Source organism: Talpa occidentalis, unplaced genomic scaffold (genome assembly GCF_014898055.3).
Source record: "Talpa occidentalis isolate TD23 unplaced genomic scaffold, MPIMG_talOcc4v2.1 talOcc4.6, whole genome shotgun sequence".
Taxonomy (NCBI): Eukaryota; Metazoa; Chordata; class Mammalia; order Eulipotyphla; family Talpidae; genus Talpa; species Talpa occidentalis.
In genome coordinates, this window is record NW_023604972.1 from 23,570,367 (window position 1) to 23,858,724 (window position 288,358).

Here is a 288,358-nt window from a genome sequence, read left to right on the forward strand (position 1 = left end):
GGGGAAGTAAGTTTGTGGATGAAATTAAGATTGCTTATCAATTGACCTTTTTATAGAGAGATTAGTCTAGATTGCCCAGGTGAACCCAATGTAGTCCCAAACGTTCTTATTTTATTTTATTTTTATTTATTTATTTTTTAATTTTTTAATAGAGGCATGTTTTATTTATTTATTTGTTTGTTTGTTTTGTTTATACATGCACTGGGTACAGTCAGAAGTGCGGGAGGGTGAGAGAATTCACCAGAGCCAGAGCGGGGAGCAGAGCAGGCAGAAGGACCAAAATACACTGCTGAGGGGAGCAGCGGGTGGCAGGAGAGGTCTGCGCGCCATGTGGGACCCTCCTCCGGTGGCTGGGGAGCAGCCGGGGATCGAACCGGCACCGCAGAGGCCGCGGGCAGCTTTACAACCCAACGCTCAACCGCTGCGCCACCGGGGAGGCCCTCAAACGTCCTTAAAAGTGGAATACGGTACACTGAAGAGAGTCAGATGATGTTGTGAATATGGAATTACTATCAAAAACATGCAACTTTGCTGGCTTTGCGCAGAGAAAAAGGACCCAAGAATGTAGTGTTCTCTGCAAACTGGAAAAGGCAGGAAATGCATTTTCCCCTCCAGCCTCCAGAAAGAAGTGGAGTCCTACAGATACCTTAATATTTTGTCTTTTTGAGGTAACATTTGTTTACAACACTATATAGGTTGCAGGTGAAGTTTCTCACTTCAGGAAGTGTACGTATGTCCACCACCAACCAATGGGTCCTAGCTACTTACCTCAGTTACCACTGCTATCCCCTTTAGTGCTCATCATTCTGTTGTCAGAGTCTAAGTTTTGTTTATTTAAGATTTATTTTATTTATTTATGCATACAAGAGCTGGGGTACAGGCCAGAGGTGTAGGGGGTGAGAGGATTCACCAGAGACAGAGTGGGGAGCTGAACAGGTGGATTGACTAAAATACACTGCTAAGCAGTGGGCAAGACAGGAGAGGTCTGATGCACCATGTGTGGGTTAGCTCCCTGTCTGGGAATTGAACTCAGTCTGAGGTGGTGGTAGCACTGAGATTTAACCCCTAGGTCACCAGTTAGGCCTTTAATCCATTTTGAATTAATTTTATATACTGTGTAAAGTAATGGTCTAGTTTTGTTCTTTTGCATATGCTTGTCCAGTTTCCCTGGGGCCGTCTTTTGAAGAGTGTTTCCTTTCTCCATTGTATGCTCTTGGTTCCTTTGTCATCAATTATTTTTCCACACATGTGTGGTCAGGTACCTTAATCTTAGCACAGCAAGATTTGTGTGGGACTTCAAACCTACTGGATTGGTAGAGAAGTTTGCGTTTTTCTTAAATCACCAATTTAGGGCCTTCCCCATGGCGCAGTGGGTTGAACACAGAGCTCTGAGGCTGTCTGTGGCCTCTGCAGCACCGGTTCGATTCCCAGCCAGTCAGGGAGATACCCATATGGCAGGGCAGACCTCTCCTGTCTCGCCTCCTGCTCCCCTCAGCAGTGCATTTTGGTCAGTTTGCCTGTTCTACTGCCCACTATGTCTCTGGTGAATCCTTTCACCCTCCTGCGCATCTGGCCTGTACCCCAGTTCTTGTATAAAAATAAATAAATATTTAAAAAAAAGTCACCAATTTATAGTAAAGTTTTAAAGCAGCAATAGAAAACTAACATAACAGATAAGAATTAGTGTCATTTCTATCAGTTATCTATAATTTACACAGTTTTAAAATAGCCTAGTGTAAGGCATATGCGCAACAGAAACCTTATACTCGTTCTATAGCTGCACAGCTCATGGAACTTACTTTTTGGGCAGCAAATAAAAGTAAGAATGCATTCCTTATTAGATGAATGACTCAGCACTTAGCAATTGCAAATATGCACTATCTAACCACAGGATCATTAATCACTGAGGGAAGCAGAAATGAGCAAATTGATGATTTGATGGCTCAGTAGAATCCCCCTTGGAAACTGGGAAGAGCCAATTCATCAATAACTCTGGAATCAATTCTTGTTCCATCAGCCAATTTCTAACCAAAAGGAATAATGGCCTTTTGTGGCCAACTGCTGCAACTTCAGAGTTTGTGTTACAGCATAATTTCTTCCCTTAAATTAAAGTAAACTGGATAACACTTAGCAATTCACCCTTACCCTGTGCAAACTCTCATCAAGCAGAAATTGACAGACATTAAGAAAGGCAACAACTGTAAAAAAGGATCAGATAAATAATGATGATTGAAGTAGAATTATATTGTATTTGATCTCCTGGCAGCCATAGCAAATTTTTTTCGTAACAACACACTAAAGCGTTTCAGATGAAGCTGATTCTGTACATATTCCTTTTACTACCCTCCATTGACATAAGAATGTGTAAATTTGACCCAGGCTTGGCCCATCTGTCTCAATGACTTCTTTAAGAATTTATGGTGGGCCTCCCCTGGTGGTGCAGGTGGTTGAGAGCAGCACTGTGAAGCTGTCTGCAGCCTCTGCAGCACCGGTTCTATCCCTGCCAGCCAGAGAAGGTCCCACATTGCACAGCAGACCTCTCCTGTCGCGCCTGCTGCTCCCCTCAGCAGTGTATTTCGTCAATCTGCCTGTTCTGTTCCCCGCCCTGTCTCTGGTGAATCCTCTCACCCTTCCGCGAATCCGCATGTATCCTGGTTCTTGTATAAATAAATAAATAAATCTTTAAAAAAAAAAAAAAAGAATTTATGGGACCAGATTTGACCGACTGAGAACCAAGTGAATCACTATTTGAAAGTATCAGGCAACAAGCATTTTTTATCCAACAGTCTTGCTAACTTGGTGAATACCCACTCAGTTGAGGGGAAATCAGTTTGACAATGAAGTCAGCTCAGAAGGAAACTGAAATGAGAACATAGAACCACTGTGCCAACAGGGAGGTCCCTTCATTTATTATTTTAATTCAACTTTAAAAGGGAAAAGAAACTTTTCAACTCGTAACAAAGGACTAGTGTCAAAACATAACTTTACCATTTAAAAATTAATTTTTAATAAACCAATAGTAATGGATAATAATAAAAGACAATCAACTCAATAGAAAAAGAGACAACAGAAGAGAAAACCTGAATGTCCAGTGATATGAAAAGCTGCTTAACCTCTCTGCTACTCAGGAAAATGTCATTTAAAACAATATCCATTTCAATGAGAAAGCATACATTGTACAAAAATGAAGAATGACATAAAAAATATATAAATAAAACAATATCCATGTACTACAATGAGATTGGTGAGAAGTAAAAATAAAAAATGCTGGCAGAGATTAGAGATATTCTCAGACACCAAGCAGAATTATTTAGGGAATCAAATGACTTTAATATGCAAAGTGAAGATACCTTATGACCCACCCATTTTACTTCCAAATGTTTACCCTAGATAAACTCCCATGTAAAGTTGTTCATTGCAGATTGATTTTAAAGGTGAAAAACTAAAAGTCCATCATTATGATAAATTATTTTTGGCAATTCATAACTAGATAATAGTTCTATAGGACACAGTACTTATTATTAGGACAAATGAAGTACATCTAGGTGTATGAATATGGATAGAAATTAAACATAATATTACAGAGCAACCCCAATATAAAACGGGTTGCCTGACTGTGGGTCCTCACCCCCGCGCTTAAGCCACACGACCCTGCAGACTCACTGAGGGGCCGTATTAATACTCAACTGCAGGTACACACAAACGGTTAATAAAAGGTTTATTTACAAAAGAAAAGGAAAATGAAGAAATGAATAACTCAGGGAGAAAAAGAGGGAGAGCACCTCATGAATGTGTCTTACCTGCTCTGCCCACCTGGAATTCCAGTGGGACGCTGACAGCTGGCGAAGAGCCATGAGGCCAAGAGCCAGACCCAAGGCCCACAGGTCTGGTTTTATACCATACCTGGCAGCTTAACCCCACCCTCAGGTTCCAGCAACCCTCCCTTTGGTGATGATGGGCTTTGTCATTCCCAGTGTCTTGATGGCTTTGGTCTAGAGTTGGGGTGGAGTCCACAAAACCTATATGGAGTTTGCTCAGGACATCCTGTCCCCCTAACAACAATATTGACTGAAACCACTAGGGCTTAACGATCTCTAAAGGAAAACAGCAAAGAAGACTTTTCTGAGGTTTCTCTATTCCTAAGTAGAGATTTCGTAGCTTGGACATGGAAAGGAACAGCCTTCTGTGAGCTACAAAGGAGAGAAAATTTGCCCTGTCAGACTTCCTCCGAACAGTGCAATGTAGACAGGAAAAACTACATTTCCCATCAAGCACCGCGCCCTCTGCCCCCCCCACGTCACCGCCTCTTCCCCAAGGAAGTGAAAGGAGCATTTCCGGTTCGGGGAACCCAGGAGCAGGCGGCATTGGGTCGGCTGTGTTGGGCCTTGCTCCGAGGCTCCGCCTTCACTTGGGTCTTTCTAGAAACCCAGCTTTGAGCTCGGTGCGGGGCAGGTATTTCCAGGCCAGTACGGGTGTCCCGAGCGCAGCCCAGTGCACCGAGGTGGGAAAGGCTTATTTCTGCGGAGGCTCGGGGTTCCGGCGGGGCGCGCGGGTGGAGGCCCGGGTGGGAGACCGGTTGCTCGGGTCGTGGTCTCGGCGCTGACAGCCCTTCTTTCTTCTCCTTGCCCGGTTCCAGCTTCCCAGAAGCGCGTGTGAGTCCTCCATGGCTGATACGACCCCAAACGGCCCCCAAGGGGCGGGCGCGGTGGTGAGTGAGTCTGCAGGGTCGTGTGGCTTGCTTTGCTCTGAGAATTAGAAAGGAGCTGGGGTTTGCTAGTCGGATTTGGGGTGTTGCAGAAGCTGGGGGCTTTTAAGAGTGGGATTAGTGATTGGTGGGAGGCAGGTGGCGGGGAGATCGTGAGCGAAGAGGTAGATGGAGTTTCAAGTTTGTCTTTCAGAAGCTACCACGAGCCAACCTGAAGCAGGTGGCTCTCACCTGTATGCCTTAGAATTTGGGCCTTCTTGCCGCTCCCTACTCTTCAGTCTCTGATTGTCCTAGGTCCCAAGGTTGAACAGTCACTTGAGGTTGTGTCATGACACGCGCCTCATTCCGCTCAGGCGGGCCGGCAGAGAACACGTTTTTGCCCCATGCTATGCCACTGTGCAGAAATATGAAAAGGAAGGAGAGCACTCATTCTTTTTTCTTTCGTCATACGAAAAGAAAAGTCATGCTTCTGTATATTTTATATTCTTCTCTAAGGCTTTTTTAAAAAGATTTATTCATGCATACAAGAACTGGGGTACAGGCCAAAGGTGTGGGGGGTGAGAGGATTCACCAGAGACAGAGTGGGAACAGAACAGGCAGACTGCAATATTCTTCTGAGGGGAGCAGCAGGCAAGACAGGAGAGGTCTGCGGCGCCACGTGGATAGCTCCCTGGTAGGGGATTGAACTCCTGCTGCAGTGGCTGCTGATAGTTTCATAGGATGTGTCTTAACCCCTTGCACCACCAGGGAGACCCCTAGTTACATTCTTAATGGTAGTTAAACCACAGATACTGAAGTATTCTACGTGATAACATGATCGCAGTGCAGTCATCGCTGTCATTTTGGAGTTAAATTTGGGAGATTTGACATTGATACATGTTATTACTTAATGTACAATCCATATTCACATTTCCTCAATTGTCCTTTAAAGCTGCTTTATCCTTTTCCAGGACTCATTCAAAAAGCATGCATTGTCGTTATTGACTTTTAGTTTCTTTAAATCTGCCAGTTCCTTTGCCCTCTTCTCATTTTGTCTTTCTGGAGTCTAGGCTTTTTTTGTGGAAGTTGTCAGATCTTTATCCCCTGATGACTAAATTCAGGTTAAATACTGCATAGGAGGTGATAGTCTATATTACATCGGTAGGAAGATTTCCTAGGAATAATGGCTAGTTTGTCCTTCTTAGTACATTATCTGTCAGAAAGTATTTGTGTTATTTTAGCCCATCTTTGGCGATACCAAGTTTGATTATTTCCTTAAGGTAGTGTTCACTAATTACTCTGTTATTTTTATCTCTTTTGCCTTTGTAATTACTATGTATTCTACGGCTGGATATTTGAAACTGAATAGTTTTCCACACAAAAAACCATTGATTTTTTTTTTTCCCCCCAGAACCATTTATAACATGTTGGGGCAATTGAGTTCAAATGTAAACCAATACATTTTGTAAACCTTTTTTATTGTGTAATACATGTAAAAGTGTATGAAATGAGACACATGGCTCCATGATTTATCACAAAATGAACATCTTAAACAAGTCTTAAAAGGAAATGGTCTAAAATTAGAGTTTCAGACTGACGGAAAGTCTGACTATAGAGAAACTGAGCATATTAAATTAGATTCATCCTTTCACTTGACTATTAGTTATCATTTAATATAGAGAATTCACATCATAGTAGGTTTGGATACAGAAAAAACAGAAGCATATTTCTCTAATGACCTGTATTATAGTGAGCACTGTTTTATTTTTTTTTTTTTTTTTTTATTTTCAAAATAATGTTTATTGAGGTGATGGTGATTTACAGCACTATATGTCCTAGGGACACAGAGTCACATTTCTACAAATACATCTTGTTACACCACATCCACCACCAAAGCATCAGTAATCTTTCACCACGGTCCATTCAGCAACATCCCCCATTGTTCCCAAACTCCTCCCACATTCTACCCTAATGATAGCCTCAGTTCTACAATTAACTTTTTTAATATTGTACATGTTATATTTAATATTGTACATATAATATTATACATATAATACTATAAATATTGTTAATACTTAACATACTTGTATTTTCACAATATAGAATTTCTCTGCTCAATTGTGATCACCATAGTTTACCCACCATCAAAGCACCCTTAGTCTTCCACCATAGCCCATTGGGTTGGGCATTCTCCTTTGGAGGCACAGAGTCAGGGGTTTGGGCTCTCTCCTGGAAGCAAAAGGAAGGACACAAAGATAACCCATTCAAGCTGTACCAGTATGACTGTGGCTCTATTCATGAACTGTAAAGACCATATTTTCTTCAAATCAGTTCTATTTATGGATTAACTGGGAAAATTAGCTGTGCCTATGGCAGCAGATAGACTAGTCTTTCTTTTATATTCCTCTGATACCTGATTATGTTGACATTTGTGAGCACAGAGTACAAGCTAGCAGTTTTGGCAAATGACACATAGTAGAACTTTGTTCATTCATTTTTGCTTGTAGTTTGACAAGTCACATTTCAACAAAGGAAAATAATAATACCAATTTTTTTTTATTTTATGTCTATAGTATTGGGTGCAAGTAACAGTTTAGACATTTTAGGGGTGTGGTCATGGGTTAATCACAAAGGTCTAATCACAAAGGGCTTCTTCACTACTAGCTGTAACTCTTAGGCTTCCTCCAAACATTTTCTTAAAATGTTTCTGGCTGCAGGGTCTCCCTGTTGGTGCAGGGGGTTAAGTGTCAGCACCATGTAGCTATAGGCAGACATTGCTGCATGAGTTCAATCCCTGGCCAGGGAGGTGACCCAAATGACGCAGCAGACCTCTCCTGTCTCACCCACTGCTCCCCTCAGCAGTGTACTTCTGTAGATCTGCCTGTTTTGCTCCCTACTCTGCCTGTGGTGAATTGGTGAATGCTCTCACCCCCAATCCCCCACACCTCTGACCTACACCCCAGCACTTGTGTGCATAAATAAGAAATAAATAAATCTTTTTAAAAAGATGGTTCTTGTTCCACTACTTGCCCAAAGATATGAAATAGTCCATCAGACAATTTAATACATAATCCTTCATTAATATTCAAAATTACTTGAATAGAATATGGAGTCCTGTCAGCCTCACACAATACTGACATTCAGTTTATTTCTATCTTTCAATGTATAAAAAATTAAGTAACACTTTAAAAATGAAACAGTGTGCTACAATGCTTTATTTTCCTTTTTTTATAAGAAGGATTCAAGAAAATTTCCAATAAATCAAAGGTTTGGACAATGTTTGTAGCATTATTAACATTTCATTTTAATGATTTCGGATATTCAAGATTTTTGTTTTCAACCAGGAAGTTCTTTAAGTAAAGAGAGTTGCTTTGGTACCTATCTGTAGCTTGAATACCAACACTTTCCTTTCGTAAAGTTTGATAAAAAGGAATTGATACTTTTAGTAGAATAACTTTTTCACCAAATAAAATTATGTGAATCTAGAATTTCAAATTTATCTTCAGAGAGTCTGAAGTATCCTTTGGTGATTTTTAAAAAAATAACATTTCCTGGTGGCATCTTTCTTATTTAGATATTTGGGCTTCTGCCCTATTTTTTTTAAATTAGCTGGCTAATAATTTGTCTATTTTAGTTGTTTTTCAAAATGCAAGTTTTTTTTTTTTTATTTTATTTATTTTTTTTTTCTTTTTAATAAATTTTATTGTTATATTCCCCATACAATTGCAGCCTCCCCATTCTGACCCCAATCCCTCCCTCCCACCCCCGCCCCCCTAAAAGTGTCTCTGGTTCATAGTTTTTTGTTGATTTTGATTTTCACTTTCTTGTAGTTATTCATTTTCCTGGTCCCTTATTTAAGTTTTCTCTAGATTCCTGCTATGAGTGAGACCATCCGGTATTTTTCTTTTTCTTTTTGGCTTATTTCGCTGAGCATGATCCCTTCCAGCGCCATCCATGTTGCTGCAAATTGCATGTGTTTATCTTTTTTGAATGCTGAGTAATATTCCATGGTATATATGTACCACATCTTCTTGATCCAGTCATCTATTTTTGGGCATTTGGGTTGTTTCCAAAGCTTAGCTATTGTAAACAGTGCTGCTATAAACATAGGGGTGCAGGTGTTCTTTGGAATTGATGTTTCTGTGTCCTTTGGGTAAATACCTAGGAGTGGAATTGCTGGATCATATGGAAGCTCTATGTTTAGTAGATCCAGAAATCTCCATACAGCTTTCCACAGTGGTTGGACCAGTTTGCACTCCCACCAACAGTGCAGAAGAGTTCCTTTTTCTCCACACCCTCGCCAACATTTGTTGTTGCTAGTTTTTTTAATATGTGCCATTCTCACTGGTGTAAGATGGTATCTCATGGTAGTTTTGATTTGCATTTCCCTGATGACAAGTGATGTTGAACATTTTTTCATATGCCTGTTGGCCATTTGCATTTCCTCTTCAGAGAAGTTTCTTTTAAGCTCTTCTGCCCATTTTTTGACTGGATTATTTTCTTTGTTGTTGTTGAGTCTCACCAGCTCTTTGCAGATTTTTGTGATCAGTCCTTTATCATTAGTGTTGGGTGCAAAAATGTTCTCCCAGTTGGTGGGGTTTCTCTTTGTTTTTGTTATTGTCTCTTTTGCTGAGTGAGCACTGTTTTAAAAGACATGCATTAAACATCCTTGAATTTTAAAATGTACTTGGATTTTTTTCCTAGAAGTTTTTAGTTCCTTTTTTCAGAAGATACACTAGATGGCTTAGTGCAGTGTTTTTAGACTCCAGGTTAAGTAAGACTTGTTGGTGAGTTCTCAAATTACTCTGGTGGAAATACTTAAGTATTTCTAAAACATTAAATAGAATAAAATACCAAAATCCACACACGGTAATGATTGGTTTTGTGAAATTTTTGTTTTATATACGTATTTTTTTTTAAAGATTTATTTATTTATGCATACAAGAACTGAGGTTGAGGCGAGAGGTATGGGGATGAGAGGACTCACCAGAGACAGTGGGAAACAGAACAGGCGGATTGACTGAAATAAACTGCTGAGGGGAGCAGCTGGTGAGACAGGAGAGGTCTACTGTGCCATGTGGGTTAGCTCCCTGGGCAGGGATCGAACTAGTTCTGCAGTGGCTGCTGATAGCTTCTTAGTGCTGTGACTTAACCCCTTGTGCCACCAGGAAGGTCCCCACTATGGAAGTTTAATCTAGAGTCACTGAAACTAGGGGTAAGACTTATGGGGTAGCTTCTGGATAAAGAAGAAAGTCATGAAATCTGAGAGGCAGGTGCTATTTTAACAACGAAAAGCTTCGTTTTGAGCACTATGATATGCTGGACTCTTGTCCAGCATATCATAGGCAAATCAACCATTGGCCAGAGTGATTAATATTAAATGACTACTTGTCTTCTTTGTGACGTTTATTTAAACCAAACTGACTTTGTATGATGCCTTTTATTCGATGCCTTTTTATTCGGATCTGAGAACTACCTATTTGAATTTAAGACTTTCTAAGAATAGGCATTGTGGTTCTCTAGGGAGCAATTAGTTCTTATTTAATGTTCTTTTAAAATAGAGAAGTGGGGCCTCCCTGGTGGCACAAGGGGTTAAATCTCAGCACTATGAAGCTATCAGCAGCCACCACAGCACTAGTTCGATCCCCTGCCAGGGAGTTAACCCACATGGCGCAGCAGAGCCCTCCTGTCTCTCCCATTGCTCCCCTCAGCAGTGTATTTCAGTGGATCTGCCTGTTCTGCTCCCCACTCTGTCTCTGGTGAATCCTCTCAACCCCCCCCCCACAACCCCGTACCTCTGGTCTATACCCCAGCTCTTGTATACATAAATAAATTTAATAAAAAACTTTAAAATAGATGAAACGCCAGTATTACAAGTGTTTAAGGACTATGATAGTTGTACTTAAATTTGTGTTCAGATTTTTCTTTCCTAATTAGATTTTTCTTTCCTAATTAGATTGAACTCGTGCTGCAGAGGCTGTGGACTGCTTCATAGGTTGCGTGTTAAGCCCTTGCACCACCAGGGAGGTCCCATTAAAACATTTTGAATAGAAATAACATAAATAGGGCCTCCCCGGTGGCGCAGCGGGTTGAGAGCTGCACTGTGAAGCTGTCTGCAGCCTCTACAGCGCAGGTTCTATTCCCAGCCAGCCAGGGAGAAACCCACATGGTGTGGCAGACCTCTCCTGCCTCTCCCGCTGCTCCCCTCAGCAGTGTCTTCGGTCTGTCTGCCTGTTCTGCTCCCCGCTCTCTCTGGTGAATTCTCTCACCCTCCCACGCCTCTGACCTATACCCCAGTTCTTGTATAAATAAATAAATCTTTTTTTTTTTTTAAAATAACATAACATACATAATCATCATCTTTAAAAATAATTTCCATGTTTAGTTTATGGCAACCTTTTTTTTTCTTTTTTAAATTTAGCAATTCATGATGACCAATAAACTGGACACAGCTATGTGGCTGTCTCGCTTGTTCACAGTTTACTGCTCTGCTTTGTTTGTTCTGCCACTTCTTGGGTATGTATTATATTTTTCTGTGCTTGATATTAATTGTTCAGTTTTTTAATGGAATACCTTTTAAATGCAACTGTTAAGGGGCCGGGACAAATAAAACATGTCTCATCCTTAAGGCGTTAATAGCCTAATAATATTACCAACTGAGGGGTAGTATATATCATCTGCTTGTGAAAACTAACATGAAATTGAAAATCTGAAGAAAAATAGATGTGTGAGAATGAGATGGATTCATATTTTTTGCATTTTTGACTTTTTAACTTAATAAGCAGAATGCTTTATAAAATTCAGTAGGGTAGGTAGATGAAGTGATGCTTCTAAGGAGGTCCAAGTACTTTTTTCTATTGACAAGTAGTAGATTTAGGTGTTGTGCAATTATGATGCAATTCACAAAGGAGGAAGAAACATGGTAGTTGTTTATGTCTCATCATAACCTCTCCTCTGATAATTTTAGGTTACATGAAGCAGCAAACTTTTACCAACGTGCTTTGCTGGCAAACGCTCTTACCAGTGCTCTGAGGCTGCACCAAAGATTACCGCACTTCCAGTTAAGCAGAGCATTCCTGGCTCAAGCTTTGTTAGAAGACAGCTGCCACTACCTTTTGTATTCACTCATCTTCGTCAATTCCTACCCCGTAACAAGTATCCTTTTATACTTATTTGACAGTGAAATTGCCTACAGAGCACTTGGAATTTTTTTCTGATTATTTTTTGCAATAGGAAGAGTTTGATAATGAGGGCATTCATGAATCCTGAGTTGGTTTGTTGATACTTCATTTGAATGAAGATGCAGTAGTATAAGAATTTCTGAACCTAAAGTGTGAAATCCACATTTTAAAGAACTGATATGGGAATTTTAAACTTATCTTTGTTCTTACTGCAGGTAAGCTTCTCTATTAGCAGTGGATATTTTAAAATTCAGATTAAAAAAACAAGCCCCTGCAGTACTTAATTTTAAAATTTTCTAAAATTTGAGTAAAAAATGATAAATGTTAAAATAAAAAAATAAAATTTTCTTTCATTTGATTGACATCTTTGGGAAAGTGTCAGATGTATAGCTTCAAAGAGAAATCCTTAGCTCTTTTAAAGTGAGCTAGAAATGAAATTCATCACAAAGTAAATTATTTAAGCAGAGAATGGAGTAATTAACAAATAAGCAATCAGTGTTTGCAGTGGATTGGGTAGAAAATAAGGACACGTGGAAAATCACTGGAACTAATGATAATTAAATAACATATTTGGAGTTTTAGGTTTACACATTTAAAAAATGATGTTGTGGGAAATGATAATAGGTGTCCTAAAGAGGAAGAGGGAGGGTGGAGGGGGCAGGCTGCATGCAGGGAGGTCTATAGTTCGGTAAGTTTGGAAAGCAATGGGTTAAATAATGTTAATAGGTTTCTTTATTATAAGACCTTTGATATGCTAATATATTTTGTGAGAATAGAAGAATTACTAGTGTTTCCTAAATTAATCTGTTTTTTCTCCCCTGTGGGTCATCCCTCAGGAAAGTATTTGGGCTTTGGAAAGTACTGCTCAAGAATTTTTTAGTATCTGTGATACAACTACACGTAATGAAAAGTACAATAAAATTGGTCTTTAAGACAAAATAATGCCTACTACATTATTTTTACTTTATGAAATTTTTTTAAAGATTTGTTTTTTAAAGATTTGTTTTTGCATACAAGAACTGGGGTATAGGCCAGAGGTACGAGGGAGTGAGAGGATTCATCAGAGACAGAGTGGGGAGCAGAACAGGCAGATCTACTGAAATACACTGCTGAGGGGAGCATCAGGCAAGACAGGAGATGTCTGCTGCGCCATATATTGGTTAGTCCCCTGGCTGGAGATGGAACTCAGCCCCACATGGTGATAGTGCTGAGACTTAACCCCTACTGCATCAGGGAGGCCCCAAAATATTAAATTTTAAATAATACCTTTAAAATAATAGGCTTTTCTTTTAAATAAAGGAATAGGAGGAAACAAATTTTTGGACACTAGTTTTGCAAGTATTTGTGAATTTGACGTATTTAATTCTTGCCACACTGAAAAAAATAATCAGTGAGCATCATATTTTTGAGACTGAAGGATTTTATTTATTTATTTTTTTAAAGACTTATTTATGGATCTCCCTGGTAGTGCAGGCAGTTGAGTGCTGCTGTGAAGATGTCCGCAGCCTCTGCAGTGTTGGTTTGATCCCAGCTGGCAGGCGAGGGTCCCACATGACTAAGCAGACCTCTCCTGTCTCGCCCGCTGCTCCCTTCAGCAGTATTTCAGTCAGTCTGCCTGTTTTGTTCCCCACTGTCTCTGGTGAATCTTCTCACCCTCCTGTGCATCTGGCCTGTACCCTGGTTCTTGTGTAAAAATAAATCTTTAAAAAAAAACCCATTTATTTATGCATACAAGAACTAGGGTATAGGCCATAGGTATGGGAGGTGAGAGTTTCACCAGAGACAGAGTGGGAAGCACAACAGGCAGATCTATTGAAATAACTGCTGAGAGGAGCGGTGGGCCAGATAGGAGAGGTCTGCTGCACTATGTGGGTTAGCTCCCTGGGCCAGGATCGAACTCTTGCTACAAGTGGCTGGCTGTAGCTTGATAGTACTGAGACTAACCCTTCTGCCACCAGGGAGACCCGAGACTCAAAGATTTTAAAATAATTTGCCTGATAAAACATTGGTTAGTAAGTAGTAATGCTGACAAGGTATATCTAATCTGCAGTTAATGGGTGAGTAGTACTTAAATGTAGTTTAAAAACATTTAAACCTAGACATAGCTATGTCTGTACCTAGACATACCTGGTAGTTCTGCTTATCTATAACAGTATTTGGAGATGCTGTTTAAATTCCTTGCTTTATGAAGAAAATATAAATGGTTTGTAATGCAAAGCTAAATTTTTTTTTTTCATTTCAGTGCATGATTAGGTCTGTAATGTCTCATCCTAATTTGTATTTGTTAGTTTTTAGGTAAAATTCACTAGATAATCTCTATCATTGGATTGCCATTTTGTCAATCCTGTTCATTTAGGCCCTTTATAGTACCAGTATTAAAATTCTTGCTTTTCTGTGATAATAATGGATATTTTGTACAGGTTGCTGGTTCTACTGTTGAGTAGCCTAAAGTTTCATCAGAGAGAAGCAGAAATGATAGAAACTGTTTTACAGATAATTAAAGTAGAGCAAATTGAATATATCAAGACTGACTACCAGGTCAGTGCATAGCACAGAATAGGTGGTCAGTGAGATTTGTTGGGTTTATGTTTTAGATGGTACGAAATGAGACTCTTGTTCAGTGAAGACAGTGTCTCTTCTCTGCCCTTTTGTGCAATTGATTATTTGCTAGCTCCTCTATGGGAAATGTTGAAGATTAAGTGTCTCATATCCCTTAAATTCTTATGGGGGGGAGGGGAAAGGGAGCCAAGTAGAAGTGGTGAGAATAACGTAAAGTAGTAATTGGCCAGAAATACTAATTTGATTCCTGAAGTAGTTGAGTATTATGGTAATAAATAAAAGTGAGCCCAGAGTCCTATTACTAAGTTGTGTTCTGATCTTTGCTCTTACAAAGGTGACAAATTGTACTTGCTGTAACAGTGATAGGTGCTTAGGGTTTAAATTGTAGACTTTACATCCCTTATGTTTTTGGGTAGTTTAAAAGTGACATTGAAAACTAAAATTATGACTCTCTTATCAAAATTTTTTTTTTTTTATACAAGATCAGGGGTACAGGCCAGATGTGCGGCGGGGAACAGAACAGGCAGACTGACAGAAATACACTGCTGATGGGAGCAGTGGGGGAGACAGGAGAGGTCTGCTCGCCATGTGGGTTGCTCTGAGGCCAGTGGGGATCGAACCGGCACTGCAGAGGCTGCGGACAGCCTCACAGCGCTGTGCTCAACTGCCTGTGCCACCAGGGAGGCCCATCAAATATTTTGAACTATAGAATGTTAGAAGTAAAAAACTCATTAGAAATCTTTAACTTTGACTACTATGTATTCTTTCCACAGAAGATGAAACTTGGCCTAGAGAAATGTAGTGTCAGAACCTGGACTAGAATCCAGATTTTGACCTGACATTGCCTCTTCATTGAATCAGGTGTCAATTGAGGATGTGTGTCAAAGCTTAAGTTGAATTATTTAAGAAGGAACAGAGTTTTACAGTGTCCTTAGAGAGGAAAGGGTTGTAGCTTTCATCAGTTTCAAAGGAATTCATGATTAATTAATAAGTATGAAATTGCTTGATTTATATGTTATATGTAATATGTGATGTTAGTATATATTATATGTGCTGTGTTTTGTGTAATATATTGATACAATGAATAAAAATTATATTCACGGCCTCCCTGGTGGCGCAGTGGTTGAGCGCTGGGTTGCGAGGCTGCCCGCAGCCTCTGCGGCGCTGGTTCGATCCCTGGCTGCTCCCCGGCCACCGGAGGAGGGTCCCACATGGCGCGCAGACCTTTCCTGCCTCCCTCTGCTCCCCTCAGCAGTGTACTTCGGTCCTTCTGCCTGCTCTGCTCCCCACTCTGGCTCTGGTGAATTTTCTCACCCTCCCGCGTTTCTGACTGTACCCAGTGCTTGTATAAACAAACAAACAAACAAACAAACAAATAAATAAAACATGCCTCTATTAAAAAAAAATTATATTCAGGAATTTAACATTTTTTTTCATTCTTATGAATGGCAGGGAAGAATTGGACAAGTTATTAATTTGGAGAACTTTAGTACAGAGTTAGGATTCTTCTAATATTTGGATGTAGGTCAATATCTTTCTTGCTCACCAATTGGAAGTTAGAAAATTTTGAATCCTAAATGAGTTAGGTTATAATGAATTTAGTACTCACATTGTGTCACACCAGATTTTCAGTTAGTATCCAGAAATGTAATTGTTTGTTTCTTAGAAACTGCTAATATTTTCAGGACAAGTATATTTTGTGCCATTCATGATTGATTAACAATCTGTGCTATTTCATGTAAGTACTTGACAAATTTTTTGTTTTTCCTAACCTGGCAGGTATTGGGGTAAATAGGGTCTTCTCACTGTTTTTTTAGAAAGTTGAATAAAAATGTTGTGTCCGTGACATAAAACCAAGCAGTTCAATTCAAAATGTAAGGATCCTTTGCATATGTTTGTAATTAAACTGATGATACTTTTAATTGACTATACACAAACCCAAGTATAAAACTTCTCTTTTGTTTGTATAATTGAGGACTATGACAACCTGATAGGTACAGTACCCAAAATAATGAGGCCCTTGTAGGAAGGAAATGAAGGATCTTTAGCTGAGGAAAATGTGGGAACGACTCTTTAAACTATTAGTCCACACTTTCCTAAGCAGCTGACATGATGAAAGCAGTGCAAAAGACTGTCTTTGTACTTGAAAGCTAAGTTAGTTCTCACTAGGACAGCCATTGTGGGGTTAAAAGCTGTATTAACTAACTCTTTGAGGTGGTTTAGGTTTCTGTTTAAGAAAGGCTTACAGTATTTTATTATCTAATAAAAATAAATGAAAAAAATCTTTAGTATTTCCATCATAAAAAGAACTCTTGAGCTTTAGAAAATGAATAGTTTATTTTTGCCTTTACAGATTATAAACATTTCATTTGGTTGTAAAGTATGTCAAAAGCCATCTCTGAGTTCAGTTTAACTGATGCCATTTCATACCTGTTTATTTGGACTTAACGTGTAAAGTGTTTTGCAAAGTACTTGATGAATTTTATGTGTTTTCCTTAATTGTTTTCTTCAGTGAGTATTTTTCCAGTCTTGTTATTTTCTTTGCTTCATGCTGCCACATACACAAAAAAGGTCCTTGATGTAAGTAAAACTATGTTGTTTTTTCTTTTTTTTTGACTCCTGATTTATACAATTGACATGAATTTGAGTTCTAAGACATTTTGGCATTCGTCACAAAAGGTTCCATTACTTCTTAGAAACTTGTTCTAAATTATTTAGAGATTTGAAAGTTTAGAATTTTTTGTTGTTGGAGTTTCACAAAGCAGTACATTTTGTAGTTATAAAATTACCTGCCAGTTCCCAGAGGAATTTATGAGATGTGAAATAATATCTTTATTTAAAAAAAAAAAAATCTTTGACTTTAAATAAGTTTCATACATTGCCAGAGATCTCTTTTTCTGTCAATATTTAACTACCAGTAAGTAGTGTACTCGCTTCTTTTGGACTTACATTCAGAACTGCTGCTTTACTAACATTTCTCCTCACGTGACTGTGCCAGGCAAATTGACTGCATAGGAACTGAAATTTGAATTAAAATATCCAAATTTTGCCTTGAATTCACCTTTTTCTTTATTCTTAGTGGTTTTTTTTTGTTGTTGTTTGATTGTACTCCTGTTTTACCTTTGGTTAGCTAAGGAGTCAAAAGACGTTTGATTGTATTACTGGGTAGTCATATTTTTGATAGAAATAACCGCCATTTTTGGTAAGATAATGTGATCTTTCTTAAAAATTAAGCTTGAAAATGACTTATTAAAGTTGTTTTTCTTTTTAATTTTTTAAATATACAAATACAATAAAGAGGAAAATATACCAGATACTGTCTTTAGTTCGTAGGTTTTTGTCATCATTTCCAATGGTCTTTTGGTTATAGTGCCTCGAGATATGCTATTCATCTAAAGAATGAATGTGAGTGATCAAAAATGCTGCTTAATTTCTAACTTTTTTTCCTTATGTTTTAGGCAAAAGGTTCAAATAGTTTACCTTTGCTGAGATCTGTTTTGGATAAATTAAGTGCTAATCAGCAGAATATTCTGAAATTCATTGCTTGTAATGAAATCTTCTTGATGCCTGCTACAGTTTTTATGCTTTTTAGGTAAGAATTAAAATATGTTTGTTTGGGAAAGCTGATGATGAAGTTAGTGAACATAATAAATATATTAACTTGAATTTTATCCTCCTTAAATCTGTTGAAGTAACGTGCTGATACACAGCACTAAAAGGACCTTAGTGGTCATCTTTTCACTTTATAGCAGGGACCTGAGACATAATAGTAAATCTAGGAATTTGTATTACTTACTGTTCTTTGAGTTTCATTATGTGACATTTTGAAAATTAATTTCAGAATTACTGTATTTCAAAGAACCTTGGGAAGATTAGTTTAAAACATTCTGCTATTACAGAGAAAAATCTTATATTAGAGAAAAATCTTTTAAGATTATAGTCTGGAATTCATGTTGCTTGCTACCTCCCCATATATTTCTGCATTTTATTTTATTTTGTTTTTTTCCAGTTTTTTTTTTTTTTAAGATGTATTTATTTATACAAGCACTGGGGTACAGGCCAGAGGCGAGGGAGGGTGAGAGAATTCACCAGAGACAGAGCAGGGAGCAGAACAAGCAGAAGGACTGAAGTACACTGCCGAGGGGAGCAGTGGGCAAAACAGGAGAGGTCTGCCTTGCCATGTGGGAATCTCCTTGGTGGGCCAGGAATGAACCAGTGCTGCAGACAGCACAGGCTGCAGACAGCTTCACATTGCTGCGTTCAACCCGCTGTACCACCGGGGAGACCCTATTTTTGTATTTTAATTGTAGAAATAATGCTTGACAAAAAGAAAACTTTTATTTTTAAAATTAGAACATTAAGGGCCTCTTGGTGGCACTAGGGGTTAAGCACCGCACTATGAAGCAATCCACAGCCTCTGCAGCAAGAGTTCGATCCCTGGCCAGCCAGAGAGAAACCCACATGGCGAGGCAGACCTCTCCTGTCTCCCCCGCTGCTCCCCCTCGGCAGTGTATTTCAGTCAGTCTGCCTGTTCTGTTCCCCTTCTGTCTCTGGTGGATCCTCTCACCGCCCCCCCCCCCCCCCCGCATCTCTGATCTTTGGCTTGTACCCCAGCTGTTGCATGCATAAATAAATAAATCTTTAAAAAAATATATAAATAAAATTAGAACATTAAAATAGTAGTCACCTCTGCATCAATACTCTTGTATTTAAGTTTTACAACTACAGTTCTGCTCATATTACTGCTTTTTCAACTTTTAGTTTCACAAATAATAAGGTATTACAGATAAAAGCTAAAATATCATTTGATTATGAAGCCTAGTGGCAATTTTGTCTTCTTTCCAGAAGAGTTTGATAAGTATACATGTATGTAGTCCTTTAAAAATACTGAAACAGATATATAGAAAATAAATACTGTGGATGTGGGCTTTGTTCTTTTTGGCTTTTACATCAAAATACTGTAATGCATCAATTGTCTGCATCTTGCTTTTTTTTTTTTTCACTCATACAGTGTTTTTATGATCTATTTATGTTGGCATATAGCAGTCTGCTTTGTTCCACTTAATGGCTTTTTTTGTGTTTCATTGTATTAGTATGTAGCATTTTATTACCCATTCCCTGTTCTGGACATAGTTATCACATTTTTACTTTTCCAGATACTGAGGCAGTGAACAGCTGTTTACCTGTCTGCTTATATTTTTGTGCAGTGTTTTCTCTAAGACAGATACCATAGTTGATTTTGCTGTGTCTAAGCTAGAAGTATTTTATATTTAATAGACCTTGCAGTATTGTGCTCTAAAATGCCTTTATCTCATTTCCGTATCTTTAATTTATAATAAACTTATTTTGTAAATGAAATCTTTCATTTTAATGTTCATTGCCTTGAGTAATTAGTGAGGCTTTTTGTATACCTGATAGTTACTCCTTTCTTTGGCAGTCTTCATATTAGTATAAATGCATTTTCCCCATTCTTTTTAAGAATGTTTTCCTCTGAAACTACAGTATCCCCACATGTTGCTTCAAGTTGTAGAGCCCCAAACTAGATATTATAATCTAGATGAAATCTGGAATGATATTACTGAATGTGAGGGACCTGGATTCTAGTTAATATTTGTCCTTAATTTAGTCTTCTAAGCCTTGATTTTGCACATTTAAAACCTAGTGGTAGTTGGAGTAATAGCTTAAAATCCTTCCAGCTATAATCCATGAATGTTGAATGTGGGATTTGATTCAGCTGTATTTGTCAGTTATTCCACTCTAAAATGTTTGCTTTAAAAGGTAGTTTATCTCTCTCTTTTGTGATCCTGATCAGATACTCAAAATTTTACTTAGTAAAAGGAACTTACTGTTCTCTTACCTTTACTCATTTTTCTCTTTCTTGGTGGTGATTCATGCCAAGCTCTGTGGTTTGTTTGATGTAACTTGGTGAATGTTAAAATGGTACATACCAAAACTACTACTCTACATGGAGATTCTAGTATTCTATTAAATTACATGGGGATTTTGTCATTTATTCCCTTAAATAGATTAATTTATTCTCATTAAATATAAACTTTAAATAATTGTATAATTTTACTTATGTATGTATTTGCATAGAGGAACTGGGGTGTAGGCCAGAGGTGCAGGGGAGGAGAAGATTCACCAGAGACACAGTGGGGAGCAGAACAGGAGAATTGACTGAAACACACTGCTAAGAGGAGCAATGGGTAAGACAGGAGAGGTCTGCGGCAGTATATGTGGGTTAGCTTCCTAGCTGGGGATTGAACTCAGACTGTGGTGGTGATAGCGCTGAGACTTAACTCCTAGGCCACCAGGGAGGCCCTCCACTTTTTTACATCTTAATGTATTTCTGCAGAAATAGTGTTAAAATATAATTTTATATTCTGCTTTCTTCACAGTTCCTGTATAATAATCAAGATTTTAGAATAGTTGCATACTACTGCACAGTTAATGAATTTACATTAAATAATCACAGTGTGATTTGCTTAACTCTGCTACTTAACTATCCATGTTAAGTTGTTACATTTTATTTGTAGTTATAAGTGAATATCTTAATCCAGATAATTTTTCCTGGAGAGAATTTCAGACTTAGAATTTTATAAACATATATGACTCTTGGGGTATTATAAATGTGCTTCTCACTGGAAAAAAAAAAAAATTTCGTAGGGCCTCCCTGGTGGCGCAAGGGGTTAAGCACCACACTATAAAGCAATCCGCAGCCTCTGCAGCATGAGTTTGATCCCCATGCAGCCAGGGAGCAACCCACATGGCGCAGCAGACCTCTCCTGCCTCACTCGCTGCTCCCCTCAGCAGTGTATTTCAGTCAGTCTGTCTGTTCTGTTCCCTACTGTCTCTGGTGAATCCTCTCACCCTCCACACCTCTTGCCTATATCCCAGTTCTTGTATTCATAAATAAATAAATCTTAAAATAGTATAGGCTATCTAAATTTATTAGTGAGCCTTTGTGATTTTGTTACTTTTTTGTTTATATAATTTGAGCCATTTTTCATTTTAGTATTTTATAAAGCTTTAAAACTTAATTATCAATTAGTGATTATTATGTAATCATTTATATAACATTCACTGATTTATTTAGTTATTTTTAAAAGTTTAAAAAGTAATACTTAAATATATGTTTGTAGAAATTTAGACAGCCACATTTTACTGTTCAACAATTATAGATTTATTTTCTAAGAGTAACTTCTGTTAGACAAGAAATTTGATGAATGAAAACATACTCATTCTCCAGTTAAATTGCCTTGTAAGTTTTGAGACTGTACACATAAATTGATAATGTATATTTGTTACCCTGTATTTGTTTATTTCAGTGGTCAAGGAAGTTTGCTCCAACCTTTCATATATTATAGATTTCTTACTCTTCGCTATTCCTCTCGAAGAAATCCGTATTGTCGGTAAGCTGTTAATTACTTTAAATCTATTTTGTTGAGGGTATTGTGAAATACAGTATTTATAACTTTTTAGAGTTACAAATTAGGTTTTATTTTAGAATTTGGAAGCAAGTAGTATTTTGTACCTTTCAGTTTTAGGCCTTAGGACTATGGAGGGTTGATAAGAAAGTGGTTGTTATTTCTTTTCAGAAACTGACACTGGAATTATCTTGACCATTTCTAAAATAGTGCCACAGCTTAAGTACTTTAAAGATGTGTACGACATAAGTCCTATTCTCAAGGAACTTTCCTAGTTGAAAGAAAAAAATATGTCAGATGATGAAAGAAGGAAACAGAAGTTCATGATACAGTATATACAAGTCAGTATATGATGAATTGTCCTATATTTGCTGTATCATATTAGTGTAGTCCACAAGAGGAAGGGATCATGGAGCTAGAAGATATACTAGTCCAGGAAAATTTCATGAAATGGAGGTTTTTATTTGTTCTGGAATGATTAAAATCCTTCGAGTAGACCATGAAAACATGGAAAAACATTTTAGATAGTGAGACAGCCCAAGTTCAGAGGCAAGAAGGTATAACTCATGTTGAAGGGGTCCTGAGATTCTAAATAGTATGAGTGATGGGCCTCCCTGGTGGCGCAGCGGTTGAGCCCTGGGTTGCGAAGGTGCCCGCAGCCTCTGCAGCGCCGGGTCGATCCCCGGCTGCTCCCCCGGTCACTGGAGGAGGGTTCCGCATGGTGCGCAGACCTCTCCTGCCTCCCGCTGCTCCCGTCAGCAGTGTTCTTCGGTCCTTCTGCCTGCTCTGCTCCCCGCTCTGGCTCTGGTGAATTCTCTCACCCTCCTGTGCTTCTGACTGTACCCAGTACTTGTATAAATAAATAAATAAATCTTTTCTTTTAAAAAATAAATAAATAAATAGTATGAGGGATTAGAGCTAAAATTTAAAAAATGTATTGAAGCCATATCATGAAATTCTTGAGGTTCAGGATAAGCAGTTTAGAATTTACTGTTTCAGGTGTAAAGGAGTTATGGTTTTGACAAGATAATCTTTTGATAGTCTTATGCAGAATAGTTTGGAGTGGAAAATCAGGAAGCAGGGAAATACTTTAGTGAATTATTATAATGTTTTGGAATGGAGGCTTAAATTATGTATTCTGATCTCAAAGATTGGAATATAATTAAACTGAATAGCTAGCTTTTTAAAAGATTTGTTTTTATGTATTTGTGCATACAAGAACTAGAGTGTAGGCCAGAGAGAGAGTTGGGGAATATAACAGGCAGATCTATTGAAATACATTGCTGAGGGGAGCAGCGGGTGAGAGAGGTATGCTGTGCCATGTAGGTGGGCTCCCTGACCAGGAATTGAAATCGTGCAGCAGAGGCTGGCGATAGCTTGATATTGCTGAGACATTAACTCTGGTGCCACCAGGGAGACCCTGAATAGCTGTTTTTAATAGTTCCATGCTATTCAAATAGTAATGTTATTAATATACCAAATTTTTGTTTTCAAGTTTAAAATAAATTTATCATGGTGTGGTAACATCCATTTGAACAGGTGTGAATCTTATCTCTGAATCATATAAGGTATTGTAAACCAAGTTCAGTTAAAACAAAATACAATCTTAAAAAATGCTTGCTACAAGAGAAAATAAATTCTTCATGTACTAGAATTCAGCCAAATAGCCAGTGAGTATATTAGTGCTGTCTCTATTGTGCTTTCATAACAAAGTAAAAGTAACTGAATCTGAATGCTGCTCATCATTTCCCACATATATGACTTTGGACGATTTTTTCCCCATTTTAATTTCTTTGTTGGTAGAGGAGAAAACCTGGCAGTGATGAAAAAATTATTTTAAAGTTCTTAAAATTCTATTAGGTTCTTAATAAATAATGTTTTTCTTGCTCTTGTTGATTCTTATTTTTCTCCTTTGGAGGGATGTTTTATTCTCTTAGACAACATCTTTTTTGCAATACTATCTAAATTAAAGTTTTCTTAGGTAGATGTGGGTTTTTTTTTTTAAAGATATATTTATTTATGCATATAAGAGCTGGGGTACAGGCCAGAGATGGGGGGGGGGGGTGAGAAGATTCACCAGAGACAGAGCGTGAAACAGAACAGGCAGACTGACTGAAACACTGCTGAGGGGAGCAGCGGGCGAGGCAGGAGAGGTTGCTCCCTGGCCAGCTGGGGATCGAACTCATGCTGCAGAGGCTGCGGATTGCTTCATAGTGCGGTTCTTAACCCCTTACACCACCAGGGAGGCCCAGATGTAGGTTCTTAATGAGTCCCTAGCTACAAATAAACCTTCAGTTTTGCGTTTCTATTTTATGTATTCATGTCAGACCTTACCTTCAACCTGCCCTAACATCTGTTTTTCATCAGCAGATTTTTTCTGCTTTCTTGTATACTCCATTCACATTTTCTCCACATATATACTGATTGATATACATAGAAATTTAGATGTGTTCAGAAAAGAAAGGGTAGCAGTGGGTCAGGAAAACAAATACGTGCTAATAAATATCTTCAAAGATCTCCCTTAAGCACACATTTCAAGAAAATAGTAGCAAAGTAATGGAAAATATTCGAGCTTGTAAATATCAAACAGGCTATAAAACTGTTTTCAACACGACACTTTTTTTTTAATAAAGATTTATTTTTATTTTTATAAAAGAATTGGGGTACAGGCCAGAGATGCAGGGGGTGAGAGAATTCACCAGAGACAGAGCGGGGAACAGAACAGACAGACGGACTGAAGTACACTGCTGAGGGGAGCAGCGGGTGAGACAGGAGAGGTCTGTCCCGCCAAGTGGGTTTCTCCCTGGCCGGCTGGGAATCGAACTCATGCTGCAGTGGCTGCAGATTGCTTCATAGGTTGTGTCTTAACCCCTGCGCCACGAGGGAGTCCCTCAACACGACACTTTTTAAAAGGGTTTTGAGACAGTCTGTATCACCACCCTGTACCATTTTCACCTATCATATTATTTATTCTCAAATGATAGGTTTCCGTCTTTTGTAGATGTCCAGTGCAGACTGATCAGAGCTGAGCTGCCACAATACTGCAGCCACTAATCACATTTCATTGTTTAAACTTTAGATAATGACAGTTCATAAAATTTAAAACTCAGTTCTTGAGTCACATTCACCACATTTCCAGAGTCACATGACACACATTTCAAGTGTCAAAAGACATGTATGGTTGATCGCCACTGTATTAGACTGCACAGTAAGACATTTTCATCATCCCTGAAAGTTCTATCCCCACTGCTCCGAAGGAATTCTGTGATTTGTGCTAAATTATGCCAGTGATAGAGTCAGAAGGCTTTATCTGTAACCTGAAGGCTTTGACTAGATTATTGTTATTATTTTATTACTATTGTTATTATTTTATTATTATTTATTATTATTTGTTATTTTATTATTATTGTTATTATTTTCTAGCTTTATTCATTAGATTCACTTTTTCAGAAGATAGTGAATTTGTGTTGTTGATAACAAGTTTATGAAGAATTGAAAGTGTGCTTTGTAGGGACTTAGAGCTGTGTGAATTAAAGAACTGTATAAGGATAAGTTGGAAGATATTAGAAGGGTAGGAACTTTGGGTTTGGGAAAGAAGAATGAGTTAAAGAGGGGCTCTAGATTTCTAGCATGAGAACCCGAGAGTTGTGAGTGATGGGGCTGTCACATAGAAAGGAGATACATCTTTCCAAATTTGCTTCCTGTCTTTGTGTGAAAGTACTTTAAATAGTAGATTAAAATACTGACCATAAAAATAACACAGGAAGATACAGAAAGGTAGAACAGGACTGGTGTCTTTATGCAAGATATATTAGAACATAAGGTGAAAATTCTGAATGGGTACAATTACCCTTGGTGCTTCTTCAGATCATTTATAAATTACAGTACAAAAATGCATGGTTTTGTTTCTGCTAGCCTGTACATTATATGTGTGATGTGTAAAATATGAAATATAGTGCTATTTTTACAGATAAGGAAAGGTCTAAGAAGCACTGTGTTCATTTAAGGAATTGTAGCTGGGGTTGTCCATATTACTTTCTTACTGTTTTAGAACTCGTTGAACTTGCTTAAGTTAAATGTGAAAATGATTGTAAAGAAGACAAATCATTTCTAATCTCAGCACTCTGAGATAATCATTTATTAATGCTTTTGTTAATTCTCCTCTCCTCAAAAAAAATGTATTTACTTTGAGAATTTTATTTGCGCATTCCATACAACATATTCTAGTTATTTCTTTAGTTTCAGATTCTTTAATAATTGTGGAAAATTCCTTCATTAGCATTTGCTTTTACACTATGTTGCTTTTTCCTTGTTTCTGAAAGAAACTATTTTATCTTGCAGAACCTTGTTTAATGAACTGAGGATTGTTGTTGAACATATAATAATGAAACCTGCTTGCCCTGTGTTTGTGAGAAGACTTTGTCTCCAGAGCATTGCCTTTATAAGCAGACTGGCTCCAACAGTTGCGTAGTTTAACATCCAGCTAAGTTATATATAATCTAAGCATTATTTGCAGCTGGTACTTCTGCTAGGAGTTTTTAATTTCAGGTGTAAAACTGACCTCAATCCATTTTACATAACTTACATAAGTACATCTCAATGGGAAGACATAATTTTTCTGGCATGTTAAATCAAGCCTTTAAAAAGTTTCTGAGAAAATTTTACTGTGTTATGTTGTTAATGATTATAGAAGTTTGTATCTTGTAATAAGTGTACTGAGGATTTTTTTAGATGCTGCTGTGCCTTTATCATGAACATTTATTTCTCTTGTAGAAATGGCTCTAAAATTTCTTTCAACCTAATTGGTACCCTGAATTTATATCTGGCCTGAGTTCATTATGATAATATTACATATATGAATTCAGTATATTTTGAGACAGTATTGTTTTGCTGTTCATTAATTTTGGTTGATGATTTTTCAGAAGCAATTCTCACTATTTACTTTCAAATTATTATTTAGGGTGACTTTGTGCTGCTTTGTTAGAACAGATTTATTTTGAATGTATTATCATGAGAAATTCTATCTTATGCTGTGACCTTCCAAAATTTTGTTTTTCCATACTTACATCTGTGAGCTTGAGTATGGTTTTTAAAAGGCTCAACTGTAAGCTTGTTAACCAGTTGTGTAACTATTTGGGGTTCACCTAAACATTTTGCACTGGAAAGCAGAAGTCATACATTCTTTCAGAGATCTATTGAGTAAGTAGCATTTCTTAAGTAGGAAATCCTTATATAGATAAGGACACATAGTACTATCATAGTTGGTAGAAGTACCTAGATGAGATTCTTGACTGCCAGTTTTCTCGGTTTCTTAGGCTTGAATTTTAACTGACAATTGCAGAAGTTCAGATGACTTTTGAAAGTGATGTCACTGAAGATTGAGCATATGATATCCTTGATTTCTGTTCTGATAAAATAATGAAGATTATCGTGTTGATTACATACTTACTCATCAAATCCGATTTAAAATGTTAAAATGAAAGGATTATAGGTAAGATAATTGACTGGGAATGGGGCAAGAGGAAGAGTTATGGAGAATAGTGTGCATCTAGTTTTGTAATTCATAGAATTGGATGTATTATTCAACTGTGATTTGAGTTGTGCGATATGTTCTGTTCATTGAACTTCCATCAGTTCCTTTATAAATTCATTCCAATCTTTATTACTATTGCATGATTGGAAATGTTTAAAACATCAAATTTTAGTAGAGTAATGTAATGATTTTCGTAACCAGTTTTTTCTGTCTGCATGTAAATTTCTCAAAAACATTCATTAGTAACTTAGTTACATCAGCTTTCTTTTCAAATTCTCACTATATAGAAATGTGATATCCTCTTGATAACTGTAACCAGCTATTTTTGTATTTTTGTAATATTTATGTACTAAGTTCAAGAAGCAGCCTCATAATATTCAGTTGATTGTGTATGTGTGTGTGGCTAGCCGCCCTATTTACTGTATGTTTAATCTGATGGTTTAAAGCTAAATTTTCTAGAGCAATAAAGTGATGATAATGTTAAGTAAATAGTATATTGATTTCTAATAGTGTTTTTAAAAATTAAGTCTTGAATTAGATTGTTTTGGCAGCTGAAGGCATATTTATTTTTAAGTTACTGGGTTGGTTTTTTGGTAATATTTTTATCTTGATAGTTTTAGGTTTATAGAAGAGTTGCAAAATCAGTACAGAATTCCTTATACCCTTTACTCAACTTGACATTAAAAGTTATATAACTAGACAACATTTATCAAAAACTAAGGAATTAATGTGAACAATACTATTAACTGAAGTACAGAACTGAATTCAGATACCCCCACTTTTTCCATTTCTTAATTTTTTTTCTGTATGCTCTATTTTTACCATGATGATTTATTTTTCATGACCTATAAGTCTGCCATTTTGAGTTTTTCCTTTTTATTTTGGAAATTTCATTGGCCAAAAAGATTTTCCTAAAGAAAAGAATTCATACTAACATTAACAGGCATAATTTTAATCTTAAAATTGTAATTTGAAACACTGCTTTGAAAGTTTAGACTTTTAATCACATTAATAGGATTCTATTTCTGATTTGCCCATGTTTGGCTATTTAAGGAAGGCTTGATTTACAAATAAAACACACTCATGAAAAAGTAAATTGTACAATTTGAGCATTACTAGATACTTAGTTTGTGTGAAATTTTAGATAGAAATTCTGCAATATGATTATGTACAGCTGGCTAATTTGGCATCTGAAATTATAGTGTAACCTGTACACCTATTGAGTTAAAATTATGAAATGTAATAGCACTATATAGAATGAACGTAGGAGGAGGAATTATAGCTCAGTAGCTTTTTACTTGCAGGTCTGAAAAAGGTTGGTTTAATGTCCAGAATATCTAATTCTTCTGAAAATGGTATAGTAATGTTCTTAATACCACTTTTAGATTACTCTTTTGGATAGGTAGAAGCCACATACAGATATTTTAACAAGGATTTATATTCCTTTATATACTTGATTCCTGCTGAATAACTATCATCAGTCCAAAGAGAAATTTCTTCTTTTTTTTTTTTTAAAGATTGATTTATTTATCCATATAAGAGCTGGGGCAGAGGCCAGAGATGTGGGGAGTGAGAGGACTCAACAGAGACAGAGCGGACTGACTGAAATGCACTGCTGAGGGGAGCAGTGGGTGAGACAGGAGAGGTCTGCTGCACCATGTGGGTTGCTCTCTGGCTGGCTGGGGATCGAATTTGTGCTACAGAGGCTGTAGATCGCTTCATAGTGCGGTGCTTAACCCCTTGCACCACCAGGGAGGCCCAAAGAGAAATTTCTTAAGTAACAGTTTATATTTAAATTCATGTGGAATAAAATTCACCAAGACGGATGGTTCATGGGTATCTTGGTGGTGGTAATTTTATGGGGATTACTCTAAGAGGAGAATGAACAGTGACATAAAAAATTAATTAAATTCACCAAGGCGGATGCATCTGGAAGTAAGCAAGAAAGGGCCTCCTTGCTGGTGTAGGGGTTAAAGACTCAGAACTATAAATTTGTCACCAGCATGAGTTAGGTCCCCAGCCAGGGAGCTAACCCACATGGCACAGCAGATCTCTCCTGTTTCGCCCACTGCTCTCCTCAGCAGTGTATTACGGTAGATCTGCATATTCTGCTCCCCACTCTGTCTCTGGTGAATCCTCTCAACCCCCTGTACCTCTGGCCTACACTCCAGTTCTTGATTGCATAAATAAATAAAAATAAATCTTTAAAAAAAAGTAAACAAGGGCCTCCCCAGTGGCGCAGCGGTTGAGCGCTGGGTTGCGAAGCTGCCGGCAGCCTCTGCAGCGCTGGTTCAATTCCCCGGCTGCTCCCCGGCCACCGGAGGAGGGTCCCGCATGGCGCGCAGACCTCTCCTGCCGCGCCCGCTGCTCCCCTCAGCAGTGTACTTCGGTCCTTCTGCCTGCTCTGCTCCCCACTCTGGCTCTGGTGAATTCTCTCACCCTCCTGTGCTTCTAACTGTATCCAGTGCTTGTATAAATAAATAAATAAATCTTTAAAAAAAAAAAAAAGTAAACAAGATAATTAATTTTTCAAAAAATAAATTTAGATACATAGGAACTTCCCTAACAGAGAAAGTTAAGTCAATGCTAATTTAAAGCTGAAGTTACACATAAAAATTATAAAATTATCAGAATACTTCCTGAAAATCCAGATCAAAAATTCAGATTAGGTTTGTAAGGTTAAGATATTAATAGTATTCATTGTGGAAAGAAAGATGAGTATGTGAAATAAAACCATTTTATGTGAAATAAAACCATTAGAACTGAGAAATTTAGGATTTTTAATGTTTGAGATCAGAATGAATGAAGTTAATTTTGAGGGATTGTGGTAAAGACCCTTACCTAACACCAAGAAATTTGATTATAATTTTCTAAAATTCCCATCCTTCCCCCCGCCATCCCGTTGGAATCTACTAGCCTTAAAATCATTGCTCCTATTTACGCATTTAGTTTTGATACTTCACTGTGTAATGAATACCTTAAGGGAGAATGTAACCGCATTTATGATCACCAGGTGGCACTCTTTCCTCAACACCCCCTTCCATTGTTTCACATGCCAGTTTCAAAGTTAAATGCCACCAAAAGTGCAGAGTCAGCAAAACTGAGGATCTGGGTTCCGTGACCCTTTAAATGTGTAATAACTCAATATTTGACAAATATTTAGTAAGCATTCTCTGTGAATACATTCTTGAAATATTGAAAAGGTGAGAGAATTATCATACCTGTTTTCTAGGTAAGCAGTAAAATAGGTGACAATTGAAAGTGGGCATCATTCAGATCATGGTCTCCCTGGTTTCTCTTTTTTTTTCCTTTTCAGTATAAGTGCCTAAATCACCCAAACATATCAAATATAAAATTGTTTTTCATTTTCAGGTGTGTAGAAAAATAGTACTTAATTTTTTTCATGATCACTTTGTAGGTACACAAGGCATAGTCAGTTTAACCTCTTTAAATTTTTAATGGTAACATAAAAGCATATTGAAGTTTTTTGGATATTATATCAAGAAAGGTACTGGAATTTTAAATTCAGTTTGAAGTTACTAAAACAACTAGTTTGTCTTATCACTTCATTGGAACTTCACTAAGTTTAGGAGAATTGTCCAGAGGCTGTATGATTAATAGTATAATTTCACAGATAGCATACCAAAGGCATACATTTATAAATCCAAGAGTTATTTCCAGAGATAGTTTTAATGAATAGTCTTCTTAGAATATTCTGGATGGAAAGTTGGTGTATCTGGTACTAAGGAAGAGAAAGGAGCTGCTAAAAGTTTTGGGAGATTTTCTGGTAGTAATTATTCTAGGACATGTTTATCTTTTAGGGTGAGTTCTTAGAACACACCGTTTCTAAGTGAAGGATTAATGGTAGTCTTTCTCTCATGCAGTGCAAATAGGAAAACTGATATGCACTGGATTTGAGTTGATATAACAAGAGATAAAATACAGTATTCTTTTAATCTAAAGCAAATTCTTTTTCTTAGAAAATGATAGGAAAAAAGTGATTGATGAATGTCTTTCCTAGAATCTAAAACTTAGTTCATATTCCAGGAGGAAAAAAGGGTCCAAGGATCATATCACTTTTTCCTTATGAAATGGATTTTTCTGATTGCTCAGTACTTTTTAAGTAATCTTTTTTGCTTAGTTCATGCAGTTTAATTCTAAAACTTGACTTTTTGTGTGTGTGACTTTAAAATAGAACAAAAGCTTTGACATGAATTTTTGCTTATATATATATTTGTAAGTTGCGACCAAATGGGCAAAGTCTTGAGCAGGTAGCATTTGTAATGTGTGTATATAGATATTGGAACAAATGTAAAAGGGTCACAAAGATTAGAGAGAGAGTCATAACAAAACTGTTGATTTATAAATGCATTACTTCTGGTGCTCTATATAATGGGGTATATTGAACTAAAAAATCTTTACATACAGAATGTCAGCATTTCTTAGTCACTCCTCTTGAATCCATTTTTAATATCTAATAGTATACAGGTTGGGGAGTTACACTCTTCAGGCCAATGCCACCCAGACTATATAAATTTATAAAATAAATTGAAAAATTCATCATTCCTCCTGTATTCAAGACCAAAGCACATAAATGCTAATGTAGGGCTCAGAGGGGAAATATATTTCTCCTGAATATTTGAGAAAATGTGAAGTCCTTTCAAGAAAATCTAATAAACATAATAATCATAGCCTGCTGACACTAAGGAAAAAGGACCTCATTCGCTCTTTCTTTTATGCAGCGATTTACTGGTCCCTACTGATTTCCAAATTGGATCACTCTAGTAAATTATCTATGCTGGTACCTGTGAAAGTAAGCCCTGGGATCCATATTTGTTTTGTGTTCTGCTTAAATCAGCAAGAATGATAAATTTGATGGTGTGAAATTGGAAGTGTCAAGGGCTTTCTTTGGTGATTGAGCAAAATAATGTCTCCACTTGTAATTTATTGTGACCCTTTTTCATTGTATGTGCTTTGTATATCTGATATTTATTTCAATACAAATTAAATTGTTGTTTCTTCGTCTGTATTGTTATATCTAAGGTTTTATTGATGTAAAAATTAAATTGTGTAATAAAAATCTCTCTGAATTTAAGCAGATTTTAAAAATGTCATGTTGCAGAAAAAATTACCATTGGAACTCAGCTTCCCATTGTACTTCATTACCTTATTGTTAGAATAAGGTGAATTTGGAAACTTCTGTTTTCCTCAGCTCATCACAAATAATAGAAATGGTATAATTTTGTGGTCTAATGTGAAACTGGAAAAAATGGCCTAAGTGAAACTGAGAAAAGAAAAATTAGAGTGGATTTCACAGCTGTTTGCTAACTTGCTTCTGCACATTTTTAATAATGAAATATAGAGCCTAGTGATGGATGAGTTATTTGTAAGCCTAAAATGATTCACAATATACAATACATCCAGTGTCAACACACTTACGGTTTTTCAAGCAAAATGTAAAAATGTCAGAGGGCGCTTTTTTTATTCTTTTAATATTATGGCACAGTCAAGGGATCAACCTATTACCATTTTATTTGGGTTTTTATGCTCATATTTGCCCTAAGATGTTTTTGTGGTCTCTATAATTAATGGTACGTATTTATATAATACTAATATGCTTTCAATACTATCAATAAATTTTAATCCTTTTACATTAAAATGTACAGATAATGTTGAGGCAGGTTTATAAAACCATACTTAGTCTAATTTCTATTTATAGTACTGATAGTTATCAAATGCTCAACTTTTATATACAATATGAGACTCTTGTTTTAATTACAAGCCGGCTGCCCCCTGCTGGTAAGTTCTGTATAATCTTATAGTTCAGCCCATCCACTGTATTTTAGTCTCGCCATTAAATGTATAAAAAGCTCTTCTAAAGAATACAAAACAAGTTTGGGTTATTACCAAGTAAATCTGGTTGTAAATCACAGTGTAATGTCACATAGAATCCTTTGGGGGTTTTGTTAAATGTTGATGAAGGCTTTTAAGAATTAACAGATGGATCCTGGGCCTCCCCGGTGGCACAGCAGGTTGAGCACAGCGCTGTGAAGCTGTCTGCAGCCTCTGCAGTGTGGGTTTGATTCCCGGCCGGCCAGGCATACCTCTCCTGTCTCGCCCACTGCTCCCTTCAGCAGTGCTTTTGGTTCTGCTCCCCACTCTGTCTCTGGTGACTCCTCTCACCCTCCCACGACTCTGGCCTGTACACCAGATATTGTATAAATAAAAAAATCTTTTTTTTTTTTTTAAAGATTTATTTATTTATACAAGCACTTGGGTACAGTCAGAAGCGCAGGAGGGTGAGAGAATTCACCAGAGCCAGAACAGGGAGCAGAACAGGCAGAGGACGAAATATACTGCTGAGGGGAGCAGCGGGCGCGGCAGGAAAGGTCTGCATGCCATGTGGGACCCTCAGTGGCGGCCGGGGATCAAACCAGCACTGCAGAGGCTGCGGGCAGTTTCGCAGCCCAGCGCTCAACCGCTGCGCCACCAGGGGAGTCCCTAAAAAATAAATCTTTAAAAATAAATTTTAAAAAATAAACCAGGGCTTCCCCGGTGGCGCAGTGGTTGAGCGCTGGGTTGCGAAGCTGCCCGCAGCCTCTGCGGAGCCGGTTCGATCCCCAGCTGCTCCCCGGCCACTGGAGGAGGGTCTTGCATGGCGCGCGGACCTCTCCTGCCGCCCGCTGCTCCCCTCAGCAGTGTACTTCGGCCCTTCTGCCTGCTCTGCTCCCCGCTCTGGCTCTGGTGAATTCTCTCACCCTCCCGCGCTTCTGACTGTACCCAGTGCTTGTATGTATGTATAAATAAATAAACAAACAAACAAATAAATAAATAAATAAATAAACCAGATGGATCCCAACTTTTCAACTAGGTATTTACTACTGAAGGAAAATTAAAAGGCTAAAACTATACACAGTGTATTTAGGGGATCTAAAATGATGAGTTGGGTAAGTTTGAGCCAGTCTTACTCATTCTTTTGCCTGCAGTAATCAATTTGACCAGAGAGAATGGGAAAGGAAGGGAAATGGGCACCTTTCAAGTGGAGGGAGATCCTCAGTTGAATTGTCCTTGGCACCTTTGCTCACTTATATGATATAGAAAGACAAATACAGGAAGGAGAATTTCCTAAGGCCTAGAGGTCAGTTTAGATGAAAGCCCAGCACCTTGAAAGGCCTGGGTGACCATCATTTCTAACACTTTTTCTCTTTCTTAACTTAGTCTTGCCTTTATTTCCTTTTTACTCTCTACCTCAGAACGTCTCTTGAATGTTTCTTTTGTCAGTGACCTCAACACTCCTGCCCTGTTCTGTTGCATTTACCTGACAACTCCCAATCACCAGTCTAAAGTACACACATGCACACATTGTTTTTCAGCACTCTATTTTTCCTCTAAACTTGTTCCTCGTGTGTTGTTCGAACTTCCGTCTTTTCTTATTTAAATTATTTGCTTTTACTATTAAATACTCGTGTGTAGAAGTTACACTGTAGTAGCAGATTTATCAATTCCTCCTTTGTTAAAAGATAAGTAGGAATATTTAAATAAATGTTTAGTAGCTTTTTTTTTTAAAGATTATTTATACAAGAACCGGGGTACAGGCCAGATGTGTGGGAGGGTGAGAGGACTCACCAGAGACAGAGCGGGGAGCAGAACAGGCAGACTGACAAAATACATTGCTGAGGGGAGCAGCAGGCAAGACTGGAGAGGTCTGCCACGCCATGTGGGACCCTTGCTGGCCAGCTGGGATCGAACCTACGCTGCAGAGGTTGTGTACAGCTTCACAGCGCTGCGCTCAACTGCCTGTGCCACCAGGGGAGGTCCTCAGTAGCCTTTCTTGAGCATAAGTTGATTTGAATGTGACAGTGCCAAACAAGGTGATTAGTAATGGTCTGTGGCAGGAGCTAGGGGAGGCCTTATTAAGAGGAAACACAAAAACAAAGGAAGGAAATTATTGGATGGAGTACAGCTTAGGAAGTGCCTTGTTTGGGAAAGTTAGTTGGATTGGTTGTTCTTAAGAGTCCAGGATTAAGACCCCATAGCTGGAATAGAATTTAGGGGTACATTGAATAAAACAGTTATACTTAGTTTCTGGACATGAGGAGTTCATGTGGTTTGTATTAATATGTCCGAAAAGTGAAGTCATGACTGAACATTCTTTGGGATTTTGTATAATTGGTCAACAATATGATTGTGTTTTGTAGATTGAACTGTCGTTCTCGACCATAATAAGGTGTTTTAGTCTGGGGTGCCATAAAATAATCCATTTGTTTTTTTACTTAAGCAATAAATTTATTTTCTCATACTTTGAGAGGCAGAGAACAAGGTCAAAGCACCAATGTCAAGATCCTCATTTTAAGGCATCTTTTCTTGGCTTGCAGGTGGCCACTATCTCACTGTATGTTTATGTGGCCTTTCCTTGGTGCACGTATGGTGAGAGATGGTGAAAAATACCTCTCTCTTCTATCCTATTGATTCAAGGCTCCATTTTTTTTATTATTTAAATTTTATTTTTATATTCCCCATACAAGTACAACCCCCTTATTTTGACCCCAAGCCCTCCTTTCCTTGCCCCCTACCCCCCATAGAGTGTCTCTGGTTCATAGTTGTTTGTTGATTTTGATATTTTCTTTCTTATTGTTATCCTTTTTCCTGGTCCCTTATTTAAGTTTTCTAGATTCCTGCTATGCGTGAGGCCATCCAGTATTTTTCTTTTTCTTTCTGGCTTATTTCGCTAGGCATGATCCCTTCCAGCTCCATCCATGTTGCTGCAAATTGCATGTGTTTATCTTTTTTGAATGCTGAGTAATATTCCATGGTGTATATGTACCACATCTTCTTGATCCAGTCATCTATTTTTGGGCATTTGGGTGGTTTCCAAAGCTTAGCTATTGTAAATAGTGCTGCTATAAACATAGGGGTGCAGGTGCTCTTTGGAATTGATGTTTCTGTGTCCTTTGGATAAATACCTAGGAGTGGAATTGCTGGATCATATGGAAGCTCTATGTTTAGTAGGTCCAGAAATCTCCACACAGCTCTCCATAGTGGTTGGACCAATTTGCACTCCCACCAACAGTGTAGGAGAGTTCCTTTTTCTCCACAACCTCGCCAACATTTGTTGTTGCTAGTTTTTTTAATAGGTGCCATTCTCACTAGTGTAAGATGGTATCTCATTGTAGTTTTGATTTGCATTTCCCTGATTACAAGTGATGTTGAACATTTTTTCATATGCCTGTTGGCCATTTGCATTTCCTTTTCAGAGAAGTTTCTTTTTAGCTCTTCTGCCCATTTTTTGACTGGGTTATTTTCTTTGTTTTTGTTGAGTCTCATCAGCTCTTTGTAGATTTTTGCAATCAGTGCTTTATCATTAGTGTTGTGTGCAAAAATGTCCTCCCAGTCGGTGGGGTTTCTCTTTGTTTTTGTTATTGTCTCTTTTGCTGTGCAGAAGCTCTTTAATTTGATGTAGTCCCAGCTGTTTATCTTTGCCTTCACTATCACTGCTTTGGGTGATGTGTCTGTAAAGATGTCTTTGATGTGCATATGAGGTAGTGTTTCGCCTATATTTCCTTCTATGTATTTTATGGTTTCAGGTCTTATATCTAGTTCTTTAATCCATTTTGAGTTGGTTTTTGTGCATGGTGTTAGGTAGTAGTCAAGCTTCATTCTTTTGCATGTAGTGACCCAGTTTTCCCAGCACCATTTATTAAACAAACTTTCTTTGCTCCAATGCATATTCTTTGCTCCTTTGTCAAAGATTAGTTGACCATAAATCTGTGGGTTTATTTCTGGATTTTCTATTCGATTCCATTGGTCTGTATGTCTGTTCTTGTTCCAATACCATGCAGTTTTGATGATTATGGCTTTGTAGTAGAGTTTGAAGTCTGGGCGTGTGATGCCTCCATTCCCCTCTTTTTTTTTTCAGGAGAGCTTGGGCTATTCAGGGTTTTTGGTGATTCCATATGAATTTCATCAATAATTGTTCTATTTCTTTGAAGAATGACATTGAAATTTTGATTGGAATAGCATTGAATCTGTAAATTGCTTTTGGTAGGATGGCCATTTTAATAATGTTTATTCTTCCAATCCATGAGCAGGGGATGTCTTTCCATTTCTTTGTGTCTTCTCCTATTTCTTTTAACAGTGTTTTATAGTTTTCTTTGTATAGGCCCTTTACCTCTTTTGTTAGATTTATTCCCAAGTATTTGATTTTATTGTTTTGATAATAAAAGGGATGTTTTTTTCGATTTCTTCTTCAGATTTATTGTTTGTGTATAGGAAGGCTACTGACTTTTGCATGTTGATTTTGTATCCTGCCACTTTATTGAACTGATTGATTAGTTGAACTAGTTTTTCTGTGGAGTTTTTGGGGCTCTCTATGTATATTATAATATCATAGTGATAGTTTGACTTCTTTTCCTTTGGATTCCTTGTATGTCTTTCTCTTGTCTTATTGCTCTGGCTAGGACTTCCAGTATTATATTGAAAAGCAGTGGTGAGAGTGGACATCCTTGTCTTGTTCCAGATCTTAATGGAAATGCTTTCAGCTTTTAACCATTGAGAATGATACTGGCTGTTGGCTTGTCATATATGGCCTTTATAATGTTGAGGTATGTTCCGTGTATCCCAAGAATTTCAAGGATGTTGCACTTTGTCGAAAGCTTTCTCAGTATCTATTGATGTTATCATATGGTTTTTATATTTCTTTTTTTATATTTCTTTTTGTTGATGTGTTGGATAACGTTGATTGATTTTTGGATGTTGAACCATCCTTGTGTCCCTGGAATGAATCCTACTTGGCCGTGGTGAATTATCTTATGGATACATTGTTGGATTCTGATAGCTAAAATTTTATTGAGGATTTTTGCATCAGTGTTCATTAGGGAGATTGGCCTGTAGTTTTCTTTTTTTGTGTTGTCCTTGTTTGGTTTTGGTATAAGTGTAATGTTGGCGTCAAAGAACGTGTTTGGTATTATCCCTTCCTCAATTTTTTGGAAGAATTTGGGAAGGATAGGCACTAATTCATCTCTGAACGTTTGGTCGAATTCATTTGTAAATCCATCAGGTCCTGGGCTTTTTTTTTTGGGAAGGGTTTTGATTACCAATTCAATTTTGCTGCTTGTAATTGGTCTGTTTAGGTGTTCTATTTCTTCTTTATCTAGCTTTGGGTGATTGTAGAGTTGTAGGAATTTGTCCATCTCCTCTAGATTGTTGAACTTGTTTCCATATAACTGTTCATAGTAGTTTCTGATTATTCTTTTGATTTCTGCTGTGTCCATTGTGATTTCTCCTCTTTCATTTGTGATCCTGTTTATTTGTGCTTTCTCCCTTTTTTCCTTTGTGAGCCTGGCTAGGGGTTTGTCTATTTTATTTATTTTTAAGAAGAACCAGCTCTTGGTTTCATTGATCTTTTGGAATTTTTTTTAAATTCGATTTTATTTATTTCTGCTTTGGTTTTTATTATTTCTTTTACTGGTTTTGGGTTTTTTTTGTTGTTCTTTTTCTAGTTCTTTGAGCTTCGAGATTAGGTTGTTTCTTTGAGTTGAGAAAGGTTTGGCAGGGTAAATAAAAGGAGAGCCAGGCTAAATTTCTCAAAGGAAGGGAAAATTTATTGCACCCTGGGCGGACCTCATGGACCCAAGGTGGGGGGTCCGTGAAGCCGCCTCAAGGCTCCATTCTTATGACTTCACTTAATTACATCCTAAAGGGTCCTAGCTCCAAATGTAGTCATATTGGCAATTAGGACTTCAACATATGAATTTGGTGATGGGAGAAACACAACTCAACCACAGTATATGAGCATAGTGTTGAAGTTACAGATGTAGATAGTAATTTTATTAAGAAACAAAAGTGAAACTTCAAAGAAGGGAGAATGCCACTTTAGAATGGCAGCTATCATGTAGAATTATCATTTATGAATTAAAGGATCTGGCTGTGTTCAAGACTTGTTCTTCCAATTATTAATAGGTGACCTGAGGCAAATCACTTATTTTTCAGAGTCTCAGTTTCTTTGTAAGATAGGTAATACTTATCTCTTAAGGTAGCTGGTGAATTTAATAATGGATGTTTAAGTGCTTTGTAAGCTCTAGTGCTATTTAAATTTTTTATGATGTTATCAGCTGAGCATATCTTATATAAAGTAGACACTGAAAAACATTTTGTATAGTAATGATATGTCATTTTATGCATCAGATAGTGGTAACTTTAATGCTCTGTATCAATGTAAGGGTCTACAAATTGTGTTGGCTATTCCTTCAAAATTTATCCAGAATGTGATTGTTTCTCTTTACCTGCCTTGTCTTAAGGATATCAAACCCCAGAGTGAGAGGAAAGGGGCTGAAGAAGCAGTTGGCTGGAACCCCTTCCATCCAATATCTTCTTTAGGGACAATCCTCATATCTTTGACTTCCAAAGATAGTCTCCACCCCCAATACAGTGCTGCATATTATTATAAATTTACATACCAAATTACCTTCATCTCTCTGTTAAAGTAGCTTCCTCATTTTTTCTCTTCTGTTTTTGCCAGTACCCTTCCACTATTTCTGTTCTTGATGCAGCAATCACAATGATCTTGTTAAGTCACATATCAGAACACATCTCTGCTCAGAAACCTTCAGTGGCTTCCACTGAAATCCTTGCCGTGCCCTACCTGTGCCTACTTGATTTTCTTTTTTTTTTTTTAAGATTTTTTTTTTTAATTTATTTATACAAGCACTGGGTACAGTCAGAAGTGCGGGAGGGTTAGAGAATTCACCAGAGCCAGAGGGGAGAGCAGAGCAGGCAGAAGGACCGAAGCACACTGATGAGGGGAACAGCCGGGGATCGAACCGGCGCTGCAGAGGCTGACGGGCAGCTTCGCAACCCAGTGCTCAATTGCTGCGCCACCGGGGAGGTCCACCTACTTGATTTTCTTAAACCAGTGTCTACTTGATCACACTCTTCTGATCCTCAATTCCTACTACCTTTTCCTCTTTCCCTGTGCTCCAGACACACTGACTTCATTACTCTTTGCCACATTGTAGTTTATAGGAGATAATATATTTTTTATCATCTCAATAACCGAAATATATATTTCTCATACATTTTGGGGGTTCATCTATGGTTCCTGGCTCAAATTCCCTGGAATTTCTTAAATGTGGAAAGTGTCAAAGGTGTCTCTTGTTAAGTTAATGAAGGTAATTTTTGGAAAACTCCTTAGGGAGGGAGGCTGTTGCCAAGTTAACCAACTAGAATTGCCAGTGGGACTTTCAGTTCTAAACCCTGATGATTTCCTGGAAGGGAAGAGGGTCTAGAGGTGAAGTTCAGTTGCCAATTGGCAATGATTTAATTACTCCCTCCTATGTAATAAAACCTCTAGAGAAGCCCTAGAGCAAGGGGCTTCTGACAGCTTCCAGGTTGGGGAACCAAAGCGCTTTCACATGTTCCTGCTGAGAGGACAGACTCGCCTTTGTTCCTGGAGCCTGGAGTATGTTTCTCTTTATCTGGGTGTCGATTTGTATCCTTTAATATCCTTGATAATAAATCAGTGATCTAGTGAGTAAATGAGTTTTCTGAGTTCTGTGCCATTCTAGCAAATTAATGGGACCTGAGGAGAGGGTGGAGGGAAACACTGTTTGACAGCTGGTCGGTGAGAAGCATAGATTATCTGGGCTTGCTGAGGTCTGAGGACAGCGCTGTAGGAGCTTCTTGTCTGTAGCCAGTTAGTCAGAAGCACAGACAACTGCCAGGCCTTGCGACTGGTGCCTAACATGGGCAGTGGTTTCAGGAGACTGAGCCTTTGGAAGCTGTAGACAGTGTCAGAATTGAATTGAATTCTCAGACGCCTTACAAGATTGCTTATTGGTATGGGGAGACCTCTGTGTATTTATCTGTATTGGGTTCAGGAACCACAGTAATGCACTCTTCCTTGAACTTGCCAGGCAGTTTCCTGCTCCATGTATGTAAGTAACTTCTTGTGTCCCTGTTAGAATGTTGTCCTACACATCCATTTCACTCATTCCTTCATCTGACTCCTTGAGATCTTTATTCAAATGTCATCTTGATAGAACCTTTCCTGACCAGCCTGTCTAAACACACTTCACCCTTCCTCTCTGCTGGCATTATTCTCTTTCCCTGCTGTTTTTCTATGTAGTACTTAACACTGCCTTATAATGCTTATCATGTAGTTAGCATCATCATATATTTATTTTCTTTATCTGTCTCCCCCATTAGTGTAAGCTTCATTAGGATAACAATCATTTTCTGTTTTTTCATTATTTAAAATTCAGCTCCTAGAACATAATAGGCACTTAATAAATACACACTGGATGTTTGCGACAAAAATCCTCCCTAGTTAAAAAGAAAAGGAATTTTTTTTTTAAAGGATACTGGATAGCTATGAAAATCTGGAAGGTGTGAAGGGTCAGGCTTGGAAGCTATATAACCAGAAACGATACAGCTTCTTAAGGCAGCTTCCCTTGAAAACAGTTGCCATCACTGTGGGACACTCCTAGACTTCCTGTGGTCTACTACTTTTTGAAAACTGGATGCATCTTTGCTTCATATCTCTTCCCTCATTAAAATATATTTTATGAAGGAGCTCCCTGGTGGCACAAGGGGTTAAGTCTCAGCACTATGAAGCTAATGGCAGCCACTGCAGCACGAGTTCGATCCCTGGCCAGGGAGCTAACCCACATGGCGCAGCAGACCTCTCCTGTCTTGCCTCCTGCTCCCCTCAGCAGTGTATTTCAGTCAGTCTGCCTGTTCTGTTCCCCACTCTGTCTCTGGTGAATCCTCTCACCTCCTCTGCACCTCTGGCCTATACCCCAGCTCTTATATGCATAAGTAAATAAAATAAATCTTTTAAAAAATAGGCATATTCCATGAGCTGCCTTGCTTTCCCCATTGCTTTCTTTCAAATTGAAGCCTCTCAGATTTCTGAGGGTTGGTTGGAGCCTCCACATCTGTGGACCCATAGCTACAAAGGAACTGGGAAAGTAAGTCCCAGCCTTCTACCTTGGGGAGGTGGAGTCACAAGATGGAAAATTCCCTAGATACTGGAATTAAGTTTAGAATATGCTAGGCAGCCAGGAAGTATGATAAAAGTTCTTCCTGGTGCTGGATTCTATCATTGGAAAAATTCCGGGTCAAGGACTTGGAATTAGTTAAAAACTTTGTTTAGCTCACAAAATTTATTCCTAATAGTAACTGGTAAAGTGTTTTCAAATTTATTCTTCATTCCTGACTTTGTTTCTAAGCTTTATCAATTGCATGTTTTCTCATTGGATATCCTGGTAAGTGGTAGTCAAACACATTGCCTGAAGTATGGTTTCCACCATGAATTTGTACTCCTTGATGGGGTAGGAGAGAGACTATGCAGAGTGAGTAAACAACTTGATTCTTTACTTACAGAAATGGAATAAGAGTGTAAGCCCATCATGAGTAAAGTAGCAAGAGTGGGCCATTTCAGAGCTTCTTACCTGTTACCATAAAAACTGCATTAGGCAGCGAGGTGGGAGAGCAAGCAGCATGCTCTGTGCAGTGCAAATAGTATATTGAAATCTGAGAATAGTCCTCACACTAGCCACTTTTTCTAAAACCTTTATTTTTTTCTTTCTTTTTTGGGAAAGAATGAATCAGGAATGACTTAAATTATTGGAGATTCGTGTTTAGAATTCATTGTCAGTACCGCACAATTTAGTTGTTGAAATAACATGTAGCTGATGCTACTGTGCAAGTTAATGAATAATTTTTTTTTTTGTACTCTGGCCTCTGATTGCAATTCATTTGTCACAGCCATGTGGGTTTAGTAATTATTCCTTTGACACTTTCTGAAATGTTTTTAGCTGTATAAAACACAAAATGGGGTTTTTTTTTTTGCCTATTTTTTATTTCCTTGTTTGTTTAGCTCTTGCTATTTATTAAGTTCTTCCATTTTCTCCAATTCTTTGGGAAGTCTCATGACTCTATGGTCTACTTCTGTTTAAGTATGAAGAGGAATTTGAAATTCTTCAATTGTAAATAAGTGAAAGTCATGGTCAAGCTTGTTTACCACTTCATGGGCACAATCTGGGCCTTACCTTTCAAGGAAAAAATTCCAGCATATTATAAATTATATTCTGGCTTCCTTTCTCCAAAACTGGCTCCCTCCTAACCAGGAAACAGAACAAGAACAAGATTCTTTTCTTCCCTTTTCAGTTTCAGTTAGAAGTAGATATAGCCAGATTTAATACCATAATAGTTTCAATTCAATCTTTTTTTTTAATGCAGGCTAAAAAGTAAAGGCTTAGATATTTTTAGAAAGAGCAAATAATCCATGTAAAATTTCACAGAAATGTGATGTGTGTGTGTGTGTGTGTGTGTGTGTGTGTGTGTGGCAAAAGTATTTCCAGTGAGCTACCCAAAGGCAAGAAAAGGAATGTTGAGGTATTAGAAAAAAGTGTAATCATGTTGGTTGGAACACAGAAGCTGTGGTGGAACATGTCCATGCAGCTGAAATATTTGGAAGATGGGTTTGCAAGAAGCTAAAATATAAGAATCTAGCCCTGTTTATTTTTTTTTTACCTTCCTATCCCCACTTGTATAGATATTTGAGGCAAGAAGATGAAAAATAATAACCCCATTCCTCTCCCTGACTCCCAGCAGCGATGCTGATGTAGGTAAATGATGTTAGGCAGGGACAGAGCTGGTGGATGGGTAAAACTGGCAATGTTAAGATGCATATGTGAGAATTTAGGAATTTAAAATATATACACACATGTATATGCTTGGTAGAAGCTGGTGGCATTGCTTATAACATGTAGTTTTGATCTGTGACTACTTTTTTTTGCGAAAAGTAGGGTTTTTCACTTGTGGCACTATTCACGTTTGAGGAGTATAATTTTTTTTTTAAAGATTTATTTATTTATGCATACAAGAACGGGGGTACAGGCTAGAGGCACGGGCGGTGAGAGGATCCACCAGAGACAGAGTGGGGAGCAGAACAGGCAGATCTACTGAAATACACTGCTGAGGGGAACAGTGAGTCAGGAGAGGTCTGCTGTATCATGTGGGTAGCTCCCTGGCCGGGGCTTGAACTCTGCTGCGGTGGCTGAGGTTAGCTTCATAGGTTGCATCCCAACCCCCTGTGCCATCAGGTTGGCTCTTGAGGGAAATAATTCTTTGTTGTGACAGGCCACCCTGTTCATTGGAGGATATTCAGCACCATCTATGGCTTTTACCCACCAGATGCCAGTAGTATCCAAACAAAATGTCTCCAGACATGCCAAAGTTGCCCCTGGTTGAGAACCACTGCCACAAAAGCAACACAATGTGGTTGGTGGGAGAATATAGATCCTGAGCTGGGGCGGGCAGGCTGACTGGAGGAGCAGGGCCTCCCTGGTGGTGCAGGCAGCTGAACGCCACTCTGCGAAGCTGTCCGCAGCCTCTGCAGCACGGGTTCCATCCCAGGCTCGCCAGGTGGTGAGAATCCCACATGGCGTAGCAGACCTCTCCTGTCTCTCCCACTGCTCCCCTCAGCAGTGTATTTCGTCAGTCTGCCTGTTCTGCTCCCCACTCTGTCTCTGGTGAATCCTCTCACCCTCCCACACATCTGGCCTGTACCCCCGTTCTTGTACAAATAAATAAATCTTAAAAAAAAAAAAAACAAGGGCCTCCCCGGTGGCGCAGCGGTTGAGCGCTGGGTTGCGAGGCTGCCCGCAGCCTCTACAGCGCTGGTTCAATCCCCGGCTGCTCCCCGGCCACCGGAGGAGGGTCCCACATGGCGCGCAGACCTCTCCTGCTGCCTGCTGCTCCCCTCAGCAGTGTACTTCAGTCCTTCTGCCTGCTCTGCTCCCCGCTCTGGCTCTGGTGGGTTCTCTCACCCTCCCGCGCTTCTGACTGTACCCAGTGCTTGTATAAATAAATAAATAAATAAATAAAAATAAATCTTAAAAAAAAAAACCAAACAAAAAACCCAAAACACTGGAGGGGCAGAACTCTGAGGGTACCTATGGAGAAACCAAAAGAGAGGGATGAGGAAATTGAGTGGAATGCTGCAGACAGCATGTAGATTCCTGAAAGAGAAAAGATCCTGAAAGTCAAGAGAACCTTTTAGGAATAGGGTGAAAGTCATGTAACATAAATGTCAGTTTTCCAGATCAAGCCAAAGTAGTCTCATGATCAGAACTATATTTCCCCAAAGGAATAGATAGCATGAAACCAAGGAATAGACAATTAAATGATGAAAGCAAATTTCTGATATTGTAATTTCTTCAGAGAAGAAATTAATGGAGAGCCTTGTAGGAGTTGTAGTATATTGTGATAAGTAAGTGACTCTTCACCCCTTTCCTACTTCTTTTTTTTTTTTTTATAGAGGCATGTTAATTAATTAATTTATTTGTTTGTTTTGTTTTTACACATGCACTGGGTACAGTCAGAAGCGTGGGAGGGTGAGAGAATTCACCAGAGCCAGAGCGGGGAGCAGAGCAGGCAGAAGGACCGAAGTACACTGCTGAGGGGAGCAGCGGGCGGCAGGAGAGGTCTGTGTGCCATGTGGGACCCTCCTCCGGTGGTCGGGGAGCAGCCGGGGATCGAACCGCGCCGTAGAGGCCGCGGGCAGGTTCGCAACCCAGCGCTCAACCGCTGCGCCACCGGGGAGGCCCCCTTTCCTACTTCTATTTCCATCTATCTGACTTAATAATTCCCTATATTTAGATATCTATTTATATCACAGATTCTCATGAAACTCATTTTAACATCTTGATCACACTTAAAATGACGTAAAAGGATCTCAGCCTACCTTTCAGAAGACAAAGACCACATTGTCATTTGAGTCTTTTGAAAGACTTGATAATTTCTTCCAAGAGATAAAATCCACTGACTTAGTAAGCAAAGTGGTGGTTAAGAGCATGATCTTTGTGCCTCAGTTTTTTCATTGATAAATTTACTAAGATGTTATAATGTATACAAACGGTGTGACAACTAGTAGGTGATGCATAGCAGTACTACAAGTATCAGTATTTCTGATGAGCTAGGTGTTTATTTTTAAATTTTATTTCCTTCAGCAGAAAATAAACTATGATTATGGATCTTACCTGTTTAGTACATATAGGTAGCTGCTGAATGCTAAATATGGAGCATTAAAACAGCCTCTTGGCAAAGATAGGATTTCTCAAACAATTCAGGCTGAAAGAAGTTCTCCTGTGGAGCTCTAAAGCTAACATCACCTTAATTTTCTTTTTCTTTTTTTTTTTAAAGATTTATTTGTTTATTTATTTATTTATACAAGCACTGGGTACAGTTAGAAGCGCGGGAGGGTGAGAGAATTCACCAGAGCCAGAGCAGGGAACAGAGCAGGCAGAAGGACCGAAGTACACTGCTGAGGGGAGCAGTGGGCGGCAGGAGAGGTCTGCGTGCCATGTGGGACCCTCCTCCAGTGGCCGGGGAGCAGCCGGGGATCGAACCGGCGCTGCAGAGTCTGCGGGCAGCTTCGCAACCCAGCGCTCAACCGCTGCGCCACCGGGGAGGCCCCATCACCTTAATTTTCAGTACATGGGGAAAGTTGAAGACTATTCAGAGGGACAGCATATGATGACAGTGTATTTTAGCTCAAGTTCATGGAGACCTGGGCCTCCCTGGTGGCTCAAGGGGTTAAGCACAGCACTGTGAAGCTGTCCGCAGAGTCTGCAGTGCAGGTTCGATTCACGGCGGGCCGGGGAGCTACCCACATGGTACAGCAGATATCTCCTGTCTTGCCCAGTGCTCCCTCAGCAGTGTATTTCAGTCAGTCTGCCTGTTCTGCTCCCCACTCTGTCTCTGGTGAATCCTCTCATCCTGGCACCTCTGGCCTGTACCCCAGTTCTTGTATGAATAAATAAATCTTAAAAAATGTTCACAGAGACCATTTATTGCATGATACAGCATTGTGAGGATTAAGTAAGATAAACACAGCGTGATTGACCTTATTTTTCAAAATTTTTGGCAAGTCAAGACTTGGAACTTCATCAAAATTAATATGGTATGATAGTAAATTTATACCCCCATTTTACTGTGGGAAAGGAGGGTAGAAAAAAAAAAAAACCTAACAAATTGTGAAAATGTACCGCACACTTATGTTCTACATATTACACAGCTGTGTTATTAAAATTATTTTACCAAACCTGCAAAAAATGTAAAAATGTTACTAGTAGGATGCATTCACGAATTTATCTCCCTCTTTTTCTCCCTGAGATAATAATTTCACTTACTTTTGTAAAGAAACCTTTCATTAACCTTTTAAAAATGTAAAAATGTTTATCACAAAAGGAATGACTTCTTTAAGAACAGACAACACATATACATTAAAATTCTATTTTATATAATAAATCTCTTAAGTTTTTTTTAATTTTTTTTTTTTTTTTATAGAGGCATGCTTTATTTATTTGTTTGCTGGTTTGTTTGTTTGTTTTGTTTATACATGCACTGGGTACAGTCAGAAGCGCGGGAGGGTGAGAGAATTCACCAGAGCCAGAGCGGGGAGCAGAGCAGGCAGAAGGACCGAAGTACACTGCTGAGGGGAGCAGCGGGCGGCAGGAGAGGTCTGCACGCCATGTGGGACCCTCCTCCGGTGGCCGGGGAGCAGCCAGGGATCGAACCAACGCCACAGAGGCCGCGGGCAGCTTCGCAACCCAGCGCTCAACCGCTGCGCCACCGGGGAGGCCCTAAATCTCTTAAGTTTTGAGGGCCTCCCTGGTGGCACAGGCGGTTGAGCGCTGCACTGTGAAGCTGTCTGCAGCCTCTGCAGCGTGGTCGAAACCCACATGGCGCAGCAGACCTCACCTGTCTCACCCTTTGCTCCCCTCAGTAGTGTACTTAGTCCTTCTGCCTGTTGTGCTCCCTGCTCTGTCTGTGGTGACTCCTTTCACCCTCCCGCGGCTCTGTCCTGTACCCCGGTTCTCGTATAAATAAATATTAAAAAAAGTTTTGATTAAAATTATGGTTGAAACTATTAACAGGGTAGTCTCTAGAGAAAAGGGACGTTCCAGGTTTCCTGCCTCATCCAAGGAAGGGTGGAGCTGAGGAGGGAGGAGAAGCTGAGTAGACTGGGAGAAGGAAGAATGGAGGGACTCCACTGGTGGCGCAGGTGGTTTAGCGCTGCGCTGTGAAGCAGCCTCTGCAGCACGGGTTCCATTCACGGCTGGCCAGGGAGCTACCCACATGGCGCAGCAAACCTCTCCTGTCGCGCCGCTGCTCCCCTCAGCAGTGTATTCTGATATGTCTGCCTGTTCTGTTCCCTGCTTTCTCTGGTGAATCCTCTCACCCTCCCGTGCCTCTGGCCTGTACCCCAGCTCTTGTATAAAAATAAATAAATCTTTAAAAAAAAATAAAGATTGGAAGCTAGCAGTGCGAGGACCTCATTCTGAAGTATCAGCATTCATGGTAACGGCCACACAGTGATGTTACCGTGATGAAGTTTGGAGAGTACAGAGGATACATTAGCCTCCACTCTGGTCTTTCCAGTTTCCCACTTTTTTTTTAATTAAAGATTTATTTATTTATACAAGAAACGGGGTAGAGTCACAGGCGCGGGAGGGTGAGAGAATTCACCAGAGACAGAGCAGGGAGCAGAACAAGCAGACGGACCGAAGACACTGCTGAGGGAGCAGCGGGCGAGACAGGAGAGGTCTGCCGCGCCATGTGGGCATCTCCCAGGCCGGCCGGGAATCGAACCCGCGCTGCAGAGGCTGCTGACAGCTTCACAGCGCGCCGCTCAGCCCGCTGCGCCACCGGCCCTCCCCGCTTTTTTCCACTAACACCACCAAGGCGCAGATTTCGAGACCAGAAAAAAAGGAAGTAAGCAGGCAGAGGTCCCCAAAGATGGTCGTTTCTCCCCAGGCTTTCCAGGCTGGTAAGAGACCATCAATCTATGCGACGAGGTCCACACAACGCGCAAGCGCACACGGGACGGCTAGCACCTTTCCCCGTAGCCACGCCCCCTCAGCACGTCGGGGGCCGCCCGCGAGCTCTCCCCGTGCGTGCCCCGCACTTGCGTCACTTCCGCTTTCTCCGCCGCCGGTGTAGCTAAACGGCGCGACGGCTTCCGGCTCCGAGGCCGCCTAGGGCGGCGCAGGCATCGCTCTTCGCAGGTGCTCGGTCTATGGAGTCATTTGGTGCCGGCGGCGCTGAGGCAGGAGGTGGTGTCCGAGTGGGAGCCTCTGCCCCGCCAGGATGTTACCGGGCTTGGCCGCCGCCGCTGCGGCCCACAGATGTAGCTGGTCCTCCCTGTGCCGGCTGCATCTGCGCTGCAGGGCGGCGGCCCGCAGCCCCAGCTACCGCCAGGGTGAGTGTCCCGCGCCGGCCGCTGCCTCCGCGGAAGCCGGACTGGAGGACCAGGCCGGGCTCTGCACCGGCGCCTCTCGTGGGGCTGCGCGCCCGCCGGCCCTTCCCCGACGCTGCCACCTTTTTCCGCCTCTGCCTTTGCATCCAGCTGCCCTGCCCGCGGGGCTTCTGACAGGCCGCCCTGGCTGGTCTCACCTGCGGTCCCCGCGGAAAGTGGCGGCAGGTCGCGGGCCGAGTCGCATCCGTGACAGAGACCGCTTATACTGAATAAAGTGTTAGGCCTGGGCCTCCCTGGTGCCGCAGCCTCTGCAGCACGAATTCAAGCCCTGGCCAGGGAGCTACCCACATGGCTAGGTGGACCTCTCCTGGCTCTCCCGCTGCGCCCCTCAGCAGTGTATTTCAGTCAGGCTGCCTGTTCTGTTCCCCACTCTGTCTCTGGTGAATCCTCTCACCCCCCACACCACTGGCCTGTACCCCAGCTCTTGTATGCATAGATGGAGAAATCTTTAAAAAAAAAACAAACAAAAAACAAAATTTTAGGCCCAGTTGGCGATGTCTGGTGATGACCCTGGTAGGAAGGAGGATATTACTGGCGCCACCGAGTTCTTGGGTCTTGGGAGCTCGCCTACTGGTTCATCTTTGAACACTTTTGACCAGGTAGATTTTATTGCTCTGCTCCTTTTTTCATACTCCCAATTTGTTTACTTACATTTCCTGAGGGGGATAAGGCTTGCTATAGTTACAACTCAGTCTTAGGTTTGAGGGTATGACCTTCCACCATCATTGAATGAACCCCGGTTTGCCAGAAAAGCAAAAGAACTCCTTAGCTCTGTTGAGCGATCTTTGATGAAAAAGTGTTTTCTGGGGCTGTAACCCCCAAAAATGTGGTTGCCGGGAATTTTTATCTCCTCGTCAACATTTTTTCTTCAGTTACATTTGTTCAGCAGTTTCCAACATAACATTGATCTTGTGAATTTTGATCAGGCTTACCTTATTTATTTATTTACTGCCATTGCTTGGATGCTGTAGCTTGAGAACTGGAAGGAATGAGGGAAAAGACAGTAACATCCACTCTTAATCATAGCCTCCAGATTCTGGGGCATGCCTCGAGAACCATTTCCTAAATACTCACAACACTTGTATCATGTTTATGACTTCGAAATAGAAGTTGGAAGTTACAGTCATTTATAATAATATTAGAATATATGTTTCTTTTAGTTGCAATAAATGTAAAAACTGGCTCCTGAAATTTCAGATGGGTTAATTTTAACAGCACTGGATTGACAGTATACAAGGTTCACATTTGAACAAAATGAATCATCTTGGTTAAACAGTACTCCAAGATTTCCAAGTAAACCTACTAGTCTTATTGCTTCTATAGACCAAGTAGTTTTAGTATTTTGCATTTAAATTAGGTGTGGTGGTGGCTTAATTTTGCCTGAAGTACTCTTTATTTGTTGATAAAAAGAAGTTGAAATAGGGTAAATTTATAGTCCCTCTTCTCTGTAGCTTGTCATTACTTCAAAAACTACGTGCTGTCTGTCTCATCCATCTGTGAACCACAGATAATAATTACCTATTTCACCAGTCAGAATGACTTTGCAAAGTTCTTTGGAATGTTTATTACCACAAAAAAATAAAATTATTTTTACATTTAAAAATACTAAGTAGGTTTTAAAAATGATCTTGTTTGTGAAAATTTACTTACAGTAATACTGCAACTATATTTAAAAGGGCAATCAAAATTATGGTAAAAATGTTAAATCAAGTTGGTCATTAAGTTGGATGCCTGTACGAAGAAAAGAATATTTGAAGGAATTTTGGGGAAAAAGTCAAAAAGTATTTTTTTGTTGTTAAGCGATAATTCTAAAATTATGTGGCAGGGAAAAACTTAATAAGGAGAGGAAGAAATTTTGAGGGGAAAAATTAAACCACTGAAAATACTTAAGGGTGAAAACAATATTCTATACCACCACCTTACAAAATATAATGTGAACCACATGTCATTTTGAGTTGTTTGATAACCATATTTTAAAAAGTAAAAGCAAATGAAATTAATGTTTTATGCAGTATACTGAAAATATTTTGACATGTAATCTTTGTAACAATTACTGAGATATTTTCATTATCTTGATTTGTACTAAATCTTCAGAGCCCAGTGGGTATTTTACACTTCTGGCACATCTCAGTTTGGACTATCCACATTTCAACAAACAGTGATTACTTATTTATATTACAGTGCAAATATAAAGTTAGTGTCACTAATTTATAAAGAAATTTTATAAACCTTGTACATTCCAGTAGAAAAATGGGCAAAGGAAATAAATAAGGAGTTCAAATGGCCAATAAAAATGCAAAAATGTTCTATAGTCACTAATAAGAATGTAAAAATACAAGTTTACAGGTATACTACTTTTGGGCAGGTTCATATTGGCTAAATTTTTCATAATGACGGTACCTCATATTGAGGGTGCAGGAAAACAGGAGCTCCTAATACCGATTGAGACATAGTTGAACAGTTGTTTAGAGGTTATTTTTTGTATATAAAGAATTTTTTAAATATTTATTAAATATATTTTTAACATCATTTTTCATTTTTGCGCAATGTATGCATTTTCATCTTGGTTATAGTCCCTATACAATTCCCCCAACCCCCTTTATTTTGACCCTAATCCCTCCTTTTCCCCCCCAGTGTGTCTCTGGTTTATAGTTGCTTGTTGATTTTGACTTATACTTTATTATAATTAGTCTTTTTCCTGGTCCCTTATTTAGGTTTTCTGAATTCCTGCTATGAGTGAGAACATCTAGTATTTTTCTTTTTCTTTCTGGCTTATTTTGCTGAGCATGATCCCTTCCAGCTCCATCCATGTTGCTGCAAATTGCATGAGTTTATCTTTTTTGATTTCTGAGTAATGTTCCATTGTTATACAAAGAACTTTAAAGGTTTATACTTTTTTTTTTAAAGATTTATTTATTTATGCATACAAGAACTGGGGTACGGGCCAGAGGTGTGGGGAGTGAAAGAATTCACCAGAGTGGGGAGCAGAAGAGGCAGAATGACTGAAACACAATGCTGAGGGGAGCAGCAGGCGAGACAGGAGAGGCCTGCTGTGCCATGTGGGTCACCTCCCTGGCCAGGGATCGAACTCTGGCTGCAGTGGCTGAGGGTAGCTTCATAGTGCTGTGTCTTAACCCCTTGCGCCACCAGGGAGGCCCCTAAAGGCTTATACCTTTTGTTTCAATGGTTCCACTTCAAGGGATTTACTTTAAGGAAATATTCAGACATACATTAAAATGTGTGCACAAATTTAGTAGTCATCGTAAATTGCTAACATTTATAGCTATGAAGCGTTGAAAGCCAAAATATGTTATGGTACATATTTTGTGGCAGTATATGCAGCCATTTGAAAAACTCGTAATTTAGAATAATATTTAGTACCATGAAGAAATGCTCTTGTATAAATAGGTAAAAATTAATAGATGAAACTAGGAGGAAAAGTAGGAATATATGCTATTTTATTAACAGTGGGTTTTTCTAGAAAATTTAATGTGTTTTTTACATACTCTGCAATATGCACATAGTTTTACATGATAAATGTTAGTTTTTATAGTATATATAACTTTTTTTTAAAAAAGCTCCTTTGGCTTTGCATAGATTATTTTTTTCAAGTATTTGTATTCATTTGACAAAATTTTAAATTGGGAGGATGCTTTTTTTTTTTTAAGATTTATTTATTTATACAAGCACTGGGTACAGTCAGAAGCGTGGGAGGATGAGAGAATTAACCAGAGCCAGAGCAGGGAGCAGAACAGGCAGATGGACTGAGGTACACTGGGAGGATGCTTCTTTTTAAGTACTACATACCAAACTAGCAGATAAATGCTTTTGCTCAAATCCCACATTAATAAAAGTAGTTTTTAAATAAAAAGAAGTTACACTTGTCTACTTTAGTCCTGTCTAATTTATTAGTATTTATTACCATAAGAAAAGTAATGTACAAATTTTACTTTTGGTCTTAGGTCTCTCCCATCTCCTTAAATAATAGAAACACTGGCAGTTATGAAAGACTTTTTTCAGGCTGATGTATGATTCCTGGTGGTTCAAGTTAATGATAGACTTTTTAACTGATATGAAGCTAACCATAATATGTACCTCATAGGGGTTTTTGTGAGAGGATCACTCAGCAAAAAGGCAACAGGCATAAGGTTTGTTTGTATAGTGCTACCCATTATTGGACAGACATTAGGATTGAGAAAACTAGTGCTATAAAAGAAATACGTAGTGTGATGGGCTGGGATGTAGCCAGGAGGAGCCATTTCATTAGATATGCTGGCTTGGGACTGCACCTTTTCCAAAGATGTGGTGACTAAGCAAGGTGTGAAAAATGAAAATGAGCAAGCTGGGGCTAAAAAGGAATCCTGAAGACCAGACTGATCATGTTCAGAGACAGAGAGGAAGCTGCTTCAAGCTAGGGTAAGGTGGGAGTATATGAAATGAGGTTTGAAAGATATCAGAGCCTTATAGGCTGTGGGTTTAAAAAGGCAATGTTTCAAAAATATTCTGATTACTGATGGAAAATGGATTGGAAAAGTAAGAGTGTATCTAATGGCTATTATAGTTAGGCAAATAAGGTGGTACGGTTGGGCTGTCTTGGTTAGCAGTGGAAATGGAGAGACATAAATGACCTTGACATATGCTTTGGAATAGAAAATGTGATAATATGTAGGTAAAATATTCTGGCATCTGGTAAATTCTTAATAGATGTTGTTTTTATCTATTCTTTTTTGTAAACATTCTCTTTTTTTAAAAAAAAAAAGATTTATTTATTTATTTATTTATTTATTTATTTATTTATTTATTTATTTATTTATTTATACAAGCACTGGGTACAGTCAGAAGCACAGGAGGGTGAGAGAATTCACCAGAGCCAGAGTGGGGAACAGAACAGGCAGAGTGACGAAATACACTGCTGAGGGGAGCAGTGGGCGCGGCAAGAGAGGTCTGTCGAGCCATGTGGGACCCTCGCCCGTGGCCAGGGATCGAACCGGCGCTGCAGAGGCTGCGGGCAGCTTCGCAGCCCAGTGCTCAACCGCTGCGCCACCAGGCGAGGCCCTGTTTTTATCTATTCTAAGCAAATATTGAAAAAAAATTAAGCTAGGCAGTAGAAATGTATGCCAAAAGGAAGTGCAGGAACTTTTCAGCATCTCCTGTTTACTTATACTCTTAAGGTTTCCCTATTGCTTACTGTGTTCTGGAAAAAGTCACATTTGCAGTGTTTAGCTCTATGCTGGGCTACCTGGTTTAGATCCCACTTTTGTCTGCTATATGATTAAGCATAAAAGGGATTTTCCTGTATTTAGTTAGCTGAAAGCATAAAAGTTAATAAGAAATGGTAAGTGTGTTAGTATTAGCTAATATTAGTTGTTAATCAATGGTTATATTTTTAGTTTTCTTTAATTTTAAGCATTTTTTTAAATAGAAAAGTATAATGTATAAAGTAAAAATGAAGGATATTCTGGATAACTTCACCAGTCAAATTGCTTCCTACTTTTCTTGTGCAATATTGTAACATGAATGTTTTTCCATGTCATTAAAAGTTTTAAATGAGGGCCTCCCTGGTGGTGCAAGGGGTTAAGACACAACCTATGAAGCTGTTTGCAGTCATGCAGCACGAGTTCGATCCCCAACCAGGGTGCTACCCACATGGCACAGCAGACCTCTCCTGACTCGCCTGCTGCTCCCCTCAGCAGTGTATTTCAGTAGATCCGTCTGTTCTGCTCCCCACTCTGTCTCTTGTGAATCCTCTCACCCCCCCATACCTCTTGCCTGTACCCCAGTTCTTGTATGCATAAATAAACAAATCCTTAAAAAAAAAGTTTTAAATAAGGGCCTCCCTGGTGGCACAGGGGTTAAAGACTCTGCGCTATCAAGCTCTTGCCAGCCACTGCCAGCCACTGTGGCATGAGTTTCGTCCCTGCCAGGGAGACCTGTTTCGCCTGCTGCTCTCCTCAGCAGTGTGTTTCAGTAGATCCACCTGTTTGCTCCCTGCTCTGTGGTGAATCCTCTCACCCCCCTGCATCTGTGGCCTAGACCCCAATTCTTGTATGCATAAATAAATAAATCTTGAAAAAAAAATTTAAATGAACACATAATGAAAATGTAGGACTACCCATAACCTAACCATCCTTCTTACAGGGGCATTTAATTTGTTTGGTTTTTGCTGTGATAAAATCTTGAACATTCTTTGCATTCTACAGTATTATGTATGTATTGGGCCATGTGCTATATGCTTATTGGTATCTTTTTCATTCACATTTACTAACTTCTTTAAAAATGAGGATAGCAGGTATTTAGTTTTCAGTATGACAGTACTTTAGAAATGTTTTGGGGAAAAAACTGAAATATCTTCTTAAGAGACTGACTTTTAGAAGGCTTAGGCTACAGGTTTCACTCTGATCCTGAAATTAGCCAGAAATAAAACTTTCTAAACTTCAAGAAATCTCTTGTTTGTTTTAGTTATTGTTACAGAAGCAACATACACAATAGTTTGCATGGGAGAAAAGGAGTGTCTTGTCTGAGAAAAAAGGCCAGATTTCTCCTGAAATACAGGGTAAGTGGTAGGTGCAAACCATATTGGAGAAAGGACAAGTGCTGATCAGTAACAGTGGTCTTCAGGGGCTGGAGAGGCAGTTAGCAGGAAAATAAAAGCCATGAAGACTGCCTGTTATGATGAGACTAATGATACGATTCCAGCAGGTTGGTACATAATGAAAAAGATACCCTTACATATATAGCAATAAGAAGGTCCTTGCCCAGGCCTTTGAGTGCCAAACTCAAGACTGATCTTCTGTATGTAGTTTATTTTAGAATTCACCTTGATGGGACAGTATTAATATTGTATATTATTTACTATATTTCTGCCTCCTAGAATTAATTTAGCAAATGATTGTTAGATATTATGTCTTATTAAAGCAAATGCATTTTGATGGAATCAAATGTCCTTTGTATTTTTAAAAAAGATTTATTTATTTATGCATACAAGAACTGGGATGTAGACCAGAGGTGGGGAATGAGAGAATTCACCGGAGACAGTGGGGAGCAGAATAGGTGGATCTGCTGAAATACTATCGGGAGCAGTGGGGGAGACAGCAGAGGTCTGCTGTGGCAATGGTGATACTGTGATAGCGCTCAAACTTAACCAGACCTAACCAGGAAACCCTCCTTTATATTTTTAAAATATAAAATGTTGGAAGTGATAATGTGTTCTGCAAATTCTGTGTTATTTTTTATCTTGTGCTAATGCCAGATGTGTACTTTTAAAGTTGCTGATGCCTGAAATTCTACTGAAGTTAAAAATTAAGGAGTTTTTGAAACAACTAGCAATGAAGCTATACAAATATTACTAGGATAGTGTCAGAAGGCTCTGGAATCAATTTGAAGAAACCCCTACTGGCCAAAATGGGACAGTTTGAACAGAAATCAAGATAATCTCTAAAATGGATTGAAATACATCAAATAATGTTTAAATCTGTGAAATCACAGTGATAAATACAGAGAAAGAGGGAGCGATACATTAATCTCACTACTATAATATGTAAGGTAATGAGGAATTCATTATTTTGAGAGCTGGTAAATAAAGGCAAAGAATTGAGTATTCAGCCTGACCTTCCTATATGAACTGTACTGCTAGATAAATAAGTGAGGAAAATTTTCTCTGTAGAAATAATCTTCCTAGTAAATGAAGAAGGGATAAAATTAGAATATTGGGCCTCCCTGGTGGTGCAAGGAGTTAAGCACCGCACTATGAAGCAATCCACAGCTTCTGTAGCACGATTTGGATCCCTGGCCCACCAGAGAAAAACCCATATGGTGAAGCAGACCTCTCCTGTGTTGCCTGCTGCTCCCCTTAGCAGTGTATTTCAGTCAGTCTGCCTGTTCTGTTCCCCTCACTGTCTCTGGTGAATCCTCTTACCCCCCACATTTGTGGTCTGTATCCCAGCTCTTGTATGCATAAATAAATAAATCTTTTAAAAAAATAAAAGGGCCTCCCTTGGTGGCACAGGCGGTTGAGAGCAGTGCTGTGAAGCTGTCTTCAGCCTCTGCAGTGCCAGTTTGATTCCCGGCCGGCTGGGGAGGGTCCCACATGGAGTGGCAGACCTCTCCTGTCGTGCCTGCTGCTCCCCTCAGCAGTGTATTTCGTCAGTCTGCCTGTTCTGTTACCCGCTCTGTTTCTGGTGAATCCTTTCACCCTCCTGCGCATCTGGCCTGTACCCTGGTTCTTGTGTAAATAAATAAATCTTTAAAAAAAAATTAGAATATCACCATTTTCTAATCTCCCAATGAATAAATGGTCCCAACACTGAATAGCAACACATTATCACAGGTAGACAAGCAAATATTATGTGGCTTCTGATGAAATAATTCACCACAACTTACAAGTGAGTGATATTAGCCTAGTAAAAAGAACCTGAATTTGGATAAAGCCCTTACATGTGCCGATTTATAGAAAATATATAAGAGCAGCACAAAAACATGGAATTCAATTAGCAAAATTCAAACTGGAAACTACCAGAACAAAAATTCAGGACAAACAGCTTGGTTTCATCAGTGGATAATACTTAAAAAGATAACCTGTACTTTAAAGAATTTTAAAAGACACCTTAGTCTGTAACAGCTCTGGACCTTTTTAGTTTCCACAAACATTTTAACATTTCTAACAACTAGAAAATTGAAACTGAAGATATTTGATGACATTAATAAAATAAGTTATTATTAATGCTTTGCTTGTGATGGTGTTGTTTGTTAACCAAAGTTCTCTTAAGAATACATTTATATTTAATGAAAAATTATATGTGAGATTTGCATTAAATTAATAGTTATTATTGGAGGCAACCACCAAAAGAGCAAAGAATGGTACTGGGTAAAAGTAGAGGTAAAATGGGTAGGAAAAAAATGATTATTGTACAAAAAAAATTTATATAGAGGTGAGGAGATAGTGGTGTAGGTAGAGATGAGATAAGATTGACCATGAGTTGGTAACTGTTAAAGGTGAGAAGTGGATATGTGGAAGTTCAAACATCTTTATATAACTTCTTTCTTTTTGAGGTTTATTTATTTATGCATACAAGAACTGGGGTATAAGCCAGAGGTGCAGCGGTGAGAGGATTCACCAGAGACCAGAGTGGGGAACAGACCAGGCAGATCCACTGAAACACACTGCTGAGGGAAGCAGCCGGCGAAGCAGAAGAGATCTGCTGTGCCATGTGGGTTTCTCCCTGGCTGGCTGGGGATTGAACTCGTGCTGCAGTGGCTGGTGATAGCTTGATAGCGCTGTCTTTAACCCCTGGGCCCCCAGGGAGGCTCTTCTTATAATGTCTATGAAGTACTCAATCTGTGGGTGAAGAGAAAGTGTTAGTGGCACATTGTCTTTGGTTTTTATCACAAAAGATATTTTGAATAAGACTGACAAGTCAGACCACCAGTGGCTATGGTGAAGATGCTTTTCTGGAGGATGGGTTTCTTAGGAGAATTAGATTTTAGCCCCTGCTTCGCTAATTTCACTGGTAGCCTCCATATTTTAATGTACAGGAAGATAATATTGTTAGGTTTGCTTTGCTCGCCTTTGAGAAATAGAGACAAATGACAAAAATACTCACTAGATCTTCAATAGTTTTTTGCCAAATAAGTGAAGAGTATGTTTACATAGACAGTTTTCAAGAAAACTTTTAAGCCACATGTCCTTTGTGTTCTTGAAATTATCTTCAGTATTTACAATATCTGATGTTCCTGATGAATTCTTGACTCTCTAAGGAAATGTTTATTTTTCTTTATTTCAGGAGGTATATATCTACACATGTACTTGAAGATTATTATTAAGCAGTTAGAAGTTTCAACCCACTCTTGGGGAAACTTGACTACTTTTTAATTGTATACTTTATTTCACCTAAAAGTAGAAATATGTAAGTTATATCTAGAAATGGTTTCAAGTTCTAAGTACTCATTGTAAAATAAAAAAGAGGGTTACCTGAGAGTAGGGACAGATTTACTTATCTACCAGTTCAGTGTAACTGTGGAATATATTTTTCTACTGTATTTCAGACCTCCAAAGCCCAGGCAACCCAGATGCAGCAGCTGAAGTACTTTGTAATTAGTCTTCTATTCTTTCCTCAATTAAAATTCCTATATATTAAGGAATTACACCAATTGTTGATCTAATTATCTGATTAAAAAAATCAGTGACAGTATAAATGACTGATTATGATAATTCTTTTTGACTGAAATGAAATAGAAGTAAGTCTCCAGCTAGCAGGAAAAGGACACTGGGTAATTTTGAGTAGAAAGCTTTCATGAGTGCCCCCATCCTCCAGAGTTTTTCTGTTCTGCAAAGTATATTATAGTATGCCATCATTTTTAAAACATGCAACCAGTTTACAAAATAAAGAATATCGTATGCTAGAGACCTTTCGGAATAACTCAATAATGCTTTATTTGATTTTTAATATTTTTTAACGTTTCCATATAAATTTCCAAAATAGGGAAAATAGAAATGTTATTTTATTTTCTACAAAATGTAGTCTTTGTGCACCTAAATGTAGTCTTTGTACGCCTTTGCACACTGAAACGCCTCTAGTGTCCAGAGTGACTTGGAATTGTGCATTTGGGTACCTGGCAGTATTAAAGTTTTTCTGTTACTTTATTATGTAAAATCATTCTTTCCCTAACCATAGTAGGCATGTTTTATTGGTTATAAAATCTCTGTTACAAATTTGTTTGAAATTAATTTTTTTGTTTTATTTTAGAATGGCAGAATTTGGTGACATATGGAAGCTTTTTGAACTTGGCTTCCTGTAATGACCTGTACGTCTTTATGCAGAGACGAGAAAAGTACTCCACAGATGTTCAGAAAGGAGGACAGGGATCACAGACCCTCAGAGTAGAAAAGGTACCATCAATTGATGAAGCAGGTAGGTATACATCTTTTTAATCTCTTTTCTCCTGTATATTGATAGAGTTTGTAGAAGGTTATTCCTTGAATGTTTATAGAACTTGCCTATAAAACTATCTAGACTAGTGTTTTCTTTGCCAGGAGCTATTAAACTGTTATTTTAATTTGTTAATTTTTCTATTTCTTTTTGACTCAGTGTTGGCAAATTCTGTTTTTTTTTTTTTCTAGGAATTTGACCACTTAAACTTAATTTTTAACTTACTGGAGTGAAATTCATGATACTTTATTTATACTTAATAGTATATGTACTTCCATCCTTTCGTATTCCCAGTGGTGGTTATCTTTTTATTATATTGCCAGAATTTTGTGCATTTTATTTTTTTAGGACATTTTTTTACTTTGAAATTTGTATGTTTGTTTGTTTCCCTTTTTATAATATCTATTTTTATCTTAATTATATCCCTTTTTCTTCCTTTTGCTGTTTATTCTGCCAATTTTTAACTATCAGATATTTTGTTCATTCATTTTGAGCCTGATTTTTTTCCTAAAGTGGGCTTTTAAGCCATAATAACTCTGGTGGTAAATTTGACAGTCATTCTCCCTTGTGGTTCTCCCTAATTTTTTGCTTTACATATTTTCCTTGTTATTAAATGCATATTTAGGATCGGTAAATTTCACCAATGAATTATACCTTCTGTCATTATGTAACAATTGTTTAATTACATCTTCATTTTTTGTTATTAATACTTGCCTGCTATAGCTTTTCCATTCTTTGACTTTAACCTTGTTTTGTCCTAATTTGATTATCTTTTAAAAAAAATTTTTTTTAAGATTTTATTTATTTATTTATTTATACAAGTACTGGGTACAGTCAGAAGCATGGGAAGGTGAGAGAATTTACCAGAGCCAGAGCAGGGAGCAGAACAGGCAGACTGATGAAGTACACTGCTGAGGGGAGCAGTGGGCGCCGCAGGAGAGGTCTGCGTGCCATGTGGGACCCTTGCCCAGTGCCTGGGGATTGAACCGGCACTGCGGAGGCTGCGGGAAGCTTCGCAGCCCAGCGTTCAACCGCTGCGCCACTGGGGAGGCCCTTAAAATTTTTTTTTTTATTTTATTTTTATATTCCCCATACAATTGCAATCCTATTTTGACCCCAATTCCTCCTTTCCCCGCCCCCCCCCAATTTTTTTTTAAGATTTATTTATGTATACAAGAGCTGGGGTACAGGCCAGAGATGGGGGGCTGAGAGGATTCACCAGAGACAGAGCGGGGAGCAGAATAGGCAGATTGAGTGAAATACACTGGCGAGGGGAGCAGCAGGCGAGTCAGGAGAGGTCTGCTGTATCATGTGGGTTTCTCCCCAGCTGGCCGGGGATCAAACTTGTGCTGCAGAGGCTGTGGACTGCTCCACAGTGCCGTGCTCAACCCCTTGTGCCACCAGGGAGGCCCGATAATCTTTGTTTTTTAACTCAAAGTTTAGTCTATTTACATTTGCTGTAGGGCCTCCGTAGTGGCACAGGGGTTAAAGTCAGCACTATCAAGCTGTTGGCAGCTACTGCAGCGCGAGTTCGATCCCCAGGCAGGGAGTAACCCATATGATGATGCACACCTCTCTTGTCTCGCCCATTGCTCCCCTAACAGTGTATTTCAGTAGATCTGCCTGTTCTGCTTCTCCCTTTGTTCCTCTGTCTCTGGTGAATTCTCTCACCCTACCACACAACTCTGGCCTACACCCCAGTTCTTGTATGCATAACTAAAAATAATAAATCTTTAAAAAAATATATTTACTGTAATCACTAAATGTTTGGTCATATTTCTGCCACTGTATCATGAGCTTGTGTGTGTGTGGTTTTTAATTCCTCTTTTGCTTTTTAAAATTTTTTCTTTTTTCCTCATTTAGTTATTCCCTCTCCCCCATAGGCACATACATTTGAAAGTTTTATATGTGAATGTGCTTCAGAATCTAAAGGTAGTTAAAAAAGTTTACTTTTCCTTTTGAAATACACAACTTAGAATTATCCCGTCTTGCCTCCTCTATGAGGCCCCCTTCCCAACTTACATGGTGTTTTTTGGCTAGTATTTTGCATCTGTTCTGCTTTTCTATAATACGTATTTTGTGCTCACTTATATTCTGTATAGGTCCTGCTTTCCCTTTGTTTTTAAAAAAAACCTCTTCAGATAACTTTTTGCTAGCTTAGTAATTCATTTGAAAATGTTTTATTCAGAATATTTTGAAATTCTTTGGTTTAAGCTGCAGTTTTAAATCTTTTTTTTTTTTTTTTTTTTTCTTTTAATAGAGGCATGTTTTATTTATTTATTTGTTTGTTTGTTTCGTTTATACATGCACTGGGTACAGTCAGAAGCACAGGAGGGTGAGAGAATTCACCAGAGCCAGAGCGGGGAGCAGAGCAGGCAGAAGGACCGAAGTACACTGCTGAGGGGAGCAGCGGGCGGCAGGAGAGGTCTGCGCGCCATGTGGGACCCTCCTCCGGTGGCTGGGGAGCAGCCGGGGATCGAACCGGCGCCGCAGAGGCTGCGGGCAGCTTCGCAACCCAGCGCTCAACCGCTGCGCCACCGGGGAGGCCCTAAGCTGCAGTTTTAATGTGAAGTGACCAAGTATATATTTCTTTGTATGTATCCCATTTGGGATGTATTGGGCTTCTTCAAACTGAGAATTGGAATTTTTCTATAACTGTGGAATTCTACAACTCTGTCACTTTAGTGTGCAACATTGAAGAGAATTCCTTTATTTGGTAATTTATTCAAGAAGTATTTACTGAGCGCTTTTTATATGGCAGCAATGAGAATGACTCTGAGTTCATAATCTCTATTACTGACATAAAAAAATCATACAAATAAATATAATATGTGTAGTAAGTTCTGTGATAGAAGAAATACTGTGTGCTGCAGGAGCACATGGGAGAGACACCTAACTGAATGTTGAGTGACTGGAAAAGATTCCGTAAGAAAATATCTACCTAGGGATCTAAGAGCGTATAGGTACTGGTGAGATGATGTGGACAAATTGCAGGTAATTTATTGAGACTTAACTAGCGTATAGGGAATTTGGTGGGATCAGTAGTTTTGAAAGTAGAGGGATGAAACTAAATAGGTAAGCACTAGTCAGACCAAGGTCTTTTTCATATTTGGCTCTTCCCACTGCTTTGTAGGCAATGGGAATCTATTGGAATGTTCAAGTAGAAGATCAGATTTGAGGTTTTAGAAGATAAACACCTGCAGACTTAAAAAACATTTCAAAGGAGGGAGATTTAAAGTAATAAAATGAATGTCTAAACTATGTTAATGGCATTGATGTTTTTAAGGGAGTAGATGAACTCAAGAGATTTAAGAGCTGAATAATTACGATGTGGTGATTGAATCTGAGGGGATGAAGGAAAAAGAGTCAAGTAAAGAATGATGCCTATTTACTAGATTGGACAATTGTGTAGATGACTTCATTGACTTCTAAACTTAGGAATACCAAAGGTAGAGTATATTTTAATGTGAAGATAATGATTCCATTTTGGATATTGGAATTATAGATGCCTACCTGGTTGGTGTAAGGAATATGGGTACTCAGGCTGTTTATTGTCTCTCCCTGCCAACCTCTGCAGCTGCTACTTGTGGCTTTGCTTTCCTTCCAGGTTTCATTGCCCCCATGCGATAACAGTTTATTGCAGAGGGCACTTGGGAGTATGAGCACAGGGCATGCACACCTGTAATTGCAGACACCTGGACAGAGAAGCCAGGGAGCATGGGGTGTGTGCATGTAAATACGAACACATGAGCTGAGAAGCAAGGGATAAAAGTGGAGATTCTTGGGGCTTAGGAGGCTTAGTTGCTGCCTCCCTGCCTCCTGGTCTGGTCCCCTGATTGAGCATTAAAGGCATGTTGGAGATACTGAAGTCTCCAAAATTCTCTTTTCAGCTGCCCGAATCAACAATGAACCTGCCCAGTATGGAATGGTTGCACAATAGTTGGGTATAATACTTTTCTGTGAGACATCTCTTAGCTCCATTACTATAATAGCCTTCTCCCTGTGATGTCTCTTTCCAGTCTCTTGCTTGCTCATTATGTTTCAGCCAGATTGGTCTTCTTAGAAAATACCAAGCTTGTTCTTGTTATAGGGCCTTTACTTGAGTTGTTTTGTTTTTCCAAGGTGCCTTTCTTCATGTGGCTGATCCCCTTTGGTCACTACATCTTAGTTGAAATATTCTGCAAAAAATTGCTCTTTAATCACTGTAAGGGCAGGAATGGGCACAGTGCAGGTTTTCTGATCCCATGCAGACCGGGTAAAGGAGGAGTCAGAGTCCTCAGTAGTTTTGCAGGTTTTTTATTTGGGGTTCACCAGGCATATGGCAGGCAGGGGTGCTGGCTGGGAGGTTGGCAGGCCTCCCAGCCCCCAGCAAGTCTTCACTCTATCTGGGCTCTCTGGCGTTCGTTCTGCTGCTTCTCGGCTTCTGCTTCGGCTTCTACTGCTGCTACTGCGGCTGCTGCTACTGGTGCTGCTGGCGTCCCCCCGTGACGCCGCCCTTAAAAGCACAGTCTTAGCTCAGCTGAATCCCATCTACCTATGCCCACACCCTATTCCAGGTGCCCGCCATCAGGCATGCATTCAGGACAAGGATCCAGCATCTATCCTGATGGCGGAAGGGCAGAAAAGCCTGATATTTTCTTTACCCTACAATCACTCAATCTCAAGTAGCTACCATATCAGTCTTTAATATTACCCTAATATTGTTTCTCTTTGTAGGTAGCATTTAACTACTGATATTTTCAGTGTTTTATTTCTTCATCTCCCACTTGTTTGCAAGCCCCATGACTGCAGGAACCATGCTGCTTACACCAGCAGTCTGCCCATAGTAGGGGTTTAATATTTGTTTATAGGGTTAATGCACAGAGTTCTAACCTAGGGGCAGAGATTTCAGAGTTAGTAGCTATACTCAGCTGTCACCTGTGTATTTCAGTGAGGAGATAAGATCTTCTAGTACAAAATCTCTAATGAACAAGAGGCAAGTGGACAAAAAGCCTGCAAAAAATTCTTGAGGAGCAGCTGTAAGAGACAGGGAGAAAAGCCAGGGAGAGCTTAGTTTCAGGAGAATAGTGAAGGATAATAAGCATTTCAGGACTATTTTTTATTTAGATGTCTTTCACAGGGAAGATTTTACCGCTTTTTAAAGAAACCTGTATTTATTTTTATGGCAGCTGTTCTTTTTTATTTTTAAAGATTTATTTATTTATGCATTCAAGAGCTGGGGTACAGGCCAGAGATGCGGGGGGTGAGAGGGTTCACCAGAGACAGAGTGGGGAACAGAGCAGGCAGATCAACCGAAGTACGACCGAAGTACACTCTGAGGGGAGCAGCGGGCGAGTCAGAGAGGTCTGCTGTGCCATGTGGATTGCTCCCTAGCCGGGTGGGAATCATACTCGCGCTTCAGAGGCTGCAAGTTACTTCATAGTTTAGTGCTTAACCCCTTGCGCCACCAGGGAGGCCCTATGACACCTGTTCTTAATCCTTTTCCTTAAAGTTCTATCCTCCCTTTGAGCTTACTGTACAGTTTTAGCCAATTTCTTTTCCATGTGGTGATGGAGAACTATAATTTTTGAGTGAGAGTTTGATATGAGAGGATAAAGGAATGGAGAATTTAGTGAACTTCTAAATTTGAGAAATAGGCATATTTAATAGAGCATAAAATGAGATGATACAGGTGAATGTGCTAAGGGTGAAATATGCTAGCTCTTCTGAGGTGAACATAGACTCAGAAAAATATTTAATGTTGGTACCACTATATACACAGTGCTTAAAGTTGAAATCCATGAGTAGTTTCTTTTTTCTCTGTTGACTAGAATCAAAATGTTAATTTTATTTTCTTGTATTAGACGTATATTGTTTATTGATGGACTAATTTTGGTCTCTTTTTTTTAGGATTTGCTTAGGCTAAATTAGATCTTGTTAGCCATCATATAGACAGCAAGTAATTGCTTGATTGAAAGATAATGTGTGTATTTAAGGATTTGAGATAGACTTTTGAATAATTCAAATCACATGATAAAGTCAGGAACAGCTCATTAAGAGGCAGAGACTTGCTAAAGAATCCTTAAGTTTTTAAGGAGCATTCAGATGTTTTAAATTTTAGGAAAATTAGTTTTAATTTTGCTAATGACAGCAGATGTGTGGCAAAGAGCCAGGCCTTGCGCTTAAAACAAACCGTCTAGAGGCATTCATGGATAGAGTATCAGGTTATTTATTGAAATCATAAAGATTCTGCTCAGTGATACTGTGTAAGTATATTAAGGTGGTGGTATGCAAAATAAGTATTCGTACCTGTGTTTGAGCCATCTACTAGCATTTCTTGTTTGTGATTCTTAACATAATTAGTAACATCTAGGCAGTTTGTAATGAGAAGAATATACAGAAAATATTCTTAGAGTAGCTCATTTTATGTGATTTGGTTGAATCACTTTGATCATTGGAAAGAAGGGCTGTCTCTGAAACTTTTTTTTAAAAAGATTTATTTTATTTATTTATGCATACAAGAACTGGGGATGTAGTACAGAGGCCCGGGGGGGGGGGTGAAAGGCTTCACCAGACACATACTGGGGATCAGAACAGGAATATCTACTGAAATACACTGCTGAGGGGGACAACGGGGGAGACAGGAGAGGTCTGCTGTGCCATGTGGGTCAGCTCCCTGGCCAGCGATGGCTAGTGATAGCTTGATAGCACTGAGACCTTAACCCCTGCACCATCAGGGAGTCCCTGTCTCTGAAAATTTTGACAGATTTTAGTTGTTCCAACATTAGATGAATGTTGAAAACTCACTTCACCACCTCTCTTGCTTTTCTCTGCCTTGCTGTCTATTCCCCAAAGCAAAATTTTTAGAAATTGGTACATAGGTTCTATAGATAAAGATGTTTTAGAATTTGCTTACTGTGTAACTGGACAAAAATTGATAATCATTTAGCTTTTTTTATCATCTAGCTATTCAATGTCAGGTTTTACAAGCTATAGTTATTACTTGAGTAGGAGTGTTTTTTTCTCTCTAAAATTATTCATGCGTACAAGAGCTGGGGTACAGGCCAGAGATGCAGGGGTGAGAGAATTCACCAGAGACAGAGTGGGGAACAGAACAGGCAGATTGACCGAAGTAAATTGCTGAGGGGAGCAGCGGGCGAGACAGGAGAGGTCTGCTGCACCATGTGGGTTGCTCCCTGGCCGGCGGGGATTGAACTTGTGCTGCAGAGGCTGCGGATTGCTTCATAGTGTGGTGCTTAACCCCTTGTGCCACCAGGGAGGCCTGAGTAGCAGTGTTTTTAATGTTGTAATATGCCATTGAAACCTACTTAGACATTGGTGAATAATCAGTCTTGTAAGGTTTTCTGCAGATTTTAGTTATTAAAACAATGTTAAATCATCTCCACTGTTGATTTTCACTGAAAAATAATTAAGAAATATACTAAAAATCATAATATGAACAGTTTTGCTATTTCAGATTGTTTTACCTTTATTAGTGCTTTGTTGGCCTTTTAATTTGTTCATAAATGCCTTTGAAAAAGGTAGATCTTTGTATAGGCAGAAATTCTGATCAAGGTGATACTGTGAATAGGTATGTTGAGGTACCCCTTGTACTTCTCACTTACTGGAGTGATAGAATGTAAAAACAGAAAACTGAAGACACAGCTGGACTATATGTATGAAGTAGAACAGAACGTGTTGGGCTCTAGTTCTATAAACAGGAACCAGGAGTTTGGCTTGCTTGGAGTAATGGATCTTCAAGTGCTATTTAAATAGTTAGGTGCTTGAATCAGAATCGTTGTTCAAAAAACCAGTCCCCTGACCCCAGCCACTCCATTTGTTGCCTGAGGCTGTGTCTTGTAAAAGGCTGTGGGGTAGGAAAACAAGCAGAACAGCAACTGAAATGTATTTGCTGACTTGGAGTAGGAGTTTCAAACTGGTGGTATGAGATCTGATTCAGGACAGAAGAGTCAAATTGAGTTCTGAGCTATAGAGCATGAGGAGAACAGAGTGATATATTTTATTTAGGATAAGATGGCAAATTCCAAAGTTTAAAAATACTAAAAGATAGAAGTGGTAGCTAGCTAACTAATGCTATGGTGTTGATCATATTGTAATATATAAATGTATCAAGCCATTATGTTGTTGACCTTAAACGTACACAATAGTATATGTCACTCATATCTCAGTAAATTTTTTTAAAGACAGGCAGAATCCTAATGCTAACAAAATTAAAAAAATCAAATGTGAATATCTCCAGATGATATTAAAATAAAAGGCTGAATTGCTTTAACATAGGCTTAGTATATTAAATAAGTACTCATTGCATTCTATTCCTTTCTTACCTCAGCCTGTTGCCGCCATTCAGATTCTTCTTGCTAAACCTAATGTTGTCGTAAGGTTGCTAGTGATTTCCATGTTGCTAATTCAGCTTTATTTCCAGCCTGTTTTTTTCTCCCCATGAAATTTTCCCCATATCAACTCATGAATCAAATGCTATTTTTAAGATTTATTTTATTTATTTATGCATACAAGAGCTGGGGTGTAGACAAGAGGTGTGGGGGGTGGGGGAGTGGTGTGAGAGGATTCACCAGAGACAGTGGGGAGCAAAACAGACAGATTGACTGAAATACACTGCTGAAGGGAGCAGTGGGTGAAACAGAAGAGGTTTTTTGCGCAATGTGGGTAGCTCCCTGGTCAGGGATGGAACTCATGCTGTAGTGGCTGCTGATAGCTTCATAGTGCTGTAACTTAACCCCTTGTGCCACCAGGGAGGCCCTTTAAATGCTATTTTAAACATAAAGGCAATATAGGAAAGTGGTTAAGGTTATAGATTAATCAAAATGACTTGCCTTTGAGTCCTGACTTTGGCTCTACAATTAAAATGTTAACTGTGATTTTGGGAGAAGTTACACTTTCCTGCACATAAAGTTTGCTCATCTATAAGCTCATGATAATAGTAATGGTACTCAAAGCAGTTTTGTGAGATAAAATGATGTCTATAAACCATATAGTACACACAGTACATGAAAAATGATAAATGCCTAGTTACTATTAGTTAATTAGTAAACTCTGAGTATATAAATAGAAGAAGGGTGAAATTTTTGTTAGAAAATATTTGATGCATGTAAAAGAATATATCCAATGTACATGGAAGTTACGACACATGGTAAAATCAATACTTGCAAATTTACCACTCAACCTAACAACCTTATATTATTTATCACATTTTCCTCACATTCTCCTGCACAGTGTGAACTCATGGGACTTTTCCTGAATTTTGTGTTTCCGTCCCTTGATTTTAAAACAAGGAATTAGGGTTTGAAATTTTTATATATCCCTAATTATTTAACTTGTTTTTATACTTTATTGTGGTAGCTGATTGTCTTGTGATTTACTTTTTTCATTAAATTTTTGTTGCTAAGATTTATCCTATGTGTATAGTTCATTAATTTTCATGGCGATAATTATAGCATGTACTTTTTTAGGGCTGTTGTGTGAGTTAAATGACTTAATAAATGAAAATTGCTTAGAATAGTGCTTGGCACATGGTAAGGACTTAAATAAGTCATTATTATGTTTATTATTATTCATTGCTGTATGGAATGTATGAATGTGACATGGGCTATTTATCTTGCTTATGGGTATTTGGGTTTACAGTTTGAAACATTGCAGCACAGTTGCTGTTTTGGTCATTCATACAGTTATCCTTCCTTATTCCTTTGTGCACGTTTCTATATAAACCAAGTATATTGATCTAGATGTGAAATTGCTAGGTTATAAGTATGCAACTGTATTAGAGAATGCCAACTTGTTTACCAAAATAAATATGCCTGTTTGTATTTCTACCAGTGGTGGAGGCTCTTGTTGCCCCATACTCTTTTTTTTTTTTTTAAATTAATTTATTTATTTATACAAGCATTGGGTACAGTCAGAAGCACAGGAGGGTGAGAGAATTCACCTGAGCCAGAGCTGGGAACAGAACAGGCAGACTGACAAAATACACTGCTGAGGGGAGCCGTGGGTGCAGCAAGATAGGTCTGCGCGCCATGTGGGACCCTCGCCGGCGGCCTGGGATCGAACTGGCGCTGCAGAGGCTGCAGGCAGCTTCAAAGCCCAGCGCTCAACTGCTGCGCCACCAGGGGAGGCCCGTTGCCCCATACTCTTGCCAGCATTAGGCATTGCCATATTTTGTAATTTTTCCTAATCTGATCGTTGTAAAATGACATTTTGTGGGTTTGTTTGGATTCTCTTAACATCTGTTAACATCTCTGCATATTAGCTATTTATATTTCCTTTCCTGGACAATTTTGTTCTTCTGCCCCTTTTTTATAATGGGTAATTTGTCCTTATTGATTTGGAAGAATTAAATATTTTTTTTTTTACAACAAACTTTATTTTTATTTATTTTTTTATTTATTTGTTTGTTTGTTTGTTTATACATACAAGCACTGGGTACAGTCAGAAGCACGGGAGGGTGAGAGAATTCACCAGAGCCAGAGCGGGGAGCAGAGCAGGCAGAAGGACCGAAGTACACTGCTGAGGGGAGCAGCGGGCGGCAGGAGAGGTCTGCGCCATGTGGGACCCTCCTCCTGTGGCCGAAGAGCAGCTGGGAATTGAACCGGCGCCGCATAGGCTGCGGGCAGCTTCGCAACCCAGCGCTCAACCGCTGCGCCACCGGGGAGGCCCAGAATTAAATATTCTTGATCTTTATTATTCTCCTTAATGGATATATCTTCTTCTTTGATGGATATATTTGAGGGTTTCTTTTTCTTTTTTTGAGGGATCTTTTGATGAAAACTTGTCCTGAATTTTAATTCAGCAGAATTTATCCACATTTCCTTTTGTTTGTTGTTTGTATGTATTTAAGAAATCTCTGCCATAAAAATATTCTATATTATCATCTATGAGACATGTAAATGCCCTAATATTTAAGTCATTGATCTACCCAGAATAGTTTATGTTGTAAGGTAGATTCCAGTTTCCCTTTTTTTTTCATTTCTTCTCATTTAGCGAACATATAATTGAGTGTTATGTCACAGATGCATGTAAGATATCTAAATGTTTGTTATTTAAATTAAATACTGATAAAAGTTATATAATGTTTTGTTCTGCTCCCAAAACGCTAAATTATCAGAGAGGTTGTTCATTGAAAACTGAAATTTATACATCCTGAGACTTAAAATTACTTTGTCTTTCCCAAGGAATCACAATGAATTCATGTCCAAAGATGTCTTTATTAAACATGATACCATTCAGTTTCCTTTTAATTTTGGGTGGATGGTTGTACATTTTTTCCATTAACCACTTAATAATAATTGTTTCTTCATTGCATATTATTTCTATAATAGTTTTGAGTAGAAGAATCAACAGTGTCCTTGTTTATTTCCTTATTTTAAAGAAATGCGACTCAAGTTTCATCTTTAAATACAATGTCAGTTTTACTTTTTATGGAAATTCCTTTGTATTCTAATTTTATGAAGGGGTTTGAAACTTACGTGGGTGTTAAATTTTATTCAATAATTTTCTTCTGAAACTTTAATCTGTTGGTAAGGGGAATTAATAGCTTTTCTGATAATTAACTACATTTGTATATCTAGGTTAAATCCAACTCAGTCTATGATGTATCATCTTTTTTATACATTGTTAGATTGTTAGCTGATAATAAGTTTTTAGATTTGTATGAAAACAACTTCTTATTGTAAATTTTTTTATAATTAACTTTACAGCAGAAAATATAGGTGCAGAACTCAAAGCTCCACTTACGAAACAAGAAGCTCTCCAAGTAAGAGGTAAAGGTATTTTATTCTTTTTTAAAAATTATAATGGTGTTTTATTTTTTAAATAATTATTTTTAAAGATGTGTTTATTTTTGCATAGACAAACTGTGGTGTAGGCAGAGATGTGGGGGGGTGGATGAGAGGATCCCCCAGGGAGACTCTAGGATAACTTTGAACATGATACATTGTGTGCAATCACAATTAACAGTGATTAATGTGAGGCCTCCCTGGTGGTGCAGGAAGTTAAGACTTGGCACTATGAAGCTATAGGCAGCCACTGCAGCACGAGTTTGATCCCAGCCAGCGAGCAAACCCACATGGCCAGCAGACCTCTCCTGTCTGGCCTACTGTTCCCCTCAGCAGTGTATTTCAGTCAGTCTGCCTGTTCTGCTTCCCACTTTGTCTCTGGTGAATCCTCTCACCGCCTCTGTATCTCTGGCCTACACCCCAGTTCTTGTATGCATAAATAAATAAACAAATAAATAAATAAAAATCTTAAAAAATAAGAATGATTAATGTGATAGTTATAATCATCATCATCAATAAACTGGGTTAGGACAGGCCAGTGGATTTCTAGGCACTTTAAAGAAATTTTTAAAGAATTTTTTTTTTTTAATATTTTCAAAGAGAAATGTAATTCTCTCCTGTACTCCAGAGGAGTACGAATTTTATTTTGAGTTTTAGGATTATTGGGGGAAAGAATTGAAACTCATACAAAAATAAACCTGACTTCAGATCCTTTTAAAAAAAAAAAAGGTTTTTTTTACATTAAACTTTATTTTTGAAGTGTTATTGTACATTTGACTTATTCATTAATACATTTTTAAAAAAGATTTTTTTTTTAATATTTATGCATACAAGAGCAAAGGTATAGGCCAGAGGTGTGGGGGGGTGGGGGGCGGGGGTGAGAGGATTCACCAGAGACAGAATGGGGAGCAGAACAGGCAACTGAATGAAATTCACTGCTGAGGGGAGCAGTGGGTGAGACAGGGGAGGTCTGCTGCGCCATGTGGATAGCTCCCTGGCTGGGGATTGAACTTGTGCTGCAGAGGCTGCGGGTGGCTTCTTAGTGCTGTGTTTAACCCCTTGAGCCACCAGGGAGCCCCTGCTAATATACTTTATTTATTTATTTATTTTAAAGATTTATTTATTTATACAAGAACTGGGGTACAGGCCAGATGCATGGGAGGGTGAGAGGATTCATCAGAGACAGAGCGGGGAACAGAACAGACAGACTGACGAAATACTCTGCTGAGGGGAGCAGCGGGCGAGTCGGGAGCGGTCTGCCGTGCCATGTGAGATTCTTGCCGGCCAGCAGGGATAAAACTGGGTGCCGCAGAGGCTGCGGACAGTTTCACAGTGCAGCGCTCAACTGTCTGTGCCACCAGGAAGGCCCTGCTAATATACTTTAAACAGACCAATAATATTCATACAGTGGTCCATAAGGCAAAGTGATGGACTGTGAAGATAAAAGTTCTGTGTCTGCAATATAATTCTGTCTTATTCTGTACTTGCAAATTTTTGTTTTTTAAATGCCTTTCAGTACTTCAAGAAAAATAAATATTCTTTGGAATTCATCAGCAACCCCCTAGCATATGGTCATCTTCAATTGTAATTTTCATTGTGACTATTTTTGTTTTCCTATATTTTTTGTTTTAGTTAAAGCAGTCCTTAAAAAGAGGGAGTATGGACCAAAGTACACTCAAAATAATTTCATCACTGGTGTCAGAGCAATAAATGAGTTCTGCCTTAAATCCAGGTATTTAAAAAAAAAAAACCTGACGCTTTTGTCTATCTAATCATTTTTTTTCTTAGGATGTGTAACCTGCTACCATTTATATGGAAATTTTTTGTGGCTCCATCCTAAATTGAAGAAGTATTTTTTATTCACTTAAAAAGTGTTAAATGTGTTAGCTTACTAAACTGAATTCTCCTTCAGCATTAGCAATTTTATTCTTTCCAGGCTTTATAAAAAGGAAACTTTTTCAAAACCTCTATCACAGACATATTTAGGAGTTTTATTGAAATAACATTGTTATTGTGTGGCAGAATTATCAGTCAGATTATTTGCATATTTGTATGTTTGACTTTTCAAAATTTTGTTAATGTTTTGGCTAGCACAGTTGATTACTTAATTTAGTTAGGTATATTTATGTTCATCCGCTAACTGTGGTACCTGCTGAATATGTATTATTTTTACTTTCTGGTACATTTTGTTACTAATTTTCTTATAATAGAGATTGAGATTATATTTGTCAAATTTTAAAATCTCCTCTGCCTTTATGTTTACCTAGACAAGCCTTATTAATGTGGCATCTACTTGATTAGAGAGATTCTCCGACCTTTTTCCCTCATGATCCCATCCTCTTTCATCAGCATCAAGAAATAAGGATTCCTATAATCAGTTTTATAACTTATATAACTATTATAACAATAATAGATGATAATATTAATATAAAACTATATTCTATATCACAAGAGTTTTTCATTTAGTTCTTGCAAGCAATTTATGAATTGAGTAGCTTAGGTATTGCCAGGAAACAAAGATGTTAGTGATGACTGAGCTCATTTAGTGAGCCTGTGACAGGAAAGAATCTGCAGTAGATATCTTTTTATACCTGACCCAACTTTTAAAACGAAAATTATGATGGCTGGTTGTTGGTTTTTTTTAGCTCTAGGTTTAATTTTTAGAAATTAATAAAATTCTATAGTTGCCAGAGTTTTATTTATAGGTCTTTTCATTGCATAACACAATTTACTTACGAAGACCAATGATCACACGTAAGAGGCTATTTGATGAAATCTTTTGTAATTTTAAAAGATAGTAGAATAATTAAATAACGTGAAATTGACATAACCTCTTAATTACTAGAAAGTTAGAAAAAAATTTTTCACACTCTCTCTAGACCAATTTTTGTGTTTAAAATGTAGTCTTTTAACTGATTTTAAAAGTTATAAAGATGGATTGTTTTGTAAGATGAGGATCAATGTAATGAATTTATCTGCTGTTAATAATCATTTTAAGTATATAAACTATATGAAATTTGAATGCTTCAACAAGTTTCTTTCTTCAGTGATCTAGAACAACTTCGAAAAATCAGACGGCGAAGTCCCCATGAAGATACTGAATCATTTACTGTATATTTGAGATCAGATGTGGAGGCAAAGTAAGAACATAGTTCTTTCAGAATTAATGTACAAGTTGGATTTGGGATTAATAGAAACACGTTTTAGATAGATTCATGGTTTTTTAGATGATGTGTTTTAAAAGCAGAATATTTTTATATTTGCAAATTTGTTCATCTGTTAGTTACTGGCATCTACTAATTAACTAAAAATGTAATATATAAGAAAAATTGCTGTTGAATTTACTGATTGTTTAATTTAGAAAAGTTGCTTAAGTGCTTTATATTTTCCCTAAAGGAACTTATGCTTTGATGTAAGATTTTTATGTAGGGATGATATATCTTGATTTTAATAGGATTACAATTAAATCATTAAAATTGTCCTTTTCTGGTCAATGTGTGTATGCACAGATCTTTGGAAGTTTGGGGAAGCCTTGAAGCTCTTGCCAGAGAAAAAAAACTGCGTAAAGAAGCAGAAATAGAATACAGAGAAAGTAAGTATTTTAAATTCAAGTTCAGTGACCTAAAAATTAACTTGTAGTGAGACCTGCCCCTATCATAACAATGCACTCCCTAGTGGTTGCATACCCCATGACTTTGGCTCTAAAACTTAGTTTTTGAGGGTCTCCCTGGTAGCGCAAGGGGTTAAGATGCAACCTATGAAGCTGTCCGCAGCCTCTGCAGCACGAATTCGATCCCCTGGCCAGCCCGGGAGCAATCCACATGGCTCAGCAGACCTCTCCTGACTCGCCCGCTGCTCCCCTCAGCAGTGTATTTCAGTCATTCTGCCTGTTCTGTTCCCCACTCTGTCTCTGTTGAATCCTGTCACCCCCCACACCTCTTGGCCTGTACCCCAGTTCTTGTATGAATAAATAAATAAATCTTTTAAAAAAAAACTTATTTTTTGAAGTCTATACTTGCTTACTTCAGCTTTATTATGTGACTTTCTAAAAGAAGTATACAGTAAGTTCTTTCTTACAGAAAAATCTGTTAATTCTGCTATCATAGTCCTACTTTAATTCATTCAGCAGATATTTATCAAACATCTACTTTGAACCAGAAGCTGTGCTTAATGATTGAGGTTTTAAGACTCAGACTTTAGTCGTTTTATGACAAAGCCACCTTTATAGAATTAGGATTTCGGATAATGTGAAATGTTTTATATGATTATTTGAGATGTATATCTATTAATGATGAAAGTGATATATGTACTTGTTACTGAAAAAAGAACACCGAAATATAAAGAATAAAAGGTCTCCTTTCATTTCCTCTAATACTGTTTCATTTTTCTCCTGTTTTATTAGGGATTTCAAATTATGAATTATAGAAGAAAGTATAATTTTACTGCAACTTTTTGGGATCATGGCTAAGATTGATTTTTTTTCCCCCAAATATACCTATTCTTCAACTACTCATAATCAAATACTAAATGGCTTAGGAAAATTATCTTGAAGAGTTCATGTTTCTTAATGTATTATGTTTAAAAGTACAAGACAATCAGTCTTTTTTTTTTTTTAAATAATAAATTTTATTGTTATATTCCCCATACAATTGCAGCCCCCCATTCTGACCCCAATCCCTCCCCTCCCGCCCCGCCCCCTGAAAGTGTCTCTGGTTCATAGTTTTTTGTTGATTTTGATTTTCACTTTCTTAAAGTTATTTATTTTCCTGGTCCCTTATTTAAGTTTTCTAGATTCCTGTTATGAGTGAGACCATCCGGTATTTTTCTTTTTCTTTTTGGCTTATTTCGCTGAGCATGATCCCTTCCAGCGCCATCCATGTTGCTGCAAATTGCATGTGTTTATCTTTTTTGAATGCTGAGTAATATTCCATGGTATATATGTACCACATCTTCTTGATCCAGTCATCTATTTTTGGGCATTTGGGTTGTTTCCAAAGCTTAGCTATTGTAAACAGTGCTGCTGTAAACATAGGGGTGCAGGTGCTCTTTGGAATTGATGTTTCTGTGTCTTTTGGGTAAATACCTAGGAGTGGAATTGCTGGATCATATGGAAGGTCTATGTTTAGTAGGTCCAGAAATCTCCACACAGCTTTCCATAGTGGTTGGACCAGTTTGCACTCCCACCAACAGTGCAGAAGAGTTCCTTTTTCTCCACACCCTCGCCAACATTTGTTGTTGCTAGTTTTTTAATATGTGCCATTCTCACTGGTGTAAGATGGTATCTCATAGTAGTTTTTTTTTTTTTTTTTTTTTATAAAATTTTATTGTTATATTCCCCATACAATTGCAGCCCCCCATTCTGACCCCAATCCCTCCCCTCCCGCCCCGCCCGCCTAAAAGTGTCTCTGGTTCATAGTTTTTTGTTGATTTTGATTTTCACTTTCTTATAGTTATTCATTTTCCTGGTCCCTTATTTAAGTTTTCTAGATTCCTGCTATGAGTGAGACCATCCGGTATTTTTCTTTTTCTTTTTGGCTTATTTCGCTGAGCATGATCCCTTCCAGCGCCATCCATGTTGCTGCAAATTGCATGTGTTTATCTTTTTTGAATGCTGAGTAATATTCCATGGTATATATGTACCACATCTTCTTGATCCAGTCATCTATTTTTGGGCATTTGGGCTGTTTCCAAAGCTTAGCTATTGTAAACAGTGCTGCTATAAACATAGGGGTGCAGGTGTTCTTTGGAATTGATGTTTCTGTGTCCTTTGGGTAAATACCTAGGAGTGGAATTGCTGGATCATATGGAAGCTCTATGTTTAGTAGGTCCAGAAATCTCCACACAGCTCTCCACAGTGGTTGGACCAGTTTGCACTCCCACCAACAGTGCAGAAGAGTTCCTTTTTCTCCACACCCTCGCCAGCATTTGTTGTTGCTAGTTTTTTTAATATGTGCCATTCTCACTGGTGTAAGATGGTATCTCATGGTAGTTTTGATTTGCATTTCCCTGATGGCAAGTGATGTTGAACATTTTTTCATATGCCTGTTGGCCATTTGCATTTCCTCTTCAGAGAAGTTTCTTTTAGCTCTTCTGCCCATTTTTTGACTGGATTATTTTCTTTGTTGTTGCTGAGTCTCATCAGCTCTTTGCAGATTTTTGTGATCAGTCCTTTATCATTAGTGTTGGGTGCAAAAATGTTCTCCCAGTCAGTGGGGTTTCTCTTTGTTTTTGTTATTGTCTCTTTTGCTGTGCAGAAGCTCTTTAATTTGATGTAGTCCCAGCTGTTTATCTTTGCCTTCACTATCACTGCTTTGGGTGATGTGTCTGTAAAGATGTCTTTGATGTGCAGATCACGTAGTGTTTCGCCTATATTTCCTTCTATATATTTTATGGTTTCAGGTCTTATGTCTAGTTCTTTAATCCATTTTGAGTTGATTTTTGTGTATGGTGTGAGGTAGTGGTCAAGCTTCATTCTTTTGCATGTAGCGACCCAGTTTTCCCAGCACCATTTATTGAACAAACTTTCTTTGCTCCAATGCATAGTCTTTGCTCCTTTGTCAAAGATTAGTTGACCATAAATCTGTGGATTTATTTCTGGATTTTCTATTCGATTCCATTGGTCTGTATGTCTGTTCTTGTTCCAATACCATGCAGTTTTGATGATTATGGCTTTGTAGTATAGTTTGAAGTCTGGGAGTGTAATGCCTCCATTCCCTTCTTTTTTTTTCAGGAGAGCTTTGGCTATTCGGGGTTTTTTATGATTCCATATGAATTTCATCAATAATTGTTCTATTTCTTTGAAGAATGACATTGAAATTTTGATTGGAATAGCATTGAATCTGTATATTGCTTTTGGAAGGATGGCCATTTTAATAATGTTTATTCTTCCAATCCACGAGCAGGGGATGTCTCTCCATTTCTTTGTGTCTTCTTCTATTTCTTTTAACAGTGTTTTATAGTTTTCTTTGTATAGGTCCTTTATCTCTTTTGTTAGATTTATTCCCAAATATTTGATTTTTTTTGTTTCAATAACAAAAGGGATGGTTTTTTTGATTTCTTCTTCTTCAGATTTATTGTTTGTGTATAGGAAGGCTACTGACTTTTGCATGTTGATTTTGTATCCTGCCACTTTACTGAACTGATTGATGAGTTGAATTAGCTTTTCTGTGGAGTTTTTGGGGTTCTCTATGTATAATATCATATCGTCTGCAAATAGTGATAGTTTGACTTCTTCTTTTCCTATTTGGATTCCTTGGATGTCTTTCTCTTGTCTTATTGCCCTGGCTAGGACTTCCAGTATTATATTGAAAAGCAGTGGTGAGAGTGGACATCCTTGTCTTGTTCCAGATCTTAATGGAATTGCTTTCAGCTTTTCACCATTGAGAATGATGCTGGCTGTTGGCTTGTCATAGATGGCCTTTATGATGTTGAGGTATGTTCCTTGTATCCCCAGAATTTCAAGGGCTTTTATCATGAATGGGTGTTGCACTTTGTCGAAAGCTTTCTCAGCATCTATTGATATTATCATATGGTTTTTATATTTCTTTTTGTTGATGTGTTGGATAACGTTGATTGATTTTCGGATGTTAAACCATCCTTGTGCCCCTGGAATGAATCCTACTTGGTCGTGGTGAATTATCTTATGGATACATTGTTGGATTCTGATGGCTAAAATTTTATTGAGGATTTTTGCATCAGTGTTCATTAGGGAGATTGGCCTATAGTTTTCCTTTTTAGTGTTGTCCTTGTTCGGTTTTGGTATTAGTGTAATATTGGCTTCATAGAACGTGTTTGGTATTGTCCCTTCCTTCTCAATTTTTTGGAAGAGTTTGTGAAGGATAGGCACTAATTCGTCTCTGAATGTTTGGTAGAATTCATTTGTAAATCCATCAGGTCCTGGGCTTTTGTTTTTGGGGAGGTTTTTGATTACCATTTCAATTTCGCTAATTGTAATTGGTCTGTTTAGGTGTTCTATTTCTTCTTTATCTAGCTTTGGGTGATTGTAGAGTTGTAGGAATTTGTCCATCTCCTCTAGATTATTAAACTTATTTCCATATAACTGTTCATAGTAGTTACTGATTATTGTTTTGATTTCTGCTGTGTCCGTTGTGATTTCTCCTCTTTCATTGATGATCCTGTTTATTTGTGCTTTCTCCCTTTTTTCCTTTGTGAGCCTGGCTAGGGGTTTGTCTATTTTATTGATTTTTTCAAAGAACCAGCTCTTGGTTTCATTGATCTTTTGGATTGTTTTTTTAGTTTCAATTTCATTTATTTCTGCTTTGGTTTTTATTATTTCTTTTCTTCTACTGGTTCTGGGGTTTTTTGTTGTTCTTTTTCTAGATCTTTGAGCTTCGAGATTAGGTTGTTTCTTTGAGTTCTTTCTTGTTTCTTGATGTGAGCTTCTATTGCTATATATTTTCCTCTTATTACTGCTTTTGCTGCATCCCATACATTTAGGATATTGGTGTCCTCCTTGTCGTTCAATTCAAAAAATTTTTTAATTTCTTCTTTGATCTCCTCATTAGTCCAGTGGTCTTCCAGTAGTGTGGTTTTTAATCTCCATGAGGTAGGAAAGTTCCTTGCCTTCTTTTTATGGTTTAGTTCTAGTTTGATGCCTTCATGGTCAGAAAAGATGGTTGGTATGATTTCAATCTTGGTGTATCTGTTGATGTTTGTCTTGTGCCCCAGTATGTGATCGATCCTGGAGAATGATCCGTGTGCGCTTGAGAAAAATGTGTACTCCGTTTTTTTGGGGTTTAGTGTTCTGTAGATGTCTGTTAAGCCCAATTGCTCTAGGTCCTTATTTAGAGCTTTGGTTTCTTTACTTATTTTTTGTCTTGTTGATCTATCCATTGTTGATAGTGGTGTGTTGAAGTCTCCCACTACGTATGTGTTTTCTCTGATGTCTGTTTTCAGAGAAGACAACAGTTGTCTGATATATTTTGGTGCTCCTTCGTTTGGTGAGTATATGTTAATGAGTGTTATTTCTTCTTGAAGTATTGTCCCCTTGATCATAATGTAGTGACCATTGGGGTCTCTTTTTATCTTTTTGAGTTTGAAATCTGTTTTATCTGATATAAGTATAGCTGTTCCTGCTTTCTTTTTTGGCCCATTTGCTTGTAGGATTGTTTTCCATCCTTTGACTTTGAGCCTATTTTTATCTTTTGTAGCTAAATGTGTTTCCTGGAGATAGCAAAAGGTTGGGTTTTGTTTCTTAATCCAGGCTGCAACTCTGTGTCTTTTTATTGAAGAGTTTAGTCCATTTACATTTAGAGTTAATATTGATATGTTAACATCTGTATTTGCCATTGTGTTTGTCTTTCCTTTGATTTTATTTATTTATTCTTTTAATAACTTTTTTTTTTTTTGGCCTTCTTTCATTGTTATTCGTCCCTCTGAGGTTCTGGCTTTAGGACTCCTTGTAGTATTTTTTGGAGTGGGGGTTTAGTTGCAATGAAATTCCGGAGTTTCTGTTGTCTGGGAAGGTCCATATTCTTTCTTCAAAGAGGAAGGAGAGCTTTGCGGGATAGAGTATTCTTGGTTGGCATCTGTTTTCTTGGAGTCTGTTGACTATGTCCCTCCACTCTCTCCTTGCCCGTAGTGTTTCTTCGGAGAAGTCTGATGTCAGCCTGATTGGCTTTCCTTTGAATGTTATCTGTTTCTTCCCTCTTGCCAGCTTCATTATTTTTTCCTTGTCCTGGATTCTTGGGAGCTTTATTATTATGTGTCTTGCTGTATTTTTCCTTTCGTCGTGGAAGTTTGGTGTTCTTCTTGCTTCTTGTATATCAATTTTCAGCTCTTTCTTCACATTTGGGAAGTTCTCTTCAATTATCTCTTTGAAAATTTTCTCTGTTCCTACTTCTCTCTCCTCTCCTTCTGGTATTCCTATAACTCTTATATTTCCTTTCCTCATGGAGTCAGATAGTTCCCGTAGTCTTTCTTTGTTCTTTTTCCTTCGTACTTCTCTTTCCTTTTCTGTTTTGGTTCTTTTTATTTCTGTGTCTTCAAGAGAACTTATTCGTTCTTCCATTTCATCTATTCTGCTTTCATTGCTTTTCCCAGAATTCTTTAGTTCTTCCATTAATTCTTTGATCTCCTGCATTTCTTTTACTTCCCTCCTTAGGGACTCAATTTCATTCTTCTGATAGTTGATTATTTTTCCCTTATCATTGTTTTCCTTTATGACTTCTGTCAGTTTTTTAATCACGGCAATTTTAAATTCTCTTTCTGGAAGGCTCAGAAGTTCTTCCAAGTTACTGTCGTTGCAATCTGGGGGCTGGTTTTCTTTTTGTGGTGTGCTTTTTCCCTGGGGAGTAGCTAGGTTGCGTGTGGTTATTCTCCCTACTGTCTGTTTTCTAATTTGCCGTATGCGTTGGGACACTGTGTAGTTGGGACTGGCCGGCATCTTGGGTGAGCTTCTCTGCTCCCCTCTGGTTCCTCCAGGAGTCATCTGTCAGTTTCAAGCAGTTTTTACTGGAGAAAGGTCCCTGTTCTAAAATGCCGATGTGGGGACACACTCCCCTGTGCGCCTGGTCTGCCCTGGCGGTGGGTTCCTGCTCCCCCTCTGGGCTTGGACTGCAGGCCAGAGGGGGTCTGGCGTGGGCGAACTTCCCCCGCTCACCTCTGGCTCCTGAGGAAGCCTTCTGTAGGTAGTCTTTACTGAAGAAATGTCCCTGTTCTAAAATGGTGATGTGGGACACACTCCCTGCGCGTCCAGTCTCAGGCACACTCTTCTGTGCGCCTGGTCTGCCCCGGCTGTGGGTGCTCGCTCCCTCTGTGGGCTCAGACTACTGGTCAGAAGGGGCCCGGCGTGGGCTAACTCCCCAGCTGGCCACTAGCTCCTTCAGGAGCCTCTGCTGGTTTCAAGTCGCTAGGTGGTGCCAGAGATCTCTCCTAGAGCCCTTGGGGAGCTGATTATCCACCCCGTGGGACAGGGAACAGAGCGGGGATGGTAGGGTACACCTCAACGGCTTTGGGGTGCTGTGTCTGCCTTGTGCCCCACCGTCGTGGGGAACGCACGCCCCTAATTTCGTGCCCTGAGTCTCAGTTCCAAAGCCCTCAGTTCCAGGACGCGGGCTGTAGCCCAGATCAGTGGCGCAGGAATGGCGCCTTTTGAATCCCGCTCCCGTGCCTGGGCGCCTGGTTCCTGCTCACATGGTGAGGGCCTCCGCGGGTCTCCCCGCAAGCCTAGGTCGCAGGCGCGAGGACCTGGGCAGTTGCCATCCGATCCGGATCCGCGTTTGCTTTTCAACCGCACTGCTTTTTCAACCGCTCTGCTTTTCCGCGTGATCCCGTTTCCGGTCCGCGCTGCCTTTCCGCGCAATCCCGATCCCGATCTGCGTCTGCTTTTCCAGCGCACCGCTTTCCGCGCAGGCTTTCCGGGCGGCCCGGGGCTGTGTGCTGGTGCTGGTCTCCTCCCCGGGGGCGGGGTCTCTCTTCAATGGCGCCTGGAGCTCACCTCCGCGGCGAATCCTGCAGAATTCTCCTCAGCTCCCGTTCACGGGGTGTGGTGGCTGCAATAGTTCCTTTCCACTCCCAGTCCCGCTTGCTGCGTCGTTTGTTCTTGTTGGTCGTTTTAGTGTGTTGTTTTCCTCCTCTCTGCGGGTCGGAGAGTGCCGCCTCTGTGGGCGGGGGAGGGGAGTAGGGTTCTGCGCTTCCCTCCCTTCTGGTGCTCTTTTATGGCCACTTTCTTCTTCGGGCAGTTTGCTGGCGTCACCCGTTTATCTTCCGTGTCCCGGTTCTCACTGGGACCTGCCGCTTTTCCTCCCTATTAACTTTTTTTAATGGGAGATCTTACTCGCAGCGTCTCCTCGCCGCCATGTTGCTCCGCCCCTCAAGACAATCAGTCTTAAATACAAACAGCTTAACTATAAAACTTATTCCCAGTAAAGTCATTTTGACAAGTTTAGCATTGTTTGAATCACAGGTAGTGTTAGTCAGCTTAGTATACTTTCCCATACTGTTAAGAATTAAAACAGCAGGGCCTCTCCTGTTGTTATTTTTTTTAAAGATTTATTTATTTATTTATACAAGCACTGGGTACAGTCAGAAGCACAGGAGGGCGAGAGAATTCACCAGAGCCAGAGCAGGGAACAGAACAGGCAGACTGACGAAATACACTGCTGAGGGGGGCAGCAGGAGTGGCAGGAAAGGTCTGTCGAGTCATGTGGGACCCTCACCGGTGGCAGGTACTGGAACCGGTGCTATCGAGGCTGCTGTGAGCCTCGCAGCCCAGCGCTCAACCGCTGTGCCACCAGGGGAGGCCCTCCCCTGTTGTTTTTTAAATCTTAGTGCTACCAACATAAAGGCTCACCTCCATGGCCTGAGTTTGATCCCCTGCCAGGTAGCTAAGACACATGGCCAAGCAGACCTCTCCTGTTTTTCCCAATGCTCTCCTCAGCAGTGTATTTCAGTAGATCTGCCTATTCTCCCTACTTTGTTGAGTCTACCACCCCCTCCTCTGGCCGGTAACCCAGTTCTTCTATGTAAAAATAAATATTAACAAAAGAGGAATTTGAATTTTATAGAATTCTATAAATGCTTTACAAGCACTAAGTATGCTCATTTAAAATCATGTTCTGGGCCTCCCCTGTGGCGCAGTGGGTTGAGTGCAGCCTCTGCAGCAAGGGTTCAGCTCCCGGCCAGCCAGGGAGATACCCACATGGCATGGCAGACCTTTCCTATCTCTCCTGCTGCTCCCTTCAGCAGTGTTTTCGGTCTGTCTGCCTGTTCTGCTCCCTGCTCTGTCTCTGGTGAATTCTCTTACCCTCCTGTACCTCTGGCTTGTACCCTAGCTCTTGTATAAATAAATGTTTAGAAAAAAATCTAATTAAAATCATGTGTTCCTTTAAATTCATATGTTCATGTATTGATACCAGTATTTGGCAGCACTTATTTGTAAGAACAGAAATTTTCAAATATGAGATATGACAAATCTCATTTCACATCAGCATTAATAGATCAGCATGTCTTATTGTAAGGAAGGCATACCTGTACCCTTTTAGTATCTTTGGGTGGGCTTGAGTATTGAATTGATGTAAAATATTTAACAAGAAAAAAGCATACAGATTTATTTGATACCAGTTTTATGTGACATGTTAGCCTTTTTTAAGGAAATGAAGACCCAAAAAGTAGTAAAGTCTAGCTATTTTTATGCTAAGTTGAACAAAGAGGTAATTGGGAAAAAGTAACAAATATTTAGGGATGCTAAAGGAAGATAAATTATTTTGACAAGATTTGTTTTTAGAGAATTCCTCCACCTTGACTCTCCATCTCTGGTGATAAGAAGGTTTCTTTCCTCTTGGTATAGGAAGGATATCTTTTACATGGAATTTACAGCACCTACATTTAGGAAGAAAAGGAGAGGTCAGAATGTTCTTGTATCTGCTGTTTTTTAAGTGATACAGTTCCAAATAACTCTTATGCTAATGTGACATATTTTGGTGTGGCATACTCTCCCACCCTTCTCAATCAATTCTTTTTCCAACTTTATTGAGGTATAATTGACAAGAATTGTATTTCCTTAAGGTATAAAATGTTACTCTATATACATCTAACTGTGAAGTGATTATCACAATCATCTAATTAACACATTAATCATCTCATATGGTTACCTTTTTTTGTGTGTGGTGAGAATACTTAAGGTCTACTCTTGGCAAATTTTAATTGTATGGGACCTCCCTGGTAGTGCAAGGGGTTAAGCACAGCATTGTGAAGCTACCCGCAGCCTCAGCATCAAGAGTTTGATCCCTAGCTGGGGAGCTACCCACACGGCGCAGCAGACCTCTCTTGTCTTGCCCGCTGCTTCACTTGGCAGTATATTTCAGTCAATCTGCCTGTTCTGTTCCCACTTTGTCTCTGGTGAATCTTCTCACCCCACCCCCCGCACCTCTGGCCTGTGTGTGCATAAATAAATCTTAAAATTTAAGTATGCAGCACAATATAATTAACTCTGGTACCTTGGTGTACGTTAGTGCCTCTGAATTTATTCATCATAACTGAACATTTGTATCCTTTGACTGGCACCTTCTCATTTTCTTTACTCTAAACCTTGACCAACTACCACCTTGCTCTGCTTCTGTGTGTTGACTTTTTTAGATTTTACACATAAGTGAGATGATACGGTATCTTTCTTTGGCATATTTCACTTAGCATAATGTTCTTTAATTTCATCCATGTTGTGGCAAAATGGCAGGAATTCCTTCTTTTCTATGACTGAATAATAACTGTGTGTGTATGTGTGTAGTACATTTTCTTCTATTAATTTATCTGTTGATGGACAGTTAGTTGTTTCCATATCTTGACTATTGAGCGTAATGCTGTGATGAGCATGGGAATGCAGCTATTTCTCTGAGGTACTGATTTCATTTCCTTTTTATATTTTTTGAAGAACCTTCATCCTGTTTTCTACAACACAATCATTTTTTAAAAGATTTATTTATTTATGCATACAAGAACGGGGGTGTAGGCCAGCAGTTGGGGGGTGAAAGGATTCACCAGAGAAGGGTGGGGAGCAGAACAGGTGGATCTACTGAAATAAACTGCTGAGGGGAGCCGCAGTCAAAACAGGAGCGGTCTGCTGCACCATGTGGGTTAGCTTCCTAGCCGGGGATCAAACTCATGTTGCAGTGGCTGGTGATAACTTGATAGAGCTGTTTCTTTAACCCCTGTGCCACCAGGGAGGCCCCACAATCATTTTTGATGATAGAGAACACCAACTTTGAATCCCAATGAAGTGAAATGTTATCCACTCCCCCAAGAGTAATTTCATTCCTCTCATTAGTAGACCTGTATTTCAAATAACTGTCCTGACATATTTTATGTTTTTATTTTATTATACTTGTTATGAAAGATAGGTAGAAATGTTTTCTCTTGTTATATCCATACCTTTATATATCCTTTATATTGCCCCTTGGCCTTCAAAACATAAAATATTTCCTATCTAGGCCTTTCTAATCTCATAAAGATTTTTGTGTTAATGTAAAATAATGTGAAACTGATAGCCTTGGAATACAAATCTTTACGAGAATTCTGAGTTCTTTAACTATATTTCTAAATTCTACACAGAACCAAAACTGTAAATTGATAATATTTCCTCTGATGAGGTGGTGAAATTTCCAAGTGAAAACTGTGAGACAATTATGGCCAGTAAAACAGGAGGAAAAGAGGTAGAGAGAATTTCTTGAGAGTATGGGAGTTAAGTATCAAGACGGTGGGTAGTACTGGGATAGGAAGGGGATGAAATAGGAGTAGAGGGTGGAGAAGATAGACAAAACCAGGACAAAGTGGCATAGTAATGGTATGCACATTGTCTCATTGTTGGCAGTGGAAGCGCACTGCAAGTTGTCTCCTTAGTCTTTTTGTCATAACCCTGGTATTATGGCATCTTTGCTTTTAGTTCCAATAAGATGTTTTGGTTTCATCTTGTACATTTCCTGCCCCAGAGTGGTAATCAGTCATTTCTAAAAGGAATCACTTCCCCCATTTTTTTGGAAATAACATTGAGAAGGCATACAATTGGGCATTATGGGTACTCATTTTTAATAGGTTGACATCTTTTAAAGGTATTCAGTGAACAGAACAAGAAATTCTTTTTTTTTTCCTTAAGACAAAAATATGTAAGTTATTCTGATAAACTTACTGGATTTTTCCCACTTTACTTTTTCTAATTAACATAATTACTTACTTGATTTATGTGTTTGTATACATGTAGAAAGAATGCAGTGCAATGTCAAAATACTGGTATTATTGCTATCAGAGTGATTAAGGTTTCTCTGATTTTTTGGTTTGTTTTTACTATAAATTTTACTCTGCGGGTAGTTAGAAATAATTTGATTTATTTTTATTTTATAATTTTCGGATTCCAAAGCTAAATATTCTAGGTAAAATATTTCAGAGAAATTATACTATATACACTTCTATTCTTGGTTTTTTTCACTCAACATGTCCTGGGATTGTTCCATTGTGGTAAATACAGACATTTCTTTATTCCACTTAAAAATACTCCGTTTTTAAGGATATACCGTAATTTATTCTATCATTCTCCCGTAAGTGATTTCCAATCTTTTGCTGTTAAAATAATGATACTGTGAATAGCCTTCTACAGTATATTAAGGGAAATATTTAAGGTACAAAATTTGTGAAAATACATTAATAGAAAATTATTTTCTTCTGTATTTTTAAACTGAGCTAAAAATGTAGAATTGGTTCTTATGTGAAGTTTAAACCACTCACATTTTACATGTACTATAGTGAAGAGTATCATACCTGTTTTTCTCATTGCAAATCTAGTTTTCTCTTCATCTTATACATTTTTAAGTGTACCTTCCAGGAGTGTTGACTCTCCTTGGTGGTCTGTTGCTTGGAATTTGGCACTTAGAAATATTAAGTATATTCATATTGTTATCAAACAGAGCTCCATAACTTTTCATTTTGTACAATTGAAACTATATCTGTTGAACATCAAATCTTTGTTCTCACTTGCCTCTCCCCGAGTAACTACCATTCTATTTATATGAATTTATTCTGTGAGTTTATATGACATCTCATATATAAATGGAATCGTATTTGTCTTCTTTTACTTATTCCACTAGTGTAATGTCCTCAAGTTTCACTTATATGACAGGATTGACTTCCTTTTTAAGTAAGCTGAATGGTATTCCAATATATGTGTATTTGACAATTTGTTTATTCATCTGTTCTTGAATATTTTGCATGCTTCCACTTCTTAGTGATTGTGAATGATTACTGCTATGAATACGAATGTGTAATGTCTTCGAGACCATGCTTTTCATTTTTTTGATGTATATCCAGAAGTGGAATTTCTGTGTCATGTGATAAGTTTTTAATTTTTTGAGGAACTTCCATATTGTTTTAATACATCGTTGCACCATTACAGTCCCACCAACATGTGCAAAGTTTCTTATTTTTCTATGTCCTCACCAACACTTGTTTTTTTATTTTTTGTTTTTGTTTTTTTAATGTATTTTTTGAATGCAAGAACCGGGGTATAGACCAGATGCGCGGGAGGGTGAGAGGATTCACCAGAGACAGAGTGGGGAACAGAACAGGCAGACTGACGAAATACACTGCTGAGGGGAGCAGCGGGCGAGACAGGAAAGGTCTGACGTGACATGTGGGTTTCTTCCTGGCCAGTCAGGTTCAAACCCGCGCTGCAAAGGCTGCGGACAGCTTTACAGTGCAATGCTCAACCACCTGCGCCACCAGGGAGGCCCTGTTTTTGTTTTTGAGAGTAGCTGTGGGTGGGTATGAAGTGATACCTCACTATGGTTTTAATTTGCATTTCTTTGCTGATTGATGATATGAGCATCTTTTCAAGTGCTTGCTGATCATTTATATATCATCGCTAGAGAAAGGTCTATTTAAATCCTTTGCCCATTTTTAAAAATTTTCATGAAACCTAATGTGCCACCTTACTTTTTTTTTTTTTTTTTAAGATTTCTATATTTATGCATACAAGAACTGAGTTACAGGCAGAGGTGCAGGGGGTGAGAGGATTCATCAGAGGCAGAGTGGGGAGCAGACAGGCAGATCTACTGAAATACGCTGCTGAGGGAGTAGTGGGCAAGACGGGAGAGGTCTGCTATGCCATGTGGGTTACCTCCCTGGCCGGGGATTGAACTTGTGCTGCAGTGGCTGCAGATGCTTCATAGTAATGACTCTTAACTCCTTGCGCCACTAAGGAGATCCCATGCCCGTTTTTTAATTGGGTTGCAAATCCAGATTTCTTGTAACAACTTGATATTTTTACTAGTTCTAGTAAAGCATAATCTTAAAGAGAATAATTATGTTCATCTAAAATGTGACTGATAAGAATAGAAATGAGCTAACTGTATTTTATAATTTTTTTGTAACAGGACTATTTAGAAACCAAAAAATATTGAGAGAATATGGAGACTTTCTGGGAAACACCAAGGTATAATGTTATGTTACACAGTAAAACCCTAGTTATCAGTTGATTGTGAAATGTTTGTGATATTTTAGTTTTATTTTAAGATTTATTTATGCATACAAGGACTGGGTTCTAGGCCAGAGGTGTGGGAGGTGAGAGGATTCACCAGAGACACAGTGGGGATCCAAACAGTTGGATCTACTGAAATGCACTGCTGAGGGGAGCAACGGGCAAAACAGGTCTGTTGCACCACAATGTTTGTGATTCTAATCCAAGATTTCCTTGAACACATTGTAATGCAGCAAATTGCAGTGTATTTGTTTCTGTCTGCTTTCTTGAAATTAAAAAAATTGAGAGATAAATTCTCTTTAAATTCATAACTGTTATAAACCATGAGCCCTATAGATTAGAAGGGAGAAGGCTATATTAGATTCTTAGCAAGATTCAGCTCTTTCACATATACACCTTTAATTTCCTTGAATCTTCTCCTTCTCTTTACCTTGGTTAAACATTCAAACTGTCATCCTGTGTTTGTAGTGAAGAAGCATAGCCCTTGGAAGAGAGAATTGCATATTCATTTTGATTTTTCTTTCTTTGTTATGAGTATACAAAATCAGTGGACATTTACTAAACTTACACAGTGCATTCACTCTCCAACTCTGTGAGGTGGTGGTTGTGAGCCATTTCCTCTTTCACCAGATTTCTTACAGCCTCTCCCTTTATTCTAATGACCTTACTTCATATATTCTTGAATAAAATAGATGTTATCTCTAAAAAGCACTTCATCTTTCCATCACCATATTTACTATCTTATCTACATGTGTGCCAGAATACTCTTTTTCTTCCTACTAGAGGGAAATTAATATTGAGACAGCATGAAAGGTTTATCTTTACTATCCTATCTCTTACTCTCTTGAATTCTCTCCAGTTGCACTTTGATCCCCACTCTACTGAAATGGCCCTTACCAAAGTCACTAATATATATATATATTTCTAGTTTCTATGTAACCAACTAAGATCCTTTTTGGAAATAGGCAGACTTTCCATGAATTATAAGGAAATAAAATAAAGCTCTGGAGAAAGAGCCCAATGTCTGCTTTTTAAAGAATTATTTCTTGAGAAAAATAAGTAAACTTAGTTATTTAGAGGTTTTGATGGGAGATGCTTTCTGGTTTGTGCGTTTGTGAGTCATTTATAAGCACTATAGTGCTGCTCTGAGAAGATGTTTTTGATTTTTTTTTTATAGCCACGTTCCAGAACTACATCAGTTTTTTTTAAGGGCCCGGGTAAAGTTGTGATGGTTGCCATTTGCATGTAAGTACTGAAAAATAAGCCTTTTAAAGTAGTAATGTATTATTTTTAATGTGTATATCCTTGAATGTATACATTTATTATTTGGTATTTAGGTAAAAAAATTAAAAGTTTATGTTGCTTTATGGTATTTGTAGCAACATGGATGGAGCTGGATTATGCTCAGTGAAAAAAGCCAGAAAGAAAAAGAAAAAAAAAAAAAATCAGATGGTTTCATGTAGAGAATGTAGAGAAATGTAGGAATGTAGAGAAACCAAATGAGGGATCAGGAAAAAAAAATCATAATAAATCGAAAAACAAAACTAACAGGCCACTATAAGTTAGAGACATTCTGCAGGGGAGGGGTAGGAGAGGGATCAAAACAGGGGAGGGAAGAACACAATGGACTGTGGTGATTGTACAGGGGTGAATTGGTGGTGGGAATTTTACGGGAACTTCACCTGAGAGGAGAAAGCATACATTGTACAAAAATGAAGAATGATGTAGAATGTTTATATATATATAAATTTATGTTGTTTTAGCATGAGTTCAGTAAGTTTATGTTTTGTCAGTAGAGTACTGCGGAAAGAGCCCATATAGAGGCCTATCTTGTGCCTTGTATGTTTATGATGTGGTCAAGATCTAAGAATAGTTGCTCTCTGAAAAATCCTCTATTTTAATTGCTTTAGATGGAAATCTTTTTTAAAAAGTTAAATTGGCCAGGATTATTTTTAGAATACCTAAAACTTAAATCAGGGTTATAGCTTCTAAGGTAGATCTCCCACTTACTTTGAAAGAGCATAATTGGTATTTTTGCCTCTTTTTTGTTTCTTCTTTTTGATTCCTGTTGTTTTTTCCTCTTTGTAAATTTTGCTGATTAATTTATTTTAGGATGATTAAAAGCATTACTTCTACAATTCATTAGTTCTTTTCCCCCCCCCCACCCCCCACCAGCTGTCTTTATTTCTTGAGTAAAACATGTGTATTTTATGTGTGTTAGGAATTGTGAAATCTGGAAACATAAAAAATATACATAATACAGTTTTGGAGGGGCACTAGACTGGAAGAAGTAATTTGACATAATAGAGAAAAGAGATGATGAAGTATTGAATTAGGATAATGTTCACAAAGATGGGCAGACATGTTTAGGTTCAAGAAGTATTTAGGAAATAAGGTTAAGAATGGTGCCCTGGCATCTAGTCTGGATATTAGGTAAGATATTGCATCATCAACTGAGAAAAGAAGCTCTTGAAGAAGGGGAAGTAGCAGGATGGGAGCAAAAGAAATCAGGTGCCTGGGCACCATCCAAACTCATTTTTGAGTTTGAGTGATCCATCTGTAGGACACCCAACTGAAGTTCATTAACAGGATTTGTTCTTTTCATCAGCAAAATGGGGTTAGCAATGAAAGCATTCTTTACTGGATAAATGCATGTAATATATGTAATCTGCTTAGCATAAACCTGGTGCATGATATATATTTATAGTTGTTAATGTATATTGATCTGAAGCATTGAAGGAGATTTGGATTAGAGATTTAGAGTTGAGTGTTAATTAGTATGTAGGGGATAATATAAGCCATAAAAATTAAGATTACCTGGAGAGTGTAGATGAGTGTAGGGAGTGAGTGAGGAAGAAAAAGCATTCTGGAAAAACCTTGAAGAAAGCTTATAATGTAGGAAATGGGTAGAGGAAAAAGATTCTGTAGAGGAAGAATATGGAGCAAGGTAGGAAGAAAACTAGGGATGTTATGGAAGCCAAGGAAGCATTTTAAGAAAATAGTGACAAATATTTCTGTGAAATTATGGAAATCACTAAAATGTTTCTAGGAATTTAATAGCAGTAACCATCATAACTGGTGGTTATGATAAGACCAGCTGAAAGAAGTATCTGATGCAGAAGTTGTTTCATGGATTGAAGAATTAGTGCAAAGTGAGGAAAACAGAGAGTAAGAGCAGATGATTCTTCAAGAAATTATTTGAAGTGAAGAAGAAGGGAAACAGGTAGCTGGGGGAAGATGTGTGGTTTTCTTATTTATAAGATGAGGATGTTCATTTATATTTACATTAAAGAGTTATAACAAAGCATGGTAAATGATTAGTGCCTGAGCTAAATCCAGCCAGTCATTTCACATTGGTCTCCTGGACAATATTAATTTCCATTCTAATTCACTTAGTCCAAGTGCAGAACACTCACTTTTCTTACCAGTTCTCATAATGCACTTAAGTAATTTGCTTTACACATATCATACCTGTTCATTTGAGTATTTAATGAAACCATTATCTGTACTTCTCAAATTTATACTCATTACATAAAATATAAGAGGTTCTTGAAGGTTAGGGATTCTTTTAACTTCATTTTGAACAGAATCTAGTATAGAAGTATATACAGTCAATAAAATAAGCTTTTGGTGGAAATTGTTAGCCAAACCTATGCTTGATTATTTTCTCTTTTCTCCTAGCAATGGATTAAACTGTTTCTTTAAATTCCTTGCCTGGATTTATACGGGTTCAGCAAGTATGTTCTCTGAAGCTATACACTCTTTATCTGATACTTGTAATCAGGTGAGGGATAGAAGCTTTTTCTGATTAATTTTAAAGTAAAAATTTTAAGGGTTTAGTCTAAAAATTGTATTTAAAACTGAATGATTTCTAAGGTTGGCTTTAGAAGAAAATGAAAATTGTTTCACTTTTAAGTGTTGAAATATACAGGAATGTGAGCATAGTATTTTAAAGCAGTTTGCTATGCTTTAAGAATTTTCAACAATGGAATATGAAATGTAAAATTATCAGTCACTAATTTCGGCAGAGGCTTTTGTAGATGAGATGTTATTTAGATAAGAATATGGTCTCTAAATATGAGTTCTTATGACTTTCAGTTTTTTGAATAAAGATATGAATGATGAATTAAAATGATTCCTATATTACACTGGTATTTTAAATTTCTTTCCTTAAATTTTCAAATGAAGAAAGATTTTTTTAAATAAATTAAAATGCCTTCTTAAACCCTCTTTGATGTAAACATCAAATACTAGAAACCCTAAGCCATTTTTACGAACAAAAAAAAAAATTTCTACTTGTGTATCATTTCACATTTTAAAGAATGTGGTGTACTAAAGAGATGCCTTTTCATTATTTATACTTACAGTAAACTTAGACACAGATACATTAAGAGTAGAAAGAATAATTTTTATTTAAAAAAGGTTTATTTATGCATACAAGAATTGGGGTACAGGCCAGAGGTGCAGGGGGTGAGAGGATTCACCAGAGACAGAGTGGGGAACAGAACAGGTAGACTGACTGAAATACACTGCTGAGGGGAGAAGCGGGCGAGACAGGAGAGGTCTGCTTCGCCATGTGGGTTGCTCCCTGGCCGGCTGGGGATCGAACTCGTGCTGCAGAGGCTGTAGATTGCTTTGTAGTGCAGTGCTTATCCCCTTGCGCCAACAGGAAGGTCCAAAAGAACAATCTTAATTAAAAATTCAATTTGAGAACTCATCTAATATACTATCAAATGTATTTAACCCTTTGTAAAGGTTAGGAAAGTACATAAACATTTGATATTATATTCAGTAAATAATAACTACTATATGTAATATTTTGCCAGTCAGTCATGGTGTGGAGTGAGGGGAGAGAGAACACATAATAATCTATTTTGTCACAGGCTTACTTGAAAATAAGAAAATTGTTATGCAGAAGTATTTGTACATATGGACATGGAAAAATATGTAGATTATTTGTTTCGGTATTGTTATTTAAAGTATTGAAGTTAACTTTTAAGTGTCTGTACTTTGAAATACTACTTGGGTTTAAAAGAATGTGGTAGATAGGTATCTATGTACTCAGCAGGAATAATAACTGATAATTTAAATAAAAATTCTACTTGTAAAATATCGTGTCAAGAAATTCTGCTTCCCCCATGATAGACTAATGGGGACTGGACATATCACATTAAACAGCTAAACTAGACAAAATACTGGGTTGTCAGAAAAAGTCATGGGAAGTAAACCAAGGAGAGTGTCTTCTAGACCTTAAAATAGGACTCAAAAACAGAATTATGTAAGAAATAAATTTATAGATTAAACTCTAATTTCAAAATACTCAAGAAAATTAATTGGGAGAAAATATTCACAAAGCATATGATCTGACTAAGGGCTGGTATTCGGGATAAAGAAGTTGTATGATTCAGTACTGAAAAGACAACTCAGATTTTTTAAAAACCTGAAGATTTGAACAGGTAGTTCACAAATAAGATACTTGAAAGGATGCGTGAAAAAGTACTTAATATCATTAGTCATCAGGAAGTGTATATTAAAACCTCAATAAGACATTTCTGTATATCCATTATAATGGCTATAATTAAAAACTGACAACAGAATGTTGATGAAGATATGGAAAAGCAAGTCTTAGACATTGTTGGTAGATCATAAACTGTAACCATCACTCTTGAAAACACTTGTCAGTGTCTTGTAAACCTAAACCTATTGTATGACTCAGTACTCCAAAAGAAATGGGAATTTTCACAAAACTTTTATAAGCATTTTTATAGCACCTTGTAATGGACAAGAAACTGGAATCAACCTAAATGTCCATCAGCAGTGGAGTAGGTAAGTTTCTGGAATACTGATGCAATACAATATTACTTAACAATAAAAAGAAATACATATAGGCAGTATATAGGCATCTCCAACAATATGCTAAATGAATGGTGAACACTTAAGAATACCTATTGTGTGATTCTGTTTATATGAAGTTTTAGAATAGATCTATAATCTTTGGTTAAAAAATATTCAGAAAAATTTTTGTCTAATGTGAGGGAGGATTGACTGAACATACACAGGAGAGCTTTTTGAGGTGATAGAAAGGTTCTGTGTCTTAATAAGAATATGTGTTATGGGGCCTCCCTGGTGGTGCACGTGGTTAAGACTCAGCCTATGAAGCTATCCGCAGCCACTGCAGCATGAGTTCGATCCCCGGCCAGGGAGCTACCCACATGGCACAGCAGACCTCTCCTGACTCGCCCTCTGCTGACCTCAGCAGTGTATTTTAGTCAGTCTGCCTGTTCTGTTCCCCACTCTGTCTCTGGTGAATCCTCTCACCCCCCACACCTCTGGCCTTTACCCCAGTTCTTGAATGCATAAATAAATTTTTTTTTTAAAAAAAGAATATGTGTTACAAGGCTGTGAATTTGTCAAAAATCAGAGAAGTACATTCAGGATTTGTGCATTTCATTGTGTGAATTCTACTTCAGAATTTAAATATGTGAAATGTCATTGAATAGATGTTTAATAATAATAAACAATATTAATTTTTAAAAGTATGATAATTTTCTAAAAAAGTTTAGTTTTTTAAAAGGGATTAATCCAAAATATTTAAAGATGAAATGGTATGATATTTGAAATTTACTTCAAATATTTATGAGGGAGCGGAGTGGATTGACTTAGATAAAATAGATGTGATTATATATTTGCAGTTGTTGAAACTGAGTGGAAGATGAGTTTGGCTTATTGATATGTTTTATTAGATTTTTTGAATTGTTTTTTTCTGTTTATCTGTATGTTAGAAAATTTCCATAAAATAAAGTGCAAAAAGGCATGTAGATTGTGGACAAAAGCAACATTAAAAAATGTACATAGGCGGGCCTCCCCTCATGGCGCAGCGGTTGAGCCGCAGGGCTGTGAAGCTGCCTGCAGCCTCTGCAGCACCAGTTTGATCCCTGGCCGCTGGCGAGGGTCCCACATGCTGCCTGCTGCCTGCTGCTCCCCTCAGCAGTGTATTTCGTCAGTCTGCCTGTTCTGTTCCCTGCTCTGGCTCTGGTGAATTCTCTTACCCTCCTGCGCTTCTGAGTGTACCCAGTGCTTGTATGAATAAATCTTAAAAAAAAAAAATGTACATAGGCGTTTATAAAGATAGTCTGAAACATGCCCCAAATTCTTAAATGGTCTCCTTTTCTATACTATTTGAATTTCTTTATAATGAACATATATTAGTTTTGTAACTAGAAAAATAAATTAATTTTATAAGAAATTGAGCAATAGTAGCAATAAATAAAACCTGAGATCTCGTGATACCAAGTACTTTGAGCATTCCTTGGTCTTGATTAGAATGTCAGAAAGGCTTTGATGAAAAGATTTCAACTGGGTCTTTTTGAGTAGATGGGAATTATATTTCTCATGTCCTTTTGAAAACAGTAACTTTTGAGACCTGTTTAAAAAAATGTAATTCTAAAGAACTCATACAACTGGATAGCAAAAAATCCCAAACAATCTAATTTAAAAATGGGCAGAACATCTGAGTAGATATTTGAAGGAGACACATGGCTGGCCTACAGGTACATGAAAAAATACTGGGCATCATTCATTAGGGAAATTAAAATCAAAATCACAGTGAACCTGTTAGAATGGCTAGATCTTTCCTGTGTTCTTTATTAGATATAGTTTACAATAAGTACATAACATAAGTTATTCCTAAATTTGTTTTTTTCCCCTTTCCACTTAATGGTGACTAGGAGCTTTTGCTGTGTTAGTGCAGAAAGTTTTATCTCAATTGCACTCTTTTAAACGGTTATAAAAGTTGTTAATGGTTTGGTTATCTCATTATTTGTCTTGCATTTCCTCATTGTTGGATTTTTATATTGGCTTTTTTCTTCTCTGTAAGCAATAGTGTTTTGTACCCCTTTGGGTTTATATTTGTTTCTATAAGGTAAATCCGCAAATAAGAATTATTAGGTTGTAGTATATGCATATGCTTATGGTTTCTTTGTCATTGTCAGATTATATTCTCCAGACTGGTTTCACTACATTATACTCCCCATCTTGCTAATGATTTATTTAACTTTTTGTTCTCTTTAGGGTTTATTAGCAGTGGGCATCAGCAAGTCTGTTCAAACACCAGATCCTACTCATCCGTAAGGACATTGCCTTTATTTTGTTTTAGCCACTAATCATTGATAGAAAAGCAACTGAATTATAGAAATCTGCAGTTCATATATATATATATATATATATATATATATATATATATATATATACACACACACACACACACACACACCCCTGCAGTTTTGTGTTAAAGAGTTGCTCATTTCTTCTGCTGTAATACCAAAAATGCAGAACTCACTGCTATGTCAAGATATAACTTCAAAATAGAGTTTAAATTATGTTTTGCAATGAAGAGTAGAGACCTTGTCCTCTTCATATTTGACAATTATAACAAAGCACATATGTTTATCTTAGAGTTCAATTTTGTCATAGGAAACATACTCTGCATCTAGACTAATGTACCACTCAATCTAAAATTTTGGGAATAAAGTCTGTTAAATCCATACTTAACTTATTTTAATCCTCTTGCTGTGATTTGGAATAGTATTGTTAGTGTTTCAAAATTATGCCTTTTAGAGTGTATTATTTTGGATCATATCAGTTAATACAGAGGTTTTTTTTCTGTTGCTTCTACTTAACATAACCAGCTAAAACACATGCATAATTGTTAAAATAAGTTTTAATAGTAGAATTTGATCAATCTCAAGGCAAAAAAATTTTTTCTTATTATAAAGGAGTCTACCTATATAATTTATATAAATTTTTTTGTTAAAAGCAAGAAACTACTGTTTTCTTATTAATAATATATTTTGAATAGTCGAATGATCAGTAACTAGTACATAGAACAATTAGCCTTCTAGTTTGATAATTACAAATCATTGCAATGTTTTATTTTCTCAGGAAAACTTATTTTCCTGACCAGTTTTATACAGTAGAAGTTTAAAAACAGGTTAAAAATTTTTTTAATTTTAGCTTGTGACAATTTATTCTCAAAGTACCTTCAATAATCTATTTTAGTGCTGTCCAGTAGAATTTTCTATAATTATAAAAATATTTTGTATCTGTCCATTATGTTATTAGCTACTGGTACAAAGTTATATTTATAAATTGAGAAGTCCCTATTGCAAGATTATATGTTTGCAAAAAGAATTTAAAAATCAGTCTTAATTAAGAATTCCTGTTTAAATTTTCATCTGCTGGGAGGGTGCTATAGAGTTTGTGTTTGAAAGTAAATTTTCTAGGAAATATTTTTATTTATGAGTGATTCTTTGCTTCTTATAGTGTATTATATTTTTGATTTCCATAATACTCAGTATTTTATTGGTATAGATAATAATACAAAATAATGCACATATTGAGCAAAGATACTTGGAAAATGATTGAAATGTAAAAAGCATTTGTCATAAAAACATCCAGAAAACTTAAAGTCCTAATTAAACAATAGCAGTCAGTTACTGTGACTGAACTGTTCAGGACCAGTAATAAATATCCAGCATGAAACTATAGGTAATACAAATCATTGGTTGTACAAGAAGATCAAAATATTCAATTAGAAAATACAGTATAAGAAAAATGTTAATCCTGTTCCTTGAACATTTGAATGTATTTTTAAAAAGATTAATTTACCAGCATTTTGCTACGTAATAGTAAAGTAGCTCTACTAAATCAAAATGGAAAAAGGATTTATGGAAAAGAGATTAGAAAATACCTGAATTAAATTATATGCACTCCATTTTTATATATTTTCAAAGATCTTGTAAGTTTTCCACTTATTGAAATTTTGATTACATTTCAATTGGCACTTAAATTTTACTTAAATATAAATCATGCTATCTTGATAATTTTAGAAATTTTAAAATTTTCTTTTCATTGACCAAACATATCTTGAAAAGAAATCATTTGTATTTAAGCAATCTTTTTTATTTTTCAGGTATGGATTTTCAAATATGCGTTACATTGCTTCACTAATTAGCGGAGTTGGTATTTTCATGATGGGTGCAGGATTATCTTGGTACCATGGAATCATGGGATTGCTTAATCCTCAGCCGATAGAATCTCTTCTATGGGTAATCTTTTTTTCTTCTCTCAGTTATGAAATAATATGAATCATGATTAAGTACAATAGACTGCCTTTGTCATATTGATGTGAAGGAATGGGACTAACAGAGAAGGCGGGGAGCAGAACAGGCAGACGGACCAAAGACACTGCTGAGGGGAGCAGTGAGCGAGGCAGGAGAGGTCTGTCACACCATGTGGAATTCTCCCTGGCCGGCCGGGAATCGAACTGGCACTGTGGAGGCTGCGGACAGCTCAATATCGTGGTGCTCAACCCGCTGCGCCACCAGGGAGGCTCTCTGCTGAGATTATCTTTCATTTAGCAAGGTAATCTTTTCAGAAGACCCCTAGTCAAAATCCCATGTTTGAGCCCTAAGTGTTAAACATCTTTTTTTTTTTTTTAAGATTTATTTATACAAGAACCGGGGTACAGGTCAGATGCGTGGGAGGATGAGAGGATTCACCAGAGACAGAGTGGGGAACAGAACAGGCAGACTGACGAAATACACTGCTGAGGGGAGCAGTGGGCGAGACAGAAGAGGTCTGCTTCACCATGTGGGATTCTCGCTGGCTGGCCGGGATTGAACCCACACTGCAGAGGCTGTGGACAGCTTCACAGTGTGGTGCTCAACTGCCTGCACCACCAGGGAGGCCCAAAACAAGCATCTTTGACACTTGGTGCAATTGCAGATTTTTTCCAAAACACTATCACATAATAGACTTGCCTATACATTTTTCAGGTGTGTATTAGAAATAGTTCACTGTGATCTCTAAACTCTGGGTACATGCATCCAGCTTTCTAAACCTCAATCGCTTAACAGGTTTCTTCAAAAAACTTTTACTTTTGACCTCCTTATCTTCAGCATTTAAGTGGGCTAGTGGGTGTGTAGGCAAGGCATTGTAAAACAAAGATTGGACCACCTCTGTGTAAAAATCTGAAGAGGTGGTATAGCACCTCATTTTGGAATGTGGGGGTACTTGGAACCTATTTTGTTCACAACCAGAATGTCTCATTTTAATATTTTTTAATACCTTCACATTTATATAATAACAAGGCTATTAAGCTAGTCTTTTCCTGCAGTTTTTATTGACTAGTTTTCTCACTTAATAGATTTTATAATATTAAAAGTAAACAAGCATATTTTTTCCATTTTGAAAAGATGGAATACTTCAATAACAACATTTCATTCAATATCATTTTGTTAAGCTGTTGAGAGCAAAAAAATTGATTTCCATTTGGGTCCACTGTCTGTGGAGTTTGCATGAATCCCCCATGTTTACCTGGATTTTCTCCTGGTACTCTTAATTTCTTCCCACATGTCAAAGATGTGCATGCATGTGAGGTTAATTGGTGTGTCTCAGTCTGCCTTTGATAGAAACATGTGCTATTGAGACTAGCTTCTTATCTTGTACCTTGAGCTGCTGGGGTAGGTGCCATCCACCCACAACCTTGAAATGAAATAACCAGGTTGGAAAATGAATGAGTGAGTGAGTACAAATTATTGTATTAGAAGTGCTTTGTATCTTTTTATAGAAGTTTGATGGTGTTTTTGTGACAGACATATGCTGTAGAAACATAACTCTTATTTATTAATCAGTTAGCTTAGAGTAAAATTGGCTTCTTTATATGTCATTTTGCTTAAAGTTGCAGTATCAAGGACTGAGGATTTGCTTTACTTCATTCTCCTAACAGTCATCTAATTTTGTACATTATTACTTTATAGAGGCAAAAGGGTTGAAGACACTAGAGCTAAGGATTGATGAATTTTCAATTATGTATAACTTTTAAAGCTTCTTGATGCTTTTATATTTTTTAGTAATAACTAAAGTTTCCATCAGACTGTGACTTCCTTGGTAAATAATATACTCAATATGCTATAGACCAATTTGTGTTTATTAGGTATTATTTTGGAATCTTGGCTGATATATACTGTCTCCCTTTACTAGGTGATAAATGTGTCTTAAGTTATTTCTAGAAAGAAAGGGATTAAAAAGAATTGCTGGGAATTTAACTGTTTTTCAGATTGGCCATAAGATGCAGTGAAAAAAGTTTAGAATTGAGACTGGAAAGCCTGGATTTTAGTTTTTAATCTGTGCACTCAAGCACGTCATACAGCATTGGGAAATCAGTTTCCTTAACAGAATATGAGTGTTGAACTAGGTTCAAAATTTCTAAGCCTCCATTCCAGAGAAGCCTAACAGAAGGATAATGTTGAAGATTCTATAGGCATTTGGTTTGAATTTCATTTAAAATTTATAAAGAATTTGTGTGCTTCTCTTGCTGTTTAGCTTGATTTAAAACTTCTATTGATATCTTTAATTGGAGAGTGTCTTGGACTGTAAGGAAAGTGGTGTTATCAAAACCAAAATTGTTAACTTTTCATAACAACTTATCTCTTTGAATCAGGATTCAGAAAAGATTTTCTTGGTAATGGGCAGCCAAACAAATCCAGAAATTACTTTGATATGGATGTAGATCTTACTGCTTTTGTTATCCACACCCCAGATTTGAAATTTTAGTACTATTTAACTCTTTTATCTTTTGTATTGTGAATTTAGCTTAGGTTATGACATAACACTCTGTATGTTACTTATACTTACTGTTTTTAAAAAGATGGCTTTCAAATTTTTAGGTTGTCTCCTCTTTTGAGATGTCATATCTCATTGTATCTGTTGAGCTATTTTTCATCAAGATTCTTATCTGGATTGGATGGAAATTTATGTGTTTGTTTTAAACATTACAAACTTTATGCAGGAACAATTCTGATTCTGCAGTGAAATATTAATTTATGCTTCATTTTTATATTTTCTAGGCATATTGCATTTTAGCAGGATCATTGGTGTCTGAAGGAGGTATGTACTGTCATAATATTTATTCTTAATTTATGAACATTTTGTGTTTGCTTCAGCATCACATATACTTAATTTAGTAATATTTAGCATTTCACTAATATGTTATTAAATATATATTTATTAAACTAATATGTATTGATTAAAGAAAACTGTAAGAAGAGAAATCTAAGCTTTTTCTGTCTTTAAATAGTAAATTCTTTGTTTTTGTAGTGGATGAGGGGAGGGAAAAGCCATTTTTTTATTTTTTGTTTTCATCATATATCTTTACTCAGAACATTTGAAATGTTTTTGAAATGAGTTTAAAAACTAACTATATAATGAGTTTTTAAGAATCAGATTTTGTAATGTTAATCAGAGAAGGCTTTTTCAATATGAATATTTCAAAGCTTTTGAAAGTTTTAATTATAGCAGTAGAGAAGTTTCACTATCAGGTATGAACCTTCTTGATTTTCTGCTTCACTCATAGTGTGTTTACTTCAGAAACACACTGTCGCTTTCTTTTTTATGTTTTTAAAGATTCATTTATTTATGCATACAAGAACTGGGGTATAGGCCAGTGATGCAGGGGGTGAGAGGATTCACCAGAGACAGAGTGGGGAGCAGAACAGGCTGATTGACTGAAATATACTGCTGAGGGGAGCAGTGGGCGAGACAGGAGAGGTCTGCTGTGCCATGTGGGTTATCTCCCTGACCAGGGATGGAACTCATGCTACAGTGGCTGCAGATAACTTCGTAGTGCTGAGACTTAACCCTTTGCACAACCAGGGAGGCACCCCACTGTTACTTTGTGTATTTAGTACTCCCTTCATCTTTTATAGTCTATAAAGTGGTGATAATACCACTTGTCTCAAAAGGTTGGGAGGATCAAAGTGATTGTTCTTAGTGTAGTATCTGCCATGTAGCAACTGTCTAGTAAATTAAGGATGTTGTAGTAATGATATTTAAGTTACTGTGATTTAGAAATATATTATTATATTATGATGATTAATTGGAGTGTGGGTGACTAATGTAGAATTTTCCTTATTGGTAACCTTGGCATTAAAATGTTGTGCCTATTATCTTTTGAGATACCATCTTTAAAGTTTGGAGGCATGAAGTTTCTTTCTTGCTGATATTAATGCTTTTCTTTCAGCAACACTTCTTGTTGCTTTAAATGAACTTCGTAGGAGTGCTCGAGCTAAAGGAATGTCATTTTACAAGTATGGTATGTAATTTAGAAACCAGGTGTATTATTTAATCTCCTTTATTTGCTTAAAATTACCCAGTACTTTTGCTTTGTTCCTTGTACATGTGTTCAAAATATGTCTTGTCTTCCCTCTGTGACTCTTAAATAAACATCTCTTTTATAAAGAGAAATATAATTTGAACACGACTACTTTATAATTGGATTTAACTTAGGTGAAATACCATATTTCTATATATGTTTATATAATTTGAGAGAGTAATTTGACTTTAAGTAACAAATGTTAACATTGAAGCAAAGAACTAGTTTTCATTGAACAGGGTTTTACAAATTAGGATTTTATGCATTTTTTAATCTTCATTTACACTACAGTTTTAAATGAATGCTTATTATCAAGTTACCTGATGATGTCAAAGTAAGATTTCAGAAAATTAATTTTGTCTCTTCCCCAATGATCAAGTAATAGAAAGTCGTGATCCTAGTACAAATGTTATATTATTGGAGGATACTGCAGCAGTCTTGGGAGTGACAATAGCAGCCACTTGTATGGGCCTTACCTCTATAACAGGTAAAATTTCTTAAATTATAGGCAATTTATTTCTACTACTTAAATCTCTAATATGTGAGAATTTTCTTTTATGTCTTTGAATAACATTAAACTGGTATTGTTGAATGTTAATTTCATACTAATCATTTATTTATATAAAACAATTGGTCAGTTAGAAATTTCTGTCATAAATACAGAATAAAGTTCATTTTTGTAATGCTATAAACCTTTTTTTGACTTAATAAATAATGTGACCACTTTCAGCTTTTAAAGAATTAAAAAATTATTCCTTACCTATGAAAGTATTGATAATATTTATTTTAGTGACTTCACAGTTTATTAAAATAGTTTATTAAAATAATATATGAGAACTTTAACAAATCTTAAAGTTCTAAATAAATGTATATTGTAGCTGTTGTTCCTTTTCCACAATCAGTGCCAATAATAACTGCTGTTACTTTCCTATTTTCTTGACTTTAAAGTTGGTTCTATCCTCAGTTTTGGTAACTAGTTAAGTGCTTTGAACTCCAGTACAATACAGGTGAATGAGAATAAAGGAAATCATTGTATTTTTTTTTCTAAAACAGAAGAAAGCTTTAATATGTAAAGATTCATTTCTAAAGTTGGAATTCTCTTAGAATGGAATATCTTCCATTCTTACCCATTTGTCCTTGCATATTTAAAATAATGGTGATGAGCCTCCACCATTCTGCAGTGTTTCTTAAAATAGTCCAAATCATGAATAGATCTTTCTCTTTTTGAATGTACATTTTAAGACTTTGATGTTCACTGTGACACAAAATATTTCTAAAAGTTTTGGGTTTTTTTTCTGGTTAACCTTACAGTTTGAGAGATTTTTTGGACAAAAATTAGTACTTAGCAAAATTTTAGGCTTAAGAAAAGTATGACTTAGGGATCTCCCTGGTGGTAAACACAGCACTATGAAGCAATCTGCAGTCTCTGCAGCACGAGTTCGATCCCCGGCCAGCCAGGGAGCAACCCACATGGCATAGCAGGCCTCTCCTCTCTCATCCGCTGCTCCCTTCAGCAGTGTATTTCAGTCAGTCTGCCTGTTCTGTACACCACTGTGTCTCTGGTGAATCCTCTTACCCCCTGCACCTCTGGCCTGTACCCCAGCTCTTGATGCATAAATAAAAATAAATCTTTAAAAAAAAAAGAAAGTATGACTTTGATGACTAAGTCAGCTTTTAATAGGTTATTTTCTTTTACATAATAATACAAACCAAATTAAACTTATTAAGTTTAAATTTGGGTGTTTTATATGAGTTGAATTTTTTTTAAGATTTTATTTTTGCGTAGAAGAACTGGGGTATAGGCCAGAGGTGTGGGGGATGAATGAATTCACCAGAGACAGAGTGGGGAGCAGAACAGATCTACTGAAATACACTGCTGAGGTGAGCAGCAGGTGAAACAGGAGAGTTCTGCTGCACTATGTGGGTTAGCTGGGGAGCAAACCCAGGCCACTGCAAAGGGCCTTCATTGTGACAGTGCTGAGACTTAACCCCTAGGCCACCAGGGAGATCCCCTGAATTAAATTTTTTTTTTTTAAAGGTTTATTTATTTATACACGCACTGGGTACAGTCAGAAGCACGGGAGGGTGAGAGAATTCACCAGAGCCAGAGCGGGGAACAGAACAGGCAGAGTGACGAAATACACTGCTGAGAGGAGCAGTGGGCATTGCACGAGAGGTCTGCACACCATGTGGGACCCTTGCCGGTGGCCGGGGATCAAACCGGCGCTGCAGAGGCTGCGGGCAGCTTCGCAGCCCAGCGCTCAACCGCTCCGCCACCAGGGGAGGCCCTGAATTAAATTTTTTAAAGTTAAATAACATGCCAAGATATGAAGTATTTTTCAGCCAGTATTCATGTGATTTCTGTAATAGCGCCTATACACATATTTTTTTAAAAAATTAAATTTTGGTTTCTAAAGAGCAATATTTGATTTTTTTGACCTCTATAATTAAAAACCTATTAGTGGATTATATTTTACAAGTGGGTCATTCTTAATCGTTCAGCATAGATAATTTCAGTTTACTTTTTAGTGTTATATTTTGATTATTAAAACTAGTGCAACAGGTTATTTTTTAGTAAAATATTTTATCAAGCATTGAAAGAGATTCAATATTGACATTTCATCCTTGAAATAAAGACTTCTAAACTGAAAATGTAAAATTATTATATTTAAAATATAGTTAATAATGTTTGTTATGAATATTAAATTATACATCCATGTATGGTAAATCAGTTCTTCTCATTGTTTCTAGGAGAGAATTAACCCCTAACAAATTGAGGAAACTTTTAGAATCAGAATCACCTGGATGGGGCCTCCCCAGTGGCGCAGTGGGTTGAGTGCAGTGCTGTGAAGCTGTCGAAGCCTCTGCAGCACAGGCTCGATTCCCAGCTGGTCAGGGAGATTCCCACATGGCATGGCAGACCTCTCCTGTCTCGCCCACTGCTCCCCTCAGCAGTGTTTACGTTCTCTCTGCCTGTTCTGCTCCCCACTCTGTCTCTGGTGAATCCTCTCACTCTCCTGTGCCTCTGGCCTGTACCCCAACTATTGTATAAATAAATAAAAAAATAAATAAATCTTAAAAAAAAAAAAAAAGAATCACTTGGAGGACTTAGGAGGCCACAGAATGCTGGACACTGCTTCCAGTTTCTGGTTTAGAAAGTCTCAGGTGAGATCTGAGATTTGTATTTTCACCAAGTTATCAAATGTGATAATGGTTCTACTGTTCAAAAGACTACACTTTTTTTTTTTCAATTATTTATTTTTATTTGTGCATACAAAAACTGGGATATGAGTAGAGGTTCAGGGAGTCGGGTGGGGTGAGAGGATTCACCAGAGACAGAGTGGGGATATTTATTGAAATAACACTGCTGAGGGGAGCAGTGGGCGAGACAGGAGAGGTCTGCTGCGCCATGTGGGTTAGCTCCCTAGCTGGGGATTGAACTCAAGCTGCAGTGACTGGTGATAGCTTGATAGAGCTGAGACTTTAACCCCTGCACCACCAGGGAGACCCCAGGAGACTATGCTTTGAGAATCACTGCTTTATACCCATAGCATGCAGTGAATTACTTGTATCTAGAATAGCACTAACTTTACATGGCTTCATTTTTTCTCAGAACCTTGCTAAGAATCAGACCCCTCAGAAATGGTTTTTTCAGCTTTTGATCTCAATTGTTTTGTCAATTTGGGATGGGAAAAGTGCTACTTAAATGTAAAAGAAATGTGTGCACACAAACACACACACACAATGTGACTAATCTGAAAATACTCAGAATCTTGACCCATGTAATGAACTAGATCTTAAAATATTAGACCACTAATACTTCTTGTGTAATATGAAGCGAGAACACTTTTAGTAGTATAGTAAAAATATTAGAAGTTACTAAAGGAGTTAGAAATTATTTTAAGTTCCTTGATTTGCCAATTCTGGTTCTTTGCTTACTAAAATTCACTAAAATAACAGAAAATGTTAATTTACTAACATCTTATGTGCTTTATTTAGGCAATCCACTGTATGACAGTCTAGGTTCTTTGGGTGTAGGCACCTTACTAGGTGTGGTCTCAGCATTCCTCATCTACACTAACACAGAAGCACTATTAGGGCGATCCATCCAGCCAGAACAAGTACAGCGGCTTACTGAACTTCTGGAGAACGACCCCTCAGTAAGGTCAGTTTATAATGGTGATGCTGTTAGGATTGCAAAACATATTAAGAAATACAATTAGTATATCTTATAGTTGTATTTCCTAGTATGCTTGTTTGTAAATATTTTCAAAGGAGGCTTTGGATTCCTAACCTTCGGAACTTTTTAATCTCTTTTCAAGATTGCAACTTCACAAGAAAGTAAATGAATGAATTGGGAATCTCCCTAAGTTTCCTTTTAAATTTTGCAAATCTTTAAATTTTAGAATAAAGTACAGTTAGATGGTGTAATGGGGACAGATGTTTGCAAAGTAGTTGCCTCTTTTGTCTGGAATCCCATATGTGGAAGTTTCTTATTTATATTTGCCTTATATTTGTATTATAATTGCAAATTGAATGTATTAAATTTAAGATTTTTATTCTTGGGGAAATGCTTACCATATTAAATATAATTTATATTCCTTTTGAAATGTTTTCCTTATAATTTATATTATTTAAATAAGAATAAAAATCTAAAGATTTAAGAGATAATAAGAAGAGACAGAGTTTTAATAGTTTTTTAGAGTGAAATTCTGCAACAGTCTGAATTGGAAGGGACAAAACTTTAAGATCCCAATTTTCCATTAGCCACATAATATATATTAAATTTTAAATTTTGTGGTAACATACATTTGAAGAGGTGGGATCCTGTTTTTCTGAAATATACACAATGTTATAAACCAATATTACCTATAAAAAAGGATAAAATAATGTATTTCTTCTTTATTTTAGAGTAAATATTTAAGCTAAATCTTTTAAGAATGACTTTTATGTCTGAATCAGTAGACTAGATTTATATTCTAAGCCATACATGTTTAATCTTGAAAAGTAGTTACATAGCTGGATCAAGATTAACGACTGAGCATTGTTAGAATCAGTATTAGGCTTAGTAATTTACTGTGAGATAATCCATATTAAATATCCTTTCTTTGTGATATCTTTGGTTTAGGTATCAAGATAATGACTGACCTTACAGAATGAATTGGTGCCTATGTTTATAATTTTGCATATATCTCTTAGACTTAAACTCTTTAAAAAGCGCTGCAAAGGGAAGACTCACTGGCAAATTTTCTGGAAGAGTGAAGATCTGTAGATTAAATTGCTGGGGAGAAAACATGTTAGTAACCCAGAAAATTCACACAGTTTTTTAAACAGAGCATTAGTTATTTACTGCTCTGTGACAAATTACTCCAAAACTTAATGACTGAAAACATGTATTATCTCATAGTTACATGGATCAGAAATCTAGCCATGGTTTGCCTGGGATCACTGTTTCTGGTTTTTTCACAGACTGTAATCAAGGTGTAATCAAAGCATATTGCTATTTCTTGGGGAAGACTCTGCTTCAAAGTTTATGCAGTTATTGACAGAATATGGCTTCTGGTCACATGGGCCTCTTCAGCATAGTATCCTGCTTAATTGAGGCGTGAAAGCTGAAAAGGCAGTAGATTGAGTATGACCAAGACAAAGTCTCATATCTAGTTTGGAAATGACATCTCATCATTTTGCCATATTCTGTTGGCTAGGAGTAAGTCACTAGGTCTAACACACATTCCAAGAGAGAGGATTACATAGTTGCATTGAACACAGGAGACAGGGTCATTAGAAGCCATGATAGGAGCTGCATATCATAATTTGTATCTGCAAACCAGTATGGAAATAATAAGGGAAATTTTACAAAATATTTTCATTTGCCACTATTTAAATTTGAGTCAAAAATGAAAATTTTAAATATTTTGAAAGGACTCAAGTAGATAAAATTTTTATATTTTATTGTCTTTACATGAATAAATTATATAGTCTCTTGCCAATCCCAACAGGTTTTATTTTGTTTCAAATTGGGCATCTATAACTTTATAAATATTAAATAATTAGTTCTTCATTTTACCCTAGATATTTCATAAATATACATCTTTGGGTAATGAATTTTAGACTCTATTTAAATAGAGGATCACTCTTAAGGAGTATTTGGAGTTTCTTTTAGATTTGTTTCCCCGGTAGTTCTCTATGTCCCCAGAATTCACAGTGTTTATTTTTGTATATGTTCTGTAAAGAAAAAAATGTTATAGTAATTGCCATGGAAAGAAAAGAATTTCTTTTTTTTTTCTTTCTTTCTTTTTTTTTTTTTAAAGATAATGTTTTTTGTAAAGATTTATTTAATTTATTTATTTATACAAGCACTGGGTACAATCAGAAGCGCGGGAGAGTGAGAGAATTCACCAGAGCCAGAGCGGGGAGCAGAACAGGCAAAAGGACTGAAGTACACTGCTGAGGGGAGCAGCGGGCGGCAGGAGAGGTCTGCGCGCCATGTGGGACCCTTCTCCGGTGGCCGGGGAGCAGCCGGGGATCGAACCGGCGCTGCAGAGGCTGCGGGCAGCTTCTCAACCCAGCGCTCAACTGCTGCGCCACTGGGGAGGCCCAAGAAAAGAATTTCTTAACAGTTGTCTAGGGAAGCTGGATTCCTGAGATAAGCAGGAAGGATGAAAAGTTGTTATACTTGAGCATTTGCTTCTTTGAGCCAAAGTGGTATATTGGAACAATCATTGGGTTTGGGTATCTGAAGATCTCAGGATAAGTCCAAGCTCTACTATCAACTAACTGAATTTCCTTGGGCAAGTCTCATGTCCCTATGAGGCCATTTTATCATCTATCTGTAAAGGTGCAATCTTACCTACTTGATGAAAGGCATTCATTAAATGCCCGTTATGTAGTCGGTACTGTATTAAGCATTTTATAAATGTTGGCTCATTATTCCCCATATCAGTCCCTTTAGGTAATTGTTACTTTCTTTTTGTTTCCTTTTTTCTTTTGTTTTTTAAATATATTTTTTACATCCTTGTTCATTTTTATTTTTTAAATTTTTTTTTTACCTTTTTTTAAAAAGATTTATTTTATTTATACTGTGTAGTCAGAAGTGCGGGAGGGTGAGAGGGTTCACCAGAGCCAGAGCAGGGAACAGAACAGACAGACCGACGAAATACACTGCCGAGGGGAGCAGCGGGCAGCAGGAGAGGTCTGCGACCATGTGGGACCCTCACCTGCGGCCTGGGTTCGAGCAGACGCTGCAGAGGGTGCGGGCAGCTTCACAGCCCAGCGCTCAACCGCTGCGCCACCAGGGGAGGCCCCCTTGTTCATTGTTCTCAATGTTTGCTTCCTGCCCCTGTCCCTCAGGTATAGCCCCCATAGAATTTTCTTCAGTGCACCCATGCAACATCACCACAGTCCCCTGTGCTTCTGTCTTCCTCCCTCTGTTCCCTCTCCCTCCTCCTCCCCTGCAGGATGTCCCTGGTTTATAATTGTCTGTTTCTTTTTGTTTTGTTTTATTTTGTATTGTTATTATATTTCCCCCTGATGTCTTATTTGGCTCACCTATATTCTTCCTATAAGTGAAACCATCTTATATTTTTCTTTTTCCTTCTGACTTATTTCACTGAGCATAATTCCTGCTAGCTCCAACCATGTTACTGCGAATGGCATTAGTGTATCTTATTATCTCCTAATAGAGTGTGTCACAAAATTTTATGAAGACTTTCAAAGACTTTGAAAACAGGAAAAAAAGGAGTTGATTTTTCATAAATCACAAACTTCACAATTTATGTATATACAAATCATGAAATTATATATCTAAATATACAAGCAATCATAAAATTATATTTATTACATTTGCATCTGTGTATAGCACTATACAAAAGAGCTAGATGGACATTTGTTTGGAAAATGGTAGGTGGCATTTAATGGTGGTATTTAACTCTGAAAGCATATCTTAATCCACTTTCATCACTGTCGAAGATAAACAAAAATTCTTGACTTTGCATGCACGTGTACATAAATTTATGCATTTTTTTATTGATTGCAGGGCAATTCATGATGTTAAAGCCACAGATCTGGGATTAGGTAAAGTAAGATTTAAGGCAGAAGTAGATTTTGATGGACGAGTTGTTACAAGGTCATATTTGGAAAAACAAGATTTTGACCAAATGCTTCAAGTAAGTTTATGTGTTTATTGTTTTCTTACATAATCAAGGGTTAGAAAAATTCCTTTTTAAGTAAATAAAATGAAACTTTTTCTTTTACAGGTCTTAGAGTCATTTCAGCTTTCAACTACTTAGGGTTCCAAAATTTGACAGAGATCCTTTTATTTACTATAGAATGGGTTGGAGGAGACAGCAGAAGAGCAAACTTATTATTAAAATGCTTGTTATATGCCAGGCATTTTACATATGTTACCTAATTTATTTCTCAGCAAGCCTGTGAGGTAAAGAAATAATATTTTCATTTTTATATATAGGCAAATTGAGACAAAGAGATTAAGAACTTTCCCAAAATTGCAGAGGCATAATATGGAGTCAGATATGGTTTTAGATTTCTGTAACTCCAGAATGCAAGCTTTTTCATTAAAAATAGGTTAAAAGAATTTATAAAGTGTTGAGCTTACCACTTGCCTTTATTTGCTTATCTTAAAAAAAGAAATCATTACAAAATCACTCAAAGACCTTTTTTTTTCATTCTAGATCTTGTTCCCCTTCCACTAGAATAAACAGTTTTCCTGAATTTAACAACTACCACTTCCATTCAGTTTCTATACTTTTTGGCAGTTTTCTTAGTAAGGGAATTATGTAGCTAAATATAAAATAGGGGCCATCAGGTGTGCATATCTCAGTTTCTCTAGATACGGGGAGGTTGTTCTTAAGGTGTGTCAGTTTTATTTCTACCATCTATTTCTGCACATTCTTACTAGATTTTATTGACAGTTTTGAAATTTTTATCATTGTGATAAGTATAAATAATATCTTGTTATTTTTACATTTTTTTTATACTTTTAAACTTTTTTTTTTAATAGAGGCATGTTTTATTTATTTGTTTGTTTGTTTGTTTGTTTTTGTTTTATACAAGCACTGGGTACAGTCATAAGCGCGGGAGGGTGAGAGAATTCACCAGAGCCAGAGCGGGGAGCAGAGCAGGCAGAAGGACTGAAGTACACTGCTGAGGGAGCAGCGGGCGGCAGGAGAGGTCTGCGCGCCATGTGGGACCCTCCTCCCGTGGTCGGGGAGCAGCCGGGGATCGAACCGGCGCCGCAGAGGCCGTGGGTAGCTTCGCAACCCAGCGCTCAACTGCTGTGCCACTGGGGAGGCCCTATTTTTACATTTTTAATTTCCTGATAGTAGTAAGGTTGATAAACACTGAAATTTATTGACCATTGGAATTTCCTCTACTTCAGTTTTGGTTTTTTTAGTTAATCAAGGGTTTGATAGATTTGTAGGCATCTTATTCTAAATATACTGGATACTAATTTTAGTAAATATCTTTTTCTAGTTTGTGATTTCCATTTTACCTCATTGAACAGAAGATTTAATGTGATTATGAATTAAATGTCAAATTTGTAGTTTCTCTATCCATTTTATTATCTTGCTTGAGAAATTCTTATCCATTACCAAAAAATATTCTCTTTTCTAAAAGTTTTATGGTTTTTTTTACTGGTAGATTTTTTTTTTTTTTTCAGTTGACTGGGTTTGAGTTTTATTTATTTTTTTTCAAAAGATTTATTTATTTATTTTTAGTTTAAATTTTATTTTTATATTCCCCATACAATTACAACCCCCTTATTTTGACCTCAATCCCTCCTTTCCCCGCCCCCCATAGAGTGTTTCTGGTTCATAGTTGTTTGTTGATTTTGATTTTTACTTTCTTATAGTTATTCTTTTTCCTGGTCCCTTATTTAAGTTTTCTAGATTCCTGCTATGAGTGAGACCATCCGGTATTTTTCTTTTTCTTTCTGGCTTATTTCGCTAAGCATGATCCCTTCCAGCTCCATCCATATTGCTGCAAATTGCATGTGTTTATCTTTTTTGAATGCTGAGTAATATTCCATGGTGTATATGTACCACATCTTCTTGATCCAGTCATCTGTTTTTGGGCATTTGGATTGTTTCCAAAGCTTAGCTATTGTAAATAGTGCTGCTATAAACATAGGGGTGCAGGTGCTCTTTGGAATTGATGTTTCTGTGTCCTCTGGGTAAATACCTAGGAGTGGAATTGCTGGATCATATGGAAGCTCTATGTTTAGTAGGTCCAGAAATCTCCACACAGCTCTCCATAGTGGTTGTACCAGTTTGTACTCCCACCAACAGTGCAGGAGAGTTCCTTTTTCTCTACAACCTCGCCAACATTTGTTGTTGCTAGTTTTTTTAATAGGTGCCATTCTCACTGGTGTAAGATGGTATCTCATTGTAGTTTTGATTTGCATTTCCCTGATTACAAGTGATGCTGAACATTTTTTCATATGCCTGTTGGCCATTTGCATTTCCTTTTCAGAGAAGTTTCTTTTTAGCTCTTCTGCCCATTTTTTGACTGGATTATTTTCTTTGTTTTTGTTGAATCTCATCAGCTCTTTGTAGATTTTTGTGATCAGTCCTTTATCATTAGTGTTGTGTGCAAAATGTTCTCCCAGTCGGTGGGGTTTCTCTTTGTTTTTGTTATTGTCTCTTTTGCTGTGCAGAAGCTCTTTAATTTGATGTAGTCCCAGCTGTTTATCTTTGCCTTCACTATCACTGCTTTGGGTGATGTGTCTGTAAAGATGTCTTTGATGTGCATATCACGTAATGTTTCGCCTCTGTTTCCTTCTTTGTATTTTATGGTTTCAGGTCTTATGTCTAGTTCTTTAATCCATTTTGAGTTGGTTTTTTACTGGTAGATTTTTAATATACTTAAAGTTGTTTAAAGGTCTGACACAGAGATTTAATATTTTATTCCTATAAAAAAATAATAGTCCTGGCACTGTTTATTGAATAGTCCATTTTTTCCCACTAATTTTGTCATGCTACTTCTGTGTAAGCTGTGATTTCCTACTTTTTCTTGAAAAAAATTCTTTTTTTTTGGAAATAGGTTGCCCATTGACTTTGACTTAAAAGTTTTAAATTTTCCATTAACCTTCATGATGTTTATAACAGTAAGCTATTTTTTTTTTAAGAAATCATCACCATACCACCATGATTTTTTACATACTTATTTTTTTTTTCTGTCTTCATTTTCTTTATAGGAAATACAGGAAGTGAAAACTCCTGAAGAACTAGAGACCTTTATGCTTAAACATGGAGAGAATATTATTGACACTTTAGGAGCTGAAGTAGATAGACTTGAGAAGGAGCTGAAAGTAAGATGAATTTTTTAATAATAATTTCAACTATTTTTTGAGTACTTCCTCTGTGCCAGGCACTATGCTAATTGCACGCGCGCGCACACACACACATGTGCACGCACGCACACACACACACAATGTTCTTAGTAACCCCATGATCTATTGGAAATTATTGTTGAGAAAATGACTGGGCTAGAGAAATTGGATAATTTACCAAAGGGAGTAGGGGAATTGGGAATTTTTTTTAAAAGATTTTATCTATTATTGTGTAGAAGAACTGGTGTGCTGGCCAGTGGTGCAGGGCAGATGGTGGAGGGTGAGAGGATTCACCACACACAGAGTGGGGAGCAGAATAGGCAGATCTACTGAAATATATAGATATAAATATACTGCCAAGGGGAACAGTGGATGAAACAGGAGAGGTCTGCTGCGCCATGTGGGCCAGCTCCCTGGCTGGGGATTGTATTCACACTGTAGTGATGGGCCTGCACAGTGGTAGCACTGACAGTTAACCCCTAGGCCACAGTGATGCCAGGAATTGGGATTTGAACTACATGTAACTCCAAGTTCTGTACCTTTAGCCACTAGTTTATACTGCTTGCTTAGCTTCTAAAATAGTCAAAAAAATTTTGTTATTTCAAAAGTTTTAAAAAAGCATTTCAAAATATTTTAGAGAAAATAAAAGGTCATAAGTTAGGAAAAAGAGAAGGTTACCATAAACATACATGGACATCTTGCTTTTAGTCCACCTCACATTATTTTATCTTTGTTTCTGTTTAGTTGGTGATCATTACAACCTATTGGTTATTTTATTGAAATATTGAGTAAAGCTTATAAATGATCTTTAACATATATAGTGTATGTATTTTCTTCAGTTGATGTTGACTATTCTTTAGTTTGTTTAAAAATTAAAGGAAACAATTTGAAGGGAAATATATCACTACTTTTGCTGTCTTTTCTTTTAAAATATAGATATTGGGTCAGATTAATAAAATCACTTCAAATAAGATGATTTTTTTATGTTAATATGCATAAATAAATCTTTAAGAAAAAATTATTGAGGACCCGAAGATACTTTATTTGAGTTAGATTTATCCAATTATAAATTTTTAAAGATTTATTTATTTATGCATACAAGAGCTGGGGTGCAGGCCAGAGATACGGGGTGTGAGAGGATTCACCAGAGACAGAGTGGGGAGCAGAACAGGCAGATTGACTGAAGTACACTGCTGAGGAGAGCAGCGGGTGAGTCAGGAGAGGACTGCTGCGCCATGTGGGTTGCTCCCTGGCAGGCTGAGGGATCAAACTCGTGCTACAGAGGCTGTAGATTGCTTCACAGTGCAGTGCTTAACCCCTTGTGCCACCAGGGAGGCCCTCAAATTATAAATTAAGACTGAGAAATTTAAAGATATTTGTTCATTTAACAAAGTATAATAAGCCTGTTAAATGCTCATTTAAATAACATTTTAACAAAAAATAACATTTTCCAAAATGAAAAAATAGTGAGAGGTGGTACTGTTTCATATTTTTGCAAAAATCTAAAGTAGCTGTATTCTCACATCTACTTCTGTGTTCATTCTGTTGCCATATATTGGTTTGGTTGTATTGGTTTGGTTGAAGAATATGAAGAAAAGGGAGGAAATCTTTTTAAGTACTCTTAACTGCTTTTTCAGATAATTGTTTTATTCTCTTTTAATACTACACCAAAATTTGACAACTGATAGCCTCTTAAAGCTTACTGAAATCTTAAAGATTTCAGTATGGAATCTAAAACCGCATCAGTGAACTTTCAGTATACTGTTTATGAAGTCATAGGGTACAATGTACAAGACTATCCTCATTTCTAACTCTAATTGCAATTTAAAGGGATTGGTAAGACCACAGTCAGGTTTGATAATTCACTAGAACTCACAGATTTTTCTGAATGATTTTACTAGACAAAGTTATGGTTTTTTACTGTGATACCTATTCAAACCAGCCAAGGGAAGAGGTGCATAAGGCAGAGATCCAAACTTGGGGATTCAGTTGTCCTCTCTGTGTTGTGTCAGGAACAGTGCTACTCTCCTGACAACGAGGTGTTGATAGTCTGTATGGAGTATTGCCAACAGGGAACTCAGAGTGTCCAGAGATTTTTCCTGGGATTCTGTAGTTGATTGCCTGAGCAACTAACATTTCAGTCCCAAGCTGCCCTGAAGAAAGCTGACACCTTCCTTCTGGAGGTGGAGCAGCCACTTCTGGAGTTAGAGCAGATCACTGCTCTCCTAACTAAGGACATAATTATCAGGCAGGACATTTCAGAGGCTTAGAGGTTACCTTCTAAGTAGCTGCGGGTAAATGTTAGGAGCCCCTCTTTGATTACAATTCTTACTATCCACTGTTATATTTAAACTCGGTCAGTCTTTGTACTCTAAGGGAATCATTTGCCAATGCATGATTCTATAACATAATGAATTGGCATTTGGAAAATATTGGTTGAATTTTTGCACATCTTTTAAATGTTGATACATTTCTAAGTATTGGGAAGCTGTTAAGACCCAGTATAGGGAAGATGTAAGACTTAATGGTAGTGGTATGAATTTTTTTTCAACATCCTAATTTTCACTTGAAGGGTTGCATTTTATCATTAGCAACAAATACTGTTAGTTATTTTCCTTGAAGTAACAGAATAATTTGTTCATTTTTAAAAGAAGTTGCCTGTCAAATACCCACAAATGAATACCCACTTTTATTCTTTCAAGTGAAAAGGGTGTTTGGATAAAGCATTTGGTTCAGCTCATAACTCAAGCAGTCACACAAGTGCTTTTCCTTTTGATAACATCAAACTTCAGTATGAAGCAGAAGGACTTTATCCATTCTTTCCATATTGTCATAGAATATTTTTAAGTGTACTTCAGGGTTGAGGTTTAATAAATCAATACAGGACCTCCTGGGTGGCGCAATAGCACAGCACTGTGAAGCAATCTGCAGCCTCTGCAGCATGAGTTCAATCCCCAGCCGGCCAGGGAGCAACCCACATGGTGCAGCAGACCTCTCCTGTCTTGCCTGCTGCTCCCTTCAGCAGTGTATTTTTAGTCAGTCTGCCTGTTCTGTACCCCACTGTATCTCTGGTGAATCCTCTCACCCACTCTGCATCTCTGGCCTGTACTCCAGCTCTTGTATGCATAAATAAATGTTGAAAAAAAAAATCAATATGTTTTACTATTTCAAGAAGGCTATTTTAAAATGAAATTACCAGAAAAGGAGCACAAAGACTTCCAGTATAGTTTTATGCCATTTGCTTTGACTTGTGCAAAGGTGACAGCAGTTTCATCCATAATTTCTTTTATACCATGAGGGGAAATGTTAGCATAGTAAAAAAGGCAAATAACAGTGTTATTATAAAACAATTTTGGCACTGGACTTCCCTAGAATAGATCTCAGGATCCCAATGATACTTGGTCCACTTTAAGAACCACTGTTGTAAATAAAATGTGAGGTGATTATTTTTGCACAAGGTGACATGAGAATTGCTTTTCTGTTCTGTTTTTATTACCCTAGCAAGGAAGATAATGGACTTTTAAGCTAAATCTTTAGCTTTATAAATCAGCAGTCAGGTATGAGAATAATTAACAAATTGGTCATTCTAAACTATATTTATACTTCTTACAATCAGATAAGTTTACTTTTATTTAGCTAACTTTGTGCTTTAATTAGAAGCTGTTTAAATCATTAATAGACTGAACTATCTCAAAGTGGTTTTGAATTATATAATTTATTCAATTTGGACACCATTTTTAAATAGCACTTTCAGGTAGAAACATCTCTGGCTAAGCTAATGAGACATAATTAATCTTAAGTCAAAGGGAAAGATTTTTTCATAGCTGAGCTACCAAATCTAAAGAATAAATGAATGTAATTCTTGTTTGTGAAAATAAAGCTGATTTTGTTTTGGAAAATTAAAATTTTGTATACTAGCATAGTTCCTCCTTTTTAGTATCTAAGTATGGTTGTCCTTTAAGTTTAAATTTTAATAATTATTGAATTAGTTTGCAAGGCCACACTCAGTGATAAAATTATGCACAAATACTGTTAGTTGAGTGCTTATCTCTGTTGAGTAATGCATTGATCCAAATATTAGAATAGGTGATACTTTTTTTTAAAGATTTATTTATTTAGGCCTCCCTAGTGGCGCAGGGGGTTAAGCACCGCACTATGAAGCAATCTACAGCCTCTGCAGCATGAGTTTGATCCCCATCCGGCCAGGGAGAAACCCACATGGCGCAGCAGACCTCTCCTGTCTTGCCCAAATGCATACAAGAGCTGGGGTATAGGCCAGAGTTGTGAAGGGTGGTGAGAGTATTCACCACAGACAGAGTGGGGAGTCAAACAGGTGGATACACTGAAATACACTACTGAGGGTAACAGTGGGCGAGTCAGAAGAGGTCTGCTATGCCATGTGGGTAGCTCCCTGGCCGGGGATCAAACTTGTGCTGCAGTGGCTGCTGATAGCTTCATAGGTTGCACCTTAACCCCTAGTGCCACCAGGAAGGCAGAGTTCTTTGAACTGTTAACTTAAAAGTTTTTGTTCTACTGCTATGTTTCAGTGCATGTGTAGACCCTCCTCTATTTCTCCAGGAAATTTTTTATGTTTGGGCTGAAATAACTATTGGTAACTAATTCAGTGGGAAGATGCCATAGCACTTGCAAATTTATAAGTAATGTTCTGGTTAAATATTTTGCCCTTTTACTTTGTCTTTTGCTTCTCTAATTGCATCCTCCTACAGTATTTTCTTAACTTGAGTATATAACATTGCAAAATAAATTACATAGTTTGGTTTTATCTCCCCTAATATGAGTGTTGGAATAAAATCTGTCTGTGATGTGTAAAATGTTCTAGTTTGCATTGACTAGTGCCTGGGACATAATAGATCAATACATATTTGTTGAATAAATGAATAAAAATTATAAGTTGGACAACAATTACTGATTTTCAATTATTTTAAACAAATATTTATTCAGTGTTTACTATGCACATGATATCTTGTTAGGTCCAGACACACAAAGATATTAATACTGTTCTTTTATTCATTTAGTCAGCAAACATATATTGCATGTGTCTGCTTTATATTGGGTAGACTGCATTTTAGGAATTTGATTAGTTTTCTCTCTGAAAATTTGATTTTAAGAAAGTAGAATAAATTAATTTTTGTCGCCTTTTCTTGGAAAACTTATTAGAACATACAGTCTACTAATAGTGCTTTTTAAATAAAATAACTTCAGACTTTCCTGGTAAAAATTCCTAAGTCATAATGGGATGAGAAAGGGTTGATTGGAGTAGGAAAATAAAATTCAGTTTCATTTCTGTTTGAGGAAATCTTTATTACTTATGAAATTTAAGCAATTCTAGACATAGAGAATAGTTTCAGATAAAATATTGAGAACAGAAGTATGCTTTCTGTGATTTTTGGTCACTCTCACACTAGGATCTAGGGGAAAGTAACAACACTAATTATAAGAAACATCTCAGTGTACATTCAATAGAATAGTGGGAGCTAAACTCCAGTAACTTACCAGGATTTTGTTTGATAACTGAATTTCTTTAATATGAGAAATATACCTATGTTTCTAGGATATTATTTACTTAAGGTCACAATTAACCGGGATGATTATCAAAATCAGAGGAGCTTTTTTACTCTTCTGATTTATCTTTCTATATTTATTCAAAATTTATTAAGTTAAACAGAACTGAAGAGCTTATATCAGAAGTGTCAACTGCTTCACCCTTCTAAATCTTTAAATCTGCTTCTGAGAATAACCAATGTTTAATACTTTCAGTATTTCTTTTATATTTATGGATAGATTTTACATCTAAGTTTTTTCTCTACCTGCTTTGACATCATTTGTTTTTTCTTTGATAGGTATATATTTAGTTATCTTATTTACATTCTCTTCTGCCCTCCATTCTTACAGTATCATTATATTACATTTTATTACACTTTTCATTTTCCCAAAATTGAACTAGGTAAACTTCCTTTATGTACCCAGAGGGGAAAAATGCCAAAACCCTTTAATTTGTTATGTTGTCATAGACTTGTAATCACCTGATTACTTATCTTCACCAGTAGCTGTAAATTCATTGAGGAGAGATACTGTTTGTTTCCTGTTCGTTATTTTATATTTCAGTGCCTAACATAAAGTAGAAATATAATAAAGATTTTTTTATTGTTTTGAAATTCCTTAAGCAGGCATTTAAGATTTTTCATAATTTGACCTCTGCTCACCTGTCCAACCTCATACTAACTCTCCCCTTTTTAAAAAAAAATTATTTTATTTATTCATGCATACAGGAGCTGGAGTGTAGGCCAGACATGCGGGGTGCGGGTTTATGTATGTGAGAGGATTCACCAGAGGCAGAACAGGTGGCTCTACTGAAATACACTGTGGGGAGCAGTAAGGAGAGGTCTGCTGCACCTTGTGGGTTATCTCCCTGGCTGGGGATCGAACTCATGCAGCAGTGGCTGCTGATAGCGTCATAGTGCTGAGACTTAACCCCTTGTGCCACCAGGGAGACTGTAACTCTGCCATTTTTTGCAACTTCTTTGCAAACTGTACCATTCTGTTAGTACATAGCAAAGCTTACTTTCTAGACTGTCTGACTGTGTTAATGCTGTTTCTTCTACTTAGATCTTCTTTATCATTTGTCTGGAAAACTCACTGCATTCAAATCTCACTTAGATATTATTATTATATCCTCAGGGAAGTCCTTCTGGATCTCAAAGTAATACAGTACATCTCGCACTTTTATTCCCAGAGTTATCATTTAGTACATTGTAATTGTTAGGAACTTAGAGTATGAAGTCAGGCCTGAATCTGTCCTCCCTTCATCACTTACTAGCTGTATGACTTTGGGCAGTTTAACTTTTTCAAAATTCAGTTTTCCCATTTGTAAAATGGAAATAATTGGATTATTATGAGGATTTCAAATCACATATTTGAAGCCCCTTACTTAACACAGTACTTGACAAAAAGTATTCATTAAACATTAACTTATTAGCCATCATGTTTTTACTCATAGATTGTTATTGCTATACTTGTCTTCCTAGCTAAACCGAGCCACTCAGGGTCAGGAACAGATTCTTATTTAATAGTCATACCCTGATACACTTTCTAGTCCAGCACCTGACCCAAGGCTATATGAATTGTTACTAAAATATGTTAGGTAAGTAAATACCAATTTACTTATTTTGATTATTGCTTTATTTATTTTAGATTTATTTTTATTTATTTATACAAACACTGGGTACAGTCAGAAGCATGGGAGGGTGAGAGAATTCACCAGAGCGGGGAGCAGAGCAGGCAGAAGGACCGAGGTACACTGCTGAGGGGAGCAGCGGGCGACAGGATAGGTCTACTCGCCATGTGGGACCCTCCTTCAGTGGCCGGGGAGCAGCCGGGGATCGAACTGGCGCCACAGAGGCTGTGGGCAGCTTCGCAACCCAGTGCTCAACCGCTGCACCACTGGGGAGGCCCTGATTATTGCTTTAAAGGGGCCTCTCTGGTGGCACAGGGGTTAAAGCCTCAGCATTATCAAGCTATCGCCAGCCACTGTGGCATGATTTTGATCCCCAGCCAGGGCTATAATCCACATGGTGCAGCAGATCTCTCCTGTCTCACCCGCTGCTCCCCTGAGGAGTGTATTTCCGTAGATTCGCCTGTTTTGCTCCCCACTTACCTATTCTGGTGAATCCTCCCCCCCCCCCCCCCCCCCCCCCCCCCCCCCCCCCCCGCCCCGCACATCTGGCCTATATCCCAATTCTTGTATGCATAAATAAATAAATACATAAATCTTTAAAAATAAATATAGTGATTTTCTTTTCATCACAAACCAGAGCAAGTACCAGGGCTTTGTAATGCTTGTTGCATACATGGAGGTGGGGGAACTACTTACTCTATTCATCTATTGATCTTATTTTTTCCTTATGCAAATATGCCAGTATGCTACAATGAAGTAGCTTAATCAGGTGGTTTCAGTGGCTTTAGTGACCAAAATAAACAAAGGAAGATTTTGTTTTGTTAAGAATAATGTGGTGGTGATTTTTCCTTTCAGAAACGAAATCCTGAAGTTCGACATGTAGATTTGGAGATACTTTAGATGTGATGAAATGAATCATCTTGGAGGGAATCTTGGAAACAAGTTTGTCAAGCCTGATCTCGCACCTGGAAGGAGTTAATGCCATTCAGAAGCCATGTTTTTAAAGATGAGGAAATACTTTATGTAAAGGCAATTCAACAGTCCACAGAATTAAAATGACTTCATATTTCTATGAGACATATTACAAGTTGAATTAATTTGAAAATCATGGTTTTTTCTTTTTGTTTTAGTAAGAGACATTTACTTAAATTTTTCACAATTTCTCATTTTAGCCTGTCAAGAAGTATTGTACCTTGCAATCATGTTCTTTTTTTGGTAAAAATAAGCAGCAGGCACAGGATTATGATTTTTAATTTTGTAGCTACTAAAGATTTCACTCCATCAAAACCTGCCAATCTTGAATATTCTAGCTAAATTTTGGTTAGTAGTTTTTAAACTGTTACTATTTAAAGTTTGTCTTTCCTTATAGAATATAGAAGTTATTTCTACATAACATGTCATTTTGCCCTGAGCACTAATAGGAAGAGTCTTCTAACTTAGTTATCTGTCAATGTTCATTCCAGAAATGGCTTAGTTACTGAATTGAAGGAAGACATTTCAGTATACTTTTAGGTCATACTAGTTATTTTGTAAAGTTTCTTACCTTTCCTTTGCTTTTTCCCATTATTATGCATAATTTTTCTAATGATAGGAGATATAAAATAACTCTAGATGTTTTCCATGGATCAGTGTGATGACTGGTTTTTTGTTTTTGTTTTCTAACTGGCTTTACTGCCACAGTGTATATTTACTTGGAGATAATGCATTTACGAGCATTTAAACATTCTGTAAAATGGACTAGAATATTTATAATTTTACTTACAGGACAGCATTTTATTTTTAATTTATTTAAAAAGATGCACTACTTATGTAAATCTGAACTGTGGAATATTTCTTGCTTTAAGAGAAAGAGAAGTAAATCTTTTACGTGGAAACTTGTGGCCATGATTTTGTATAATATCATAGTCAATGGTGTGTCTGTAACATGAGTTTCTTGCAGTTGTAAGTGGGCATTTATCATACTATGTGGCTATAAAATTATGTAAGTAGCATTGTAATGATCATAAGTTACCAAGTTGAAAAAATATCAATCCAGTAACCGAAAATTTAGTGAAAAAACACAGCTTTGTCTCCATTCATCAAAACAACTCATAATGCACTTTAAATTGTCAGGTAGCAGTGAGCATTGTCCACACAAGAGTAGTGGCTGAGTGATCTCTTTGCTGGATAAGTGAGAGCTTGACATAAAGACCTAACTACCTGTATGAGGTCAGTGTCTAAAATCTTACTTAGATTGAAGTTTATGAATTACAGCAAATTGTAATGCTGGAAACAAAAATAAACATTTGATTAAAGATTTTGTAATGGCAATTTTTGATCTAGAAATGTCATTTATTGGAAAATTATGAAAATTTACATTGGTGTAAATTTTTTTACCTCTACAGAGAATTTTTCAATCTGTGTATTTTAATTGAAATAACATTCCAGTTTTATCTTTTAGGATATAAAATTGTTTTATATATACAATTGATTCTGTGTTCTTAACAGTTTCAAATTCTTCGACCTGACTTAAAAAAAAAAGCTTTAAAAACCCATTGTAATTCATTCTGTTTCCTATGCTCTTCTTATGCTCTTCTTGTTTCCCCTCTCCCACCTGCCATTTGTTATTCCATGTCATTGCCTTATTGAAAGGTACTAAATTATATCCAATTTCCTCCTAGTAAAATTACTCTGAAAAATTTCTCCTAGGTAGACAAGAATAATTAACTCATTAAAAAAAAAATTATGTTGATGTGAAGTTATTCCAAACGGTAAGATTTTTTTCTTTTAGGATTCCCTTAAAAGGAGGCCCATTCTTGGTATTTAAGTTTCTAGTCTGATTTTGATTGAGATCATATCTATTCCTAAATAGTAATTGAAAGCTTATGTTTTTATCATTTCTTTCCAGTTCTGTTCTGCACTGATATTTTAATTTGTTTAAGCAAAATTTGATATAAAGAAGTATAGAATACCTAAGAATTTGAGTATTTCTGTGAAACTAGGAAATGTGTGACATCCTTTTTATTTTTTAATTTTTTGAGTCAAATTTGATTTTTAAAACTGAGGAATTTAATCTCTTTCTTAAAAATAAGATAATAGGATTCTTGGATTTTTTCCCCCAAAGTTGTCTTACCCTGATGTATAGCATTTGAATGTTTAAGTATATGTTACTCTTATTTCCAAGGAAAATAACTTTTATAGTAAGCTATGATAACTATCAAAGGTAAGGTAACTTGTTTTCAGTTTTGGCTGAGAATGAATCTTTAATCAACTATATAAGTAGCAGGCCCCAAACTATTAAAAGTGGCACATTTTTAAAACCATGGCAGTGGGAGGATGAGGAAAGAAAATCTATTTTTAAATGGATCATGCTGGCGGTCAATTGTATCCAGTTCTAAAGAGGAAGATTTCTGAACATACATTGAAGAAACTGAGAATCAGATTGGAAATTTTTCAGTTTTTCATCAACACGGTTTATTTTTGCATATAACCTCCTCCTCCGACATGTGCGCATGCACACATGAAATAGCCCAGAATAAAAATATGATAGATTTTGGATTTTAAGTTGACATATATTTAAATATTACCTTAACTCTCCCCAAAATTTGGGTACTTCTTTTTGCCAAAATTATACCATCTCAGGAAAATGACTTAAGTTTGAAATCTGATAACTTTTTGAGTTAAAATGCCTGGAATTACAGAAAATCACATAGGAATTTGGAATCTATGCTGTCTTTCTTAGTTTGCATTTGTCAGGATTTGACATTTCTTTTAAATGTGCTGACCCCCAATTTGCCGTAGTTTCAGAAGTCAATGAAGCAAAGAATTGGAGGTAAGATGTTGATTCAAAGATTATCTCCCCTAAATCCCTCTTCCCTGTTTCTGGAATGGGATTTTGAAAGGCATTTATACAGAAGTTTGGTCTGGCAGCCTTTAAATTTTAATTTAAGTTTACTAGCATCGCTAGGCTTGGTTTTATGGAAAAAGAAAATTTTTCTTCCTGATGTGTTGTATTACAGCTATCTGATTTTGCCATCATAGTATGATGGCCCTGGTACCTCAGGATATGTTTTTCCTTAATAAGTGCCACTTGTGAGTTAGGGCAGTTCACTTACTAGTTTGGAATTTTTTTCCCCCTTGATAAAAAAATGTTAAAAATAAATGCTTCTTTACTTCATATGTGTAATCTTATATGTTTTACCTTGAAAATGTTATCTGTATCTTTTAACAGGACATATTATTGAGTTTGCTTGTTAGATTGTAAGTTTTCTGGTTTTGCAAAACCAAAATATAACAATACTTAATTATTTTATAATCAGGTTTCATCAAAAAGAGAACTATAATTAGTGTATCATTAGGATAATGTGCCTGGTAAAGCACAAATCCAAATATATCCCTTAATACATATTATCATTACATTTTGTCAAAAGTAGATCACATAACTAAGAAATTTCTTTTGTGATACATCTATATTGTTTATTTAGAGGAAAAAACACAAAATATATCATCAAAAGTTATACCCTAAAAACAGTATATGTTGGGATTCAAGTTGAATTCTATACTGTCCTGTAGGAATTCCAAATATATTTTCTTTTTCAAAAACTATTTAAAGTATTTGATATTTTGAGAGTGTATAGTTCCTTCCACAAAATCAAAACATTGAAAAATAAAAATACTATAGTTTAGAATCTACAGAGCAAAATATAGAATTTTGTCTGTTTTTAAGGTTTGTAGAAGTTTTAAAACAGACTTAAAAGCAAAAAATACTTATTTGTATTATAATAGCTAGCAACAGGATAATTTGAGCTCTTTATGCCAGATCTCATTTTACTAGTAGTAATCCATTTAATCCTTACAAAGAGTGAATGGAGATGATTATTCTTTTTTGGCCAGATAACAAAACAAATACAGTAGATACTTAATGTGTCTGAGGTTACACCCCTTGTAAAGGATTTGAACTCACAGAACCTGTTTCTCTACAAGTCGCTCTACTAAAAAGCCCATGAAAAGTAATAGTGTATAGAAAGTAGAAATGAAATCTTAATTTTATTTTGAAGTAATCAATTAACATTCTGTGGTCAGAATAGCTAGCTGGATCTAACTTGAACTGCTTAGGACAGAGGAAGGGATGGGTGGGGTGGCATGACAACAGAACACTGATGTTTTGTGAAGTCAGGCTATCTGCCACCTCTGAAATTTATTTTCAAGCAATATTTACATGTTACCTTAGAGACATATCCAGAAAGATAATAATTAGTTAAATTGTTGCTGACTTGTACCATCTAGCAAAGAAATTTAGTGACCACAAAATTGGTATTAATCAAAAATTTTTTAAATATTTTAAAAGTGTATTTGAATAGATAAAACATTCACATGATCAACAATTAAGTATGTTCAAGTAGATGCATAGGAGACATTCTCTCAATTCTAACTCCTAATGGCCCATTTTCTTTTCCCAGAGGCAACTAATACTAAGATCTTGTGTTCTTCTAAATATGTGATGTATATATTTATGTACATACATACACTTATATAAATTTCCCTCATTCTGTGCAAATGATGAAAAACATACATTAATCTTGTGATTTTAAAGATACACAGCCAGTTTCAAGAGTTTCATGTTTACTGAAAGTCATTACATCAAGAAAATGTATAGTGCTGTGCATTACCATATGATAAGCTCATGTGATACGGGGCTGTTTACATTTAAATTAAATAAAAAACTGAGTTCTTCAGTTTTATTGGCCACATTTTCATGAGCTTAGTAGCACAGATGAAGGCTAGTGGCTACAATTTTGGACAGTGCAGATACAGAACAGTACCATTATTACAAAAAGTTCTTTTGGTAGGTTAAATTAATCCTAATCTCTTATACTTGAGTGCATTTTATAATGTATGACAAAATAGTGCCAGTTTTTAATTGTTGGAGGCAGAGGGGAGAAATCCTAGCTTGGTTCTTAGAAATGTACTGATACATAATTAATTCTTCGGCTGTAACTTAGGGCTCCAAGCTAGTTAGTGTAATTTTGAGCTAGTACATTTGTCTTCTTCAAAACATTTTGATCTTTTCATCTCTCAAATGCATAGTCAACATTGTGAACATTAGGGAACAAGTCAACCCTAAAAAATGTGAACCATCAAATCTTACCAGTTTGACAAACTATGTGATTCTGAGGGTTAATGTTAGTTTACATGTTATTCCAACAAAGAGCTCAATGCGACACATTCATCATCTACAGGCCTGAGAGATGAAGAGATTGGTGGATTCAAATGGTGAGAACAAGGGGAGTTACAGGTTTACCACATTTTATATAAGAAGTAAGTTCCTGGGAATTAGGTAAATTAAATATTTTAAAATCTACTTTTAAGTGCAGTAGAGGAGCTTACAATTTTAAGAAATTGCTTTGCAATGTGAATGCTATCTTTATTAAATCTTGTTTAAAGGAGATTGACTATAAATTACTCCTGGACCTATAACAGTTTCATCCAGGTTAGAAAAGCATTAAGTGGTTGGATGAGTCTTAACATCAGCAATATTTGAAGTTCCAAGGGAACACATTGATCCAATTTTCTTATAATACTTTGGACAAATTGACAGCCCACATCAAAGTTTATTGAGTACTTACTATATACTATGGAACACAATATATGGTGTGGAGCACTTACTATGTACTATGATATATGTAAGGTATTAGATGGTCAGTAGAGACCCTTCTAGAAAAAAGATATGGTAGTATTGTCAACCAAGTAAGTGAAGTCATTTTTGATGGTCATAGCTGGTGAATGTCTCATCTGGATCACCCCCTCTTCTAAGAACTAGAACAGAGGACTTACTCAGGGTTGAGGCCTGGCCTTCCCAGATTCACTAAGGCCTGAATCAGAACCAAGTAATTAGAAACCATGGATCAGTGAATGGTAAGCTGTTTCAAGCATAGATGTTGATTGGGATCCTAAGCTGAGTCCACTTAATGGGAGGTATCCTGAGCAATTCCCATAAAGAATTGCATTTGCTTTACTAGGTTTATTTAAGTTTCCTTAAGTCTGACAATGTATAAGATCCTAACAAAATTAGTATGATTTTTATAAATATTTTTTTCTCCTTAGTTTTCCTACTTAGAAAAACAGACTAAAATAAGACACACACCGAAAAAAGTCCATAAGAATAAACCCTTCAACTACATTCCCATTTCTGTGTTTCTTTTTACAGTGAAACTCAAAGGAATTCTATATACTTGGTGCTCTCTTTACCCATTGTCTCAAAGCATACTCCTGTCAGGCTTTTGTCAGCTCTCTCCACTAGCCCTGTGGTTGATCTTTATACTACTAAACTCAGTGGTCAATCTTAAATTCTCACCTTACCGGCCTTTCACAGAATTTGACCCCGAATCTTTTAGAACTCTCTAGAGTTTTTAGAATATCTGTGCTCAATGCTGACTATTTTTTAGTTGTTTTGTTTGTGGTGTGTGTGTATGTATGTGTATGTGTGTTGCAAGGTCCTCCTTTAACCTCCAAGCATTGGTGTGTCTTACAGTTTTTGTCTATACTCATTTCACTGAATGATTCAATCCCTTGACTTATTAAAACCATCACCTATTAAAACCTGGATTTTCAGCCTTGAACCCCACATGCATATTCAGCTCTACTGACATGCCCACTTCGGTAATATGTTAGATTATACGATTGTTCCCAATTATTCATTGCTCTTATGTAGGAAACTATGCATCATGTTGAGTAGTCATTCCCATATGACTTGTAGTATCTCCTGTTACTAGATTTAGTTGGACAACAGGTTTGATCAGGGGCTCCCTGGTGGCACAAGGGATTAAGCATAGCACTATGAAGCTATCCACAGCCTCTGCAGCACAAATTCAATCCCCAGGCTGGGAGCTGCCCACGTGGCACAGCAGACCTCTCCTGTCTAACCTGCTGCTCCTCTCAGCAGTGTGTTTCAGTAGCTCTGCCTGTTCTTCCCACTCTGTCTCTGGTGAATCCTCTCACCCCCACTCCCCGCATCTCTGGTCTGCACCCCAGCTCAGTATGCGTGCGTAAATCTTAAAAAAAAAACACCAGGATTTGATCAATATAATGTGAACGTAAGTATGCTGTGCCTCAGTAGATGTTTTAAGAGCTATTGCACAATTCTCCTATTTCTATTTTCCTTCTTCCATGAGAATGGCATGTTCCAGATAGGGGCTACCTAGATTCCTGAATGAAAATGACAATGGAAGAAAATGACAATTAGCCCACAATATATGTAATGAGAGAGTCACTGAGGTTTGGGAGATGACAATATCTCAAAGTAGACATTTAAAAGAAAAACTCCCAATTTCTTTACCTTACCTTCAAAAATATCTCTTTTGGCTTTTTCTTTCTCAGTAAATGATACCTTTTTCCTTTTAGTTGTCCAAAACCTTGAATCCATGGCTGGCTCATCTATTTTTCATGCAATGGGAATTCAGCATCTCATTCTACCTCCAAAATTTAAAATCCATTTCTTATCATCTCAATTAGTATAGTAATATCAGAATGGCCTCTTAACCATTTTGCCCCATAATTGTAGCCCACACATTCTATTTCAGCATGACAGCTTGTGATTTTTTTGAAGCTATGCCAGATTGTGTAGTTTCTTTTCTAAAAAACCTGATGGCTTCTCATCTCACACAGAATAAAAGTTCTGACAAGGCTTATATGTCCTCTATGACGAATCTCCCCACTATCTCCTAAACCCATGTTCGGCTATTCTCTCCCTTACTGATCCAGCCTGACTGGCCTTTTGCTTTTCAAACATCAGGACTTCGCACTGCCTAAAATATTCTCCTTGCCACATACCTGCACCACATGCTTCTTTACTTTTCAAGTGTCTGTTCAAATGTTACCTTATCTGAAATCTTTCCTCCCTGTTTATATGCAATAACAATAACAAACCCCCTCCATATCTCCCCCCTGAGTATTCTAATATTCTACCCTCTGGTATATTCTAATTTTTGCTAGTTTATTTTCTTTACTAGAATGTAACATCCATAAGAATGGCATCTGACAGGGAGTAGGCATTCGATAAATAGCTATTGAGTAAATGAATGTTTCATGTATCATGCTAATCTCTAAAGGTATAAAGACATAAAAAAAGATAAAAACAGATTCAGTCTACTGTCACAGTTTAGTTAACTGACAAGAGGCCTCTTATAAATGATTATATGATATAAAAATGTGCTTACCAAATATTCTTTATGTGAGTTCATTTTAATCTTCATCAAAACTAGGTTTGGGAGATAGGATATTGATGGGAATGTAGAACTGAGACCTTCTGTTTAGAAGGCATTTCTGTAGCAGGTGACAAGTGTTTGGAAAATGTTCATATCTTTTGACATAGTTATTCCACTTCTAGGAATAAAATATAAGGAAATAGAGTTGTTGCAGTATAAAAAATTAGGAAAATGGCTAAAATATGGCATGTTAGACTATAATGCAGCCTTTAGAAAGATTTTTTACAGAATATTTAATAACTTGGCACAATTCTTATGATAGAGAAAAATGTAAGAATATACACCTAGCACTTCAAATTGTTACTGCTAATATTTGGGGTTAGGATGAGAGAAATCATCTTTATTATGCACACTAAAAATATTTTTATGAGTACGTATTAGTTAATTTTAGAAAGTACTTAAGACTCATTTTTGTGGAAAAATAATAGCAGCAAATGTAATGATTCAGAATAATTCTGATTTTTTGTACATAGAAAAAGGACTGAAAGGAAATACATTAAATGTTAACTATGCTCACAACATGGGTTTTTTCTCCATTTCTCATGTGCAGATTTCCTATAATAAGCTTGTCTTTTAAAGATAATTAAAAAGAATAAACAAATAATTCTTGAATCTTCTTGAGAGCATTGAAAACATTAGAGTGTCATAAAACTAAGGTGTGAGAATCCTTGAGTAAGAATTTTAATATCTCTAGTCAAAAAGAGATGAGAACTAAAAATTTTAAAGGAAAAAGACTGAAGATAAGCTAATTTTTTTTTTACCTTAGGCTTAATAACATTAGATAACAAAAGTTTCCCTTAAGGATTTCTACCCCTAGCAATAGAGGCATATGTTATTGGAACTCAACATGCTGATTTATTTCTCTGGTATATATTTTTTAAAGATTTATTTATTTATGCATACAAGAACTGGAGTACAGACCAAAGGTGTGGGGTGGTGGTGAGAGGATCCACTAGAGACAGAGTGGGGAGCAGAACAGGCAGATATACTGAAATACACGGCTAAGGGAAGCAGCGGGTGAGACGGGGAGGTCTGCCACACCATGGGGTCACCTCCCTGGCTGGGGATCAAATTCTTGCTGCAGTGGCTGCGGAGAGCTTCATAGTGCTGCGTTTTAACCTCTTGCGCCACCAGGGAGGGTCCCTATTTCTCTGGTCTAAAGTCCTTTTGATCTCACTATAGGTCATCAAAAAAAAACCCAACCAATCAAAAAAAAAAGCCCAATATATTTATCAGAGACTAGGGTAATTGTGTTGAATTGGGAAACCGAAAAAGAAATTTTAAGCACTGACCTTTCTTTCACCTAATGCGTTCACTTAATGTATGTTTTTAAATACCCTGTGTCACCAAGCACTGTCTACCTCATAACTACCCTGTCAGTGGGGGGTAGAAGAGACTTTTAAGGCCAGGCACAGAGAGAACAGGGTAGAGTGTTCTAGGCAAAAGGGACAGATTGTGCCCAAAAATATGACTATTGCTCTTTAGTTGATAGCTATGTCTAATTACGCTGACACAATCTTATTCTAACAGGAATATCAAAGTGCATTTCCATTCCTAAGAACCCATTACCTGAGTGTTGATAAACAGATCATCTCTAGTCTTCCATGTTGAGAGAATACAGCTTTGCTACATTTCTGCTGGATCTGAACAATGATAATGGGTAAGAGTGTTATGCCTATTTTGAAATGGTGTATATGGTGTCTCTGTTGGATCTGTACATTTAACTTGTTTCCTCGTAATATAGATTTAAATTATTCTTTCTTGCTGGAGTTCTAAATTGTGACTTACCTGTTCTCAGTAGAAATAGTAAATAAATCTAAGAAAACTCTAAAACCCATTTTTATTGTAATTTTTCCTACTGAATCCTAGATGTAGTTTTAAGATGATTTAGTAAGAGATGAAAGGTGAGCTGGCTGTTAAACTCAGATTGAAACAATTTAGTATTTTACAGGCAATTATATTTGATATAGAACTTTTCAGTTTATTCTAAATGGAAAAAAGTTTGAATCTTCAGAAGGAAAGAAATAGATGTCATAGCTGTTTGCACCTCATTTTTTCCTGGGGACTCCTTTTTTGTAGCAGTTCAACAGTGTTCCTCCTGGAGTGTCTTAGCTATCTTCACTGTTGAGGTCTTTGACCTTGCTGCATCCTGAAGACAAGCCTCCTATTACAATAGGACCATCCCTGAAAGTAGGGCAGTGTTTTCACAGTAAAGAGGCTCATTTTCTTATAAATCACATAATTTCTTGGTATTCATCTCTGAGCCAACTAAACTCAGCTGCAGTTCTCTTGAAGATTTATAATCCTTAAACTTAGCTTTAGAATTACCTCTCTCCTTAATAAAGGCAGTCATCACTGACTATTTTATCAGAAAATAATTTCCTTATCTTCATTAGCTGTTTCATTAGCATTGTAAATTATGTAGTCTTGTCATAGGATCTGCTAGATTTGTGCTTTTCAAATTTTACCCTGCATACAAATCATTACCTGAGAATCTTGTTAAAATGCAGATTTTTTGATTCAGTAGGTCTGGAGTGGGGCTGAGATTCTGTATTCTTAACAACCTCGTAGGGAATTAATTCCAATCTGCTGGCCCTTAGTCCTTTGACTAGCAGGGGCTAAGAATATTTTCAGATTTGTGGATATGCAGCCTACGATAGAAATATCTCATATTTCACAATAGGTATTTCTAAAGACAAATGTTATTGTGGTTGTAAAATTGAAACACTTTTTAAAGATCACTATGAATTCTCTTATAAAGGAAGGTATTATCTAATTAATTTGGGGGGTATAAATTTGGAATTATATCCAAAGTATGGCCACATAATAATTTCAATAATTTAAATAAACATTAAATATCAACAGATCCATGAATTTATCATGGCAATTTTCAATTTTGTATTTGATAGGAAGATAAAATCTTTCATGTTTCTGTGGTTGGATTCTGGAGAGTAGTTTTCTTCTTATGATGACATATTCCCTTGAGTTCTCAAGGCACCATGTGTTTTATTTTTTTATCTGCCAATTTTGCTACTTTATAGTTCCCTATTTTTTTAAGTATATTTGAAGCAGTAACTTAGAGATTTGCACTTTAAAGTTTTTCAGCTAGTAACACTGTGGTTTTACGTGATTTTAGACATGGCTTTTCCAACTTCCTAGGTGCAGAGACCTGATCATGAAGCTGCTGAGTCAAGGATAGTGGAAAGGGCTGGAGGGATCCAGCCACTTCTGTGAATTTGCCGGGGGATGGAGAGACTGGCTTGTGTTTGTGGCACTGCCAATATCTCTTCTCTCTAGGGTTCCAGGTCTGTGTCTTTGCAGTCTGCATGCTGTCAGTGCACTTCATGAGGTCAGTACCAGTCCTCTGGGTATAAGGAAGAGAGCTCAGCCTAGCACACTCTCCTTGTTCTTTTTATTGGTCGTCTGGCCTGATGGAAGTATCCTAGTCCCTCTGCACATTTTCCCTCTACATCACTCAAGCGTCCTCCCTCCCCAGGGCCACAACCAAGCCACAGTGTCAGTTTATAAGGTGGCCTTCCTGCCCCAGACCACAGCCTCCAGGAGTTTCTCTCTACTCACCTCTTGATTGATGAAGCATGAATCTCTTCAGTGTCGCTTCCTACGCAGTTTGTGCCTCATTAGAGTTGTCCAAGAGGTATTCCAGTTTTATCCCAAGTCTCTGGACCCTCTGGATGTAGTGCTGGTCTGGTTAACTTTCAGGTTCACTCTGACTTTGTTTTATATTTCCCTCTTCCTCTTTAAAGGATGCTTAAAATTACATTGGGTGCACCCACGGTTATCCATGATAATCTCCTTGTTTAAAGTCCCCTTTGCTATATAACCTAACACATTCACAGATTCTGTGGGTTATGGTGTAGACATTGTGGGAGTTCTATTACTCTCCCTTCCACACATGTAATTGGAGTACCATAAGCAGAGGAGAAAGGAGGGTAGAAAACATATTTGAAGAAAGAGTGATTGAAAAAATTTCCAAATATGATTAAAAAAAGTGATAAAAACATTTAAAAGCATCCAGAGAGGGGAGGAGGAGAAGGAAGTGGGGACAGTAGAGAAAGGGAGTAGGGGATGGGAGGAGAGCCTGATGGCATGTGGTGAAGGACTGTGGGCGCTTGATGATGGAAATACTATGGTGACTACATGTGAGGAGAGAAATACTATATTATGAAAAAATAAGCAAGGATATTTTAAAAAGTAAAAAATTAAACTTGGGTCCCCTAGTGGCTCAGGGGTTAAAGTCTCAGCGCTATCAAGCTATCACCAGCCACTGCAGCATGAGTTCTATCCCTGGCCAGGGAGCTAACCCACTTGGCACAGCAGACCTCTCCTGACTTCCCCCACTGCTCCCCTCAGCAGTGTATTTCAGTCAGTCCACCTGTTCTGCTTCACATTCTGTCTTTGGTGATTCCTCTCACCTCCTCCCCATACCTCTAACCTACACTCCAGTTCTACTATGCATAAATAAATTTTAAAAATCTTAAAAAAATAAAAAATTTAAAAATGTAAATCACATAAAAAGCAGACAGAAAAATAGGTCATATGGTGCACAGGTACTTAGACATATGGAAAACTTCACATTGGGAAACTATGCAAGCTGGAAGTAAGTGGAATAGAATCTTTAAAACAGTGAGAAAGAAAAATTCTCAATCTACAATCTGATACTCAGTGAAAATATCTCACAAAAAATTTTTTTAGACACAAATCTGAAAGAATTCATTATCAGCTTGCCTCTAATAAGAAATACTAAAGCAAATCTTCAGGCAAAAGGAAAATGAAACCAGATGGAAGTCTGAATTTACATAAGTAATGTAAAACACTGAAATATATGATTAAATGTAAAAATATTTTTCATTCTTCAAATTACTTTAATATGGGGCCTCCCTGGTGGTGCAAGGGGTTAAGCACCACACTATGAAGCAATCTACAGCCTCTGCAGCATGCGTTCCTTCCCTGGCCGTCCAGAGAGTAATCCACATGGCGAAGCAGACCTCTCCTGCCTCGCCCGCTGCTCCCCTCAGCTGTGTTATTTCAGTCAGTCTGCCTGTTCTGTTCCCTCACTCTGTCTCTGGTGAATCCTCTCACCCCCTGCATCTCTGGCCTGTACCCCAGCTCTTGTATGCATAAATAAATAAATCTTAAAAAAAGTTACTTTGATATTCAAAGAGAAAATAATATGTAATATTATGGGGTCTATATCAAATGTAGGAATAAAATGGATAAAAACAAAAGCACTAGCAGGGAAGAAATAGTACACTGTAATGGGGTTCTTATGCCGGTGGTGGTATGAAATTTCTCAAAGGCAGATTAAGATAAATTAAGGACATATTCTAACCTTTAAAGCAACTACTAAAAAAAGAAAACAGGGAGGTATAGTTAATAAATCTACAAAAGACATTAAATGTAATCATAAAAGATGTGTAATCCAAAATAGGGCAGACGGAATGGGAAAAAATGAAACAAAGAGGGTACAAGCAAATGTAAAACTTATAGCAATATAGTAGATACAGACTGAATTATATCAATAATCATATTAAGGGCAAAATTATCTAGACTCTTCAAAGGCAGAGACAGATTAGATAAAAAAGCAATATCCTATAAGATACCTATAGGAAAAGAAATTCACTTTAAATATAAAGACACATATAGGTTAAGTTACAGGATAGAATAAAGTATACCATACCAATACCAAAAGAAACTTGGAATAGATATTAATAATACCAGGCAAAGCAGATTTCTAAATGAAAAGTATTACCAGGATTAAATATGATTATTTCATAATAATGAACTAATTTTTCAAGAAGTCAATATAATCCTAAGTATTTATCTAAACACAGAGTTTTAAAATACAAAAACCAAAACCTGACAGAACAGAAAGTTGAAATACAATAGATATATCCACACAGAACCCTCCCAAAATGATAAGAAGCCATCCCCAAAAATCAATAAATTTATAGAAGATGCGAACATTACTATCAACTAATTTGACCTAATTAACATTTATAGTATATTTCACCTGAAAACAGAAATACACATACTTTTGGAGAGCATTGGGAATATTTACCAATAAAGGCCATATGCTTGGCCATAAAACATGTCTCAGTAAAGCTAAAAGGATTTAAATCATACAAAGTATGTTCTTTGACCACAATGGAATTAAGTTAAAAACCCATAAAATGTAGAATTAAAATATATGACAACAGTAGGACCAAGGACAAGAAAAGGGAAACGGAAATGCATTGTAAGATTTTTATTCTATTAATAAAGTGGTATGATTTTATTTAAAGATATAAATCATAGAGCAACCAGAAAAAAACACACATATGCACACATACTAAGCCAACAGTAGAGATACAATGGAATCATGATAAATACTCAGTCCAAAACAAAGCAGTAAACAAAGAACAAAAAAGTTTTTTTTAAAGATTTATTTATTTATGCATACAAGAACTGGGGTACAGGTCAGAGGTGGGGGGGTAAGAGGATTCACCAGAGATAAGAGTGGGGAACAGAACATGCAGATTGACTGAAATACACTGCTGAGGGGAGCAGCAGGCGAGACAGGAGAGTTCCGCTGTACCATGTGGGTAGCTCCCTGGCCAGCCAGGGGATTGAACTTGTGCTGCTGAGGCTGTGGATAGCTTCACAGTGCTATGCTTAACCCCTTACACCACCAGGGAGGCCTGAGATAATTTTTTTTAAATGAGAAATTAGCTTTAATTCTTATTAACTCAAAGAGGTAAATATTTTACAGCTATAAGGCATTCTCTCATTGACTACAATTAAGACAATCCAAGTCATCTCTCACAAATCTCTTCACATCTATAAAAGCTCTTTGGTGTGCCCAGCATTTCTGTACATACACATAGATGGGTACAGTGCACTAACAAGTCAAAAAATATTTAACAAGAGCTCTATATATCAGTGCTGTGCTAGACAAAATACAGAAAAAGGAGAAAAAATTATGTCCTCTGACATCATGGAGCTAAAAGTCTGAAGCACACAACTTTTATTCAAAGAAATCACAGAAAAATATTGTCCTAAGTGCTATGAAAGTAACAATACAATGAGAAATAACAGAATGAATTATTAGGAATAGTTTGAGGAGAAATAGGAATTACTTGTTTCCCTAGGAGAGCTATTGACATAGTGATATTGCTTGTTTTCCTTTCAAATTTCCAGAATATTCCTGTGACTGTTCATTGTTACCCACAGGTACAAGGGGATTGCCATTTTCTTCCTTTTCTAAGCATTTTAGAGACTTTTGAAACTATCATGAAGACACCAAACCACAAATTGACAATAAGTAATATGGTTTCCTAGTAAAACTAGCATGTTTGGATCCAGGTAATTTCCTTTTCATAGATATTTCTACTGTCACCTACAATGATTTTCAAAGTTATTCATCCTTCCCACTCTACTGAAAGAATGAGGATTTTTAAGAATAAAGATTTAACTAGGAATTTTTCATTACAACATAGACTTTTAATCAGAGGACTTCAGAATAAAGCTGCATGTTAGGTGTTCCATTTAAAAATGGGTGTGGGCCATTAAAAAATAGTGTAACCAATGTTGCCTACAGCAGGCAACGATAGACCCAGGTCCTCCTGCACTCATCATGAGCTGTGTTCTGGGAGAAACTGAGCCTGACCTGAACCCGAAGGAGCCTAGATCTCTGTCTCTCCTAGACCAAATCTTCAGGAGCCATTTTTGATTTTCTCTAACCAGAGTCCATAGATGGGGAATCAATAATAGGTTGCAGTTGTGTGACAACTGAGACCCAAGGGCAGGTCCAGGACTTAACCACTTGCAAAGCAGCACATACTAAACACTCACATGTTTAAAAAAAAAGAAAGTTAAAAAAAAAAAAGGCAGGTATTTGGCTTCAGATTGCTCACATGGGAGATGAAACTAAAGTTAGTTTTTGTTAGTTGTTGGGTTACAAACTGGAGTAGAAAAAAGACAAGAAACAATGATTTTAAAGATACTTTACAAAAGCATTGGATCATTGGTTCACAATACTATTTGTTTTAGGGGTATTGGTTCATAACTCTAGAAATGCCATCACCAAATCCCCAATAATTTTCCACCATAGTCCACTGGGCCTTCAACCTCCAACTTCCCCTTCTGCTAGCCTTAGTTCTGCAGTCAGATTTCAAAGGTTTGTTTTGCTTTGTTTTTATCTGTTCCTTTGCTTTGTTTATTTATATTCCACATTACCTCAATAAACGTAATTATATTAAAAAAAACCTTAAAAATGGTTCAAAAATAAATAAAGCAAACCAAAAGAAAGCATTGGATCACTATGGTTACGTGATTGTAAAACTAACTTTAGTTTAGTCACATGTTTAAGTGGCTAGATTTTAAATATTCCCTTCATGTATTTTCATGGTACTTAGTACCTAAGCAATAGAAACATCTGATATCATTGCATAGAGCAAAGGCACTCAAACAATTCCATTTGCCTTCCTGATTTGAGTAAAGGGGAGGGCAGGAACATGCAGGGAATGATGTGGATGGCTGAGTCTGCAGCGTGTGCCTGCCTGCAATATAAATGGGCAGGCTTGTCTGGTTAACAAAATGGGAAGGATTGTTTCTGGCACAGAATAATTGTGCTTAAAAATGTTTCCTCATAAATACTTTTATTAGCATACCATAAAGTTTTTAATATTATAGGACCCACTAGATTTAGGTCTGGCATAATTCCTGAGACCATATGTGCATTAGAGTTTAGGGTATCTGGGGTAGCACAGTTGCTTCATTTCAATAATAATTGTAGCAGAATACTTTTTTTTTAATATTTATTTATTTATGCATACAAGAGCTGGGGTACAGGCCAGAGGAAGAGGGGGTGAGAGGATTCACCAGAGACAGAGTGAGGAACAGAACAGGCAGACTGACTGAAACACCCTGCTGAGGGGAGCAGTGGGTGAGACAGGAGAGGTCTGCTGCTCCATGTGAGTAGCTCCCTGGCCAGCAGGGGATCAAACTTGTGCTGCAGAGGTGTGGATTGCTTCATAGTGCTGTGCTTAACCCCTTGGCCAGCAGGGAGGCCTCCTGCACAATACTTTTTTTTTCTGTACAACTTTTTAATAGTGGAATTTTCATTTTTCTGGAAAGCTCATCTATTGTCATTTTGATACCCAAAGACAAATAATTTTGGCATTTCACTTTAACATTTTTGAACTGTGTTTTTACTCCAGTGATTTTCTATGTAGCCAACATATGCTATAAGAAGTAAGAAAAAGCTATATGTTAGTTTGTCAGGGAAAAAGAGGAAAAGGTTCTAGATTAGTTCTTAACTTGGAGATGGTGGCATTAGGGGATTCAAGAACCCATGGGAATTTCCTGAAAATCCGGTGAGTGTTTGCTCATCTCAGAAGAGTCTGTCGTTTTTACAAAATTCCCACAGTGGTCTTGACACAAAAGAGAATCACTCTTGTAATATGAGTGAAATAGACTAGTAAGGGTGCAGGAACAAATTAACTCTAAGACCTCAGTAGCTTAAAATCACAGTTTGCTTTTCACTCCTTACTTCCCCTTCCAAGTCCTGTGGGACAACAGCTATTTGCTCAGATCCTGTTCTCAAAGTTTTCTAACTAGGTCCCAAGGAAGGGACTAGGTGTCCTGGACATCGCATGCCTTTTTCTCTGGGCAAGTTCCTCACATGAGACTCTTATCTTCATTGCAGACAGAAAAGAAACAGAACCCTGGTGGGGAGTAACAGCAAGATTGTGAAGATAGATTCCAGATGGGTAAGTTGGAACAAATAGTTCGAAATATTGTTGTGTGTTGGGGTGGGGGCTGGAGGTGGGCGTGGGAGGAGGTGGCAGGGAAGGGTGAAGGAGATGTCCTTTTCCTGTTAGCTTTAAAACACTATAATTTATGTTCCATGAAACATTCTAAAATACATGTTATCTTTACTTATGTCCCGGTAGAAATAGACAACTTACAGTACTAAAGCATTGTTATAGTAACTTTCTTTTTTTTTTTGTTAAAGATTTATTTATTTATGTGTACAAGACCTGGGGTACAGGTCAGAGATGTGGGGGAGGTGAGAGAATCCACCGGAGACAGAGTGGGGAACAGAACAGACTGAAATACACTGCTGAGGGGAGCAGCGGGCCAGTCAGGAGAGGTCTACTGCGCCATGTGGGTTGCTCCCTGGCTGGCTGGGGTTGAACTCCTGCTGCAGAGGCTGAGGATTGCTTCATAGTGTGGTGCTAAACCTCTTGTGCCACCAGGGAGGCCCTGTTACAGTAACTTTCAAAAATAAATTCAAAGAGAAAACAGAAAAGATGGTTGATTGTTGTAGGGAATAAGGATGCCAGAACAACTGAGTTAAACGAAGTTATTGAGATTTAACTTAACATTGTGCTTTCTGGTATCCAAACTAATAAGTTAAACACCAATAAGAACTTTGAACAAGTGGTTGCAAAAACCATTTGGTCTAGGAAAGTGTATTAGTTTGATAGGTACTGCTAGTAAGTAGCTGAACAAGTCCAAGAATTTTCTGTCTTCTTTTCCCATATGTGATGGTAACTGCTGAATTAGACGATCTCTAAATTCCCTGTCCATAACCTCTCAGTCAATTAGTAATAAGACTTCAAAGAAAAGATTTACTTTTCATCAGAATTACACACATCTTAAACAAATGTTTATCCTTTCCTGAGTATTTTTTTTTAAAGATTTATTTATCTATACAAGCACTGGGTACAGTCAGAAGCGCGGGAGGGTGAGAGAATTCACCAGAGCCAGAGCGGAGAGCAGAACAGGCAGACTGATGAAGTACACTGCTGAGGGGAGCAGCGGGCTGTAGGAGAGGTCTGTGCGCCATGTGGGACCCTTGCCCAGCAGCCAGGAATCAAACCAGCGCTGCAGAGGCTGTGTGCAGCTTCGCAACCGAATGCTCAACCACTGCACCACTGGGGAGGCCCATTCTTTCATGAGTATTCATGAGGATTTTCTTAAGTTTCCTTAAAGATATAGGTGACAAGATTACCAAATCTTGACAATTTTAAAGCTATTGCATATTTCATGTCATGTGGCTTTGACATCTTCTGCAGTCACAGAGAAAGGCTATCCAAAAATACACCAGAAACAGAAAGGGTAGTTATTTAGCACAAGATGTTAACAGAAAACACAACACAGCCACAATCAAACACAATTATTGCCTTTTCAATGGAATTGAAAACAGGCTAGCAGATAATTTCATTCTCCTCCCTGTTACTCATATCTTGACAGGGACTGAATTTCTCTCTAAAAAATGGTGTGGAGTTAAAGAGGTTCTGTTTTAAATCCCAGTTATTGCTGGGAAATGTACTCTAGGTTTTATTTTTTAAACGGTTTATTTATTTATGCACACAAGAACTGGGGTGTAAGCCAGAGGCACAGGAGGTGAGAGGATTCACCAAGAGACAGAGTGGGGAATGGAACAGGTGGATTGACTGAGACATAATGCTGAGGGGAGCAGCTGGTGAGACAGGAGAGGTCTGCTGTGCCATGTGGGTCAGCTCCCTGGCGGGCCAGGGATGGAACTTGTACAGTGCTGCTGTGGCTGTGGCTAGCCTCATACTGCTGCGACTTAACCCCTTGCACCACCAGGGGGGCCCCAAAATGAGAAAGCTTTTAAAACTGTATTTCAAAGCTATTGTTTAGTCCAATTTATTGAAATTTGACAGTTGATAAGAACAAGGACTAAGATACTCTGTTTCAGATGTAATTTTATTCCACCACTGATTGTGTAGGAAATTGTTTCTTAAATACCAGCATCAATGAGAACTGTTGCTGACAGAGGCATCGAGCTAGAACTGAATCAAAACCATTGCTCACCTAGGACCGACCAATATTCATATGTGCATTTTTTCGGACTTTGCGTGGGTACCTTCTCAGGCGAAACTGAGAGATGACTTACACAGTAGTTTGACGAACCAGAGCTAGGTAGACTTAAAAGGTAGTAACTATCAGTCTACTTATTGCAATTTCCCCCCTCAGTCTCAAAAGTCTTACAGATATTACTTTTGAAGATCAGTTTTATTGGTGTGGGTTAAACATGGGTTTCTCACCTGGAGTTGGAATGTCTGGTTTAGTATCTTGACTTTATCACTTTACTACTACTGTCACCTTAGGCACATCTCTCAAAGCATCAGTTTACTCATCTGTAGAGTGGGGATAGTATTAGTGTACCTCATAGACTTGTTAAGATTCAATGTGATAATGGTAAAGCACCTAAAATATTAACTTAATAAATGCTAACTATCAAATTACTCAGAATGAAAAAGTTATTTATGTAAAGAGGTTGATTCTCAGGATTTCAATAAGATAGAAACAGATCTTTTAACTATCAGACTCATCCCTATTATCAGTTATGCTAAATATCTTTTCTTTATCCCTACCTTGCTCTGTATCCCAGGAGGCTGACCTGTATTGAACACCAGTAGATTCTCCTGCTCTCTAGTCATGAGTTGCTTTCAACTAGAGGGGAGCATCAGGAGTTGGGGGGGTATTAATTTTTTCTGGCTCTCCCCCTGCAGGCTCTGGGAAGGCTAATGGGGTTTCTCACACAGAGATCATTTCCTATCAGGAAGCCCTGTCCACAGTCTGAATTCCAGTGCCACCAAACTCACAGCCCTCACTCCTTCAGGCTGAAGACAGTGTCCAGGTCTGGATACGACACTCTTCCTTATAGTTTCAGTCCACCCTGCCCACACCTTTGTACAAATCAACGGTGCCACCTGTTTCCATCTGGCTGGAATACCATATGGAACTAAGACTTTGACTATACAGGCTGAACAAAGCTTTATAAAGGGGGCAGGGGAGGAAGGCAGAAAGAAAAAGAACAACTCAGCAAAATTTGAATAGTCAAATCATGTACGAAGTTCTTTCCTTGATCTAGCAACTGCGATGGCCAACAGTTTGGTAAAAGAGAAACAGACTCATTGGTATTTACTTTCTTTCATTTTGTGTCCGACTCAGCTTTATTTGGGGGAAACAAGTTGCTTAGGGGAACTTGGAAATTTCTCGTAATTTATGTCTTTGTCATTTTTTGACTTTAGGTTTGGATTTCCTCATGGCAAAATATGGCTCCACAAACCACAAACCACTTGACACCTTTGTTTACTGAAGCCCTGTTGGACTTAACAAAGATGCCACTGAATATCTAGTAAAGAATAAGCTGCAACACCTTTGAGACCTTTGGGCTGGCTCACCTCATTGATATCTCTGATCCTGATGACAAATACCAGCAATTTGGGTTCCCACAGGTATGCAGAAATTACCTTTTCTTACCATCTTAGTCATTTGAATCTCAGTTCTGTTCATCTGCTTATATTCCTTGTGATAATGCTTAGCTATGTCACAGATAAGTTTACTCCTTGACTTTCAAATCACCTTCTTTCTCAAGCCCTTGATCTTCAGCTTGATGAAATTCTTTAGCTTTTTCTTAAAAAAGTTTCTGGTAGGGAAAGCTCCTTTTTCTTCTCTTCTGCACAATCCATGCTTCCATTCTAAAGCATCATGTACTTTGAAGCACAAAGGTTCTCAGGTAAACTGATGAACTTCAGTTTACCTATTGTTTCTTTTGTTGTTGCTTGTACTTTTGGGAGTCACAGTAATTGAACCCCTGCTATTGAAAATTTACCTGTTTTCTCCTAAGAGTTTTCAAATTTTACTTGTATTTAGATCTATGTTCTATTTTGTGTTATTTCTTTGTACATGGTGTTAAGTAGGAACCCAATTTTAATTTTTGGATGTGGGTATCAAGTTGATCCATTTGTTAAAAAGACGTCTTGCTCCATTGAATTTTTGACACCTTTGTTAAAAATCAATGTCCATAAATGTAGGGATTTATTTATTTATTTTTTAAAGATTTATTTATTTATGCATGCAAGAGCTGGGGCACAAGCCAGAGGTGTGGGAGGTGAGAGGATTCACCAGAGACAGAGAGGGGAACAAAACAGGTAGATACACTGAAATACACTGCTGACGAGCAGCGGGCGAGATAGGAGAGGTCTGCTGCGCCATGTGGGTTGCTCCCTGGCTGGCTGGGGATTGAACTTGTGCTGCAGAAGCTGCGGTTTGCTTCATAATGCTGCGACTTAACCCCTTGTGCCACCTGGGAGGCCCCGGGATTTATTTTTATTGGCCATTTGGGTTCCTTATAATTCTATTGTCATGGAATGTAGGGTCAACTTATCAACTTCTACAGAGAAGTTAGCTGAGATTGGGATAGGAATTAAAAATGAAGCTATAATTCCTATAATTTAGGGAATATCCGTTTAACAAAAACATGTCTTCCACTCCATTATCATAGGGTGACTTTCCATTTTTTAGATCTTTTAGAATTTCTGCTAATGGTGAGTTAGTTTTTCAGTGTACAAGTCTGGCACTTATATTTATTCCTAAGTAAGTTATTTTTTTGATATTGAGTGAAATAATTTTCATTTTCAGGTTATCTAGTATTTGGACGTAGAGGTGACCTGCAACCTTGCTAAATTTGTTCCTAGTACTTTTTTATCTGTAGCTTTGTGTCCATGTACAAAATAAAAAACTCAAGTTATGTAGTAATCCTCTTAATGCTTAGAATAAAACAATTTTAATTTCATTTTATAATTGATACCCCAATTTGAACCCCAGTTATTTGGGTTAAATTACTTTTTCATCCAAAATTCCTGTTTAAAACACTGCAACTTTTAATGTACATTTAAAAACTTTTATATTTTTCCTAAAATAGTATTTTGTCTTTCTTGAAATGACACTCGATTTTGCTGTTCAGTATGGTTGGTATGTCAGATTTATATTTTATAATTACAAACGGAAGCTACAATCATGTCCATTATTTAGCCATGGCTACTTCGCTTTATACTCAGATCACTGTTAAAGAATTATAAGCAATCAACATTTGTTCATTTTGAAAGGTCATGAGTAAAAGTTGCAGAATCCCTACCTCCTGGTACTGTGAGTGGGAAACAAGTGTTTAAAGTGAATGTAGAGGGTCTCCCCGGTGGCGCAGAGGGTTGGGCGCCATGCTATGAAGCTGTCCATGGCCTCTGCAGTGCAGGTTCGATCCTGGCCGGCCAGCGGGGATCCAACACAGTGCGGCAGACCCCTCCTGTTGTGCCCGCTGCTCCCCTCAGCAATGTATTTTTGCCATCTGCCTGTTCTGCTCCCTGCTTTGCCTCTGGTGGGTCCTCTTACCTCTTGCGCCTCTGGCCAGTACCCCAGCTCGTGTATAAAAATAAATAAATCTTAAAAAAAAAAAAAGAACATTATAAAGTGAATGTACAAAATACTGGGTTGGTTGGAAATCCTGGATTACATGTCACTACCAGATCATCATTGGTGGCAACCCTGTCATTCACTAGTTCAAACAACTGTTTTGATGGTTTTTGGTTAGTTTCCTGACATAAAGGACTACCTTTTCATTTGGGTACTAAGGGTAAAAATTTTCTTGGCATTCAAAGATAGGCAGAAAAGACTCAGTGTTGGGGAGAAAAAGTTCTTTTCCCCAAAAGAAAACTGTCACTGAACTGGAGAATGATGCAAAAAACAAGTTAAGATACTTAACAGAGACTCAACATTTATTGTGCAATTTTATCTCCAACAGAACATGTGGCATTCTAGAGGTATATGAGGTAATAAAATCAATACTCCAATTAGAACACCTGAAATAACCAGCTCTAGTAACAAATGTTTCTTATAATTAAAAATATCGAATGTTTAAAAAACTCTTATAACATTTTAACTTCCTAAAAGAAATGTGCTAACACTTAAAAAACAATGTACTCTTCTATATAAATTGTTCACAAAAAAAATCTTGCTAGTCTATATTACACTATGCATTTATAGTTTTATTAACATATCCCTAGTGGGTATTAACTCTACACAGTACAATCAAATAGAAATTATCATAGAGAATCAACAAGACTCCAACAATAAAAATATTGGGATCAATGGATTTGTCACAGTTTCTCCACAAGTGTTCATCATAGAAAATAGAGTAAAGGCAAGTTGGCCCTAGTGTTAGGCTGCTACATGAAGTTCCAGAGAGGAGACAGAAAGGCAATGCTTTAATTGGACAGGGTCAGGCTAGACCAGTAACCTTGAAAGAGTCGGGACTCATCTCATGGTCGGGCTTGCCCAGTTCCCAAGAAACACAAGTCAGACCCTCACAGCCTTGCATGCCCTTGAACTTAAACACAGCCAAAAAGATGTTCAAGTCAAAACTACAGTAAAGAATCAACAAACTACTATACTTCCCTACCAAATCTTCAGAACATTTCTCACATTGACATCATAAATTAAAATTCTCTTTCAAACCACACTCATCAAATCTAAGGCTACAAATACAAATGCGAAAAACAAATGGAACATTGGCTAACTGATGCCCAGTGCCATTTCTAACACCTAAGAGTTCCCAAAGATACCACTTCACTGAGTTCAAACTTTTGCTTTTATCCCTGCATTTTTTTTACTGGGAACCTATGAAATAAAGGTGAACAAATTAGTAGTTAGTTTACTAATGACTTTAAAATTTTTTCTAGTCTTCATCATAGGATCTCACATAAGCCTTATGCATAAACCTTGGCAGTTCTCAGAGAAATAGGGTTTAAATGCTCGTACTTAAGCATCAACTTACTTTAAAGGTAGTTTTTAGTAACACAAATATCAACTTTCCCTCAATGGCATAACGATGAACAATGAACAACAGGCTTTGAGAACTTTGACTACTGGGGAAAACTGAACTAGTTATTCTGTTTACTATGCCCAAGGTGACCTGTTTATTAGCTAAGTACCTTGGGCAGCGTCCTTATCAACAAAATGGGGTAACAGTTAAGTCTCATAGGGCGGTTGTGAGGATTAAAACCAGTCTATATTAAAGTGCTTAGCAAATACCTGGCACACAAGAACTCAACGAATATTAGCTATGCAATTACTATTGTTATCCTTAGTGGTTTTGGATGGGCTGTTTTCTCCAATGTGACCAAGACCCATCTGGCCACTGGTAGTTATTCTGACAACAAGTGGGTTTTGGAATGAGTCCTTAACGATGTATTCTCATTGTAATTTGGGGAACTGGGATTCAATGCAACCTAGTTCCTTACTTTAGCTGGTTGTAGATGGTCATGTGAAAAACTAACCTGGTCACTTACTGCAAAGATTTGGGAATTTAGTGCATTCAACAGCCAAACTGACCAACCTGATTATTAGAGAGGGAAGTTCAATTTTCTCAATGTTCTCTCAGTTGAGTATAGCATGAAAGGCAAAAAGTGTTCTAAGGTCTAGCTCTATTAGTCACGGTTTTAAGTTTTACATATTAGAAGGCAAGTATTGATGGGTTATTTTTGCATTCCATATTGTCTGTTATCAATTCTTCACTCTCCTCTAAAAAAAAAAATCACAAATAGAAGAACCAATGCCAGGTACTGACAATGCAAATTTTGCAGAGGGGCCATCAGCTGGGTATTATGTTCCTGCATTATTCCACGCTAAGTGGTTATTTTTATCCAGTACTTGCATGACTGAAAGAAACCATCACTGTTTACAAAAATATACCATAATGATACATACTGCTGTTTAGACACATTTACATTAGCTTTCTGACTCAAGCGTTCTACTTGATATGTTTTGCTGAGCAGTTTTGGCAAGCGTTGCCACACTAAACATACACCAGCGAGACATGCACCATATGTGCAAAATCATTTTCTATTGCATTTCTAAAAATTTTTATAGAAGAGCTGTCAAAATTTACACAGATCTGTACTGTGAAATGACACAGCACTGAATGAGAAAAGTTACATTTAAATCTTTTCTAAAAAATGAAGTTATCCAAGAATGAAACTTTTAAAAAACAACTAAAATTCAAGAAACCAAGGAGGTAGTCAATGAGGTTTAGGCTCCAGAGCATATACAGAATTATAGAATCTACATGAAGAGCAATGTGTATGCTTTTCTGAAAATAGTGCATGTTTGATCTGACACTATGCTCCCACCCACTTTCTGATAGCTAGCGAAGAGAGGACAAGCCATTAAAGGTGGTAGGAAAATGCAGCAATTGTGAACCTGTAGCTCCAAAGTTTGGATTATTATGTAGATTTGGGGAGAACCTGTATTACAAAAATAGTCACTGGACTTAAAACATCCTATCAAACTCTGACATTACACAAGGATTAAATAACATAGTGTAAAAATTTCTAGCTCTTCTATTCTACTCTTGGTGAAGGAATGAATCTTTTAGATCAAAGTGATGAAGGGCTAAGAAAGATCCAGAATATAAAACCACACATTTTCTCTACAGTGATGAAGTAGCTCTGTGCATTTCTCAATTCCCCTACAAAGGAGAGAAAACAGCAATATTCGGCTCTCATATTTTCTACGAGAAAACACAAATGGTGAAAGTAACCTAAACACCTTGATGGAAATGAGGAACCTTAAGAGAGTCATGTCTGGGTTCAAGGACTAAAGTATTTTCAAGTAAAAAGGAAGGTATAAACTTAAATGTTCTTCTCCAAGGAATTTAACACCAGGGTTATTAAACCACAACATTCTGAACAGTGCATTTTCATAATTAAAGACATGTGACTTTAGTAACTTGCTGAGTACTGCTCCTATGTACAGGTTCCCCTCCTATGTCGCCCATACAGATCACTGAAAGGTTCTTCTGAACTAAGAGGAACTGTGCTTGAAGTGTCAGTTCACCGTGAAAGCGGATATGCTCTTTGTGACATGACTTTAATTTGGGAAACTGTCACTGTTGAGAGGCATGGATGCTTCTGATAGAGACCTTACCTAGTCACTGAAAAAAACGCCAAAGTGTAGTCTTTGGTGTCAGTCCAGCTCTACAACCCCCTTCTCTCACCCAGGAAGTAGAGCACAGCTGCTTTAATCTGACATGTTTTATATCAAATGGTAAGATAACTCAAGAGTTTAAAACTAACAGAAGACTAAATTTCTTGTCATGAGAGCAATTTGCCCCATGGGCAAAGAAGTAGAAAATCAAGACAATAACAGCTTCAGGTCTCCAAAGTGAGACCAACTGAAAGCAATAAAGGTACTACAGTCCAATGCAAAAAAAAAAGAAAGATAAGATGGAAAAACAGATGAGGTTACAATGGCATTTTTCTTCTGGTCAAAGTTTCATGTCACCAAAGAATTTTATAAGACACTGTCTTCTCGGATCTCTAAAAAGTCTTCATGTAATAGCTTTCTTAGATAGTCAAAGATATTTGTCTTATGGTTTCCACAAGCAACATCACAATTGCCCTTATCATTTCTTTTACTGTCAGATATTACTGATTTGGCTCCAAATAGGACTGATATATTAGCTCTCCTTACACCATTTAACAGATCTGACAGATTACATCTGTCAAGGGATGAAAGTTAGTACAACAGTGAATCAAGTACCTATTTCTATGGCTATACATATAGTTGGTATAACTAATTTATTGAATATAAAGGATAAATTTGACCAAAAAAATGTTAGTAACTGTCAAAAATGGCCCCCAAAAACCTTTTTATAAATGGATGCTTATAAACTTCAAACCAATTTCTAACCCTTAATAATGCTAGATGACATTAATAGCCTTCAGTGTATCCCTTTGCTCTACAAGAATCTAGAGTAGTGTAATAAAGGAAGCTTCTCCTGATCTCCAAACCTAATGCTCTCAGAAATAGATTCTAGCATCTCTATAGCATGTATTGATAAGGAATGGTTCCCAAGTCACTAATACTTTCACATATGGAGCCCAACAAATCAAACAGGGGAAAATGGGTAGTAGTAGTTCAGGGTTAACATAACCAGAACTTGTATTTCTGGGGACTGTTAGGGGAAGGAAGCACACAACAGTCAAGATAAAACATTTTCAACAATAGCAATCAGAAACCTAAGTTTTATGCAAATTCTAAAGATCAGCTCGGCAAAGAAAGACCCTCAAATTTCAGAGAAATTACAGACAAGCCCATTGCATAGTTGTCAGAATGGCCTTGAAGCTGTGTGTATACAATTCCAGAACATCTGGTCAATTCAGTGAATACCGTCAGTCAACCCACTTGTTTGGTCTTTGATGTACCAAACAACTAATTGGTTGAAATTCTCATTGTTCAACCCATCACTTTGGTATTGTGTCTTACAAAGCCTGATTTAAGGCTATGGAACTGTGGATCTATGAATCTACAAAATCAAGCTTTTGAAAAACAGTTTTGGATCTTTGGATGTTTCTAGACTGGCATAATGAAAACTACTAGTGTTTGTAAACTCCAGAGTTCACTTAGTGCCTTCTTGATCACACAGAATTTTTTTTGTAAAAATAACTGAGAAAAATAACTGACTTTCAATTATTTTGAAATAATTGAAATTGTCTGTAGAGGTGGCCTGTTCTCTGGTTTCCCACTAATAACAGGCTTTGTCAATGCAGAGACAGTATATAATGTCACCTTTATGTTTTTTGCTGAGAAGTATGAATTCAAGTCTTTGGAAGACAAAATGACAACTTACTTGAGTTAGAGTAAGAGAATGCTTGTTCCTTGTCCCCTAAAATAATCCTATGTCTCTACCTTTTCCCCAGGGCAGGAACACTAAGTCAAATTCTGTGGGGCCTAGCTCTGCTCAGGAAGCAGTGCTTACTTGAAAATTTCAGACAGGTGACCAGAAGCAATAAGTTTTTTCCATCCTCACCATCAGTGTAATAATCAATTTGTGTTTTTTTCTTTTATACAATTATGAAAAGTCTTTTGTAGTCTCCATAGACTTCCCCCAAAACCCTAAAATGGATTTCTATTTGGGAACTATGGCAGTAGGTTTAAGATGTGTAAAGTGTGAAAGAATGACATGCTTTGGACTCTGGGGTGATGGTAACAAACATTCACAAATGGAACTCTTGAGAGACCTGCTGCTACAATGGAAAGATTTTGTCCACTAATCCCCAGACCCATCCTGGGAATTTTTATTGAAGACTTCATCCTGGGAAGCCTGGTGATCGATGCCTTCATAAAACGAACCTCCGTTGTGCAGGAAAGTCCCCACTGCCCGCCCTTGCCGGGCATGACCCACAGCATCGCTGAATACTTTGTTTATTTGTTCCTCCGAAGGCATCCACCAGTCAGGGTTGGAGGTACAGTGCATCCTAATGAATTCTGTGGGAAAATATACAAAATAAAAAACAAAAGGAGAGGAAAAACAGCTGGATTTTGCAGAAGATGAAAGTCAGGCTGCTTAAACTTTAACAAGTTCTGTAAAGAGAACTTTATGGGAAATCCAATGTAATGCCATGATGATGTCACTTGTTAAACCCAATGGATCCCATACTAATTTTCTACTCTTGTGCAAAAGTAAAGATCATGTTAAGTGAGACAATGTTCTGTTTAAGGAACACGTGCTGCTGAAATGAAAGGCATATTTAAGTTGCAATATGTGGGACATACCAGGCTTGAAAAAAGTAACTGAGTACATTTCAAAACCCATATGATTACCTGCTCACATTTTCAGAATGCTATCTCCAGAAGCACAGCAATCATTGCCATGGTATTCCTTAACCAGCTACTACTTTGTAGATTAAGTGCTATAAAACACAAAACCTCAGTGAATTGAGAAACTGCTTAAGTTTTAGTATAGAACTTTCCATATTCTTAAAGTATTGTATTATAGGCTCTACGTATTTTCCCAATTGTGATATCTCTACATATACTGACATATACTTTTGAACAAGATTTCCCCTAAATATTTAATTTTACCAGAACATAATTAGCATAACTGGAAGACTGAATATATATTAATAAAACTGGTTAAGACTCCAATGGAACAAATCTGACCTTCCTTGGGTTGAGTTCAAATTAACCCTTCTTTTTTTTTTCAAGAGGTCAGGCGGGGCCCATACAGAATTGCTAAGTTGCTATTTTAATAATTTGAGCATTTATAAACCGAAGAGAGTATTTTGAAAAAAATTCTAAGTCAAACTTTTTTCTTGCACAGCTGATTAAAAAATTCAAGGTGCCTATTATTTACATACTTTTTCTTCTCTAATATGCTCCTTCTGTAAGACAATAGTCCTGATTGTCAGACTGGATTTGTCTGAAATTTCTCAGTGCAATCCCAGCCCTATTTGTCAGTAGGAGAAGCTGATGCCTTCAAGTTACTGGCACCAGAAAAATCTAATGAACTGACCTATGCCCATCTCAGCAGAGTCCAAGCTCAGCAGAGAAATTACTTTTTTTGGCATCATCCTCAATTTTGTTCCAGAGCTTCCAGTCTCACTCACCTCACCTAAGTCCCAGCCCTGGCTGCCTTCCCTGCCGAAAGAACCATGTTTATTCAGCTCCACACCCTAACGAATTCCCAGGAATCCTGGGTGCAGGCCTGGGAAACACTAAGGATGATTCTAAGTCCTAGGTCATAATCATTATGATGCAGGGCAGAGAGAAAGGAAAGTATTCCGGGAGCTCTAGGAATCAAATATTTAACCTTTTCCCTAGTATTTTCCTAGTGTTCGAAGCTTTTCACAACTGTCCTCAAATCATCTACAGCTAGACTACAGCTCCAGAAGTCAAGGGTTCTGTTTTCTATTTCTTCATCTTACTCAAGTCCTCACTGTATTAAGTATCTGACAACTGTTTAAGTAGTTTTCTTATCTCTACCCAGATTCTGCACTCGCATATGAACGCTAGAAGTAATAGGTAAGGAATGAGAGCACTGCAACCCTGCAACTCTGTGACAATGGCTGTTCTGTGATCACTCCCACAACTTCTACCTCCTCTTTCAGGATCCACTGTTGATGAATATTGTACTAAAAGACAAGGTTAGAGTTCATTCTATTATACAGACAGGAAGCACCTTCACAGACCCTCTTCCTTCTCACATCAAACCACCTTTTGGAATGGGATGGTGTGGAATTTGATTTCATTCCTTTCCTTGGCCATTCTAATCTTGCACACCACAAGGACGTCCACCCAGGGAGTCACCAGTCTCTATATGAAGGGAATCCCATTTAAGTCACAGGAAGGATTTTAGCCTATGGGACAGGCTTAAAAATGTTCTCGTCAGTTGCACTCAACACAAATAATCACCATTTCTTGCCCACTATTTTCTTCTCCTAAAGGTTGGGCGGAAGCTTGTCTCATCCCCAAGTGAGGCATGAGATGGAGAATGCAGATTCTGGATAGGCAGCCTGGACTGTGTTCGTCATAGTGGGTATGCAGCATTCTGAGGGCAGCAGCAAGGTGCTTTGGGATGTATTTTTAACCCCTCAGTTCCACTGAATTGCTGTTTAAAATGTAAAATATTTACTAAGAATTCCTGGAAAGGGGTGCAGCTGTGAAGCCCCTAATTTTGACTCCCTTATAAATCTTATGACAACCCAATCAAGTGCACATAAAGTATTTTTAGAAGGCTCCCAAGCTCACTACTACTTCTTGGTACCAATATAGTTATTCTAAGCAATTATATCAGCTCTGATGATGTTGGGGAATAAAGGAAAACCTTTATGGCTAGCTTGCTAAGACTTGGAAATTTCCAACAGGGGACGCCCTGCAGCACCTGTGCCTACTTAATACTGGGTTTTCATTCCAGGTGGTTTTCTCAAGTATGGGCTGCCTGCACAGAATCACCTAGCTCCCTAACAATACCTAACAATACCTAGCTCCCTCAAACCTCCTGAATCAGCAGCACAGGGTGGACTAGCTGCACTAATCTGGCAGAATCACTGTGGGCATGCCAAAGGGAGTATGAGAGTGAGGGTCTTTTTGATAACTAGGTTCTTATCAGTGATTATGTTTTCACTGTGACATCCTCTCCAGGAAATAATTTAATCACTGTCCAGTGTAATCCAGTTTTGTCTTTCCAACAAATAAAACTGTTATTGAGCCGCACAGGTAAATATGGAGCTTTCTAATATAGACTTTTCAGGTGTGAATAGTGTTTTTGATGGCACTGTAGTATTTCTACCAGTCTAAGTCTGCTGCACTTACTGAATCAACTGGTACCTCTTGATTCTTCCTCCCCACTCTGACTGGCTAACCAATAGTACAGATCAGCAGTTATACTGATGAACTAGTATTACCTAAGCAGTATTTTAACATCAGAAACTTTTTTTTTAACTAATAGGATAAGGTATACTTTAGACACTAAAGAAAGTTAATTCTAAATACACTTAAGGAGTTGGGAGCAAGGCCCCTGGGGAAGGCAGCTATATGAGGAGAGGGGCTGGTCTACAGGCTACAAATGGAAATGGGATATACATCATTTTGATTTTTTTTTTAAAGTTCCACATCTTCCCTTCCTCTGTGCATTTTGCATTGCTCCAGTTCTGCTGATGGTGGCCTTCTCTGGTGACAAAGAAAAATCTGAATTTAAAGCGTGAAACATGAGGTGTTACACAATGCTTATGTGCCATTAAGTGAGAACACCAAGGCTAAAGCAAACGAATAATTTTTAAGGAATTCTTGATCCCAAGTAGATGGGCCACATGAAGCCTATAAGGTCTTAGCGGGTGTGGGGAAAAAACCAAATACAGTAAAGGCTGAACACTTGCACGGGGGAGCCACAGCCAATGCGGTGAAATGAGATCACAGATGGCGACACTGAGCGGAAGGATGCAGTACCTCGGAGGCATGTTACTTTAACTGGATCCAGAGGGCGTCTTTCAGGACCTGTCTCTCCTGACTGCACTGACCTTTTCCTTTTCCCAAGGCCGCATGAGTACTTAAGCTCATCGGTTGTGAAAACAAATCTGATGAGGTATCGAAGGAGTCGTCTCCCATCTTTCTTTGAAGAATTTACAGCCTCGTCCCACTGTTTGCTTGTTATGTAGACAGGATAGTTGTTCAACAGCTGCTTGCTTCCCTGGAAAAGCGAAATATTTTTCTCATTACCTGCTTAGCCAGCCAGGCAGAAGTCGAGGCCATCTCCATTTCAAAGGCAAACATGCCTTTTAACCAAGCGGCTATGCTGACAATGAACCAGGTATTGAAGAGCACAAGTAATTGCTCACACTCAGAACGGGCACTTTTCAAATTACATTTGCATTTTCTATAACAAGAGCCAATGAGGTATAATGAACACCTTTGAAAGAGGAGCTATTTATAACTTGCATTTTAACAGGTAGGTTAAAATGTGTCAAGATCCAATGACAGGGAACACTATTTAAATATAACCTGTAACTTTCCTTTTCAATCTATTAAAATATGCAAAAATGACTTTGAAGAGCGTGATCAAATAGGTCTCTTCATCCTTTGGTTGGCGGTTAAGTACTTTCAAAATGATGCCAGTGGACTATTTTCAGAAGGTGGTACTAGTGTCTAATGTACTAACACCTAATAGCCAACGCATTACCGTGGAATCAACATTAAAAACAAATTAAAAAAGAGGAAGCTTGGCAACTGAAAAAAATAATTGTTAGTGATAATGCAAAACAGCTTTCCTCAAATTATAGCTTCCGCAAATGTCACTATGTCAACTCAAAATTTTTCTTACTTTTCACCTTCATAATTTATGTCTGCTATAAAATTCCCAAGCTAAATAGCTGCAGAGGGACTAATTATGGGAATTTCTGTAACATTTATAAGGCATGTTTAGTCAATTGCACCTACACAACCATTACTTTAGTTCCGGTTGTCCATAAAATTCTACAGTCCAGGACAAATTAATTAACCCATGATCTCAGTTTTTAATGTACTCCTTTCCTAGTAATTAAGGTGTACAAAATAAAGACGGGAAAACTCATTCAGTTTTACAACTCTGCAAATTTACTACAGGTTATAAATTTGGCACTGTTTGGGTCTGATAGGGTTTTATTTTAAAAAATGGTCTGTTCAGTGAAGCACTGAAAAAGGAAAATGGTAGAGGTGCCAACAGGAAAGAGGCAGCTGGCCTGCCTATCCACAACAGCCAGTGAGTCACATACCTGCACCATTACCTTGGATCTCCCATCTCCTGGAGCTGGCAGTATGTGACTCAGTTATGTGCTTTGAATTCAAGCTCAGTTCTAGGTCTTATCTGAAGCATTCCTTGAGCAAACTGCTTCAAATTGTTGGACTAAAGCTTTCCCTTCTGTAAAATGGGAAGAACTTTTCTCCTAAGTTTAAGATGCAAGTGCCTGGGGACATAAACCAACCCTGAGTTTTGTCTACAGATGGCAGTGGCAGAGAGGCTCCAGGGAGTCATGCACCCTCTTCAGTGAGTCTGACTGTGGGAGATGGAGAAGTCAAAATGGCTGAAGAAGTGGTGGTTTCTTCCATAAAGAAGAGGAGCGGAGAGTAAGGGCTGAGAAGAGGCACATAGGAAGAGGAGTCCATTGCCTCCAGGCACAGGGAGGGAAGGGGTCACCAGGGATCTGATTAACTCTCCCCCAGTCCTCACAGCAATGGATGGGGTCTTGGATCGTGGGAACCCAGGGCTGGCTTCCTCAGACCATGCATGAATTGCCCCAAGTATTTTTGTAGAAAAACCTTGCTAAAAAACTGTCATCATTTAATGAGTGACTGAAGAGCAGCCTGAGGCCCACCCCACTATACCCCTGGCATTACAGTCCCTCACAGCTGGTGGTACTGACACAATGACAAGGCTGGGCTCTGGGGCAGGACCCAGGCAAGTCACTTAACTTCCCTAAACTTTAGTAAGACAAAACAGGGAAAGTCCCAGCTTACAAATTTGCAGTGAAGAGTCCTCTAATCTCTCCACCTGAAGATAAGCCAAAAAGGACTTGATTCTAATCTGCTTTGTTTAGTGCCTGACACAGAGCAGCTGCAATAAACACGTGTCACGGGATCAATCCAGTGAACACCTCTGTGGATGGTAAACTCTTACTTTTTTCTTCATCTTTTTTTTTGGTCGGTTTTTTATCATCATTGTGGCATTCATTTGAAGAGCCTCCAATGACTATAAATTGACAAAGTTAAAAAACTATGGAGAGCAGACAAGGGGTATAGGGAACAGGATACTGAAAGGTTCGGCGCGGTAAGGTTCAGCACGGTAAAGAAAAGGAGAGCCAGGCTACATTTCTCAAAGGGAGGGAAAGTTTATTGCGCCCCGGGCGGACCTCATGCACCCAAGGTGGGGGTCAGTGAAGCCGCGCAGGTTGTTAGGGGGAAGCAGGGTTTTATAGGGTGAGGAGAGGTCAGGTGGGTAGTTGGGCTCATAGGGGGGGGGGGGGAGTTTGTAGGGCAGGTAGAGGTTCTTTGTCTGAGAAGAGACTCGTAGGGGGGGGGGGGGGGGGGAAGGCTCATTGTCTGAGTCCTCCAGGCAGGTATCCGCATTCCTGCCCCCCAGGTGGGCTTCCGGGTAGGCTTTTGCATTGTGGCCTGCTGCATGGACCTTTCAGATACCTCCAGTCCTTAAGCTGCAACTATCCTCTCAGTTAGTACACGGGTAAATCTCAGAAAAGGAGACTGCAGTTACTAGTAAAACCTTCTATTTATTAAACCTTATTCAAGTTTTAAAAGCAGCTTTCCCTCAGGGGCCTCCCCGGTGGCGCAGCAGGTTAAGCACAGCGCTGTGAAGCTCTCTGCAGCCTCTGCAGCGCGGATTCGATTCCCACATGGCACAGCAGACCTCTCCTGCCTGGCCCACTGCTACCCTCAGCAGTGTCTTCGGTCCGTCTGCCTGTTCTGCTCCCCGCTCTGTCTCTCGTGAATTCTCTCACCCTCCCATACCTCTGGCCTGTACCACGATACTTGTAAAAATAAATAAATCTTTAAAAAAAAAAACAAAACAAAAACAGCTTTCCCTCAGGTGTGTCAGTTCAGCTGGCAAGGCAGGATTCCCATAGCTGTTTGGCTAAGGAGAATAAATCCTTCCCAAAGGTCAACTAAGTCAAAAGGCAGAGCTGGGAACCCTCTATCTCAATTAAGAGCGCATCCCTAAAATCAGAGTTGAGGCTATTTCACGATGGGAGGTACTTGAGGTAAGGGAGTAGATAAACCAAGGAAAGAGCTTTTTGCAAGCCCTTAAAAATTCCACTCATACAGAACAACTCATCAGCTCTTCTAAAATGTAGCAGTTCTATACAAGATGTGGAAATGCCGTTTAGAGGTAATTTTCTTCAAGAAAAACGAACAGAAAGAAAATAATTTACAGCCCCAAACACAACTTGGAATGTTCTCTGTATTGTGGATGAGACGGGTCTTTGTTTTAGCACAGTTAATAGAAATGTGATTAATAGTGGGGCCTCCCTGGTGGAGCAAGGGGTTTAAGCACAGCACTGTGAAGCTGTCCGCAGCCTCTGCAGCATGACTTCAATCCCAGGCCGGCCACAGAGCTACCTGCATGGCGGGGCAGACCTCTCCTGTCTCTCCCACTGCTCCCCTCAGCAGTGTGTTTCAGTCAGTCTGCCTATTCTGTTCCCTGCTCTGTCTCTGGTGAATTCTCTCACCCTCTGTACCCCGTTTCTTATATGCATAAATAAATAAATCTTAAAAAAAAAAAAGAAATATGATAAATAGTACTAAAGTGAAAAAGTTTATATGCCTGAAATGACAGAAACAGTAATGATGATGATGAAGGCTAATGAAAGTTTAAGTAGTCTTATCCAGAGGAATTTTTTTTCTTTTATTCTACTTTTATATGTTTTTATAGAATTCTGACTATATATTCTCTTCAATTAGTCACTAACAGGTTAGTCAACTCTGACCTGTCATTGAGTTATTTTGAAAAAACCAAGATGAACATTGTTTAAGGTTTTCATAAACTCACAACTGAATGGAAGGCACAGGTATAGATTAACTAATAAACAAATTCTGAATTAGCCATATAAAACCATGTGCTATGTGAGCACACAAGGGTACTGCAACCAGTAGGAAGTAGGCTTTTCAGATGTGCTTTTTGTATAGTATAAATGTCAAGGAAAGAAATGTGGACTTCATTCTAGGAATCAAAGTGTTTTAAGCATGTGACGATGACTTCAGATCTATATTTTAGAAAAGTAACTTTCCAATATACTGAGTAAAGAAAAAAGAATCTTCTAATTTGTTAAAGCATGGTAAGGACGGAGAAACAGAAGAGGGTCCTGACATGAAGTCTAAGGCAAAAGGTGAGTACAGAGAAGGTGGGGTTGAGGTCCTGGGGATGATGAGGACTAGTAACAGGCCCCTGGACTAGATGACTGGAAAGTCACTTGCAGAGCATTCTGATAAGCTGTGAAGACAGAATCAGATTTCAGGGGGTAGAAACACAAATAGGAACTAAGAGAGTGAAGAAAATGGATATAGATTTTTCAAATGTTTAAGCAAAAACACTAAAAAAATGAGGCCACCCTTCAGCAAGTGCCTTCTGGGACAGGTACTGGGGATGCTGATGGGAGTGAGACCAGGGCTCAACCCTCAAGGAGTGAGATGTGTCATGGTGGAGAAGGAAATTGCTGACAGAGGATGCTTTGGATGATGGAAGGCAAAAGGAATGACAAAAATTGATGAAGAATCAAAGGAAAGTTTCCTTTTAGGGTGGAAAGACTCGAGTGTGTTTGATACCCAAGGGAATGCTCCAAGAGCAAGGGAGAGCTCACTGCAGGGGATGAGGAGTAAGTGATGGCAGAGTCCTAGAAGGGGGAGGCAGCATTAGGTCACAGAACAGACATTACTAAGAGGGAGGCACAGTGCTTCTTTTGGGGTATGGGATATGCATGAAGTAATCAGTGTGTTGAGATTCAGTGGATTAAATCTGTTTTTGTCTCTTACTTTTTTTTGCTGAATTCAAGAGGGTGGGCGGTGGCACTAGGATTAAGATGAGGGCTGCAGGCAAGAGCAGACCTGTGAAACAGCACTTCTAAATTACAGGGAGAGGGAGCAACTGCTAAACAAGTCTGGGGCTACACTGGTATATAAGAGTTTTATTCTGCACTAAACTGATGCATTTTCTATCCTCTACTCTCTTATGTGCAGAAAACTGGAAACTGTGTTCTTGGTATTTCTCCAGAGGACAGAAACAGGAAGAACATGAGTGCAGTTGGATCTACTGAATGGTAAGCACCAGGGTGGAATTTTAAGATGATTTTAAGTAGACATAGGGATGTCAACAGACCAACATCCTAATATTAACAATTTCATAGGTAAAGAAATTTTAACTAATTAAATAGTATATTATCTACGGTTATCAATCCAAAACATTGATGACTCCAGAAGGTACAGTGTAGGGTCTTCTTCCACTTGACTGAGGTTCTAAAATCATAAGTTAAAAATAACATCTGCAGACTGAACTTTGTAAATCCTGAAAAAATGTACCATGTTTTAACAGATACATCAATACCATCAAATAGACCTTTACTTGGAAGACATTAGTTTCCTCCACGGTAAAGAAGAAAATGCTCATATTTGGGGGCTCTAATGTCTGGAAACATCCATCCAAACACTTGAGTCTCACTCAGCATGGAGGAGGCCCGAAGATGGGGTACTCAGGAACACTGGCTCTGCCTGAGGGAATGACAGGTCTGTGTTTCCCATTTTGGGTTCCTTTGTGAATTGGTGGAAGAATTTCCCACATAATTTAAAATGCTATTCCATCCCTCCCCACCTTGAGAACAGATCTATTATTTGTGAGTTAGAGCCTCACATGCTTTTACACCACAGCATATATACTCCAAACTGTATTTGCTAGTCAACTTGTTTTGGCATAGATGTATAAATCACAAAGGTGCTTCATCTTAAGGAAATTCCAAATGGAACCCCACTGATCTTTAGACTAAATACCTACCTCGGTGGGCTGGTCAGCTGGCTGTGGGATCAGGAGTTGGTTGTGATGCTGCAGCACTGTCTTCAAGTAATCTAAAACAGTCTGGCAGGGCACTGGGGGGAAGAAATGGCAAGCATTACACATTAGCTATCCTGTAACAAGAAAACAAATTTAAAGTCTAAAAAGATTTTTGATGTAAACTTCTAAAAAAAAAAACCACTTATTTTCTCAAGAAAATAGAATCTTCTTTCATTTGACATCCGTAGTTATTTCAGTTTGTAAATACAGAAACAGATGCTATGGCCTGGGGAGAATTTTTAGGCTCAGCACAATTCACTAAAAACTTTCAAGTAAAACTTACTCTAAGATGAATTTGGGTCAACAATAACTATCAATGAACAACTTACAGAAGAGCTAGGTCTTTGATTCAAGTTGTCACATGAGCACCCAGTGAGGCTTTTAAAAATTAAAGTACTGGAAGATAATGTTTCATTAGTCTTTAATCAATAATATAATACTCATTTCTAAGGACAGATTCATTCCTACTTTTTCAGTAAAGCAGGAATTCCATGCAATGTAGACCTGCATTCCAACACAAATATACCTGGCCATAGTTCTTCTTTTGGGAAGCTCCACTGATTTGGCTAATATGTGTTTCATTAATAGCTGCACTATTTTTTTTTTTTTTTGCGACCTCCTCTTATAGAATCGAGTATTTACAATAAAAATCAAACAGCTGTTAACCCAACATAGAGCCAGCCATTTTTTGTACTACTGCATAAATAATTCCTACATCTTATGATTTATATTAGTGTCCTTTCAGGAGTATTAACTAATTGCTTTTAAAGGTCTTGGTAGTTTCATTCATACCTAATATATGCAAACTATTGCCACAATCTCTCTTTTTTTTTTAAGAGAAGCATTTTATTTTATTTTATTTTATTTTTTAAAGATTTATTTATTTATTTATACAAGCATTGGGTACAGTCAGAAGCGGAGGAGGGTGAGAGAATTCACCAGAGCCAGAGCGGGGAGCAGAGTAGGCAAAAGGACCGAAGAACACTGCTGAGGGGAGCAGCGGGCGGCAGGAGAGGTCTGCGCGCCATGTGGGACCCTTCTCTGGTGGCCGGGAAGCAGCCGGGGATGGAACCAGCGCTGCAGAGGCTGCGGGCAGCTTCACAACCCAGCGCTCAACTGCTGCACCACCGGGGAGGCCTGCCACAATCTCTCTTAGCTGTGTATTTTCTTAAGACGTTTTTGTCACATTAGAGATAATAAAAAACATTTAAGTTAAGCCCCAATTTTAAAGTATTACCACTGAATTTTCTTCACTTTGCTTTTAGGTAAGATCATGTTATAACATGACACCAACATCCATTTAAAGAATTTGAATGATAGGAAATATAAGTACATTTGGAAACTTGTTCTTGCCAAAAAAAATATTTTCTTAAACAATCATCCTTTTTGGGAGGAGAGGTGGTATTACATTCAATATATTTATTTGCCATAAATTTGGAACTTCCAAAAGTCCTGGATTAATGTTAATTTTCTAAAGAAATCCATATTTATGGAAAAACATAATTGATTTTTTCTGTATTCTCAGTTTGTATAATCCCAGAGTACTGGATCATCATCCCTATAGACCTGTGTCTTATAGACCAGTGTCACTGTTCATGAACCACAACTGTCAACCAAAAAAAGGCATGCACACATCGTTTAACATGTAAGAAAATGTGTCATGTACCCCTCATTTCAGCAATCTACTAAAAGCCTAACCCACCATACAAGTGTCTTGGTGAGTGAGGATGCATGTTCTGGCACTTGGCAGAAACTAAAGGACAGAGGACACAGGTTTACATTTGGGCTCTGGGTTTTTCCATTGTGTGGTCTTTGGGACTCTACTCAACTTCTGTGACTACGTTTCTTCTACAAAGGGCTGAGCGTGAGGCTCCCAACAGCCTCAAACTTTTATATGCCCTTTACAGTTTGTGGTTAGAATGAAATACGGCTACACATGTCACTGCTCTGCCAATGTATTATTCTGGATTTGGTTGGGAGTTTTAGTAAAACTTGTAAATACTCATGGACAAGGATCTGAATGAATTTTTGATTCTTTATCCATACTTTATAGTCACTAAGATCTTTATGGAAAAAATCTTTAAAGGAAGCATAAAAATGCTATGACAAGGGAACACACAAAACCAAATAGATCATGGACTTCCACCATGTTAAAAATTACGTGTATAGGGAAAGGACTGGAAAGAAATATAAACCAACATGTTAATAATTAGCCATCATTACATGTTATTGGCAGGACTGGGATAGTTATTACTTTTATTTTTTTTTATAGAGGCATGTTTTATTTATTTATTCATTTATTTGTTTGTTTGTTTTTGTTTATACATGCACTGGGTACAGTCAGAAGTGCGGGAGGGTGAGAGAATTCACCAGAGCCAGAGCGGGGAGCAGAGCAGGCAGAAGGACCGAAGTACACTGCTGAGGGGAGCAGCGAGCGGCAGGGGAGGTCTGCGCGCCATGTGGGACCCTCCTCGGGTGGCCGGGGAGCAGCCAGGGATCGAACTGGCGCCGGAGAGGCCGCGGGCAGCTTCGCAACCCAGCGCTCAACCGCTGCGCCACCGGGGAGGCCCTACTTTTATTTTTTTAATCATTCCTAGAATAAAAAAATTTCTACATGGGCTTACATTGTAAATTAAAAGATGTTTGAGGAATGTCTATGTAACTCTTGCTGGTCCTCTTCTGCTTTCTGTCTCACCTTTTCAGTGTTGTTAGGGGAGAAATCAACTTTCCCATTCTCTGCACCCCATATTTAGGCAGCAGTATCAAGCTAGGAGCAAGGCCAGCTGATTCAAATATTTTGGAAGAAAAGGGAATTTCATGTGTTTACTAGCAGTAGTGGGTTCTATTTAAGGCAAGTGGGTCCTGTATGTTGGTGACTGGGCACAAAGCTAAGGCCAGGAAGACTAAGACAGGCTCCTTTCTAGCAAACTATTAAAACTCATGTGGTCACTGCTCTGAGCTCTGAGCAACCTCCTCCTCTTCAGCCCCTGATGAACAACTAGATCTGATTCTTAGCAGGCCCCCTCCAGTCGAAGGTCAGAGTATGCCCCTGTTGGTAACATATTTGGAGCACTGCTCCTAACTGGGGGTGCTATGGCGAATTCTCTAGATTTACACAGGGAAGCTGAAACATTTTCTGTGATGGGGGAAAAAAAATCAGTCCGCCTGGAAATGGAAATAGTTGTATCTATTAAAGTGGGGATGAAAGGGAGAAGCACGGGCACTGCATTCAGAATGGTGGAAAGTCTCTGTCCTCTTGCCCATTCTGTTAACCTACAGTTAAAGTTCTGTGGACATGCAGAATTCCTAAGTGAGAACATGGGATCCTCACAGATGGTGACTAAGGGGCCAGCAATAGTGCATGCTTCTGTGCAGTGTAGGCCAGACGCTGCAATTGTGGCCTCCAAGGGAAGAAGGGAGATCAGGGCTTTTAGAAGAATAAAAAACAACCCACAGGATTCTTAAGGAGCCCATTATGCCCCAGAGGTATACACATGTAATTGCTTCCTCATGCAAATTATGAATTTTAAGCAATTCACTCATGCGATGGAGAAGATACCACCTCACACCCACTGGGCATGTTTCATTAATTCATTTTGCAAAAAAGTCAGATGCATCTAGTAGATTTAAAGAGAAAATAAATGAAGAACCAAAAACAGCAGAAACTTTGATAAAGGCAGGAAAGACATAAAAGTACCCAAAATATCCCTAGTACTTATTCTAATATTGATGGTACATATTTTCCCCTCTATGAAACATTTAAAAAAGTCTATCAGATAATCCTGGAAGGAGTAAAATACTCGGGAAGAAAAGAACAAAGTAGGAAGATCTTTTGTGCCAACAAAAGCAAACACTGAGTGGGTTACAAGTATTCCATCAGTGGCCTAAGATATCTAGATGGGTGTGCTGCTCTCAAAAGCGGATATCCTGGGGGCCCCCGTGGCTTGTGTTCTCATGGTCAGGGCAGGCTGGTTAATCTGCATAGCTGGGGTCTTCAAAACATTCTAAGATAATATGACCAGATAACTCTTAAAAATAAGACTGGGGAATTAGTCCTAGAGTAGTTCTTAGGCATTATTTTTTCCCTTAATGTGTAAACTCTGGTACTTATAAATTATGTGATCCAGGCAAATTACTAAACTCCTTTAGCCTTTGCTATCTCATCCACAAAACAGGGATAATTTCCTATCGCACACAGCCATTGTGAGGATTAACTAGAATAATACATGTAAGCAGAAGGCACCCAGTAAATATTGCCCAATGTAAGCTATTGTCTTTTTTATTACTAGGAGACTTGAGAATTCCTTATAGAGGCCATTTAATTGACTGCTGACTTGGCTGTTGTCTGAGTGACTATAAGTAAGGCTCTTTCAAGGCAAACTGCTTCAAATCTGTTCTTGCCTATATTAAGGGTGCTTGGGTCTTGAGTGCCTAATTTTCAGTGCATTTAAAATCTTGATCAGAGTTTCTCTTCCAATTATTTAAGCATTATTTAACCTACCTTGTTATATACTTATTTTTAAAAGATTCAGAACATTTGGGCCTCCCCGGTGGCGCAGCGGTTGAACGCTGGGTTGCGAAGCTGCCCGCAGCCTCTGCGGCGCCAGTTCGATCCCTGGCTGCTCCCCGGCCACCAGAGGAGGGTCCCGCATGGCGCGCAGACCTCTCCTGCCACCCGCTGCTCCCCTCAGCAGTGTACTTCGGTCCTTCTGCCTGCTCTGCTCCCCGCTCTGGCTCTGGTGAATTCTCTCACCCTCCCAGGCTTCTGACTGTACCCAGTGCTTGTATAAACAAACAGATAAACAAACAAATAAATAAATAATACATGCCTCTTTAAAAAAAAAAAAAAAAGATTCAGAACATTTATCTCAAAAAACACCATATATAATTTCACAGGAAAATTGAAATTATTTACTGTCTTCCGATGACCATGCCATCTGTGTGCTTCTATGATCTTAAGTATCCTATTCACATGGTCTCTGTGAAATAGAAGCCATTGAAATGCAAATACCTAGAAGTAATGGATGGGCTGTAAGTATTCTTTAGCCTAGTTATGGCTAAAAAAGCATGGTTAGAACTTTCGACCTATCTCTAATTTAACTGACTCATGCAGATGCTCCAACATGCCCAAAACACTGGACTGAGAATTGGAGGTACAAAGATGACTCTGACTTAAGTCTCTGTCCTTAAGGATCTTACATGGCCTGCCTGTCCTCATACTGGGACATCAGGAGAGACAGACACAGAATAACAACTTACCTTTAAGAGAAGTATGTATGATGAGCTATGGAAAGTGGTTAATTCTGCCTGAGAACTGGGGAAAGGTCTGTGGGGGAAGAGTCATATGACCTGGGTACTGAGGAGGAGTAAGAGCTTCTCTCAAGGCAAAGGAGAGTATGTTTTAAGGTCATAACGATAGGAAGAGTGAGGGAAGATCGGGTATAAAAATATACATGGCTGCTCAGGAATCGCAAATTGTCCAGTGAGGTTGAAACACCTGGTGGATAGTGGAAACCTAGGGTGGAGTTTCCAAAATGGTTAGAAAAAGATTCAGACAGTCAAAGACCTTATGTCACAGAGGGTGCTGGACTGCTTGCACAGACAACAAGATACCTTTGGGAGGCTTTTCAGCAGGTCAGGGGCTTTTCAGTGGGGAAAAACCAGAGGCTGGCCGAGGGGGTGACTGGCTGTGGCAATAGTCCACACTCTGAAATAGGCCCAAGAGACAGTAGTGGGGAGAGAAGAGGAACAGATAGACATGGAAGAGGGAGAATCCAGAGGACAGGAGACTGAAGTAGGAGAGAAAGTAAGTTTTTGATACATTGGGGTCCTCACTGATTTAACTAAATGAATGGTGACCTCTTTATAAGGCTACGAATACATTTATAATCTAAGAAAACCACTTAAGCCTTCTGTATTTCCGTCTGTTTCTTGAAGTTGCCATGTATTGAGTTCTCACGAGTAGGTAGTCTGTTGTTACTTAACACTTCCAGTGTTCCTATACTATTATTAACCTCACTTTACAGAAAAGGAAAAGTGAGGTTTAGAATGGCTAAGGGATTTGCCAAAAATCACAGTAGCAGAAATATAAACTAAGGTTTACCTTACATCTTCTGTCACCCTCAATTTCACTTATAATAACAGCAAGAATTGTGATGTCTTTTGCAAATTCTAAGTCAAAGTACGCAATTTGTACTTTCTTCGTCTCTGATTTTTTTTCACTCAATGCATTTACTTCTCTTCATTTTATCTAGCACCCCCACGTTAAATATGATCAATCAGTTTCTCAGGACCAGAACTACCTAAGCAAACCACAGGCACCTATGGGCATGTGGAAATTGAGGGTGGCAAGAGCACCTACAGGTATACTGACATCACTTTTACTCTAATTTTGTTTTTGCAAAATTACTGTTGTCCAAAACCTGACATTATTGATTTTTCTTTTTTAAATCTTACTTAGAAATGGCAAGTGTGGACAAATAGGACCAGAAGTGCGTTTGTAGCCTCTTGAGGTAGTATAGTTGGCCCTTATTATCTGTAGATCTCTTATTTGCAAATTTGCCTACTCACTACAATTGCTATAACTTCAGTATTTGGGGTGCTCCTGCAGTCATTTGTGTACATTTACATCATTGAAAATTTTGAGTTGCCCAATGTGCACATTTCAAGCTGAGACTGAACAAGGTAACACTGACTTCTGATTTCAGTTCTCAGGTTGTAACAGTATTCTTTAATGGTCTATTTAGTGCCAGTTTTTTTGCACTATTATGTTTTTTGTTAGTGGTGCTCTGTTTAAGATGGACCCTACATGTGGAGTTGAAGAGCTACTGGATGATCCTAAGTGCAAGAAGCTGTGATGTGCCTCATGGAGAAAATGCATGTTAAGCTATATTCAGAAATGAGTTAATAGTGTGGCTGGCTGTGAGTTCCATGTTAATCAAACAACACTATGTATTAAATTAAGGTCTCTTTAAACAAAAATATACATGAACAAGCTGATGCACTGATTGGCCTATGAAAATGTTGTGACCAGAGCTCTGTATTTTCTCTAACAGTAAAGGTTTAGTATTCGATAATTCAGTGTTCACAGCAATTTTCTACAATACAAATACAATGATTGAGAAGAGACTGTTTTGCGGTTGGATGGGGATAATAAACCTCATCTCATATCAAGAGGTCTGGATTATAATCCAAGAAGTGGCAACAGACTTCAGTTGTCCAAGTTTTAAATTGTCTGTAAAATGGGAATATTAATATTCCCACTAATATCTCAGTAGTAATAGTATAGCCCCACGGAATTATGAGGATAAACTGAGATGATACACAATAAATATATCTTCCTAAGTGCCTTCTTCGGCACTTAGAACATCTCAAGTTATTTTTTTTTTTTTTTTTAAAATAAATCTTTTATTTATTCATTTATTTATTTATTTGTTTATACAAGCACTGGGCACAGTCAGAAGCGCGGGAGGGTGAGAGAATTCACCAGAGCCAGAGCAGGGAGCAGAGCAGGCAGAAGGACCGAAGTACACTGCTGAGGGGAGCAGCGGGCGGCAGGAGAGGTCTGCGCGCCATGCGGGACCCTCCTCCAGTGGCCGGGGAGCAGCCGGGGATCGAACTGGCGCTGCAGAGGCTGCGGGCAGCTTCGCAACCCAGCGCTCAACCGCTGCGCCACTGGGGAGGCCCTCAAGTTATTTTTAATGTGTCATCATTATTTAAGTTTGGGAGCTATTTCGAAACTATACTTTATGATTTGAAGATCCACATTTTCTTCCACAATTAAAAATCTCTGAACTTTGTGTTCAAAGATAACTACAATCTACAATTGTGACATACTTTTTTTTTAGCAGAATATAAAATATTGGGGTGCCTCACATTCAATGGGATCTTGAGCTAGATAAAATACAGTATTTTACAGACACCCTCACTTAAGAGTGCTCTTAAACTGGTGTTGACTGTAAGCTTTCTAATAAACTTTGACAACTCACTCTAACTTGACACACTCTGTTGAGGTTCCCTGTCATTTTCCTACTTTTAATAACCTCTCAGCTCTCCATATTCCTAATCCAAAATATCTGTTCTTCTTGTGACTTTTAAAAACTATTTTCACTTCCTTTTAAAAAAATTAAACTTTTGAACAGTCTAATTACTATTGTGATAATCTAATACAAAAGAAAATGTGCTAATGTCATTTCCTTGGGATAAAATATTTAATTGCCTACATCTGCAAGTATCTTTGGAAAGTGAGTACTTTCTAGAAGCTCCCGACTTGCATGTGGCTGGTAATAAGACTTTGTTGAATATTTAACAAATAACACAGGGTCCCTCAGGGGCATGGAAAACAACATACCTCTCTCTTTTTGACAAGGTCTAACACTTTCCTTTGCCCCTTTTATAGCTGCCCAAGTGAAATCATTTTTCCCTGCAGACTAAGAGGCTCATTTCTTATGAACTCTCACTTCAAGAACTGTTCTCAGACATAAGTGCTTTATTCCAGGTGAACAAGTGAAACAAGAATCTCAGCACTGCTCAAAAGCATGACTCTGGAGTGGCACAGAAGTGCCTGGGGTACACTGTCTTGGCCCTGATCTGTGGCAGATGCCCCAACTTCTTGTTAACCTTATTTCCTCTGCTAACTGCTGAATACTACTTTCTCCTTTGTAATCATCCATCCTGCTTTGCTGTAAAAAGACTGAACCTATAAGATAAGGATAGAGTCTAGGAGAAGAAATCCCTAGGTTTATCCAGGGAAATGGACTGGCCTGTAAGGACAACAGAGACCAACTGGGGCAAGCAGGAAACGGCAACTGCTTAAGGAAAATCAACTCTTTAGGGAAAATCAATAGGGGAGTTACCACTTACAAAATATTGTTACGTGCACAGCCAGTATATTATTTATTGTCCTTTTCTTTAAAGGGGTATCTAAAAATAACACATTTCCTATCTCTCCAACACTCACAGCTAAGAGTGAAAAGTGGATTCTTGGGTGATCATTCAGTCTGATTTATTTAACCAAAAGGTGAGGGCAAGAAGATGGTAACATTTCCCTTTGGTTTAAGTTTTCATCCCCAAAGGACCCTTTCAACCTGATGCCCATTATGAAGGTGTCCTGAGAAATGAGGAGATATGATAAGTAATCACAAATAAGCTCACGTTTCCTGAACTTTGCACTGTTTTTTCTATTCACAATTGTCAACTGATTTCTACCTATACAGTTGGATTTCAATGTGGATTATTTAAAGTAATCATAACTCTCCATGTGCTGTTAGAGGTTCAAGCTCACAGAGGGGGTTGTAAACAGGGCTGGCATATTTGCAGTAAGAATGGTAAACAGTAGCTTAATTTTATAGCCAGTGTTATTCAATGTCTGGGCAGCAAGAGGAGTCAAGAAATTGCAGCACTTTCATCTTTCTGGGGAATAGAGGGCCAGTGGTGAATTATCACTGACACAGATATTTTACCTGGTACAGATTTAAGAAAACGGGAGATGGATTAAACCCCAAATTTGCTTGGTACCAAGGACAGAAGGCTGCCACGCCAAATATTTAGGATGAGGAATTAGACAACAATGCTCTGGACATCTGTGTTACTGACTTCCCTGTACAATGAAACTCTTACCCACAATCGGAAAAGCTGATGTAAGTATGCATAGTTGGCTGATCTCTGTAACCAACTGCTTCCTCTCCTATGAGAGACGAGGATGGGGAATAAGATAAAATATTCCACTGGTGATAAAATTCATAGTTAATTGACCATAATGTATGGGACTGTGAAAGTTGTAAAATCCCAGTTTATTAGTTGCACCCACATTCTCAGACCTGACGAAGCCCGCAGCACTCTGGTTCTACTGCATTCACCCAGTTCCTACCTAGGCTCTGTCCTCCAGTCAGAGCCTATTTGTTTGGGAGACACCTAGCGTTTGCCTCTTACCCCAGGGCTCCCGTGCAAAAAAGGGGGATGGATTTACTTCACTACTTTCTTCTCCCCCATGAGATCACACTAAATCTAAATTCCAAAATATTCTGAACCAAACTCAGTCCTATTTGGGGAATTCATTTTTAAATGAAAGGATAGAAGGAAAATAAACATCTGATCTGGCAATTCTTAACATTTGTTTTTGCTCTCTAAGTGCACTAATAAGTGAATAACTTCCTTCAATATTTCTTTTTTAGAACAGTTGCCAAACTGGGTGGTGCAAAAACAGAGTAAGAAAAGATCCTAATTTCTACTTTAAATGTGTATCAGCCTTAAAATTTTTAATTTTTCATGTATGTTTTGTTTGGGACATAATGTATTAGTATAGTACAACATGTATGTTATTGACCAATAGATAAATGCACTGATGACAACACGATCAAAAATTTTTACCAGTGGACTGACTGCATTAAGTAAAAAGTTTCAAGATGTTGTTCTAGCTAATGATCTCAATACCTTTGAAAACCAGGAATGAATTCAAAGATGTCGCAAAGTCAGTACCTTTCCAAATAAAAAAAATGGCTTAGCAACCCAGGGAAGATCTTGCCATAAAGATGAGTTCATTACTCTACAAATCTTGTGTCTCCAAGAGGCAGGAAATGCCTCATGTTTAGCCAGGGGCACAAATAGTTTGGAATCAGCTTAATTACTGGTCTATCTTTGATCTATTTCTTTTTGTTTACAATTGCTTATTAACTTTAAGGAGGAGTTTGCATGCTAAAAAGAGATGATGCCTATTGAAACTTAACAAGAAAGGTGAGAAATTAATGGAATACAACAGCTACAACAGATCATTTGTTCAGCACTACTCCAGTCCTGCCTCTGAAGGTATCATTTTATTTTAATTTCTATCACTGAATAATAAAGCACATATATCAAAGTCTCTAAAAATACAAAAGCCATTTTAAAGGAACAGAAAGAACAGAATCAGTTTGGGAACACAATTCAGACTCAGAGCACTCAGCCCATCTCTTACTACACCACATCTAGGAGTCACTTTCATATTGAAAGAGAAATTTTTTTTTTTTTTTTTTGTGGGACCCTCGCTGGCAGCTGGGGAACGAACCGGCGCTAACCAGCGCTGCAGAGGCTGTGGGCAGCCTGGCAGCCCAGTGCTCAACTGCTGCGCCACCAGGGGAGGCCCAAGAGAAATTTTTAATAGAACTTTGGTTTTTAGGCATATGCCCAAGAAGACCTAGATGCTTAAACATAGACAGTGGCTCATCCTGAAACTTCATTTTGGCACTGGTAAGCTAAGGGCATCTTGTGCATGACTGTTTTCCCCAACTTTTTTCTACAACACTGGCCCCAAACAAACATTTACTATAAATGCATGAATATGTACATGACAGAAACTTATCAAAGAAAACTTAGAAAGGAAGCTTCACAAGGCCAGAAACTAGAGGTAGAAATGACTGACGATTCATTAAGCCTTCTATGGAAGATGTGTTATGGAAGGGTCACTACAAAGAAACCCAAGTCCTTAAAGATTAACCCAATCAGATTCAGAAATGATAGATTCCACAAACGAATGAATGCCCCAAGAGAATACTATATAAAGATACCCCTTGATCTGGGAAAACACAGATCTTGAATGAAGCCTGCCTGCTGTGCAGGTGTCTCTTAATAAACCTGCCCCTTTCAAATAAAACTCTCTGCCCACCTGTGTCTATATAGGTGCCTCTTTTTTCTTAATAAACCTGCCCTCTTTATTGCAGCCTTTGCCTGTTTATGTCTATGCAAACATCTTTTCCCATACTAAACTCATTGTGTGCTGCTAAATGAGAATCTGCCAAAACCTTTCTCAGAGGGAAACCAAGGATTCCACTCACTGAACCCCAATATCAGAACCCCATCATACACACATACAAGATAACAGAATGAGTTATAACTGGCTTACAAAAAACATGGCAGGTTACCTGGGACACTCTCTAATTTCCTTCTGAGCTCTTCATTTTCTTGTTGCAATGAAATAACCTCCTGCTCCAGCTCTTGGCATCGAGGACAATAGCCTTCTTCTTCCTCCTCCTCTTCTTCCTCAGGCAGTGTCGAAGAGGATGGGTGGCCGTGGGATTCAGATGTTGCTGGGGAGGTCCAGCCACCTAATGTATGAACTGGGGAGGTTGACAGAGGATCCACATCAGCCAGGTGGCCATACTCATTGACTGAAGAGGGGTTTGGTGTTGGAAAGCTCCCCGAGAGCAGGTAATTTTGTAGGGAGTCAGTGAAAACTCTCAAAAAGGCAGAAGTCTGTTGTTTCCTTTGCATATATTGCATCTCTATGTCAACATTGTCTGAGGTCTGACTGTGGACGCCTTTCCCAATGTGACACTGGTCTTGTCTTTCAGTATAACTTGAACCTTCCTGTTTTACGCAAGAAATCATGGACTGAGAATGGTTGGAGTCCAGAAGTTTTCCTCCACAGTTTAAGAGGTTAAGGACGCGGCTGCATTGTTGGGCAAAAGCATCCAAGATCATCCGACTCTCTGAAACACATGAAAAGAAACATCAGAGACTGAACGTCAAAAACAAGTAAGGTCCTCTATTTTGAGCGTAACATTCAAAAATGTTAAGACTATATATTCTTAATCTGTTACAAACCAAAGTAACATGGTGAACCTGCTTTTAATAGGGTGTATAGCTTTCTATTGTTCTATGACTGCTGGGATGCCTGTTGAATGACCCCCCACCCCCAGCCCTTTCCTCTGGGAAAGGACTGGTCTGTGACTTTGGGGACCTCATAGAGATTTCCCTCTCGATGGCAATAACTGGACTGCACAGGTCTGAACTCACACCTTTGGCTTCATTAATATCCTTACTCTAATGAATCGAGCCAGCCACAGCAGACTCAATTCCTCATTGATAGGCGGGCTTACAGCAATCATTACTTCTATTTCTGGAGTGCCCTCATGCCCTTGCTATTAATCAGCTGATACAATCCCTGCCGAGAGTGAGAGTACGTTGCTCCCAGATGCAAACTGGAGAAGAGAGATAAGTCTTTTTGAAGAGCTCACTAGACATCTAAGGTAAAACAGAGTGGGCCTGTAAGGCAAATGATGATGAACCCCAAAGCAAAACTCTGCGTTAACTAACATCTGTGTTCACTATTCTCATTTATCGGCTACTTTGGATTTCTACTCAATGTATAGGTTCATCCATGTCAGTATCATATGAAAAGCAGCAGTGCTGCTGCTTAGAGCCTCTTTAGTGGATTTCCAAAGCTCCTAAAATGGTGATGTACTAAGAGTATCAGTCAGTTCACAGACGCAAATGCCAAAGCATATTAACTGTCAAACAGTGAAAAGCAAAAATTCACTGCAAAAACCAACCAAAAAAGGGGCCTCCCCTGGTGGCGCATTGGTTGAGCGCTGGGTTGCAAGGCTGCCCGCAGCCTCTGCAGCACCAGTTCGATCCCCAGCCACCAGCGAGGGTCCCACAAAAAAAAAAAAAAAAAAACACACACACACAAAAAAAACAAATCAAAAAACCCAAAATGTGATTGCAAATGGTCTAAGGGCCTTGAAAATTCACCCTAAAAGTAAATGTCATAGTGCAGATTCCCTTCTTTCCTGACCACACCTAGAGTGGGCCTTGTATAAATACAGAGGTACTTTTCAGGGCTTAAGTAGTGGTATGAGGATGCCTCTCATTTCCTCTCCCCGCTACCCCAGGATAAAGACGATGAAGAAAATACTGTAGATTTTAGATGTCAATAACTACTGTATTTCTCTTGGGATGGGGGAGAAACAATTTTAAAATGGAAAAAAAAAAACCCCACAAAAAAACCCCACAACCCACCAAAAAAACCCACCAAAAAAACACAGAGATACTCGAGGGCTTGTATGCAGACAACGAACTGGAATAGCTATAAAAATTCAGGATGTATAGATAGTGCAACCTTTCTTCAGAAACTTTTATGTAGTACTTATTCAGTCACTGTTTTTGTTTTTTTTTTTTAAAGATTTATTTATACAAGCACTGGGTACAGTCAGAAGCGCGGGAGGGTGAGAGAATTCACCAGAGCCAGAGTGGGGAGCAGAGCAGGCAGAAGGACCGAAGTACACTGCTGAGGGGAGCAGCGGGAGGCAGGAGAGGTCTGCGTGCCATGTGGGACCCTCCTCCAGTGGCTGGGGAGCAGCTGGGGATCGAACCGGCGCCGCAGAGGCCGCGGGCAGCTTCGCAACCCAGTGCTCAACCGCTGCGCCACCGGGGAGGCCCCACTGTGTTGTTTTTTTCTTCTTTCATGAAGTACTAAAGATATTGGGGAAGAGGGCCCAAGTCCTGCCTTTCAAAAATTTAAAAAGAGTACATCCTTAAAGCCGGGAGCACAGTCAGGCACACAGAAACCATCCCTCACATTGCCCAAATCTATAAAATGTTATCTTTCCTAAATCCCTCTAAAAAATCACCATTGAGAACAGAGTCACATCTCTCCAGTTCAGATTAAAGGAGGCCTCATTATATGAGGCCACTGGGTTTTAGTGCACTGGAGTTTGGGGCCAGGACAGTACCGCAAGAAATACTTGCTGAATACATGTGGGGCTCTCTCTCTTTCTTTTTAAGATTTATTTATTTATGCATACAAGAGCTGGGGTACAGGCCAGAGGTGTGGGGTGTTGAGAGGATTTACCAGAGACAGAATGGGGAAAGAACAGGTGGATCTACTGAAATACATTGCTGAGGGGAGCAGCGGGCCAGACAGGAGAGGTCTGCCTCTGCGCCATGTGGGTTAGCTCCCTGGAGGGGGATCGGACTTGTGCTGCATTGGTTGTGTATAGCTTCATAGCGCAGAAATTTAATCCCTTGCACCACCAGGGAGGCCCCCATGTGGAGCACTTGCAAATAAGCAGAGAATCTTAATTTAGAGCATTTCAGATTTGCTTGGCTGAGGTGAGGTTGGCAATACAACTCTAGGCAGGCTGACAGTCCACAGGTTTATTTTCTTGGAATAGTGCTTCTTCATTCACACTTAGGGTCATGCTACGACATAGGCAGGATAGCCCCTGCCTTGACATCATCTCCTCTCCAGTCCATCTCTCCCACATTCAGGTACATAACCTCCTCTCTCCCCACAGTTAGGCACCCAAGATCCAGGAATTCCTTCCTTAAACTGCTTTCAGGGCCTGTGATGTTCTCTTTCCTGAGCCATTCTCTCCCAAAGACAGACTCTGGTGCCAGAGTTTAGAAGCTTGGCTGCGGGCATTTATCTGTATGTGTGAATGTATGTGAGCTCCCTCCTGGTGGAAGACAGGGATGGGAAGAGAAGGTCAAGGGCTGGCTGAAAACTCTTAAGTCAGATCTGGTTATTACAAAATTATATTTGTCAGGGTGAGTGGATCAAACACACTTATTGAATACTTTATTCATACCTTTTTTAATTACTTAGATCTATAGCATACATTTATGCCCTAGTCACGAATCCCACAATTGTCAGGCATTGGCTAATTTTTTTGCACAACTGAGTGCAAAGAAAAAAGCCAGATGCCAGGTATAGTTTCAGGCTAGAAATGATTGATGGGAAGTTGATTGAAGAAGCAGCCAAAGTAAGGTCTACTTACTATCCTGGAGAAGCAGCAATATGGCTATCTTTCATACACCAAACACTGGAACTGATGAGAGCTCCGCCCTCAGCTGGGGTGGAGGGTGGGGAAGAACTGAGCTCATGATTTAATTCAAAATTTCAGAAGACCTCAAATACTAGGGCCTCATTTCTTTACAATGACCAAAACCAAATAAACAAGAAAGTAAACGGCTGAACCATACAAATGGGGGAGGGTTACATGTTACACTGTCATTTCCCTACTTCCGGGTTTTTGTTCTTTTATTAGTAAAATCAAAGGATGATATTGATTGGGAATTTTCAATTCTAGCTCACTAGCAGTTTTCATTCATTTTAATCCTATAATCCCATTCTAGACCTGAAGTTGTATTTACTGTTTGCATTTTAATCAGCATAGTCCCAATTGATTTACAGCTTGTAGTCCTTTAACATAACCTTGATGAAAGGAACAAAATATGAAAGAAAAGTCTAAAACAGAATTGTCTAGAAAGACCTGCTTGAATGTATTCATTCAATGTCCTAAAATACACTCAGTAGTGTTAATCATATTGATAAATCACATTAGAGTATAGATTTTAAGGGGGGAGGAATCTGACTTAGGGACAAGTATGATTTATTTTCTTAATTGAAGGATAAACTCATAATATGCTAAGAAAAATAATTATGCAATATACTATGTTATGAAGGTAATGTATTAAAGTGCATTCAGAATATCAGAGGCTAGCTACCATCATAAAACATTGCTTGTGTGAAGTTTTTTTTTTTTTTTAAATGCTTCATTTGGAATTTGTCCTCAGAATTGATACATTAAAATAACAACTCAAAGTTGAATTTCTCGCTTTTCTAGTACCTTAAAATATGTGAATAGTAATTTAACATCAATACATTGAAGAATGTGATGAAAAATATGACTATTATACTTGGTGGAAAAAAGCAAATCTTTCCACTTAGTACATATTGCAGCCAGCAATATTTTAGTTCTTCAGACAGAATATAATTAGAAATGCAAGTACTGTGCTTTGCCCATTATCGCTATGAAATGGAGAAAAGTTCTGTTTTCAATGTGAACACAATTGAATGGTCACTGATCCATGATTCTTAATTGAGCAAAGTGTGAACATGTATTTTGAAATTTTTTTAAACTGTTTTTTTTTCTCCTAGTCACAGACTGCTCTACTCAACTGATGGCAGGGAAGTACGAAGTCGACAGTTTACAAAGGTACTTTAAAAGTGTCTACTTTTTCCTTAAACTTCTCAAAAATTAAACACCAGAAAATGTTAATAAATCACAATCACAGAGTACTCTTAAACATGCACATCTCTAATTTATTTTGCTTTATGGTGTAGTCTACTGGGAGATAACATCATGCAACAAATTGTCTTTTCTGATTCCAAAATCTGAACCCATGATTATTTTTTTAATTAAAAAATTCATTTCTTGAAATTCGTGTGAATTTAATCCATCCTAAATCTGATAAATGAATAGGAAAAGGGTTGGGAACTCGGCAATCAAACACTGGCTCCTTACTCTAACATCCTTCTTTGTAAGTAAAGCCTTGAATGGAATTTGCCCATCACAGCATATCCCCAAGAGTATTCTGCTTCTATGAGGGAGATCACAGTAGTCGAGATTAGTGGTAACCTTTTGATTTTAGCCCAGTGAAGGGTGAAATATATTAATATTAAAAATGCAGAAGCAAAAAAAAATTTTTTCTGTGACCTACTATCATGTACCCATATATTATATCTACTAAGAGGATTTTCAAGTAGTTCAAAATAGATGATTTCCTCAAAACATTAATATAGCATCTTTTTAGTGAGAAGACTTCATGGCATAGAAAACAGAAGTTAGAAAATGAAAGCATCTTTGGAAGCATTACTCTTGTCTTAAATCAATGAACTATGTCTTTTAAAAAAAAATGCCATCCAATTTTTTTTCATAATGGCAAACATCAACACAGCAAAACAGGATGCAATTTTTCTAAATAAATAAATCAATGATGTGTCAAAAATTAACAGATGAGTTAATATACTCGGTGCTATCAAAACCAGATGGTGCTTCCTAATATTCATCCTGCTCAGTCAATCCTTGAATATTTTCTGGACCATCGGTATATAAAATAGGATGCTGCTATTTGTGATGGCAAACAAAAGCAATCATGCCTGCCAAGCACATACTATAACAGGCAGCATTTCAGCTCTGCTAGACAGAAAGTAATTAGAATGCTTTTAATGTCCAAAAGAATGATGCTGATAGGCTGCCACAGATGTGTAGATTTATGAATATTTATATGGTGGTTTATAGCTGACACTTTTATCAGTTGAAGAAGATAAAATATCTGCCTGACTCAAAAGCTTGACAGTCAGGTTAATAAAATCTCATTAAAGAGAATGACCTATGCAATTATATAGGATTTATTGTAATTCATTTTTGATTGTACTCTGCTTAAAGATGCAATTTCCCATTTCCTGATGCCAAATTTAGGCTGCATATCAAGATCTACGTGGGTTTTAACTCTAAGCCTCCCACAGAGGAAAAATATGCTTTTAAAACCATGGTATATTACCCCTTTTAAGGAAAATTATACTCTTCATGAGATTTTATAAGAATGCTGAAAAAATCTATTTTTAATCACATATTTCTCGTCTCAATCGTTTATGGCCCTTAATGGCAAATAATGTTCACTTAAATCCTTTCATCTTTTCACTGCATTTACTCTGGACAGTTAGCTCCCTCCTATCCTTGACTCATTTCATCACATCAATGTTTTGACTATTTTCAGTTTACAAGGCAAGCTGAGACATTTCAATAACACTTTTGTGAGGGTGCAACAAGCAAATCACCACCCCCACCCAGTATGCTGAAATGGCCGGCAGCCTGTGCGCACAAGCTCATTGGTTCAAAGTGGAACCACTGGCTCCTCAATGAACCAATCAGCTCTTCAGGTGACTGTCCCTCTGATGGCCACTCACATCACTATGCCTGTTAAGAGATGGCTTTGTCCATCAATTATTAATATTATGACCACAATTCAAGGTTCTAGCTATGACCTTTTTTGGAGGTGGTGGGATGGGGTGGGGGTAAAAGGTGGCGGACCAGGACTTTTCTCTGCTGCATGGAAGGAACCCACCATCCATTCCCATCTTTCCAACAAGCACATAGCATCCTATCCTCCGTGCTACCAAGCTTACCTCTCTATGACCTCTCCTAAAAGAAAAGAATCCTTGAGAAGAAAAGGAAGTAAGCAAAACCCTTTTTTATTCCTTGAGATTCACCAACGTTGTGATTTCTACCTGAGGCAGAGACAAACTGAATAGAAGATTAGAAAGAAAGAAAGAAAAAAAAAAAAACACTGAAAAAGAACATTTAGAATAAGGTAAAGAAAAAAATAAACTCCTTATGAACCAAAAACAACAGGGGTATTATCAGAGTAGAAGAGGTCATGGAAAGGGGTCAGAAGTGACTGATGCAGAAAAAAGAAAAAATACTAGAAAAGCAGCAGAAAAAAGCAAGGCAAACATGGAAATGAGAAATGGCAGACTTGCAGTGCCTATAGGTAAGTAAAAGATTAAAAGGCAGTCAACAAAGCCTTAGAAGAAAAAGCAAGATTAGAGTGAGTGAACTGGGCAAACACAGAGAACCCCAATGAATAAGGTGGAACTCCAGCCACGCAAAGGAGCATGCAAAATACAGAAAGTGGGAAAAGGATCCAAACTTCTGAAAAACAAGTGGAAAATAAAAAAAGACAAAGCAGAGCTGGGCAATAAACATGGGCATGAACAAGATAGAGCAAGGAAAGAAATAAGACCTCAAACCCAGAAAGAATGAAAACCTCATTTCGAAGGGAGACCATCAGAAGAAAAATGAAGTGGCAAAAGAAAAATGGAAGTAGCCTCACAATGAATATAAAGACACAATAGAACATTGGACCCAGAGCAACTACAAAAACAACAGACGCACAAACAATAAGGACACTCAAATAAGAACCCCACTCAAAACCTTCCAGCATCTCCCAACCAGCCAGGCATGCGTGCGACAGAACGAGTCTTCACTATAACCTGCAATTAGATTTTCTTTCTGGAAATCAATCCTTCATGTGTCAAAATATTGACAAACAACCGAACATTAGCGTAGGCATCTAGAACTCATTTGGAGACAATGCTCTTATTCTGATGAGGAAAAAAGCCTTGGGTTCTGTTCACTGACATATAGAATTCGGGGGGGCTCCAGAGTGCCAGGGAAGACCTGAAAAGGAACTTTTAGCTTTGACGTGCGGGCTCGCGTGTGCTCAGGGCACGGGGAGGGCCCCGAGGTGCAGGCCCGGGGGTCTCCACGGCCCACCTCCCTCCCTGCCGCCGGGCAGACGACGTGCCTTTTCTTTTCGGGTCTCCAAGGTACCCCCGGGTGGTAACTCCCCAGAGACCCTTCTGCAGGGCCCGGGCCCAGCAGCTCGGTCGGCTCGGGACCCGGCGGTGCAGCAGGGTCTTCCCAGCCGGGGTGGGCATGGGCGGTGGGTCCCACGCCACGCTGCGCTCTGGGGCGCGGGGAGCTGGGGGCTGGAGAGGTCTCCTTCCCTGAAGACGGCCGCAGTGGCGAGACCCAGACACCGCCCGCGCGGCCGGGCAGAGAAGCCCGGTGTCTGCTCCCCACGAGCTGGGACTCTGGGGTGCGAGGGGCAGGGCGGGCAGAGAGAAAGCCGCAGAGACAGAGCGCGCAGGAGAAACGCCAGCGACAGAAAAAGCAAACAGAGCCCGAGAGCCAGACGCGTGCGGCGCAAGCGGGCGCGAGTGCACCAGAGAGGGGCGAGACGACAGGCGCGGAGAGCAAGTAGCGAGAGGCCAGACAAATGGAGGCAACCGGGCGATGGCGAGAAGTGGAAGGAAAAAGTGAAGCCGGAGAGGGCCAAGGGGGTCCCCTTGGCCCTCTCCGGCTTCACTTTTTCCTTCCACTTCTCGCGGGTGTCCCCGAGAGCCGCCAGAGCGCAGCCCCGCCAGGCGCCTTGGGGCACAGCCCCACTAGGGCGTGCGTGTCCCCCACCCCCGCGCACGGGCTGCCCCCCAGCTCCGGGCCGCACCCCCCGGGCCCGCGCGCCGGAGCCACCTGTTAGGCGGCGCGCGCCGTCGGAAGCCCGGCCGCGGCGGGGCGGCGCCGCCCGGAGAAGTTGCCGGCGGCGCGCGAAGGCCTCGGGGGTGCGCCCCGACGCCCCCTCAGCCGCCCGCCCCTCTCCCCGAGGCGCGCGCGCGCGCGCCCGCCCGCCCGCGCCGGCGCCTCCCGCCCGGGCCCCCCGCGCGCCCCGGCCGCGGCGGGCAGGAAAGTTGCGCCCGAGTTGGTACCTGCGCTGAGCTCCACGCCGGCGCCGTCGCCGCTGGCGCTGCTGCTCCCCGCGGCCGCCGCCGGGCCCGGGCCGTACCTCACGACGGCGGCGAAAGACGAGGACGACGACGCGGCGGGGCCCGCGGGCGGCGGCGCCGGGGTCCTCAGGGGGCCGGGGGCGCGGCGGGCGCGCACGACGGTGACGAGGAGGACGCGGCGGCCCGGCCGGGCCCGGGGGGGTAGGAGCTCGGCGCCGGGAGCGGCGGCGGCTCGCTGCTGCTGATGGGGCCGGCGGCGAGCGGCGCGAAGGGCGGCGGGGGCGGCCGGACGTGCGGCAGCTCCACCAGGGTGGGTCTGTCGTAGCGCTTGGCCAGCGCGGGGCGCTTGCCGGGGAACGTCTTGAGGACGCTGTAGGGGCTGCGCTGCTTGTAGATTTTGGGGACGCTGGGCCCCTCCTCCGCGGGCTGCATCTCCTCCTCCATCCTGCGCCCCGCGGCCCGGGCCCGCGCCCGCTCGCGCGCCCCCGCCCCGCCGGGCGCCGGGCTCCGAGGGGGCCGCGGCCGCCCGCCCGCCGGCTGTGCCCCCGAGCGCGCCGCCGGGAGCGCGAGAGCCCGAGCCGCGGCCGCCGCCAACGCCGCCACTGCCGCCTGTCGCCGAGGCTGGCATCGCCGAGCCCCCGCGCGGGGGGCTGCCGCCCGAGCGCTGATTGACAGGCCGCCGCGCCAATGCCTGGAGGGAGAAAGGAGGTAAAGAGCAAGTGTTTAGGGTAATAGCTGCTAATGATAATGGGGGCGGGGGCGGGGCCTGGGCCGCCACCGCCCGCCGGGGCGCCGGTCGGGGTGCGCGCCTCCGACGGGGACGAACGGGGGCGCGGTGGGGGGGGTTGGGGTTTGGGGCTCGGGGTGGGCAGAGGGCTTGGGGTCGGGACCGGGGAGGGGGGACGGAGAAGGGGAGAGCCAGACCTGGACGGCGCCCTGGTTACAGGTGGAAGAGGGGGGACCCCAGTTGCGGCCGGGACGAGACTTCGGAGCACCTGACGAGGAGTTGAGGCTCGGGTTGCTGGGGGCGGAGCCCAGAAATGTGCTCCCGGCGCCCCCTGACTGACCTCAAACTCTCGAGGCTGCACGGAGCGGCGGGGCAGGGTGGCCGGAGGGCGGCTGTGCCCGGGGAGGTGTCGCCGGTTCCTCTGGTGATGGGGAATGGCGCACCCAGTTTTCTGAGGAGATTTTCTCGAGGGTCTTGACTCAGGCCGCTGAGCCGCATTTGCGCGCCCGAGGGGCCCAACTCTCGCCCACCTCGTGGCTTGGAGCTTGTGTTGGACGTAAGAGCGCGCACCGCGTCGGGATTTCAAATTACTTGGTTAGTTCCCCCTAGGGGCGCGGAGAGGGCATGGCAGCCATTCCCCCATTCGGCGGATTAGAAAAACCGAGGCTGGGTCTCCCTGGTGGCGCAGGAGGTTGAGCACCGCACTATGAAGCAACCAGCAGCCTCTGCAGCACGAGTTCGAGCCCCGGCTGGCCAGGGAGCACCCCACAGGGCGCAGCAGACCTCTCCTGTCTCACCTGCTGCTCCCCTCAGCAGTGTATTTCAGTCAATCTGCCTGTTCTGCTCCCCACTCTGTCTCTGGTGAATCCTCTCACCTCCCACACCCCTGGCCTGTACCCCAGTTCTTGTATGCATAAGTGAATAAATTTTAAAAAACGAAACAGAACGAGGCTTCTGGTAGAAATTCTCAAAGGCAGACACACTCAGGGATGTAACCGAGTTGAGAGAATTCCGTGTAATTTGAAATCAAATCCTACATCTTCTCAGAGCCAGGAGACTTTCTGTGCCATTGAGAAAAAAAACTATGACCTGGTGTCCCTTTGGGATGATTAAGTACTTTCAACAGTGTCATTTCACATATATTCAATATGTATATGCGCTTGTAGGACTGAAGCGTCTGAGAGCTCTCAGTCTCTGCATGCCTAGGCAGCTTCTTGATGCATTTGGGGCTACCTGACTGGACTTTTGGGAAGATACGCAGAGTCTCTGGTTTGGAGAAGAGTCTCCATTGGATAGCAGTATCTTCCAGTCTAAAGAAGTGGCCTAGATTCTCCCAGCCATGCTGAACAAGTCACCCCAGCCCTAGGGCATCTCCAATACCAGCATTCTCCCTTCCAGTTTGGTTTCCAGCCTTTAATCTTTATTCTCTGGGGTGGGATTATAGGTGCTTCTCCTTAATGTATCCGTGAGAGTCCTTTCTGAGAGATTTCCTGTTAGTCTTAGGAGCGTAACCCATTTTCTTCTAGGGGTTCAGGTTCTTGGGCTTCATTTCCCAGATCCCACTACCTTACAGACTTTGGTTCAGCTTCTGTGTGCCTCTACCCTAGATCATCTCCCCCTCTCCTGCAGCATCCTCATATCTACTGTGGTCCCCCCTCCATTTATTAGAGATGAAATAAATAATGCCATAAATAAAAGTATTTGGGAGTCCAGGAACTGTCAGGGCTGATTAGGGCATAGAGGACATTTTCTTTCTCATTATGCAAAAGCATTTCATGGGGAAATAAAAGAGGTTTCATTGTAACTCATGCATGTCATATTTCAAGGAATTCAAGATATTAATCATATTTAACATTATTTGCAACGTTTCTCCCTGGCTTCTGAAAACTGCTAAATGAGGACACGTGGATCACTAGGAAAAAAGGAGACAGGCATGAGAGGGACAGTTAAGAAATAATGAAATGCTGGTGAAAGACAGGGAGAGAGAATGAGATGCCAGGGAGATGTTTCTTAGGCACATAAGTGAGAAATGGGGGCGCTTCTTCTGAGAGTGAGACAGCTGAAATTGAATGATATACTGGAGGAAATAAATGATAACAAACCTCCCCACACTTTTCTTTCTATAAAGCAGTTCTGAATTTTGCATTGAAATGTTTCCCTCCCACTTTACTCCCAGATAATTTGCCAATAACTCCTGGCTTTTGAAAAGAAATTAGGGTGGTGGGAGAGAGAGAGAGAGAGAAAGAGAGAGAGAGAGAGAGAGTGTGTGTGTGTGTGTGTGTGTGTGTGTGTAGAAGTTCTTCAGTTTTTTGTTCTGAAGAAATGGTTTCCTATACCTGGAGCTTTCTCTTCTGCTTATGTATTTTTAATTTATATCTTTATCCCTTAAACACCTTAAGAAACTAGGAACAGGAACAGTACTTGTGTGGTTATATTTTACCAACTAAAAGTATCTGCCATCCTGTACATCAGAAATTGGTCATTTCTATAGAATTGAATGGTAAAGTTAGTGGCATAGTTTTTTAAAAAGGGCCCCTAGAGGAAAAATACTAGAAATTTTAAAATGATCAGCTTTCAGATCCCTACGCTATCAGTTGCCTATATCTGAGTCCATAGAAAAATCAAGTGCGTGATAATCATGCTTTAGAAAATAAAAAATTGAAACTGACCACTTCTTTCTGCCTGAGACTCTGGTTAGCTGAGTGCTGTACATGAATGCAATATATTGAAGTGTTTGTAAAATCACTGGTTGCACTTTGTAAACATCTTGCTGTAAATTATACTCTAAATTATCAGATAGTGTCTTTGCTGATATCTTCTTTTTAGGATCTCATAGGGGCTGATGGGATGGTAATTACACCCATGCTTTAAATCTTTTTAGATATTTACTCTTATCTCGAAACACACACACACATACACACAAACCCCACCAAAAAAAGCAGATAGTGAACTTTTAAAAGGCAAGTGGCTATTTATGGACAGGGTGATTTTTTTGATTGGCAGCATGTCAATTCCTTGAGCCATCCAGAATATAGCTTTTAAATAATAACTCAGCCATGGGAAATGCTTTTTATTGCACCAATTTCAATGATATTTAATGAGCTTCTGATTGACTGTTTGATCTCCCAATGTTTTGTGCTACTTTTAATTCATTTCGTATAATAGAAAAAAAAAGTAATTGGAATAAAATTTTGTGACAAGATAATGACCTTCCACTTTGAAATTAAATGTCTGATTAGCTTCAACATTTTAATGCTGAGATGATATTGCAGCAGAAACAGGGGTGTGCATACTATCACTTAGTGGAAAATGACTAAGGAATACTCCTTTGCTTTTCCTATTGCATGGCAGAAAGGGCAGGTGGTTAGAGAATCAGATTCATCATCCTAGAAGGGACACAAATGTCTTATTCTTGTGACTGAGACTATGCTCAGCTTTTCTATGACACTGTCAAATGGTTGTAAAAAAAAGGCTTAAATACCTCCACTGATGGGGACCTTGCTACCTCTGGAAGCATCATCCACCCAGGGATTTATTCAATAAATATTTATTGAGTGCTTGCAATGTGCTTGGTCCCATTCTAAGCACTGAGGGACAAAAGCGGGAAACAGATTACAAATCCTACTATTATGGAATTGGGGTGGGCAGATAATAAATAAACTAGTAACTGTTGACTTAGAAATAATCAAACTGTAATATAATCAAGAAAATGATTATTCAGTTAGGATTTGGGTTTATAAACTAGGGGCAGTCCCAAGGTGAACTCCATCAGGGTCAAGGAATAAGGGAGTTTTAAAGGCTGAAGCATTGAACTAGTCTAAGTTTAGATTATTTGGAACTTTGGAATTGATGGACTGGAGTCTGCTGCCAAAAAAAAAATACAGCATGGGGTCTTTATAACACTTAGCACATGACCTTCCTTTTCTTTGCTAATCACTGATAAGGAGGTTGTTGCTGCTGTTTCATAGTCGTCATTATGGAGAAATCAGAGAGTGGGTCTTCTTTTATGGAATTGAGTCAGTCTGGTTACTTTTTTTTTTTTAAAGATTTATTTATGCATACAAGAGCTGGGATGTAGCCAGAGGTTCAGGGGGTGAGAGGATTCACCAGAGAAAGAGTGGAGAGCAGAACAGCCAGATTGACTGAAATACACTGCTTGAGGAGAGCAGCGGACAAGTCAGGAGAGGTCTGCTGCGCCACGTGGGTAGTCCCTGGCCGGCCGGGGCTCAAACTTGTGTTGCAGAGTCTGCGGACAGCTTCACAGCACTGTGCTTAACCCCTTGCGCCACCAGAGCGGCCCCAGCCTATTTACTTTTTACCTAGAAGTCTCAATATGGCAGCTCAGAGACAAGATGGAGTCTGATTCAAAATAGCTTCCACATAACTAACAACTGAACATTGTTAATATGTTTATATAATATATAATATGTGTATATAACACATTGAAATTCATACAATACACTAATAAAACATACTAAATTTATATAATAACTATCCTATTGTGCATTATTTCAGGTAGTAAGTATGATTGAAAAATAAGGTGGCGATGTTATTTTTGAGAGAGTGGTTTGAGAAGACCTCTCTGAAGTGGAACAGTTGTTCTGAGGTAGAGTAAGAGCGTTTACTTGTGAAAAAGTCCTCGAAGAGCTGTCCGGGGAGGGGGGCAACAGGTGCCAGCGCCATTAGGCTGGCAAAACTTGGGGTTCTTGGAGCTGAAGTAGGGTGAATAGTTGGAGTGTCCTGGGAAGGCACAGATAGAGATGAGGCCGGAGAGTCATCCTGGGCCCAGGCTGTGCAGTGTCTTGTTTACCTGAGGAAATGTTTGGAAATTTTTCTAAACACAATAGGAAACTTGGAAGCAGTTAAACGGGGGGAATGACACGACCAGATTTATGTTCTGAAAAGATAATTTTCAGAAAAGGTAAAATCATGACTCTCATCCAGACATAAAAATGAACAGATGCTAAAGACTTTATTTAACTTGCTTAACGCCCTCATAGTATTTAAGGGGGAAACCCCCCCAAAACCTACTATTTGATATGGGAAAAAGGAATGTTGAATTATTGATAAATGTGTGAGTGGTGTTTGGGGGGGCAGCGATCTGTCTAGAGGGGGAGGACAATTTGGATGATTATCACTTATTTGAATTTGGATGATTGTCTCTTATTTAAAGTTTCAAAGTTGTGAACATAGTTCAGATAATGAAACAGAAACAGATAACTCAGAAGGTGTGTGACATGTAGACAATTCATAGTTTTCCCCTGAAATACAGTTTCTTTTTTACAGTGCTTTTTAAAAAAGCTTTTTATTTTGAAATAATTTCAAACTCAAAAGTTCCAAAGGTTGTACAGAAGGGTTCCAGATACGCTTCTTCCATTTCCTGCAGTGGGTACTTTAATGTAACAATAGTTATGTAAATTAAGTCATGCAAGTTGTGATCTTTTGAGTTTTCCTCTTAGTTTTATGCACTTCAGATCCATGTGTGTAATCAGTGGCTTGTTCTTTTTTTGCTAAGTAGTATTTCACAGTATGGATGTGCCATAGTTTGTGTAACTTTCACCTGTTGTCAACATTCTGGTTGTTTTCAGTTTGGGGTGATTACAACTCAGACTTCTCTGAAGAGGCACAGGTTTCTGTATGGATATATGTTTTATTTCTCTGGGAGAAACTGTCCAAGAGTGCATTCCTGGATGGTTCTATGGTATTTTTAAAGATTCATTCAGCTTTGTGAATAGTGGATTGTAGAAGATCAGATTGGCAGCAGGAAGACGATTTTTTAAACAGGGGCTGGGTGATTTTATAACCTTCCTTTCTTCCTTCCTCTTTCTCCTTCCTTCCCTGGAAGAGGATTTGTTAGCACATTTCCAGAGCAGGGACTCAGGGGCCGTGCTGCCTTCAGGCTTCTCACATTCTGAGGGATGAAAAGGCAGCTGTGAGACCCGCCTGGCTGCCTTCAGTGCTTCTGACTACACAGCTCTGTTCTCACAAACAGCCGCCTGTCCTAAGACTGAGGGGTCAGGGGGTTGCTGAAGCCAACAGGAGAGAGTGCAAATGGATTGGCTTCACTCTCAGCTTTGCAGGCAGAGTTTGGCTTGGGACTCAGGGCCTTTCCTTAGGTCTAGAAGGAACTGGCTGTGGGGCCCAATGAGCCATTGTGAAGGTCTGCTCACCAACCCCATAGCATGGGCTGCTCCCAGTCCTTGACGCTTCCTGGTGATTTTTCTTGATTTATAAAGACAAAAATCCACGTGGCAGTAATTTGGGGGGAACAAAAAGATTTAAAAAAACAAAACACAACAACACCATGGAAAGCCAGGACAAGGAGTTGGTGAGCCTCTAGAAAAGGAAGAATAGCCAGTATTCCACCAGGTGCGAATGTTGCTTAAGCATCTCTACAGCCAGGAGGCCCTTCCTTCGTGCTTCTGGAGGGTGGCCTGTCAGAGGGGAGGGGACACTGTATGACCTTAGGACTTTAGGAAGAAACCGGGAGACCTGTCTGGCCACCTGTCTCCCCACAGATGTGGGGAGAGTCATGCATTTACCACAATTGACAGCCCACTTTGCCTGTCACCCAAGTGGGAAAGCTTTTAACTCCTGCATGAAGTCCTTTGAGAATTTCTTCACTCTCAGGAGGTCATCTGTGTTCAAGGTGGGCTAGGTGGTGGCCTAGGACATGAGCATGCAGTCCACGTACTCTGTCACCAGGGACATCCTTCCAAGTCATCTCTATAGCCTCGGTGCCCCTGTGAGCATCTGGGGTCAGAGGATCATTGATCGTATCACTAGGCTTGGGGTGGGAAGGGCCTCAGACTTCCCTGAAGTATGTTGCTGACTGTGCTTTTCTGCTGGGCTGTGTGAGGGAGTCTGTAGGATGCTCCTGCTGTCTGTGCTGGAGGAGCTGCCCCTCTTCCCTGCCAGCTCATGGATGTTTTTGTCTTTACGGTTGTGAGGAGAGCTCTCTAGAATCAACTGGAACATCTGGGCACAGGATGTCACTCCACTTTTTGAACTTCCTTCTAATGGCTGAATCCAATACCCACGGGATGTTTGTGGCACCAAGAATCAGAGTCACCTCTGTTCCCCACTCGTCATCTGGACCAAGAACTCCATTTTAATAATTCTGGCAGCCTTGTTCTCGTTTTCATTTTGGGACCCACAGAGAGAAATTCCCACCCCATTGATGAAGGGGAGGAGGGAGTGTGCTGCCTGGCCAAATCAACAGCTTCTCACTCTCCCTCAGCCCATCAGTTCTGAGGAGAGCACAGAGAAGACAGTGGAGTTGTCACCATGGCTCTGGCCAGGTAGGATTTCCCTGTGCCAGAGGGTCCAAACGAGCAGGATTCCTCCCCCAGGGATGTGCTTGCCTGTGGACAGGTGTGGGAATTTAATTGGAGAAATGAAAGCTTTGTAGAGGGCCTCTTTGGCCCCCTCCAGCTCCACCATGTCATTTTACCTAATATTGGGCTTCTCCATCATCAGCCCCCGCCCCCCATCAGTGGTTCTTGAAATTTCTTTTTCCCTGGATTATCTCTTTCACTGTCACTGTCACCTTGCTCTCAGTCTGGTTCTTTTTCCCTGGCTTCTTGCTGGGCCTCTCTTTATTTGGTAAATAATCCTTCAGCTTCTCTTCCCAATCTGCTGCATGCACGTGATTCAAATGCTCTCTTGGCCTTGCTGCTGTCAATATGTGTACCTCATATTTATTTGATCTCATGTAGAAAATCCTCTATGGCATGCTGATAGAGCCAGGGCAGGTCCTTGTAATTCTTAGCCTCTGTGGCTTTCACTACCAGTTTTTTTTTTTCCCCTTCTTATATTCCTATTTCGAGTACCTTTCTGGAATGGATACATACTTATAAAGAGTAGAAAAGGCTAGTCATCTTTGATCTAATTATTATTTTTCTCACAAATAGAATTCCATATTCACTAGGAATCTTTTAGTAGCAAGTAGCAGAAACTCAACTCAGCTCTTTATGGATTAAGCATAAAGATGCTTATGAATCACACATCACTGAGGACTAGAAGTATACCTGGTGAACAGCAGATGGGTGTTCATATGGTGTTAATGGGACACTACCTCTCTATTTCTCACTTGTGATTTTCTTTGTATTGATTTATTCTCTGGCAGACTCTTCCTTTGGGGTGTTCCTCTGACCCCCAGCAGTGGTTTCCTCTGTGGAAAGACAACTCCTCTATCCTATTGGCTCCTGCAAATGTACGGAATTGACCGTTGTTGTCTAATTGGGTCTTGATAATGGATTAGTTTATTTGTTCACTTACCCTTCCAATATTAGGATGTTGGAGCTGTTTCTTTTAAAGTGAAGAGAACTTAAGAACAAAGACTTGAAGAAATTTCCCTGAAGTAATAAATGAAACTTGTTGAAAAATTTAACTCAAGTCAAGAGTTTCTATTTAATCAAAGTAGCAAATATACCCCTGTTAAGCTTAGTAAATTTAGTCTTTTATTATCTATTCTTTACTTTCCTCACTCCATTTTGTAAGAGAACATTCCTCCCAAAGCTTAGGAGAAAGTATGATTGAGATGTGTTTGAGAATAAAGTTGGGTATTAAAACTGGGAGGGAAATAGGAAAAAGTCATTTAGAGAAAGTTGAGGAGATATGATAACAGCAAGTCAAAGTGCGGGTGATTCACTAAAAATAGATCTACCATGTGTTCCGGCAATTCCATTCCTAGGAATTTTCCCAAAGGACACAAAAACACTAATTTGAAAGGAAAACCTGCACTTCCATGTTTATTGCAGTGCTTTTTACAGTATCCAAGATATGGAAACAACTGAAATATCCCAAAATAGATGACTGGATCAAAAAATTATGATATATTTATTCAATGGGAATATTACTTAGTGATCAAAAAAGACAAACTCATGCCATTTGCATGGATGGAGCCGGAAGGGATTCTACTTGCTGAAATTAGTCAGAAGGAAAAAGATAAATACTGGATGGTCTCACTTCTTTGTGGCATATAGAGAAACTAAACAAAAGGTCAAAAAAAGTCAAAACTAGCAAGCTGACCATATAACTGAGGCATACAGCAAAGAAGGGTGAGAAAGTGGGAAACAAAACAGGGGAAGGATGAACACAAGGGGACATAATGATGGTTCACAGGTGATATGGTGGCAGGAGATATGGGGACTAAAATGATGCAAGAAAAAATTTTTAATAATAACTAAGTGTAAGTGATTCGGTTTCTAAGATTAGTTTGCATTCTCTATCAGAAAACATATTTGTTTCAGGTATACACCATATATATTGTGATCACCACTGAAAGTCTAATTTCCAACAGGCAATTGACTCCCTTTATCTGTTTCACCCCCACTCTCTCAAGCCTCCTTCCCCTTTGGTAACCACCAATCCGTTCCCTGTATCTAAGAGTTTGTTTTCATTTTGTTTGTTCATTTGCTCTGTTTCTTTATATTCCACATGAGTGAAATCATACAGTGTTTGTCTTTCTCTACCTGACTTATTTCATTTAGCATGATACCCTCAAGGTTTATTCACCTTGCAAATGGCACAATTTCATCTGTATTTAAATAGCTGAGTTGTAGCCTATTGTGTATATATATATACCGCTTCTCCATTATATATTCATCTGTCATTATCTATCCTCTCTTAATTTCTTTAGATAAGTATTGTATTTCAACAGGAACCATTCATTTCATAGAGTTAATTAGTGTTTAAATCCTTATTTTATTCCATAATACCACCAAAGGAGCCAGCTTCCATGGAGAAAGTTCTGAAATGAGTCAGTAAAATACAGTCTTAAATATTGGCAACTTGAGGTTTTGTTACATCACACATTATACATTACTAGATTATTATTATTATTATTTTACAAATTAATCCATGCCTTATGTTCTCAACCAAGAAAGCAACTGGATTTCTTTGGTGACCCTGTTACCTGAGTATTTCATGGTTCACTAACAAAAAGCTCCTGCCTATATGAAGCCACTTTTGAAAATCAGTAGAAATTAATTTTTGTTGCAAAAGTTTTCTAACTATAAATGCCCAGTCAACGGGGATTTTTGGATTAGTTTTCTAGACTAGGAAAGAGGAAGGCTTTTTTTTTTTTTTTTCAGTTATTTTGTCTTTAAAAAGAAGTTGATAGGGCCTCCCCAGTGGCGCAGCGTTTGAGTGCTGGGCTGTGAGGCTGCCCGCAGCCTCTGCAGCGCCGGTTCGATCCCCGGCCGCCGGGTGAAGGTCCCACATGGCGCACAGACCTCTCCTGCCACCCCTCAGCAGTGTACTTCGGTCCTTCTGCCTGTTCTGTTCCCCGCTCTGGCTCTGGTGAATTCTCTCACCCTCCCGCGCTTCTGACTGTACCCAGTGCTTGTATGTATAAATAAATAAATAAATAAATAAATCTTTAAAAAAATAAATAAAAAGAAGCTGATAATAGGCTTCATCTGTTGTGTAAAGATCAATAATAACTCCTTAACGTATTGTTTTTAGGTAATTCAAACTTTTGGGTCTTATACCTTATAGACAGCATCCACATGAATGATTATAGAATCACAGACTTTGTTTTCCTATAAGATACTGTGTTAGTTTCCTAGGGCTGTCAAAGCAAAGACATACAAACTGGGTGTCTTAAATCACAGAAATTTTTAGTTTCACTGCTCTGGAGCCTCCATGGCCTGAGCTCAAGTTTTGGGCAGCATTTGTACTGGGTCCTTCCAAGGGCTATGAGGAAGGATCTGTTCCATGACCCTCTTCTAGCTTCTGGTAGTTGGTTTGCTAGCAACCTCTGGTAGTCCTTGTCTGGTAGAAGCTTTACCCCGATCTCTGCCTTCATGTTCTCATGCATTCTCCCTGTGTGCCAAGCTCTGTGTTCAGCTTTCTCTTTGTGGTACTTTCTTACCACAGCCTTAGAAACTAATACCATGCATGTAGTTTATATCATAATCTCAGTTAGAATGAGTTAATTTAGAAAGGGCAAATGTTTGATTTTTTTTTTTAAACAAGTCTACTAGATTTAATATAGAGACTTAAATGGGCACAACAGATATTTACTCTTGGGTGAAAATAGTGGGTTCCCACAGGCCATAGGCCACAGACCACAGGGCCACTGTGTATGTGACTTTAAGAATAGAGACCTCTGAATCATTCCAGTGTGCTGTAATGAATTCAAGAATAGCCTGGAAAATGCTGAATGAGAATTACACAGGGCTAACCCCTTCATACTTTCTCCAACCCCATTCTCAGAAGCATGGTCAGAAAGCAAGTTGTTTTAGTTAAATCAAATTATAAGAATTATTAAAGGCACATATAATATAATCATATTTTTTAGTCAGCCAATTTTAACCTTAGCTATTTAACATTACCTGAGAGAATTTTGAGAAATACTGAAGCTCAGGCCCCTCTGCACACCAGGGAAAACAGAATCTTTGGAGTGAGACCTTGGCATTGTTGTAAAAACTGTTTGGCTGATCTGAATATACGGCTATCTTGAGAACCACTGCTTGAGGTAGTGGCAGTGTCACCAGAACAAAGGCATCATGGGGTCAAGGTCTCCACGCGAAAGACCAGTACACTCTGAGATGCCTGAGCACTGCTGTTTATGAGCACACTGGGTAGTCTTCCCATGGATAGACGGAGTGGCTGCAGTAAGGTCATATCACATCCGCCTGCGGTCTGGGCCCAGTGGGGAGTGAAAAAAATGGAAATGGCTTAAATGCAGAAGAGAACGGAGAGTGGCAAGACAACAAGTTTATTTGGTATAATAAACACTCAGTCCTTTATAAGATGGGGAAATACAGTCAGCTGAGACATTTACCTTCTATGAGAGGCCAAGGAAGTGATTGAAACTTAGTCTTTTCTATTGTGAGTCTAATGATTTCAAGAGACAGAAATCCAACCCAAACCAGATGAAACCCAAAGGGAAATTTATTGGTTTGTTCAACTCAAAAGGAACTAAGGTATCTCACAGGCTGTGGGTGTTGTGGCCTCAAAATTGGAAAAAGGGACTCACTGAATCCAGAATTTTATTTCTCCTCACCTAACTCTGGTCTCCCCGTGTTGCAGGAAAGATGGCCTCCAACAGATATAAAGTGTCACCTTCCTCATTAAAGTCCACGATTATCACCTGCGTGCTTGAGCAAGTCTATATTGCTTGGGAGAGAGGGTGCTGCCATGGGCTCAACCTGGGTTCCAGGGCAGCCAGCAGAACTGCACATGGGGACTTGGCTCCCTAAGGAAGGGCTGCTGAACAGACCGACCCTACTGCCCTCTACTGCATCTTGAGAGTGAATGAAACAACACCTCTTTTGACCTTTAATAAAAGCAATTTCTGTGGGATAAAATGTTCCTTAAGTCAAGGAAAAAGTCTTCTTTGGAATTCTAAGGGAAAAATGAAAGACATGAAAGACCGTCTTGAAGGTCAAAAGCAAAAGTCAGTTGGACTTAATGCTTTGCATTCTCATTTCTAGTTGGTGAAATTTGGAGGATTGATCTGGACTTGTTTGTTCAGGACAGATAGACCCGTGCAATTTGTTCAGGACAGATACACCCATGCAAACAGTGGCTTGATTTGCTCTGGACATGCTGCTTTGCAGAGAAGTATTTTCTGTATTTTGCATGGCAAAAGCTGTTACTTAAGTTACTTTTCCTTTAATGAAAGATTTTTTTTTCCCCTTCCAAGTCGGACTCCATGCTTCCCAAGAAAAATTACCCATGAATTGAGAAGGTGAGCCCATTGGTGTGAGCTCTGCCTTAGGGAGCCCCCATCTTGAACCTGGGGACACTTGTGTTTTCAGCTTGTTGAAATTATCATAGGAGTAGAATTTCCAAGAACACAGATATGGTTTAAAGTATAGATTTGATTTTCTATGAAGATCTTATTTTTTTTTTCTAGAAACATGTGCGCGTTCCATGTCCCGAGGGTCTCAGTTTTTACCAACAGAAGGGTAGCCTGCATGTTGTCTGAATAGACGTTTGGGTGGCAGCTTGTAGAATCATGAAGTGTGGCTAATCTAACCATCCATTGCTCATGTGTCCGGGAAGGAGGGGAGCGTAGACACTGGGTGTGAGCTCCCAAGCTGTCACTTGGGTTCCATGTTGCCTTTTTCCCACCTGTGTGGCCTTTCACCTCTTCCTTAGCCTCATGCGCGATGGCTTGCCCATCTATAAAATGGGAGTAATAGTAGTGCTCAGTCGGCAGCATTGTTCTGAGGTTTCAAAGTTTCAAGGAATTTATATACAAACATGTGGTATGTAAATGGAGCCTGGCATATGGAAAACAATAAACCTTAGCCCTTATCGTCTTCATCATCGTTAGATATGGTCAAATTAAATCCTTTCTGTACATCTTACCCTCACGAACAACATTGCACTTGAGAGCAATCTTTGAAGCTTAGCCCCATCTGCTGCCTCTCCCTCAGCTTGTGAAGAGCACAAACCTTGGACCCAAATGCAAGCTCTCCATTTACTGGCTCTGAGATGTCAGGCAAGTCATGTGACCCAGGTGCATTAGTCAGGCCTCTGAGCCTCATTTTCCTCATAGTGAAACCAGGATAATCACTCAACTCACTCTTCTGCTGGGTGGGCAGATCAAGGAGAGGTGTTTGCCCGAGGCCTGAGGTCTGTGGCTAGGCCTCAGGGAACGGCCACTGCCTCAGATGTACTCCACTCTTTCCTTCACCCACTGATGATGATTCAGTAAGTAGAAGACACCCTACAATGCTCCGTGACTTGTTCTTATCAGTCTCTACTTTCGTCTGTCTTGCTTTTAAGTTTTTGCTATTCTGGATTTCAGAAAATAGTTCAGTTGCCATAATTGGTTGAATGAGCTACTTTTGAAATTAGTCAAGAGTCAAGTGATACAGAGTATTGCTTTGCAGAGAGGTTCTAACAATTCCCCTTCACAGAGCCATCCTGTGAGAGTGTTTTGACAAAAGGGGAGGATTTATAAAACTTACATCCCTAGAACTTCTCTTCCAATCTACTCCCAGGAAAATCCCTGTCATAGAAACCTTCCTAAATCAGAGCTTCAAGATATAAATATAGACATGGATCACCACTAAGTAATCTTACATGGAAGTATCCAAAGGTAAGATCTTACAATTTACTTTATTACAGAAACAAGCGTTCCTTCTTGGGCTACTGGTTTAGTCCTGTCTGGATGACCTCAGGTTTTAACTTCAGTGGTTTAATTTAAACTAGGTATGTGACTCATGTTTATAGATAAATGAACAAAACAATAGAGATCAAAAGCAAAACATAAAATTACTATGGAATTCAATATTTCAGGAGCCGGAGCTGGGTGAATGTTAGTGAGGTGTGGGGTTCTGAACGAAAGGACGCACTTATGATAATGTGCCTAACAAGGAACCGAGATTGACACAGCAATTCTCTGTTTTTGTTGTCCCCTGAGGTTAGAGATTATGCAGTGCATGTTTCTGTTTTTAGCTGCTTTGGTAATTCCTATGGTGAGAGACTACACTCTGCATATTTGTCAAGGTTGCACTCCTGTTAGGTGCTGGGCCTTTGGGGTAGCGCAGGAAACGCTGTTCTCATCTGAGCCTCGAGCTCCATCTCTCCCCACCTTAGTCACCCTGCCTGCAATGCTCAGGGCCCCCTTCCCATGGCTGATTTCTTTATTTGTGTTCAGTTGCCAGGGAATTCCACAGAGGAAGTATAAAACTACCTTAACAACAATTGTTGCTGTGAGAAATGTTGAAATGGGTGGCCAGATGACAAAATGTTTACATTCTTTATTTGACGTCTCATTGTAATCCTGAGGGCTTTTAACACCAATTGAAGGTAAACTAAGAACAGGAAACTATGGAAGATCACATGAATTTGAATGAAAAACTAGTTAGACATCTTTTATGACAGAGAAACAGAGGATCCATGCCTCTGTTTTTTTCTTTAAATTGTATTGAATTTAACATTGGTTTATAACTTTCTGTAAGTTTAGGGTATGCATTATTATACTTAGCCTTTGGTGCATACTACATTATGATCACCACTGATAGTCTAGTTTCCATCCACCAGCAGACAGTCAATCCCTTTAACCAAGTTCACCGCCCCACCCCCCACCCCAAAGTCTTTCCCTACTGGGAACCAAACTGTTCTCTGTATCTGTACTGCATATCTATACTGTATCTATAACAAATACTGAATCTGTATTTGTTTTATTTTGCTTTCTTTCTTCATTTGCTTTGTTTCTTTATATTCCACATCTGAGTGAAGTCAATAGGGTTTTTGTCTCTGTCTGACTTATTTCACTCAGCATGATAGCACGATACCTTCAAGGTCCATCGATGTTGTCAAAAATGGCAAGGTTTCATCTTTTAAAATAGCATTCCATTGTGTATATATACCATTTATACCATATCTTCTTTATCCATTCATCCATCAATGGGCACTTAGGTTGCTTCCCTATCTTTACCCAATACCTCTTTGGTAATCGACCACTGAATCCTTGGGTACAAGTACCATCAATAAACCCGGCTCAGATCAGCTAAAGGAACAAAGGGCTGCATTGACTGCTGTAGCTGGAATGCATAAAGGGTGACAGACTCCACACAGCAGTCAAGGCTGCAGCAACTGGAACCAAGGACTCAGTGCTGGCAGGACACCTTCCTTCCCCACTTACTCCTCATTCTTGCTTGTCTTGGTACGATCTGCATTCTCTTCTACAGAAGATCCACCTGTCCACCTGTCAGAGTATACAGCCACCCTCAGCTTCAGCTTGGTGTCCTGTGCAGTGCTTGTATATAAATTCCAGGGAAGGACACTGATTCGTTCTATGCTGGACACCTGCCTACCCCAAGGATCAATTAATATCTATTTCAAAGGATGGCTATTATGATTGATTGACATCGGTTTGATGCTTACTGTTATAGACAGGAACAGAGAATATGTTCTCAGGAGAAAGGGATAATAGTTGTCATTGGAGTTCAGGAAAGCCCATCCCTTGCCTGCCTGAAATATATATCATGCAATCACAGGAATTCATTCATTTGTCATAACTGTCCTGTGTTCAGTCAGAGCATGCTCATGGACATGCACTTACTACATCTAGTTTATGTCACATACACTTAATACATCTAGCTCCAAAGGGAATGTATTACTGGCAATGCTTTTTTCTCTTGGTCAAATTCAAGGGTGGCTTTTTATGGTCTGGCAACCATGACTATCTCCAAAATACCCAGTATATAATGGAAGTCAAAGAGAATAAATGCAATAAAAAGTCCCATTAGAAAAAAGGAAAAGTGGAAAGTGATGGAAGCTTGGAGTAGAAAATTTAGGGTAGAATCTTCACAAGGCCAGAAACTAGAGGTGGGGGTAGAAATGATTAACAAGTCTTTAAACCTGCTGTGGAAGATCTGTGGGCACAGACTGGAGGTGAAGATATGGAGGATTGTTGGTCTTTACAAAGAAACACCAGTCCTTACAGATAAACCTAAGCAGACCTTAGAAGTAGTAGGTTCCACAATAGATAAAATTCCACAGAGGAATGAATCCATCACCCCCCTCCCCGCCCCGCCCAAGAACACTTTAAAGATACCCGTTGCTCTGGCAAAAGGCAGATCTTGTCCCAAGACTGCCCACCTGTGTCTATGCAAGTGTCTCTTTTAATAAACCTGTCCTTTTCAATGCAGCTCTCTGCCCGCCTGTGTCTATGCAGGCGCCTCCTTTTTCCTAATAAAACCTACTCTTATATATGCAGCCTTTGCCTGTTTGTGTCTATGCAAGTCTTTTTCCTTAGTAACCTCACTGTGTGCTGCTGAATGGGAATCTCTGCTGAAACCTTTCTTAGAGGGAACCCAAGGGCCCCCTTCATTAAACCCCATCATCTGAACTCCATCACCAACACTGTGCATGTCCTGAACATTTCATTTGCCCACCTCCTTACCACTCCCAAGAGCTGGTTCCCTCTGAGAGAATTTGACTTTCTCCAGTCTTCCCTTCTCTTTTTCTCTACATGACAGAGGCCCCTGATATTCTGTTTGCAACTTTGTGGGGCATTCTTCAGAAACCTCTTAATGATTTACAGGGCCAGAGAGATACTATCAATATATGTGAAATCATGACTGTGTTGGAATCGCTAGGGCCAAAGGTCACCATGGTCACTGTCAACAGCAAAGTGCTTGGGTCCTGGCACATAGGGAGTCCCTGCTTCTTTCATCAAGACTGACTTCTAGGATTTGTGTCAGGTGCAGTTCTGCATCTCCTTTCATGTTACCCCTTGGCCACTGTAACCCCAAACATCTGAATTGACCAAAACTGAGTTCTGAGTGTGATTCAGAAGCTGTAGACCTGGGCCCTTGCATAACCTGACTCAGTGTAGTGGGGAAAAGCTTCCTTTCTGTACCCACAAACAGATATACACATACCACGTCATCATTAATGGTTTAAAGAGTAAGTTGAGTTATGTCACTTCTCAGCTCAGATCCACAGTTACTTCCCTTCTCACTCAAGCCAAAGCCCACACAGTACTGCACAGACCCTTATCTGTCTCTCTTGCCCCTACTCTCATCCTCCTGTGCTCTGTGCCATCCAGGCTAAGCTTGCTGCTTCTGGGGCACTTGAGGAGCAGTCCTGTTACAGGATCTCTGTGCCTATTTATTCCTCTGCCTGGATCTCTCTTTCCCCCAGACCCACACTGCTTGCTCCTTCAGCTGCTTCCAGTCTTTTCTTTTTTTTCTTTTTTTTTTTTAGCAAAACAGCCAGGTTTACTGAATTACACTGTCTAGGGGAGCAGCGGGGGAGACAGGAGGGCTTTGCTGCACCATATGTGGCTTAGCTTCCTGGGGGTGTGTGGGGGGATCGAGCTCAGGTTGCAGGGGTGATAGTGCTGAGACTTAACCTCTAAGCCACCGGGGAGGTCCAGCTTCTTTGAGTCTTTGATCAAATTCTGAGTATGAGTCAGCACACCCTGAGTGAGAGACTAGAAATCTCACCACCTCAGTGAGACTGCTCCTGCTCTGCCCCACAGTCACTTATGTCTCTGCTTTCTCTTGAAGTCTTTATAACCAGAACTCTTTTTTTTTTGCTTGCCTCCTTCCTTTATGGCCCACCTCTCCTCACTAGAATGTAAACCCCATAGAGGCAGAGAATTGTATTCCCTGTGGCGCCCCCAGCATCTAGAATACTGCCTGGTTCAATATTTGTTGAATGAATTATTTGAGGGCAGTTTCCTCACTGGATGAATGATGGTTGTCTGCGACCCCCTCTTTTTATAAATACAGTTGTCCATTTATTAGTGGAATAGATATCTTCTGGTAAATTGACTATAAAATTAACTTGCTTCTTAATTTTCATTATGAAATTAAAGATGTATTTCAATGGAAAAAGTATCTCCCAGGAGATTAAACAAGGATTAGGAAAAGTTCCAAAGCTACAATATTCTGGGCATCCTTGTGAAGCTGGTTTGCTTGCTGCCTTGGCATTCACCTCTCAGCTCCTGCTCCTTTGGAGCACTTGACACCCGTAGTGGTAATTCTGTGTTTGTACTCTCTCTCTTTCCATGGCGGAGATTTTTTTCTTTTTTCTTTTATATCAGTATCTCTTTGCTCTGTCTGTTGCAGACTTTCCTCTTTTCCTTCTACCTGTGCCTAATGTGTAATGGTATTAGCCAAAGGTAGCCAAGCACACCATTTACAGATAAAAATAAAGTCACAACAGCATCATTTTAGATTTCCTATTCTTAGCTTCCCTTGCACTGTAGTCTCTTGCATTGAAAACACCTCACCCACCAAATATTTCTTGGAGTTCTCAAAGAAAACTGCAACTTGGATGTTGTGGATTCCATTTGGTATCTGCTATGTTCTTATCCTTTTGATTAGTTGGTCTTAGTTGATAGTCAGTCAATGCTAAAGGCACCGCTTGGAGGATTCTCATCATCAGTGGAGGTAGTGTCCACTGGAACAGCTCCCTCCTGGTGCTGCCAAGATTGCCAGTTCTCCTGGTTCTCAGGAAGTGCACACCTCTGAGAAATAGCAGAATGACAAGTGCCAATAGTATTGCTACATTTGGTCCTCTGAGATTGAAAAGCACTGCTAAGGCTTTTATTTTTTTATTTTTTTTTTTTAATAGAGGCATGCTTTATTTATTTGTTTGCTGGTTTGTTTGTTTGTTTTGTTTATACATGCACTGGGTACAGTCAGAAGCGCGGGAGGGCGAGAGAATTCACCAGAGCCAGAGCGGGGAGCAGAGCAGGCAGAAGGACCGAAGCACACTGCTGAGGGGAGCAGCGGGCGGCAGGAGAGGTCTGCGCGCCATGTGGGACCCTCCTCTGGTGGCCAGGGAGCAGCCTGGGATCGAACCGGCGCCGCAGAGGCCGCGCGCAGCTTCGCAACCCAGCGCTCAACCGCTGCGCCACCGGGGAGGCCCAGGCTTTTATTTTTTGTTGCTTTTCATTTATTGTCTGTTTGAAACTTTGGAATGACAGTTGACCTGACTTCTTCCATTCCTATAATATAGTTCCAAAGTCTTAAATGTTAGATTTTAATCAGAACCCAAGACAAAGATTCCATGAGCTTCCTGACCCTGTAGGTGTTCCTGAAGAATTTGAATGATCCCATGAGGGTGTTTTGGGAATGGGATCCTTAAAAAAATGACCCATATGTTTTTTCAAGGATCACTGTTTTTTTCTTGTGTGGAGGAACCTGTTACCCTAATAAAAATGGACTGCTAACACATCCATGAGCATGTGAATGCATAGTTCAGATTGTGTTCATTCATTCATTTCTTTATTCCCCAGATTGACAGAGCTCTTATTCCATGCTAGATGTTGGGGATTCAGTAGTGAGTGGTATAGACATGGCTTATGCCCACCTGTAGTCTAGTAAGGGAGATAGATAATAAACAGGTAAATGTACATGGATTGCACATAAGGTAAGAGTGAAAGAAAAGTCTGGGTTTTCAGAGATTGTATGGGTAGCAATGGCCTCCTGGGGTGTGGGAGAAGGGTTAGGGACAGGCTTCTTGAGCTGTCAGAGAGAAACTTAGACCTGAAACATGGGTAGGAGTGATTTAGGAGTAAAGAGAAGAATGTTCTAGGTAGAGGGGGAAAAAAACAAACCAACTGTTGTGATCCAAATTTGAGGGATCTTTAAATATATAAAATGTCAGTTTATCAACAGCAACACGGTCAACTGTAGCATGTTATCTTAAATCTGGGCATGGTTAAAGAAATGTCCAAAATAATAACCAATCTTATGCTCAGTGACTTGGGCCAATTTCCTTGCACTTGCTTTCTGTGCTGGTAAAACCTGTGTTAAGTATATCTTAATGAGCATGTCATGATGCTTTCATTGAACAATATTTTGGATCTAGTTTTATTTATTGAAACCATTTCCAGAATGTAGTCTTTTGCTTAAGCCATGAAGTTTTTGGTTTATGCCTTACGTTTTCAAGGTGGTCATCAATTTTGTGCCTGATCAACCCATGGGAAGTCCCTAGTGCTCATATGAGGGTTCTCTCTGGGTCCTGAACACAGATGAAGGGGGGGAATCAAAGTATAAGAAATACACAACAGGGGTACACAACAGGGATTTAGTATGGAGAACTTGGACATCAGACCTAGAGGATGCATGTGATCATGAGCACAGCTTATGCTGTGGCATAAACTATTTCTGCAAACTGACAACAACCTTTCTGGAAGAGGGCAGGTAAAGCAAGAATCTAGGGATTCCCTTGGTGTGGAGACCTTAGAACCCACATTTATTCATACTGGAGAGTTTTATATCTAGATCTAGATCTAGATCTAGATCTAGATCTAGATCTATATACACAATGAGAGAGAGAGAGAGAGAGAGAGAGAGAGAGAGAGAGAGAGAGAGAGAGAGAGAGAGAAATATGACAGTAATACAGGGGCTAAGAAGAAAAACTGATAGAGTGAGGGGAGTGGGAGCATACTGTTTTGTTTAAGGCAGCCAAGCAATCCTTTTTGAGGAGATAAAATTGTAATAGAGACCTGAAAGCAATAATGGAAGGATCTTTGCGCTTTGCAGAGGAAAGCACAAAGATTGACACTGGGTCATTTTGCATGTAGGGAAGAGCAAATGTAAAAAGCCCAGGAGCAAGTACACTTGGCGTGTTCAAGGAAGAGTCAGATTGGCAGCCGTCCTGCCGGTGGCATCAGAACCTCAATATGAAAGACTGAGAGGTGGTCAGGGACCAGCATCGATGGGCAGGCCAGGACTTCGGGTTTAATCTCTGTGTGATGGGCAGCCATTGGAGGGTCTTGGGCAAGAGATGACATCTGAATTATGGTTTATTCAAGAGATCTTGGGCTGGCAAAAAACCTGGACTCTTGGGCTGGGGGTCATGGTTCCAAGAAGGACGCCTTGTGTCTGTCTCCCTTCAACCAGGATAACCTCACTTTGACCTATTTTACATATTTGGCTTCTGAATTAATTTTTTTTTTTAAAGAAAGATTCTTACTATTTTATGTTGTCTGTAATATTTCTGGAAATGAGTGGCAAGCGGATAAACTAAAGTGATAGGAGATGAATACCTCATACATTTTCACTATATTGAGACAAAGGCGTTGGTCACTCTTAATCCCAGCTGGATCATCTGCATTTAAGCCAGCTGAGCTGTTCCTTTGTTTTAACTACAAAGGAAAAGAGCAAAATTAAAGGTGAGGATTACATAGGGAATTTATAATACCGTTTAGTTGTGTGGGAATAGAAGTCTGTTCAAAACGGACAGATTGTTCATGTCCGTCTTCTGGACAATGTGCAGTTAAGGCAAGGATTACCTATACCATGCACAACTGTGGTTTAAAAAAATACACTTTACAGATTAACATTTTTTTCATAGACAGTATATGTTTATATGTTTAATTTGGAAATGTTTTCCAAATACAGTATTCTTTAAAAATCCAATTAAACATCTATTTTAAATATATGTATTACATTATTGTTCATTTTTGTACAGTGTATGCTTTCTCCTCTCAGGTGTAGTCCACATAAAAGTCCCACCACCAATTCACTGGTGAACTATCACCATAGTCCTTTGTGCTCTTCCCTCCCGTTTTGATACCTCTGCCTCCCCCTCCTTTGCAGAATGTCTCTTATTTATACTTGCCTGCTATTTTTTATTACTATTGTTATTTTTTCCCTGATCCCTTATTTGGTTCCCCTATAGTCCTCCTATAAGTGAAATCATCCGATATTTTTCTTTTTCCTTCTGGCTTATTTCACTGAGCATAATTCCTTCTAGCTCCATCTATATTGCTGCGAATGGCATGAGTTTATCTTTTTTGATTGCTGAATAGTATTCCGTTGTGTATTTATACCACATCTTCCTGATCCAGTCATCTGTTTTTGGGCATTTGGGTTGTTTCCATATTTTACCTATTGTAAATAGTGCTGCAATAAACATTGAGGTGTAGGTATCCTTTTGAATTAATGTTTTTCTGTTCTTTGCATAGATTCCTAGAAGTGGAATTACTGGGTGATACGGTATCTCCATTTTTAGTAGTGTGAGGAATTTCTACACAGCTTTCCATAGTGTTTCGACCAGCTTGCATTCCCACCACCAGTGTAGGAAAGTTTCTCTCTCTCCACATCCTCGTCAATATTTTTTGTTGCCTGTTTTTAAAATGTGTGCCATTTTCACTGGTGTAAGGTAGTATTGATTTGTCTTTCCCTAATTATAAGTGAGGTTGAACATTTTTTCATAAACATTTTTCATAAACATGTTGGCCATTTGCATTTCCTCTTTGGAGGATTGTTTACCTTGTTTTTGTTGACGCATGTGAGCTCTTTGTAGATCTTTGTGATCACCCATATCAGTGGGGTGTCTCTTTGTTTTGGTTAATGTCTCTTTTTCTGTACAGAAGGTTTTTAGTTTGATGTAATCTCAACTGTTTCTCTTTCCGTCACTTTCTTATCTTTGGGTGGTGAGTCTTTAAAGATGTCACTGAGATGAATGTCATGTAGTGTTTTGCCTATATTTTCTTCTGTATATTTTATGGTTTCAGGTTATTTATTTATTTATTTATTTATTTTTTTAAGATTGATTTATTTATACAAGCAGTGGGTACAGTCAGAAGTGCGGGAGGGTGAGAGAATTCACCAGAGCCAGAGCGGGGAGCAGAGCAGGCAGAAGGACCGAAGTACACTGCTGAGGGGAGCACAGGAGAGGTCTGCGCGCCATGCGGGACCCTCCGGTGGCCGGGGAGCAGCCGGGGATCGAACCAGTGCTGCAGAGACTGTGGGCAGCTTCACAACCCAGCGCTCAACCTCTGCGCCACCGGGGAGGCCCGGTTTCAGGTTTTAAGTTCAATTCTTTTATCCATTTTGAGCTGGTGTGAGGCTGTAGTCTAGTTTCATTCTTTTGCATGTAGCAGTCCAGTTTTCCCATAACCATTCATTGGACAAACTGCCCTTGTTCCATTGTATATTCCTTGCTCCTTTGTCAATGATTAGTTGTCCATGTATGTGTGAGTTTATTTCTGGGTTTTCTATTTGATTCCATTGGTCTGTGTGTCTGTTTTTGTTCCAGTACTATACTGTATTAATTATTATGGCTTTGTAGTGTAGTTTGAAATCTGGGCATGTGATGCCTCCATTTTCCTTCTTTTTAGACAGGAGAGAGATTTGGATGTTTGAGGGTTTTTTGTGGTCCCATATGAATTTCATCAATATTTGTTCTATTTCTTTGAAGAATGTTATTGAAATTTTTAGCTCACAGCTTCTATGCTTTCTGTGAAAACGTATCTTTTTTTTTTTAATAGAGGCAAGTTTTATTTATTTATTTGTTTGTTTGTTTTGTTTATACATCCACTGGGTACAGTCAGAAGCGCGGGAGGGTGAGAGAATTCACCAGAGCCAGAGCGGGGAGCAGAGCAGCGGGCGGCAGGAGGGGTCTGCGCGCCATGTGGGACACTCCTCCGGTGGCCGGGGAGCAGCCGAGTATCGAACTGGCGCCGCAGAGGCTGCAGGCAGCTTCGCAACCCAGCACTCAACCGCTGCGCCACCGGGGAGGCCCTGAAAACGTATCTTTACTTGAGTCCATCATCTGGTAACCACATACAGTTATTCCTGATGCTCTAGGTTATAGAGCTTACATTTATCCATAATTTTGTGGTTTTTTGAGGGTGACATAGATTTTTTAAAATTACAGCATAAAATCTCAGAAAGTTGGTACCCATAAAATAATTTTAATGGTGTTTCTCAGTCCAGGATAGGAATCCCTTATATTGAGATCCATTTGTCAAAGTCTTTGGCTTATGAAATCCAGACACTTAGGAATATCAGTTTTTAGAATGTTCTCTGCTCTGATAAGTTTGTTCCATAGTCCTGAAAACTTTGTCTATATTCCTTTCTGTATTCTAAACATGACATGTTTGTATTCTAAAAAATTTGTCTGTATTATTAGTACCTTAAACTTTAAAAAAAAAAGAAATTGATAAAATGTAAAATATTGATACCAAAAAGGAAGGAATGACATAATTTATCTGACTGTGCTTGTTGATGGACTCAGTAGTTGTTCAGGTGGAGTAAATGCTGGAGGGGCTGCAGTGCTGCCCTGGGGGTAAAACTTTAACCCAGTACAGAAATGAAACATTCAACATTTCACCGAGTACATGTTCTTCCCATTGTTGTTCTTTATAGGCAGAATTTTTTACAGGAGCTGCTTGGTTGAAAGGTCAGATCACAGAACTGCCCAAAGCAGCTTGAATCTGCATAGCCCAAGAGGTGCAAGCAAGTAAAGAAAAAGCCCTTGCAGGCTTAGCTCTGAAGAAAACTCTCCCCACTTGTTTGTTGTAAAACTAACTTTCACTTTCAAACCCAAGTGTTTTGGAACATGAGTTACTGCTTCCCTGTTGCTTGTCAAGCAATAAAGTTCTTGCTCTGCTTTATCAAACCTGCTTGTTGTAGTAATTGGTTGGTAATCTTGCTGTTTAGTGACAAAATAGCCCTAGAATCAGTCCATTCCTAGTGTCCCTCTTTACTTTCTCTTTCTCTCTGTTGCCCTCCCTTGATCTGAAAGAAAAAAAAAAAAAAAAACTCGGTTAACCAGCAAAGTTTCCAAAATGTAGGACTAGAAAGTGGGGTCTTAGATCAGTAGATTTTAAAACATTTTGTAAAGTTTACAAATAATTAAAATAATTAGGTAGCAGATGATAAATCAGAACATGGGTCAGGAAGCGGACTTACTTCCAGTTTAGTAAGGGAAAATAGAATCAATCAGGGAGTGACTGGATTATTCAAAAAGCAATTTTTTTTTTTTATCATTTTCTAGTCCCTTAGGAAAAAGAGTAAAACATTTTTCTCATTGCTTACCTCAAAATAATTCCAAATTCCATTTGGAGAAGATTTTAATATTAGAATTAACTCCATACAGTATTAGAATGAAAATAAATATTAGGACGGTAAAGGGCTTTTAGAGTATAACTCTTACAGCTGAAAAAAGAAGTATATCAATTTTATTCTATTTTAATTAGGGACTTCTGAATGATTTAAAATATAATGTCCAATTGAAAGGCATAACAACTTGGACCAAAATGTGCGGTCATATAAAAGTTAGTATCTTTCTTAGAGTCCTTATATTAGAAAAGATCATTGTTCTGATACCATAGTTTAAATTCATAAACAGAAATCTAACTAAAGAAACAACTGTTTAATGTTTTAAAAAATATGTTTAATGTCACAAGTAATCAAATAGATGCATCTTGAAATAAAGAAATGCCTCTCTTTTCATGTCAGACTCTCTAGTCCTGACTGGGTGTTGCGGGTAGCACCATGGATGAGAGCATGATATAATATTTCTGGTAAAAAATTTGGCAATGTGCATTAGAAACTTTAAAAATGTTTGTAGCTTTTGACCCAATAATTTCAGGTTAGGTATTTAGCCTAAGGAAATAATTACAAATTAACAAAAAATTTTGAACAAATATATTAATTATGGCCTTTGAGATCACAAATATTTACTGCCATAGGGAACTGTTAAAATTTCCTTAGTTTTTTTTAAAATTGAAATAACACTGGTTATAACATACAGATTTCTGGATTGCCTCAATTTTTTTTTAAAGATTTATTTATTTTTATACTAGAACCGGGGTACAGGCCAGATGTGCAGGAGGGTGAGAGGATTCACCAGAGACAGAGCGGGGAACAGAACAGGCAGACTGACGAAATACACTGCTGAGGGGAGCAGCGGGCGAAACAGGAGAGGTCTGCCACACCATGTGGGATTCCCGCCTGCCGGCAGGGATCAAACCCATGCTGCAGAGGCTGCAGACAGCTCCACAGTGTGGCGCTCAACCACCTGCACCACCAGGGAAGCCCAGGATTGCCTCAATTTTCATAAAGAACAAATATGTAAATGAACACAGATATTAGAAGAAAATATGTCAAACTGCTAACAGTGATCATCTTTGACATTTTAGTGATTTTTACTTCTATCTTTAAACTTTGGTAAGCTCTCTGAAATTTCTATAATGCTCATATATTTCCTATGCTTTAAGAAGAAAAAGGGGGATTAAATGTTTAAAAAAAAATGGGTCTTCTCTTTGGTTTCATACAAATTTGAAGCAAATCCTCCTTGGATGGATACCCAGTTAAATTATCAGTGGTTGGTGATGCAGTGTGAATTAATTTATGTATCTTTTCTTTTGTAGCTAAAAGAAGGGTCCTTGGCAAGGTATGGAGAGGAAAGGCAGCTCCAGGCAGGCTGCTTTATCCCCTGAGTATTTTTGCTCTTGTGAACCCCTTTTCCCATTAGAAAAACATTCAAAATTATATCTTTTTTTTTTTTAGAGGCATTTTTTTTATTTTATTTATTTATTTGTTTGTTTGTTTGTTTGTTTTCTTTATACATGCACTGGGTACAGTCAGAATTGCCGGAGGGTGAGAGAATTCACCAGAGCCAGAGTGGGGAGCAGAGCAGGCAGAAGGACCGAAGTACACTGCTGAGGGGAGCAGCGGGCGGCAGGAGAGGTCTGCACACCATGTGGGACCCCCCCCCCTATGGCCAGGGAGCAGCCGGGGATTGAACCGGAGCCGCAGAGGCTGTGGGCAGCTTCGCAACCCAGCGCTCAACCGCTGCGCCACAGGGGAGGCCCTCAAAATTATATCTTATGATTGTGTTGATGTATAGATTAATAGAATCCAGGATGGATTATATTCACTCTTGTCTTCTGATTTTAAAATAAATTAAATCAAAACGTTTTTGTGGGCTTCTAAGAGGAGGATGACCCTAGCTCTCCATTACTACATCTAATGGGGGAGTCAGCCCCGGGCCAGACAGGAGGCCTAGGGGAACAGGAGCTGGCATGGAGTGTCTCCTGGAGTAGGATGCGAAAGGGAAGAAATAATTAAGGTCACAGTGGATGTTGTTATTTTTTGAGCATGTTTATATTTTGAGGAAGTGTCACTGGAAGACTGGAGTTCGGGCCACCTGTCACCTCCAAATGCCAACAGAGACAGGAGGGGCTCCCCTGTGGAGCAGTGGTTGAGCGCTGGGTTGCGAAGCTGCCCGCATCATTTGTAGCGCCAGTTTGAATCCCAGCCACGGGGTGAGGGTCCCACATGGCGCGCAGATCTCTCCTGCTGCCTGCTGCTCCCCTCAGCAGTGTACTTTGTCAGTCTGCCTGCTCTGCTCTCAGCCCTGACTCTGGTGAATTCACTCACCCTCCCGTGCTTCTGACTGTACCCAGTGCATGTATAAATAAATAAAATAAATAAATAAATAAATCTTTAAAAAAATAGAGACAGGAATTGAATATTTAAAGTGTGCTTTAATTAGATATCCGGCAATCTGGAAGACAGGGGGTTAATACCCTAAAAGAACCGCCTTAACATTTCATTTCCAGTAGCCTTTTTATAGTGACTTGAACAAAGAGAGTTCAGCAGTTAGCAGGCCTTCACTGCTGCCAAGAGACTGTGATGTCCAGCCCCCTACCTCCTTATCACCCTCCTGGATATCTGGCCTCAGGCTCATCCCAGTGTGCTGAAGCTGGTCTTCAGATAGCACTAGTTCCCTGCACCCCTCCAGACAGAGCAGACAGGCCATAAGCAATATGTGTGTGCAGATTTCCTGCTACACCAGCTTAGTGTCTCACCCGATCTCCTCCCCCTCCCTAGCCCCTATCACAAGTATGAGGGTGTTAGGGTTGAATTGTGTCACCCAAACTTCATATGTTCAACTCCTAACCCCTAGTACTCAGAATGTGACCTATTTGGAAACAGGGGCTTTGCAGATTGTAATTGGTTAAGATGAGTAGGGTGGGCCCTACTCCAATCTGACCAGTGTCCTTATAAATAAAGATAATTCAAACACAAATAATTCAAAGGAGGAGAACATTATATGAACACAAAGGCAGAGCTAGAAATCATGTCTTTACAAGCCAAGGAACCTCGAAGATTGGTCCAAACCACCAGCAACAAGGAGAGAGCCATGGAACTAGAACTTTTGGAGGGACTTGGCCCTGCAACTTGATTTCCAAATTTTAGCTTCCAGAACTGTGAGACAAAGCATTTCTGTGTACTCAATGGTACTTTGTTGGGCTACCCTAGGTACCAGAAAAAGAGAAGAAAAGTTGCAGGGAGGGAAGGAGAGAGAAAACTTGAATATATCCTAGTTCTAAGGAACTGGCTAAGTAGTAGCAGTCAGCTTAGTGATCACCATAAGCAATGTTTTGAAGCTCCTAACTAGACGAAGTGACATTGTGTTAACTAGGTGACATCCAGTTTTTTGGTTGGAAGTCTGGAAGTCTTTTCAGTCTGAAGTCCTTTCTGCATACTGTCTGCTGGAGACAAAAATCATTGTGAGTTTTTTCTTTTTTTTTTTTTTAGGTTTAAAAAAAAAATTTATTTATGCATAGAAGAACTGGGTGTAGGCCAGAGGTGCAGGGGGTGAGAGGATTCACCAGAGACAGAGTGGGGAGCAGAATAGGCAGATTACTGAAATACACTGCTAAGGGGAATGGCAATTGAGACAAAAAGGTCTGTTGTGCCATGTAGGTTGCTCCCTGGCCGGGAATTGATAACATGATAGCACTGAGACTTAACCCCTTGTGCCACCAGGGAGGCCCCTTGTGAGTTTTTTTTCTTAATTGATCACTTCTCTGTTACATAAGGTCAATAAAATCCAACTTCATGTAGCATAATTCATAGTGCTCTCAGAGAGAACAGTTACAGTAACTTGGCAATATAAATCTTGGTAGTATTGATAAAATGTGCTTATATAGCTATTTCTAAATGCCTCAACTTGAGCAAAAAAGTAGGAGTAAATAAGTAACAAATTGTGCTCAACAATATTTTAACAAATTGATTTCCACTACAATGAAAATAAAAAAAGATTCATATCTTGGCTGAATATTAATTCTTATGCTCTTTATAGAGGGTCAAATTAATCTTTAGGGTGAATCATAAGTCAACCAAATAAAAGCATATGCGTCAAGATGAAGAGTTAGAAATTTATTCAAGGAAATATAACTGTTGCTTAATTCCAACTTGCTCTTCATTTATTTATTTTTTGAGCAAATGCATTATCAGACAATTGCTATCTTATTTACTTTGTAAATGACTTCTGATAATGTTGATTGTGCTAAAAGGATATAAATAATATGTTAAGCAGGAGAAAGGCTATTTTCTGTTTATGGATTGCCTAGGAAAAGCTGCATATGAGAAAGGGGAATCTTCAGTGGTGGTGAGTGAGGCCAAGAGGGGAAAAGGGGGCAATAAATCCAACTTGCTAACCTGTGGGTCCTTAGGCAAATCACTTCTCCTCTCTGTGCCTCAGTTTCCTCCTTTAACAGAGTCAATGAGACCTTCTTCACTGTGGGATGTGAAGCTGACAGCAGTACCTGTGGCAGAGTTAAAGCAAAACTGGTGTTAGTAGATAGAAATTTTAGCTCAGCTTCATATTAGTGTGTGCTTGAGTCTGATCAAATTACTGAACTTCTCTGAGCTGCCTTTTCTGCATCATTATACTAGTATTTTATAAAGTATTATAGAAACTTTGTCAGAGGTAACATGAAAAGAAAGCACCGGTGTTCTGCCTACCACCGTTCATACTAGTCTTTGGCATCCTTATGAGTTACAAACACCAGCCCTTTTTTCTAGTGATTTTACTTCTGCCTGTTAGAAGCATTTCCTAATAAACTGATAATTAGAACCAAACACCTTCCTGCTTGTATTAGTCTGTGGGGGCCAGAATAAAATACACCAAGCTGGATGGCTTAAACAATAGAAGTTTATTTGTCACAGTTCTGGAGGCTGCAAGGTTAAGGTTAAGGCGTTGGCAGGTGGTTCCTTCTGCAGCCTCTCTCCCTGATGAAGATGCCACCTTCTCACTATGCTTTAACATGGCCTTTTCTCTGTATTCATACATCACGATGTCTCTTCCTTTTTTTTTTTTTTAGAAGAATGCCACTTCTGTTGGACCAGGGCTTCACTTTTATAACCTCATTTCACCTTAATTCTCGCAATGAAAACCCTCTCTCTAAATATAGGCACATTGGGGGTGAGGCTTCAATATTTGTTATTTGGTGGGATGGACACAATCCATTCTGTAACACTGTTATCTGCCAGGCAATTTTCAGAATAAAATCTATGGTATCTGCATTTGAAGGTGGTACCTTTGTGGAGCATGCAACTCGCAAAGACTTACGCAAGTCTGGCAAATAATAGATGCTGATTTAATGTATCCTGTTATCTCTGTTTTCCTTTTTTTCTCCCAGGCAGGGACCTACCATTAGTATACCTTGCAATCTTCCCTGAGTAGTTTTTATTTGTCACAGTGTTGGCAGGTGGTTCCCTCTGTGACCTCTCTCCCTGATTGGCGATGTCATGACTTCTAATGAGGAGTCTCAATGAGGAGTAAGTTGTCAAGACCATTCCCCATCAGCAATTTGAGTTTTCCAGCTCCCGCGTATATCCACCCTATATTTCTTTTTATCTCACTACCTCCTCATCTCCTTCAGCCTATTTGTGAGGAAATCAAAAGGGACTCTTTAGCAGAAGTCAGGTGAACACTAGGGTAGCAGTAGCTCAAGAAGGAAGCAGTCAGGGCCTCCCCAGTGGCGCAGCAGTTGAGCGCTGGGTTGTGAAGCTGCCCGCAGCCTCTGGAGTGCCGGTTCGATCCCCGGCCGCTGGGTGAGGGTCCCACATGGCATGCAGATCTCTCCTGCTGCCCACTGCTCCCCTCAGCAGTGTACTTCATCAGTCTGCCTGATCTGCTCCCTACTCTGACTCTGGTGAATTCTCTCGCCCTCCCATGCTTCTGACTGTACCCAGTGCTTGTATAAATAAATAAATAAATCTTTGAAGAAAAAAAAAAAAAAAAGAAGGAAGCAGTCAGGTGAAGAGGAACGGATGCTGAAGAGTCTGTCCTTTAATCTTAGTCCCACCATTCCTACTCTTTGGAGACTTTGGATCACAACCAACAATCTTTCTGGTCACCCTAATGCTTGTCCTCAGTGATGACTTCCACTTCTAAGAGTTGATCCATCCACATCGGAGCCAGTAACTTTCATCTCTACTCTTTTGCATCTGTTGCAGTAGTCACTATCAAATGTGGTGCTTTTTCCAAAGCCATTGCTGCACTCACCCATTTGTCTGTGGAAACCTTCAAACCTCTTTTACTTTCCAGTTGTCCTTCTCAGTTCCCTGTTCTAACAATTTTTTGGCGTCATTGAGATCATCTTCCTTTCTTTCCTTTGTTCATTATCCACCTTAGATTCCATAACACAGCATGATCATTGATCTTATACCCATCTTTAATTCCCTTGATTTTTTTCTTTTGTCACATTTACTTGGCAAAATTCTGATCTTTGAGGAACCCAAGCATTTGTTGTCATTGAGCTTGTACCTGAGCACCTGAACGTTGTGGTATTGTGCCGGGTGGCACAGACCTGAGATCAGCTTGCATTCCCACTCTCCCAGTAACTATTTTATCACTTGCTTATTACCTCAAATCTCCTATTCCTTCCTCCATTTCTTCCAATTAGTTTTCAGCTGATAAACTTACCTTCCTTGAGAAATAGACGCATTCACATGGGAGTGCCTTTATCTCTCTATCACCATCTCTACAGACATTCCCAGGTCTGCGTTCATCCTCTTCCTTCTGTCAGGCCCTACTGCAGGGCCTTCTCTTCTTTCCTTACCTATGTCTCCCCTTTCCACTAGGTCATACAGACACCCTCAGATTCCTCCCTTGACCCAATCTTTTGCTTGTAGTTGCTCCATTTCTTTGCTTCTTATCATTGTTAAACTTATCAAAAAGCTATCTTTTGTCTCTATGTCTCCACCAAAAATACCCTTGTGTTTTTCATTAACTGCCTGATATGACGGTTCCTCTTCAGTCCTCATTTTATTTGGCTTAGTAGCAGAAATCAACAAAGTTGAAATCTCCTTTCTTTTTGTCACTTTTGTCTCTGGTACACTACCCTCTCCACATTTTATATCTTCCTCCCATGTTTTTCTCTCTTTTTTTTTTTCCCACCAGTGAATATCAAGTTTTCTCAGGAATTGGTTAGAAACTCTTCTTCTCCTCTACACTCTCTTTCTAGGCCATCCTCTTCATCCTCATGTTGTAAATACCATTTGTGTGATAATGATTCCAGCCCCAACTTCTCTTCTGAAATTCAGAACTAATGACTTTCTTGTCATTTCCACTTGGATGAATTACAGAGATCTTAGTTGTAAAATGTTCAAATTATATAGGTAAACTATGGAAACAACCCAAATGCCCAAAAATAGATGAGTGGATCAGGAAGATGTGGTATATATACACATTGGAATATTACTCAGCAATCAAAAAAGAAACTCATGCCATTCACAGCAACATGGATGGAGCTGGAAGGGATCATGCTCAGTGAAATAAGCTAGAAAGAAAAAGAAAAATATTGGATGATTTCACTTATAGGAGGAATGTAAAGGAAACAAATAAGGGATCGGGGGAAAAAGTAATATAATAAATTAAAAATCAATATTAATAGGCAGCTATAAATTAGAGGGAGAAGGATCAAAACAGGGGTGGGAAGAGAACAAGGACGATGGTGATGGTGCAGGGATGAATTGGTGGTGGGAATTTCACGGGGACTACACCTGAGAGGAGACGCATGCATTATACAAAAATGAAGAATGATGTAAAATATATATAAAATTTAAAAATGTTCAGATTGTAGTTGTCATTACCCAAAATGTTTGTCAAAATCTTTACTATTTTAGTAAATGATACCACACAGAAGCCCAATCCACAAACTTTGGAGTCATTCTTGATTTTTCTTTCTCCTTTAATGTCTAATCCATCACTAAGGCTTTGAACTTCACTTCTAAAATATCTTTCCAGTTAATCTACTTCTTTCCATGTCTACTACCATCAACCATGTTCAACCAACACCATTTGTCTCTTGCCCACTGCTCCCAACCTATCTTCTTAGTTCTATTCTTATAACCCTCCCAACCTCTTTCCACCCTACAGCCACTGTGGATGTTATCCAATGTGGAATTTATTTTGCTTGATTTTATTCTGCCTGATGAAGATAATTCAGAGACTTTTCATTTGCTCTTGGAATAAAGGCTAAAGCCGTGTCCACACAAGCCTGTCCTGCATGATTTAGCTCCTGCCATATTTACACCCTTATTTTATGTCTCTTTCCCCTCATCACGCTCATTACTTTTCATTTTTCTCCAACATCCTCAGTTGATTCTTTCTGAACCAGAAAACATGCTCCCACCAGACACTGAATCTGCCAGCCTCATGATCTTGTATTAACCAGCCTCCAGAACTATAAGAAATAAGCTTCTCTTGTTTACAACCTCTTAATTTATGGTATTCTGTGATAGCAGCCTGAATGGGCTAGAGCAGAAATTGGTGCTGCTTTAACAAATAGCTAAACATGTGATAGCAGCTTTGGAACCAGATAATGGGTAGAGGCTGGAAGACTTTGGAGGTGCATGCTAGAAATATGGACATTAAGGGCAAATCTGGCAAAAACCCAGAAAGAAAAGAGGCAAGCTATAGAGAAAGCATATGCCTTCTTAGAGAATATCTAAGTAATCGTGAACAGAATATTGATAGGAATATGGATGGCAAAGGCCATTCTGATGAGGTCTCAGACAGAAATGAGAAACATGTTATTGGAAACCGTGAAAAGGTGATATTTGTTATAAAGCGACAAAGAACTTGGCTGACTATGTTCCTATTCTAGTGTTTTGAGGAAAGTAGAATGCTGTAAGGGATGAGATTAGATATTTAGCTAAAATGATTTTTAAGCAAATTGTTAGACTTCTTTCTGCTTACAATAAATGTAGGAGGAGAGAAATGAATTGAAGATGGGACTGCCAAGCAAAAAGGAACTAAATGTAAATATTTGGAAAATTCTTAGCATATTCATATTATAAAAAATGAGTAAGTACATTCAGGAAAGAACACTAAGAGTGGCCAAGTGGCCATTTATTAGGATTAGTAAGGGTGGAACCATGGGTCTAATCAGCAGTCTCAATAAAAACCAGATGCTATTCTGCCAGACCAGGGAAAAGTTATCCTGAAGTTGATCCAGGAACCATCAGACTGTCTTCTTGACTTCAAAAGAGGATACTGTTTCCTCACTTTTAACAAGCTAGTTTTCCTCCAGGGGCGAGGGTCATCTGAAGCCTTGGATTACCCACTTCTGTCTGGCAGTGTTTCAGGGACAGGATTGCTAGCTATTTCCAGAAGGTGAGACTCCTGCCCCAGTGGTCCTGGAGGGAACAGCATTGGGTAAAGAGAATCATTCTTGAGCCTTAAGATCTCATGCTTGTAATTTGGCTTATTTGGGACCCATTACTCCTTTTTCCTCTCCTAGTTCTCCTTTTTGCCCTGGAAAGGTCCATGTTTTGGAGGCACACAGTTTAGTTTCATAAGTTCATAGCTGAAGAGCAATTTGCCTCAGAATGAGTCCTACCTATAGTCTCACCTGTATCTCACTTAGATAATATTTAGATGAGACTTTGAACTTAAGACTTTAGAGTTGATGCTGCAATGAGTTAAGATTTTGGGGCTGTTGGAATGTAATGAATGTATTTTGTTCATGAGTAGGACATGAATTTGGCAGGGGGCAGATACTGTAATGCTATAGACTGACCTAAAACTCATTGGAATCCTCACCCCTAATGTGGTGATATTAGGAGGTGGGTCCTTTTCTAGTGATTATATCCTGAGACAAAAAGCAACCAGGGGCCTCCCCTGGTGGCGCAGTGGTTGAGCTCTGGGTTGTGAGGCTGCCCGCAGCCTCTGCAGCGCCAGTTCGATCCAAGGCCACCAGCGAGGGTCCCCCCAACACACACACACTCAAAAAGCAACCAGGTACAGTTTCCCCACCATTTCTGCCATGGGAGGTCACAGTGAAAGACAACCATCTACAAGGCAGGAAGCAGCCTTTCACCAGACAATGAATCTGCAGGCACCTTGATCTTGGACCTCTCAGCCTTCAGAACTGCGAGAAATAAATTTCTGTTGTTTATAGCCACATAGTCTATGGTATTCTGTTACCATAGACTGAAGGAAGATACTTTCCATGGGGCTTTGGTCCTAGCTGTTCCCTCTGATTGTGAAGTCTTTGTAAAGCTGGTTTTGTTGGAGGGAGGAGGGAAGCTAATTCTGAGCCAAGGAGATGTGGCTCAGGAGTCTCTGGGAAATACTGGGATCTTCCACACCTTCAATCCTTGGATGGGGGTTCTGTCGCAGCCAGCACTCTCAGGAGGACTGGCTCAGATCCCAGAGATGGGAATCAGATGCCCCAGCTGCCATCCCTGCGTCTGATCTCCCTCTACTGGGCTTGCTGTCCTTCCTGAAGGTAGCTGTCAGCCCCTTGGATCAGTGGGGCCACAGTGCCACTGCTCCTGGCCCAGGACCAGCACCATAAGGCCCCGTGTGATGTCCTTGAGGGTCGAGTGTACCCAGGCCAGTGGCCGCTGCGCCCTTACACCACACCGAATTGCACTATCAGTGCAGAAGGCTGCCCAGATGCCTATCTGGGCGTCCTGGCCCCATCCTGAGACTCCAAACACTCCTGGAGTCAGCAAGATCCAAAGCAGTGGGTGGAGCCAGCAGGTAGAAGGTGGAGCTTTAACCCAGTGCCTGAACCTGCTGTGTTGGGAGTAGGCAAGTTGCTGAGCAACCATGAAGAGGTTCAAAGCCGGAGCAGTGGCCGCGCTTTGCTCTCTTGGTGGATGTGTCAGCTTGACATTCCGTCCCTGCGTCCATGTCTGCCTCTCTTCTGCCGTGTCCCAGCGCTGCTTCGGACCCTCCCGCTGGCTCCTTCCTCGCGTCCTGTACCTTGGCTTGCCCTTTCTGTGGGTTGAGCCACCCTTTCATCCTCCATCGTGCAGCCAGCTCCGGGCTCTCACTGGAGGGCTGGCTGCCGTCTTGTATGAGTGACTGAGCTGCCCCTCGCCCGCCCCGCTTCGGCTCAGCAACAGCCACCATCTTCCATGTGCAGTCTCGGGCTGGGACTCTGCAACTTGGACACTATCTGGGGTGGGAAAGATGGCATTTGACCGTGTACCAACCTGTAAACTGACGTTCTCTCTTTTCGCTCTCCCTTTCCTCACTCCCTGTAAATAAAGTCTCTTCTATTGTTTCTCCCCACGTGTTTGTTTTTGAGTCCCGTCCTGCAGTGGTAAGTGCGCAGGTGAGGACCCACCACCCTGTTCATCCCCTTTCCCCCACGCCTGCTCAGTTTCAGTTCCTTCCCAACTTTGAAGTCTCTTTTCAAGTGTCCACCCTCTGACCGTGTGCTTCCACTTCTCTGTTCTCCCTCTCAGAGAGCCCTGTTCTTTTCTTTTATCGCATTTATCACAATAGTAATTCTTGTTTATCTCTGCTCACGTTTCTGTGTCTGGCTCTCTGGAAGGGGCAGGAAGACCAAAGGCAGGTTTTCTATGATCCAGCAGACCGGGTAAGGGAGGAGTCAGAGTCCTCAGTGGTTTTTTTCAGGTCTTTTATTGGGATTACCAGGTACATGGCAGGCAGGGATGCTGGGGGGCCGGGAGGCTGGCAGGCCTCCCAGCCCCCAGCAGGTCTTCCCTCTATCTGGGCTCTCTGGCCTTCTCTGCTTCTCTCTCGGCTTCTGTTCGTTCTCGACTTCTTGGCTTCTCTTTCGGCTTCTTCTGGCATCCCCGTGATGCCGCCCTTAAAAGCCCAGGTGAATCCCATCTACCTATGCCCACACCCTACTCCAGGTGCCCACCATCAGGCATGCATTCAGGACCGCAGGGTTCCATCATCTATCCTGATGGCGGGAGGGCAGGAAAGCCTGATACCTTTTTCCTTACCCTACACTCTCCCTAGACTGGCAGGCCCATGAAGGCAGGAACCGTGGTGGGTTGTCTAAGTCCGACATTAGCATAATGCTGGCACCTCCTGGGCACAATCTCTGAACATTTGATTGAATGAACCAGCCATTGGATTTTGGTTGTCACTTATTTCTGAACTTAGATTTCCTCACCTGCATTCCCTAAAGTGTCACTCTAAGATTTATAAAATGATAATAAGTATTATGAGTCATTATCTTTTTAAGACCACATGTTTCCATTTTAATTAGTATCTATTAATTCCCTGCTAGGAAAGGTGAGGAAATTAACACACCCACTTCCTTCCACTTTCTTCCCCCACCTCCTGTTTTGTTATATTATTTTATTATATATCGGCAAAGTTTATCATTTACACCTGCTTGTAGCTCTAATTCCCTCAGTTACTTAATCTTAGTTTTCTATTTAAATGGATTAATTGCTCACCATCTGTATCAATTTAGGTTCTTGGTTTCAAACAACAAAAATCAACTTTGCTTAATTTAAGCAGAAAAGGAATTGATCAAAAAGATGTTGGATGACTCACAGCAGGGTTGGCTAGGGAATCCTGCTCAGGAGTGGGGCAGGTACTCAGGGGGACCAAGCACTGGAAAACTCAGTGGGGGCCTGCCAGGTGAGATTCTCCCTCTCTCCTTTCTTCCCTCCTTCCTCCTTTCTTTCTGCCTTGCATTTTTCTTCCTTCTTCTTCGCTATAGTGTAGGGTAAGGTAAAAAGTATCAGGCTTTTCTGCCCTCCTGCCATTAGGATAGATGAGGGAACCCTGTGGTCCTGAATGCGTGCCTGATGGCAGGCACCTGAAGTGGGAACACCTGGGCTGAGAGACTGAGTTTATAAAGGCAGCATCACGGGGACGCCAATAGAAGCCAAGAAGCAGAGAAGCAGGAGAGCAGAGAAGCAGAGAGAACGCCAGAGAACGCCGGAGAGCCCAGAAAGAGTGAAGACTTGCTGGGGGCTGAGGCCTGCCGGCCCCTCGGCACCCTACCTGCCATGTACCCGGTAAATCCCAATAAAAGCCTGCAAAAGCCACTGAGGGCTCCAGAATTCCTCCTTTACCCGGTCTGCTGGATCAGAAAACCTGCTCAGTATCCTTCCTGCCCCTACATATAGTGTGTTTGGTTGGTTTCTGGTACTCGATGCATTTTGCTTATGCTTGTTGTGAGAAACTTTGCCTGACTGTATCAGCTATCAGATAGTATGAATGAATTTCTCTTGACCCTCCACTGTGTCTTAAACCTCATAATTTCTGACTCTGAGTTGTTTGAAGACTATTTTTTCCCTTTTTTTTTAACCCTTGGAATGGGTTATAAAGAAGGAAGGTGTGGTCTTCCTCAGAAAAACCCGTGCTCTATTCTGTATTCCAATTTTGTTAAATATCCTCTGAGAATTCACTCCAGCTATTTGGGGTGGGTCATACTTCCTTGTGCTGAGAACCTTGGGCTCCTGATTACTGGTCTCCTATCTTCCTCCAGCCTTGGATTCACTGGAGGGCTCTGAATCCTTTATTTCTGACAGAGAAAATAGGGCATGGGTGTTTCTTATTCCATCCAACCCTCCTTAGCATTTCTGTTTTCTTGAAATCAGAAGACAGACAATAGGGGAATACCTTCCATTCGGTTCTCTCCCAACTTGAACAAAGTGGTTGCAGTTTGGGAGATATTTTTGAATGCTGCTGCATCTGATGGGCCACAGGTGGATGGTAGATGATTGTAGAGGTTGAAGGTCATATTTAGGAACTGTGCTAGACTTGAAACTTGTGCTTTATTCCTTAGCTACCTCTCCCCCTGACTGGCTGATATTGGTGAAACTTCTGTTCATTGCTTAACTTCAAGCATTGGCAGAGGGAGAGCCTGTGTCTCTTTTCATTGGTCCTAACTTTCTGATAATAAACCACCTATTTGCTTTATCTAGTTCAAATTGTATTTCTATCACTTGTGGGCCAAAACACTAATAAATGGAATGCCATAGATGGCAGGAGGCCCACTTTATATCTTATCAACTCTCCTGCTCTTGCTGCATGGAGGTGGATTAAAGGGGACCTAAGACCAGGGAAAATGAGTTATCTACTTAACTGCTTTGTTTGTGGGCCCATGAAACTATAACATTAAGCATAAACAGACCAGTTTTAAGAGTAGCTGAATGGTTAATTTTATGTGGCTAGGCCACAGTACACAAATATTTAGTGAAATGCCAGCATAGGTGTTGCTCTGAAGATATTTAAAGACTATGATTAACACCTAAATTTGTAGATTTAGTAAAGCAGATTACGTTCCTTAATGTGGGTGGGCCTCATCCAGTCAGTTGAAGGCACTAAGAGAAAAAGACTGAGTTCCTTCAGGGGAGAAAGAATTCTGCCTCAGGCTGTCATTGGACTCAAGCACAGTATCTACTTTCCCTGAGATCTCCAGCTGGCCAGCTGCGTACAGATTTCAGAAGTTTGGGTTTGCCAGCCCCTGCAACTAACAACCAATTCCATAAAAGCACTACTGTGCCATTCCCTCCTCCCCTCCCCAACACACACACAAGCACACACATCCCATTGGCTCCTGTTTCTCTGGAGAACCCTAACTAATACAAATAGAAATCACTGAATTATTTCTCCGTTGCCATAGATTTTCAATATGTCTCCTAAGGGACAGCTAATTTTTAACCGCTGCCAACTCTAGTGGGACTCGCAAAGATGAGTTTGCTGCAAAAGGAGGAGGCAGACTCTGGAGTTAGTTGGCCTTTTCTCCCTTGTTTCCACCACTTATTTACTGTGTGCTTTGGCAATTTATTTTCCATGTACCTCAATATTCTCATTTGTAAAATGGAAAAAGTGTTTGAATATGATTGGGTATTCATAAGATGATGTGAAGATTAATTGAGATAATAGATGCAAAGCATTTAGAAAAGTTTCTAATACATAGCGACTTCTTAACAAGGCTTGATGGTTATCACAGAGCCACTGTGGTCCCATATCTGGAGCCTGAAGAGTGTATACTGTATTGCCAGTGGGGCTGGAGAGCACCTGGTAATCAAACACAGTCATAGTTATGCAGTGAAATGAACTAAGAGGAGTTAATAGAGACCACAAACAACCACATATTGGTACAGGTATTGCTACCAAATGGGTTAGGGAAAAAACTTGATCATCATAAATTTTTGAATTTTAGAATTGTAGGTAAGGGATTGTAGACCTGCATCATATGTTTTCAAGATACCTGAAAAAAAATTGGCTTGCTGGGTGAGCTTATTTAGTAGTTTCCACTTGAATATTGGAACATTTCTATCATTTCATTTAGGCATATGATAAAGAGCTTTAGAGTCATTTAGGCAGTGTTACCAGTTACTTCTGGAGACCACTCATGGTTTGTGAGACTAAAGTCGTGACCTCAGGGTAGAGGGAACTGTTGCCTTCTTGCTGTGCTTGTCACAACAGAGGTTTGTGCCTCAACTCCACACTCAGTTTTACTTGTTCCTTTAACAAACTGCTAGGCTGAGAGACCTAGACCGGAGTGTGCTGGGAGAAAGCCAGGGGCCATCAGCTCTTAGAATCATATTCCTTTATCCGTTCAACCTATGTCTTTTGCCCACTTCATGGCAAATAGTATAGACTCTGGTTAGCATTTTATTGTTTATAAAGTATGTTAATGTTCATTACCTCTTTTAATGACCCCAATAGGAAGGATCACAGTTTTGTTATCCTGTTTTTTTTGGTGAAGATGCATCCTTAGAGAATCAAAGTGCTACTTTTAGGCATAAATGTAGCCAGCCTGAGGCATAAATCCAGTTCTTCACTTCTATGTTAAGACTAGTAGAGGTCTGGACTTTATGAAGATAGTAATGAATATGTGTTTTTGAACTCAGAGTAAACTGGCTAGCAGTTGTTGGTGCCACCCATGAAAGCAAGCTTTAAATAGTGCTGGCAGAACAGCTCATGGAATCTGTTTTAGCTTAAGGTAGTTGGTGAGCTATTTTGTATTAAGACAGGTTATCTTGTCTTTGGATGTGATGCTGCACTCCCAAGGTCCTCTCTGAGGAATTTTAGGCCTTTAGCTACTGGGAATGTTGTTGGATGATAACTCTCTGGGAATTGTCACCAGTGGAGCAAGAGCCTTCTTGCCCCAAGTCACACCCCCTTTGAAGGCACCTTGCAATTTGTGATGCTGAGAGATAAAAGTGGCCCCTTCTCTTAACTGGGAACAACTCTGCAGGACCTTTCTGCTCCAGACTTCCATGTGGGGTTGGCTTAGACTTAGTTGTGGCTGCATTGTGGCCCATTTTCTCCCTCTGCCTAATCTCACTTCTCACCCTTCTTCCACAGGTGTTGAACCCAGGGCACTCCCCAATACACCTCTGCACTTACCTCATCATCTCAGTCTGTCTCCTGAGGAACACAGCCTGCAAAACCAGGTTTGAGTGGGAGGTAGAAAGAAATACTTCTTAGGTCTTTATTGTATTAGAAAATACTCACTTTTGAGATTTTCTCTCTTTGATCTTTGAAAAGAAAAGAAAAAATGACCCATTGGGAAATATACTAGGTCTTTTTTTGCTGAACTAGACACTGTTTGTGATTTCCCTTTCTTTACTAACTTTTACCCCAGTTTTAATTTACCTCAAAATATGAAATAGCCAAGCCTACTTGAAGCCATTTTGCAATTGAAATTTTTTGCAGTACAGAAAATTACATGAGGAACTTGAAGGACAAGGCATTTGTTGGAACAGGAAACGCAGAACATTATAGCAGACTGGAGTACTTTTGGTAATGATGCATGGGGTTGAAATGATGTAAAAGGGAAATCATTTAACCATGTAAATGAGCAAAGGAGAATTCCATGATAATGACCCCAGGCCCTAGTTTTCAGGGGAAGAAAATGGTGGGCATCGCAATGAAGTAAGTCACCCTGGCACATGTGGCATTAGATACATCAATCCACTGGGTCTGGCAACCTGGTTTGATTCTTTGCCAGGACATGAGTTAGTTTTCATCTCAACTGCCCTTCTGCTTCTTTGAGAGTAAAACATAGACCCATTTTATAATGTAAGGCAAGAAATATCAGGGTAAGCCTATTTTAGAAATGGAGGATTTTCACAATTAATCTGTTTAAACTGAAATTTTCAGGTTGGACCAGTTACATTTGCTGTAGAAAAGGAAGAGGAAGAAGGGCTGTTATTGTTGTCAGTGTTTTTTCTAATATTCACTACCAAGCCACTGCTTTGGGATAATAACAAATGGTTTCAGTATGGAAAAAATGCAAAGAAAAGAGACTGAGGCTGTTTGATTGGCTAATAATGAACATAAAGGACTTCATGCTTGTTGAATGGCAGATTGAAATCCAGTGTGTATTCATGCAGATCTTATGGGGGTGGTATTGGATGGGACCACAAATTAGTGCTGGCATTAATGAGATGAAAGCTGTAAAATATAGAGAGTTCCAATAACCATGATCTCTGATAAGGCCCGATTGAAAGCACCCAGACCATTCAGACAAGTTCTGTGTGAGAGCTGAGCAATAAATAACAAAGAGACATTCAAAATGGGGGAGAACTGGGGATTATATAATGGACTGAAGTGGTATTAGACTGCTTGGTTAAAATGACACAGTACAGCTGAGTGACAAACATAGCCTTGTACAGAACAATGATTTTTAGAAACAAACACTGTTTAGATGCTACTCAAATCAGAGAGAAAGATTATGCTTCTTCTTTGTACAGACGTTAGTCTAAATTAGGAAGTGCTCCGGAACAATCCCACTACTCTATTGCTAATACTAATATACCTTCCATGTGACATGTATTGTGATTTATCGTTTGCAAAGCTCTTAACATTCGTTATCCCATTTAATCCTTACAATATTTTCAATAGATAGTTGAATACATGTCTATGCACTTGAATTTCGTGACTGTAGAAACTGGGTCTTACTCATTTTATGAAGTTCTTCCTCTTTCCATTTAAATGTTTATGAATTCTCCTAGGTAATTTGTTTCAAAGAACACTGCCAGGAGGAAAATCTCCCTTTCCCAGTATTTCTGGGATTATCTGGCATATGGAAGAAATACTATTATGGAAAAATTGTATTATATCATTACATGAAGTTGATAAATGACTTAATGTTGAGGTCCACTCTGGGGACACTCAGAACAACTGATTTTCTGGTCCCCGTAACGGTTCTTCTAATTTGGTTTCCCATGGTTTTTCACTATACTAACATTTTTTTCTTTCTACCAGCGTTTCCCAACCTTTTGGACTCCAAGGCACACGTTAAAATGGACAATATTTGCATGGCAACCTAGGTAGACCCAAGGGGAATTAGGGATATCCATCTGGGAACTGGTGCAAAATTCATTATCTTTTTCTCTATAGTATATCATTGTGATAAGAAAATAAAACACAAAATGTTAGAGAAGGTCCTAGCTATTGAATTTTTATAAAATTTCCAAATGAGAGTTTTCAAAGGTTTGAAATAAAAACTTCGCTCAATTCCATGAATATAACCTCTGATACCAGGTCTTGTGTTTGAAGTGGCTACATGTAATTCTGGATCAAGATTTGTTAGTGACGATTTCTTCAAGTTCTTGGTAGTTGTGATGGACAAGAGGTTGTGATTGTTACAGGGCAGCCTCGATATAAAACAGATTGCCTGACTGTGGGTCCTGCTTTGGTCTGGAGTGGGGGTGGAGTCCACAAAGCCTGTATGGAATTAGCTCAGGACATCCTTTCCTCCTAACATGATGAAAAATATAATACCTTTTCTTTCATCTTTCTTCAGCTTTCAACTTTGTAGTTGAAATGATAAAGACTGTAATCACTTTTATTTTCATTGACAAACAGGATCTTAAAGCTTCTTGTGTTGGTGAGAAAAGATTTCTAATCCAGTGAAGATGATTGAATTTATTGAACTTTTTTCACACTAAGTATTTCCAAATGTGTTGAAGTTCTATTTTGCAGAATGAATGTGCATTGTTAGCATGCCCACCCAGTGGTGTGGACGCTGCTGAAGGGGTATATCACCTATACATGGAGGGAAGGGTTTTTTTTTTTTAATTGTATATTTTTTTTTTTATTGAGGTAGCATTGCTATCAACATATATGATTCAGAGGTAGAGCTTCATATCTCTTCAGGTGTATGTTATTCCACACCTCCCGCCAAGGCTCCTGTCGCCCTCCACCATAGTCCATTTATTCTACACTTTGCTCCCAACCCCTCACTCTCCCTTTTGGTAGTCTCAGATCTGCTGTCAGATTTCTAGGGTTTGTTCCTTTGTTTGTTTCTCTGTATTCTGAGTGAAGTCATCCACTACTTGTCTTTCTTCTTCAGATTTATTTCACTTAACATAATCCCCTCCAGTTTTATCCATGTTGTTGTAAATGGCAAAATTTCATCTTTTTTTTGTTTAATGGCTAAGCATTCCATTGTGCTTATATACCACATCTTAACCTTTCATTGTTGTTGGGCATTTATCAATAGGTTGTTTCCTTAACCTGGCCATTGTAAATAGTGCTGCAGTGAGCATAGGTGTGCATATATCCATTTGAATTAATGTTTTTGCATTTGTTGGGTAGGTACCTGCATGTGGGATCACTGGATGCTATGGTAGATCTATTCTTAATATTTTTAGAAATGTCCTTACTGTTTTCTATAGGGGCTGGGCCAGTCTATATTCTCACCAATAGTATACAAGGGTGCCTTTTGCTCCACACCCTTGTGAACACTTGTTGATTCTGGTCTTTTAGATATAAACCATTTTCTCTGGTATGAGGTGGTGTCTCATTGTGGTTTTGATTTGCATTTCTGTGATGATCGGTGATGATGAGCATTTTTTCATGAAACTGTAAGCCATCTGTATGTCTTCTTTGGAGAAGTGTCTATTTAGCTCTTCTGCCCATTTATTGATTGGGTTATTTGTTTTTTTTCTTGCTGAGTTGTTTGACTTCTTTGTAGATCTTGGATATTAGCCCCTTGTCAGATGTATGATATGCAAATATTTTCTCCCATTCAGTAGGGTGTCTTTTGTTTTAATGGTAATTTCTTTCACTGTGCAGAAGCCTTTTAGCTTGATGTAGTCCCATTTGGTTGTTTTTGCTTTTGTTTCCCTTGCAGTTGGAGTTGAGTCCCCACAGATATCCCTGAAGCCATTTTGTGGGGTGATTTGCTTAAATATTCTTCTATATATTTATGGTTTCAGGTCTTATATTTAAATCTGATCCGTCTTGAATTAATTTTTCTGTATGATATGATATAGTGGTCTAGTTTAATTCTTTTCCCTTCACCCTTTGTTGAAGAGACTTTCTCCATTGTGTGCTCTTGGCTCTTTTGTGATAAATTGTCCTTACAAGTGTGGACTTATTTCTGGGTTTTCTTTCTTGTGATAACATATTCCTTTGGGGGGTCTCAAGATGCCATATTGTATTTTTTTTGTCTGCCCATTTTGCTGCTTTAGATTTCCATATATTTTAAGTTCTGTAGTAATGTAGAGATTTGGACTTTCCAGCTTTTTCAGTAAGGGGGGCTCTGTTTTTTATATGATTTTAGATTTTTTGCCTTTCCGAGTTCTATAGGTCTAGAGACCTGATCTTATAACTGCTGAGTTGGAAGTGGAGGAGAGGACTGGAAGGGTCCAGCTGATGGTGGGAATGTGCTGAGGTAGGTACTGGTTCATTTTTGTGGTACTGCCAATATTCCTCTTCTCTGGGATTATAGATCCAAGTCTCTGCAGTCTGTGTACTATCAGTGCACTTTGCAAGGTCAGTGCCAATCCCAAGGAGGTGGGGGAGCTCATAATCCATGTGTTTTTCACTGGGAAACTAACCTATGGGGAACACACTGGCTCTTTTGCATGTGTGTCTCCTCAGTCAAGGGTGTGTGCCTCCAACACCATTTAACTCTCCCCTCTCCAGGTCACCTTACTAAGTGGCAGTGGCACAATTTGTAAGACAGCCTCGAGCATTTTTTTCCACTCACCTCTTATTCAGTGAAGCATGAATCTCCTCATTCTGGTGCAGTTTGCTGATTTCTGATGTCAAAGAGGTGTTCCAGTTTCATCCCAAGCCAAGGGATTCTCTGGATATAGTACCCAAATGGTTAACTTATTTAAACCTTTCAGGAGCAAAGCAAGGAAACTCTTCTGGTGCTACCTTAGCCCCACACTCTGGAAGTGGTTGTTATATATGTGAAGAAAAGCTTTGGACAGCAAAGGACTACCACTGAGGTAGATGGTATTCCAGGTGCTCAAAAGCAAAGTGTGTTACCCTAAGTGCTGCCAGTCAGAGGTGGCGCGCAAGAGAAGGAGATTGGCCAGTGCCCTAGTGGACAGGGTTCTAGGCTGAGCAGTGTGTTCATGTGTCATGTTTTGTGCTTCCCCCCCAGGGGATGATGACAGATGTCCTTCTCTACTGTGTATGAACAGTGCTTTGCAGGGCACTAGGTAGGACTTCCTTGGCCTTGGCTGGCTGGTACAGGGTGTTCAGCGCTCTCAAGCCCCACTCAAGGGTTGAATGATCCAGCTTCAGGCACAGCTCTGAACAATTGGGAGCACCAGGACGCCAAGCACACAGATTCAGAAAACTGCTTTTGGCCATTGCTTCCATGAAGCAATTCAAGTTCTTTTGTCATCATAGTCTTTCTCTGATGGTGATTTCTGATTGATGTTTATCCCTTTCACAGCACAATCCCAGACCTGAACCCCAGTTGCCATCTAATTAACAAAGGAGACCCCCAAACATCTTTACCTCTTTGGAAAAAGATAGTACATTTCTAAGACAGCATTTCTGGTCTTTATATCATGCCATTGACTTATATTAAACTTCTGAATGTTATAGCCGTTAAGTGGCCAAATATATCTGTAAACAAAGCCTGCTCCCCTAGCCATAAATGACTGGCCAGTGATTGTTATGTGACTCAAAGGGCACATGCCATGGTTGAATATAGGGAGACCAGCTGCCTTTGAGAGGACAAACTGTCACATAGATGGTGGCATCTGTCTCCTTGCCTTGGTGAAGGAGCGTGAGTACAAATGTTAGTTAAATGAAGAGGAGGCATTTCATTTTTTTAAACTAAAGGTACTGAAGAACCTTCTGATACTACATGCTAGGAAGCTTGGACTCAAGTGTGCCCTTTTAAGTGTTTGAGAGGGAAAGCAGCCTAATCCAATTTTGTCCTTTCATTTTATTTGTTTTGGCTTAGATTTTTTCCTTGCAATTTCTGTTCCTTTTTGAAATAAACCATTTATATTGAAGTATGTATAAAGAAAAGTATAGCAATCATAAATGTACACTTCAAAGAATTGTAAAATGAAGACACAAGCCAAGAAACAAATAATGTAAAGCAATGTCACTTCCATAAGAAAAGAAAAAAACAAAAAGAAAGAAAGAAATAGAATATTATCAGGAACCTAGAAGATTCTGCTTCCCCTTCCCAATTACTTCCGTCTCCTCCCTGTTCCCAGCTATAAACCACTCTCCCGGCCTCTAATATGTACAATTTTTTTTTGCCTATTTTAGACCTTATATGCTTTTGTGTCTTCCTTCCATTGCTGAATATTCAGACTGTGAGATTCATCTATATTGTTAAGTGTGGTGATCATTTGTTCTTTCTCATCATTTTGTAGTATTTCATTTGATGACTATACTATATACTTCATTTATCATTTTAGTGTTATGTGGGTATCGGGGTTGTTTCTGGAACTTGCCTCTCATGAATAATGCTGCTATGTCAGTGGCCCATATTTGTGATTTTAAGGAATTATCATGTTTTGATGCCACTTGGAACTGAACTGCCCTAGAAGAGGGCCTGGACATTCTTCTCCCTGGGCTCAACAGCAAGTAGTAGAGGTTCCTTATCCTGAAGTCCTTTGTGAAATCATAACTTCAAATTTCTATTATCAGAAGTGTTTTCCTTTCTGTTAAGTCCAAACGTGAAATCCAAATATATTCAAGAATTAAAAACAAGACTCATAACTAGTTCTGAGTTCGAAGACCGCTTCTCCAGGGTCCCCATGGGGCTTCCAGGAAGCAAAGGTTGGAATCACTGGTGACAGTGGAGATGTTGTCCTAGTCTGAGAATCTATAAAGCAATGAGACATTTTAAAGGAAGCAAGAACCTATACAACTCTATTATTTCTAGATCTCTGTCTGTGTAATTTAAGCACAACCCTTTCATACTCTGTACCTTATTGGATCTCAGTTATTTGTGTCATCTCTGACTGGATGGTGGGGGTTGTCACTACAAGAAGGACCCAAATGAAATCTTAGTTTCTAGCTCAGCATTTGCATATGGTAGATTGTCTGACTGAAGCCTCTCCCAAGGGTTATCACAGCAGAGAGGAGCCTGGAGCTTGGCCCTAACAATGTATTAGAAATTTTGAAGCATCTCCAGATTTTCTAAATTTGTTCCTCAGTGTTGATGATCCAGTTGAAGGATTTTATCAGCACCGAGAGGCACACAGTGATTTACGCTAATAAAAAACACAAAGTTAATGCTAATTGAATCTTTCTATGACCAGGCACCATTCTGTGTGTTTTACATTTGTTAATTAATATTATCCTAGCAACACTCTTATAAAGTGTTTTCTTTCCCATTTTCTGTCATCACCATCTACCTCCAGGACCTTTTCATCTTCTCAAACAGAAAGTCTGTACCCATTCAACAGTAACCTCCCATTTCCCCTCACCCAGGCCCCTGGCAACCACCATTCTACTTTCTGTCTCTATGAATTTGACTACTCTTGGAGCCTCATGTTGGAATCACACAGTATTTATCCTTTTGTGACTGGATAATTTCACTTAGCAATATGTTTAAAGGTTCTATCATGTTGTGGTGCATATGACAATTTCCCTCCTTTTTTAAGGTGGGATAATAGAGTTATATAATCATACATCGCTTAAAGATATTTTTATCAACAATGGGTATCATAGATGACAGTGATTCCAGTGGGTTGTGCCACATGGAATGTAGTAGGCTACACATCTAGATCTGTGTAAATACACTCTATCACACTCAATAAGGAGCACAACGAGGAAATCGCCTAGCAATGCTTGTGTCAGAATGTATTTCCCTCGTTAAGAGACCCCTGACTGTATCCTGCAGTTCATTCACTTGCTCATTAGGTTGCTTCTGCCTTTTGACTGTTGTGTATGTGCTGCTGAGAACGTGAGTGTACAAATATCTGTTTGCAGCCCTGCTTTCTTTTTTTTTTAAGCTTTGAAAGTCTTTCTTAAAATTATTTCTTTTATTAATTTTTTAATTTTCTTACATTCTTGTTCGTTTTTTTTTACAGAATTTGATTTCTCCCCCCAGGTGTAGTCCCCGAAAATACCCCTCTAGCACGTCACCTGTGAACCATCACCATGGTCCCTTGTTCTCATCCCTCCCTTGTTTTGATCTCTTTTTCTCTCTGCCCTGCTGTAAGCCTCAGACCTAAGTTGCCTACAAGTTTTTGCTTGGTTTCCCTATATTCCTCCTATGGGTGATATCATCCATTATTTTTCTTTATCCTTCTGACTAATTTCACTGAGCATAATCTGAGGCCCTGCTTTCAACTCTTTGGGTGTATACCCAGAAGTGAAATTGCTGGATCATATGTTAATTCTATGTTTAGTTTTTTTTTTTTTTTTGAGGAAATGTCATACTGTTTTCCATTATGGCTGCACTATTTTATATTCCTACCAGCAATGCACAAGGGTTAACAATTTCTCCACATCCTTGCCAACACTTGTTATTTTCTGCATTTTGTTTTGTTTTGTTTTTAAATAGCGGTCATCCTAATGGGTGTGAAGTGGTATCTCATTATGGTTTTGATTTGAATTTCCCTAATGGTTGGTAATGTTGAGCATCTATTGATGTGCTGATTGGCCATTTTTCTCTAATTCCCATTTTTATTATTTATGAAAAGCACATACTCTCACTGAACTCTAACATTTAATGAATTCATGATAGGCAAGTCACAATACAATATAATAGGTAATAGCTTCTTTTGTATTTTCATGATACTTAAATATCCTCCTCTAGTCAGCACATTACTGGACCATCTTATTGTGATAGATGACTAATCTCAAATTTTAGTTGTTGGTCTTTTTTACATCTGATTTCAGAGAGTGCTTTTCACCTATCATATTGCCATAGTCTGATGGGAATGAAAGCTTTTGGTCGGTTTACAGCAGAGTGAGAGTGTTGAATGAATAAACAATGCCTTTCTTTTCAGAATAAATGAGTTTGACAATGTTGGCCATTCAATTCTTTTGGAGCCTTTCTTCATTGGTTGTCTCGGCATCATCCTCTCTTGATCTCATCCTCCCTTTCTAACATTCCTTCTAAGTTTTCTTCCCTTTTCTTTTTCTTTGCCCATCTGTTAAATAATGGTGTTTTTCATTTCTTTTTGGGAGCCCTTTTCATCACAGTCTTTCTCCTAGACCATACTCATCATTTTTACCTCCATTTAATATGGGGAATTACCAAACCCGTTTCCTGCTTAAAACTCTGAGCTGCAGACTTACTGTATCCTGCTGTTTGTTTCTACCTGGAGATGCTGTGAACATCTCAACCTAATATGTCTAACATTGACTTCATGATATTCTCACCAAATAACCTTCTTCCTTAAGTCTTCCTTAAACTGATGAAAGACACTGCCATCTACAAGTCTCAACACATCCTATATTCCTCTCATCCCCTCACCTCCTCACATCTAATAAGTCATTATGGGTTCTACCTCCATGCTCTCTTGCCCTTATTCAGTAAATAATACTTGACTGTGTGCCTGGAAATTGTAGGTATGTCATACATGGTCTTACTGGTCCCAGTTGCTTCAAATCTTTGCTTCAAATGGCCAACATTACCTTTACTTAGAGTGTTGAAATGTTTTCCTTTTCTCCCGTTTCCAGTCATTTCCCCATTAAATCCATCCTTATATTCTTTAAGTCATTACTATTTTTTCTCATAGCATACATAGTATCACCTCCTTCCTTTGCTTAAAAATCCTTTAGTGGTTCTTTGTTGCCCATAAGGTAAGGTTATAAGTTCAGCATACAAGAAGGTTCTCCTGGGGAACTGGCTCAGGAACAATCCTGAGGTTGAATCCATCTTTGGCTCCTTCCCCAGTGAGCCCTATGTATGAAACGTGTCTTTTCTCCTTGTCCTCTAACCACAGATAATCCTTCGAGAATCATCAGGTGACTTCTCTTCCCTGTTGTCTCCCCTCAACCTTAAGTTTTCCAGGATAGTTGATCATTCCCTCCTTCATAATCTGTGCATTATCTCAGGCAATATAGATCTCTAATTAATAGACAGAAACTGCTGATAGCATTTTAGATGGAAGTTTTCTCAGCATTGAAAATAAAAGAAAAAGCTAGGTCCAGTCTGGGTACCATCTTTTCAAGATTGTATTGTAATTATTTTTAAAAATATCTGCTTTCTGACTAATGCGAAATGTAGGGGAAGGTCTGAATTGGTCTTCTTTGCTTTGGCAGTGCCTGGCATGGTGCCTCCTACCAGGTATTTATTGAGTACCATCTGTGTGCCAAGCACTGCTGTAGGAGCTGGGGAAATCCTAGGGACAAAATTCCTGCTCTCCTGAGAGAAGCCTGTGCACTGCCCATCATTTTCCAGTCTCATTCCTACCCAGAGGCTGATGTTATTCACAGAGTTTTCTGTGATTAGTAATATAAAGGGGGAAAAATCATTCAGAGAGAAAATATGAACTGTCAGATGAGAATGAAATTATAAGTGGTAAGAGGAGAATTAAATTAAGAGCAGTAAGCATCATGGATTTATAAAAACAAGTCATGTCAGACAAACTTAATTGCTTTTCCTGATAGAATTACCAAATTAGGGGATGGCGGGGTACAATATCCTGAGAGCAGTTTCCTTCAACGACCAGGTAATGAATATTATTTTTGAAGTTACCAGAGCCCTTTGAAATAGTATCTGTTGAAATTGTACAAAATGAATTCAAATTGGCTTTGATGTGAGTCTGGTTCATTGACTTAATGGCAGATTGAAGGGGAGCAAAGCTAAGGCAAGTGCAAATAATAGGGTGGGGCGCTCCAAGATATCCCAAGCAAGAGCTTGGGCATCTTTACTCAGATGTGTTTGTCATCATCTTTACTGGGGGCAAAATATGGTTCGGTGGCATTGAAAAGACATTGAAAAACAATCACAGTATATGGAGGAAATCATTGCATGAAACACATAAATAAGATGGTTCTATGTTATCATTATAATGGTATGACCCTTGGGATGATAATTCCCAGTATTTTGCATAGCACTGTAAGTCCTTGCTACTCAAAGTATGGTCTGCAGATTGCAGGAGTCTGGAGAGCCCCTGGCAGGTAGCTAGAAATGTAGGATCTGAGGCCCCAACTCAAGTGACCCAAATCTGCATCTTAGCAAAATCCCTAAGTGATATTTATATGCACATTTTTGAGAAACACAGCTTTTTTTTTTTTTAAATATTAGCCTATATGTCCTCACAGGTGTAAGACATTATGTTGATTTAGTAAACCAGGATTAAGCCCTAGACTCAGCAATTCTATTATTTACTCTGATTTATCAAATTCAAGCATATGAGGCTGATGAATTTACATCCTTGAGGAGGTGATTTAACCCCAGTGGGCCATGTTGTCTTTATTTATAAAGAGTACAGTCTACAGTCAGCATTAGTTTAATGACTCATTAGCTCTTCTACTCAAATTTGAAAATCTGATGTTTTAAAAGGCCTTTTTTACTTTAAAAAAGAATAGCCCAATAAATGTCCTTTATCATTATTTTGTGTGGTAAAATAAACATAAAATTTGCTGTCTTGACCATTTTTAAGTGTGTAGAATGGTGGGTGCCCGGGAGCTGGGAGGTAGAGAAAATGGGGAGTTATAGCTTATTGGGTCCAGAGTTTCAATTCTACAAGGTGAACAGAGTCCGTTGGTGGATGGTGGTGAGGGGAGTACAACAGGGTGCACGTGCTTAATGCCACTGAGCTGCACACTTAAAAATGGTCAAGACAGCAAATTTTATGTTTATTTTACCACACAAAATAATGATAAAGGACATTTATTGGGCTATTCTTCAAAAAAGTGTGCAGCTCAGTCTAAAGGGCTAGGAAGAGTATAGACACATACTGCCGGAGTTGCTAAACAAGTCACATTATTTTACTGTGTAGATTTGTCCAAGATGCCCTGTTGCTTTCTCCTTTCCCGAAACCCTGCTTCCTTCATATCCAGCCATTACAGATCAACCAACTGGATGCCAGACGTTATGCTGGTGCGATATTTGGTGAAAATGTGAGGGGGGAGGGCATCTATCAATATAATTTCTCTACTTCCAATGATTCTGCCTGGAATTAGAAATGTGCATCCACTTTGAGAGCCCAGCAAATATCTCAGAAGCTTTGGGCCTTATACAAGCCATTTTCACATCTTCAGTACTTATTTAGCTCTTACTTGTGCAGAGGTGATAATGGGCCTCCATTTATTCTTTTGACTTCCTTTGGCTATTGAAAGAAGTAGTTATAGAGTTTGCTGAGAATCTTTGTATCCCAAGTACAAGTAAAAATAAATATATCATGGAAAAAATATATATGTATTATCTGTGATAAGATGGCTTCAGAAATTAGCAGACGCATTTGTCTTAACTTTTGCAACCTCAGGGCCGACTGCAAGACCAGGTAATGCTTTATTTCTTGAATCATATGGTTTGTGCTTCAGTCTGAATAACTTTAAAAATATTTCTTTTAGCAGGATGTGGTGGGGCTGTTTTCTTTTTTAATTTCAAATAACACCACTCCTTGAACTGGGAACAAACAATTCACTTGCAGCTCAGCTCTGCATTTATTTGTAATTTTCACATAAATCAACTTATATGAAAATGTATTCATAATTTGAGCTTTCTCTATAGCGATAAAATGTTTCTGCTTCTGTGGTAGAAAATAGCTTATTATGCAAACAACATTGCCACTCTTACATTATGCATGGGATTTACCTGGAGAACATCACAAAAGCTTCAAAAGGAAAAAAAAAAAAAGGAAAGAAAGAAACTAAGGCCAGGGGAGGGTATAGGTTGCTTCATTTGCTGCACCATTTACCTATAATAATTAGCTACAAATGAGCTAATATTTAGCAACTTATTTAATATTGCTTTGGTTAATTCAGTGAAACAATGGAGGAGAAAGAAAAAAATACAAGGGAGGTTTCCTGACAAATGGTGCCTTTCAGAATGTCAGTCCAATGAAAAATGAGACCTAGTGGTTTCAAACTTAGGCCAGTGGTGGTGAGTAATTAATGGCCAACTTATTTGAACTTGTGTGCTTGATCTAATTTGGGATATTGAGAGTTCACACTGATTTGCCTTTAAAAAGAATGTCACTGTCAAAGAAGGTGATTGTGTAAGATTGATATGGAGAGCTCTGACTTGGATGTATAGCACATTTTATATTTAGAGAGGCAGCAGCAAGCTGTGCAGTGGGCCCACTCTATCTGGAGGGAAAAACTGGTGTCCTTTATATAGGATTCAAGCAGAGATCGCTTCAGGTATAGATGAAGTATGGTGTTTATTTTTTAAATCACAGAACAAATACGTTTTATATATTTTGGCACGATATTCAGGCCTGTGGAAAAAACGCTAATACCACATGCTTCTGCTCGTATGTTGTCTCCATTATGGTTGAGGAGGGGATTGGGTGGCAAAAGATAAGTAGTACAGAGAAATAAAATAATTGCAGTAAGAGTTATAAATGCTGTGATGGTGAAGGATAGACTTCCCAAGATGTTCAGTATAGGCTTCCTCAAAGTATTCAGAGCAGGCCTCCCCAAGATATTCAGTACAGGTTTCCCCAAAACATTTCTATTTTAATAGGCATATATATATATATATATAAAATAAATTTTATTTTTATATTCCCCATACAATTGCAACCCCCTTATTTTGACCCCAATCCCTCCCCTCCCCGCCCCCCCACCCCCCATAGAGTGTCTCTGGTTCATAGTTTTTTGTTGATTTTGATTTTCACTTTCTTATAGTTACTCATTTTCCTGGTCCCTTATTTAAGTTTTCTAGATTCCTGCTATGAGTGAGACCATCCGGTATTTTTCTTTTTCTTTCTGGCTTATTTCGCTGAGCATGATCCCTTCCAGCGCCATCCATGTTGCTGCAAATTGCATGTGTTTATCTTTTTTGAATGCTGAGTAATATTCCATGGTGTATATGTACCACATCTTCTTGATCCAGTCATCTATTTTTGGGCATTTGGGTGGTTTCCAAAGCTTAGCTATTGCAAACAGTGCTGCTATAAACATAGGGGTGCAGGTGCTCTTTGGAATTAATGTTTCTGTGTCCTCTGGGTAAATACCTAGGAGTGGAATTGCTGGATCATATGGAAGCTCTATGTTTAGTAGGTCCAGAAATCTCCACACAGCTCTCCACAGTGGCTGGACCAGTTTGCACTCCCACCAGCAGTGCGGGAGAGTTCCTTTTTCTCCACAACCTCGCCAACATTTGTTGTTGCTAGTTTTTTTAATAGGTGCCATTCTCACTGGTGTAAGATGGTATCTCATGGTAGTTTTGATTTGCATTTCCCTGATGACAAGTGATGCTGAACATTTTTTCATATGGCTGTTGGCCATTTGCATTTCCTCTTCAGAGAAATTTCTTTTTAGCTCTTCTGCCCATTTTTTGACAGGATTATTTTCTTTGTTGTTGTTGAGTCTCATCAGCTCTTTGCAGATTTTTGTGATCAGTCCTTTATCATTAGTGTTGTGTGCAAAAATGTTCTCCCAGTTGGTGGGGTTTCTCTTTGTTTTTGTTATTGTCTCTTTTGCTGTGCAGAAGCTCTTTAATTTGATGTAGTCCCAGCTGTTTATCTTTGCCTTCACTATCACTGCTTTGGGTGATGTGTCTGTAAAGATGTCTTTGATGTGCATATCACGTAGTGTTTCGCCTATATTTCCTTCTATGTATCTTTGAGGTATGGTCAGTTGTGATGAGAAACTTTTATGAGAAACCAATCTCCTAACTACCTAACAGAAGGAAAATGGGGCTTTTACCCAGAATTAGGGTTACTACTAGAAATAACATTTCTATCTGAAAAACATATCTTTATGGCAGGGTAAATGTCCACTTAGAGAGCATCTGACCCCCCTCCTTTCTTCTTGAAGCTCCATGCCACATTCCTTAGCTCATTTTGCCTCACCCCCATTTTGCCTCATTGTCTTTGGAATCTGCACATTCATGTTGAGTTCCTGTACATACATACATAATTTTTTAAATCTCCTAATGTCTGATATTAATTTGATTATTCTATCAACCCAAGAAGAACCTAAGAGATGGGGGAAATTTTTCCTCCTCCCTGAAAAAGAAATGCACAGTGGCATGATTCAAAGAGTTATGGAGTGGCCCATCATACCATACAGAGTATAAGCTTTGACAAACCATTTAACCTCTCTAGACTTACTCTTTGTATGTTATAAAGGGTTATTTCTGTGTGATTTATCATTACTTTGCACAATAATACACAATCCTACACAAGTGACTTTTGTGAACTTGTCATCTTGAATCACTGGTGGTGGTCCATGTGCTCTACGTGGGCAATCTCATTTCAAAGGACCGAATACCATGGAGAACATTCTGTAGTTGTGACTTCGTGGTTCATATCACTTCTTTGCATGACCTATGACCTATTGGATGTTCTCCAAAGGGTGATTTGCTTTTTTTTGGTCCTAATCTGAGATTTCTGTTTACCTTTATTTAGATTTAGATATCATGCTCTTCCATGGAGAGATGAGGTGGTACATGGTAGACCAAGATTCATGCCTGGAATCAGAAATCTGCTCTTTATTCCTTGCTTTGCCTCTTAATGGTTGCTTGACTTTTGTCAGCTTATATATTTTCTGAACATCTAGTCCTTGTCACGTTTAAAAGTTGTATAATAATAATACCCCCTCTAGCAATAACCTTCTAAGTTGTTCTTAAGTAAAATGAAAATTCCTATGTTAAAATAATTTTAGACACAGGGGGAAAATATGGACAGTTCCTTCGTTCATTTTATAAAGTTAAGGTAATATGATAATTACATATTGATATCAATTATAAATATGGATGCAGAAAGTCTAATTAAAATATTAGTTTATTGACTCTAGGCCTGTATAAAATGAATAAGACAGTATAACTACGTGAGATTTACTTTTGTAATGTAAAAGTATTTTAATATCAGAAAATCTATGTGATTGTTATTGAAATCAACAAACTAAAAGAGAGAAAAAAATCGTGGGATAAAATTATTAGATACCATAATATAATCTTGTAAGATTAATGGCCATTCTTGACAAAGTGGTAAGCAAAATGTGAATATGGGAAATTTACTTAAATATGAAAAGACTATCAAAATCTTTTTGCAAATATAATAAGCAGTCCAATGATGAAGTTATCAATTTGGAAGTACTAGCTAATGCAAAAGAGAAGAGCCTTTGATAAGGTGTTTGGATATATGAAAAATATACAAAACTTGTAATTTTTCTCTCTACTAGTGCCAATTAGATAGAAATAGACTTTGAAAAAGTTTCCTACTTATAACAGCTTTTAAGTTTCTTACTTAAAACAACTTTTAAATGCTATAGGTGTAATTTTATACTATTTGTAACTTCCCCAATAAAGAACCTAAAAAATTTTATCGAATAAATGGGGAGATGTATACTCATCTCTATGGGAGATTTAAAACTGTAAAATTTTAAGTTCTTTCAAAATGAATAAACATTTACATTGACTATCATACTGGGATTTTTATATAAAATAATGTTCAAATGGACGATAGCTGTCTTAAAATAGTCAAGAAAATTATGCAAAAAGAAAAATGAGTCATAATTACCTTACTATATATTAAACCTAATTTTAGAGTCACTGTAATCAAAATTGTTTGGTTATTGGCAACAAATCAGATAAACAGATCAGTGAAACAGTAGAAAGTCCAAACTAAGATCCAGGTCTTAATGAGAGCTTACCATTATATCAGAAGTGGTGTTGCAATCTATTAAAAGGGTGGTTTATTTAATGAACAATGCTGGCAAAATTGGCTGTGTTTGTGGAAGAAAACAGAATTTATATTCCTTACCTTGTCATGCAAAAAATTATAGTCCAGGTGGATTAAAGAAAGTGATGTGTCAATATCTATTAAAATGAATAATGTATTTAAGCTCTGACCTTGCAAAGTGTGTGGGATTCAAGCCAATAGAAGTAAAGCACTGGTATGTAAAGATATGTGTACTAATATTTATTACAGCATTGCTTTTATTGTCAAACAAACAAGAAAAGTGGAAACAAACTCACTTTCCATTTACAAAACTATTGAATAAGAAGATCCATACATTGGAATTTTATGCACTCATTTAAAAGAATGAATTCCCCTTCAATTTGTTGACTTGGAGGAACATCCACAATGTAATTAAAGGGAAAAAAGCAAGATGCAGAATTATGTGACCAGTGTGATTCAGTTTTTTTCTATATTGTATGTCTATATGTAAAAAGGTTTGAAAACAAATATTTTCTCTGGGCAAAGGGTGAGAATAGAGGGAAGCAAAGATGGCAATGCCTAGCTTTTTCTTGATGTGTTGCTCGATGGTTACAATGAGTATGCATTACTTTCAGAACTAAAAATAATTATAAAAATATTAAAACAATCAAATGAGATAGTAGACATGAAGTACCCTGTCAGTTTATCGAGAATGGGTTAATTTTCCTCTAATTAGATAATATTTTTCCAAAACTACTCCTCAAAGAAGACCCTCAAATTCCAAGTAACTCCCCTTCAGATTCACATTTTCAATGGTCAAAAAATAAATGCATTGACAATAAGAGCAAAATGTAAAAATTAAATTAAGAAACGCTTTAGTGGAATGATGAGATGTCAGTCTCCAATGGGAAAGAGGCCTAGGATCTGCAAAGTCTTAAGACACTGGCTTTACATCCAGCAAAGCTAGGCTGCGCCTAGAGCTTTAGACCCTTGCTCATTCCACAGCCCACACTCTCCACATGGGCAGAGCGCTCTGCACCTATCCAAAATGGAAATGTTCCCTTCTCCTCCCAATTTAGAAGACCGTGGAGGATTGTACAAGCTATTGTAAAGAGCCATAAATACCATATGCCCCTAAAAATATGGTGCTGTTTTGAACTCTTTGGTTGTTAAGATACTGAGTAAAGAGAAATTTTCAGAGGCAGGTTATGACTGTTTCCTGCCAGACCTAATGTAATGTCTGAAGTCATGTAGATGCCATCTTCTACCTATTCCCTTTTAGATTTTATTGCTGTCCTAAGAAAAACCAGAGATGGTTTGCAGTCCAATGAGAGCTGGGAGTATCTTTGTCGATGCCGCTATTCTCTTGCGATTCTGACTTGGGGAGAGTTTTTGGGGAGAGTCAAAGATGGCCGACTGGACAAAGCACACACTTGGGAGTTAGCGTAGTGGGCCCTGCCCCTGTGTGTGTATATGTGCGCGTGCACGCATGCACGCATATGTGTGCACATGCGTGCATGGTTTAGGGTTGCATTGATAGCAATCACAGCAAGCACTTTTTGATGTGTGCATCCTTTGAACACATGCCAGCCATTGACTGGTGGAGTTGGCTGAGTGTCCAGAAGACGTCTCTGGCAGCTATTTCGGTGTATCCTCAAGCATATTTACTTGTGATAGAAGAAATAAAATTGGAGCAACAGAACAGCTTGGCTTCATTCCTTTGGTATTGGGAAAGGGCCGTGACTTGAACTCATCTGTCTGTATCCTGATGCTAAAGAGTAGCTCAGATGTAAATTTCAAATTAAATAAGAAAGTCTAAAAGAATGCATTATGAGCTTAGTGCTCAATGAACAAAATAAAAATGATTTCAGCCCAGGCAGTTAATTTTACTCTGGGGATGAGTTTATATTTTTCCTCTTTAAGCATGCTTGGAATTCAGTCCTGAGGGTCAAATATTGACATTTACAAGATGACTTCTTATACTATACAGCATTGAGAATGAATAACTGTAAGTACATACAACATTATGAACAAACGTAATGTTAAACACAAGAAGCCAGACATGAAAGAGTACACTCTATGGTTCCATTTACATAATGTTCTAAAACAGGCAAAGCTCATCAATGGTGTTAGAAGTGGAGAGTGGTTGCCCCAGAGGCAGGGATGACAGGAGGGAATGCGGGAGGGTGCTGGACGTGCTCAATTTATTCATCTAGATGCTGAGTACTTGAGTATGAGTATGCTCAGTTTTTGAAAATTTCACTGACCTGTTACTAAGGACAATGAGATTTTGTGATTTATAAGAAACATATTTCTTGTATGTATTTGGTCATCTTCCCAGTTCCTCCCTCACAGTTCCCAAAAGCTTGGAATTTCCTAAGTGCTGAGTGTTGAACTCATTATGTTAATGAAGGGAACTTTTGGAAAACACCCGAGGATGGGTGTTGGTTGCCAGAGAAACCAATTTGAATAGAGGAGAGACCTTCTTGTCCCAACCCTGATAGCCCTGGGAGGAGGTAGAGATTAGAAGTTGAGTTTAGTTGCCAAGAGCCAATGATTTAATCTATCATGCTTATAATGAAGCCTCCATAAAAACCCAAGAGGAGGGGGCTTTAGAGAGCTTAGGGCTTGGCGATCACATGAAGACTGGGGAGAATGACATGCCTGGAGCGGGTGTGGAGGCTCTGTGCCTAAATGCATCTCTTTCTAGTGACTGCTCCTGAATAATGTCCTTTGCAATAGGTTGATGGCTTAATGAGTAAACAAGATTCCTGAGTTCTTTTTACTACTCTAGGAAATTTATTGAACCTGAGAAGGGTGTCCTGAGACTCTGATAACCTGGGCTTGCAGCTTTCACCTGATGTCTGAACAGGGCATCATGGAGTTTCTAATCTGCAGCCAGTTGGCCAGAAGCACAGCCTGGGCTGGCGGATGGCACCTGATGGGGAGGACAGTCTTGGGAGGCACAGCCCTTAACCTGTGGATTCTGATGCAGCCTGGGTAGCTGGTGTGAGAATGGAGCTGAATTCTCACACGTCCTGCTTGTGTCCATGAATTGCTGGAAAATGAGCTGTAGGCCAGCCTTACACTCATATGCATACTTTTCGTCTGTATATGTCAAGACAAAAAATATAAATTTCCGTGCCTTTCATACCTGTCCTTCCTTTAATTGTTCTATTTAGTGCCCCTGGTAGATGCAGCTGTTCTTCCTCTTTCATCCCATTGCCATCCATTCTCATCCTGTGAGTAAATCTTTGATAAAGGTTACAATTGATTAACATTAAACTGTTTTGAGTCCTTGACTACTTAGAATGAGTTCATTTATTATCTTTCTCACCTAATATATTACTAAGGGGGCAGCCTGATACAAAGATCAGGCACAGACAGCTTGAAATAAATGTTAGACAGAGGAAAATAAGGCTCATTAACCTCACACAGAGAAGGATGCTATAATTGTAGGTTGAAAGGCATCTTTCACCCCTTTCACAAATTTGCTTAGGGTCTGGTGATCTTACTGAGCTTTTAATCTCTTTCCTGGATCATCGTCCATTTATTCTCTCTAAAGACAGGACATTGACTGGGAAACCTGGACATCTTTTCTGGTCTTTCTATTTCAGATAATTGAGTCTATCAGGGGTTTGCTCAGGAATGGCAAAGTTGTAGAATCTTTCAAACATGATTAAATGAGGATGACCTTCTAATAAAAGTAAGATCTTTAGCATCCTGGGGCTGAGAGACCATGTCTGCATGTTCTTCAGGAGCAGTGGCCAAGTGGGGCTCATGTAAGGATGAATGAAGGTGGTGATGAAATCTGGTTGAGCCCTTGAACCCTAGACAAGGTATCTTGTCTTCACAGTGCTTCTTCAGCAACTGTACCAGCCTTTTCTTCCTTCGTCTACCAGACTGTCTAAGACACTCACCTTTGGTCTGTTTGCAACTCTCTTATTCCACCTCAACCTCTTTTATGATTTCTTGGTACCCACCCCCTGGACTGATCCATATCTCCCCACTGAGTCATTTCCAGGGCCATTTTAAGTCACTGCTGTCAGTGGGAAGGTGTCTACCCACTGGCACTTGCCAAATATTATCCTCACCTTTTTTCTCCAAAAGGACTCCACCCTATTTACTTTGCAGTGTTTTCTCTCCGGGCTTGTACTGCCCTTTCTCACTCTCAGTAGCTCTTTTTTTTTTTTTTAAGATTTATATTATTCATGCATACAAGAACCAGGGTACAGGCCAGATGCGCGGGAGGGTGAGAGGATTCACCAGAGACAGAGCGGGGAACAGAACAGGCAGACTGATTGAAATACACTGCTGAGGGGAGCAACAGGAGAGACAGGAGAGGTCTGCCGCACCCTGTGGGTGTCTCCACAGCTGGCTGGGATAGAACCTGCACTGCAGAGGCTGCGGATGGCTTCACAGTGCTGCGCTCAACCGCCTGTGCCACCAAGGGAGTCCCCTCTTTTTTTTAAAGATTGATTTATTTATGCATACAAGAACTGGAGTACAGGCCAGATGTGTGGGGGGTAAGAGGATTCTCCAGAGACAGAGTGGGGAACAGAACAGGAGGATTGACTGAAATACACTGCTGAGGGGAGCAGCGGGTGAGTCAGGAGAGGTCTGCTACGCCACGTGGGTTGCTCCCTGGCTGGCTGGGGATCAAACTCATGCTACAGCGGCTGTGGATTGCTTTATAGGTTGGTCTTAACCTCTTGTGCCACCAGGGAGTCCCTATCAGTAGCTCTTACTGGTACTAGAAGATGAAAAAGAAGGATGGGGATGGAGAGAGGAAGGAGGAGAAGAAAATCTCATAAAATGGTACCATTCTCTCTTTGGGGTGCTTCCCTTCAAAAGCTTTTTCCTAATAGAAACATTCTCTAACCTCCCTTTTTAAAGTGATTTATGGTAATATTAATTTTCTATGGTAAATATTCTCTTCTTTGCTTTATCACTACCCAAATCATCTTGTTTACTGGTTTGCTGTTTAATTATCTTCTCCCCCATGACCATGATCTCTGTTAAGAGACCCTTGCCTGTCTAGTTCACTGAGCTATCCTAATGGGAACAAGGTTTGGCACCTTGGCAACTAGATAGGCAATACTGAACTAATATTTTTTGAATGAATGATTCATTAAAAGCACTCTAAAACTTGAAGAAACTTTGAGTGACTCCCACTCAGATTATAATATATGAAAGTTAAAATAGTTTTACTCTGTTGGATAAAATCCTAGTAATTGTGTCTTGCAAAATCAAAGTGACCAAAGACTAGAACACCCACTTGGGTTATTACTTGATTTACGGGATGCCAACGTAAACTTTCTACATCACTGGCCTTTTTTTTTTAGATTTATTTATTTATACAAGAACCGGGGTACAGGCCAGACATGCGGGAGGGTGAGAGACTCACCAGAGACAGAGCGGGGAACAGAACAGGCAGACTGATCATACACACTGCTGATGGGAGCAGTGGGTGAGGCAGGAGAGATCTGTCGTGCCATGTGGGATTCTTGCCGGCCGGCTGGGATCAAACCCACGCTGCAGAGGCTGCAGACAGCTTCACAGAGCTGTACTCAACCGCCTGTGCCACCAGACAGGCCTTACATCACTGGCCTTTGATGGAGATGTTATTTCTGTTGACTAGCTTTTGGCTAGTGACTCTGGAAGCAGTGTAGTTTTTAGTTACAGAGTTGGGAAGGCATACAAGGTTAATTCTGAGTTAAGCTTTAGCATTTGACTCCCCAGGGAGACCTAGAAATGGCTAAGATCTTACATTAATATGTAACCAAAATTTAAACTCATATTTCAGCAACAAGGAATAGTAAATAATGCATTGCTTCATGAAGATTTGTTTAGTTTATTTACTTACATTATTTATAAGTTATTTTGGGAATAGACTTGGCCTGTTCTGCTTTGTTCACAGTAACATCCCATAAATATAACAGCAAGCAATAAAATAGCATTGATTCAGAAGTGAGCTCATAGCTTCGTATAACATCAAACATAAAAGCTGTGTTACAATGATAAATACTAAATCTTTAAAATATCTTTAAAATATCATTGGCTTTTTACTGCCATTACTTATGCAGTGTGTATTTCAGATTTTCATATTCAGTACTATACTTTTCACATGTAAATTATGTCCTGAAATTTTTGGTGCAGTCTCTACAAAACAGGCAGTTTGAAGTTTGGGATGGATGGCAGGAAAACATGATTCTGCTTCTGAAAACCATCCTAAATTGTGCAGGAAAATCTCAGAAAGTGAACAAGTGACAATGAAATATATTGACATTTTTATTTTTTAATTTTTTTTAAAGATTTATTTATTCATACATACAAGAACTGGAGTACAGGTCAGACATGCGGGAGGGTGAGAGGACTCACCAGAGACAGAGTGGGGAACAGAACAGGCAGACTGACGAAATACACTGCTGAGGGGAGCAGTGGGCGAGACAGGAGAGGTCTGCAGTGCCACGTGGGTTTCTTGCTGGCCAGGATCGAACTCGAACTGCAGAGGCTGCGGACAGCTTCATAGCACTGTGCCCAACCACCTGCGCCACTAGGGGAGACCCTATTGACTTTTTAATGAGTATGAAGTTCAAGCAATTCAGGTAAAATAATTGAGGGAGGAACAGAAAACTTTTATTCTTCCAGTCATCAGAAATGTCTTTGTTTTTCTATTTAGTATGTGCTGGAGTTTTCTCCAGATGTGGAGTGCCCGCGTGGCTTCATGGTGTCTAATGGAATTCAAATGTGGTGTTTTCTTGATGATGGGAGATGGGTATATAGTTCTGTTACCATCTGGACTATGGAGTCACCTTAGTTCATGCCCAGGTTCTTGCTCTGGATTGAACACGTGTGTCCTTGGGCAAGTGCCTTAAGCATTTGAGCCTTAATGTTCTTGTCTGTAAAATAGAGATAATACCATATGCCCAAGAATGGACAGTTGACCCTCACACAATGCAGTGTTTTGGGACTCCAACCAACCAAGTGGTTGAAAATCCAAATATAACTTTTGATTCATTCTAAACTAATAGCCAGCTGTTGACTGAAAGTCTTACCAATAACTTAAACAGTTGATTTATACCAGTTATGTATGCTACATGTAGTATATACTTTACTTTTACAATAAAGTAAGCTAGAGAAAAGAAAGGTTATTAAAATCATAAGGAAGAGAAAATATATTTGCAGTATTATTTATTGATACAGAAGGTTATATCATCTTATAAAAAATCCTATAAGTGGACTTATGCAAGTGAAACATGTGTTGCTCAAAGGTCCACTATAATGAATATTCAATAAGATAATGTTTATAGACCATGATGCCTGACACATTTCTGAGGGTCCATAAATATGTAACCTTGCAAATGTGCTGATGAAAGGAGGTGAAGGTGTGTGGCTGTGTAACCTCAATGGAATTTGCAAGCTACCTGATATTTACGATAGAAATGAATTATATGAACTAGTCATAATTGTACACTGAAATCTCACTTTAACACTATAGGAATAAGTCATATTTGTCTGACATCATTTTCAAGGAAAATATAAAAAACTGATATAACAAAAAGGGCTGACACAAAGAGGATTTATGCACGTTTATTTCCATGGCAAAGGCCTGAGGGTTGTGTGAATATATTTTCAAAACACAAATCTGCGATATAGCTGAGTCTGAGTGTTGGGTAATTTTTTGTTTCTTTTATGCCCTGATGAAGGCACAGTGGTGGTTTTAACACAGAGATAGACTGAAATGGCGATATTGAAGATGGAAGGAAATAAGCGTAGGAGGCATAGAAAGTGAGGCAGCCTGACAAATGGGACCAGTTGAAGTGAGCCTCAATTTATGGGCCACCTCTTTTTACCCTGCACATCGGGTAGCTGCATTTTTGACATGCACATTGGAAAAGAATGGCTCAGACATTTTGATCCCCCTGTGAGGTGGCCTAAATTACAGCCTCACTATGCTGACACTCGGGGGATTTGTTGCAAAATTATTTTCTCTCTCTTATGGCATCCTCAAGACTTATTTAATCCTCACTCAGAGTTTGAAGAATACATAAGAATCATGGTATCTTGTTAAGGAGTTTCTTTTTTTTATTATTAATTTCACCCTTTAATTTAACATTTTTCATATCTACTGCTGAAAAGTTGCAAGACTGATACAATGAACCATCATCTTTCTTTACCTAGATTGTCCTATTATTATTTTGCCACGTTGACTTATCTATACATGTCTACAATATGATAGGTGATGTGTAATATATTTTATTTAGTTTTTGCTGAACTCTTTGAGAGTAAATTGCCCATGTTGATGGTATCAGTGAGAGTTTACTAATGATGTTAAGTTCATCAGCATCATGGAGCTCCTCAATTTAGGGATTTTCACATCGATACAATATCCAGTCCATAGCCACATTTTGCCATTTGTCCTGAAAGTATCCTTTCTGGCAACTGGTTTTTCTAACCCAGGGTCACGATTGCATTTAGGTGTCTTTTAGCCTCCTTGGTTTTCTTTCTTTGTATTTTCTGACATTGACATTTTTGAATGTAAAACTCTTTATTTTGTAATGTGCCCCCCAATTTGGGTTTGTCTGATTATTAGCTGATAATCTGTTTCAAGTTAAGCATTTTTTAGCAGGAATACCACCGAAGTGCGGTCACTGCAGGGCACATACAATGTCAATTTGAAATTTTTTGTTGACATTAAGCTGTACCTTTAATAGGTTTACTTTTTATTTTTCAAAAGAAGACTGGAGTATTTCTTAATTGGGAAAAATCTCCTTGAAATCTTACTACACAAAACATTACAGAACTAAGACTTGGTACAATTTCTTGGAAAAATGGTTCATCTTTCTAGTCTTATCACTAGATAGAGTGATATATTTGCATGTTTAAATATGGGTACTTCTCTAAGACACCTTGTTATCGGGAAACTTCAGTTGTGTTGAATGTCTATGGGTACTAATTAATACTCTTCCACTTATGCATGTCCTTAACCCATTGAGAATACCAGGAGTGAAATTTGATTAGCTTTATTTCTGATAAAGGTGAAGGATGTGGCTAGGCCCTTGCCTCCCTCCCCGAAGCTGAATCCTCATTATCTTCCCAGTTCTGATCATTCTAAGTCCACAATGGAAAATTTGAGACTTGGCAAGGCCTGCCAAAAACTGACCTAGTTAGTCTGTTTACTAGTTGGGAGAGGAAACAGGTATCCATCTTGTTTAGCACGTGTAGATCTGAAATCTGAGTGCAAATGAAAAGGGAAGGGAACAAAGCTGACCTGCACTCCCTGTGATGGCCCTGGTTCCTGCCTCATGTTGCCAGTGATTGTCCTTCTCTTTTCTAGTCTCCTGTGGAATGGAGCTAATGACAGTAGAGAGAGAGAGAGAAAGAGACAAAGTACGAGTTACCATGGATGTCATCTTTCTTTTCAATACTGGAAAACCCATTGAAGAGAGAGACCTGTCAACTTTGCCATCCTAGACGATTCTAAGACAATCTCTTCTGCTCATTTTTTTCTTTTTTTTTTAATAATAAATTTTATTTTTAGATTCCCCATACAATTGCAACCCCCTTATTTTGACCCCAATCCCTTCCCTCCCTCACTCTACCCCCCATAGAGTGTCTCTGGTTCATAGTTTTTTGTTGATTTTGATTTTCACTTTCTTATAGTTACTCATTTTCCTGGTCCCTTATTTAAGTTTTCTAGATTCCTGCTATGAGTGACACCATCCGGTATTTTTCTTTTTCTTTCTGGCTTATTTCGCTGAGCACGATCCCTTCCAGTGCCATCCATATTGCTGCAAATTGCATGTGTTTATCTTTTTTGAATGCTGACTAATATTCCATGGTGTATATGTACCACATCTTCTTGATCCAGTCATCTATTTTTGGGCATTTGGGCTGTTTCCAAAGCTTAGCTATTGTAAACAGTGCTGCTCTAAACATAGGGGTGCAGGTGCTCTTTGGAATTGATGTTTCTGTGTCCTCTGGGTAAATACCTAGGAGTGGAATTGCTGGATCATATGGAAGCTCTATGTTTAGTAGGTCCAGAAATCTCCACACAGCTCTCCATAGTGGTTGGACCAGTTTGCACTCCCACCAACAGTGCAGGAGAGTTCCTTTTTCTCCACACCCTCGCCAACATTTGTTGTTGCTGGTTTTTTTAATAGGTGCCATTCTCACTGGTGTAAGATGGTATCTCATGGTAGTTTTGATTTGCATTTCCTTGATGACAAGTGATGTTGAACATTTTTTCATATGCCTGTTGGCCATTTGCATTTCCTCTTCAGAGAAGTTTCTTTTTAGCTCTTCTGCCCATTTTTTGACTGGATTATTTTCTTTGTTGTTGTTGAGTCTCATCAGCTCTTTGCAGATTTTTGTGATCAGTCCTTTATCATTAGTGTTGTGTGCAAAAATGTTCTCCCAGTTGGTGGGGTTTCTCTTTGTTTTTGTTATTGTTTCTTTTGCTGTGCAGAAGCTCTGTGCTACATGCAAAAGAATGAAGCTTGACCACTACCTCACACCATACACAAAAATCAACTCAAAATGGATTAAAGAACTAGACATAAGACCTGAAACCATAAAATACATAGAAGGAAATATAGGCGAAACTCTACGTGATATTCACATCAAAGACATCTTTACAGACACATCACCCAAAGCAGTGATAGTGAAGGCAAAGATCAACAGCTGGGACTACATCAAATCGTTTTTTTCTTTTTCAAAAACAAATAACATATTCATGTGGTTAAAAGTTTTAAATTTAGAATAGTCTCCTTTTCACCTTTTTCCTTTGCTATCCAGTTCTCCTTCCCTGAGGCACAGGGATTTTATGTTTCCTGCACTGTACTCTTTATAAAATCTATTTCCAATGCTTGCCTGTGGCTCAGGTATTCATCTTTTGGACAAGTCCTGAAGCTTCCTCGCCCTCCATCCTTCCTGTCCATCTTGGTCCCAATCTTTTGATATTAAAGTCAGTCGTAGGGTGGGGGAAGATTCTAGACACACGTGTGTGTATCTCAAAGTCAAATATAAATGATTTAAGAATTGCTCATCTTGTCAATAATCAGTCACATATTGCTTGTTTGTCCTTTGCTATGGATGACACAAAGAGCTACAAAGATTGGCTCCTAAGTTCAGAAAGCTTTATATTAGATGGGGAGGCAAAATTAATAAAGCCATTTGCAAACAACTTCTAAACTGTGTGACCTCCACTGTAGATACTGAGGTTGTCCAGAGAGAAAAAGATTCATATGAACCATGGGATTTGAGCAGAGCTCATGGAGGAGGTAGGGTCTGAACTGGGCATTGAAGGCTATTAGTGGGTGCTGGGAGGGAAGGCATTACAGACAAGACTACTTACCTCATGCCGATCTCCTTGCTGTCCGCTAAAAGGCCAGGTGCCTTCCTGACTTAGGACCTTACCGTTTGTTCCCTACTCTGCCTGGCTATTTCCCCACCTCCAAGTCACAGCTCTGATGTCACCTGCTCAGTGGGGACAACCTTGACCACCCTATTTAAAATCAGCTTCCACCTCCATGCACTGTATGCATCTTATTCTGCTCTAGATTTTCTGTAGTTCTTACCAGTTTTTAGGATGGTATCACTTCATTTAAAATTTTATACTTGTTGTTTATCATCTGTATCTTTAATGGCAGAGATTTTTTTTGCCTGTTTTCTTCCCTGGGGGTAACCTCAGCACCTAGACAGTGATCCATAGTAGGTTATGAGTAAAAGTTTGTTGAATATCTGAATCAATAAATCTAGTCCTTCCTCTTCCCCAGACAGAGATTGGAGAGAGGATCCTTGGAAAAGAATATTAATCAGGTCACCCCTGTGAATTCAAGACCTTCCTTTGCATTTCTAAGGGTACAGTTACTCTAAGTGTATGGCTTCGAGCTGGGCCTCTCTCTCATTTTCTGCCTAAAGATATGCTACTTGGAAGTAGGAAATGAAGGAAAGAAACAAAATGTTTTTCTGCATATTAATGTGATAGATGGACTCTGTTGAGAGAGCAGCACCTTGAAATTTATGAGCAGTTAAAAAATGACTTCTCTTCGTCTCCCCGTGTTCAGATGGTGGGATAAACTGGTCAGCTCGCCCAGCCCTTCTGCATTAAATCCTCCTCTATATGCTGATGACGCCCACATTTATATCTTCTAGCTGGACATCTCCACTTGCATGTCTTGTCTAAAGGTCCCCCACCTCTCACCCCCAGCAGTCACCATCTTCTGTAAATGGCACCATCACATGTATAGTGTCTCAAGTCCTAAACCTTCTGGTCATCCTTGATTCCTTTTTTTCCATCACTCCACACATCTCATTCACTGGCAAGGCCTGTGAGTTCTTCCTCTGAAATATATTATGTTCTGGCATCACTCACTGTCCAGCTCCACCATTGCCCTCGTCCAAGTCACTATCGTCTTCCCTCTGGACTGCTGCCAGAGACTCTGATTGATCTTCCTGCTGCCTCCCTTGTGCCTAAGAGTCTATTCTCACAGACCAGCCTAAGGGAATTCTTTCAAAGACATAAATCTGATCCTACCACCCTTTTGCTTAAGTCTCTTGATGCATCCCATTGCTCTTACAATGAAATGAAGGTTAAATTGGCCCGGACTCCTCCTGATCTGGCTCTTGTCTCTTCTCCACCTTATCATGCATCATACTCCTCCTTCACTATGTTTTGTTTTCCTTCTTTGAATATAGGGAGCTCATTCCTGCTTTGGATCTTTTGCATTTGTTTTTCCCTTTGTCTGGAATGTTTTGTCCCAGTGCATTGTTGATCTCTCTTCCTCAGTCAGGGTACCTACTCAGAGTCCTTCCTGACCCCTCACTTCCTACCCTGATTCTAAATATTTTTTATAATGATCTAAGTTTTATAAACAACATTAGGGATCATTTTGATTATTGCTCTGCATCAATGAGGTCCCAGCAGAAAACATCCCACTCAAATGGGATAGTTTAAGGGAGGTTAATAAGAGGACTATTTACAAAGAGTTAGGCAGGTAACTGGTAACCAACAAGGAATGGTGAACTCCTTGAAGTAACAACAAGGGAACTTGAACAGAGAGAAAGGCTCCAATTTATAGCAAGGCCATGTGGCCCAGCAGGAAGGATGTTGGGGGAATAAATACTCAGGCCTCACTCTTCTGCTTTCATCCAGTCTTCTGGTAGGGTCCTCATTGGCCTATCCCAGCCAGAAGCCAAAGGGTACTAATTGATGCAATCCATAAAGATCAGTGTCCCAGACTGACAGTAGGCTTGAACAGAGTGTCAGTACTTAGTGGAGCAAGCAGAAGGTATCCAGCATACACCTCTTCCAGAATACAAGTTTCATGATTTCCAATAAATATTTGTGAAATAAATGAATGAGTGAATGAATGAATGAGGATTCTTTGTCTTTTGGGGATGTGTCTGCTTCACTCAGCAATTATTAGCTCTAAAATTGGGAGAATAAGTAGATGTGCTTTCAGTTCAATTGATGGGGCAGGAAGTCATGAATCAACTGAGTTTGGCAGGTCATATCCTTCCAATGCTGTGCAGTGCTGGGCAGTTGGCAATCTGCCCCTTTCAACCCTCCCACTGAAGCCCTGATCGAGGAGTTGCTATGTACTTATGAAATTTGGATTGATTTTTTTTGGGGGGGGGATTGATTTAGGATTGAGATCAGTAGCAGGGTTTCCAAAAAAATGGGCTAAGATTCAAGAGGTGGAAACATGAAGGGAACATATTAATAGGGATGTGCAACTCTGAGGGTAAGGATTCCCTGGGAAGGATTTAACTTATCACCTTACCTTCTGAATGAAGCCCCTTAGGCTGTCTGTTACATGTTTCCTTCCAGTTAGAAGAAAGGGTATTATTGTTAAAGCCATTTTTGGGTTTTTTTCCTTTTCTTTATGTTTTTATTTTTATAGAAGTAACATTGCATTATAACATATAAGCTTCAGGTGTGCCTATTAAAAATTAACAAGTGTGTATTTCACACTGTTTGCTGCTAAAAATCCAGTTTTATTCTTTACCATACCATTGTCCTGATTCACCCACTCCCTTTAACCCCTCCCCTTTTGGTGAACATGAATTGGTCTTCGAGTCCAAAAGTTTATTTTTGTTTCTTTAGTTCATCTGTTTCTTTGCTTTTTTTGTATACCACATGAGTGAAATCAGATAACATTTTTTCTTAAGGAAGATATGCTAAGGCTCACTGCATATGTGCTTGCATTAAAGAACAGTACTATTACATGCAGATTTGTTACTAGAAATTCTCTTCCCTTAATGTCTCCTAATATATTTAAGGAAATACTTGTCCTTTTAATCAATTTCTGGTAGTTTCACCTGGTGTAGCGGCAGAAATGGGCACAGGGCAGGTTTTCTATGACCTGAGTAGACGGGGTAAAGGAGCAGAGTCCTGGAGCCCTCAGTGGCTTCTCAGGCTTTTATTGGGATTTACCAGGTACTCAGCAGGCAGGGGCACTGGGGGGCTGGGAAGCTGGCAGGCCTCCCAGCCCCCAGCAAGTCTTCACTCTGTCTGAGCTCTCCAGCGTGCTCTCGCATTCTTTCGTGGTTCTGCTTCTCTTCTCATGGTTCTCTTCCACTCATTCTGCCCTCTCTGCTTCTTCTGGCGTCCCCGTAACGCCGCCCTTATAAGCCCAGTCGAATCCCATTGACATAGGCCCACACCCTACTCCAGGTGCCCACCATCAGGCATGCATTCAGGGCTGCAAGGATCCATCATTAGTCCTCATGGTGAGAGGGCAGAAAAGCCTGATACTTTACTTACCCTACACCTGGTCAAGGTCTAATGGCGCTTTGTCATGGGCAGAGGCCTAATGGGATTAGGCCTTGGAGATAGAAAGGCCCCTGGTGGGCCTCTCTGTCTTTGCCTGACAAAAGTTAGGGGAAAGAAATAAGATGGAGGAGGGAAGGAGAGAAAGGGATATTAAGAAAAAAGAGAGGGAGGCGTAAATGGAACAACCTTTTTAGGGATAGGAGATCAATTTAAAGAAACCTATATAATGTCACATATATAATTTCATTTATTCCTCTTGATACGCTTATGATGTCAACAGTGTTAATTGCATCTTCCCTACACAAAAGTAACAGATTAGCCAAGAGATTAATTGTCCAAGTGACATAGCTGGGAAGCAGTAGTAACAGCCTCTGCTTTTAGTTTATATCTCTCTCAAATCCATTTTTTCACAGCTAGAAAGAATTAGAATGAGAGGTTTTTGGGAACTTAATTGTGGCATGGAGTTTTCCTTTTCTTGCTCATTGCTTTGGTGTTTTTCTGCCACAGAAGACTGCGCTGAACCAGCTTCCAGGTGAGCATGAAGGATTGATGGGGCCACTGAGCCCAAAAGGGGTGGGAGGAAAGGAGCTGTCACATTTGTATTCCGTCCTCTTTCTAATGCAGAAAACACAAAATGTGTTTTGGTTTAAGAAAAATCTTTCTTGAGAAAAGTCTCTTATGTTCAAATAGTGAGTTAGGGTGAAACATATCTTCCTCATCTAATAATACAGTCAAGAGTACTATTATCTATATTAGCGTGATGATCATCATTTCTTGAATTTCAATGGGAGAGGATAGAACATAGAAATATGGGCTCATGGGATTCTCCTCATTGCACGCTGTTTTTTGCAGTTAGAGAACACCCTTGTGTAAAGGAAATTTGGGTTTGGGAAAGGAGAGGAATATACTAAATGAAGGCCTACAAGATTAAGCTCTCTTGTAAAAACAAGAGAGCTTAATCTAGGGTAATCATGTTGAGTTGTGTTTACCTTCATACTGACCATGTCCACAGAGCATGAGGCAAGGCAAGCCAAGCTATGTACCATAAGACTGCTGTCCTGTGCTCAGCCACATTCCTGTCAAGGGCCAAAGAGTCCATTGCCCTGTTACACACTAAAGCAGCACTATGCACTTACTAGCTGTGGTAGATGTCACTACTGCCCAGTGATATCTCCAGTTCACCTCCCCACTGTGGACATGTGGAAGACTATATATTTTTTTAAGATTTATTTATTTATGCATACCAGAACTGGGGTGCAGGCCAAAGGTGTGGGGGAAGGGGTGAGAGGATTCACCAGAGACTGAGTGGAGAGCAGAACAAGCAGATTGACTGAAATACACTGCTGAGGGGAGCAGCGGGCGAGTCAGGAGAGGTCTGCTGTGCCATGTGGGTCAGCTCCCTGGCTGGGGATCGAACTCCTGCTGCAGTGGCCGCGGATAGCTTCAAAGCACTGCATCTTATCCCCTTGCGCCACCAGGGAGGCCCTGGAAGATTATATTTTCCTGCCCCTCCATTAGTTGGGTTGGATAATGTAACTACTGCCAGCCAGTAGGCTAGAGTAACTGAGCAGTGGACTCACTGCCTGAAGTGCACAGCAGTTAATTACTACAACACCAGGGCTTGAGAAAAAAATTTTATTGCAAGTTACCTGGCTAGGAGGCAGGAGGAAAACTAAAATCTGCCTTCCTGTTCAGTAACAGGAAAGGATTTTTTTTTAATTAACATTGAGATTAACATTGGTGCACAATGTTGTATATAATGTGGGGATGTGGGTTCATACCTCTTTATATGTGTGTTGTATCACCACATTCACCTCCAAAGTACCCATAATCCTCTAAGGTATCCCTTGGGCCTCTCCCCCCTGTCCCTGCTTCCTCCCACCACTCCCCTCTGGTGATTTCAGTTCTATAGTCAGATTTTCAGGGTTTGTTTTGGTTAGTTTTTCTGTTCCTTTGTTTTGTTTCTCTATGTTCTATGTAAGAATGAGATCATCATTTCTTTTTCTCCTTCTGACTTATTTTGGTTAGCATAACCCTCAGGGAAGGAGTTTCTATTGATTTGGGGAAGTGGGGTTGAGAAGAAAGGATTGCACATTTATTTTATTTCATTTTTTAGATGGCTTAAAATTTTTTTTTAGGGCCTCCCTGGTGGCGCAGCGGTTGAGCACTGGGTTGCGAAGCTGCCCGCGGCCTCTGCGGTGCCAGTTCGATCCCCGGCTGCTCCCCGGCCACCGGAGGAGGGTCCCACATGGCGCGCAGACCTCTCCTGCCTCTCGCTGCTCCCCTCAGCAGTGTACTTCGGTCCTTCTGCCTGCTCTGCTCCCCGCTCTGGCTCTGGTGAATTCTTTCACCCTCCCGCGCTTCTGACTGTACCCAGTGCATGTATAAACAAAACAAAACAAACAAACAAATAAATAAATAAAACATGCCTCTATTAAAAAAAAAAATTTTTTTTTAGGGCCTCCCCGCAGCCTCTGCAGCACCGGTTCCATTCCCGGCCACTGGTGAGGGTCCCACATGGCGCGCAGACCTCTCCTGCTGCCCTCTGCTCCCTTCAGCAGTGTACTTCGTCCGTCTGCCTGTTCTGTTCTCCGCTCTGTCTTTGGTGAATTCTCTCACCCTCCCGCGCCTCTGACTGTACCCAGTGCTTGTATAAATTAAAAAAAAAAAAAAAATTTTTTTTAAACTGCGATAACATCGGTTTACGACACTGTATATAATTTAGGAAATAGATTCACAGCTCCATATGTGTGTCATCACACTACTCCCTCCACCAAAGTACCCATAGACCTGTGGGCCTCTCCCCAACTTTGTTCCCGCCCTAAAGAAGTTAAATTTTATTGCCTAAAAAGCAGGTCAGGGGCAATGGGTGTGAATTTGGCTGAAGTTTTTTGGTTAGTTATAGAACAATTTATCCATGGAAAAGTATGAAGAGGATACTTTTTTTAGGTAACTGAAGTTTTGAATTTTTGTTCATGGGCCCCTTGCCTTTGAGTAGCTTCTCATTGGCTTTGGCTGAGTTAGAGTTTAGCTCAAGATTAGTTACTTCTGTGCATGCTCAGGTGGAATCATCTGCTGCTATGTGTTCAGGCTCTGCTGTATCTGTGAAAACAAATCGCAAAGAAAAGTTTAGATACATTTGCATTTTAGTTTCGTGCCCTCAGGTCTGAGAGTAATTTAGCCAGTTAGCCTTGCTTCACTAGAAGTAAAAATGACACGTGTTTCTTCTGGGAAAAGCATTTAAATGCTGGTGAGTCTTCTTCCCCCTGCCACTGTGGACCAGGGCATCATGTTGAGATGGAATTCTCCAGGATTGAAACCTGGCTGGTGAGCCACAACACGAGGACAGATGTCCTGAGAGCCCCCCAGAATTGCAGTGGATTAAGTGTGAGCAAGAAGTACCTTTCTGTTGTGTTAATGCTCTGATATTTTTAGTAATGTTTGTTGCCATAGCCTTGCAGCAACATAGCCCATCCTGACTAACAAACTATGAAAATACATGAAAAGTCAAGGGGAATGTACAAAATAGGCTGTTGGTTCTTGTTCTAATTATATCTTCTAAAGAGACAAATTACATACAGGCTGGTGCTACAGGGGTGACTCCTTTCCTCTGCCTTTTGCTACCAGGTACTCAACTGGGGTACCTATAAATTTGGCTCTTAGAGCTGCCTTCTGTGCTTCTTCTCAGATGGTCTTTGATTACACACAAACCTATTCTCTCTTGCACTTTTCACTTACGTATTTTTAAATTTAAAAGAGGTTTATTTTTGTTTTTCTCATATATGAGATTAGAAGCATTCATATTAAAAATATTTCTAGGTACATATTTTTGGTTATAATTTAAATTAGATATTTGCTAGTATGTTTTCATTTCCCCTCTTCTTTCCTTACCCAGGGTCTGGCAGCTTTCCTAGCCTCCACTGTATATTGTCAATCATTCCATTTTTTTCTAAGGATAAGATTGAAGGTACTCGGGTTCCTATGTAAAGATCATTTTTAGGACAGCCAAATATCCCCCATCAAGAAGGTCTCCTCTTATCAGGGATTCTGAGATTTATGAGGTTGAACGAATTCAGTTTTCTGGATTGCCTGCACATTGGTCTGCACCATGTCTCAAGAAGAGCTGTTTATGTGTATGTGGGTCAGGCGAGCCAGCAAGAGGGGGGATAGACTGCTTTTCCCACCACACTAAGAGACAAGAAAATGAGCCTCGTCTCTGCTGGCATTCTGCAGATGCCCAGTAAATGCCGATAATGATGACACCTGACTTCTCATTTATACAGTCTTTTTTAGTTTCTACTTGAACCTGAATGTGGTGTCAAGGGAACTATTCATGGCTGCTATTCAGGGACATGTGACTTGGTATTTATATTTTACCTGCCTACTTCATAAAGTGCTAATGAATGTTTGCAAAGCTCTTTGAAATCCTTTGGTGAAAGGTGCAGCGTTAAGTGAAAAATATTATTATTATTATTAGAAGGTAATAGATAGCTTTGAATGATCGGTCATAAGAATAATTGACATAGCATTAAAAGAAGCACCAGAAATCATCCAGACGGTTGCTGCTTCTCCAGCCCCATCAGCCTCCACATTACATATATTACACTGTTTCCCTGACACCCATTCTAATAACCATATAATTCACACATTAAATCACCACTTTCAGGGAAAGGTTGAGCTCACTCATAGCTCTATTGATAGTGACACTGAGAGGTATTAAATGTTGAAAGGTCTAAAATGGAGAAGTGCTCTCGGATGGAGAGGCCAGATCTAGCCACTGAATAGCCACCATGTTAAGAGGATATGAGAAATGAAGGAGCCAGAAACACCTTGGAAACGGGAAAGAGAACTTTAAAATAGATAAGAGATTGGAAAGCCAGAAAAACAATAAAAATCTGTGAGATAGAGTGATATTTTTTTTTATTGCATGCTTTCTCTGTTTTGTAAAATAGTGGCAGCACAAACTGATTTTGTTTTTCTCATTCCTTTCACTTGGAGGTATTTAGTATTTCTGTTATCTGCTTAAGACTCACTCTCATCAGGGTTGGCAGGTTGGGTCCAACTCACTTGCTAGCTCTGGTTGGACAGCAGTAGAACACAGTGTGGAGAATTGCGGGGCCACATTTGGACTCAGTGGGAAAGCTGCCCAGTGCCATTTGCGGTATCTGCTCTCAGAGAGGGAGGCCGAGGGCTGCTCCTTGGCGGGCTGAGCCTGAGCAGGTGTGAGGATGTGTCAAAAGTATGGCTTGGATTTAGTTCAAGGTTGCTTTTATTTTGACTTAAAAGCAAAGCTGTTAAAAAGCCATCTAAGGGATTTCCTCTTATTGAGGTAGGGGTGGGGAAAGATGGCTTCTCTCTGTTTCCCCTTTTTGTCTCATAAAGGATCATTTTAGTTTGGTGTTCTTGGCAGCCTGGTTGGTAGAAGGTGACCCCAGGTTACAGAGAAGACAAAGAACTGTGGATTTTCTTTTCTTTTATGCCAGAAACAATGCAGACTACCTCCTGAAGCCATAATTCTGCCACTTAACATCCTCTCCCAGGCTTCATTTTGCCACAGGGTTTGGGATTTCCCACTTACGACCCCTACCTGTGGGCAGGCCTAACTGGCTCACCATGCACACCTTGGAGTGTCTGTGCCACAGGGTGGTTCTCAGAGTGGCATCTGGGAGATCCGCAGGCCTTCTCTGAACAACAAGCTGCTCCTTGAAATCTTATTGTTTACCACGAAAGAGTCTATGTTTCAAATAATCTTTTTTCTAGAAGTTTAGAATTCCCTGTTTTCCATTTGGCTTCAAAAAGCAAGATGGTCTCAGCATTGTTTTATCAGTATGGAAGGGAGTCAGTGTGGTAGGTGGCTCTTCTGGATCATTTGCTAAATAAACCTTTATAATAGTAGTAATAATAGCTAATATTGATGGGATGCCTACTATGAATCAAGGCCTATTCCAAATATTTGGTTTCATTACCTCATTTAATCCTCTCTATGGCTGGATGATTGGCCATTTTACAGACATAGCCCTGAGCCTTAGACTTCCTCAAGGCTATGCCTGTGGATAGTTAGGGTTGAATTTCAACCCAGGTCAGTTGAACTGTTACTGCACTGCTCTCGGTGTGCTGAACTGAATAATTGTGGTAGCAGATAAGACCAGCCCCTCTGAGTTGTTTGTTAAACAGTCTCCATAGAGAAATGAAATAATATGTTTTGGTTGTTTGCTTTCTTCATTTTAGAACTTCAGTCTTCAGTGCTTTGGTGATGGGTATGATGTGGTGACATGCAACCTCAGAGACATGAACCTATACCTCCGAATCACATACACTTTGTAAACCACTGTAACCTCAATAAAAAGTAATACAAAAAAAATTAAAAGTCCAGCAAAAAATAAAACCAGTCTTGCATGTAACCTTCAGGTAATGTAACTACTACAAACATCACATTTCAGCTCATTCAAAAGGATTTTAAAGTAGTGGGCAACATTTTCCCTTTCTTTTTCATTATTTGGTATAGAAAAAAATCATTATGAGACAAAAGAAGACATTGGTAACATTGAATACCAATCAACTTTTACTCAATGCCAGGAATCTCTGTTATTTAAATTAATGGAAGCAATATAGAGGTTAATTCTCTTCATTGTTGAGCTGATGTATTATCATTTAAACCATCATATAGTTTAATATCCTCTCTGATCAGTATCTTAGATTGTTGTCAGTCAACTTTGTTGTTTCAGAGGGCAGACTATATTTTGGGCTTTTATAGCTAGAAAAGTACTGAGCAATTTTATAGCTTTGCATTCTTTTCAAGGCAAAAGTGTTACGTCTAGAATACTAGGCACTGAGGAACATACCATTAAAAACCAACCTGTCACTGAGGACCCCAAATCTGAGAATAGAGTTGCTAATTTCTCAATATACTAGTAAGGATCATGGAATTAGCTTTAGTGGTTTCAAATTTAGGTTATGAATGCCTTTTGGCTGTATGAGGTTAAAATGGCTGGAATTTGATAGTGTAAAAGTCACTGGCTACTGAAAATTGGCCTTTACTAGGACATTCTCAGATTCCCTTGGGCCAATCCATTAGAAAATCATTAGCATGTTTACATGAATAATTGCAAACTGCTGGCAGGTAGTGTGGAGATCTTAATCTAAGTTTTTCTTTTTTTTTTTTTATGGTACATAAAATGTATGTCTGGACAAATTCTTCTTTCCTTTTCGCCAGTCCTCAATGCCTATCCAATTTGTCTCCACCAGACAGACAAAAAGAAGAGAAAACAAAGCAGAGGAGAAGAAAAGAGACAGATTGTTCTTGAGAACCATGCCAGTTTGAAAATCCTACTGCAGAGCTGGAAAAAGTGTCTGACTTAACTGTTGTTACTGAAATCTACATAACTAGGGTCAAGTGAAGGGAGGCAGTTGGTGGTAGGACTAGCCCAAAAATACTTCTTGGCAATTCTTTAAGCTCTGGAGTGAGGAGACCTTAAATAATGACACACTTACAATGTGGCCTATTAGCTTACAATTTCATGGTTGACATGGGACTGCAATTGTAGGACCAGAAAAGTTCTAGTATATTTTTGTGTAGACTTGAGATAATGTATTTGAACAGCCAAAACTATGCTTACTATGCTTCTCTTTACTAAGCACAGAGTACAAGATAAGAACAAAATTAGAGGCTAAACGTAAATAAAGAATAAATGAAACAAATGCAAAGTACATAGCAAAATATTTAGTACAAATATTATAAAGTTTTAATGATAATAATAATAATGGCTTACTGTCACTGTTCTAAATTAACATGTATCATCTCATTTAATCCTTGCAATAAAGCTATGAGATAAATTCTCTTATCAGCATTTTATACATAAGAAGATGGAGACTGAGATAATCTGTACTTGGACACAAAAGAGTATATCAGCAGCAAATATATTAAAAAGATATCAAGCTGATTTTTATAATTGCCATCCTATGTATACCAATTAAAAAAAGTTTTTAGGCCACTGTAGCAAAATCTAGAAATTTGAGGTGTTTAGCATCAGATGCTTCTAGGAGGCAGTGCACATGTGGTTAAGAGCATAAATTCTAGGACCAGATTGTATGGGTTCAAATCCTAGCTCTCCTTTTACTAGCTGGGTGGTCATTTATAGCTGGTTATTAATTGTCAATTTCTAGTAAGTGATTCATGGCCGTATTGTCAGATAGAAATAACATGTGAGCCATATATGTAATTTAAAATTTCCTAGCAGCTACATTAAAAAAAAGTGGGGGTGCAGGCCTCCCTGGTGGCGAGGGCCTCACTGGTGGCATGGGGTTAAAGTCTCAGTGCTATCAAGCTCTCACCAGCCACTGCAGGTTGAGTTCAATACCCAGTGAGAGACCTAATCCACATGGCGCAACAGACCTCTCCTGTCTTGCACGCTGCTCCCCTCAGCAGTGATTTCAATAGATCTGACTGTTCTGCTTCCCACTCTGTCTCTGGTGAATCTTCTTACTCCCTGCACCTCTGGCCTACACCCCAGTTCTTGTATGCATAAAAAACAAATCTTTAAAAAGTGGGGGTGGTCATACAGAAGAAATGAAATTAATTGTAATAATATATTTTACTTAGTCCAATATATGCAGAATATTATTTCAGTATGTAATTAATATGAAATTATTAATGAGGCCTTTATAGTCTTTATTTTTGTGAGTCTTTGAAACCTGAATCTTTGAAATCTTACAGCATATATCAGTTTGGACTCACTGACTTCCATGTGCTTAATAGTCATGCATGACTGGTGGTGAGTGTTTAGAATTGTGCCAGGCACATGGTAAATGTTATAAGGGATATTGATTATTTTACCTTCCAAATATTTTTCAAATCGATCACTTCTGTCTTGCACTGACATGCCTTAGAGCAATTTATCATCATCTTTGCCAGGAAAGATGGATTAACCTTCTAACTCGCCATAGCCCTATTGTCTATTTTTCATACTAAAGTCCAAGAAATACTTTGATCATGTCCCTTCTCCATTACCATGAAACCTTCCTATGCCACATTTCTGCCTCTCTGTGCTTTGGACATTAACCTCTGTTCAGTCTGTGGGCTGTCTAGCTACTTGCCAAGCCCAAAGATCCATTCTCGAACCCTCCTCTGGTACTTCCTCTGGTGCCCTGTTTTTCTTCTGCCATTCTTTCTGTCTTCCCTGGTAGCCTTTCTGGTGGCTTCTAGGCTGTGGCAGATGACTGTTAAAATGCTGTCATGGAATCATATTCTTTTTCTAAAGCTCTTATCTCTGTTTGTAATTTGCCTTTCGTTAGTATGATAAATTATTAAACCTGTCTACTGCCCCAACTAGACTACAAATTCTTTCAGGGCAGACACTGCATTTATTTTTGTTCACCATTTTGTCCTCTATATCTTGCCCAATATCTGGCACTTTGTGGATTCTCAAGAAATAAGATTTTAGTAGAGAGTTGAAAGAAGTAGATGTACAACTATTGCTCTATAAAATCTTACAGAAACAGAATGAAGAGAATTTAAAACAAAGAAGAAAATGTCACAGGGTCAGCTTTCAGTTTAATTTGAATTCTTAAAGGATAAGAACAGAGGGATTTTAGAATAGAATAATGCACTGTGTAATAAGATTCAGAAAATTTCACAAACATGGAAATACCAACATCTCGACTGACATAAGACAGAGACATGAGCAGACGACTCCAGGCATGTAGCAGAGGAGATGGGGGACAGAGCGGACTGCCGTGAGTCACGTTCTACTTCTCTTGTGCCTGAAAAATGAAGTATGAATGGTGTATTGGGTCATGCTGGCAGTAAAGAAAGCATGGGACCAATATAACCCAGTTTTTTATGATTGTCCTGTATGATTTTCTCTGAAAACAGTTGACCTATCATGAGAATTCCACTATCTTAGCAAATACAGTTGAATGACACTGATGAATGAGATCTTTATGTCTTCCACATGCTGTGTGCTCGCTCGGACTGAAGCGGAAAACAAGACAACTTGGTCTCTGTGTCCTTGTAGTCTAGGCTTAGGGATCCTTCTGTCTCTGTCCCTCGCAGTTCTATGTCAGCTGACCTTGGATCCAAGTGCTGGATAAGGATTGAGCTACGCTATCAAGACATGTAAAGTAAGGGAAGGTGATTCAGTGAATCTCACTAATAAACTAAGTCACTCATTCTTCCCACCATCTACTAGGGTGAAACTGAATATTGTGTTCTCCAATATTGATCCCACCTGGTGTGTGGAGTGGATAACTACCCTCTCTAAGAAACCAAATTAGGGCCTCCCTGGTGGTGCAAGGGGTTAAGCACAGCACTGTGAAACAGTCTGCAGCCGCTGCAGCACAAGTTTGATCCCCGCCAGCCAAGGAGTTACCCACATGGCGCAGCAGACCTCTCCTGTCTCGCCTGCTGCTCCCCTCAGCAGTGTATTTCAGTCAGTCTGCCTGTTCTGTTCCCCACTCTGTCTCTGGTGAATCCTCTCGCCCCCTGCATCTCTGGCCTATACCCCAGCTTTTGTATGCAAAAATAAATAAATCTTAAAAAACAAACAAACAGATGAGAATATCCACTCACTGCTGGCATTAAGTTTTCTGGCCTCATCCATTGAGTAGAGAGTGGAGGTTAGAAAGAGGAACAGTTGGAAACAGATCAGATGACTTCTATTTGGGTAAGTGAAATCATAATCATATGGTGAATTAATCACAAAATGTCAGGGACTTAATCCAACAAAGGTTTAGTTCTTGCGCACCCAAATGTCTGCTGTGTGTGTGGTACCTCTCTAGGGCAGCTCCCTTCCAAACAAAGAAGGAACCTGTCACTTTCATCTTGTGGCCTGTTGTGTTTGACTTCCAAGTTACCAGGGCAGTGGAAGAGAGTTTTGACATTCACTGCCTCAGTCTTGAGAACGTGAAGGGGATGAAATATTGAAGAACAGAGCAGTTAGTAAGGATCTGCCTTATCTTGACAAAGGGAATTCTCCATTGTGACAGGAGGGAAGTGGAAGAAATGGGTCTAGACTAGTTGACAACAGTTTCATTGGAGTCACCGAGGAAACTTAAAAAATATATTTCGTTGCCCTGCCCCAGTCCTACAATTTTGCATTCAGTGGTCTTCTCTACATCCTGGAATTAGGATTTTAAACAAGTTCTCCCGGATGATTTTAATACATAAACAAAGATGCCAAGGCTGCACTGGATTAGAAACAGCTATGCTTATGGTTCTAGAAGGTTCTTAGGTCACAGCACCTCCTTGAACAATATTTCCAGGACACCTGTTAAGTTAGGACCCTTATTTTACCACTTCTTTCTTTTTTTTTTTAAGATTTATTTATTTATGCAAGAGCTGGGGTACAGGCCAGAGGCATGGAGGGAGGGGCGGTGAGAGAATTCACCAGAGACAGAGCAGGTTGCAGAACAGGCAGACAGACAGAAAACACTGCTGAGGAGAGCAGTGGGCGAGGCAGGGGAGGTCTGCCATGCCATGTGGGTATCTCCCTGTCCTGCTGGGAATTGAACCTGTGCCTCAGAGGCTGTGGACAGCTTCAGAGCGCTGCGCTCAACCTGCTGTGCCACCGGGGAGGCCTACCACTTCTTTCATTTTTAATTTCTTATTCAGTGTATATCTTCCTTCTAGATTATAAGCTTGTAACCATGACCACACTTGTCCTGTTTAGTGCTGAATCTGCAGCTGGCAGAGAGTGGATGTTATCTGAATAAATGCATTGATCAGACCATGGTGTGGCAAGAGAAGTTACAAGTTGAAGGACATGGTGGTGACTAGGGAAACTGTCCATTCCTGCTTCGATTGTGTCTGGCCTTGGTTGTGTGCATGCTCTGTACCTCTAGATGCAGAACTCACTCAAACAGCATCAATGTAAGAACCCATGTAATTGTAGCTGGAAGGCATAGTTGATTGCAATATAAGGTGATAACAATATTGAGCGTTTCTTGTATAATCAAGCATAGTTATTTTGTCTGTAGTTTGAAGTTGTTTGAAGTTCAAAATTACTTAATTATAAAATTGTGGTTTGAGTACAAGGACCAGAAAAGAAAGGAGACTTTTCATGAAATTATTCGAAAGGCTCTATCTTTTTAATGAGAATCACAATCTACATATAAGTTTTGTTCCCAAATTGGTAAGATAAATTTTGTACATACAGTAAGACATCTGGTATTCTGTCTTCATCCAATTGTGTGCAACCATAAACTGATCTTTGTTGTGTAGTTGTGGTATGGTTGGTATGTGTGATGCAGGATTATAATCAAGGATTTTTTTTAACCAGAGATTTGCAAACTTTTCCTGTAAAATGTTCTATGTTTTAGGGGTCACACAACCTCCATCATCAGTATTCAGCTCCACTGTTGTAGACCAAAAGCAGCCAGGGACAACACATAAATGAATACGTTTGCTGTAATGCTTTTAGTGCTGTGTGATAAATTACCACCAATTTAGTGGCAACAACATACATTTGCTCTGTCACCATTTTCATGGGTCAGGAGTCAGCGTAGCTGGGTCCCCTGGTGTAGGGTCTTATAGGCTATAATCAAGGTGTTGGTAAGAGTTTCAGGGATCCTTGTCCATGTTCAGGTGCTGATTGGCAGAGTTCATTTCCTTGCAGCTATTAACCCATGGCAGCTTGCTAATGATAGAGGAGCTATCCCTTCCATCTAACTCATCTTAGCAGGAGACCCAGGAAAGACCTAAGCTAACTTTCAAGGAGTCAATTGGTTAGGTGTGGCTCACCCAGGATAATTTTCCTTGGTTACATCAAGTTCAGTTTATTAAGATCTTAATTACATCTGTAAGATCCTTTCACCTTTTCTACCTAAGATAACATAACATGGGTGAAAACTCATTATCACATCATTGCAGGTCCCCACTCACACAGGAGAGGTATAAAAACCAATCTGTGATCTAGAAATAAATAAACCAACCCACCAAAAAGTAGGTAGTGGGCTGAATTTGGCCTGTGAGCTCAAGATTGCCAGCCTCTGAGATAATATGTGAAGTAGCTTAGAAGAAATGGCTCCCTGGGCCCGATGCTGGATTCGAATGCTGTGGTTTTATAATGTATGGGAGCAGTGCTGGCTTTTAAAGGTGACCTGTGGTGTGTAAGGCAGTAGATCCCCTTCTCTCATGGGTTCATCTATGTGACGTGCTAGAATCCAGCCCTGGACAGACAACAGGTCGGAGCAGCTGTGCTCAGTGCATCTCCCATGTGAGGACTTGGGGAAATGTTATGCTCCCTAAACACTGCCTCTCCCCCAAGTCCGGCATCTCCCAGTTGCTTCATGAAGCTGTCTTCTTTGTGTTTACTGATACAAACATTTATCTGTTCAAGTGCTCAATTTCTTCATACCCCCTTTCCTATCCTTGGTGGGGGCTACTGCAGCTTCACACAGGCCATCAAAGATCAGTATGCTCTTTAGTTTCACTGAAAATGTCATTCTGCTGAAATGGAATTTATGGCAAAGAAAATAATCATTGCTTTTCATTTCCCAAGGCACAATCAGAGTTTCAGATATTTGGATTGTACATCTAGGCTAATTTTCATATTGTTCAAATTCAAATTTTTGTCTGCACAAACAAAAAGATTAACAACTGTGGAAAAAAAAATTTGCCTCAGAAACTCTAGAAAACTATAATATATTATGTGGAATATTAGATCTTAGAATGATAATATAGTCATTTAACCACAAGTGTACTTTACAAATGTTTATATGATGCTTTTCATATCTAGACATTTTTCTAAGCACTACATGAATATTTATTAATTCTCATCTTAATCCTTTGAAGACAGCATTATTATTATCATTGATAAGGAAACCAATAGTTCTAGATTAGGAAGTGTCCGCACTGGTATTTGAACCCCAGCAATTTCATACCAGAGTCTGTTCTTTCAAACACTATCCTCTGTTACTTCCTCAGCACACAATAATAATTAAAAAAATACTTCCTGAATATGATGATGTAATTCATGGTGTACAAATAATTAGTAAGATATTTTAATACAAATGCTGAAGTTTCATGAAAGTTCTTGAAAGCAACATCTTGCCTGGTGACTGAAGTGGCCAATTAAATGACCTCTTTCCTCCCCTCTAAGCTGCAACAGACTTGTTGATTAGCTTGTCAGCATGTCATCCAATATTTCTAACGCAGGCTTTAAGGTTCTTTTCCAATAATGGCAATATCAGAATCTTGGTAAGGATCAGTTGCATGGCACACATTTGCAGCAATTGTATTAATAATTCATCAGATTTTTTAAATTGACATAGAAGTTGTTATTGTAAAAGTATTCAAAATTTGTTACATTTTTATAATACGAGTGAATACACTGAAATAATTGTGTGATTTTATCAGAGACAAATTTGGTTCTATTCAAACATAAGATTTCTGATACAGATGCCTGTTCTCAGAAGAATACTAATAATGTTTTCACCATCACGTGCTTCATTTTATCAGTTGAAAAAGTTTCATTGTCAAGACATTTTCTAAACACCCTAAATCAAAACAATGCCATTGCAATTTTGCATGACACTATTTCGAAAATGGAGGAGCAGACTATTTCTCCACGTGAATCTTAGCATTTTAATCAGAATTGAAGATAGAACTGTGAATGCTTTCCTTCTAAAAATAAAAGAATTTCTGAAAAAAATTGCAAATAATGTTAAATATTCATTGTGGTATGGATTTAGTGAAATGGATAAGGGAATGGGAATTGAATTAAACTTTGAAAAGTTAAACAGTTTTGCTTTATTTGGAAAAAAATAACAAAATTTGTTTTAAAAGGACCTGCAAAGGATGCTCTGAAGGTAACATGATGCAATTTCTAGGATATTTTTATTCTCTATTACTATGAAGACTTTTCAAAATGAGAGCCTTATCTTAAATTATTACTTGAGTACTTGCTGGATGAGTAATAGCAGAAGAGAGCAAAATTCTCCGGAAAGATTTTTATGGAAAAACATATTACTATTCAAAGATTTCACACCACTTGATAGGACTCCAGTTCAGCACATCATTTTTGTGAACAACTTTGGGGATTACTAAAGTAATTGGTATAAAATCCCTCTTGATAATCCAAATAAGTTACTCAGACTATCTTAGAGATGTTTGAAAAAAGTGATGAACTAATTCTAACTCCACAAGTTGGTGTCTGTAAATGAGCCCAAAAGTAGAAAACCCTGTCATCAGCTTCAGCAGAGATGATGACTTTGACAAAGATTGTTTTAAACCATCTATAATGTTTTGCAGAATTTTGTGTTCATTCTCATGTAAATTTGCTCTTGTCAGTAGACGATGTTGGCTCAATGTATAAGTTGTAAACTTTAATCTTTCTAGTTTTTTTGCGGTGTTCTAAAGATAAATTCACGGATTGAAAAAACATTGTTTATCAGAACCTGAGGAGTCTGTAAATATGGTCACCATAGGAGAAAGGTCACAGAGTGTTCTGAGCTGGAAAGAAAGAAGCAAAGAAGAGCCACAGTGGGGGTAGATGAAAGAAAAATGAATTGTGGGTTACTTGAAGATTAATGGGACTTATTTCTTTATTTTTTTGTCCAGGAGAAAAACTTTGCAGACATAAGATGACTTTTGATAAGGCAATAATTGCATACTATAATCAAACTCTAAGTACTTCAGCCAGAAACTACTGAGCACCAGGAAAAAGTTATTAGGTAGGTATTGTTAAAGCAATTGATTGCTTCCCTCATTATTTGTATGGCTGAAATTGCAGAATCAGAACTTATCCCACTGCATTATGAGCCCTGCTGAAGTTAATAAGTTTGGAGGGACAGATTGGCTGGATGATTACAAAACTGTAAAGCTATCATTTCTGAACTGAACAGTGATAGAGAGTAAAAAAATTAATACCATATATACATAATCTCTGCACCCCAGGTTGGGACAATACTTACAAATCTGACATTAGGCATGAAGAAAAGAAACAAAATAATCGAAAAGATCTAGTAGTTAGTGTTTTGGAACAACCAAACATTTCTGGCTGGCATAGTGGAAAACACTTCTATTTCCTAATAGAATGTCACGAAATGGTTCATTCATTCATCTGACAAATATTTATTGAGTGTGTGCTATGTGCCAGGCACCATTCCAGGCATGAGGGATATACTAGAGAAGAAGATGAATTACAGGGCTAAGAGTCTAGTAAAACCACAGTGAGCAAGATACAAATATATTTGTATGAAGGCTGGATTGACTATGTAAAAAAGAAATGTACACTTTTTGAAGAAGTACTGTGACTGTTAGCCAATACTGGATGGCAAACTTCTAATTAAAATTTCTTTTGTGTGGAAGTTATATTTGACTAAGTAATAGAAGTTATGCCTCAGAACTGCATATGCTTCTTTTAAAAGAGTAATATTTAACTTTTGCATAAACCCAGATATCTTCTCGTCTAGCTTTTCAAGAAAGCTGAAGTCATTATATATGATCAACCATATTTAAAGTGATTTGAACAAAAGAGCATTTAGCACATACGACCTAGAAAAATTCTAACTTTGAGGAAAACACAAGTGTCATATACTCTTTGCCTTGTACCTTCTTACAGTTCAAAGTGTTTCCAAGGAATCCACAGATTCAAAAAATATTTCTAATGCACTGAATTCTAAATGTTTGAATTGTTTCTCACCTATACCAAGAAATATTCTGATCCTTTCTATAAAGAGCTGTGAAAAAAAAAAAATTCTAAGCACTTTACACAGTGCTTGACACATAAGTACTCATTAAATATTTATAGACATCAAGCAAATTGGGTGTGACAAGTTAGCATCACAAAAATTTGGTAGTGGGGCAGATCTAGTTTTATTGAACCAGAAACTTATATAATTTTGGGAGCCTTTTTAAAGAATACAAAATCATACATATAAAATTATACATGAAAGTGAATATTTAGAATAAAAAATCACTAAGAATTATATTTAAAAGGATAGACAATTACAACAAATTTTGTTTTCCTATTATGTTTTTGGCTACCTCTCGAGTATTTCATTTATCATATTTACTCAAATACAGATTAAAGCATTTTGTAAAAATAAAATGATAAAATACAAATTTTATTACCATTTTAGAAGGTTATAATTGCTAAGGGATCATGCTCAGCGAAATAAGCCAAAAAGAAAAAGAAAAATACCGGATGGTCTCACTCATAGCAGGAATCTAGAAAACTTAAATAAGGGACCAGGAAAATGAATAACTATAAGAAAGTGAAAATCAAAATCAACAAAAAACTATGAACCAGAGACACTTTTAGGGGGCAGGGGCGGGAGGGGAGGGATTGGGGTCTGAATGGGGGGGCTGCAATTGTATGGGGAATATAACAATAAAATTTATAAAAAAAAAAAAAAAAAAAAAAAGCTTACTGTATTAAAATATATTCATATATCTGCTAGCTTATATTGATCTATATAATTGCATAATCAAATTACTTATATTTACTCAAATTACTTACTACTTCCTGTAGTGACTTTTGCATTTTGTCATTGGAATTCTTGTTTCTCAGGCCATTTTGTTATTTGGTAACAAATTTGCATGCCATGTCTTCTAGAACTGCTAGACTTCATCGGAACAAGATGTATCAGTATGGTAAGGTGTGATCTATTATACATTGGGATGCATAAAACATGTAACTTCATGCCCAGAAGTCCTCACTGCTTGTGGTGCTGCTATAGGTCTGTAGCCTACAGACACAGGAACTTTCTAAGTTTTATTTTATTATATTTCCATAAAAAAAGAAATAACGCATGTTACATTTATAGCTATATATGCTGCATTATTGAGCATACGTCTAACAGAATGTGCCTCACTCCTGTTTTCTTTTTTTAAAAAGATTTATTTATTTATTTTATACAAGAACCAGGGTGCAGGCCAGATGCACGGGAGGGTGAGAGGATTCACCAGAGACGGAGCAGGGAACAGAATAGGCAGACTTCACTCCTGATTTCACTAGGCATTGTTAAGAACTGAATCTTGCACTTAAATGGTATTTGTCTGATGATTGGAAGCATTTCCTACAGACTAGCTATATTTTAAATCTTGTTTTTCTCCACTAGCCACAACCTACCGGCTCTAGGAGGCATAGGACATGTTCGCTGTAGTTGCCATAGTACCCCTTGGGCCTGGACTTTTCATGTCCTGACACTTACTGGGTAAATTAGGACAGTAAGGCAGTGCAGGTAGGGCCTCTTACATTTGGTAGAGCAGTTTATTTTATGTTTCAGACTAGCAGCTAGGTTCCATTGTTTGGGCCTCATGGCACTGGGATAACTGCGTGTGACTGGTGCCTTCTGTTCTGATACTAGTTCCTTTCTCAGACCTGCTTTTTGACCAAGAGAACCTTACCAATGGTTTGGCACTTAATATGGACACTGATTTGCATGATGGTGCATTAAAAGCATACTTCAAGTCCATTTGTTACTAACTTATTAATGGGAAAATAGGACCTCCCTCCCTGCAAGGGGTTAAGTCTCAGCACTATGAAGCTATCAGCAGCCACCAGGCACAAGTTCAATCCCTGGCCAGGGAGGTGGCCCAAATGGCGCAGCAGTCTTCTTGTCTCGCCCGCTGCTCCCCTCAGCAGTGTATTTCAGTAGATCCACCTGTTCTGTTCCCCACTCTCTCTGGTGAATCCTCTCACCCCCTTGCAACTCTGGCCTACCCTCCAGCTCTTGTATGCATAAATAAATAAATCTTAAAAAAATAATGGGAAAATACATAGAAAAAAACATAAGTGATAAGCTCTTCAACACTGGGATGTCTTTCTGGATATGTCTGTAACAGCAAGAGAAACAAAAGCATAAGTAAACAAATGGATCTACATCAAACTAAAAAACTGATAGTAAAAGAAACGCTGTTAAAATGGAAAGGCAGCCTGCTGACTGGGAGAAGGTATTTGCAAACATATATCAGACAAGGGGTTAATATCCCAAACATTACTTACAATAGCCACGTGAAGAGCTCATAAAACCTAACAGCAAACAACCCAGTTAAAAAATGCACATTTTAAACAATAGACATTTCTCCATAGAAGACATGGAGATAACCAACAGCACACAAAAACCTAGTCTTCGTTGATTATCATTAGAGAGATGCAAGTCCCAGCCATGTGTGATTTCACCTCACATATATGAAAATAACAGTTAATAAAAAGACAAGAAAGAACAAGTGTTGATGAGGATGTACAGAAAAGGGTACCCTCTTTACATTCTAATTGTGAGAATATAAATTGGTGCAGCCATTATTAAAACAGTATGGAGGTTTCTCAAAATATTAAAAAATAGAAATACTGTATGATCCAGTTATTTCACTTTCAGGTATTTATCTGAAGAATAGAAAACATTTATTTAAAGAGATGTGCACCCCATGTTCATTGTACCATTACTTAAAATAGCCAAGAGCTGGAAGAAACCTAAGTGGCCATTGGCAGATGAGTGGGTAAAGAACGTGGTGTATATATATGGTGTGTGCACAATGGGATACTTTTCAGTTATTAAAAAAAAAGATGAAATCCTCCCCTTTGCAGCCACATAGATGGAACTAGAAGAAATGATGGATGCTAAGCAAATAATTCAGGTAAGAAAAGACAAATACTTTATGACTTCACTCGTGTATAGTAGATAAAGAAACAAAGCAAACAAATGAAATAAACAAAAACTTTCAGACTCCAAGAACAAAATAGTGGTTACCGGAAGGGAAGGGGAAAGGGATGGGGAAATCTGGTAAAAGGGACCAACTCTATGGATAGATGGATGGATAGAAACTGGAATGCTATTGGTTAACATAATACAGTACATATAGCTGTTGGTTTAAAAGGCTGTATATCTAAAAAATATTACTCCCCCACCCCCCGCCGGCACTACTGTCTTGCTTTGGACCCCAAGGGTCCCAACCCTATGATCCAGTGCTGTGGGCCCTGTCTGGGGTACTGTGCCATCCTGAATGCACAGACTGGATTTCAGAGAGCTGTCAGTCTCCTGTCAGGAGAGAGCTGACAACCCCAACCTCCAACTCCCTGCCTTGAAACTGGCTGCCCACTCATCTGAGCTCCCAGTGACTGCATGGCGTGTTGAGGTGAGGAACTACATCTTTTATCTTTATATACAGATGCCTAGTGCCCAGTAAATATACAATAGATATTTGTTGAATGAATGAATGAGATTTATTGACTTTTTTGGCATTGGATGATTCCAGACCCTAGTGATCTCAAATCCATCATCATATTCTGCGCAAACTGATTGAGTATCGACCCCTTGCCATTGCTTCAAGTATTACAAAAAGCTCTTTTGAAAATATCTGTGTGCTGCTGTAAAACATAACTGATTCCACAAGTCACACATAAATATGTCTCATTATTTTATAATCATCCTTCACAAGTGACTAAGAAAATTTGAAATGATTGAGTTGCAGTCACTTGAACACATGCGTCAAGAATTATAATTTTGTTTGTTAGTGTAAAACTGATAGTTTCAGTGGAAAATGTTGGAAGGAAACAGTCTGGTGTGGAGATGATTTGCAAATAGCGTTTGATTTCATTTCTGCAAAACTTTACCTGATTTGTTCCTATGTCCTAATCTTCCAGTTTTACTTCTCAGTGAAATCTCTACTTGTGTCCTCTGAGACACTCATCATTGACATAAACCTGCTGCGCATATAAGGCTCTGTGATTTATTCAGTACCATACAAGTTTATTGAATACTCACGACTCACATTGTGACATTATTGAGAGAAGGTCACCAAGTCAGGGTATTTGTATACAATATATTTTTTTCATTTCTTCCTCTTTCATGTTTTAATTTAACAAATACTGTGAAGTTTTCTCATAAGTTAATAAGACACAGTTCCAAATTCAATGGGAGCAAGAAAAAAGATCAATATATTTCTGATTTCAGAGAAATTATAATTTAGCTAGGGAGAAAAGTTACACAGGTGTAGCATGTTTAGCACAACACAAAGGTTTGATAGCAAGATGAACCAATAATGTAAGAAAACTTCTGTGATTAAGTCCCATCCTCTCCTTCCCTTCCTGCCTTGTGGCATTTGCCCTCACAGCAAGCTGGGTGGTGCTAGAAAGACATTCCAGGCACAGGCTGTGTTTGAAAGTTGGGTAGGTTATTAGATTCAGTTGCTTCACCTGAATCTACTATGTAGGCCATACAAACTTCAAGACTAATGAAACAGACTACCTCTCTTTAGAGAATGGCAAATGGGATAGGAAGCAAAAAGTGTTTGTAGGATAAAGAATGAAGAACAAGAAAGAAAAATAGAAAGTATCTGATTGGCTGACCTAAGAAATCAAGGGGTTCAGATACCTAATGTGCATAAATGCCAAAGATATGTCCCCAGACTTGGAAATGAAAAGGACTTTAATGCAAAATGGCTCAGCAGGAAGCAGGACCCCTAGAATTCAGATTGCCTCCCTGAATGGCCTGGGGAATGGGCTTATATCACATTTTGGTGATCTAGTTTGGAAGAGCGATAGAATTGAATTTCTTTGGCTGGGGAGTGCACTTGGGGCACAGGAATGTGGGTTTGGCAGGAGGTCATTGGGTGAAGGTACTAGAACAGAGAATGCTGAAGATCCTTGGTGATGGTGGGCTCAGAGCCTTCTCATGCGTGGATGCCTTGTGGGCAAGTGCTAGACCGAGATTTTCTTTATCCAGGTCTTCTTTATCTTAAGAGGCATGATCTTTATCTTAAGAGAGCAAATTAATCCTGGTAGTGTAATAAAAAGAGGTCATATATTACCTGATTTGGCTGGCCAGGCTGAAAAATAAAGAACCACCAAAGACAAAATACCAATAAGAATTGGTTAAAAGCTAAGTTCTGGGCAGAAAGAATGTAGAGCTAGTTTCAGGGTGGGTTTGACTTTTGGGGGCTGGTTTTAGGGCCACATGATCACCTTTTTTGGGAGTTAGAAAGCCCAGAGTTGGCTTGGTGTTTGGGGTTGACTAACTAGATATACTGGCTTGCTAATTAAGTGGAACATTGACAGACACTGAAATAGTTCCTTCTTAGGCCTAGAAATTTATTTCAACAGTGGTGATGACAATTTCCTGCAACCTTCATAATTGTGCCCTGTAGGTGGCCCCTGCTTGTCTTCAAGTTCAGACATATTATGGGAACCTCCTGTAGAAGATGGTGGGCTTCATAGTTTCTAGGTGAGATAATACTTGGCATTTGTGTCTTTTTTTAAGCAGCATGATAATAAGCCTTTTTTCTCAAAGTGTGGTTCCCTAGACCATCTCAGAATTGCCCTACATAGGAGCTTTTGTTTGTAATACAGACCCTAGGTCTTTCCTTATCTTCATTCTAAGGGATCCCCTGGGTAATCCTTAGGGATGTTAAACAGAATCCTCAAGTAATTCTTGTGCAGAACAAAGTTCAAGAAACAGAGCTACAGAATGGTGGTTCTCAACCCTGGCTATACAGTGGAATCAACTGGTGTACTATTTTCACTTTTGTGATTCCTGGGTTGCACTCCCAGATACTCTGGTTTTATTGGTCTTGGCTAGGAGCCAAATAGGAGGCTATTTCAAACCTTAGGATTTTCTGATATATTTGAGAACCAAAAAACTCCCTCTAACCCTGAGCACCAGGAGCTGAACTACCATGGCCTCCTCGACCAAATGCTCTACATGACTTTGCTGGTTTTGCTGATTCTAGCATTTGCTATTAGCATGACTTTACTTCTTCCAGACTTTCTCACCCAGACAAATGACTTATTCATTAGGGCAACTTACAGAGAGACCCAATCAAATCTTTAATAAAATAGCATCTGCAGACAATTTGTGTCCTAAGATTCTTTGCATCCTGCAAGGCAAAACCCTTGCCTTGTACTTTCCATCAATTCTGGGCTATTATTTCACAAACGTTACCTGATCCTAATCTCCAATTTCAAAGACACTCCTTAATAAAATTTCCAATTCTTACTATATCCTCACCTTGCCTTCTCCACTCTGAGATACTGTTGAAATACTGCCTGGTGTTGCTTACCCTTAAAGCAATAAACTCAGCTTTGTCTTATCAACAGGTTGTATTGATGATATTTGGTAGCTGAAAATAAAAATTGACACAGCTAAGGTTGAGAACCGCAGATAAGCAGAGGGAATGTTGAAGGTGATGTCAGATGATCTATTTTTTTTTTTTTTTAGTTCCTTTGCTTTTGAGCTAAGTGACATTGATTAAGTTTAGTAAATCTCTCAGATCTTTTGTTTCTTTGGTAAGAACAGAATTCTCGATACTTCCCCTGTGCCTTGGGATCATTATTAAGTTCAAGGACAATAATAACTATCAAAGTGCAACCTGGAAAATTCTTCCTAAATATAAGGTAATGTATATAAACTAACAATAATGTCTGTTTACTGAGCATCTGCTACAGAGTCATAAAATAAGTGACTCTTGGGTCATGCTGTCCTTTCTGTTCCTAAAGCAGATATTGCTAGTCAAGTACAGTACTCAATCCTGCAGTAAACCTGATGATCTTGGGATTCTTCTTCACACTGCCCTCTAATTGCCATTCACAATTGATAAAGGTTGGCATTCTCGTTAAAACCTGTTTATTATCGTGGCCAACTACCTACCAGGTGTCATGCCAGGTGCTTTATTAAGCTTCCTTTATTTAATCTTCATAAGAACCTAGCATGGTACACTTTACTGTCTCCATTTTCTAGATAAGGATTGTGAAGCTCAGAAAAGTTAACTAAGATGAATTTAGTGAGTAGCTGAGGTTCCTTTTGAACCCAGGTTTTTCTCTCTATTGAGCATGTTTTATTTATGCAATGGACATTTATTATGTACATAAAGGCTAAGCTCCCTGTTATAAACTATGCTAAGATGGTTATGTTCTTACCTGTGAGGTTGTTGATTTTAATGTTTGTCTGGAGAAACCAGGAGAGACTGTGTTAGAAGACAAACTCCCTGGTTAAGCAAGAAAAGCAAATGGAGATACTGGCCACTGGCTCCTATTATGCTTAACAGTGAGACCTCCCCAGTTTCCATGACTGCAAGCTGATGTCCTTGCTCGAGAGGCTTCTTCCTTCCACCTGCCTTGCTAACCTAAAGGACATGGTTATGTTGGAGAAAATGAGCCTCTGCCCTGAAAGATCCAAGATAACCTTGAAGGGAATAAATGAATGTGCATATTGATGGAGCAATTTGAGTACATATTGATTCTTGGTAGCTGGTGCTTGGATTCTTAGCTCTTATAATAAGTGGTAAGGGTTACTTATAAATAAGGCTACAGAATACTTTTTTTCAAAATCCAATAAACCCTTGGGGGATATTTTTATTTTTGTTTATAAGTACCCTATTGAAGAAGAATGCTGTGTATCCTATAGCTTAGTGGTTATTGATTTACAGGCATGATTAACAGAGTTCAAAACCTATGGGTGGCTGTAGAGACAATCTTGAACAGAGAGCAAACATGATTCCCTAGTGGGAGGTTGATAATGCAAAGAGGAATTTTCTTAATGGAGGTGCCTGTTGGAAAGGAAACATGGTTTTTTGGGTTTTTCTTTTTTTGGAAGGGGATGCAGTTTTGGAAGTTTCTACTTCACTGTGAACTGCATCAAGTGCAAATGTCAGGGGCCAGGATGCATATGGTGGGCTCTGGGTTCAGTTTCTATTTTTTACTCAGTCACCCACCATTGTTAAGTTACTTTCACTTATTTAATGTCTAATTCTCTCAAAACAGCCTTCCAAGGCCTTCCTTCTTTTTCCTATCCCTGTCTTGTCTTCAGGGAGACAGAAAATTAAAAATCATATTTTGGCTGTGTGTGAGAACAGAAAGAGACTTGAGTTCATTTGGTGAACTCTAGGGGAATGGATACCTAATACAATCGCAACTGGACCACACATTCATCTTTTCATCCATCTGTCTATCCAATATACATTTCCTGTGTACTGGACACTGTGTTTATGTCTAGAGATACATAGATAAAGAAAACGCAAGCTCCTGGCTCAGGGGACTATAGTCTTGCAGGGAACAAAGGAGAATAGCTGGGCAAAGGTGGGCATCTTCATCATCTAAGTTTAATCTTTAAAAAATGGATTAGTTTGCATATTCTCAGGTAGAGAAGCCTATACTCTCTTGTTTTATTATTTTATTTTTAATTTTTTTTTTAAATAGAGGCATGTTTTATTTATTTGGTTGGTTGTTTGTTTTTTGTTTATACAAGCACTGGGTACAGTCAGAAGCGCGGGGTGAGGGGGGGTGAGAGAATTCACCAGAGCCAGAGCAGGGAGCAGAGCAGGCAGAAGGACTGAAGTACACTGCTGAGGGGAGCAGCGGGCGGCAGGGGAGGTCTGCGCGCCATGTGGGACCCGCCTCCGGTGGCCGGGGAGCAGCCAGGGATCGAACCAGCGCCGCAGAGGCCGCGGGCAGCTTCGCAACCCAGCGCTCAACCGCTGTGCCACCGGGGAGGCCCTACTCTCTTGTTTTAAATTGGAAAAGTAATAATGTGTCCTCACCCCATCCACAACCTGCAACCAATTTCTCCAGGAATCCCTCAAATCACCTGTAAGCACCTATGTGACTATCCATTAAAGATTTCTGGTGTAATTTTAAGCTTTAAACATCTTAAGCACCAATCATCTAATTTTATTTAGCACTTCATGAACTCCTTATGGTTTTGTGTAGTATACAATGATCCTGAAGAGTATTGGCTGTGAGTCAAGTCTTATTTTCATTGCAAAGGGCATACACTCAATGCATCCCCTCTGTGCCATTGGTCTATTGTACACTGCATTTCTCTAGATTAAAGGTTTTCATGTTGTATCCATTGATGTTTTCCAGAATCAACACTTTCTAAATTTTTCCGCATTTTCTCATGTGTGGAAAAAAATCAGTATGCACAATAGATGGGGAGGTGTTCATGACCAAGCTTGGGCCCTTTGTACAATTACCTCTCATAATACATTTTATCCCTTCTACTATTTGGAATTTTCCAGGTCTCTTACATTTATCTGCTTATTTTGGATGTATCTTTGGAGACATTTCCCTTAAGATTGTGGAGTATGTGAGAGCACTAGTGTACAACACACAACAATGGAAGCTCTCCATAAGGTCCTTTGGAACAGCAGCTGGCTTGTGAGAGTAGGGCACTCTGACCCCTTGTGCCTGCATCTGCATACAACCTAAACATGCAGATTTATTCTGATGGATTTTGGATTTTTTTTTTTTAAAGACTTATTTATTTATTTATTTATTTATACAAACACTGGGTACAGTCAGAAGCGCGGGAGGGTGAGAGGATTCACCAGAGCCAGAGCAGGGAACAGAACAGGCAGACTGACGAAATACACTGCTGAGGGGAGCAGTGGGTGAGACAGGAGAGGTCTGCGCACCATGTGGGACCTTCGCCAGTGGCTGGGGATCGAACCGGCGCTGCAGAGGCTGTGGGCAGCTTCGCAGCCCAGCGCTCTACTGCTGTGCCACCGGGGGAGGCCCGGATTTTGGATTTCTATAGAGACTATTGCATGAACACCTTTGCAAGTCATTACAGCACACATTCATATGACCAGTCTTTAAATAATAGGGGAAACACCCATAATTTCAAGAGAGATGGGTATAGAGTAACATGATCACACAGAAAAGCGTGCTCTTCCTGCAAAGTGTGTAAAGGCTGCCTGGAAGGGCCTCAGGACCAGGGAGAAGCTGTAGGATGATAGTTCAGCAGACAAGCCAGGTAGAGAGGAAGGTGGAGGACATTTTAGGACACTGGAAAGGCAGAGAGGCAAAAAAACAAAATGAAACCATTGTATCTGTTCAGTGAACTGGAAATATTTTCTTATTGCTAAATTACAAGGGACCAGGAAGACGAGACTAGAGAGAGAGGCATCAGCCTGAATGGTAAGCAATTGTTTGGATTTACTCGGGAAGATATGTACTGTGTTAGCATTACATTTGAAGTTTAGAAAAATACTCTAGAAACACAACAGAAACAGGATCTGAGGACACAGACCTGAAGCCAGAGATGACAAGGACATGAATAAATACAATTACTGTGAAAGTAATAAAGAGTTTGGGATGGGATGGGATGGGAGAGGCCTGAGAGGCAGGATTGACAGGAGTCAGTCATCTCTGTGATAGTGAAGGAAGCTTTTTGTTATCTCAGTGTTGTTGGTTGGGAAATTAAGATCAGGGGGTGTGTCTTTTTCATGACTATCCTCCAAATCTCACACAATTCCTGGCAGACATTTGATGCGTGCACAGCAAATGGATTCCGTTTCTTAGCTAACACACCATCAGTGAGGTGCTGGGGGAATGAGTCGAGTAATGAATCAGTGAGGGAGTTAATAATTTAAATCCTGTACATTTAAAAAAATCAAATGACTGCTTTCTTGGTAGTGTCTGCTGGTCCCCCATAGCATTTGTCTTCTCTTTTTAATTTCTACCCTTATCCCCGTCCCATGGAGAGCCAAGGTCTCACTTGGAATACTGGATTATCCTAATTGATCCTATAGCTTCTGTTCTCTTGCCTAAAGTCCCAAAGCTAGACCTCTCTTAGCAAGCGGACCTCTGGTTTTCAGGTCAGGATTTTCTTGACCTCAGCTGAGCCTCAAACACTTGACTTTTTCTATCATTTCTCTCTTCTTGATGGAAATAATGATCCACATTCTTCCACCTAACACAGATGTTGGACAGATTGATTAGTTAATGTGCAAAAATTGCTTCGAGGATGAAAAGTGCCCATTATTATTATTATTATGCTGTCTAAGAGAAATCCTTTGCCTTTTAAAGGGAAGCGCAGAATGGTCACTGATATTTCATTCGAGTGCTTTGTATCCCACAGGTGGAATATTTATTTACCAATAAAGAAAATTATCTCTACATAGAATAGTGTCTTCTAGCTTACTCATCTGTTTTCAGACGATGTGACCAAGTCACCATTATGGAATGTAATTGAAGCAACTTGGTGAAGGTCAAAGTCTGGGCCTGTGACAGCCACTAACCCAGACTCTCGTGATAAAACACAGCTTTGTCTTTTATCAGCCGTGTGTCACTTCAAATACTACTGACATCAACCTATATCATATGTAGGCTACCAGCAGTGTAGTATAATTGTCTTTTCTCCTAGAATACTTAGGACGTGTGACCTTTCTCTTGGGCTAGAGGTGGTTTCTTAGGAGCATCTTTTTCTCCTGTTTGTTTCTATACTGTGATTATTTTTAGGTCCTCACATCAAAAAGTTGGGCATTAAATAACAGCCTCAAACAACAGCAAAAAGTGAACATTTTTTCCCTTTTTTTTTTTTTTTTAGCTTGAGACTTGATATAAAGTCATGGAACATTGTAAGAAAAGTTTAAATTACCTTTAAAAGGGGGGGAGACCTCTTAGTTTGAAGTGTGTGATGTAGAATTGATGCTGGCGGCTTGATATTACAGCTTGATTTGCTGCTAGTTTTCTTCAGAAACTTGGGCTTTTAGCATGATTTATGCTTAAACTTTTAGAGTAAAATTTATGAACTGCATTAAGTGCTAAGAAAGAAGCATAAAAATCAGTAATTTGAGAGTCTGGAGCGGGGGAATGCTGTATACAAATAAGCTAAATGGAAATAATAGGTTAATAGATAAGTCGGAGAAAAGCAAATGGCTTTCTGACATCAAGGAACCAGAGCTTTGGAAAATTCTTTAATTATCATCTAGGTGGCTAGATGGGATAGTGCTGCTAAAGATGTATGAAATCAAGAGTGTAATTTAAAAAATGGAGCAAGTTTGGCCAGGGAAATTGTGAAATGTACAGAAAAGTGATTGTACCAGAAAAGAAACTCAGAAAAGGCACATCTTAGGACTTTGTCCAGCAGGTGGCAGAAGTGAGATTCCAAGATCAGGTGTGTGGGTGCCGAGCCAGGCTGTCTTGTAACCCTGCCGGGTAGCTGTTGATGCATTTTTGCCTGAATGGGTATAGCTGAGTGGACCTCTTCCTGAGATGATGAATGTCCTGCATGTGGCTGGAATAGTCCTGGGTGGCTGGCCATTGTGCACATTTATTCTTGCAGAATGTGCAGCAAGAACAAATGTGCGAGAGTCCTCTTACTCCCACTGTTCCATTTCTCAAGATACCTCTGCTAGCCACGCGGTCTTCTGGGCATATTGATGTACTTTTCCTGCCAGTTCTTCTCTTTACTGGAGAGCAGTTGCTCTGAACACTCTAACCTCTACTCTCTTTGCTTTCCAAAAATGCTAACAGAATGAGCAGGGGATAGGGAGTGAGTGCTGAGCTTTGAGTGTTACCTACCCTGTTCCACCACCCTGTGTGATCAAGACCATTTCCTCTTTTGATTAATGAAAATAAAGCTCAGAGAGAGAATAAGACCCTTGCCTACAGTAGGTTTGGACCAACCATGTCCTTTTTCCTTCCCTATTTCTGGTTGCTCTTAGCCTTGTTTTTTTTTTTTTTTTTTTACCAATTCCTATAGCATTTAGATTCCTGGGCATCGCAGACATCCATGACCTCAGGAAAAGATTGTTACAGGAACTGTACAGGGGTCCCAGAGCATAGACAACTTGATGATTCAGGGCAGGGGGAAGCCCTTGCTCCAGTTCTCCCAGGCTAGACTTTCTGGGTTGGTGAATTAGTCTGGGTTCTCCAGATAGACTGAACCAGTAGGAGATGATACATAGGCAGAAAGACAGACAGACAGACAGACAAAAGACAGCTATGGAAGCTGAGAAGTTTCATGCTTTACTGTCTGCAAGCTGAAGGCCCAGGCCAGTGGTATAGTTCTAGTCTCTGAAGCCTCAGGGAATACAGAGCATGTTGCCCAGTGACTATATAGTGATGCAAACAAACAGATGCACTAAATAAAACAAAAATAAACTGTTGAAAGATATGACTAATCTGTGGTCACGAGAAAGCAAGAGGGTAAATTGGGGAAAAAAATTGGACCTTTAGTGGTGAGTTTCATGTCGTATAAACACATGTCAGCACTCATTGATGACCACCTGGAACTTATCTGTTATAATACAATACTCAAATAAAATAACATAAACCCCAACCAGGTGGGAAGGGGAGGTTTCAGTGGATCTGCCAGGGGGCAGAGGTAATGATCAAGACAATCTGCCAGCCTGCCATGCTGTGACATCACATAATCCCCCCTCTCTCCATAGGTATCTAGGTGGAGAAACAGGAGGACTTGTAATGGACTCACATCACATTTCTGCCCTCTGGTGGAATGGGAGCTCATTACAGAAATTAGTGTAAATTAGGGATACTAAAAAGTTCCTGTTTAATGTTTGTGGACTGGAATATGTACGCCAGGAAGTATCCAACCCAGAGTTTTCTGCCTCTAAACACTGCTTATTTCACTGCACCAAAAGGAAGCAGCATTGTCAGATCCAACATAATCAGAAGCAATGCTATCTCCGAATTATCTGGTTATTTAATATATATATATATTTAAAGATTTATTTATTTATACAAGCACTGGGTACAGTCAGAAGTGCGGGAGGGTGAGAGAATTCACCAGAGCCAGAGCATGGAACAGAACAGGCAGACGGACGAAATACACTGCTGAGGGGAGCAGCGGGCGGCAGGAGAGGTCTGTGTGCCATGTGGGACCCTCGCCGGTGG

The 288,358-nt window shown here is 39.1% G+C and overlaps 3 protein-coding genes, 2 long non-coding RNA genes and 1 pseudogene across 10 annotated transcripts; 4 read left to right on the forward strand and 2 right to left on the reverse strand.

The window, feature by feature from the left end:
• The first annotated feature begins 4,338 nt into the window (after positions 1–4,338).
• Positions 4,339–33,025, forward strand: TMEM33 (transmembrane protein 33). 2 transcript variants are annotated; one of them, XM_037529791.2, is made up of 9 exons: positions 4,339–4,501; positions 4,637–4,708; positions 11,106–11,200; positions 11,652–11,839; positions 16,937–17,004; positions 17,883–18,016; positions 21,753–21,836; positions 26,193–26,313; positions 27,167–33,025. In XM_037529791.2, exons 2-9 carry the CDS (start codon positions 4,664–4,666, stop codon positions 27,170–27,172), a joined length of 741 nt encoding a protein of 246 aa, XP_037385688.1. In that variant the 5' UTR covers positions 4,339–4,501; positions 4,637–4,663; the 3' UTR covers positions 27,173–33,025. The 2 variants fall into 2 exon arrangements, with proteins under 2 accessions (XP_037385688.1, XP_037385687.1); XM_037529790.2 differs by having other exon boundaries at positions 26,193–33,024.
• A 16,360-nt stretch (positions 33,026–49,385) lies between these two features.
• SLC30A9 (solute carrier family 30 member 9) lies at positions 49,386–127,292 on the forward strand. 2 transcript variants are annotated; one of them, XM_037529080.2, is made up of 18 exons: positions 49,386–49,651; positions 60,451–60,615; positions 72,342–72,404; positions 74,052–74,151; positions 75,467–75,559; positions 75,929–76,011; positions 90,296–90,354; positions 91,577–91,644; positions 94,081–94,183; positions 98,470–98,525; positions 100,370–100,505; positions 103,308–103,347; positions 104,480–104,551; positions 104,991–105,098; positions 108,611–108,776; positions 112,647–112,776; positions 115,827–115,940; positions 124,012–127,292. In XM_037529080.2, the coding sequence occupies exons 1-18, from the start codon at positions 49,540–49,542 to the stop codon at positions 124,054–124,056; spliced, it is 1,713 nt and encodes a 570-aa protein (XP_037384977.1). In that variant the 5' UTR covers positions 49,386–49,539; the 3' UTR covers positions 124,057–127,292. The 2 variants fall into 2 exon arrangements, with proteins under 2 accessions (XP_037384977.1, XP_054544487.1); XM_054688512.1 differs by lacking the exon at positions 115,827–115,940.
• A 6,456-nt stretch (positions 127,293–133,748) lies between these two features.
• LOC119260602 (uncharacterized) lies at positions 133,749–159,186 on the forward strand. 2 transcript variants are annotated; one of them, XR_005128759.2, is made up of 7 exons: positions 133,749–134,058; positions 135,558–135,747; positions 139,629–139,760; positions 142,105–142,168; positions 145,469–145,675; positions 158,531–158,654; positions 159,125–159,186. It is a non-coding gene; the product is annotated as an uncharacterized LOC119260602 (long non-coding RNA). The 2 variants fall into 2 exon arrangements; XR_008549116.1 differs by lacking the exon at positions 139,629–139,760 and having other exon boundaries at positions 133,751–134,058.
• BEND4 (BEN domain containing 4) lies at positions 147,776–184,468 on the reverse strand. Its single transcript, XM_037529578.2, is given in 6 exon segments — positions 147,776–153,542; positions 157,002–157,242; positions 163,081–163,172; positions 175,032–175,598; positions 184,007–184,168; positions 184,171–184,468. Coding segments are annotated over 6 exon segments (1,578 nt in total). The 3' UTR covers positions 147,776–153,324.
• Positions 162,635–180,069, forward strand: LOC119260603 (uncharacterized). 3 transcript variants are annotated; one of them, XR_008549117.1, is made up of 7 exons: positions 162,635–162,815; positions 169,392–169,500; positions 172,608–172,775; positions 173,816–173,940; positions 175,155–175,317; positions 175,461–175,644; positions 179,834–180,069. It is a non-coding gene; the product is annotated as an uncharacterized LOC119260603 (long non-coding RNA). The 3 variants fall into 3 exon arrangements; XR_005128760.2 differs by lacking the exon at positions 169,392–169,500; XR_008549118.1 differs by lacking the exons at positions 162,635–162,815; positions 169,392–169,500 and adding an exon at positions 169,611–169,649.
• Positions 184,469–191,318: 6,850 nt separating the features above from the next.
• Positions 191,319–197,931, reverse strand: LOC119261322 (vacuolar protein sorting-associated protein 4A-like; annotated as a pseudogene).
• Positions 197,932–288,358: the final 90,427 nt, after the last annotated feature.

Coding starts and splice junctions, on each gene's coding strand:
- TMEM33 (XM_037529790.2), top strand. CDS start 4,664: ATGGCTGATACGACCCCAAACGGCCCCCAAGGGGCGGGCGCGGTG. Junction 4,709..11,105: donor CCCAAGGGGCGGGCGCGGTG/GTGAGTGAGTCT, acceptor TTTTAAATTTAG/CAATTCATGATGACCAATAA. Junction 21,837..26,192: donor CGAAGAAATCCGTATTGTCG/GTAAGCTGTTAA, acceptor TTTATCTTGCAG/AACCTTGTTTAATGAACTGA.
- SLC30A9 (XM_037529080.2), top strand. CDS start 49,540: ATGTTACCGGGCTTGGCCGCCGCCGCTGCGGCCCACAGATGTAGCTGG. Junction 94,184..98,469: donor TATCTGATACTTGTAATCAG/GTGAGGGATAGA, acceptor TGTTCTCTTTAG/GGTTTATTAGCAGTGGGCAT. Junction 98,526..100,369: donor ACACCAGATCCTACTCATCC/GTAAGGACATTG, acceptor TTTATTTTTCAG/GTATGGATTTTCAAATATGC.